Genomic DNA, 288,358 nt, shown 5'->3' with positions numbered 1-288,358 from the left:
TCAATTGCCCTGTCAGCTCCCATGAGGCACAATTTTGCTTAAACTCTAAGAGGAAATCAAATGTAATTGACCTTTGCATTGATATTTTAACCCAGGAAGATTGGTCTCTGTCCTTTTAAGCTGTCACATTTTGCTGTTTCATGTCATCTTGCTGTCTCATAAATAACAACCACTGTCTATGAAAATACAGCCCCCCCCCCCCCCCCTCACACATGGGGTGTGGAATCAAGACAGAAGTGGATAGCCAACTCTTGAGACAAAGCCATGCTTGAAATTCTGATATTGCACCCCTGCTATTACCACAGCAATTTGAAAATACCTTCCCTGCTTTTGAGTTCGAATGCCCCTGTCAGAGTGTGTCTTAGGAAAAGCTCTGAAAACACAGTCATTGAAATATGTTGTTCAAAGCATGTACAATTATGACTAGCATAAGATGCAAATCATATGTCATCTTATCTATAATCTTCACCATGGAAACTGTTATTTATCAGAATATTAGTTCATAATTTACCTAGCCACTTGGCTTAACCCTTAACCCTGGTTTACAATTTCACCTCACCCTCATTATCGACAACCATTGAAGTTGCAATGGTTTAACTGGACGTGATTTACCATGCGGACCAGGTTGTTTGATGATTACAGTGGACCAGAAGTGGTCTAATCCATATATGTTTACTGTCTAGCCAGTGTGAGGAATGAGAACTATATAGATAGATATAAGGCTGGGTCAAGTAAGGTAGAGTTCATTGGCACAAGACATGGATCTTAATATGTGCAGATTCAGTCTAAACAGGAGAGTTCTGAGGAGGCACTTTTGCTCCTGAAGTAATTCCACATGTGCAGTTAATGCTTTTGACATTTATATTGTAATTAAGACATTGAGTACTCTTTTTCACATAGTACACAATATGGATGGATAAGGCATAATCAATTTCTACTTCACGCCTTACTGTATGCCTTTCTATTCATTTTCATAAATTATTATGCACAAGGAACCCACTACAATACTGTAGGAACAGGCTAGGAAAAGTGGAATCTCACATGTGAGTAAATGGAGTAGTAAATGACGCATTTACTACTCACAACATGGCACCACGCTAACACGAATACATGTTTCTTTTATTTCTTTGTGTGTGTTTCCTTGTTTATATGTCTGTTTGGTTTCAGTATTTTACTGTTAAAGCATTACTTGACAATGCACAAGCTAATCCATACACTTAACACATGGTGTGGGGCAGGGGTCCCCAATTATTTTTCACTGCAGGCCAGTTTAAAAAACAAAAATAAAAATGATATGAAGCAGAATTTAAAACAAAATCCCCCCCGAGAAAATGTTAAAAAGCCTTTTGTATATAGGTTAAAAACTACAAATATATTTAAAAAAACACAGCTTTGAGAGAGGTATCATCTTTCGCACAGAAAACAAAGTACTGTATTCTTACACTTTGTATTATTTCATAGCTCTCTCTTGGTCTTTCTCTCATTCTCTTATTCTCTACAGAGTATTTTAATTTTTTTTCACGCTGCCATAGCATAAGCAATTTATGGATTGAAATGTCTGAGAAACTTTGAAGCCAGTCTAAAATATCAAAGCGCTGCATGTCACACAATTATCCAACATTTCCACAGTAAAGATATTTCTCTCGCTTAGGTGACAAAGCTGTCAGCAAGTAGCTCTGCTTAATTAAAATAAGCATACGGTGAATGTTTCTGCTAAAAAGTAAGTTTTTCTTTGCATTTTACAGCTTTTATTATAGTTTACAGTTTTTATGTTAAGGCAGCTGTAGGTTACATTGTATAAATTCCTCAACACATTATGTGTACACTAATATATTACCTGAAGGGAGTTTAGCTATTAAAAGACTGTTGTATGCCATTATGTTGAAGGTTACTACCCTTCAATACAGAAAGTGTTAGTTTGAGAAATGAAAATTAAATGATGGTCCAAGAAAGACTTTTTGAGATTATTATTATTTATTTTTTCACACACCAAAATTGTCTCATGCTGGGCGTTTTGTTTTATTTGTTAGGTTATTTTTTTTCAGGTGTTTTGACCGTATTAGTACATCTGTGTCTCTATAGTGCTTTTTGAAATAGTGACTCTTCTTTGGGGGGCACCAAATAAAACCTGACCACCCGCCACCTGTGCATTTAGTATATCAGCTACTTTGAGGTAAGAAAATTGGCTTACAAAAATGAGGTGTTTTAATCACCACATCATGCAGAGTAATTTATGTTTGTCCCTAGGGAAAAATCTCCCATCATCCCCATGTTTACACAGAGACAAATTGCCATGTCTGTGGCGGTTCTCATGGTGTATTCTCAGTATAAACGAAAATGCTAGTGAATTCCATCCACACTGTATGGCACTATGTGAGTATAGCTTTAGAGCTGCTGTAAGGAGTGCACACATTACTGGTACCATTATTCATCTTTTTTTTGTTCTTTTTAATTGGGTTGCCTGTTGATATTGATTCATTTTATTATGTTACCGAACTTTGCTGTGATGCACATTTTGTGTCAATGTTGGCAAAAGCAAATAATAAACCATTGATTTGTGTTTTTTCTCCTCACGGTGTATTGGTAACACTGACTTGACACGGACTTGTGGGTATTAGGGATGATGCATTTAAAAAGTCATTAGGTACAAACCTTTAAATGTCTCGCTTTAATAGGGACACCTACATCTCTAAGTTGTCCTTTCTAGATTCAGATTAGAATTTGTATCACCGCTGTCAAAATCTAAAATTAAATTCCCCCATGTTTATTTTTTTCATGGTCTTGCTATTGTGTTCATTAATCATCTTTCTCCTCCCCAATAATTTGAGACATGTGACTCTTTAAGTGAGAAGATAGGAAAAAAAAAATACTTATTTTGAAAACCTATTGCTCTGTGTTCCCTGTTCAGTACATTTCAATGAATGCAGCCAACTCTTGTCTATGTACTTCTCTCTTTGATCATTTCAGCCCCATTCGTGACATCTACAAACTAGCACCTCTGCTAACTCTAATAAATATCCAGATGCTTCATTAGTGGCTGATGTCTTTCATCATTATTACTCGCTTGTAGTGCTGTGGTGTAGAGCATCTGCAGTCAGGCTGCTGTGTTTGTGATTTATGCAAATAGATTTTCATTAAAATGGAATAAACACGCTTTTAAATACCCAGAATCTTTAGCAACCCGGCCTTTGTGTAACCATGAATCACAGCATACAGCAAAAAATATCACTTATTCATTAAACAGGGAGACACCGCAGAGCTGGGCTCCAAGTGAAGCATGAGCATGTATTTGTCTTTTGATGCCACTTTGTTTTTTTCGGTGGAGTCTGTCAAGCGTATTTTGCACATTTTTCATTCCAAATGTGAACTAATTGCTTATTTATTTATGTATATACTATATATTATGTATTAGTTTTTTATCTACCTCCCCTCCAAACCTGTTGCTGTTTTATACCATAACCTTTTTAAAGGTATACTGTTTGCTCCGTTTAAGATTATAATAAAGAAATGGCAGCATTACAGTGCTGATATAGCTGCTACCTTTTCAATAGGCCAAATTGACTGCTGTAGGATTTCTAGCTCTTTGTTGCCCTCATGAGAGCCAAACAAAGGTGTGTAGTATATGAACCACTGTTCGTATTGGCTGATGGTACGTTGTTATTATGCTGCTAGCATTACTGCTAAGATTCATTATTACTGTGCATACAGTGCAGAATGATGGTAACCTCATCAGCCCATGCATCAATTCTGCCTTCTGTTTGACCCAACTAACATGCATATATAGTACTGTAAACGTGCCGCCTCTTTAACATAATTTCCTTATGCTCACTTCTGTTTCTCAGGCGTGCTGCATTACTTTCTGGAATGCTAAATTAAGTTCTCCTGCATTATGACCTCATATTTTATTCATATTAGGCTGTATATGAAATTACTTTCAGCCACGGAATGCTATTTCGAGAATGATTGCTTTAAGCTGCTTCATGATCTAGTTCTTAGCTTTATTTGAATCCATTTTTATTTATTAAGGAGACTTCACTGACTGTACATGTTCGTATGTGGTGTGGGTGGAATGGTTAGAGGTGGGGGCGGGGCAGTGGTTCTGGGGTTGAGATTTCTGTGGAGAAGGGATCCTGTAAAGAGATTTTAGTAAGAATATTAAAATTTTGATTGCTTAGGGCATGAAAGATGGGAGTAATCATTTTTTCGTAGGCACTCTCTTATCTCCTACTTTATCATCCCAAATGTTATTTATGAAAATTATTAGGATTGTGGCTCGTATAGAAAATCATACCAATACTTTAGATGTAATCCTTCCAATTTGGCAATGTAATTATTCACAAATAGTGACTTTTTTTTTTACCTGCGACATCCTTTATTATATTTTTTTCTCCCGGTTGAAAATGCTTTTGATGCAAAGTACAGAACATAATGTACTCCCTTACCATCACCAGTGAATGCAGCAGCACTAACAATTTAAAGCAGACTAATAGTGTTAAAGCTTTTCCCTCCTGGAATCTGTTGGAAAAGCAGGACTGTTCTGAATATATGTGGGTTGAAAATCTGTCACCCAGTCTTGCATCACTATAGCAAGGTCCTTACCTCTGAAACTTATTGAGTGTTTGAGGAAATTCCTCCTAGTGCAGTCTTTGAAACAAGTCTTTATAACTGAACTTGGAATATAAAGATAAAAACAAAACAACAAGGAAAATGGAACTGCAAGTTTTGACAGATGTGCAAACAACTAGGCTACTTCAGTGCAATCATATTTGATGTTTATGTATCTTATTATTTATGTATGTATTTCTTTTGGTTAGTTACAGAAATAACAAATACTATACTGTAAATCAGTATTTGTTCTTTGCTAGGAAGGTACATTCATCAAGTAAATATAAACATGCCCAGTCTTTAATTTTAACTTTCAGTCTTTACAGGGAAAAACACCTGAAAATTTAGATTCCGATGTTTTGTTTCAGCCAGTTTTGCCATCAGATGTCTTTCTTGAACAATTCCATATAATTTCATTGTTTTTAATTCAGTATGACTACGAACAAAAAATATAATGTATTTAAATGAGATTCACAGAATAGGCCTTTTCCCGATTAAATTAAGTGTAGTGCGTTCATTTTAGTGCTATTAGCTCTAGTTTCTTTTTCATTTATAGAGAAATGAAGATATAAACCCCAAGGGACATATATATTTAAATTGACCAAGATTAATAGCCACTGTTCATAAGCTTTGGTGTAATGGTTTTAATTGATACAATGGAGATGAATATGGTGCCTTAAAGTAATTCTTCATTTTTAACAACAACTGGATCATCTCTGTTTAAATGTGCACAGTCAGGTGCTCTATCCTAGTTTGTCTTACCAGAGTTGCCAAGATTTAACTTCGCTGGACAATTGGAATACAGGTGACAAAATCAAAACTGCCTGACATGAATCCATCTACTGCTTATTGACAGCTCTGCTGAATTCAGTCTTTCTCTGGTTGTGTGTGTGTGTGTGCGTGTGTAAAATAAGCACAGCTCCATCTGAATTTAAGTTGCTGTATTTGATGGACAGATATTTTGGGGCAAGCTGCCAACCTGCCTTCCTTCCTTGCTTTAGGATGTAAATTTAACCTACATTTCTTACTCAATTCATTATTTTAAAAGCCATCTAAACAATGTACCAATAAATATTTATTCACAATGAGACATAAAAGTGCTGGCAAGCTTCCCTTCTGCTTTGTCAAAAATATAATCTCTATAGCAGGTGTTCCAGAAAGCTTCAGGGATTAGGAGGGCCAGGACCCCTTCAGCCTTTAGTTTTTTTTTTTTCCCTACCATTTGTATTGTATGCTTTTTTTATGAGGAATTTAAATCCTTGTAGAATATAGAATATTATAAAGAAAGTGTATAGAATATAGAAAGTGACACTTTCCCTGCATGTTGACATATACACCATATCGGACATTGTGTGTAAATACATGTATTTATGTATTTAAGAGTTTAACTATTTTTTTAAATGTTAAAAGAAAATCTCACAAAAAGTAAAAGTTATGGTTGTGAAAGTATACAGGAATTAATTATACTGTATTTAAGATGTGCTGATTTCTTATACTATACAGTACATCCATTCAAGGTCATCAGGGGCTTAATTAATATCATTCTTCAGTGTTTATTATTTACAAGCTACATTTTCCAATAATTAAAAATGAATTTTGAATTGCATGGTTCAACTTTTCATGAGGTCATGCATAAGCGTGCCAAGTCTTAATTGTTAAACTTTAAATTATTTCTTAAACTTGTTTATATGATAAATAACATAAATTAAATACCTAATTTCTAAATTTGATCATCGTAAAGAGAAACCATGAACTGAATGCTTTTTGTATATAACAAAAATGCATAATTTAAATATTTATCAATATTAAAATACACTAGAGAGATTATATGTTAAATGGGTAAAATAATGGGTTCTTCAGACAGAATGTTTTGACTGTAATATTAAACTAGGTAAACTTAACAATTGCAGGAGAAATGCATTACATATCCAGAATAATGAAGGATTATTGAAACACTCATGAAATTGTTTAAAATGTTTTTCTTCATCACTCCCATTGAATAACAATGCAAAATGGTATTTAACTGTACAGTGTGAAATTAATATAATTTATGTTAATCTATTAAATGAACACAGACTAGGATTGCAGTGCACAGATGGGCATCCCAAAGTCTTATAACCTGTGTAATGCCGTAGGGGTAATATGATTAATCATACTAATTAGCCAGTTGACTTTGGCACATTTTTCCACTGAGGTGAAGAGGAAGAAGAAGTAGACAGAAAAACATATGTAGTATATATGTATGGATAATTTCATGGATACACATCCCTTCATTAAAATTACAAACTGTTTCATTTTCCTTTTGGAAGCCCTGTGATATTTTTACACCACCAGAAAAATCAGTGTCATGTTTTATTCTGAAGTGAATTGAGGGACATCTGGCATAAACTCCTGTGCTTAAAAACATGGTGTGGAGCCAAGCCTACTTTGCCATTACTCCAAAGGATCATTTTGATGGTCTGGTAATAGTGCTGTGCTGTTATTTTTCTTGGATGAATTAAAATCAGACTTGGTGTGAACGTCCTTTTCAAGTAATAGAACAAGTGTTCACCCCACATTTATGGATCCTGAGTGAGTCTCAGAGGAGGTGAAGGGGCTTGGAGCTATCTTCTGTTCAACCCATGGATTCATGGATCGCTTTGTAGTCATTGGCAAGTTATATACATTTTCCACAGGCCAAGAATTGAACCACATAGAAGGAAATGGCCAGAGAGAGAGAGCAATTAAGCAGGTGCTTGTAATTGATGGCCATTTGCAACAATACAAATTTGAAAGATGATTTTATGTATATAATTACAATATATCTATTGCAAAGAAGAGATTACATTTAATATGCTGCAGCTCAGATGATCAATGGTGACATATATAAATAAATCTTTGTTCCTCCTGTGCCTCAGTCAAGTCCCTTTCACATTAATTCATAAACTAATAAGGGTGCATGTAACCTCATTTTAAATTCCACTGTGTTATTCTCAGTCAATGTCTTGACCCTGGAAAAGACACCTAGAAAAGACCATGAAAGATGTCAAATAAAATTGCAGGCATCTTAGATTTACTTCACACCACTCATAGCCTTTCAAATCAAATTCTAGTGAGTCACTTTTCATCGATATGATCAGCAATTGTGACAGTGCAGCTGTCATAGTGTAATGATACCCCTGAAAACAGTTTTAATATTTTACTTTCCCCTTTCAAACCTTTTGCCACCTGTACTAGACTTTATTTTATTTTTCTTTCCCAATGATTGCTGTGTCAATCTTTATTATTGGAAAAGAAAAGGGCTTTGGGAATTAAACAAATTAACATGATTTAATTTCAGATTGCACTACATATTTAAATTGATTTGAAGCACTGGACCAAAAGCAATACTTCATGTGCAACCAGCCTGCTGTGTAAGAATATTATGTGTGGCTTGGTGCATTGGGGGAAATGTTGGAAATCGGTAACATTAGTAAAAAAAAAAAAAAAAACTTTGTTTACCCTGTTTTAATTCACAGTGGGACAATCTTGTATTTCATAACTTTAAACTTAAATGCTGTGTGAATATTTCAGCTGAGGCTCTGCCATTATCTAAATCTGAAGCTCTTAACATGAGCATTAAATACACAAGTCTGCAGTGAACTTACCAGTGAGTTAATGTTTTATGAGCAGTTTCAATAATACAATACAATCAAGGTCTTCATAATCCTGCATACATATCCATTAATGTACATTCTTACAATACATAGTAGTGATAGTAAAAGAAGGCTTAACCACTAATGCTTTGAACATATTTTGCCTTCCTGAGTTTAAATGTTCATTATCCAAGTTTACTTCAGTTATGTATTTGAAGAAAACATGTCTTTAATGCTTTAAACATTTACAATAACTTTTCAGTTTAAATTCTTTATGAATGGCACTACATTGAAATTTTAGTTTAGTGAATATAGGCATGTTACATTGATTGTGTCCAAGGATAAGATGGTATACAACTTCCACCATATAATAACCTTAAGCAAACATACCGCAGTAACCTTAATATCATGGTATACATTATGCACCTTAATTCTCTACAGATCTACTGTATTATAGAGAATAAAATATGCTCAACTTGTCTAATATACTATGGAGCTTTTTATAGCTTTAAAGGCAGGGAGTGACAGCAGAAATAAAGGTCAAAAGCAGGCAGCCCCCATTATTAACATTTACCCTTTGCTCAAAAGTATGCTGTCCTGCAGGCTCTGTCTTTTTTATTGAGGAGCTGTAGCTCCCGTAAAAATATCAGATTAATTTGTTACACTGCACATAAATCCCAGGTAAAAACAAAAATGTATCAATAAATAAATAAAGTGCAGTTTTTTTGCTGGTAAACAGAATTGGGAAATAATCAGTCAGACTGCTTAAAACACAATCACCAACTAATATTTAGTATTTGAAAGCTCTAGCACTATACAATTGTACAGTAAAGAGGTTCTAGAACAGTTATTGCTGTAGAAGATCATAAATACATTGGATTAATGATGATTGGTTTCATACATATGAAAACGAACATGACAATGTTTTAAATACTAATATCAGTGTGCTGTTTATCAGTAAAAGTTAAATTAACAATCATACAAATAATAGTTATCATAATTATAAACTCACTATATTTATTGGCATTTTAATTTCCTGGCTCCTAATTGATGCTCTTTCGTTTCATTGTACATTCTCCCTCTTTCACTTCTTTTTAACCTCTTCTCTCTTTCTTTTTTTTTTTTTAGAATTAAATACTAAATTATGGAGCTGAACAGATCTATCCTTGTCAGCACTTTATCCAAAGGGAGGGGGAGGCAGTCTAATTGCAGGTAAGGAACATACGTTTTCTTTGATTTTTGACTGAATACTTTTGGTTTGAAATTACATAACATAACTGAACATTGTTTCCGCCATCTATCTATGCAAGACAAGAATTTTAATTTTGCTAATGTTTGCTATGGTAATGATTTTTAAAATTACATTTTTAAATTGATTAATTTAATACATTTGTACTATAACGAATATGTGCATAGTGGACTGATCAAAGCGGGATATACCTACTTTAAAAGTTACTTTTGAGATGTCTGCATAAATTACAGCTTGATGGTCCCTGAGGTGTGAAAAAAAGGTTGTACATGTTTCCACCACAAGCACAAACCACTGTTCTGCACCATCTTAAAACCATGCAGTAGACTGACTACATTTTGTGAGTTAGAAAAGATTTTCATCAGGTATTTTGCCTAGTGTTTTAAAATCTATTAGATGCCAGTTTAAAACACTCTCAAAGTGAACATCCAGAGGTTACTCACAGTTGTGGAGACATTTACATGCTCAAAATCATTCCTCGAGATGTATTGTCAGAACTCTTAATCCTTGCACTTCAAGCCGTCGAATCGCTCAGTTCAGTTGATAATCCCTGAAAAGCACTCTCAGATTTCCTTTTACCTTTCTGTGTCTTTTGGAAAAGAAAGCCTGTTTACGACAGTGTCAAAGGAGATCTAAAGGTAGTGAATAAAATAAAGGTCTTCACATCACTTGAGTGGTACCTGTATGAAAAAAAGAAAAAAAAAAAGAAAAGTAACCTGTTGTGGAGAAAAATATGCTTGAAATCAGTGGCTCTTGTTATTGCCATTAATATACCCTGTTCTAAACTTTGACATGAATGCCTTGTGGCAGAAGCAGGAAGGTGTTAATGATGACGTCCAGCTGGGGTTTGAAGCTTGTTCGGCCATTACACTTGCCATTTTTCATTAAAATGGACGATATGCAGCTGGGATAGTGTAGGTGTGTGCTTATTAACAGTCTGACTACCAAAACCTTTTTTCTGAAGAGTAAAATTGGCTCCACTGTTTCAAGAAAAGCATTGGAAACTTTGCTTTAGACAAAATACTTCGCATTATCCAGAAATATGCAGACACGAAAGCCCTGTGCTCAAAACACACTTGTTTATAAACAGACAGCCTCCGGCCAATATATCCAACTTCAAGTGGAGTCTTTCAAAACCTTTTATAAAGGAAGAGTAAATTACAGGTTAGCAGAAAACTCTAAAGCCTACATAAATAAAGGAGAATCAACATCTGTGCTGATGAAATACAGCAATAAAAGCGTATATTTTATTTTTATTTTTTATTAATATTTCCCCCCACTTAAAGTACCTAATCTACTGTATATCCAAACACAACATTCTAAATGCAGGCAGGATATGGAACTACTGCTTTGTAACCACATTTGCTCAATGAAATTGTATCAAAATGAGAAATAAAGGTTCTGTAATCAGATTACAGTCCAACACTCGCCTTAAGTAGTGGCATTCTGTTTCTCATGAATAAAAAGAACAATATTTTCTGAACTGTGTGTGATGCATGGGACATAATTGTGTTTTCTAGGGTCTATTCTAACTAATAATTCCCTTGCTCAAGAACTATACATGACTTCTGCTTATATCATGAATGTACCCTGTATATAAAATACATTTGATGAAGTGGATGTCATCTCAAAAGAACATTTCTCTGTACTGGAGAAAACTTTTTCTTTTAGAGATCATACACATATGAACAATACCATCACTTTGAATAGGTCGCTTCTCAGTATGTCCACTAAAAGCCTATCAGGGAAGTTAATTTTAATCCTGAAGTATGTTCCTGTTTTAGGTATATTGAGGAGGAAGTGTTTAGTTGTATGCTAAAATTTAAGTTTATTTAGTCACTTAAAATCATGAAAAAGTGACAGCTGCTGTTTGTTCTCAAGTTAACATAACAGACATTGCTCGGGGTGTCCTTGCAAACCAAAACGGCTGCCTCTGTTTTTCATTATTATTGAATATATAATATCAAATGCTTAGTATGCTTAAAAGTACTTTTTCCAGTTCCATGTTTCCTGTGAGCTGTTTTAAGAAGTGTTGTTTTCATATTGCAGAGAGTTATTTGGTCAGGTGAATACAGCGCTGATTCTCTAAAGCACAAAAATGTTAGTCTATACCATTATTAAAAAACAAATGTCACATTATACAGAATGCACAAAATGTAATGAAAAGATATTTTAAGTGACACATTTTCTATTTCTAAATACAATAACAAAAAACAACAACCTCCATGTGGTTTACTTCTGTTCTTTTTTAAATTGAGCGGATATTTCTGTTAATTTGGAAAAGTAATGTTGTGATAATAAATGATTCTATTCACTCATGTTAATTATCAGAAGTCTGCCAAATGTCTGTATTATCAATACTTAATTCAGTAGCTGATAAAAAAAAATACATTGTTTGATATAATAGTATGTCATTGAACCTAATCATTCACAACTTTATATAAGCCCTATGACTGGAGAAAATTACAATTTGTTTCTCAATAATAAAACATTACAGTTGCAAGGAGATTTTAAATAGACAAACACAATATTCAAAAGATTTTTTTTTATTTCAGTTAAAGCATAATAAGTCTTTTCATCCTTGCTAATTGCTTTAAAACTAATGATAAAAAAACTCCTGTTCTAATTTTCTAAATGCCACTACAAATCTTTTAGATGTAATGAGCTTACTGGAATTAAAAAAGAATTGGTTCACACTCATAGAATTGCAGCAATAATCATACATAGCATTAACTTGAAATGAGCTAGATTAAAGAAAATTGTACTTTTGTGTTATCTTTGCCTTCATTTTGTTCCACAAATTAGATCGATGTTAAGAGGAAGAACATTTCACCACACATCAAAGACAGGCAATGCCTTTTTTTGCAACAAGTATGATTACAGTGCAAACCATTACAATCACTTCTGCAGCACATGCTGAGCCATTGTGAACTGTGCATGCACCCATACTTCCAAATCTAATGGCATTCATGAAATACGGGACATCCTTGTCAGTGACTGAGGATTAGCCCGGTAATGATAATGATCTAGAGTTACATCAGTGTTTATGGGCAAGAAAATCAGCAATGTACTTCCATATTGGAAAGATTACCTTTATAAATAGGACTACGGATACTGTCCCCCTACAAAATGAAGGCGCTGAGGGAAACTTGTCACTTCTTTTATTTTTTTTTACTTTTTTCTGCATCCCATTTTCTATGTCAGTAGAGAATTGTTGTTCTTAGGTTGTTATTCAACATACCGATTATCTGTCCGTGCAGATGTTTTCTCTAAATAGGGCCGCAAGGTGATGTGTGAGCAAATTATGCTGAGAAAGGGCATCTGTGTGGCATAGGCTTCAAGGCAAAATGCTTCACCAGTGACTTTTGGTGCAAGGTGCTAAAGCACTGTGCTTGATCCTGTTCAGCTCTGCTCAATGAGTTGCTCGTGATTAGCCTGGGAAATAAGACTGTAATCTACAGCATGCCGAGTTGCATGGAAAAGAGCACGTATAATACAATACCAAGTCAGTACTGTAGGTCTAATTTTTTGTATCCAAAGTGAATAGTATGCATGGAACATTTGCCCCTGCTTGTCAAGATGGGTATTACAGTACATGTGACCTTAATTCCCTTTAGTATTATTGTTGTTATTATTATTATTTATTATTAATAATTTATTTAGAGTAGTTCAGGTTTGCTCAAAATAAGTAAACAGACATTGTCTACTCCAGAGGTTTCAGGTATGCATAAGAGAGGAAGTAAGGGAGTACTCTGCATCTGCCTCTTCTTCAGTAATGGAAATGAAACCACCTTGATGGAGAAAGCTGATGCCAGGATTTATTTTTCTACTGGCAAGGACAAATTCATATGAAGGGCTTTTTCTGAAGCTGTGGTCGTTTTGTATTGTTCTGTTGATGTTGTTCAAATGTCCTTTACATCTAAAACACCAACAGCCAATAAATAATTAGTCATATTTTATCATATGATCAGGCTAGGCTCATGTCATATGTATGTCCTGTGTGAAATGTTGACATGGGCAGATAAATACTGCACAGTATGTTTTTTTCTCATTAATATTAATTTACAGAAGAATGTGGTATATCTTCTAAAAGGGAAAGTGTTTGTAAAACTCATGTTTTATTCTCCCACTCTTTCAATCTCATCCAGTCATTATATTCTTGGAAGGCATCACTGACATCTAATCATGTTAATATACATGAAGTAGTCCACAGGCAGGACAATCAAAGTCCATTTTTTTTAAATGCTTGTAATGAAATACACAAATATATGTAAAGTTGAATGATGCACTTGCTAGCTTCTACCACGGTAGCATTCTGTAATAAATTATTTTAAAAAATCTTAAATCATTTAGGAACCAGATGGTTTTGAAAACTGCTTTCCTCAAAATGGCCCCTGGCCTTTTCATTTGCATTTTCCTCAAATGAATATCAGCAGTTCTTCTGTTACACTTAATAGTTACTTTCCATTGCAGACCCAGGCATAGTTTAGTTGTGAGTTTGGTTTTCTTTAAGTAAATATGGACAAATCCTAATTATTATTCCAGATACAGCATATTTTTGGAGAAGGAAAATGTACTTTATTCCTTTAGAATAAATTACCCACAATAAATAAAATCAGAATAGAATACATTCTGTAATTACCCAGAAATAAATAAAGTCCAGATTGATCTAGTTTCACAATACTTGAACATATTTTACATATTCTATCACCAGGGTGCAAGACTACAACTACTGCCACCATTTATATTGCTACTACTTCCTCCTCCTTCTCTTAACTACTTCTAATACTATAAGGCATTGTTAGCAAATAAACCTAGATTTTTTTATCATAAAGCGACATATAATACAATTCTTATATGGGAATGTGGAACTGAAAGCAGTCATTGAATATATATTATCTTTTACTGTCTTGGCTTATCTCAGCAGAACAAAACCAAAATTCACATCTCCATCAATTTTCTCACTCTTGTAGAGCTACTGTAGTGTTAACAAGAAGATACTTAATACATGCAACTGTTTTATATGGCTTTTAACAATAAATCTTAATGTGGTGCAGTGAGTAGAGGCAACGAGATGTCTTTATTTAGAAAGAAAACAGAGGATGCATACGAATCCATGCAAACTGTACTAAATGCTTATTATTCATGGAGCATGTTTTAGGATGTTCTTTTTTCAAAGGAAGTTGTTCTGCTACAGTTTTCTGTGGTTCAGCTGGCAATTACAAAGAGTGACAGCTGTCAGTTGTGTTAAAAGCTTTTCACTTTTTTATGTGCTATACCCATTGCAGAAATTCAAGAGCCGATGTATTTATTTATTTATAAGTGTGTGAATAGGAGGGAAAAAACAACAAAAAATTACAAACAAGATCTGTAGATTTTAATATCTACCATGAAATGCAAGGACTTGTTTTCCACCCATAATGATTATATTCATACGACTGTAATGTGTTTATTCAAATAACTAGAAAAATGGCTGATTTAAATATTCTGGGATAAACATTATTGAATTAGGAAATGGAGGGAGACATGCAATTACAGCTGTAAAGGCAGGTAAAGAGGATAGAAGTGCTGGAAGCTGGTAGCTCTGAAGAAAGGAATAAGTTAGATATGGGAGGAAGAAACAGTAAATAGTTTAAATACTTATATATTGTATTCCTTTGAATATCCCAATCCTAATATCTTTCAGTATATGGCTTTGTATTCTTAAGATGATCTGAGACATTCAAGGTAGGAATAATACGTTTCCAAAGCGGACATTGAATACACTTGGGAGACAGCAAAAAGTCCAGAAATGAATGGGGCTCAGATTGGCACATTGTATTGTTCTACATCTTTTCCTGGTATATATTTTCAATTTCACTGTGTTTAATATAGTGTGTCATGTCATCCGAGAACTGCAACTGTCTATTAAAGCATTTACAAACTAATGTGGTACAGCTTTGTACCAGGTGAATGAACATCAAAATGATTCAGTTTTCATTACAAATACATAATTTTGTCATACATATTGCTAGAATATTACTATATCCTTTGTTTTCATGCTCTGTTCTTAAAAATATTTGTGCATATCCACCCTTCACTGAAAGTAGTGCGATACAACATTTAAGCCTTGATTTAAGCAGAGAATAATTTAACAGAGATGGAAAAATAATCATCTTCATCAGATTGAATAGAAAACAGGACTTGGATACATTCCCGAGATGGTATTAAGAGTGAAATCTTCACAGAACTTCTGTTTGTTTTAGGAATTCAATTATCCATTTGGACCTGCATGTGCTGGGTATCTTTTTTGCGTTAGCTGCATCACGTTGAAAGGAATAAAAGCTGGAAGTGTTTTCAGCCAAGAATAGATGCTCGTGACTGTAGATTTATGATCAGTGTTATACAATGTTTTACTGCAATCTGGTTACTGCAGTCGGCTTACTAATTGTCTGCAGAAAAGGTAACATGAATGTCGAAAGTCAATTTTGAAACATGCACATTTTTCTAGTAGGCACTAGTGGCCATTTTTTGTGCACGCAATATCCTTTGTTCTAAATGTTACAAAAGTGCTTGAAGAAACACTTCTGCCTCATTTTTTTGTAAGAAGGAATGAGGTACAATGACAGACTTTTTTTTTTTTTTTTTCTGAAGCTAGACACTGTACTCAGGCAAGAGAACATTAAAAGCCATGGGTGAAATGAAACAGGGTGCAAAAGGGAGATAAAACTGAGACACATGCGCAGATGCAAGCACACAAAACCACTTGATTGATTCTATTTTAAAGATTTGAAAATGCTTAACCTATTGTCTATGTCTTTGGAGTGCAGGAAGGTGGCCTGTTAGCTTCTCAATGGTTTGAACCTACAAAATCGATTTCTGTTCCATAAGGCTTTTTTTTACATTCTTTCTTTCCTTCCTTCATACACTAGCAGTTGAAGTTCTTAAGAAACATCAAAGCCTTGATAGGCCATTTGGCCTTTTCACATTCATAACTATTCAGCCTCCTCTGTATACTTTGCCCTCTTCTGGTTCTACAATTATGTTTAGATTTTCCATTCTTTCTCTTTTTCTCAGAAATCGGAGCACATCCAAAGCCTAAGTGCTAATTGTTGTGAGTGCTTTTAGTACAAGTGCCCCATGTATGGTGAACATGAATCATGCGGTTACGATGTGCTGTCTCGGATCATTTTTGAAATTTAGCATTTAGCATGTGGATCACAGACAGACAAATTCTTCTCCTTTGTCGTCTTGCTATACATTTGACAGATCTGTGATTTTTTGTCAAATTTGTATTTTTTCTTTGTTTCTCGCTGGCTGTAGATTACCATAGATTTTAAAATAAAACATAAGATATAGGGGAATGTGAAATTGTATGTTAACCATGACTGTTGCTCAATTTGACATTTACAAGCATTTCAAGCAAACCAATTTCACACCCTGAGCTTTTGTGATGTCTGGGATTTTCACACTCTGCACATTCTTCAAACTGAAAGAAACGGTCTAATTGAGGGCATGGTTGTTAACATTTTTTTTTTTTGTCTTTTCCTGATATGCTAGAGCTGTGTTATATCTATGCTAAGTTTGTATCTTCATTGCCATATTTAATTATGTTAATACAAGTTCCTGTGGGTAATTAACTATAATTGATTAAGGGTTGAATGATAATTAGTAGGGAATAAGTAGGAATTTAACCTTTTTGTAACAGCTGTGTATCATACATTTATAACACGGTAAACATCAAGGGTCTAAGTTAGAAAACATCCATATAATGTATTTTTATTTGCGCCTTCTGAATTGCTTTTAATTATTTCACACAACCTGGTCATTTATATATCCTGCATCAAAATCTACATGTTGACATTTTCTACACAGCAATTTAAGTGACAAATATAAATCCAAAAGCATTGTTTAAAAATGGGGACTAAATCCAGAAGAGCTATTTTAAAGCATCCAAAAACCTGAAGATCTGTACTAAGTTAGATGGATAACCTTTTGAACTATAATGCTAATATCTCATAGGCAAATCACTGTTTTCCTTGTGATTATTCCTTGCAGTATGTCTGAAAGTGTGTGAATGGTCTCCATCAGGAAATACATGATGTGACAAACAATGCCCAGACAGGATATAAAGCAAATTAAATGCAATCGACATCTGATATAATCTGAAAGTTTAAGTCCATGATGTAAACAAATCAACATAAGTAAAGTAAAGTAATGTGATAATGGACAATAGTATTTAATTATCTGTTTTATTATGTATGCATTTTTAAAACAACTATTAGTTCCTATTAACATATATAAATTACCCCTTTTTACAAAGTTAGATTTTATAATGGAATCAGGAAATAAATACAAAAGATACATGTAATTTATGTCACTATGTTTTAAATTGTATCCCAATTATTAACACAGTTTTTGCCTCCTTGGCTTTCTACCTTTTTCCTTCATTCTATTTAAAATCATAGTGGTATGCTCCTTCTACTTGAAATCCTGCGTAAACCGAATAGAGCTTATTACTCTTTCAAATACACTTGTCAGTGTATAATCTCATTATTTTTCCTCACCCATAGAGTCTAGGATTAGTTGCCTGTTGTTAAAGCAATGGGGAGCAATTGAACATTAAGTAATGGGGAATTGATTACAACTTTGACAATAAAAGGGTATTGTGTGTTAGAACTGTGCTTGTCATAGAGAATCGCAAAGCAGAAGTACCCCCTGTACAAAAATGATCAATTGCTAAAGAGATATTCTAATCTACTGTAGTCTATACATGCACACATGGCTTATGTAAATACAAACTATTATAACTACAGCCTAATCACCCATGAAAATGTTTTAACTCTGTGTCACTTACAGCAGGTTTGCATCAAGGTATTGCTTAATTTGTAATTGTAGTGTTTGACTTGAAGTATGAAAGTTATTTTTTAGTGGTTTGATATATATACATTTTCTAAATACAAAAATCATTATCTTCTGTTTTGCAAATCTGGATGTTCTAGTGATATCTAGTTACTTGTTCACTTTTACTGTTTGATTACCAGTTTCTAACATCAGGACCTTACGTAATAGACACACCTCCCTCTTGCTTCAAAGAGCTTTTCTCATTAATTGACAAGATTCTGATTCACTGACACAAAACTCAAACCAGGTATGTTTCAGAATACGCAGAATATTTTAATATGCAGGAAGCTAAACTACTTGGCATTATATGACACATAAATGCTGCAAAGTGACAGACTGCTAGAATTGCTTTGATAAAATGTGAGGCAGTCTTGATTTGATCTTTGCATACTTAAACGTTGACTGCTATCTCGTGGAACAAAGCATGAAGACAGATATAGTGTTCTAACGTTTTGTGAATGTGAATGCATAGCCATGTTACCCATTTAAATACTTTTTCCCCTTCCTTTTAATATGAAAAGTCCCTTTATATGTCACCTTTTATGTAGATTCAAGGATAGGCATTACAGATGTGTTGTATGTGTGTGGATGACAGACAACTTCCAACTTCCAACAGTCTTTCCATATAGATTTGTATATATGAGTAAGTTTGGGACAAGAAGTGCATGTCTTCACTTTTTAATTTTCTGTAAGGCTTTCTGGTGCATCCAAAATTAAGTGACGAGCTAACTGAAAAGACATATTACCAAAAAAAAAAACAGCTGCAACAACCTATTACCATCAAAGATCTTAACCTATTTATGGTCATAAAAACTTAAAAACTTCAAATCCAGATATGCTGCTTCTGCTGGCTGGTGAAAGTTTCAGAAAACAGTAAGCTCTTTCCATATGTCAAAGGCTTGGTTTCTGCATTTGTTTAAATCATTTGAACAGGCCACTTGACTGTGATGAGGATTTCGATGGAGTCCTCAGGCAATTGGCAGCATATGCTAGACTGGGGCTGAAAATGAAAAGAAAATATGAGCAGTATGCTGTTGGCTTTGCAACAAGAGAAACGTGTGAATCCAAGCACAGAAAAACGTGAAGGCTTTATGGGTTTTTGGTTCTGATTCTTACAAATCTAAATTGTCAAGGTCTAGGAAAAGACTTCTGCATGAAGGAAAAAAAGAAAAAGAAACAAATATAAAACATGAACTGAATCTTGGATTTGAGGTTAAAGTAGAAGGTCGTCTTAATGTTTTGTTTCTCCAAATGTTTATGAGGAGTTTGTATTTGTTTCTACATGTAAGTCAGTGTAATTGTGGGGCGTCTTTGTTGTTCTGATGTATTTGCAAGTCTGTCAAATGATTATATGATTTTATTGATTATGTTGCTGCTGCCTTTTTTTGAATAGACTTTTAAAAACAGACGTTCAGTACATTACAACAGCTTACATAAATTGAATGAATAAGAAAGATATTCTGTGAAAATGTATAATTATTAATTATTTACAGGGCACAGCAAACTATTACGGGGACGGGACGGGACTAAAAACTAAATTAATTGCTAGGATGTGTACAAGGGTCATAGATAAACCAGTAAGAGTTATAGTTCCTATTATTTGATATGTTATTATTATATAGAATGAAACATTTGAAATAGACCAATACTTACTATTGCACTATCAAATTTTAGAATGTGTTATAAGACCAATGCAATAAGGTATTCAGTGAAGCAAATCAAGATTACTAAGATGTATGATTGTAATTTAATGCTTTTGAACATGAAGCAGTATAATCCTAGACCAAATTTAGGGTATTTGTAGAGGAAGCAGCCATACTTACTGTACGCTATGTTTTACCTGATGTGGACTCCAGTCAGAGGGCTTCCATCACTACCTGCTGATAACATTTTGCTGAGCTTTGTTACTTCATTTAGATAACACTAATGCATCGTTTTAATGTTCTGTAAAGTGTGGACAGGTTGCCACTTTGTCAGATTTATACTAGGGCTAATGCATTGTTTGTTTGTGTTTATTTATTTTTTTACATTAAGAAGGAACATATGTCTGTTATTTTACCAATTAAAGTGTTCCTCAAGTTATAGCATTTTTCTGTATAAAAATAACATTAATACATTTTAATAGTAAAAGTTCAGAACACTTAAACAAAATCTGTGTGAATCCTAGCACAGAAAAATGTGAAGTTTGTTATGGCTTTTTGATGCTTTAGTGTTCTGGATAAAAGGCCACATTTCCAAGATAAAACTGAATAAAAAAGTCACAATGCATGTGTTATTAATAAGAAGCCTGGTTATTGAAATATTAAGTAACACTTAATGACATAACTTTCGTCTGTGAGGCGAAGTTTGGCCCTTTGCTTGGTGCCAGTCCCAAGGAGCCATTTACCCAAGCTACTAAACTCTTTGTCCTGTAGGATAAAGTTTATCAGGCACTGTGTGATTCCAAGGTGAGGCCTTGTGAGAAACATTGTCTGACTTGTAATGTTCATAATGTATTCTACAGTGCTGGGGATGGGATTGAACTCAAACTGTAAGGACATGCACAGGAAAAAAGAAGTAAAAAAAAACTAGAAAATCAAAAGCAGGTATTTCCTTTTGATCGTTTATCTTGAGCTGTGCAGGTGGAGAAGATTATATTGCTGCTTATATGCTTTCACAAACATTACCCTCCCTCTGCTTTTGGGATTCTGCAGGGTAAATCACTCAGTAATGGTTTTCACACCCTTTGGTACAATTTACCCAACACAGAAATTAATCACAAACCACTTCCTATCAATAATAAAGGCTGTTTAAAGAATGTTATGCAATCTTGATTTCTTGGTAGGTTTTGGCACATTTCTTAAGAATAGGATTGGATTGGCCAGTTTTAACATTATTCCATGATTTGTCACTCATGTTTGTCATTTAATATATACAGTGGGGGAAAAAAGTATTTGATCCCCTGCTGATTTTGTACGTTTGCCCACTGACAAAGAAATGATCAGTCTATAATTTTAATGGTAGGTGTATTTTAACAGTGAGAGACAGAATAACAACAAACAAATCCAGAAAAACGCATTTCAAAAAAGTTATAAATTGATTTGCATGTTAATGAGGGAAATAAGTATTTGATCCCCTATCAATCAGCAAGATTTCTGGCTCCCAGGTGTTATTTTATACAGGTAACGAGCTGAGATTAGGAGCACTCTCTTAAAGGGAGAGCTCCTAATCTCAGCTCGTTACCTGTATAAAAGACACCTGTCCACAGAATCAATCAATCAATCAGATTCCAAACTCTCCACCATGGCCAAGACCAAAGAGCTGTCCAAGGATGTCAGGGACAAGATTGTAGACCTACACAAGGCTGGAATGGGCTACAAGACCATCGCCAAGCAGCTTGGTGAGAAGGTGACAACAGTTGGTGCGATTATTCGCAAATGGAAGAAACACAAAATAACTGTCAGTCTCCCTCGGTCTGGGGCTCCATGCAAGATCTCACCTCGTGGAGTTTCAATGATCATGAGAATGGTGAGGAATCAGCCCAGAACTACATGGGAGGATCTTGTTAATGATCTCAAGGCAGCTGGGACCATAGTCACCAAGAAAACAATTGGTAACACACTACGCCATGAAGGACTGAAATCCTGCAGTGCCCGCAAGGTCCCCCTCAAGAAAGCACATGTACAGGCCCGTCTGAAGTTTGCCAGTGAACATCTGAATGATTCAGAGGAGAACTGGGTGAAAGTGTTGTGGTCAGATGAGACCAAAATCGAGCTCTTTGGCATCAACTCAACTGGCCGTGTTTGGAGGAGGAGGAATGACCCCAAGAACACCATCCCCACCGTCAAACATGGAGGTGGAAACATTATGCTTTGGGGGTGTTTTTCTGCTAAGGGGACAGGACAACTGCACCGCATCAAAGGGACGATGGACGGGGCCATGTACCGTCAAATCTTGGGTGAGAACCTCCTTCCCTCAGCCAGGGCATAGAAAATGGGTCGTGGATGGGTATTCCAGCATGACAATGACCCAAAACACACAGCCAAGGCAACAAAGGAGTGGCTCAAGAAGAAGCACATTAAGGTCCTGGAGTGGCCTAGCCAGTCTCCAGTCCTTAATCCCATAGAAAATCTGTGGAGGGAGCTGAAGGTTCGAGTTGCCAAACGTCAGCCTCGAAACCTTAATGACTTGGAGAGGATCTGCAAAGAGGAGTGGGACAAAATCCCTCCTGAGATGTGTGCAAACCTGGTGGCCAACTACAAGAAACCTCTAACCTCTGTGATTGCCAACAAGGGTTTTGCCACCAAGTACTAAGTCCAAGGAGTCAAATACTTATTTCCCTCATTAACATGCAAATCAATGTATAACTTTTTTGAAATGCATTTTTCGGGATTTTTTTGTTGTTATTCTGTCTCTCACTGTTAAAATACACCTACCATTAAAATTATAGACTGATCATTTCTTTGTCAATGTGCAAATGTACAAAATCAGCAGGGGATCAAATACTTTTTTACCCTCACTGTATGTACTTAGTCTGTTTACTTAATATTTGATATAATTTAATATTTACTCTTTTTAGTACTATTGTATTTCTCACAAAGCCTGAATCTCCTTTTCCATTATATAACCTGTGTTATATAATGTAATGTCAAACCAAGTGACCAGACACTGTTGTAACTTCTGTGTAATACAACCAAAAGTTTTTTTTTTAAAGCTAATTGTGAAGCGGACTTTGAAGCTATGATCTTCTCTGTGTGGGAAAGTGTCATGTTTAATTTGTAAAACCATGCCATCTTGCTTGTGTTTGAGAGATGTCTGAAATGTACTTTCAGGCGATACAACATTGATGGCATATTAAAGTATTCCATTTAAATTTTTAAAATGTGCATTCACAGCAAGCGTCAGAGGTATTACTTCATAATTTACCACATTCTCTGTGTTTTTTATATGATTAGTTTTTGGGCTGATTGAAAATATTAGCTATGCTTCCAAACAGATTTGCCTCAGATTTACTTTTCATTCATGTTTATAGTTCTTGAATGTATTCAATTTATTTTCCCTTTTTTGTGTGGGTGGAAGACTTATTTAGAAAACAAATCACATGTATGAACAGATAGTCTGAAATACCTTTTTATATTATAGGTATAGATTACTAATATATCAATACTTATCTCCCTCCCTCTATCTAACACTGAGTGACAGGTATCCTTTTGAATGTCACCCCTTTATCACCATCTTACATCAAGTCTGTGATTCTAATACCTGTATATTATACTGCCATGTTATGGGTTCAAAGCTACTTTTGAGCTTATACTTTAATCTCTGCGAACACTTCAGTGTGGTACAAAAAAATAAACAACCTGCTTGCACTGGCACTGTCTTTGACCCCCACTCCATCAAAGAAATAAATGGAAACTAGCATGAAACCATCATCAAATTCAGATTGGAGTCTGCTTCCTGTGGGCTGTGTTTGCTGATATGAGATTAATGTGTGAGAAACGAGAATAACGTTACAAAGAAAAAAAAGTGTTGGATAGTTATTGAGACTAGGAGCATGTGCTAGGACTTCCTGGCCCTGGTCATTGGGATATTCAATATCTTGTAGGCCAAAACATGTGATGAATATGACCTTTTCATCATCTTTTTTTCCACAAAGGTAACCAGAAATCATAAATTGAAAATGTATAATTAGCAGATTGTTAGTTCAGTGACTTAATTCAGTAGCTTAAGTTCATGTAGAATTCAAATTCCCTGGTGTCAGAAACTCAGGACTGGGCCTCTCGGGCATACCATTTTATGTCTTGGTAGTAAACCTAAGCGAGTTAAAAGGTAGCCGTCGCCACCATAACTTACTGTTAAATCTTCAGATCCCATGAATTCAAATTCCAGATAGATTAAAGGCACTTATTTTAAGTCCTCCTGTTCAAGAAGAAGCATGTCTCCAGTCTTCCTGTTGAGCACAATAGTTTAAATGCAGATGTAATGGATTTGGAAAGACTCCATACGGTCCACAGTGAATTCAAAATACAGGACAGGTGTTGTCTCAATATCTCCAGGAGGCACACACCATCAAAGTGTCTTTAATCTATATAAGAGTCATGAAATAACCATGTACCAGCTGTATTTTAGTCTTCCAGACCCACAGTTGCTCCACACGTTTTCTCCGTACACTTTTATGTCCAGAATCCTTAGAAAGGTTTGTGCCATCAGAGTAACACAGAAAAGCTATCAAAGACACAGAACTTAAGCACATTTCACTTCCCATCTCTATCTTTTGTTAACAAGTATTCATATATAAAGTAATAGGTTTAAATTTCACAACATTACAAGTAAGACATATAGCCAATTATAATGAGCACTTACAAAGGGAAGCTCTATGGGAGTTTTACTGTATCATAAATTGCTTTACCGAAGTAGAAGAAACATTTAATAATAATTAAATTGCAGTTATATGAGTATCACAAGCATTCAACATAGAGAAACACCATTATAAATACCATTAAACTCACTGTAGCTACATATGATCCTCCCCTGTACAATATAATAAAACATTATATGACGTGTTTTTCATTATACAGAATACAGAAATACCAAAACTTGTGAAGTTTTATTTTACCTTTCATGAATTGTGCCACCTCAATTCATTAATTTATTGTCAGCATTTCAATCAGGTTATATCAACCGGCATTATTACCACTCCATGGTATGGTTTTAATTAATAAAATAAACAGTAATTTATTTCTGTAACAGACAACTAAAAAAATAAATGTTGTTTGTTTACCAATGGAAAATTGACTTAGAAAAAATTATTGGGTATTGGGTAAAAAATACATTTTTAAAGCTGGCACCACTACATATATCCATTTAGGCATGTGTTAGATTAAAACAAATAAACTTGAAAAGACCTGTCAGCATTTTTAAGCAACTCTTTTTGAGTTTGTTGACACATCTCAAGTGGCCTCATTTCAAATTAGCTGGTACAGAGAAATCAGTCAAATCAGGAAGTGTAATTAACAAATAAAATGAACATGCTCCTCCTTCAAATAGGGCAACATGTTGTTCTGGGTTTAATTTTACCTAAGTTCCTAATGAGGTAATTAACCTAATTATTCACTTAGCTGATCAAGATCAACTCTTGTTCCCTGTCTAAAAAGGTGATAGTATGAAAAGAGTTGTTGGACAATGACCCCTGAGGACAGTAGTTGATGATCGCTATGTTAAATGTAGAAGCCTGCTATTTTATAGCAGGTCTGCTTATTACCATGCATTAGTTTTACAAATCAAACTCTTTGTTGTTCCTAAATATACCATCCATAACAGTTCTGCCAAAAGATGAAGGGGTAACACTTAATAATAAGGTTCTGATTATTAATGTGTTATTAATGTTGAATAAATTATTAACATAATTTACAAAGTATTAATAATGTTTTACAAATTAGTTATAAATCAGTTTTAGCAATCATGCAATGGTCATAGTCGAACAGGTACTTAAAAAAGTATCCCTCTTTCAAATAATTTTTGAACAGGTTATAAAGCAAACTTCACTACTTTATAAGAGGGACACTTTAGATACCTACTTTACCTGTATTTGCTATAACTGAGTTATAATTATTTATAATGCATTATTAATGCTTTATAACATATATATATATATATATATATATATATATATAGTGTACATTCATACATCATTAATAAGCATTAAAAATAAATAAAATCTAACAGTATATATTTTTTGTGTATGTTAAATTAACAGGTTTTTTATTGTTTATGTTGTCATGCAGTTTAATATATTTAAATGTGGTATGATGGGGATTTTTGCATCTTTACTCTATGGCAGAGGTTCCCAAACCAGTCCTGATGGACCCCCTACCCTGCTGTTTTTTGTTCCAACCGAGCTGTCCATTACTTAATTGAACCCTTAATTGAACTAATAATTTCCTAAATCAGAGACTTTTAATTATTTTAAACAGTAGGGGTTTTAAGTTAAGTATAGAATTATATAAAAAAAATGTATTGAAGAAACAACTATTTTCTTACACAATTTAAAAAGTCAAATCTAAGCAGATTGTTACTTCAATTAAGGTTCAATTAAGTAATTGAGAGCTCGGTTGGAATAAAAACCAGCAGGGTATTGGGTCCCCCAGGACTGGTTTGGGAACCACTGCTTTATGGAGTTGATGTTTTGAACTGCACTGAAATAACCGCAAAAGAAAATTATATATTGCAAACATTATCCTTATCAATACAACATAATATTTGTTGTAGTAGTTAGTAGTATTACTCTAGGTTACATAGTAACTATACTCCCTATAAGATGTTGAGAGTTTGCAACAACGTTTTGATTTAAATTGGATTAAACCACTCACCATGACTAAGTGCAGCCTCAAGAGAAGTCGCTTAACTTTTAAATATTCTGTTTGGTCTATCAAATGTCAGACCCCAGCTGCAGGGCCTCTGATTCTTTGTGGGACTGACATGCTGAACTATCAAGTGTAGTATTTACCATCTCAAGGCTTTGAATAAAACTGCATCGAATTATGGTTGTCAGTTTTAATTCAATACAATAATTCGATATGATTTAAAAGGAAGCTAACGATCACTGAATGTTATCTGCTGTCATTAAAATGAATTGCTCCAATTTAATGAGTAAGTTGATACAGGTAGAAAAACTTCACATTATCTAGATTGTACCTCCTGCTTTTCACACTTGGCAAGTATTCCATTATTGCTACTATTATTTATTTTTAAAACATATGTAAAATTGTAATAATGGATACAAACCAAAGTGCATAATATTAGTACTAGAAAATGTTTCAAGCTAAAATATGACTACTATTACTAATACTACAAAACAACAACCGGAATAGCAGCCAAAACCTCTACAAATGACACTTACTTTGATGATCACTGGTACACCTTGCCCCAAGTCAGAAGCACAGCTAATAATAGCTTATCACTTTTCACCAAACTTCTGCAAATCATACGGTCAATTACAATTTATTTGTCATATTTTGACAGAGACCATACCTACTCACCTCCAGTAGCATTTTGATGAGCAGTACTTTAGACTGGGGTGTCTTACAGGACCTATCTATACCTAAACATTTATTAAAGATTTATCAGCTAAGGTCAGGAAAAAGCTTGAACACAAGGTTCGTGCCTCTGGTGAGAGAACAAAAGGTATACCAAAAAATTGTTGCAAAGTTGGGAGTTCATCATTTCAGGTTATAGTGCAAGTGGTAACAATGTCAATCTGAGCTGGACAGGCACAGAAAATGTTGCAAACTCTCGAATCCCCCAGACGAGGGTAATGTTTAACAATATGAATAATTGAAGATTGAACATCGGGATCCAGCAGACTTCAGCACAAAGCTCTTCCATGGTATGATTTCCTAAGACAAATCATTTCCTAGGCTAGTTTGATGCATTTACTCTTCCTTTCTGTAAAATTGATGAGCCTAATGCTTCATATGCCAGAATGTGTATAATTGCATTTAAGATTAAAAGAGAAAGCCATCAAAAAAGTCTCAGTCCCAGCCTCTGCCATTATTATTATTATTATTATTATTATTATTATTATTATTATTATTATATAGATGGAAAAGAGAGATATGGATGTATGCCATCAAAACCAACATAATTTGTCTTTCAAATGGAGTACTGGCATGTTCAGCTGCTTATTTTCAACTCCAATACTTGATTTCAAAGTGTTATTCAAAAGGGGTGCATGAAAATGTACTGGAACTGACAAGATGAAAAGCTTTTCATAAGAATTTAATATGCATTCATACTTTGCACATCTGGTGAGATGCTACTGGGTTTAATTGGACCTCTCGTCGAGACTTCAGGTTGATTTCATGAATCCTTTAATTGGCCAAAGTGAAGAATGACAGGGGAAGAGATATTGCACAGATGCAGTTTTTAGTTTGTCTTATGTTGCCAGTTGGTAACTTGCACACTTTCCGCAGTAGGCATACCAATGCCTACCAGCAGGTGGTTCCTAAAAACTTTATTAACTAAAGTGCCATGTTTCCTTGTCTTGCTGTAGGATTCAATATTGCTTGTGACAGTACCGCAGTCCATGATGCAGTTCTGCTGCCATAGTGCCTCACACTATTTGGTTTTCTTGGAATGAACTAGTCTTTTGTGATGCCTCATGTTTTTCCATCAAAATGATTGCTATCATTGTGTTTTTATAATGTATTATGCGGCACTGCAATGCAGCCTGGCAACCCAATGGCTATTCAGTATTAGATGATTTGTAGTGATTTGAGTTTTTCTAAAATATTTCATTCTATTTAATTAATGGTTAAACAACAAACCAAAAAAATAAACACTTCCATCATGTCATATATTCTCTTTTTGGTAATTTGTGTCCCTGAAGAAGTGCCTTTGTTGACAGTTGCCACTTACAAAGACACGTACACTGACAGTTTGCACATATTTGGAAGATGACAAAATCAAATCTCTCTGGACTTTGACTTGGTGAGGTGGGTCATTTGTTTACACGCTACACAAGTTGCTTCACAAAATGAATCAAATCCAATATATATATATATATACACTCACCTAAAGGATTATTAGGAACACCATACTAATACTGTGTTTGACCCCCTTTCGCCTTCAGAACTGCCTTAATTCTACGTGGCATTGATTCAACAAGGTGCTGAAAGCATTCTTTAGAAATGTTGGCCCATATTGATAGGATAGCATCTTGCAGTTGATGGAGATTTGTGGGATGCACATCCAGGGCACCAAGCTCCCGTTCCACCACATCCCAAAGATGCTCTATTGGGTTGAGATCTGGTGACTGTGGGGGCCAGTTTAGTACAGTGAACTCATTGTCATGTTCAAGAAACCAATTTAAAATGATTCGACCTTTGTGACATGGTGCATTATCCTGCTGGACGTAGCCATCAGAGGATGGGTACATGGTGGTCATAAAGGGATGGACATGGTCAGAAACAATGCTCAGGTAGGCCGTGGCATTTAAACGATGCCCAATTAGCACTAAGGGGCCTAAAGTGTGCCAAGAAAACATCCCCCACACCATTACACCACCACCACCAGCCTGCACAGTGGTAACAAGGCATGATGGATCCATGTTCTCATTCTGTTTACGCCAAATTCTGACTCTACCATCTGAATGTCTCAACAGAAATTGAGACTCATCAGACCAGGCAACATTTTTCCAGTCTTCAACTGTCCAATTTTGGTGAGCTTGTGCAAATTGTAGCCTCTTTTTCCTATTTGTAGTGGAGATGAGTGGTACCCGGTGGGGTCTTCTGCTGTTGTAGCCCATCCGCCTCAAGGTTGTACGTGTTGTGGCTTCACAAATGCTTTGCTGCATACCTCGGTTGTAACGAGTGGTTATTTCAGCCAAAGTTGCTCTTCTATCAACTTGAATCAGTCGGCCCATTCTCCTCTGACCTCTAGCATCAACAAGGCATTTTCGCCCACAGGACTGCCGCATACTGGATGTTTTTCCCTTTTCACACCATTCTTTGGAAACCCTAGAAATGGTTGTGCGTGAAAATCCCAGTAACTGAGCAGATTGTGAAATACTCAGACCGGCCCGTCTGGCACCAACAACCATGCCACGCTCAGAATTGCTTAAATCACCTTTCTTTCCCATTCAGACATTCAGTTTGGAGTTCAGGAGATTGTCTTGACCAGGACCACACCCCTAAATGCATTGAAGCAACTGCCATGTGATTGGTTGGTTAGATAATTGCATTAATGAGAAATTGAACAGGTGTTCCTAATAATCCTTTAGGTGAGTGTATATTGAGCAGAATTGGAGATGTCTAAAGTAGATTTGAAGTTTATGTATTCAAAAATGCTGAGTAGTGCGGGATCTCTGAAAGCTTTTAGTTGAAAATTATATTTGTGGGGAGAAAATGTGATTAATCCTAGCATTTCTTTTTCTAGATCAGGTCTAGGTAGCACCAGTATTTGACAAATTATGGGAAAACATCTAAGCAGAGTTATTTTGATGAATGATGGAGAGTTTCTAAAGGGCTGTGTGGTAGCAGTGAATGCTTATACTGGTGAAATTGGAAGTGCCCAGAGTGAGAACACTTTCCTTATAAATGCTCTCTGATATCATGAGATCAGCATGTCACGAGGAATTAAGCAGTCATTTCTGGATTTAAAAAAAATCTTTTTTAGCTGGCCAGGATACTGTTGGTCCGTTGTCAGTATATAGACAATTTTTATTGTTTCACTTTTGTCTTGTTCTTTTTATAATTTTGGATGTTAAACTAATATTGCAAGATAACAAATATGGATTTTGAGACATGCATAACAAATAGTGATGGTCCTGATACTGATTGTATCGAATTGCTTGGATAATTAAGTATCTGCCCATGCACATCAAACACAAGAGAATCCATAAAGTATTCTGATGTATTTTTTACATGCATAACTGTTTTTTTTCTCCTAATAGACTTTTATATTTTTATATTTTTTTCAAGTGATAATAATGAAATTCATATTATGTTATGTTACATTATAACCAAACATTTTTGTAATACTTTTTAAATTTGGATTTCACATATCAGAAGTAAAAACTAATAACATTGTACATTGAACCAATTCCTGAATTTATTTGGGAGGCAATACAGTAAGTAGGCTCCCCAGCTTTTATTCTAGCTCAAAAATATGAATTAAAGTGAAGTGTAACCACAATTGCCTAATGAATTGCATGAACCTTAGATTAATAAATATATTTTCTTTCATTAAATATGTGAAGTATCCTATCAGTTAATTAAATATTGGATTGTGTGCGCTATGCCTCAAAATAAGATTCCTTTCAATATTTACAAAGATGAGAAAATGTTAAGCCTTACGCACATAACATAACCTAATGTGTAAGCAATTCTGTATGTGACATATTTTGAAATTAATCTCTCAGTGGTTGTATTGGTTATGGCCTGATCAATTTTGGATTCTTTTAACTGAGGTATATGGACTGGTTAATCAATAGGCAAATGAGTTTTTAATGTAGCGGACCAAATCTAAACTGATGGTATCAGAATGAATTACCTTTCAGTAAATAATTGAATATGCTACCCAGTAATTTTTTCACAGGTAACTGTACTGTTATTTTAGCAATACAAATGGCATTAGTGACCATACATTATTATAAACCTCAAAGCGAGTTACTAAGCTTTCATGTCCTTCACATCTTTTTTCTTTCATGCAGCTTTTGAATCATTCAATAAGACTTCTGTTTCTAGGACAAGGTGTATGTATAGCAGAACATTTAATTTTAAAAATGGGGAAAATAAGTCAAGAAATATGACAAGTATTTAAGGAATTGTCACCAACCAAAACAATCAAACAAGCAATGCCTTTCTAAACACAATAAAGGTTTCGCTGTGTTAAAAGGGAAACTGGCCTCTTGTGACCAGACTACTTTCATCAAAACAGTTTGGTTTTCTCATTATTGTTCGCACCATTTCTGCTGCTTGGCCATGCAGTGTAATCTGACCTTTTGCCTATCATATCATGCAATCATTGTTCAAAGGCTAATTCAAGAGGAGGAATGGCTTCGTTGACACTTCTATAGACATTGTGGCTTAAAACTGTTGCTGTAATAATTTAAACTAACTGCTGGTAATGATGTTAATGTATGTATTGGATGAGCAGCTTATTTACAGTCTGTCTCTCTGGGTTTTATCTTTTGAATCTCACTTTCATATCAAAACTAAAACAATAACAACAACAAACAGATAAGTCCCATGTATGGTTGAATTAAATAATTTAAGGACAGATTTTGTTGTGATGCAGTGTAGAAAAAGTATCTTTCCAAGATGAGTATGCCATCTCTCAAGTACAGATGACTTGCGTTCGTATACTACCAGTCAAAAGTTTTAGAACACCTCAATTTTTCCAGTTTTTATTGAAATATATGCAGTTTAATGTTTCAGTGTACTCTGAAATTAAAGCATAGAACAAACAAACAATTGGAGATAAAAAATAAATCATGTTTAACAAAATGTAACCCCTTATGCTGACAAACCCCTCTGGTACCTGTGTGCTTTTCTTTAAACCCATGTGTCCTCTACGCTGTTGTGTTGTTTGCCAAGTGTTTGGTATCCCATGAAACGATGTGAAGCATTCTCTATTCCCTTCATTCTCTATGAAACGCGCTGGTAGCCAAGAGAATAAGCTTTCAAACGATGTGTGCATTGTAGGAATACAGTGTAACTGCTATGCACAGGAGCTGTGCGAAACACTGCCAAAAAAATGATTAAGAGGGTGTAGTAACACAGTGCATAACTCTGAAATGTACATTATTTTTCAGTTTTTGGTAACCTAAACTTTTTTTTAACCTGGCAGTTTAACACTTACCTTTGTACCATTTCAGGTTATTCACTTTACTTGAACTGCTTAAATTTCAATAAAAACTGGAAAAATGGCAGTGTTCTAAAACTTTTGACTGGCAGTATACATTAATATAACTTCTACCATTGCTGATGTTACTGCCCTCTCAAAGTGTAACTACAATCCCTGGCTCCTACGCATGGATCCAGACCATTTCTGTTTGTTTGCTAATGTCAAGTGGCACTCAGAGCCTGTGTGTTGGTCGGAAATGCTGTGCTGAGTATCTCCAATGTGTTTCTTTTAGGAATGTGACACCTTTTTTAAAAAAATACAGCCTTCAAACCCCTTAGTGGGACTCATTAATGTAAAAGCATACATTAATCATGACAGAATCAGCTGTGCTAGATTATCAAATTCAACGCAAAGAACCTCTGATTACCCTGCAAGATGGTTCAGATCATTACTTTTGCATTGGTGATTGCAAATGTTTCAACATCATTAAAAGCATTAGCTTAATGTTTTTATGAATAATGTCAGGAGGCCTCACACAGCACCGCATATGTTAGTTTGTATAAATTAGTCAAGGAAAGCTTCTTTGTCAGCCCATTTGTGTCTTACACACCGCTAACAATGACAATCCAAACAAAGCCTTTGGATATGCCATTGCATAGTTTAAACAATCATGTTTTGTTTTAGATAAATCAATTAAATGAATGCTACTATTGAATTCTACATATTGTTATAGTTCACTGTGGCTTTATGGTTCATTGTTAACTCAGATGCATTCAGGTATCTTAATATTTACACTTGTATAATTTCAACTGCATTAAAAAATGCAAAGATAGTAAAATACATTGCGAATTCACTTTAATGCCATTGAAGAATCCTGTATGAAATTAATGCATTAGAATAATATTTAAAAATATTTACAGTACACTTTTTACAGAGCTGATATTAGAAAGAGTTTAGGAGTTGAGTAAGGCCATTTCAAAAGCCCTAACTATCTGATTGCCTGTGAAAGTGAAATATTTTTTTGATGAGGTTAGGATGAAGGGAATGTTTTATGTATAGAATACTTTACAGTTTCTTATTTTGGATAGTTGTACCTGTTTCCCTCCTTTCTATGCATCATTGTATAACTATAGGAAATCTTTACAAATTGTGCTGCACAGTTTTGCTTTCTTTGGTCATGGGAAATGATACAGTTCTGCAGGGTTTTCAGTTTGGCCCTCCTCTGCAAATCAATTTAAAGCTTCCCACAGTGACATACACAGCCGGCCTGCACTCTTCAATGACCTTTTCAGCTCTCCTCTACCATCGCAGACTTACCCTCTTTGACAATATCAGTTTGCTGTTGTTTTCATTTGTATGCTTCCCTTTAAATTTGTGCCTTCCTCGTTACTTTCCATACCTCAGCAAGAGCTGCTGGGAATGGCAGGCACTGACATCAAGAAAAAGGTCAGAATGGTAGTTTTCAAAGAATGTGCAGCAATTTGTAGTTTTCCTGAAGGCAGATGTTAACAAAAAATGACTCAAATCTGCCATGATCATTAGCATTCCACAAGTCAGTTTATGTGCTTCTCTCTGCAAATCATGGCAGGTGCCTACAGCGTGCATAGATTCGATCTTTAACACAATTTGTCAGTACACATTTCTATACGGTTTGCATTGTCAAAGACCTTAAACATTTTAGTCTTTCCCTTTGAATTTGTGCACTTGTACACTGTTATTTTACAGGTATTTCATTCTATTATTATGCAATTCGAAAGAGCACACACTTATTATAGTGTTATACTGCAGATTCAAAGGTTACCTGGTGCATGTTTATATTCTTTCTAATAACTAATAATAAGATATTATGGCCAGCAAGTTCTCTCGCAAGAATTCCATTGGAAAATCAAGCAATTAGTGCCCGGAAAATAAGATGCATATCTCGTCTCTGAAATATGAATATGAACTCAGATGTGTATTCCAACCATACATGGAATATTCCATTCATTATTTACCTCTATTTTCACTTATCTGTAGTCATTCTTTCTAAGAAACATAATAACTGAATAGTGCAGGAATAACATGGAATACCTTCCCAAGTCTTGAAGGCATAGTGATGTTGATTGAAAGATGATGACTACTTGACCTGGATACTCAAAATGTTGTTAGAACAAGGTATTCATTTTCCCCTGAGGTTTGAATTGCTGCAAATAGCATTTTGTAAATACAGTAATTCAGTATACTGCTTTTCAGCTCAGTAAGATTGAATAGGAAATATACTGCAATGTACAGTCTCGGAGACTTCTTTCATCATCTCTTTCCATTGATTCATGTGGCCAGGCTATGCCACATATCAGCTACAGAAATCTGGTTCCGTTTATTTTAAACGCCTGGCATGCTAACTGTCTATGTAATATAGTTATACACAGTCGTTACATATCTGCACTGCGTTTTGTTCTAGTGCTTCTGAAATACTGAAAAGAGAAATATTTGAGACTACAGTGTAAAATTGCTCTTCAAATGAGCATCAATTTTTGCAATTTAAGGAAGTTAATACTGCTGTTTCAAGTTTAATATACTGATAAAAGCACAATCAATTTTAGTGCAGGTTTAGTGCAGAGGTTTGCTGTGTTTTTAAAGTGGGCGACTTAATGTTGATGTTTGACTTCTTTCTCCCACTTACAGTCATCCAATATCATGTTAAGAATGCAGTATTTTTTTTAACAGCACAGATACAATAATAACTACTTTTTGTCACGCAACTGTGTAAAAGCTCTTATATAACAGTTTTAATGGTCATTAAAAATACCTACCTATTGCAGGTTTGTGAGTCAGTTAAAACAAAAGTCAACTCTATTTTACTATAACATCCTTGTACCTGTATATTTTGGTCAAATTGTTAATTTTGAAAAGCTTCCATTGCTTATGAACTAATATAGAATCACTCTACATGTATGCATGTGTGTCTGGTACCTAGCATATCCAGTGAGCTAGCAGGTTAATACAATAAAGATTGTGAGAATAGAGTAGAAGACATGCAATTATCGAACTCTTGCGATTCATATGCTGCATGTGAGGGAGCACTGAGGGGGAATTACAAACACATTTCTGCTCCGTTTAATATATGAGAGGTAATGCACGGTAAAAATGCATTATCATACCTATTTTCAGTGTAAAGTCTCGGGTGAAGAAAGTCAGAGACCTGCATCTGTGGAATACTTATTTTATTAAGTTTTCACCCGTTTGTGTTGCAAATGTGTGCCTTTAGGAACCAAAGTATTGTCCTGTACACACATGGAATATAATAGCCCATTTAAACACAATAAATCAGTCTATCTTTTTACACAGAGCTAATAATTGTTAGAAAAATATGTAAGAACATAAGAAAGTTTACAAACAAGAGGAGGCTATTTGCCCCATTGTGCTTGTTTGGTGTCCATTAATATCTAAGTGATCCAAGGATCATATCCAGTCTATTTTTAAATGTCCCCAAATTTTCAGCTTCAACCACATCGCTGGGGAGTTTGTTCAGATTGTGACGCCTCTCTGTGTGAAGAAGTGTCTCCTGTTTTCTGTCTTGAATACCTTAATTATGTTAATAAGTACTAACTAGAATAGAATAAAATGTAGTAACATATCCACAATTGCATTGGACTGTACAATTTTGACAGACTAAGACTAAAAAATACATGTACCAAACCATATCTTAGGGAGAAACCGGAGCTAATCTAAACCGTAAATGAATATGTGATGCTGAGGCCTTGTGCTGGTAGCAAAATAAAGGGCATTTTTGTATTAATAATCTGGAAATGTCACAACATCTGGGATTTCACACCTTATAATAAAAAAAAACAACAACAATACACCCAATCAAATATTTGTTTTATTTAATTTAATCTATTTCAGATTTGAAATGGCAATAGTTATCAGGGATGTGCATATTACAATGTCAAATCTGAAGTCAGGACTCACCAGATGAGCCTGTTTGTTTTGGATATGTGGTTCATAGCTGAGTGCTGTGTGCTATCCAAAGTTAAAAGAGACAGAGCAGTGATGAGAACAATACATATTATATAGGTCTACTTATTGTTCACAGCTGTCAAAATAAAATGATTTGTCTAGAGATCTAGAGATTTCCAAAAACATTGACATATATATATATATATATATATATATATATATATATATATATATATATATATATACACATTTTACAAAGGAACACAAGCTGTAGAAACTACATGAGGGGTTATGAGATTTAAGATAAGTATATTGCACAAAAACAAAGGGAATTGTTTTGTCTTCTGTGTATTTAATTGGAAGGTGAAATCATTTCCCTATAGGCAAACAATCTCAATATAAATACAAAATAATTAATTATTATAAATATGATATCATACATCTTCTGTGGAATAAGCAATATTAATCTATACTCAGACTTTGAAGACTAACAAATAGCCCTAGGGGGTATTGTGCTAACTGATCAAAATGCCTGCACGTTTCACAGCTTCATTTCCATGTGAAGTGCCTAATGCATATTTATATCCTCCATCAATTCCAAAGATAAGCAAGGGTAAAAAAATAAATAAGTATGTACTTAAAACTGGAGCCAAAAAGTCTGTCATTTTTGGAGAATCTCATGAATGTTGAACCTACAGAGGTCCTCGTGGTATAAAGAATCACATTACAAATACCGATACATCCCTCTTTGCATTGGGGAAATTGTAAACATAATTTAACCTAGAAAATTCAACCTTGTCTCCCAGTTAATAACTCCGTTAGGTCTGTCATAGTCGTTTTGCATCTCAAATTGTGTATTTTATTCAGGTCAGTAATTTACTACCTTTGAGTGGTCACATTATCGGGATCTGCCTAACCCCACTGGATTCATCATTGCCTTGAACTAGAGCTTTTATATTAGGCTGCAATCTGATGTGACTTGATGTGATGAGAAGGATAAGCCCTGCAGCATATTTACATGAACTGGGAGGGAGGGAGTAAAGATCTAACAACATTTATGAGGCAAGATTGTGGGTGTATGTGGATCAGGTGCCACGGTACCAAAGACATTCGTGTACACTTGGTAAGAGTGTTTCAACAAAAATAAAATGATATGAAGGAAAGCCAGTCACCGCACGAGACAGCTGAGGCCATAATCACTTAGTGACAAGAAAACCAGAGGGAAATTACAGTTACAGCGACCTGTCAGGTCTGACTCCCATCAAACACGGGCCCCCATTATAGGTGTACTGGGCACAGTGAGGTGTGCACCCAGTCACTGACAATTATTTAGTACAAGTTAGCAAGAAAACTTAATTTATATATATATATATGAACTATATATTCTCATACTTATAATCTGCAATCAGTTTTTGTTTTGCAGTTTCTATGGCACACTTGTATATTTGTATGCAATACCTGACAAAGAATACAAAATTAGTTTCAGTTTAAGTAAAGCGTATGTGTTAGTTTTGCATTTACATTTTATTTTTCTAAAACTGAAACAACATACAATTCTAAAAAAAAAAAAAAAAACCACTAATAACACCGAATAATATCTGCTGTGGTTTCATAGTGTTTTTATCTCCAAAATAAATATAAGTTTGTTAATATTTAAATTCATACAGAGACTGGGGGTTGTACTGTAACCATAGAGGGCAACAACAAATAACTGAAATACTAAATTAGCAAACAATAATAGCTTAGGATGTTACTATATCCTGAGGTGTTTCAGAATCATTGCATATACCAATTAGATGCTTTGCCTTATTCTAACATCTCCTTTTAATATGATAACAAGAACCTGAGCATTTAATCAATAACTATTATAATGCATGTCTTTAGTATCCATAGATGTGTACTTATTTATGTATATATTTATGTATTTAGATATCAATGCCAAATCTGAAAAGAATATTTAAGAAATTTTGCAGTATGCTCATGTCTGGAGCAGATTAATGAATACTAACATACTAATTAAGGCAATACAGGGGGAAAATGTTCCTGTTAGTTTACAGTATCTGAACTAGTGTTTCTGTCAATGTCTTTTGGAGCACATTGCAGCCCATTCCAGTGACCTATGACCATATCACACAGTAGCATTGTTCAGTGTTTTCTCTGCTGTTCCTTGTCCTCTGCAAGCCCCACAGTACCTTAAAAAGTTAAACTAGTTATCTGAAGCATGAAGCATTACATGCCATCCAAAGTAATGGACATAATGGAAGCTATTGAATGGATCCCAATAGAAGAAAATAAACATAGAAGATGACCACATTAAAGATGGGCAAATTAAATCATAAACTTTGCAGGTATGACATGGAAAAGAGAAGCTATAGATCGAAGCAATTGGAAACATCTTGTGGAGGCCTTCATCCAGCAGTGGATCGATATAGGCTAATGAAACAGTTGATGAAACATACATTTAAAACTGAATCATTCAACTGTTATCTGAGATTCTCTGATATATTTCTGATTAAGCAAAATTCTAAGAAGGCTAAAATATTTTCATGTTTAATTTAGAAAAATATATGGTCATCTTCAGTTTTGCTCCTGGAAAGCATTTAACAATATAACTAGTGATTTTAGCACAGTAGGATCCTCTATATATTCTCCTTTAGGGTTACTTGGGATTCACAAAGAACATGCAGCATCAGGGATAACCAGATGAATTGCCTTGTTCAAGGGCCTCATTAATGTTCCAACAGGTGACTCCTGTTGTCATACATTATCTTTGATTCTCTGACCTTCTGAGAGAAAAGAATTGCTTTATTGAATTATAGTAGTATTATACAGTGTGTTTAAATGGAGTGTTCCTTTTGGTTCAAGGAAAGTCAAACCATACTCGAATCTCATGTTATTATATTATGAGTATGATTATTATATTTCTTTATATATTGAGTTACTTCGTAGTGTATGTTGAAAGGGGAATTTTACTTCTCTGACCTAACTGACTTAATATTGTAATATATTTTATTAATTTATACATGTGCTTTCAATGTATTAAGACTTTATAATACTGTCTTGTCCTTTTTAAGAATCTTATTGTTTCCACAAGTTTTGTTAACCAGTAGTTTTTTGGTAATTTTTTTTTTTTTATCTTGACCTGTTTTTGTGAAAATTTTAATTAATCTGTTATCCTACAGGTATCTCTGTAGGCAATCCACTCTGTAGTCGAACAAATTGTTTTAAAGAAATTAACATATTACATTATATGACAAATTAGAATCAGAGAGAAATTATTATTCACCATTCAATAGATTGGAGCATTTATAGAAAGATTGTCCCTGTGACTGTGGTGTCAGAGAAGCAGTTTAATGCATTACTTTATTTTTTATGCTGGCCAAGTATATATTGAATAAAGGAAGAAAAACTTGCTTTAAGTGGTTTATACAAGTGTTTACAATTAAAATTACACATATAAAATTAAAATGCATATAAAAGGTATAATGAATAATACATTTTAATTATTATTACATAAAGAGAAAAATAATTATGATTGACCATTCAAAGCCTTGAATTACTGCCATGGGCAGAGCTGGCCATGGTCCTGAAACTATGTATTCTGTCATCTGTAACTGCTGTCCATGGTCCTGCATTGCCTTTAGTTACTCGATTCATAGGGGGAGTGCAGTGGTTCCATGTTTCTATTCATGTAGTTTATTCTGAATTAACCTGTTATTTGATGATAGATCTGTGGAAATATGTTTGGTAAATTAAAGTATGTAAACAATACATGTGAGTTTGTGGTTCATTGTCCTGGTGTTGCATTGTTGTATTCCCTGAATGTCGGCTGCTATTGATTTTGGTGAACAAAGGTTATAGAACTGAGTATAATGTTTGTGTCAGTGTGTATTTTAAAGCAGGGATCTCCAATTCTAATCCTGAAGAGCACCAATCAGGTGCAGGATGTTCTCAAATGATCAATTTATAAGCACCCACAATCACATACTTCTGATCTGTTCGATTGCGAACATAATTTTGTTTGTTTGTTTGTTTGTTTAGTTTTCCTACTGACTGCTTGTGAGTGTATAAGTGCTTCATTATCTTTTATTAGCTGTTCATCAGCTAAAATTAAGAGCTATTATAAATGAATAATAAATCAATAAATCAATTATAAACCATTTTTTGTGAACGAAGCAATAGCCTTTATATGTGGGTCAGCAGTAACGTTTCCAAAACTGGGAGAAAATTCCAGGCCCGGGTTTTTGGAGTTTATAAATGTATAAACCTGGGGTCCCCAGGGCACCCGGACTTGATGACAAATTATTTCATAGGCTTATAAATAGGAAAAATAAGCAATATGGAAAAAATTAGTAAATAAACACTAAGCTCACTCTAAACTTTTCTGATGGTGCCTCTCTCTCTCTCTCTCTCTCTCTCTCTCAAATGTGATTATACAATGCTTTCAGCACAGTATGTGCACCATGGCACATAAAACATATTAGTTGACTGAACTCATATTTTTTTCCCCTTGTTTTATTCATTAAACTAGAACCCCTGGTCATATCAACAAGGTAATACTAAATAAGTAAAATTATAAACGCCTTTTTGTGTCTATTTTATGTGGAGCTGAAATTAAACACAAACTCAATTAAACTGCATTATTATTATTATTATTATTATTATTATTATTATTAATTCACATAGTTATTATGTATTGATCATTTGTATAAACTGAAGTGACCTTGTAGATCCCCCGGCTGTTTGCAATACCTTGTTTGGATACTTTTTTTTTGTCCATTAATCAGGATCATATCCAGTCTATTTCTAAATGTTACCATATTTTCAGCTTCAACCACATTGCTGGGGAGTTTGTTCCAGATTGTGACAACTTACTGTGTGAAGTTAATGTTAGATGGAAGGCAGGGTTAAGGTGATAGATTTTATTTTTAATTGGAATTCTTGAATTTCAAATAAAATTAATATCTATCACCTTAATCCTTGGATTAATCATTTTGGATACAAAAAAAGTAATGTGTAGTTAAGGGGAGAGGACAATTATACTTCAGTGCTAGCATATGTAATGTTATTTTTTTTTAAATTGGAACTGATGCAGTAGGACGCAAATTTGGAAACATTATTGCTAAATAAACCCCAATTAAGATATCTGTGTATACATTGTTGATTATCATTAATGTGGTCCATTGTACTTCAAAATGCTCATGAGTAACATTAGGCTTTTAGTAATGTGTGGTTTGCAATTTATGGCAATTTTATAGCAGTACTATAATCTCAATTAGACCAGAGGGCTATATTGTTCTTTAATTGTCACAAAGTTTTATTTTATTTTTTCTGCAATGTGCTTCCATGTTTTTCTTTCTAATATCATTTTTTCTGGAAAATGGAATTGAATCTGAGCCAAAGTATTTATTTTGACTATACATTATCCAAAGAAAATGGTTGGTTCCTTATTGAATAGGTGTGGGTGTAACCTGCAAAGGCCTAACCACAGAATCTTGGCTGCTCAGGAGAATTTCAAATGGTGAACTAAGGACCAACAGTTGACTCCAAAGAAGCTTTGTAACTTATGTAAAATACATTATCAAACTAATATACTATGTGTGAGTGTGTGTGTGTGAGAGAGAGAGAGAGTGTATTCCTATGGTGTATCATTTCCAAAAGGCTTGCTGTGGAACTAACTTTTTTTGTAGCAAATTTGGTTTAATTTAAAACCTGAAGACCTGAAGGTAATAAAGCCTGTTTAGGTTTTAATGACAGTGTGCTATACTTTGTTATAGTTTTTAAATATTTGCACACACAATGCAAATATAGCATAAACAAAATATTAATTATTTAAAGTAATTATGGATAACTGTAAGCTCAGAACCAATCATGCACCATGCCCCCCCCCCACACACCCAGCTATATGAGGCTGTCAGTGCCATTTCTTTGTACTATTACATTTGGTTACAAGGCAGTGTGCCATGGATTGAAACGGTTACCTGGAAGGGTCATCAATCTTCCAAAGCACTAGCATTGCCAAAACAGACTTTTGTATTAATTTCCCCTCTTATGTCTCTGTGTGTGTTCCCAGCCTGCTGTATTGATGCATTTGAGTGGCTTTTCATTGAGTAATCAATGATGAGTATGACAAACAAAAGAGACGGTCTGTCTATCAGATGCAAAATGCATGTCAGGCTGAGTTCAGTAGATGGCAAACACAATTAATTAGTGAAGATAATCACTCTTTACTAATTCATGGAATCCTTTTTAGTTTGAAACAGAGCCATGCTGTAGCCTCAGGCAAAACTACTCTTTTTGTCACTCTGAAGAAAGCAAGAAAGACATTCAACATAAATACTTCACTTTTGAAATTAATGATTACTTGGAAAACATGGACACATCATCATCCACTTTGCATTGTATAGTGTACAATATGGATTTATGTGTGTCAGAAAATCAAGGATGCCAGCTTGTGCCTCTAAAAACATACCAAACTTCTGAGTTTCATATAAACCATACAGTCAAACCATCATAATATAAAAGAACTCAGGGTTGTTCGAACGATTGCACAGCGTTACACTATTGAATTATGGATGTAATAAATGGTTATGTAAAGTTATGGAGTTCCAGTGCAGTGTGCGAACTGTAGAAGTCATGGCACATTGTCATGAAATGCACTGGCTCAAATATTTGTGGTGAGCAATAACAACTATGCACAGTGATGTAGTGTACAGAAGCATTGCTGGAGTCCACAGTTGAGCTTGTGAGACAAACATTCACACTCATGCTAGCGAAGACAAGCAGTGAGATGTACATGCCAAAGCACATTTTCCAAAACACTTGTCAGCTCATTTCATTTACGTTTCAGTCTGCCTAATGTTCAGATTCATAAAGTGTGAAAAGTGTTTGTCTGCTTGTCTGTTCTAGTCTGAAAATAAGGTCAGAATTTTAAAATGTGCATATTGTCAATGAACAACACAAATTAAAACATTTTTATTTTTCTCCCTCTGTAATCATTTTTTTTTGTAATACTTATTTATTGACCTGTGCAATTAATTCCCCTAAACATTACTTAAATAACTATCCAGAATGACTGATTCATTCATTCATTATGGAAAGTATACAATTAAAAAAATATGTATTGGTAATGAATATTGCCTGTACTCTCTGGTTAAACCATAGCCACATATTGACTCACAATGTGTAGCACTTCATCAACCAATTATTGATTACAATCATATAAGTTGAATAAGTAGCAACAGACCTTTGAATAGCGACTAACACTTAGAAAGGACAAAAACACCATTGATAATATATTTATTTCTTTTAATGACAAACAATAGAGCTTTCCAATGTGTATAATACAGCTCCCAGTAAATCAAATTAAATATGTTGTTTTAATATAATTATACACTCACCTAAAGGGTTATTAGGAACACCTGTTCAATTTCTCATTAATGCAATTATCTAACCAACCAATCACATGGCAGTTGCTTCAATGCATTTAGGGGTGTGGTCCTGGTCAAGACAATCTCCTGAACTCCAAACTGAATGTCTGAATGGGAAAGAAAGGTGATTTAAGCAATTTTGAGCGTGGCATGGCTGTTGGTGCCAGACGGGCCGGTCTGAGTATTTCACAGTCTGCTCAGTTACTGGGATTTTCACGCACAACCATTTCTAGGGTTTACAAAGAATGGCGTGAAAAGGGAAAAACATCCAGTATGCGGCAGTCCTGTGGGCGAAAATGCCTTGTTGATGCCAGAGGTCAGAGGAGAATGGGCCGACTGATTCAAGCTGATAGAAGAGCAACTTTGACTGAAATAACCACTCGTTACAACCGAGGTATGCAGCAAAGCATTTGTGAAGCCACAACACGTGGGCCAACATTTCTAAAGAATGCTTTCAGCACCTTGTTGAATCAATGCCACGTAGAATTACTTAAACTCCTACATAATTTAGATCCTGTATTCAGTCATGTTGAAATGTGAAAGAAAAAATGCTTTCACCTACCAGGCTAATATCATAGTCGTAAATGCTGGACATCTCAGGAAAAAGCCCAGACCTTTTGGGGGGATTTGTTCTATATTCTATTGTTTTAAATTATATTATTAATATCTAATGAATACTAACATGTATCTGTCAAATCCAATAAATAATAATAATAATAATAATAATAGTATTGCTACATATGTAATATAGAAAACAATAACTCTCCTCCCTCCTCCCAAAAGGAAAACATATATATTACCATTTAAATGCATGGAATGGGAATTCCATGTATTAATAGTGCTTTTTGCTTAAAGACATGCCTATTGTCTATCCTGCTATCCTCACTTCTGAGGATACCAGATCCTTCATACGTTGGTGGAAATATTCAGCTACAGAGCCAGGAAGATGATGCTCAGTTGAGATGATTGGCAGCTTCTTGGTTAAGTGCTTGCTGAATTTTGGGTTCTGGTCACTCACACTGTGAATGCCTGGCTTTTTTTTTTAGTCCCCTACTGTGTTTTCAGGGTTAGAGTGCTTTTCGACTGTGACGTTAACTGTCTTAATTATACTTGTAATTATATGTTTAGGATCTTGCTGCAAGTAGATCTGTATGTATATGTTCGAAGGATAAATGACGAGGCAGAGATGATAGAGATGATCGTTTTGTTGTAAGACAGCAGCCAGATGTTTGTTAACCAAAGAGCAGGAAGGCAGCACTGCGTACATCAGTTGTAGCTCTAGTCAACAGTCTACATAACACAAACAGGTAAATTATTTAACAAAATAAAGCTGCTCAGTGGCAGACAACTCGGAGAACACAAATAATAACCGTGTAGGTAAAGGATGGCTTGGTGTCCAGAAAGGTTTCTCCTCAGGGCTACAAACTGTGAGAATTAAATCTGTTACAGACATAGGCATCCCAGACTCTCCCTGCTGCTTACTGTCAGCCTTCACACTGCACATCTCCTGAGAAGCAGCCCACTGTACCTAAACATGCAATTCATCAATAAGTCCAGGATGACAGCATTCCAAGACATGCTAATAAGTCTGAATTAACACAGGACAGCTCTTGCCGGTGTGTTATGTAATCTCAGTTCTTTGAGTTCTCTTAGGTGTGAGACAAATCTTGCTGAGGATTCATAGACTGGCCAACCTTGACTCAGACTCCTAATCTTTTCTACCATGCTGTAGAGCTGGAGATTTCCAGAGTCTTAATGTAAAACTAGCAGTAACATTTCTAGGGAGGATTTTTATATTGTGAAAGAGAAATGCTGAAGAACAAAACCTGTCCATGCTTTTTGTTCCACAAGGCACGTGAACAGCTAAAAAACATGTAAGCCCACAACACCCTCAATTTTCTTCTGTAAAGTATTCAGTGTTGGTGGCTAGAAATCATTCAAGGATCTTAATCCCTGCTTGGATTACTGTGAAGAGCAAATAGTACACAGTTACTAAAACATGTGCAAGACATCTGAGGTTTCCCAGTGGAATGGTGACCAACAAGTCAGTTTGAAAATGTTTAGTAATAGTGGATGTAATTCTTAAGTACACAGTATCTGAGCCATCAAGGAATCCTCTTTGAACTATGAAGGAACTCACCCCTAGAGATGGCTGTCGCAAAAGGTCTGTGAATGCCTCATTAACTCTGCGGTTTACATAAGGCATAACCATAAGGTGTGCACTGTTAGTTGTGCTTGTACCTTTTAAGGCATTATACATGTGTACATTGTGCATGCCTCTCTACAAATGTTTGATATACTTTGCAAATATGCAACTTGAATATACAGTTAGGTCCATACATATTTGGACAGTGACACAATTGTCATCATTTTGTCTCTGTACGCCACCACAATTGATTTGAAAGGAAACAATTTGAGGGTAGTTACATCCAAATTGGGTGAACGGTGTAGGAGTTACACTCATTTGTATATGTCGTCCCCTCAATTTTAGGGGCTCAAAAGTAATTGGACAATTGGCTGATCAGCTGTCTCAGCTGTTCCATGGCCAGTTGTGTTTTATTCCCTCATTAGTTCAATTACAGGTAAGCAGATAAAAGGTCTAGATTTGATTTCAAGTGTGGCATTTGCATTTGGAATCTTTTGCTGTTAACCTACTTCAATATGAAGTCCAAAGAGCTGCCACTGCGAGTGAAGCAAGCAATCATTAGGCTGAGAAAACAAACCAATCAGAGAGATAGCAACAACATTAGGTGTGGCCAAATCAACTATTTGGTACATTCTTAAGAAGAAAGAACGGACTTGTGAGCTCAGGAACACCAAAAGGCCCGGAAGACCATGGAAAACAACTGTGGTGGATGACAGAAGAATTATTTCCTTGGTGAAGAAAAACCCCTACACATCAGCTGGCCAGTTCAAGAACACCGTCCAGGAGGTATTCATATCTGTGTCAAAGTCAACAATCGAGAACACTTCACCAGAGTAAATACAGAGGGTTCTTACAGATTAGAGATTCTTACAGATCTAATCTTATACGATGTAAACAGGAAACAGGAAGACCAGATTAGAGTTTACCATAAAACATCTGAAGAACCCTGTACAGTTCTGGAACAACATCCTATGGACAGATGAGACAAAGATCAACTTGTACCAGAAGGATGGGAAGAAAAGAGTATGGAGAAGAGAAGGAACTGCTCATGATTCTAAGCATACCACTTCATCTGTGAAGCATGTTATGGCATGGGCATGCATGGCTGCCAAGGGAACTGGCTCCCTTGTATGTATTGATGATGTGACTACTGACAAAAGCAGCAGGATGAATTCTGAAGTGTTTAGGGCTATACTATATGCTCAGATTGGATAATGACCCGAAACATACTGCGAAAGCAAATATTTATGGACCTAACTGTATATATTCTGTATATTAAAGCAGTAAAATGGGGAATTTCAAATAAAATGAAAAATATACCATCTGATACATATTGAGATTAATGATATTGTTTCTCCCATAATTCATCAATTGTTTTCAAGATTTAGAGCCACGGACATGACATAAACATTTGTATGATATGTTTGGTTTTCCACAGTACAACAACTGTTGTCCTGAAAAATGCAATAGGTGGCAGAAACTATGAACAAGTGCAATAAAAAATGTAAAACCAAATATGCACCTACAATACATATGTAATGATATGAGCAATAATTTTGGCGAAAATGTATATATATTTGAAACTTTTAAGTCTCACAGCTGTAACATTATTTGGAGTTCTGAACACCAGCAATAATTTTCAAATTTTGGGGGAACCTTTGAAGAACTATTGATTGCCATTGCCTTGGCTACTGGTTTTACAACTTATAAAACAAACCCTGAATGTCATATATTTGTCTGTTTGGGTTTTATTCAAATTTCTGTGTACTCAACATTGAGTCAGGTTGCCACGGACACCCCATATGTATTATTGCTCCTGCATGCACTCTGCAAATTTTTTATTTTTAATAACCATTTAACATTAACAGCACATATCCCCAAATACCTATGATGTACAATCACTTGATATGCCTTGGGAAGCATCATGTACAAATGTAATTACATAAATAGTCGCACATAAAAAGTTGGCAAGGAAGCTGTTTTCAATTGTGTCCTAGTTTTTGACTGTCAGGGTCAAGAGATAAATATTCATTACATTTAAAGTGATCACTAGCTTACAAATTAATAATTGTGATTTTATCTGAAAACTTACATCATTCACTTGCAAAGAATACATTTATTGAAACACACATTCCTAATTTAATGGAATTCACTCCATAAATCTTTTTCCTCCTCCTCCTCTAGAATCGAATGACAGGTTTTGCATTCAAACTACAAATTCATCAAACACTTGTTTATTTAGGGACACCAGAGCTTGAGCAACACTGAGTTTTGAATTATGCTTTCATCTGACTTCGAAGTTCTGTATTTTGTTATATTGATAATACCGTGTCGGAGGGACGTTGACATAAACCAAATGCATGATTTGGACTCTTAATGTTTACAGATTATGGTAATGTAGAGCATTTTTATAACTGCTATTAATCTAATTTTTCCTCTAAATACATATTATTTAAAATAAGTACATGCTAGACATATTTGTGCATACATGTTTTGTTTGCCTGTAATCTTATACATCTTGTAAAGTTTCCAATCTGTTGCTCTCAGTACAGCAACATGCAATAAGAAAAAAAACATCACGCATGGCAATTATAGATTAAACATATTTAAATTATGGCTTTTCTGCAAACAATATAGATGTTGTCTTTTTTTCTCAAGCTTTGATGCGTAACCATGAGTTTTGCATCTCTTATGAAGACACTTGAGAAAATGTATGGCTTATAATTATAATGAATGCAAGAAGTTTTTTTTTTCCCTTCTTTTTTTGGTCAGACTTAGAGATGTCACCTAAAGTTAATTGCTTCTGCAGATGCACTGTGTGAATTAGCTGATTGCTGGATTCAGATGCAGACCTCCGCAAGGTAGCAATTGCAGCTCAATATACAGTGAAAAAAGTGATATACAATGAAGAAGAGATAAGTTCCTTTGTGTGCATTTGATGAGGGGTGGTGAGGTTACATGCAATAGTTTCAATGTTATTCATATTGGTAAAATGTACACCACTTTATTCCTCCCCTCAGCTATGTAACACATTAAAAGAGTATTTGATTTTCCAGGAATTATAAAAACAAGATTTAAATTTAGATACAAATAGAAAGACCCCCTTGAACACGGTAATCTGCTCAAAATAATTCATCCAAAGGGACTTTTGTAGCACAATACAGTGAAATAATATATATATATATATATATATATATATATATATATATATATATATATATATATATATATATAGACCTGTAAGAAAACTTGACTGAACATACTTGAGTTTAAAGAATATGTTCTTACTGTATTGCCATGGAAGACATATGGCCAAAAACGACCATTGTTTATTATTAAAGTAAACAACAGCAGTAGCACCACTGAGTTGGCAAAAACAGAAGGCTGATCCTACTTCACGTGTATTGTTTCATGTAAATGATTTATATTTGATGCATCAGGCATTAGTATGCTAATGAAATTGTTACCCATTAGCAACTCTGATAATAGTTTATCACCTCTTGCATTTATTATAGTTAACACTGTGTTGATTTCTCTGATATGTGCCATTAAGTGGGTTGAAGTAAGATTCCATTTGTTAGTGACTTTTTTTTGTAGTTGTGCCAATAGCTGTATTTATCTAACTATTTTAGATTTCAAAACACTATTTGTACAAATTATTGTAATCATGTCCTTTGTTATTTATTTTTTGTTACTTTGCACATTTTCAATACACAATGGCAAATATTTATAAATGTTAATATACACTCACCTAAAGGATTATTAGGAACACCATACTAATACTGTGTTTGACCCCCTTTCGCCTTCAGAACTGCCATAATTCTACGTGGCATTGATTCAACAAGGTGCTGAAAGCATTCTTTAGAAATGTTGGCCCATATTGATAGGATAGCATCTTGCAGTTGATGGAGATTTGTGGGATGCACATCCAAGGCACGAAGCTCCCGTTCCACCACATCCCAAAGATGCTCTATTGGGTTGAGATCTGGTGACTGTGGGGGCCAGTTTAGTACAGTGAACTCATTGTCACGTTCAAGAAACCAATTTGAAATGATTCGACCTTTGTGACATGCTGCATTATCCTGCTGGAAGTAGCCATCAGAGGATGGGTACATGGTGGTCATAAAGGGATGGACATGGTCAGAAACAATGCTCAGGTAGGCCGTGGCATTTAAACGATGCCCAATTGGCACTAAGGGGCCTAAAGTGTGCCAAGAAAACATCCCCCACACCATTACACCACCACCACCAGCCTGCACAGTGGTAACAAGGCATGATGGATCCATGTTCTCATTCTGTTTACGCCAAATTCTGACTCTACCATCTGAATGTCTCAACAGAAATCGAGACTCATCAGACCAGGCAACATTTTTCCAGTCTTCAACTGTCAAATTTTGGTGAGCTTGTGCAAATTGTAGCCTCTTTTTCCTATTTGTAGTGGAGATGAGTGGTACCCGGTGGGGTCTTCTGCTGTTGTAGCCCATCCGCCTCAAGGTTGTACGTGTTGTGGCTTCACAAATGCTTTGCTGCATACCTCGGTTTTAACGAGTGGTTATTTCAGTCAAAGTTGCTCTTCTATCAGCTTGAATCAGTCGGCCCATTCTCCTCTGACCTCTAGCATCAACAAGGCATTTTCGCCCACAGGACTGCCGCATACTGGATGTTTTTCCCTTTTCACACCATTCTTTGTAAACCCTAGAAATGGTTGTGCGTGAAAATCCCAGTAACTGAGCAGATTGTGAAATACTCAGACTGGCCCGTCTGGCACCAACAGCCATGCCACGCTCAAAATTGCTTAAATCACCTTTCTTTCCCATTCAGACATTCAGTTTGGAGTTCAGGAGATTGTCTTGACCAGGACCACACCCCTAAATGCATTGAAGCAACTGCCATGTGATTGGTTGGTTAGATAATTGCATTAATGAGAAATTGAACAGGTGTTCCTAATAATCCTTTAGGTGAGTGTATATGTCAATCCTGTTTGCAATACACTTAACCTTGTGAAATGTCCCAAATTATCTTTGTACCATAGAGGCGAGATTTGTAATACTAGCTGGTTAAACTCAATGTGTTTGAGGAGGTAATTTAAAGACAAACTTGTGTTCTTATTTCTGATGTATAGGCACTGTAAGAAAGCTGTACTGGCTGAGGTTTTCCAATATTGTGGACCCATACTGACAATTGAACAATTGGAAACAATTGAAATAGCAGCAGATGTGCAGATGAAGTGCAGATGAAATAATGCACACAGCTCTGATAACATATTCATGAAATTGCATATTCATTCATTAACATTAAGAGGAAAAAAGCAATTACACACGAGGCTTATTGTAAACAATATTTTGCTAAATTGCACTGCACATTTGTCAAGCTAATTTTACATTGAAAGGGTGCATGTGTTTTAATGTAAGCAGACTCATTTTCTAATAATCTGATTATACTCAGCATTGGTAAAATATGCAGTATATACCTTTACTACAGTTTAACAGCTAAATCAATGTCTTCTGTTGTGAAGTCAGCATAAGCCTCTGAAGAGGAAGTATAGGACACTTGGAAGTCTGATATGGGACAATGTGTCACTATGCAGATGTTTTGGTGCATACAATTATTATTCAATGACCAAATACATTAACAACTGCGAGGCTGAACATTTTTTGGTGTTTATTTTGTGTAAATGTACCCTTCAATTATCTGCTTAACCTTTTATTTTTTGTGTAATGAATTTGTATTTCATTGTGAATTAGCAGGGCAAATACATTTGATCTAATATGACAACTGATACTCAAGAAAAAACACAGTACCAACCTGATGTATTTTTAATGTACAGCATATATCAGTATCTTCGAATATAAACTACTGACTTTCTAAGCATAAAACATCAATTATAGGTTAGTAATTGTACGTGAGACTTGTTGCTTTTGTTTTAGATTTTGTATTACTGTGAATAATTTATTTGTTTTATTATTTTTTTACATTGTAAAACGTAGGTTACTCTGTGGAACATAGAATAAACAGTGCTCTATATTCACCGATTACAAACCGCATAAGCAGTTAAGCAGCTATGACTAAACTAAATGTATTCCGGTGAGACGCCTATTTATTTATTCATGTGTTTAAGTTTGAAAAAGTTATTGTACCATGCTCACCCTGAACATGTTGAGAGCAGAGCTATTCTTCTGAGAGCATTTTGTTGCTATTTGAAATCTGAATAATCTCTGCTTTGCTTTTATTAAAATGCAACATAGACATATGGGGACTATTGCAAAGTCCCATGAGAGCATATCACCCCAATCCACATAGCAGTTTCCTCAGTGGATCACACCTCTATCAGTAACCCTCACCACATGCATTTCCTACGAGTATGTAGCAAGTATTTTAAGATACATTGCATTAAGCTCCCAACATGAGCGGCAAAGACAGGGCCTAAGATTAATATGATTAATATGAGCCTGTTTTGAGCTTTCCCTGGTGAATAAAGAGAAATGGGCTTTGTTTGTGCCAGGCTGCCATCCAGGATATCCATTTCGTGCCGGAGTCACATCTGCCAACAGCACATTCTGCGAAAAGTGAAATAAAGTGCAATCGAAGGAAGCCTATTTAGTGACAGAGTACTTTCAAATCCCGGGAACGCAGTCCCATGGGTCGACTTCTGAAATGACAATGCTGCCATCTTTTCTGACAGGGGTCTTTTATCAAGTGCCGCAAAATCCTGTTTCCAATCACCTCGGCTCGAACCAAAGAGACGATCCCAGTTAGCTGTGTTCAGCTCTAATTTTGGAAATGTACTGGGATACTCAACCTTGATGCTGTCTTTTCCCCAAACCTCTCAGGCAGCACCCATCAAATTTAATTTAATTTTCATGTCAGCCTCCATGAGATAACAGAGAAACAGACTAGGGGGGGAAACAGAAAAAAGGTTGCCTTTTGAAATGAGTAATTCACTGAAGCCATTCCTTTCCCTAGGTGCAAATGAATCTGGTAGTATGGGGATTTTGTTTTTCTCTCTCTCCTCTGCTTACACACACAGCTAGGAGCTAATGTTTTTACTGTTTCCTCATTTTAATTGTCTCCATATGAAAAGGCAGCACAATCAAATGATTAACTAAGTAGCCATATATTTAAAATATTAAAAATCTATATTAAGAGGGTTCATTAACGGCAGCCTTTATCGATCCACTGCTGGATGAAGGCCTCCACAAGATATTTCCACTTATTTCGATGTACTTAGATCACGCCAGCAAAGCTCCTTATTTCATCTTCCCATCCTTTACATGACCTTCTCCTAAGTCTTTTCATCTCTATGGAATCCATTCTATAGCTTAATCTGCTCCTCTTACAATGTGTCCAGCCCATTGCCATTTTAACATTTGAATTTTTTCAATGATGTCACATACTTTTGTTTGTTCTGTGATTCATTTATTAGTTTTCTGTCACTTGTTATTTGCAGTTTCTGTATAGTTTTTGCATTTAGTGACCAGGTTTTGGAGCTATAAGTTAGTACTGGTAGACTAATATGCATTGGTCATACTTTTCTCTTCTGGCAAATGGGTAAATATCCTTTTAATAATATCATGTCTTCCATCAAATTTGTAATCCTCTTTTGTTTTCTTGTATAAGATCTCCATCTGTGCTGATTTGTTGTCCAAGGTATAGGTTACTGTTGTCTTTTTAAATAATATTTTGAGCTATTTAAATTTTCTAAGCTTTCATTAAACATGCCTTTGTTTTTACTCAAGTTAATTTTGAGTCCAGTCTGCTTACTTGCATCCGAGAGTTCTTGAATTTGAACCTGTAGGCCTTCAGATGTTTTTGAAAAGACGACGACGACTTGGGCATATCATATTGAAATTAGCTCAGTTTATCTTAATTCCCTTTTCTTCCCAGTCCAAAGTCTTGAACACTTCTTCAAGTGTTGCTGTGGAGAGATTGTGTCGTACTCCTTTGCAGTTCTTGATCTTGCCTTACCTTACCTTGAGTCTAATTGCGGATATGGCAGGGTGGTATATTTAAGATGTCTGTAGGTTTCCTTAGAGCACTGATGACTGAACTAGTATGGACTGAATCAAGTGCTTTTTCATAGTTGATAAAGCATCCAATCAAAGCAGAGGCTCATATTTTCTAAATCTTTCTAATATTTATTGGATGATCCGAATATGATCCATCATGTTATATTAATTTTAATAGTTCTCTTGGTAGAGTGAAGTTTTTTAGTTTTTTTTTTTTAAAGATTGGACAGAAACAAGTATTTATTCAGATTTTATTTTGTTTCATAAGGTGGTGAAACTTAGAATAAATTGCCATAAAGGAAAGTTAGTATCTTAACTTTGCCTTTTTTAAGATTCTTTCTGTCGGAAGGGTATTTTGCACTGATAGATGACACAGTATTTCAATTTTTGAGACTCTAGTTGAAAACTCAGTCTTTGAAAAGGAATACATTCACAAAAGAAACGAACAAGATACTATGTGATGTACAAAAATACATTTATTTTCAACAATTTCAAAATGACAGTCTCTTTACAGTAGAAATATTGAAATAAACAAGAAACCCAAGAACAATATATTTGATGATGCATGCATTCATAGTTTCTGTGCACACAAAATGTTGCAACTGTTTGCCCACTGAACGTTTTATAGTGATTTAAGATGTGCACCTGCCAAAGAATTATATTTATCCTCCTTCCTTTCATTTTCACTCAATACAACCCCTTGCAAAAGCTCTACATCTTTATATCCTTTTCCAAAAACTGATTAAATATTGACAAGCAAAATAATCCCATGTAGGTGAACTAACTCTGCACGTTTGTACAGAATTCTGATATGGCACATTCTGAAGGTAAACAGCATGTTTATAGAAAACAGGATGGCAGCCAGCTACTGTAATGGGATGCTCAAGACTCACTTTGTGTTTCTGAAGCCAGAAGTTACCAGCCTATTGAGAATGATTCACAATTTGAAGCTTCAGATGGCATCGCTTAACTGGCAATGAGGAGAGTTTATTTGAAGCATTTAATCCATGGTTGGTACAATTATTTTTGTAATGGGGAAGATCTGATATGGGGAAAAAAAAAAAAGTATAATTTAGCAGTCAATATATGCAATATTTAATTTTTGACCTGATTGCAGTTATAATCGCAAGTCAAAAGTATAATCTATTATCCTTTTATCCATGTATCCCTACCCTGTTACCAGTAACCCATGTACTGTTAAAGCCTCTATAACTACAGTTGTTCAGTATGGTGAACCTGAGCCTGAGTAGGCTGACAAAAAATTGCAAAAGAAACTCAAGTTAATTAAAAGGTCATATTGAACAGGCTGTTACCTAAGCAATATTCTTAAGTCCTGTTGTACTTTTGAAGCTTTCCAGCTTTTCTCCAACTGTGTGATATATGAACACCTGCATATTTCCACTATCTGGTGCTGCTGTGCATGTAATTACATGCTGACATCAGCGTGCCATTATGTTAAGTTCCTGCATGCAGAAAACGGAGATGTAAATCAGTGGGATGTAAGACAAACCATCCACCTATCCGTGCTCGTCAGTGCTATAGCAACACCAGATGTACAGGAGGTGCGCAGATTGAGCTGTCTGCGTCGGACTCCTTTGAAGGTGACGCGTGATAAGATAAAGAGGTAAATGCACTTAAATTCACAGACACAAAACAAAGAAAGAAGCAACTATTCAGCTAACAAATAAGTCCTTGAATGGACAATAGTTCAAATTCAACGTAGTCTGCAGTGTTAAGTATGTATAGATAGTATCTAACAGCATTTAAAGAAGAAAATTAAGCTGATAACCCATTGTACTTTAATACACGCTTTAGGATTACTATTTCTAGGAATATTTTTTCTCTCTCGTTTTATAACACAAGCTGACTTTATCCTTCTGTGGCCATGTTCACTTTTTAAATTATTCTTTTCACTTTGTAAAGATAGAGTGAAATGAAATGGTACTATGTGTCCAATATGTGCCAGAAATGAAATTGTCCCACATGTGCCCCAACTTAATCCTTGGGACTGCAGTATATAACTTAAATGTAAAATGAGCATGCTATTCAGCTTTGATCAAAACAGACTGTACTGCTGTTTAGGGGGAAAAATATTTTGAATTACCCTTTCGACCTTCAATTCTACCAATATGGTCCTCTTATTTACAGTAGGTTTCTCAGCTCTAATGACACTAATGGTCAAGCATAGTTAGTGCTAAGCAACAGTACCCAATTTTAGTATATACCTTCTTCAAGAAAACAAACAAAAAACACAGCAACAAAAATCATACACAACTTCTGCAGCCCGAGTATTTGTCCGGACTACCGCTTCATTGCCTTTACCTTGCTATCAGTAAATGTCAGCTGCCAATATGACAGTTATCTCTATCTTTTGTAAACTTTATCTGATGTAATTTTGTTTTATATAAAAAAAAAAATAATAATAATAATTAAAAAAAATATATATATATATATATATATATATTAACCGAGGAGAGAAATGGTTAACAAGAACTTTTGGCATTTTGGCAAAAAATAAATTGTGCATTGTGTCCTACAGGACACTAAAATGCATCAGATAATGAAATAATTATGCTCTTTCCATATACATTTAATAGGACATATTGTAATACCCCCTAGTGTTATTGTCATCATTATTTATCTACCATTGTGTTTCTTCTTCCTCCAACCCCCCAACTCTCTCACACACACCAGAAATGCAGTCCACATGCAGGAAATAGTATTTTGTAAGAAACATAAAAAAGGCCTTATTTTGGCGTTACAGAATTGTTAGAGGCAATAAGGGCTGCTTGTGTTTATAGCACTAATAATAATACAAAAATAAAACCTCTCTCCTTCATTAGGATTTAAGCATTGGTTTTGTTTTTTCAGTTCAAATTAAAATACATGAACCTATAAACTTGTAAACATATTTTTATAATAATTACCTACTTGATTTAATTATAAATGATGGGAAGTAATGTGTATAAATGTAAATGAACAATTCCATTTTAGCCAAGATACTGCAACTGTAATAGACTGTAATGTTTTCATTGTTGATAGTAAGAAAAGCTCATGTACAAAACTGTGCACACAACCTATTATTATGAATTATTTTTAGTTTAAAATTGCTGGCTCAGAAAACAGGGCAAACAATTGAAACACCTTTAAGGGTCCAATGATTAACAATGGTGTAGGGGGGAAATAAATAAATAAAAACAAAATGGATGATGCCATTTTTAAAATTGTTTTAGATGTATTGAACAATATGCCTTAATCAGGAAATTAAAAAAGAACTATATACATCAGACTTTTTACAGTAAACCATCTGTGTCCTCAGTATTAACATGCACAAGTCCAGGACCTCATAGAAAAGAAAACTAAATCTTTTATCATTTGTTTGCAAGGTAATGTCTTGTTTCATACCCAACAGAAGTATTTAAAACATACTGTGGTCAGGTCTACTGGTTTTGTGTACTTACAATAATATGTAGGAAGTTAAATATGCTTATTTACAGAGAGAGAACACAGGAAAAAAAAACAGTTACAAATGCAGTAGTAAGTCACGCTTTAATATAACTAGTACTATACAATAAAGATAACCCCTGTTCCCTTGCAGACCAAAAGACCTGAATATAGTGTACATAATGTAACAAAGGAAACAAACAGTCGCCTCTCTGAATTTTGAACAATCTTATTTAGATATTTTGAAAGTAGATAATAATGAGATAATAATGAAATTAAGGTTGATGTCCTAACATAGACCATTTTGTACTGTTCCACAAACAAGCCTGGCAAACAGACGTATCTCATTCTTAAAGCCAACATAGGTTGTAAAAGTCCAGTCTTTAGCAGGATAATCAGTCTCTTCTCTGTCTCTTCATTCAATATACTATATTCTTATAACTGGCCTTCACATGGGCTGTGCGGGCCTAAGGCAGAGCAAAACATCTCTGGCAAGTGGGTGTCCTCCGTAGGTCTGAGTCTGCAAATCAGGACCAAGAATTGCATTGGCCCCTTTCAGTACTGTCACATGTAGTCATCCATATGTCAGTTCGTATTTTTTAAAGAACTCCTTTAAGGAGCTATTTTCAGCCAATCCATTCATCTAATCGCAAATCCCATGGATAGTACTGATGAATACGTTCTAAAACAAAACAAAAGTTTGAGGAATAAAATACAAATACTGTACATCAATCAGTTCTCAGATCTCAAATGAGAAACTAATGGGGCAATCACATTGTTTAATCTCCCACATAGAAAATAAAAAGCAGATTGCAACAGAATAGATTCACTTTAAAAGTTAGACAATAAATTCTTTATACCACCGTTCCCTAATTCACATCTTGTGAGAACGAATTTGAATTTTCTTTTCCCAGTGCATATTCTACATTACTTAACAGCTTACATTATTAAAATCAGCCCACTTAATCTTGACCTTTGTACTAGATAGGCTCCAAACAGCAGTACTGTAATGTAGTAGAAAAGGCAGAATTAATCTGTGACATACATTTATTACTATATAGAGGCCATTGTGCCCCTTAAGTTTTTGATTGTGCTTGCTTCTAATGGAAGAGACAAATACATGGAGGTATTTTGAGAGCTGTGTCTGGATATGAAAAAAAGAAAAGTCCTATAGTTGAGTCCCACACCATAAACTTGTTTGTAGTTATGTCCTGAGAGAAACAACTACATCCAGACAGCTAGTCTCAACCCCCCGTTCATAATGGCTTATAAAGGTACTCAACACAAAATATGGAAAAGGTAGGGTGGAATCTAATTCAGGTTGAATCTAAGCCGATTACCTTGTCAAAAACTGCTGTGATCGACAAGTATGTAAAATGTAGTCCTAATAAGACAATGGTAAATGTACAAAAAAAAAAGATTTGATATGTGCATGTTATGTACAAAATTTAATTGCCCTTCAATATCATACCTGCTATTAAATATTTCAGGGAAAAAAGATAATGTTAGAAAATAAATGGCAAAATAATTTAATGATCGCAATAAAATCCCCACCCACTCTCTTCTTTTGTTGTATGCTTTACAATTTATGCTTTCTCAAAATTAAGAAAAATGCCATTATATTAAAAACGCCTTGTTAAGTAGATTCAGACTGAACCCATACATCTTGTAAAACAAGACACACCCATGCAAATCTGTATAAATGAGGCCCTTAAAAAACTATTAACATTGACTGTGTGTTTTAGAATTACAAAAAAAAAAAAAAAAAAAAACCTTCAAAATCTCAAAACTTCTGTACACATTGTTGCATCACAGATTTTAAACACTAGTGCAATTTGGAATTTCCCTTGTGCTTTCACTCTCACTGATTTTTGGAATTCCTCCTAGTAAAAGGAAACAAAAGAGAGAAATAAAGAGGATTAGTTCAACAGCTCAGAACATGAACCTTCAGTCTATTATTGTGAGAAAACAACATGCCTTTTCTTTTTCACCCCATCCACAAATTAAAAACGCCATTGTTGAAAGTGACTTCAAGCTTGACAATAACGATCAGGCTTTTGTTTGAACGCAAGATGTTCTATAATAACAGAAATAAAAGATTGCATGACACGTCTTTGGTGTCACTGCATGTTCATTCAACAGAACGATGATGATGTTACATTCCAAAGTTTCCAATTACAGAATTGCATATTGGTTTGCTGATTGTCTTTCTTAAATGCGTCTTTAAGTCCCTTCCTGAATGTTCTTTGAAGACAAGCAGGAAGAAAGCAGGACCACACCTAATGTTCTTTTCTACTCCAATACAGCAGAATATGAGAGGGAGAGAGATAGTAGCCTCTATATCTGTTCATACCCTTGACGTTTAACTAAAAGAGTTGATTTAGCAAGTCCTGGAAAAGAAGTTCCGCCCCCCCAACATGAAGGTCAAGCTTTGTCGCTAATGTTTCCATAACAATCTAAAGCACTCATCCCAGTGTAAGGGAGTACAAACTCAACATATTCTTTAGCCCTCAGAATCTCATGACTTTACCCAATAGTAAAAATATGGAGAAAAATAAAATGGCAGCCCATATCACATGCTGTTCAATCTGAAGAAGCCCGAGGAGTGGTTTCATATCCCTCCTGAGATGAACCTAATTAAAGGCTACGGGGAACACCCCCCTCCATGTTATCAAAGCCAAAGACAGATTCATACCATGCAAAACTGTGCTATTGATAGTCCCACACTTGTACATAAATCAACTTTTAGTTACACTTTATCAAGGGTGTGAAGGCATTTGGAGGCGTTTGGTGAATTAACAGTTTTGCAATACAGTTAGATGGTATCTTTTCTCTTTTCTCTTCCCATAACACTAAACATTTCCCATTTCCTGTGTGGTGCCTTTGTATCTTCAAGTGAACTAAAATCAATTTTTGCAGAAGATTCTTAAAGGTCACTAAAACTAATCATAATTTCTGGTGCTCTCAGCTGTCTGCAGTGGTGAAGGTAGCAGAGAAATAAAGAATGCATCGATTGTTCTGCATAGCACACATAATCAGACAGCTTAATAATCGATTAGAACAGGTTATTGAACTCATTTATTTTGCCTTTCAAAGTTTTTAGAGACAATGTTAAATATAATAATGATGAAAACTGTCAATTTTTACCAGATGTGTAAACAGTAGTAGTTTTTATTCAGATCATGTCTGCACAAGAATTCAATTCTTTTCATGACAATAGGGTGACAAGGCTTTGCCCTGAAGTTGGATTCTACAGTAAAGATATTTGTAAATAGTTTTCAGAAAGGACAAAACGTGTCCAGACAAAATGTCTCAGACCTTTTTTTTTTATTTTATTTTTTTTTTCTTCCCAAAATAGAATATAGAAAACTCAACAACAACAAAAGAAGGAAAGGTCAGGTCAGGGTGCATAGACAAAAATAAATGTCTTTCATTGAAAAAATAATTCAAACAGTTGAATCTGAGATTTCTCGAACGGAATTAGCAAAAACCTTTTACCTCAGGCTAGGGTTTTATATGTGTGTATAAACCCTTCCTCTAATTAATTTACTTTATTAATATTATTTTTCAGTTGGTTGAGTAAATATTGTAAACTTTGGACTGCTTGAAGGTTGAATCGATATTTAAAGAAAGATATAATGTTATAACTTAAGTATAAACCTATAATCAACTTAAGCATGCAATATCTCATATATAAGATGTGTATAACATAAGTCTATAGATTAAGGTATATAGAGAATGTATGTATGAGGGGATATATTTCTAAATATATTAATCTTAAGGAAAAAAAACTGAAGTAAAAGAAAAAAAAACTGTATATGCATAGTGTTATTGAAAAGGGGTGACAAATGAAAGCTACCCAGTGCCATTTCACAATAGAAGAAAGTCGATATCCCAGATCTGAGCGGATATGGAGACCTACCTATGCCCCTGGTCTCCAGCTCCTTTTCCAGCCTCTCCTCGGGACCGGAGAACTCGCTCAGCGTTATTTTGGGCGTGCTCTCACTTTGGCTGACGGAGCCAATCATCTCTTGCTCTTTCTCATGGTTGACCTCGGCGTAGATGTTGATCCATGGGATTTTTCTATAGATAAGATAAAAGAAAGGAAAACCAGCTGTGTATGTAATTTTGACATGCCATGGGTGAGCTATTGCTTTTAACTCTAAAGAGAGAACTCAAAATGAATGGGCTCCACTGATTTCACTTATGAAGTCAGTCACCCGGAAGTGTTTCATTGTTCTCTATGCTGAATCAGAGTTTCATTAACAATATTTGTAAAACTAAATGGATTATGGAATAATGGTTTCTAATTAAGGGCGTGGAGACATTGAATTACAACTGTTTATATATACATTCACACTTCAGACAGACACATTTTGTGTAATATTTTATAGAGAAGTACTGTATTAACATTTTCTAAAAAAAAGAATGTAATCATTATGGTTATTAATTAATACTTTCTAATACAAATCACCTCTGTATCGATGTATAATTTAATATGTACTGCTACTTGCAAGGAAGATATTTATTGAAGTGTCACAAGTTAATTTCACATTAGCATTTATCTATACAGACTATTACACTTATGCTCTAGAGTGACTTTTTCCGTCTGCTGTAAAATGAGTAATTGTGTAATTATCGATTAAGCTGCTACTGAGGTTAATTAGGAACCGTTATCCATATAACAGATGGGATGGCCACTTTACTAAAACTTTTTTTTGTAATTTCTTTTGTAAGGGAATTGGTATGATTTCACCCTACTTTTACATTTTACTTGGTGAGCTATTTATGTCCTCTTTTATATTCTGAACTCCCAATTTAATCCCAGATCATTTTATTGTGCGGTTTACTGAAGTCTCCACTGTCGATTATTGTTAAACTGTTTAACAATAAGCATGTGTTCATTGCAGATGTCTCCTTACTTACTTTGTGACAACTGAAGTAACTTTAGTTACTGCAGATTTATCTCATGGTAGTGATTTTGTCTCGATTGTTTTTAAGCAGTCTTATGGCTATTTGCTAAATCAATTGATCATTTTACTTTGACTGCAAAACCAGACAAAGCATCAATTACACTCCTTGGGTGGGATACAAACAAAAACAGTGATGTTCCTCTTAGACTAAAAATGTTTGGCAATTACGTATTTGTGTGGAAAAAAATAAACAAAGACATATCCTGTCCTCTAAACTTGCATTTGGACAGTTGGATGTCTTCTTAGAACAGAGTCATTGCATTAGATTTGAACTGTAAGTAATGATTAGAATACATCATTATACGCTTAAGAAATGCATATTGCATAATAAATACAAAATAAATAAATAGGTAGGTAGGTAGGTAGGTAAGAACATTTCACTGACACTCATCCAAAATGGTTAGCTTAATTTTAACTTTGGAGCACACTTGTTTTACCAAGCATAACAGTCCTTTCATTAGTATGATCTCAGTTGGCATCATTCATACGTATGCACATCACATACCTTTTAAACTTGTAAATTAAAAAAACGGCTAAACCAACAAACACAACGGACAGGAGCATCAACATGGCGGAACTGCTGTGTCTTGGGCTGGAGTCAACAAGGGGAGCTGGAGAAAAATGAAAACATTTTAATGTAATGTCACCACTGACTTTTTCTCTGTCAGTGATTTCCCAGAAGATTAGCAAAATACCAGTTTTAGTTTTTGAAATGTAAATTATTTAAAATGTGTGACAGGTTTTTAGTCTTGAAAGCATAACTTAATGGAATGATTTATTCCAGTTTATTCTCTAATATGCTGGTACAAGCCAAGGGGTATGCAAAGGTAGTGCATTCTGGAGAATTTTGTCTACACTTCCCTTTACATCATATATGGTAATTTTATTAAAAAAAAAAAAAAATGATATAATACTTTAAATATCACCATTTGACTCAAACTACATTATGTAAAAATAAACACGACTGCATTTTTAAACCACCTTCCCTCCACTTTATAGAAAGAAAAGTGAAATATTTCTTGTGTCTACCAACAAAGATTCCTATCTATGTTCATAACATTTGTGTTTGCTTCCACACAGATTCACAACATGTAGAGCAATTAGTAATGTAGTAAAACAAAAAAAAACAGTAAAGTGGACCACTCTAGAGACATGAACTAATAAATATTTTCCTTTGGTTCTGTCTAAATTGCCCTAACCTTTAAGATGAAGAAAACATACATCAAAAATTAATTTAATGCAAACTTATCATTTATCTGGAAAATGGGTGGGTGATTTAAGAAGATAAACAACCCTAATTATAACTTTAGTTTCACAAGGAAGTAAAAAGCTGAATATAATTTGTAACTGTCCATAATTCAGGCTATAATGCATAAAAAAAAACAACAAATAAACAAAACTGTTAAAGAACTTAAACTATCCATTCAGTCATAAATGTCCATTCTCTTTGTTGCAATTATTATATATTCCCCAGTTAAATTGGTGGTTAATCCTGACTTTTATATATTTTTTTAGAGATTATTAATATTTGTAGTACTTTTTGAGTAAGTGTAGATTAACCTTGCTGGGAAAAACTAAGCCATTATCCAAGCAGTTACATATTGAAACACGATGGAAAAAGAACATGTCCTTTTCCCTGTTTGCAAGATGAATTTGAAACACATGGAGCATTTTGTTAAAGTGGCACTCACTCGAGCCAAAGCCATTCTCACACTGACACTGTTGAAAATAGACAAAATAATAATAATAATAGTGACGGCCAATCTAGTGGAAGCACTTTTAGTTTAAAAGCTTTAATAAAAATAGTCACACAAATGCTTTTTAGAAAGTGTGATATTTTAAGGCAGATTCAGGAAAGGGTCAGGTCTTACGCAAGCAGCTGCACAGCCCCCATCCCGATTAACTTTGAATATGAAACATTTAGTTGTTTGGGGAAATAGTGTTTTATAGGAGTTCCAATTATCAAAGCTTCACGTGTTTACTGGCAGTGCTTTTCAATGAACATGCGATGGGAAAAAATGTGTTGATATGATTAGAAAAACTAAGAATACAATGAGAATGTAGTATACGTTCACTTTGTACGATCATAAAACATTATGACGACATTATGCAAGGAATTCAAATGTTCCAACGAAGCTCATTCATGTTTTTTAATGATTTATTTATGTAGTAAGAATTAAGCCTGAAATAAAAATGTATTTATAGTGAATATGTGTAGAAAATGGCATATTCTGTGATGTCAGCTATGAGGTAAAAACAAATAGAAAAGGTATGTTTTATTTTGTACAATTCCCTAACAAACCTGCCTACTGTGTTCTAGTTGAACGGAAGTGAATGATGTACATATATATTTTTACTCTGCTATTGTTTTATGTTTGTTTTTTGTTTTTTGCTGGGAGTTTCTAGAATTTTGGTATGTCAGGAAATTGGTGTCAAGGCTTGTTACAGTGGAGGAATCTTTCTTTGTGTTCTTTACAGTTTTGTATCTCTGGGAAGCAACCTGCAAAGCCAGTGACCTTTTTCCTAAAATAAAAATAAAATAAAAAATCTGTCAGAAGTGAATACATGCTGTTTATATAAGTTTCAGATGCTCATTGCTAGCTAGAGACATACGATTACTCTGTCTTCACTGGTGAGCAAAGCTGCAGATTAAGGCAGGTAGTATATAAGCATTCTTGTAGTATATGCAGAATAAAAAGCACTCCTTTTATCAAGTCACAACAGCCTGAAAACATAAGAACATAATAAAGTTTACAAACGAGAGGAGGCCATTCGACCCATTGTCTCAAAACAATGTTGTTGAGAATGTGGGTTTAGGAACGGTGAGCTCTGTTCTCTGCCGATATATTTTCAAAAAGAGCTATATATAGCTTCTACTTGATATTACAGTGTGATTGCATTAAACACCATATATACCAACTAAATAAATTATGGATACATTTAATTAGGGTGCTGTTTTACATGTGTTCATCTACTCCTTGAGTTCAAGCAATGTTTGAAGAGAAACTGGTGCAATTATTGGCTTATACATTATTGATTTCTAATTTTTGTGCTTGTATGTCTATTCCAGTTGTTCACGTTCCGATTAGTTTGTAAAGTTATAATTTGTGATTCAATCATTTTCAAGAGCACAGCTTGCACTTATGCCGGGGGGGCGGGTGGTCCAAGTGATGCGATGGCGGCTTTAGCTGCTTCCATCACATCACGGCTTAGAGAAAGGTGTCTCCCTAGAGGCTGTGGGAGATGTCAGAGAGCAGCTTCGAGAACACAGTATTCCCCTGTGTGAATGCAAGCTGATCTCTTCAAAAGTGACTGCTGCAGACATAACATGTAAGTTTAAAAATGTAGCAAGATGTGAATAATGAATATGTCTACTAAGGCAAGCTTTGTTTTGTTATTTGCCAACAAACATTTTTCTAGTGTCGATGACAATAAGAGCATTAGCGCATCCCCCATAAGCAAAGCCCCTTACATTTTACTTTCTTGGCATCCTGAAAAAAACATATTTGTGTTTGTGTACCTTAACATAACGAACAACAAAATATAGACTAGAATTGTGGACTTCAAATAAAACACAGATATTGTGGGCAAAGAAATAATATCCCAATAAAATAATGTTATGGTTCAATAGTTGGGCAAGAGTCAGTATGGTGGATTGGAGAATTTACTTTTACAATAACTATTGGCAGAATAATCTATACTTCATGCAATATACACACAATAACTGTCTGCAGGGCGAGGGCACGACATGTATGTCAGCTGCACTGACCTTTTATAAAAACATCCAGCAGTAAATAGTCGCCGATTGTTTTCTCTTTGTGGAAAAATGTCTGGTCAGAGATATTTGTCGTCATTGTAATTACACAGCTGTATTTGCTTTGAGATTTTTGGAAATATAAGCAGGAAAATACAAAGCTAGGGCATCCAATTAGAGTGTTACACCACAAGATAATTATTATCTAATTAGCTCAAACATCACCAGCTCCTTAAGTGTTTTCTTCCATCAGCGCAGGATGTCAGCAAAGCTGTAATTTCCCACGGCTTCACACTTGCTTTAGAATATTCAAGACCCTCTTCAGTTTTCAGACCTAAACAATCTGCATAATTGTACAGAATCCAATGACTCTTGTGGTAGGAGTTAAATTACAAGGAGAGTATCCGACAGGCTGTATTCTTAGTTCGTTTACAATAAGGGTTCCATTGCAAAGCTATCTTCATTAAGTGGACATATTGACATATATTTATGTAATTTACTTCTAACACTTATCAATATATTATTATGTATATTATTATTATACATGGAAATGAAATGTGGGTCACTAGAATGTATTCTTTCAAGCAAAATCAACTTGGTTTTTCAGCTTCATCACACAAAGCACTTGGCCAAATCTGTTCTATTTTTTAACGATTAAATACAATCACATACACTGTAAATACAAAGATTGTTTTGTATATATACCATATGTGTATGCGAAGCTTTAAAAAAAATAGAACATGGCATGTCATTTTACACAGTTAATGTACATGATAAGTCAACAAGTTTACATTACTCGTTCTTAACTCAGTCATCAATATGATTAACAGACAAGGACCTGCAATGCAATCATATTTTGACCCACTCTAATTGTATTTGCAAATGCCAACCATGTGCTTCATACCATCTCATAGTGAGTTTTGTGGTCAGGTCAAGGACTTGAGTTGAAGACTTCTCGGGGATTCCCTTACATACTGATGTTTATGTACCACTGCTTGAAAATAATGGATTAGCTTTGTGGATTAGTTCCGCTATTCTGTATATCTGGTTGCTAATCCCTCATAAAAACGTTTACATTGTTATGATTTGTTTTATGTAAATGTACCCTAAAAACATGGTTGATATATTTATATATAAATACATATCCAATAAATCAAGTGTTCATAAACCACAAGTATGAATGCAGTTGTTTGCTTGAAACATGTTTAAAACTTACCCAGTGTCAACTGTGTGATGTACACAATTACTCGAACTCCAGATTTCAACTCAAACTCCACCAAGTTTTGGTTCAGGGCACTGACAAGAATCTCTGAAATCTGTGAGTGAGAAATGAATCAGTACTGCACTAAAATAGCTGAGTTTGAGTTTATCACTAAAGTCCTCAAAATGTTCAACAGTATGTCTTGAAACAATATGAATCACATTAATATGTAACACTATAATTAAAGTCTGTCAGTGAAGATGACATTTTCTCATGTTTTGAAACTATTATAAAAATCTTAGTCCATATATTTTGATATATAATTTCAATCAAACAATTGAATTTGTGAAATAAGACTTAATTATTCCTTACCTGCTCCAGATCAGCCTCATTCTTTTTTCTTCCTTCTGATAAATTTTTGTGTGGCAAAAGAAAAAGCTCAGCAGCCGTAGGTACACCAGGAAATACCGCAACAAAAAGCTGCTCTTCTGGGAAGTCAGACACCTACAGAAACAGAATAAAGTAGGAAGAGTTGACTTTCTGGGACAGTTCCCAGTGTTTGGCACAATGTATCTGCAAGGTAAATTAAGATGGATTTTACAATATAGCTCTTGGTTTATATACAGATTGTCCTGTTTTGGAGGGCCTTGTTGTGGGGTAGATAGCCCAGGTTTGAATATGAGAATGCATACGGTTGCCCTGCCCAGGGAAGCCTCCTGAAGGGTCTTTGTGTTAATGTCTCTTTGCACTGCTACCCATTAGCGGACAGTTCTTTGAACACCACTGGCGCGTGTCCCTCCAGTATTCACCGTCAGATGCAATCTTCTCACTGCTTGTGCCGGTGTTACACACAGTCAACACACTGGCCGCATTTAGCATTCCTTCAAAGGGCAAAGACTAAATTGCTTTAATCAATTTCAACATTGAGAAGCCATGAACCACAGGGTAACTGATCTTTTCATCCCAAAATTGGTTTCAATCTATAAAACTACTTTTATGTACTTTTTCCTACAGGTACTTTTAACTGACTTTGGAGGAAATTTGCATTTCATGTTGTGAAACTTTAGATGACAGTGTCAAAGGTTAAATACCAATTTGCACATACCTGTGTGCTTCAATTCTACAGGGAGCAGCAATGCTTTAGCAATTAAAAGTAAGATCTTATTTGTAATGAAAAGGCAAGATGGTTCTTTAATACAGTTTGAATCCACTAAATAAGAAATGAGAAGGGTGATGTATAAGATTGCAAATGGCCCCTCTCACAGCTACCAAAACCTAACAATTTAAATTATTTAAAAATGAATTCTGGAAAATGTAAATGACATTTCTTTTTTGCCCTGCATTTTATATTTTAAAGTTATACCTGCATTAATACACAATTCTAATACATTTAACCTACATAACAATGACATGAAATACAGTATTATATGACTGGTAAATGAACAATCCTATCTAAAATATGAAATCTTTTTTAAGAGTAAATAAATGAAATACAGATCAGAAATAAAGGATTAACCACATCTAAGTGCTGTTTCTGCTGTACATTACTGACTGTCGGTTAATTGAAAATTGTATGCTTTGTATTTATATAGGCTACTATGTAATATACATTTAAGACTTCATAATGAGCATCTTGTTAAGTAAATATATTATCAACATATTTGCCTAAATAAGTATTTTGAACTAGTAAAGCTGCATATAACAAGAATACACAGAGTTCTGTTGGCTAACTTCATTATGCACACAAGATAATTTACTCACTATGAATACAAATGTATAATTGTATGTATCAATATAACATCAGGCAATGTCTGGTCCAATTGAAAAACAAAACATGCTATGACAGTTAATTAGAATAATGCCTTCTCCAGTCTACACTAATTTGTATGTATTATGACACTCAAAATATGTTTCTCTGGTTGGTGAAGTATACATTTTTGTTGTAGAAATAAATTGAAAGTATGATATTCAAATCTAACAATTATGTTACCCATGTGTGACAGTTTATTTAATTCACAATGCAGATGGCAGAAAGAACAAATATCAATATCAGTTTTACATAATCTTCCAGATATACCTGTGATATCACCAAACACTAAACATATAACTGATTTCTTGAAATCCGACAAGAAACACTCATTTAATTTGAATAATACCGAAATAGTTTATTCAACTGTAACGACACACTCCGGAGTCGGGAAGACATGTCTAAAGCTTTTCTAAAGAACATACTATCATATAGAAGATTACTCCCTTTGGTTGCTGGGCAACTGTATGACGTCAGTGAGGTACCCCAAACTTTATCACACACTTCTCCCTTTGTCTTGTGCTCTTTATAGGCTGTGGCCTTGGATGATAATGTTTTTCTAAAGTAGCTACATATAACTACTGCACCTAGCCTCTCCAGAGCAATACACAAAGCTTAAATGACTTACACAATCTTACTGCAGCAATAGAATATTTATGGCATGCAGTTTCAATAAATAAAAATGAAATGTCATACAATGTCATAAGAAAACAGTTGATTGGTAAATGTAAAAATAAACTAAAGTACACACACACATATATATATATATATATACACACACACAGTGAGGGAAAAAAGTATTTGATCCCCTGCTGATTTTGTACGTTTGCCCACTGACAAAGAAATGATCATTCTATAATTTTAATGGTAGGTGTATTTTAACAGTGAGAGACAGAATAACAACAAAAAAATCCAGAAAAACGCATTTCAAAAAAGTTATACATTGATTTGCATGTTAATGAGGGAAATAAGTATTTGACCCCTTGGACTTAGTACTTGGTGGCAAAACCCTTGTTGGCAATCACAGAGGTCAGACGTTTCTTGTAGTTGGCCACCAGGTTTGCACACATCTCAGGAGGGATTTTGTCCCACTCCTCTTTGCAGATCCTCTCCAAGTCATTAAGGTTTCGAGGCTGACGTTTGGCAACTCGAACCTTCAGCTCCCTCCACAGATTTTCTATGGGATTAAGGTCTGGAGACTGGCTAGGCCACTCCAGGACCTTAATGTGCTTCTTCTTGAGCCACTCCTTTGTTGCCTTGGCTGCGTATTTTGGGTCATTGTCATGCTGGAATACCCATCCACGACCCATTTTCAATGCCCTGGCTGAGGGAAGGAGGTTCTCACCCAAGATTTGACGGTACATGGCCCCGTCCATCGTCCCTTTGATGTGGTGCAGTTGTCCTGTCCCCTTAGCAGAAAAACACCCCCAAAGCATAATGTTTCCACCTCCAAACACAGCGAATTGAGATGATGCCAAAGAGCTCGATTTTGGTCTCATCTGACCACAACACTTTCTCCCAGTTCTCCTCTGAATCATGAATCATTCAGATGTTCACTGGCAAACTTCAGATGGGCCTGTACATGTGCTTTCTTGAGCAGGGGGACCTTGCGGGTGCTGCAGGATTTCAGTCCTTCACGGCATAGTGTGTTACCAATTGTTTTCTTGGTGACTATGGTCCCAGCTGCCTTGAGATCATTAACAAGATCCTCCCGTGTAGTTCTGGGCTGATTCCTCACCGTTCTCATGATCATTGAAACTCCACGAGGTGAGATCTTGCATGGAGTCCCAGACCGAGGGAGACTGACAGTTATTTTGTGTTTCTTCCATTTGCGAATAATCGCACCAACTGTTGTCACCTTCTCACCAAGCTGCTTGGCGATGGTCTTGTAGCCCATTCCAGCCTTGTGTAGGTCTACAATCTTGTCCCTGACATCCTTGGACAGCTCTTTGGTCTTGGCCATGGTGGAGAGTTTGGAATCTGATTGATTGATTGCTTCTGTGGACAGGTGTCTTTTATACAGGTAACGAGCTGAGATTAGGAGCACTCCCTTTAAGAGAGTGCTCCTAATCTCAGCTCGTTACCTGTATAAAAGACACCTGGGAGCCAGAAATCTTGCTGATTGATAGGGGATCAAATACTTATTTCCCTCATGAACATGCAAATCAATGTATAACTTTTTTGAACTGCGTTTTTCTGGATTTGTTTGTTGTTATTCTGTCTCTCACTGTTAAAATACACCTACCATTATAATTATAGACTGATCATTTCTTTGTCAGTGGGCAAACGTACACAATCAGCAGGGGATCAAATACTTTTTTCCCCTCACTGTGTATATATATATATATATATATATATATATACACTCACCTAAAGGATTATTAGGAACACCATACTAATACTGTGTTTGACCCCCTTTCGCCTTCAGAACTGCCTTAATTCTACGTGGCACTGATTCAACAAGGTGCTGAAAGTATTCTTTAGAAATGTTGGCCCATATTGATAGGATAGCATCTTGCAGTTGATGGAGATTTGTGGGATGCACATCCAGGGCACGAAGCTCCCGTTCCACCACATCCCAAAGATGCTCTATTGGGTTGAGATCTGGTGACTGTGGGGGCCAGTTTTGTACAGTGAACTCATTGTCATGTTCAAGAAATCAATTTGAAATGATTCGACCTTTGTGACATGCTGCATTATCCTGCTGGAAGTAGCCATCAGAGGATGGGTACATGGTGGTCATAAAGGGATGGACATGGTCAGAAACAATGCTCAGGTAGGCCGTGGCATTTAAACGATGCCCAATTGGCACTAAGGGGCCTAAAGTGTGCCAAGAAAACATCCCCCACACCATTACACCACCACCACCAGCCTGCACAGTGGTAACAAGGCATGATGGATCCATGTTCTCATTCTGTTTACGCCAAATTCTGACTCTACCATCTGAATGTCTCAACAGAAATCGAGACTCATCAGACCAGGCAACATTTTTCCAGTCTTCAACTGTCCAATTTTGATGAGCTTGTGCAAATTGTAGCCTCTTTTTCCTATTTGTAGTGGAGATGAGTGGTACCCGGTGGGGTCTTCTGCTGTTGTAGCCCATCCGCCTCAAGGTTGTACGTGTTGTGGCTTCACAAATGCTTTGCTGCATACCTCGGTTGTAACGAGTGGTTATTTCAGTCAAAGTTGCTCTTCTATCAGCTTGAATCAGTCGGCCCATTCTCCTCTGACCTCTAGCATCAACAAGGCATTTTCGCCCACAGGACTGCCGCATACTGGATGTTTCTCCCTTTTCACACCATTCTTTGTAAACCCTAGAAATGGTTGTGCGTGAAAATCCCAGTAACTGAGCAGATTGTGAAATACTCAGACCGGCCCGTCTGGCACCAACAACCATGCCACGCTCAAAATTGCTTAAATCACCTTTCTTTCCCATTCAGACATTCAGTTTGGAGTTCAGGAGATTTTCTTGACCAGGACCACACCCCTAAATGCATTGAAGCAACTGCCATGTGATTGGTTGGTTAGATAATTGCATTAATGAGAAATTGAACAGGTGTTCCTAATAATCCTTTAGGAGAGTGTATATATATATATATATATACACACACACACACACACACACACAAGTATTTAAAAAAAAAGTAAATGCAACTGCTTCGAATACTACTAAAAATATAGAAATAGAAGTAAAGGCAAATATTTCAAATGAGAATAATAGTACATATACTATTACATATACCAGTACATAATGGAGTTTAAAACTAAAGTTCGGGAGGAGGACAACGTTCAGTTTCACAGCACTCTTGCTCAAAGCACAACAGATCAGATATTCCTCACAAACACACTAAGATAAATACCATGTAACAAGCTTTTCCTCTGCATCAGTAACTTCGATTCCCATAGTGCCTCAAGTATGCACAACATTAAGAACAACATCTCTACACCTCCCCAGTGTCCAACAGCAGCTCCTTGACTCCATCCACCATGGGGGGTGGGGTCTGATTGCCTCGTTCTCATAGCCAAGCTGGTGTTCCCTTAGTCAAGCAGGTTATGGCCAAATTAACTCCATTAATGCAACTTCTACTATCTTTCACCTGCTTGTATAGGGGGGTTGTCTGAATTCCAGAAATCATATTCAACCTTGAAAATGGCAGTCACTTAATTCTATTTGTATTTATTTTATTATTTGTCCACAAAAACACCACAAGAGAAAATATTAAAATCAGGAGATTTTAGGGTGACAGCTCTCTATGCAAAAAAAAAAACCCCTAAGAATTTCAGATGTTTTTTTGTTTTGTTTTCTGGTCTGATTTAGTTTCTGACTTCTGGAGGCACAGATGGTCTTATATGTTTCTATAAAAGAAAAACCCAATCTATTTTATTGTTGCTAGCCTCAGTGGTTAAAACAGGCTATACTGTAACTGGCTATATATATAAAAAGTACTTGAATCAACTCCTACATGCTTTCTTCTGAACTCACTTCAACTCATTGAGTGAACTGCTAATTTGTTACATGACATCAATCATTGCCATGTGTTCTGAAATGTATATTGCCCAGTGGTACAGAGGGATACAAATTCTAATATATCAACAATGGCAAAGATTACAAAACATTCAAACAGAACCGCGTTGCTTGTGAAGTGACAGGGAACAGCACATGCAAAAGCAACAGACATTTGCAAGACAATTTGCTTTGCCGGAGAAATTGTGCCTTCAACTACATTTTTTTGGTTACATTCCAATTGTGTGTACTGTATAGCCAATTATAGGCAAAATATAATTATAGATATGATCATATATAAATATATATTATAAAATACAAATATATGTAAGGCTATATGCAAATATTGCTACTCTTATTCAGTGGGTATTTAAATGTATATGTTCATTTTTAAAACCCATTTAACCTTAATATATACATCTTACATTGTGAAGATCGTGATCATTAAGCCTTGAAGGGTAATATAAGAAATATGAAGCCATGTCAAAAGAAATAGCTTGGGATGGCTGTGCCTTGACATTGAGTCCTTCTGCTCTGCTACTGGAGATGGTTGGATGCAGAACAAAAATGCTCCCGAACAAATGTAACAAATGATTTCTGACACTTTTGAAGAGCAAAAAGCTTGCCAACTTCTCTGCCCAGTAACAACATCTACACATCAACGAGCCTCCATTGGGACTTGCTGGAGACAGCAGGCTTCCATCAGAAATCCTCCCCAAACTCCCCGAAGGACACTGAAGCACTAATCACTGAGTAATGGTCACGTATGCCTTTCAGACAGTCTGCCAGGCTTCTTCTTATGTCATCTACATGTTCATAGAGGCCTGACTCCTTTTGACTTAGTTACATTTATTTTATATTTTAAAAACAAATACAAAAAACATCACCTCAATATATATATTTTTTTAATCTAAATTCTTAAACCTGGGCTTCAGACATTCATAAATACAATTACACAAATGTATAACGTTATATGTATATAGATACAAATTATAGTTTATCATTCCATGATCAGTGCTTGCTCTCTCTCTCTCTGTATTCACTTGATTCACTGCTGGATAAAGGCCTCCCCAAGATATTTTCACTTGTTTCAGTGTACATGGTCTATTCTCCAGGTCACACCAGCAAAGCTTCTTATTTCATCCAGGTTTATTTTTTATCTCTTGAGATCCATTCTATAGTTCCTTTTTCCCTTCGTCAGTGTCCAAATGCATCTAGTCCATTTTCATTGTCAATGTCAATGTGACTTGTTTGTTCTTGTCGATCCGTTTATCTGTTTTCCTATTCCAAGCAAACATTTTCCCATGCTCCTTTGTGTTGTTTCCAGTCTCTATCATTACTTGTTTAGTGACCAGCTTCAGAGCCATACTAGAGCACTTGTACTATGCATTGATCAAAAACATTTCCATTCAGTAGTGTTCTATTTCTTTCAAATGTACCGCATCAGATTTTCACTTCTTTTGATTCCTTCCATAAGATCCCCATCTGTGTTGATATGTTGTCCAAGGTAGACGTTCTTATTCTTTTGATCTACTTAAATATTCTTAATTTTAACAAAGCTATTGAATATCACTCTGGTCTTACTCAAGTTCATTTTGAGTGTTCTCAAAATTCTTAAATTTGAAGTTGTGGGTCCTCAGTTTTTTTTTTTTTAATATTTTTCCAGGTGTTGTAGTGATGCCATCTGGGTCAAATCGGAGGCTGTTCAGGTAAGCACCATTTCTTTATTAACTCCTCTAATCTATTACCGCTGTTATTCATGTCTCCATATTCATAATTACCTGCTGATCTTTTCCAATTCATTTTTATATACAGCTCTGGAAAAAATGAAGAGACCACTTAACATTGATTTCTGAACTTGGAGTGGTCTCTTAATTTTTTCCAGAGCTGTATATATGAGAGGGAGAGAGAATATAGAATACAAAAGTGTTTACGCCAGTGTCCTGAATTTGACATCTTTCACTAAAATGATGAAACATTAGTCACAGTTAATAATGCAATAAGGAAATGTAATATTTTAAAGAATAAATCAAAGGAAACATGAAATGACAAAACTTGACTTCATATAATATGTTCAGAGAGAATAACTATGCTCAGGAACATGCCTTCATGTTTCCTTTTAATGTAGTTCTATAAAATAAAGCTCTAATAACAGCAGTGTTCTGAAGATACCAGACTCATTTTAGCTGAGAAAGCATTATATTTTGCTGGTCATTGCACAGCCAAATCCTGTTTAGATTTGTCATGTAGCAAAGCCATGTATGTATGTAGACATCCTAAGGAGACAAGTTTCAATTGCAACATGTGAACTGAATACAAGACTTAAAATTCTAGCTATGTTGGCATACATTGCTCTTCACAGTGCCAGCAGTTATAAAATAAATCACTGCTTAGACTCACTGTTCAGCTCTCAGCAGAAAGGGAACAGAACAACAACAACAATAACAAAATAAGACAAAATATTTGCCATGATATCATCTGCTCAATGCAAAGATTTTGATTTTCATGGGGATCACAATACATCATCATTGGCAGAAAACAATTACTTTTTGCCAGACGGTAAACACACTTCATGCTGGCTCCTGCTGTATAAAAGAAAACTGTTCAAAATAAGAAATGCAATTTTATCCTGAAATACATGAAGAAAGCTTTGCAGCACCAGATAATGATAAAATGATACGTGACCTTTATGTTTGATTCTAAACACTGTGTAGAATGTGTAAGTATATTGTCAAAATAAGGATTGTAATTAATTTATTTCTCTTTCATGATTATGCCTGTGTCTTTGATTACATGCAATTCATAATGCATGTCTACAGTGCTGTCAATCATTGTAGATGAATTGCATTTAAACAAAGACACAGTTAACAAGCCTTTTCCTGGTAGGATCATTTTAAATAAATGCATTCTTCCTCACTTTCAAGTTGATTATACCATCCATACACCAAAACCTGCCAGCTATCAACCATGTAAAGTTGCTGGACAACAAATGCATATTCTAAAGTTACTGCCAAGTGCATGATAGGAGATTGCACAAGCAGGTTGGTGTTTGGTTTAAATTAACCATAATAGCAACACAGTAAGAGAAAATGGAAAACAAAACCATTTATATTTGACAAAAAAAAATTACATTTAGACTTGGCCTAAGGTCCAAGATGGGGACAAGCATGTAAAGGGAATGGAATCTATTGATAATATACTAAGATACTATAATCTCAAAAAAGTGCTGAACACCATGAAATAGTTCGCACCAGAGAATAATTTTTGTGTTTAAAAAAAATAAAAGGTTGGTGAAAACTGTTATGTTTCTTCACTCAGTTTGCCACGTACAGTTTAACTTATAATTTATAAGACCTTGCAGATGGAGAAGTTGGAAATGGGATTCTGCAGCCATTAATGTGAGACTTCTCTTAACTCCTTTTCCCTGTGCAGCTCTTGCATTAGCAGAGGAATGATATTACAGGGAGCCCTGCAGATTGCAAATTACGTGAATTTGCAGAAAGTCACTGGCATGGCTCTGAGAGCAGAGTGTGTCAGGTGTAAAGCCTGCAAAGAATCAGCTCAAGAAGTAACCCCCATTAGTGAACTCACATTCTCCCAATTTTAAACAGTAAACTGAAATTACCCAGAGACTTCAGTGCTGCAGTCTTCTATAGCTACTGCCGCCAACTACATTGTAAACCAGAGCTGGACTATAATTATAAAGTGATGACCTCCTCATTCCTTTCCCAAACTGAGAGATTTGTGTAACACGGGCAACATGATATAATTTATGTTTTGCTTTGGGGCATGTTGGTTTGAAACTGTCAAAATATATAAAAGAACGGAACAAAGCTGTATGTGGGATCAGTCTTATTTAAAAAAATTACAGGAGAGGACCAAGTTCCACAGAGAAGTGTGATGCAGATTCAGCCAAGTCTCTACTGCAGGCGTCTCACACAAATCTTTCAAGGCTCCAGGTTTTTTTTGTTTTCGTTCCAACTGAGCTCTCATTTCTTTAAAGTAATTATTTTCATAATTGGACATGTTCAGCATATTTTGCAGGAAGCCCATGAACCTGCCGGCTTTGTAGGAATCGTTGCTTTGAATACAGTGTACCTTTAAATCATCACCTGCTTAGGACCTGAACAACAACAAAAAACATTACCTAATTTCTAATTATAGGCTTAATTGGACTAGTGGTTTATGCTCAGCTGAAATTAAAAAGAAAAAAGGAACGAGAACCACTAGCCTCAGATAAGTGCAGATTCATTGAGAGTATTTATTTCACTAATGTTCTGCTGATTCTGTGCAAGTTATTAATAAAATAAAATGTCCTTCCCCTTGATGCATTTTGCAGCAGCACACATTCCTTCGCCATGATTTGACAGCAGTGTCTGTCCTTTGCCAACTGTCATGTTGTAATCACAATTCCTGGCATTCAGTCACCATGAACACGGCGGAGATCCCGTAGAGAGAAAAATCTAAAGGCCATGACAACAGTGCTACTAAAACTACAGCTAAGCAATTCTCACTTGGCTCCAAAATTGAGGTATAATGCTTAAATGGCACAGGTAAAGGTCTTATTAGAGCAAGTGAAGATAAATCACTCCACCATTCAACAACAACTAAAAAAAAGTCTTCAGTCAGGGAAATTTCCAGATAATTAATAAAATGGTTGACACTAAGCCTTACTGTAATGTTAATGAGGAAAATATACCTGCTGTTTCTGGTTCCTAAAGTGCAGACAGAAGAGTCATTTTATTCCTGTGACAACCTGAAAGCCTCAAGAATATAACACTTACTTGTACCAGAGCCTTCTTAATTACTCTGCCAACATCCTGTCTCCATTCAGGGATGTCAGGGTTGTAGTCATCCAGATTGGGGGAGAAAGATAAAAGCAACGATTTGAAAAATTCTGCAAATACAAAAGGAAAATGCTTTTTATTCAACCATTAACATTTTATGCCTCACTCTATAAAAAAATCCTTCAGGGTAATCTGATCTCACTAAGTATTTAGTGCTAAGTTTTCAATCATAATATGCTGCTATCAAAATTGGTATATGCATTTGCATAGTCACTTTAATCTAATGATTATTAAATAAATTACCAATATCAGTTTTGAAAATAATTCATACTAAACTAATACATTAAAAACCAAGTTGTTAAGATCATATTTACAGTTTTTCATAATGTCGATGGATCTCATGCCTAACCAACAGGTGTACTGTTACAGCAGATCTGTTGTCCTTTTGAAATTGTGATAGTGAAATTTCATAGCAGAACTGCTTTTGATCAAAGAATACATCTTTAATGAGCTAATTCATGGGAAAAATAAATAAATATTTGAAATACTGCAAAGAGTGGTTTCATTCAATCATCATCAGAGTTTCACTTAATTCAAAATGACCAGCTTTAACTCTATTTGTCCTTGTAAATACGTATGATGTACATTAACAGCCAATAGCATTTGTGCTCAATACTGGCTTTAATTGAAAGACAGACAGATCTATAAATATTCAGATTATTCAAAAATCAATATAATCTGTATGTCCCATTCAACATGCAGGAGTACCAAGATGGATCTTAAAGGATGTATATATATACACACTTGACTTCAATAAGTTGTTCTACCTCAAGTGCTATGGAAAAAACAAGTGCTCACCATGAACAGCGATGGTCTTTGTATCCTGCAGTATGACATCCCCAGAAGAGACTTGCACTGTCACACTGTTCATTCCTTCTTTGAAAAAAGTGTATGAGATGCTTCCCTCCAAGGTAATCACCGGCTGGGATGGAGTTTAAAGACATTTCAAAATAAATAAATAAATAAATTAATACATTATACCAATGACTGTCACATTACAAAAGCAGAATCGTAAACTGTAAACTGGCAGCATTATAAAGGGAAAGGGGGCATTCTCCATCAGTTATCAAATACTTGTAGCTTTTGTTATCAGCATATGGGGACATACAGCACATACAGCAATTATAAAGTTTGTGTTGGCTCTAAACCACCATTTTTATAAAGGGAGTTTACTGACAGCTATCAACTAGCACAACTGATTAACTAACAGTACATTTCCCAATAGTGATAGTTGTGATCACTGAAGTGAAACTAAATTGGATTAGGTAGCTAGGAATCTACACTTTTTACCCACGAGGACCTAACAGAAAATAAATTAACAGAAATGCATCTTACCTCAGTGCTGTTCCCAAACCACCAGAAGTAGGTTAAGGTTCTTGAATGACTTGGCCACACAATAGCAGTAAGGTTGACCTCTTTGTTCTTTATAGCCACAAATGGAACAGAGAGATGGACGTGCTCCACTGGACCTAAATACAGGAAATATTACAGGCACAATAATATATTATTATTCATTAATGCTGCTTTGAGATTAAATAGAACTACAGCAGGGGTGCACGAGGCTGCTGGAAAGGGTTGAATATTTTGTCAAGTCCACTTAGCCTTAGATGGTCTGATAGCATATTCTTTGTAGCCTTTTAACTTCTAGCACATCAGAGAGAACAAGTAAAGATTTAACACAAGATCGTCCCCTTCTTGGGTGTTCGCCATCACTTGCAATTAAACAACACATAGGTGATCTTTGTTAGTCCTCAGATTCAATTAACTTCTACATATTTCTCTGGGGCAAAGCAGTACAATTGACAGCAGTACAGAACAATACATTTTAGTGCAAAATGCTCAACACATGACATGCAAAATACATGGCTGACATCTACATGTTACTGTGCTTCTTTTAAATGTTCATCCTGTTATACTGAAAATAAATTTCAGCATTTCAGCCTTCAAGTAACCTCATCTACCTCTTTATTTACTGCTTAATTAACATGTATATCAATGGAAATATAAATATATATGACATGGTACTTGCTGCCACTAGTCTATATTACTTACAAAATCACTTCAAAATAGACATTGTGGTCTGAAGTACATAAGTCTGCAAATAAAGAAGGATGATATGAAGATTAAATCACTTTTAAATTTGCATGCATTCCCTGGGAGGAAAAGCTTTTAAGTTGTATCTTTCCAAGGTAATTGTCTGTGTTTACGTACATGTGATGTGTAAGTAGAGGGTAGTGCTATCAAACCCAAGGCTGTTTTCTGCAAGAGCAGTCACTCGAAATATCCCAGCAGTCTTGTAGACGTGTTTAATTCCATCTTCTGTCAGGCTGAGATTGGAGTAAGATACAGCGATGCCATCTCCAAAATCCAACTTGATGTTTGTTCTCATGGAGTCACCCTGTCAACCAATCAGAAGAGGCATATTAGAGAGAAGATTTTAAATGGCTCCCTGTTGTTCTTTATCTGGCCCTACACAAAAAGAACAGAATACATTTGACAATGAACCAAGTGTGTTTCTGATTATAACATAGTCAGCATTTGAATGCATAATATTTATTTCATTGTCGTGTGTCACATAAGAAAATTCAAGATGCACAACATTTTAATTCTATATGTTATACTTTGAGAGGCAAGCAAACTTAAAAACTCTCACTTGGACTGAGGTTTGCAAGTATTGAATCATTCATAAACTGTATTTCTTATTGTCTTATCACATGCTAACCTAGGTATGAAATGTTAAGCATATAAGTAACACAAATTGAACCCCCTCAAACAAACAAAAATACTTATATATATATATATATATATATATATCTCAAAACAACTGTTTAATCATTCCTGTCATTGTGCCACTTCAAATCTAGAGGGATTGTCAACTGTCTTTAGGACAGAAACAGAGCTGTCTGCCAATATATGATAGCACAGTCAAGCATGAAGGCTCTGGTTTACACTGTTGGTGGCATTAAGCACACAGCCCAGGCTGGACTTGTTGCCGATATTACTTTTCTATAGAGGGTTTGTAGAAGAAGCAGTCAGAGAGACATGCCGATGCAGAGATAGTGGACATGAACACACACATCAAATATCTATCTATACATATATATCAAGAGAGATGGCAGTTATATATACTGACTGTCGGGTTGTATATGTTAAGCTATTACAGCTGTCCCTGCTAATGAATCAATGGATCCATGCTATCTTTGGGCTCCCTTGGGGCTACATCTGGCAGTCAGCACACCTAGCGTTTGAAGACATGTTGGTGGCTGCAGCTGCTACGCCTTCCAAATCCCTGCTTATCTGAACAAACTCACAAATCCCTGCTCTCCCTCCAGCACATTGTAACACAATACAATTGGGATATTAATTTGTAACACTGCCTTAACAAGCAGAGGGTCTGTAATGTATTATAACAAATGCAAATATTATTTATTTTAAACACATTGTTTGCTTTCAAGCACCGTGGAGCATGAAAACATGCATGATTACCATGGGTGGCTTGGAGAATTTTCATGCCAGTCTGCTCAGGAAATTAAAACTTGAATTAAAAAAACTGAAAGATCGATGATGAATAATTGAATTACACAATTCCTGCTCCAGGATGTGTTTTTGATATTGAGGTTTTATTTGTACATATTTTCTCTATAGTATTCACAGGTAATCTCCATAGAACATTGTGCTTACTTTTAGCCAATTACAGCTTGTATATATTAAGATGTGTACGTTCCCTTATATAGTTAGAATGACAGATACACTGATATAGATATATACACACAAATGCATAGTTTAGTCATTTAAGGATGCAGATTCTAATTTGTCGATGCCTTCACCACCTTTTTCGTTCAGTTTTATGTTTATGCCAAAATCAATTTTTCCACCATCTGCACCTCAGTCACATGCAAACTCCCTCATCTCAAATATAGCATACCCAGCAAATTAACTGTCATTTGGCACTGAACTTCAATGCAAATTTTCTCCACAGATTCAGTCCAATAAGCTGCATCTTTGCATTTAGAGATGTCCCTGACGTGTCGTATAAATCACCTTCGGGGACAAAATTGTAGAAAAGCAAAATATTTGAATCAGTGGTGGCTTTTTTCTGGACCCATGTATGCCTGAGCATGCAAAAATAACTCCTGTAATGCTTCTCACCCAGGGTCCAACATTTCAACATATATAGTAATTTGTGAAATCCTAAAGTAAATGCCATATTTTTTCACAGACGCTTTTTTGTTCAGATATTAAGGAGACAATTACAGAATAAATCCATCATCCTGCCTTCAGTTTCAATACCACTTCCTCTGCAGAACATTAAAACTGCTAGACAGGGCTGCCTCACTCATATTTTCCTAAATGAATGGAGGAGTATTCTCTAAACCACCCCTGCCAGTACCTACTGCACATTAAATATTTAGGGCCATTAGCTCAGCCCAAGATATTCCACTCTCTCGGGCTTCATGAATATAAATTAAAGTTGAATTCAACTGGAGAGTTTCCAAATGCATATGACTACTGGTGTGAGAATGTTGTCTTCCCCCTCCCTCGTCCTTTTCCATACCATGGGATTCTTCTCTTTAAGAAAGAAGTGGGCCTCGATTCTTCAACTCATCACACAGTAATATGACAACTCTGCCACAGAGAGACCCCAAGAGAGAAACACTTACTTCTCACTGTGCTGAAAGACTGCTTTCTGTGTGGCATTATAATATCAATGAAACAGAATCCTGTGACTTTAATGTAGACTAGCATAACACCATCTGGGAGCAGCATGCCCTAGCAATATTCAGCACCTTTATTTAATAACAGGGCTGAGACAAGGTCTCACTCTAATCATTCTGTAAGGCAGGCGATTTAAACCACTCTGTGTGGGCGTTGTTACTGGCTGAATGTCTATCTGTCAATTTTCCTCGCTCTATTTTTGGGGAAAGTGGGGTGAAAAGGGGTTCTTGATGTAGTCAATGGGCACCAATTTCAAGTTATCTGCTTTCTGTTATTTCATGTTGTACTTGTAACTATTGTGTGTGATATATTGTTTACAATAGTGCTTTTATTCTTTCAAACTATTAAAGCGAAAGTAGATTCTGAAAAGCATTCTGCAAGCTGATTACAGGGAAAAAATTGTTATTTTCACAGCAGTCCGGGTTCACATAGTCTACATGAAAAGCCATCAGCTTCACAACTTGTCCTGATTAACCCCATTTCCTAGGATTCATAGAGTGGGCTTCATTCTTGTACCTGGGAATGACCTCATTGCCTCTCACACATATAAACGCAGGCCAGGAGAAAATATTTTGCAAGTTACATTAGTTTCCAAAATGAGGAGGTGTGATTGAACATTACTGAAGACCACATGGAACAGATGGTTGACTCACATCTTCTAGAAAGACGAGGAAAGTGACGTTGGCTCCCAGTGTGGCTGTCAGCTTTCCTTCATTGGTGACGAGATGGAGGCCCCTGGGGGGACGGTTGGGACACTGCTGCTTCCTGGCTGTATAGAGCTCCTTCACTCCAGCAGTGCAGTTATTGGACACCACCTTCCGGTACCTGGCAGACAGACACACAGACCATGGACTAAGACTTTGTTTTGGCCTGGGCAGTGCACTAGCATTGAAATACTTTTTATGTATATTCCCCAATGGCTTTTCATTATACTTATATTAGTGAACTAGTGACTCTGCCTAGATTGCCTCAAGAACTGCCGTAAGACAAGTCTAAGAAGTACAATATCTAAACTGACATGTGGATTGACATGCTTGTGACAGGAAGAAATAATGAAAACATATTAATTATGGCGTTGTAAACCTTGAAGCGAATCATATCTAGCTAGTTAGAATTGAAATAAATCAACTGTACTGTATTACAAAGCACACAAGTGTAGATATGTGCTCAGACCCCAGGCTTGGACTTCTGATCGTTCAATCCATACTGTCTGAATATGCAAATTGATCTGTTAAGCCTAAAGGCCGGCCCCTGGACAAGGGGACCCAGGGGAGTGATGTCATCACAACAGGCTCATAAGGCTCACAACAGGATGAGTCCTGGGACACTCTCCCCGTACACAGCAGCTTTAACAGCTGAACGATCCCTGAGTCACTGTCCCACTGTAGCAAAAGACCAAGAGGTGAACTGCCATCTCAGACCTAGCACATTCAGTTCTAACAGCTGTTATTAAGTGCATTTACTGTATAATGGTTAAAACTACAACATGCATTTCAACAAACAAAAACTACATTTACTTAAGCATCAATGTCTGGTGCAGTGTGTATTATGTCTGTAATTGGTCATAGTTATTGTTAAGTACCAAAGACATGGACTTGTTAACAAATGTCAAAGTCAACTATCAGCCAGGGAATGTCTACTGCCTATAGCATTAATGTTATTATAAACCAACCAATGCTTTGTGTAAACTGGAATAACAGGAACACATTTTACCATTATGATTTATCATACAGTGCAATGTGAAGTAGGACATTGAATGTATGGAGAACATGTTTAAATATTTGCATTGATTATTAAAAAAGAAAACACATTATCACAAATGTTCTTTAGTGATAATGACCATTAAAGAAAAGGTCCAGATCAGGTCCAGTGCTTTTCCCCAGTACATAACAGCATCAAGAAATGTGAAATGCTTAAAAATAAGCAATAGATTCTAACTTCTTCTAGTAGTATCTTAATTCTTACCCTGTGCTGTTAAGATAGCTTTGCCCATGACTGCAACTTCTGGATACAGCAGAAGGGTTAAACCAAAAGGCAGGTAAGCACTTTCCATCCCCACGGCGCTCAAACCCATAATCACTAGTACACAAAGACAAGAAAGACAGTTTTCAGACAAGGTAATCAACTAGGCTGTTACATGTATTGCAGAACAAAGAATGTTGTTAATGGGAACATTGATATGTGGTTATTACACACGTGTTTTGGATAATAAATCATTACATTGTAACTTAATAGATAAGTTAATATGTGTATGTGAACATGTTTAAATGTTGTATTAAACATTTTGGCCTGGAAATTAGCACAAAGCTGCCACTCATGAAGCAACTTAAACATCTCTCAGCAGGCCAAACAGTTTAGCGATTGATAGGTTGTCACAGCTGTTTCTATCTGACAATAGATTGGCATGTAGAGTGAACAAACAGTTATTCAACCTGGAGGGTGCGATTCCCATATAGCTCAAAGTGACATTTAATCAGTATTAATAAATTATTCAGCATTAACATAAAATATGATGCCTACTAGCAGAACTAAAATTAAAATCTGTGCAGACATACTTGCACCCTGCTAGCTAGAAAATGTCCCAAGCCATTTTATTTTTTTATGAATCAAAGTGACAAGATAGGGTACAGCCACACTGGCAAAATAACTCAACAAAGTTTCATAGAGGTTCTCACATTGAAAACATGGTAACCTTTTTATACAAGAAATAAATATAATCATACCATGGGCATTATATTATATATATATATATATATATACACACACATACACACACACACACACATACACACAGCAGGTGTGATGTCAGGTGTGCATTTTCAGTCCGAGATGCCAGGTGTGTGGGAGAGAGAATCCTGTAGAACCTCACTATAGTGGGGTACATCCAAGAGGGGGCGCCATTCCTTCCTTATGCATCGGCAATCAATTACAAGACCCTGTGCTGTCACTACATATACATATACATATACTTATACATACATATGAATAGCACATATCTAGGAACAGTTACCTCCCCATTGAATGCATACTATCATCAGAGCAGAAAGTGCCATATATTTTGGTTTTGAAAACTCACAATTTTCCCAAATATCATTAAAGAAACAGATTTTATGTCTAAACTATACGACATTGCTGACAGGGAATGAGGCCCATCAATTATTTAGGAGACAGATTCAACTTTGAAGCACACAACAGTTTAGATAAAAAGCAAACTTTGTCGCAGTGTTATTTATTTATATTAAATTACTTTAATTTAATCTAAATCCATGGCCAGAAGTAATTCATACAGTTTGCCTATACAAATACTATAGTCCACTGTGTATGACTGGTGAATCGAATCAGCTTTAGGAAATGCAAAAATAAAATTGATGCTGTAAAGGGATTTGAATTCAATGTCAAAAAGGATTATTTCATATCAGATATAATAATCTGTTTCATGCTATTCCATAACTCCCAAATGAATTAAGGACAATCACAGCCCGCCCACACAATTTAAATGGTGTGTGAAACCACTTTCATATTATAAATCATACATCATGTCAAACACGCAATCCATACTTTCAATAGCTCGAAAGTAATTGATACTAATAAAAAAACAACTATTTTTTACTAGGCCATTAAGGGGCACTCAGTTCCACTAAGCAGTCCAGTCTGTATTTTAAGGTCATCATTCAGAAGAATAGCTGGAGCGTTGAAGAGTGAGCATGCCTGAAAAACCAACAGCTACACGCACCAGCCGATGGTCAAGTAGGTTTGTCAAATCTTTCTGATGCTCCCAGGAGAGTTCTTTGAGTATATACATAAACATTATTTAAAGTCAAAATAACAACAGCAAAAATCTGCTGAAAAATAACATAATCCTTCCTAGAATAACACATTGCTATTTAATGGTATTGTATTACAGAGATAAACAATTTATGGCTGAAGAACTGACATTTGTGAATGAAAATAACCTGTGGTTAACTATTTTAATTGATTGACGGGACTAAACCCAGTCTTAAATTTGCACACACTCTATATTGCCAGTGAATGGACTGATTTTGTATTTATTTATTTATTTTACATGACATACAGGTCATCAGCTAAACCTGTGCAAGTGATAGCATGTGCAGAGGCATTCTCTGAAAGGAGCTCTCCGAATCCCTGTGGATATCTTGTTTCCAGTTATAATGGTACTGCCCCCTAGAGAGCACACAATCATTCGATCACTCCTTTTTTTCTTGGATGTCCTAAGAAATGGGGCATAATGTGAGGCCACAGAGCCATCAATTCCTTCATAGTGGCTCTGATTAAACACAGCCATGTCTCCACATCCACAGAGGGAGGCAGAAAGTTCATTAAACCAAGAGGAGCATTAAAAAGAAAATTTGCATACAGAATAGAACTTCTGTGGAAAGTTAATGTTCTCGGCATGATTAAACTTGGCATAGAACAATTACTAAATATCGAGGGAGTGGTGCCTCCTCATTTCTTCTGGTTATGAAACGGTTTCTTTCAAATGTGATCCCAACTTCACTCCTTTACAGTATGTGACTAATTATATGAGGTTCACTGTGTACAGAGAGATTAATTTTTCATAAATATTTGATTGAGTTTACTTTATATAAACTGTAATTAAATAACCCCAGTATTAATCTTTGGAAGAAGAAATCGCTAAATTTGATAATAAACTGTCTTTGATTTGGACTTTGTAAGTCCTAATAACTGCATGAACCACTGGTTTGTAACATTTGGATTTCAATCTATATCTATATATATATATATATATATATATATATATATATATATATATATATATATATATATATATATATAAATTAAAAAAAGAGGAAAGACTAGCACTTCAGAAACTTGTTAAGGAAGGATTTTTGAGATTACCATTCACAGGGGTCCAAGCAAATGGCTTCAGGGACATAAGATTGCAGTGATTTTGATTGCAAAAACAAAAATATGAAAAGGGGTATACAGTTACTGGTAGCAACAGCTGAAAATAATTACCATCCAATAATGCAGTTGACAAAAGGTTGTCATGATGTATTATTAATGGACAGCTAGAATCAGGAAAGAGTAAATTAAGAATGTGTGACAGAACACTTCCATCTCAAACCCAACAATTCTCCCTTCATTGAACAATCAATGGGGTTTAAGACAAGGTTCCTCCTGAATCAATTTTATTTTAGATAAACCTGAAGAATAAAACCATACATAAATAAATAAACACAAATCTGGAACTCGTGGCTAGAGAAAATCAATATCAGCAATTTTGTCTCTGGAATAAAGCAGACCACAACAGGAATTCACATTATTTTATGACTTTTTCCTTCAATACCTCATTACAGCTCATGGAGTACTTATGATCCTTGCAGGAAACAGTGAATTACCTGAACTGCAATACACATGACATCAAAAACACTTCTGTGGGGTCTTTATGGTAGTCAATGTCTTATCACAATTTGTCACTGTAATCTAATATTCCAAGAACAATACTGTTTTACTTTATAAAAATAACAGCTGGTATATTATGTGAACATGAGAAGGAAAACTTTGAGACAAAAAAATGTTATGTGGGTGTTAAAAAAAAATACATAGAACAAGTAAGTAGAAATAAAGATTTCTTTGCTTTTAAGTGCATCATAGACTACAAGAACAAAAAATAAAAATATGACAAAACTGAATGGCTTTTAGTTTACTCCTTCCGAAACTATTGACCAAATAATGGTTTGTAGACTTTTCAGGAAAGTACTCCACTATAAGTAGAGCTTTCAGCATTCAAGATATATTGCAACAGTAGGTACTTTACAGGCTTCATTCAGCTGGATGTGATCTAAAAACTTCAAAAATCAAAAAAACAAAGCCGATAAGTCATCAAGTGCATTAAGGGCAATCAATCAAATACCAAATATGTATTTGTGAAAGTGCTTAGATCATCTGCCGTGCTTTTCATGTGGATTGCACTGTGCAAACCCATTTATTTCTTTGTAGTCCAAAATGAATCTCCCTTTGCCTCACACTTTTGAAGTAGATTTGTTTGTATGGTTGTGATAGTATGACCTCCAAGCTTAAGAAATTAAAATATTCATGGCTATATTTAAGAGGAAAAAGTATGGGTCTATAAAAACTAAATTAAACAAACTAATGTGATGACTAATGGATTCCCATTAAACTCACACCGTTTGACCTTCATGAGGCACCATTACAATAAAAATGTGTAAGTACTGTACTAAATGTCCACTTATTTCAAGGCCTTTTTAAATATTGTTCCATGGAACATGCATACCAATTGCCTCGATACATTATTCACCACCCGTTGACATTTCGGTTCTCGCTTTCATTGTACTGTTTTCTACACAGCTTCAAACCAGTGCCCAGGTGTCACTCTCACCTTCCCTTCATCTTAATAAGAATGCCAGTCCGAAAACATATGTTGTTCTGTATTGAGCACCACTCAGATTGCATTTCACACAGCTTTTACTACTCACTTCTCACCTATGTCATTTTTATTTTCCTACATAGATAACATAATGGTTTATATTTTATGTTTCTGGCAAAGCTGCAAATTTACTCAACAAAAGAGTGGAGTGGCCCCTCCATTCTCATTCCCCCAGATAGAGCAATCCACAGCTAGGACAATAGCAGTGTTTGTGTTTGTGGTAAATGTGCAAATCTCTCACATACTAAACACACAGCTCTAGCACCTAAAAGCTCTGGCCCATTCCACGAGTCTTTCTTTATATAGGTTAGCTAATGGAAACCCAATAAGCTCGTTCACTCACCATTCAAAATCAGAGGCAGAACAGATGCATGGCTCGGCAGACAGGATCCTGGAGTAGTCCTTCCCCAGCATGCACCGGTTCCCTGGCCTACGCTTCATGTAGATCTGCTTCTCTCCCATCACACATGGTTCACCCTGCGAAAGCACATTGGCTACCATTAGGGGTGTCCTCTCCTAACATCTTTAAGGTACAGAAAAGGACAGATTTCTCCTGCTTTTCATAACTTCAGATTATACCCTAGAAATTGCAAACATTTGTGTGGCCCATCAAGCACCCCAGGTGACAAAACAAAACAAAACTGCTATCTAAATACCAGTAATACAAAATTATTCATTATAAGGTGTTTTCATATTTTTTTTTTTTTGGGGGGGGGGGTGCTGAGCATTTAGATCTTATCCCACCATTACATATGGGAAGAGTGGTGCTGTGCTACCATAGCTAGTGTGTAACAAAGTGCAGCAGCTCAGTGGGAACGGCTTACTCCAGCTAGTAAGAAATTAAATATTGTTAATGAAAGTCATTCATCAGAAAATGTTGCTTTTTTCATCAGGGTTTAATCGAATTTAATCAGGATAGTTTACATAAGTTCATTTTTAAATTAAATATCATAAGTAGAATATTAATTCATGTCTGAAATAAAAGCTCTAATAATTGTAATTATTTTCAGATCAACCTGTTTTCCCATCAGCCCACGGCCCACCTGGATGACCGCCGTTGAGCGCTGATGATCCAGGGATCGCACTTTAACACCCACTGCCTGAGACTTTGGCCAGAAATCACTGCTGTTTGAGGACTGAATGCATATTTTCATACAAAGCGATTACAGCATGCATACATGTCTGAGTGGTGACTCATAATTCATGCAATGGCTTGATAAAGCATCTCGAACAATAGTCATCTAACAACCGGAGAAGACAAATGGATTTAATGATCTCCTGTTGCTTGGCACATACTTTTTTGTGGGCATAAATATAGTCTCCAAGGCGGTTTTGTCTGTGACACAGTTCCCATAAAAGAAAAGTATAAACAGATCATCTCAGACTCCAGTTTTTTGGAGGGACTGTGACCACTTCAGCCATCCTAGCATGAGAAAACCAAATGAAAGGAAAAACAAAACAATGCTGACTATCTTTGGGTCAGCTAGGGGGCTTTAAATGACATGCCGATGAGTTTAACCAGATTCCAGATATCTTGTGGGAACTGTGTCATAAGCAAAACTGCTTCCAAGGCAGATATGATTCAGAGACTAAATAGTTTCACAAACAGTGTCTGGTGCTGTTGTTTGTTGGCAATCTTATGTATGATGATTACATCTTCACAGACAGAGGTCCAAAACTTGAATAGAAAATGGCATTTTCCATTTCCTGAGCACTTTCCAGCCAATCATTAAAGAGCAAACACCTCCACACAGTGAGTGTCTGTTCCCGATCATTTTTACATCAGTTACAAATGTCTATAGTCTTTAGAATCTTAACCGAAATTCATCCTGAATGTGACATTGTTTTCAAAATCTGGATCACAACATGTTTTCATTGCATACTTAAATGGTCAATCTGGGAACTGTAATGTACAAAAATACATTTCAGACATTCAGAAAAATCGTCCAAATGCATTGATATTTTCCAGAGGTTCCTCATTTATATTATAATATTTATATTATCTCACCCCACCATCCTTCCTCACCTGATTGTGTAGGTGCCATGTCTGGTAGTCGCCTTCAGTGCATCTCCTAGTAAATATTGACTTGTAGTCTATTTTCACAAGCTGCCATTCAGAGCGATGACTGAAGTGCCCAAAAAACCTGGAAAAATAAACAAATACAATAATCATAAGATATAATTAGTTTACCTCTACCTAGACATGGATGAAGTTAATATTTATATAAACACACACGGTTTATTAACGGCTAAGCAAGTTATTTTTCCTCCACTTTAACCTTGTGTGTGTACTGACAATCAATCAGAGCAGCAACAGGTATACACTCACCTAAAGGATTATTAGGAACACCATACTAATACTGTGTTTGACCCCCTTTCGCCTTCAGAACTGCCTTAATTCTACGTGGCATTGATTCAACAAGGTGCTGAAAGCATTCTTTAGAAATGTTGGCCCATATTGATAGGATAGCATCTTGCAGTTGATGGAGATTTGTGGGATGCACATCCAGGGCACGAAGCTCCCGTTCCACCACATCCCAAAGATGCTCTATTGGGTTGAGATCTGGTGACTGTGGGGGCCAGTTTAGTATAGTGAACTCATTGTCATGTTCAAGAAACCAATTTGAAATAATTCGACCTTTGTGACATGGTGCATTATCCTGCTGGAAGTAGCCATCAGAGGATGGGTACATGGTGGTCATAAAGGGATGGACATGGTCAGAAACAATGCTCAGGTAGGCCGTGGCATTTAAACGATGCCCAGTTGGCACTAAGGGGCCTAAAGTGTGCCAAGAAAACATCCCCCACACCATTACACCACCACCACCAGCCTGCACAGTGGTAACAAGGCATGATGGATCCATGTTCTCATTCTGTTTACGCCAAATTCTGACTCTACCATCTGAATGTCTCAACAGAAATCGAGACTCATCAGACCAGGCAACATTTTTCCAGTCTTCAACTGTCCAATTTTGATGAGCTTGTGCAAATTGTAGCCTCTTTTTCCTATTTGTAGTGGAGATGAGTGGTACCCGGTGGGGTCTTCTGCTGTTGTAGCCCATCCGCCTCAAGGTTGTACGTGTTGTGGCTTCACAAATGCTTTGCTGCCTACCTCGGTTGTAACGAGTGGTTATTTCAGTCAAAGTTGCTCTTCTATCAGCTTGAATCAGTCGGCCCATTCTCCTCTGACCTCTAGCATCAACAAGGCATTTTCGCCCACAGGACTGCCGCATACTGGATGTTTTTTCCTTATCACTCCATTCTTTGTAAACCCTAGAAATGGTTGTGCGTGAAAATCCCAGTAACTGAGCAGATTGTGAAATACTCAGACCGGCCCGTCTGGCACCAACAACCATGCCACGCTCAAAATTGCTTAAATCACCTTTCTTTCCCATTCAGACATTCAGTTTGGAGTTCAGGAGATTGTCTTGACCAGGACCACACCCCTAAATGCATTGAAGCAACTGCCATGTGATTGATTGATTAGATAATTGCATTAATGAGAAATTGAACAGGTGTTCCTAATAATCCTTTAGGTGAGTGTATATATGTACTGTAGGCGTAAGAGAAATTCTACAGAGAGAGGCCTCCATCTGAAACACTGGTAGCAAGAAAAAGTCCAAGACTTGGCTAGTAGACTTAAATAATTGAGCCTCCAGCAGAAACCGTTCCCATGGCAAGCAATGGAGAAGTCTGCATGAACCATTTCCTCTCACGTCATTATTTGACTTTCTGTCCCGGGCTCCACCAACACGCCGTCCACAAACAGAGGCACCAGGGTGAAGCTGTACCGGCTCCACTGTTTTCCCTCATCGAAGCTGATCCTGTTTGAATGACAAAATCCTGACAGTCACACAGATGGGCAAAGCATTCAGTGATTTCATTTGGTGAAAAGTGTGAGGAATGGATTGATAGAAAAATGATTCTGCACAATTGTTTACATGCCTAGGAAAATGCCATTTGATTATACTGACAGTGTTATTAATTTCTTATTTAAAAAGGCTATGTCTAAATTCCATACGTTTTCCTCTGTAGCTGTTGCTGTGGATATTAATATGCAATAGCATCAATTACTTAGAAAACAAAAGAAAAACACTCCAGGAACTGTACAGGGAAAGCAAGTGTAAGCTGAACCACAGGACCATCAGGAATGTACTGTGGTGCCACACTGATATTGTATACTACTTTCTATAATCATCAAAAAATGTTTGGCAAAATGTATGTAAACAAATATATAATTTGAACACTAGAAATGTATTGAATATGATAGGGCAGATAGTAAATACATTGTTTTTACTAGCTGCCCTAGTTGTTACCCCACAGATGTTCTGGTGGTACCAACTACAAAACAAGAAAAGAGAAAAAAAACAAAAACAAGATATCTTAAATTAATGTCTTCATTGATTCTGACAGTTCATCAACAGCACTTCATAAGCAAACACCTTCAAGAGCCTATGTGACACCAGGGGAACAACATAAAATCTTTACTAGGATGCAAACACTCCCTTGTAGCTTCAGACCCACATTCCCCTTCATCTGCCTAAAAGCACTGGTACAACTGACAACCCAGGAAGCTTTGACACATCCTTTAGCAGGATATTGGGCTGGAAACATTTGACGCAATATTATATAAAGCAAAGAGGGTTGTTGTTGTTCTTCACACAAACTAGCTGAATTGTTTGCTGAAATAACCAAGCTGTCCCACACGAATGACAGAGTCCTGAACAGAAGAGATGCAGGGAAGAAAAATCATCATTGAAGGAAGACTCATCCTTAAGCGCATAAGCTTGCTGTAGGTGATGCTTTTAAAATGTCCTTTCTTTTCTTCAGAAACGTGCCATTTATTGTTGTATTAAGACCTGCGTTAATAACCTGTTCATAATTTCACAAATGCAATCTACAATAATGCAAAACAAACTATTGCTTCTAAAAAAGACAGATGTTTAAATGTTTGCTACTTAAATTATTTTATTATTACTGCGCATACATAATCAGAGCGGAGATGAGTGAATTGCACTCGTAACTAAGATACTCGGCTCGTTTCAGGAAGCTTTGATAATGAGTAAAAACTCAAGACCATTAGGCTAATGCATATTTAAAACAAACTGAAATAAATTAAACACGATGTTTGTCTGCATCTGAACTCCACATTCCCAGTTCACAGAATTGAAAATACATACAAAAATGTCATGTTCTATCATACGTTTGCACAGAATCCAGTACACTGAGTGCAATACTACTAATATATAATAAAGTCAAATTATTTTGACCTAATTGATTTACAATACTCATAGGATACAATGGTATATTGCGGTTGTGAATATCAGAACTTACCACAGGTGTCTAATGGGTGCTGTTGCCTGCTTAACTGCTACCAAAGCTCCTCCTTTGTCCAGAAACCAAATACTGTGCTCTTCCTCAAAAATCTGAGGAAACAAAGATTCACCACTGAGCACAAGATCTGCTTTTGACTACATTCTGAGACCAGGGGTGAAAAGCAGAAATCAAATGCTTGTTTAGATTATTTGCTGCAGGAAACAATGTGACAGATTTGCTTACCACCAGCAATGAAAATGATTTATTATATCAATTATTGCCTTGAAAAAGCAATGTCTGTATAGTACAAAAGTCAGAAAACTATCCTGAGTAAGTATGGATTTTGAAAAAAAGTCTTATTGCAGCATTATATTGTTTCATGATAATAACATGTATTTTATTATTTTTATTATTATTATTACTATTATTATTACTGCAGCAGTGGCAGTAGTGATAGCAGCACTTTTTCTTTATGTTAATGAGTCCTGTGAAAAGTCTTATGTTCATTTCCAAGTACTCCCTGAGGACAAACATGTTATACAATCTTGACTTAAAGTAATTTGGAACACTTGACAGATTAAAGCAAAATGGATAATCATTTTCTCTGTGCAGTCTTTTACTTGGTAGGAAAATCCTCTTGTTCCTCATTTCTTATATCCAGGGAAGTGCTAATAGTGTCTTATTAACCATTATTATGTGACTATTATAAGAAGTAATGAGAGTTATTCTTTGAACAGAAACACCACAGCAATTTCTTTGGAATCTTTGAGGAAAGGCATTGATTTGAAAAGTGTGCTGCCACAGAGCAACACTGAAAGAATCAGCACTCCTCTTTGAAATGAAAACATGATGTACAGTATGGCAAGCCAAATGATCATTTAGAGATATCTATAAATCATTTAAAGATATCTGCAAATATTTAAAGATATCTCTAAAGCATTTAGATATCTGCAAATCTATTAGAGATATCTGCAAATCATTTAAAGATATCTCATTTAAAAGTACATTTAGAGATATCTTCAAATTATTTAGAGATATCTGCAAATCATTTAGAGATATCTTCAAATGACTTCCTGTATGTAGCCCAAGATTATCACTTCCTGTTAACTTGTTCATTCATTTCTATGTAACTGAATAAGGAAACAGGAAGTGATAATCTCAGCCAAAATACAGGAAGTCATTTGAAGATATCTCTAAATGATTTGCAGATATCTTTAAATGAACAGGAAGTCATTTGAAGATATCTCTAAATAATTTATAGATATCTTTAAATGATTTAGAGATATCTTTAAATATTTGAAGATATCTTTAAATGCATTTAGAGATATCTCTAAATGATAATTTGGCTTGCCATATGTATAGGGGCATCCAACACTGAAGCCACAATTTCAGCAATGTCCCTTTATGTTCTGTGTATTTATTGAAAGACTTAGCTAAAACGTGACCTTAAACCAAGGTTAATTGTTCCAAGCAAGGCAGCTCTGAGAGGAGAAAAGAGTGTAATTAATGACATCAACTTTTTCCAGTGTTGTAGAGTAACATACTCATATGCTGAACTTTCGGGAGAGAAAACAAGCAAAGAGCAGGATTTTTAAAATTAATAAAATATTCTAACCTAAAAAAGCTAAAAAGGTTCTGAAGACTCAGGCTCTGAAGACATGGATACTTAATTGCTTCATCAATAAGGGTGGTTTCACACTTGGTACATTTCAGCTGTTTTACGTGAACTCAAACCGGTTCACAACAATTTCAGACCCCTCTTAATCGAGGTGTTCTGCATACAGTTTGTTTCAGGTCCACAGTGTGGTTCGGTTATCCTGTGCATTGTGAACACAAAATGTTCCAGGTTCGCTTACTTTCACAATCGCTTTTCCAATTACTTGCTTGGCCCTCACACGTGACAAAACAACACTGTCGGGGGCGTTCAGAATCAAAACAGTCATGGCTGCTGCTGGACCTGGGGTTTTGTGGTCTGAGGAGGAGACAACAGCACTTCTCCAGATATGGAACGAGGACCACATAAAAACCAACAGTCAACTACACGCAGAAACTCAAAGGTCTTCCTTCAGTTTTCTGAAGAAATGAAGGCTAGAGGGTTTAACCGGACTGCAATGCAGTGCCGCGTGAAAGTAAAGAAATTGTGTATATGACGATGTGTGATCAGCTCAGATCTAGCGGGCAGTTGGACGACATTGAGTGCAATAATAGTGTGAATTGATAGTGGATTGAAATCCCATTACAGCTGAATTGCACCAGAATGATCTGGGTTCTCTTTCAAGACTAGGGACAGTGCAGAGAGAACTGGGTTCTTTTTCTCCACCAAGAGTACTGAGTTTGGTTCTGTTAAAGGGTAAAAACACCCTAAAAAGTACTAAATACTAAAAAGTATGTTTAATTGGTGTAACTTTTTATTTAAATAATGAAAAAGAGGCAACTTGGATCTCAATGGAATTTTGAACTCACCTGTCGCCAATTGTTTCCAGCATCCGATGATATGAACATCCCCACATTGCTGTGGGACAGCTCGGAGCCAATATTTCCTGCAAGAAAAACAAGCCAATAATGGAAAGAAATGTGTAAACAATCAACTTTCTGGAGTGTTAATGCTCTTTGTAACACTTTCAAGAAACCTACATAGATTTATTGGAGATAAACAAACATGCAAACATTGATGTACCATAAGTGAATTCAGAGTGTGCAGATCTTCTTGAGTTTAAATGGCATTACATTAAATAATGGAAAATCACAGCTCAGGTGAGATTTTAGTTTTTTTCTTATGCAAAGCTTATTTCACCCCATGTTCCCACTTTAAAACATTGATCCAGATACTGTTTGTCAACTACAAGAAACACCGACAAACATTTCAAGCTGTCTGACCTTGTAAAATCTCTTCGACATGTCAACCATAGTGAGTCACTGTGTAAGTACGTGTTTGATATCCACACGGTAGTGTAATTCACTTTGTCATCTGGCCTCAGACCACACTGACCCAGTTCAACAAATTGGCCCTTCTGTCACAAAAGTATCTCTGAATCAAATCAACATCACAAAGGCCAGGTCTTCTCTTTGCCTTTAGCAGCTGCTGTTGTTTCAAAGTGCGTATCCATGAATATAGATGGAAAGCATGCTGTCAACCTAATGTACGCTTTTAGAACAACATTTTATTTAGTTTTTAAGATTTGAATTTTGTAGGTACTGACTCATCTAGCATTTCTAATATGGTATATAACCTGCTGTTTGTTATTGATGGTGATAATGCTTTGCTTAAGGGGCTGCAAAATATGTATTAAACACTGTGTTATAGATTAAGAAACCTTAGAAGCACCATTTGTTAAAAAACAGGCACTTAATCATTACTAGAAGTCAGTTATTCCAAGCTTAGTTATAATTCATTCCAGGTTAGAATGAATTTAAAAATATGATATGTGATCACAAATAATAATAGTAATAGTGTATTTTTCATTGAATAATTTATTAATTTGTTTGATCTATTTATTTTGAAATCTCCCATTTCAGTCACACATGCATTTAAACAAACAGCTGTGACATCAGATGTCTGTTAAAAGCCTAATATTTCACACAGCAGGGGATAAAAAGGGCCTGTGTTAGCTGGTGGAATCCTGACTATCCTGGTGTGAAAAAACCTGAACATTCAAGCAGCAAAAGCACCAACAGTGCCATCCTTTGAAAGCTCTGCTCACATTTTTACACTGTGCTACAGTGTGGGACTAAAGGGGCTCGATTAGAGCATTTACAATCAAGGTTATATCTCTCCAAGTCATCCAACACAGCAGCGTCGGATTCTTACACAAACACAGGGGAAGAGAAGAGCTTACAGAAGACACATTCTAAATGACTCTTGATCTACAAATCCAAAACGCTGTAATTACTTCTTTTTAGATTAACAATATAATTATGTCATTTGGGACACTATAAAGCTGCAATTAAAAAAATAAGAATCTGTTTCCTGCAGTAGTATCTAACCTATTATTTAAGTTATCTGAAAATACATAAGTTTGTAGGTAACAGATGCATTGATACATTACCTGTAGCCACTATAATCCCAGGAGCTGAGTTTTTGCTTGAAATACTTCCAGATGTGTAGGGATTTTCTGAAATCTGCAATTGCAGATGTAGGGAGCAAAAAGGCTACAAACAAACAAATAAATACATTAAAATACTATATTTTTTATATATTTTTAATAACAAATGCTCTAGTTGCAATACATGCATTTTTATTTCCTAGATATAAACTGATTTTTAGGACTGAGGTTCAGGATTGTCTGTAAAAGCTTCCCTTTGTGCATCACACAATCTTGAATCATCTGTCTGTCTTTCACTTGCACATGCAATTCTATTAAATCAGTTTTGCCTCTGAGACAGATAATTCTTCAAAATTAATTCTTTTAGTTCTCAGTTTAGGGTTTAGTGTACCAAGAGTAAGTTAAGAAAAAGGCATAATGTTTCACATAAGATATGACCTCCCTTCTCTAAAGAACGTATTGGTAGCAGACACATTACCCTCCTCTAGGGGTGATGTCAGAAAGTATTTAAATTTCCTGTCTGTCTGGGAATGGAAGGGTGTCAAAGGCAAAACTGCCTTGGAGAGAGATCTGCCGCAGAGACCGAGCTGACTTGCAGAAACTGGTATGTGCTATTCAGCCTTACGTGTCATCGCACCCCTAGACCAGTGCAGGATGACAAGCACGCAACTGTGAAAGACACCTGGAGAGCAAAGCTTAAGTGTGAACCGCCAGAGCAGCCTGATTCAAACAGCGACACTGGACAGCTTCGTGTGGCCAGCCTAGTGTTAAAGTGCTAGGCATATTGGGCCATTTTTGTACTGGTAGTGGAATTTCTTCACTTCATTTGTTGCAAGACAGCTCAGCTTCAAACCTATGATCTCCAGGCTGAAGGTTTCATCTTGTACTTTGGGCAGAGGCTTAAATCAGATGAGCCACTTGGGAGATGAGATGGGGAAAGCCTTTAAAAATCGGGAGTGGAAAGATCACTTTCTATCATTGTAACATGTTCTAAAAATCTAATGTTTCTATAGATGTTTAACGCTTATAAGTAGAACTCTCAATTAGAGAATTCTTATCTAAGATTAGGGGCTAGACCAAATCATAACTTTGACCCACTAAATTACTAAATTGTATCCCTTCACTTTTTATTTATAAATAATAGATTGTGGCTTCTAACAACAAATTAAAACGCAATAGGGTACATATTTATACTTTGTGATTCGTGGGTACGTCGAAGTTTTGATTTGGTCTAGCCCAAGATGTGATTCAAAGTGTGAAATGATTGAAATTATTCCAATTCCATCATTAGTAAACCTATGTTGGCTCGTATTATCATGTGATCATAAGCTAATTTTCCTGAGGATATCAATATGACCAGATGGTATTTCATGATCACAAGGTAATTTATCTCAGCCATCATCTTTTGAGCTCAAGTTAACTAGTTTGAAATTCCAAATTCCTGCTATAAATTCTCTCGTGATTTTGAGATATATATAATCCAGTAATGTTCTTGATTGTTAGATCATCAGCCTTTTCATCACATGCACCTAAGAGGGTTAAAGCAGAACTGGTTATGAAAGCTGGTGCTGTCCAGAACACACAATATAGTGTATGTAGTAGCTTCTCTCTTGTAGAAGGAAGGCAGTATTACTGAATGGATGCTTAAATACCCTCAAACGGTTGGTGGACTTGACATGGAAGCACCCAACAACTCTCCCAGGTTAATGCACACCCTCAAAAGACAATTATATCTATTAAGATACCAGAAAAAGTGAATGCTCCCCTTCATCTTTTGAATTGATAGCGTGACTTTGCTGGTAAGGACACAGGATAACAATATTGAACTGTTCCATTTGAAAGAAAGAAAGGAAAAAAAAACTCTTGCCTGTAATTAAAATGTCACATAAATGTAATATTAAATTCAACCTCTAACACTTCTCTCCCAGCTCCAATTGTCTCCTTAACTACAATAAATTTGATGACTAACCATTTAAAATTATTTTTCTAATTGTCATCTATTCTGTGTAATATTTATGAAAAGCTTTTAGAAGGGCAGACCAAACAAGAGGAAGGGTGGAAAGCACTCAAAAGCAATTTAAGTGAATAGGGTTGGCTGAGGAAAAAGCCGAACAGTCAATTAGGATTTGTATTTATTTATTTATTTATTTATTTATTTATTTATTTATTTATTATCTTTAAGATGGACACTTTATGCTGTAATTTATTTATTTTGCAATTAATGTGTAATACATTACAAAAATGCTTGCTAAAAGCACAGCAAGGAGTACAAAACCCAAATAAGGACAGGCAAATGAATTTAAGTATACTTAAAGGCATAAAGTAGGTGTTGTTTTATGGGTCCATTAATTCACTAGCAAAAGTGAATTTACAAGGCACTAGTTCACCCAAAAAGGTCCCTTTTCAATTAAAGTATGTCTCAAATGACCCTCGAGAAGTACACGTACAGAACACTGTATGCGTTAGGAAGGGGCCATTAAGGGTTTTGCGAATTTCACTATATCGACCGCAGAAAGTTTTGAGGTTTCTTGTAAAGGCTTATTTGAATGGGAAGAAAAAGCACAGGAAAAACATTTAGAAACTTGATCACAGAACACACACATTAAAGCCCATTGCATTACTATTGCTCCACTCTCAAGGAGCACTGCAAGGCCCACCTGTTCTAGCCAGTGGCTGTTCATTTGTATTATTGTTTCAGTCTTCCTTTCAAATTCAAACTTTTGACATTTTTACCAGCCAAATGGGCTACCAATGTAGGAGACAATGGGCCAAAATAACATGCAAAAAGGATTAAGTTCTGGAAAGGAACCCAGCAGTATCTGGGCAGAAACCCGCTTACCAGAACACAATGGATGTTATTGCCCCTCAGGTCTGCAGACGGGGCCTGCAGCAGACGCCAGTCTCGGCCTTTGTTGTACGTGATGTGGGTCTTCACTTGGTTATCAAGCTTCGTATTGGCTATGAACATTCCTTTTATCCCTGCTACCTAGGAGAAATTGAAAAAGCTAAACACAAACTTTATATAGACAAAAGAACCACATGAATAATTGTGTGTCACCTTGAAAATGCACATGACCTGATTCTTATTTTTTTATCTTGGGTGACTATTAGTTGTTGTGAACTATTTTCTCCATTTTAGGTCAGCTCTCTTGTTACTTTGTGAACAGAACAACAGTCATAAAAAAAGCCTAACATAAGACATGTCTTATCCATTCAGGTAACACACCTCAAGTCAAAATGAATTTGCATCGAATGGTAATTGGAAGACCTGGGGACCTGTTGGAAATCAGATCGCGTTGCTTAAGGAGTGGCCAGGCGCCCCTTTTCTAAACCCACCTGCATAAGTGGCACTAATAGGCATCACATTTGACAGTGTCACAGAAACACTGCGCATAGGGTAGGCATGGCTAATGAAGTTTCCTTTTCGTTGACCAGACCTGTCATTCAACAATATAAATATTATACAAGGGCCTAAATAAACTAAATAAAGGGGTTGTATGCTTGATGCTAGATATATATGGATGCTCAGACATGATAGGAGGGGAATTCAGTTAATTCAGACTTATGAGCATCTAATCTTGTGAGTCCTTAGATTGACACAAGCCCAGGTTTCCAAGACTCTAGTTAAGTGATTAAGGCTCCACATTTTTTAGCACAAAAACATAAAATGCTAAAAATGTTTCAGCAAAATTAAGACTCATGCAATACAGAGACTACAAACCTTTGACAGAATGTGTTTTTATAAAACATGTATTTGAAATATTGCATTTGCATTATTCAAGGGGAACACAGACATCTTTGTTGTTGTTCATGATGATGATGTCTAAAGTTTAATTTGTATAGATTGCTTTAGTGGTTTTGCATCTCAATTACTGCCAAGAGTACAACTGGAAAACAATTGCAGTGCATTGATTATTAGGTCATATCAAATGGTTTTGTTTTTTCCCACCTATCTCTCTCTTAATAAGTCATGGAAGAATGATTTTATACCACAAATATCTCTGAAACCCTGAAAGAGATGGAATCTGCTAATTGTAACATACACACCCTTGCACACCGCAATTAGCATTTAATTTCTCTTAAAACAATTCAAAGTAAATAAACACAGGAATTGAAGGGATCGACAAAGACAATTAAGCAATCATTCTGAAAATGTACAAGCCATGTTCAATTAGGTGGTCACTTTTTTGTATAACACCTGCAGTTCCTCAAAATTATATCACACTGGAAAAAAACCTATACATTTAATTAACTACAAATAAAACGTCAAGGATATCACCAGTATAACCTAGAAGAATATTTTAAATACATACATTTTTAAAGTCTATATTATTGTCAGTTCCATTAAGTCACTAAAGATTCTGGGTAGATCTTTCAAAAGCTTTGAGGGACAAGCCATAAGAATTTCTACAAATCAACCTGAAATTGATGCAGATGGTCAGATTTAAATAAATAAAACAGTTTACTGATTAATACCTAGATCTTTTTCTTTGCCCCTAACTTGCAATTCATACTAAGCCTGCATGGCCATGGACACATACCTCATATAGGTCGATCATGATGTTTCCTTCCAGCCCCCTGCTGGTTTTTACATTCTCCAGGGCCAAAGTGAAGTGGATCCCCCGGGTCTCCGAAATGTAAAGGTTATACGTGTCGTTCTGATTCCATTCCTGCACGGCTGCAAACACCTGATTCTCATCCGTGCTGATGATGTGCATGTCCTGCCAAAGGGAACTTGTTAGCTCTGAGTCAGGCTGAAGAGAAATATCATCTACACAGGTGGGTAAGCCAGCACTACAGGCACCTAATTGAGCCTTATTATATCGTATACTGGCCACTGGCACACTGTCATAGAGCAAACAAAGCCTTCATGCTTTCTTGAGGATATTGATTTTGTCTGATAGCATTCCTGTGTGATGCCTGGATCATTATTGTTTCAATGACATTGAATTAACAAAGCGCACCATCAGTGATGACCATGGTCTGGGATACCTCAAACAAAGGAGAGAATTTCACACAGATGCCTTTGTTTCCACTATAACGTACTTCCTGTAAACTGAGATTTGATTTACCTAAGGAAAAATTACATGGAGGCCCAGAGCACATCAAAATGTAGAGGAACCTGCCAACTGTGCAGGCCACCTGTAATTCCAGGTTTTTGTTTGACAAAAGAGTCTTTCTTCTACCTTTTGCAAAACTAGTCGAGTTTGACAATTGCCAAGTGGGTCATAGTTTGTATTTGGCTCAGGGCTACAACTTATTGACACTATTTTACCCCAAACATATTGTATGTCTCCAACTAAACAGGCATTTCAAAAACAAAAGCTTTGTAAAGAGAAAAAATTTAAAAAACCTTCTTGTTCTGGTTTTACATTTCACATTCAACATCACATGTGCTACTTGACTAACTAAAATGATCATCTGCTTGGCTCGACTAATGGATATTTGTTTCACTATTTCATAATTCAGTTGCTACTGTGCATATTGCAGTTCAGTTTTCCTTCTGTTAAAAATAACCAAATTCTCTCTTCTTCTAATTACTTAGCATTACCAGTAGAATAAAACAGGTTTTTCTTTTGTTTTGTTTTTCTAACTGTAGAGCTCTATTTTCATGTAGAAATTCCCCAGTAGAAAAATAGACAAACCACTGAGTTTACCTTCACCGGTTTAAGAGGTTATTCAAGTGCCAATTAACACTAACAGTTTGTTGTAAAACTAATAATAGGCTATGCTGTCAGTAAAATTATTAGTGTGGTTAAAAATTAGTCGGTCTTCATCCATAATTAACCAATGCCTTATAAACAAACATTCCACTAATGTGTTTATTTCAGAGGGGTTTCATAATAAAATTATATTTCTTTCTTTTTTTAATTGCCTGGCATCATACTGTGACAAAGCAATAACTACACAGAGAACCTATTTTACAGAAGGCATTTTGAAATAGCAATAACCCTTAATTAAGTGGATCTGAATTAAGTCACTCTCATTCTTTTGTTTGTTTTTTTGAGAATTAGCCTACTCTTTAGTTTCTTTAAATTCAAAATATCTGAAGTTGTGTAGCAGTAACCCCATGTAAATATTGATTTTGCTTTGGGTCCCTGAGGCCTGCATACAAATAAGCCATAAGCATACCTTTAGAATGTACAAGCATGATTTATTTTTCATTTTCACAAGTGCATAACTGCGTATTATTGCTTGATTATTGAATGACTGTTAATTCAAAACCGCCGAATTTTTATTTTCAAGTAATTACATTTCATGTTATTGGCTATTATGCATTAGTCTATATCTGATACAAAACACAGTTGTGAGGGTTTACTTTTCATATTTCTGTAGGTGAAATTGAATTCTGGAGTGAATGTGGCCCTCTTGACTTTCTAAATTTATATTCCCATCATATTTCAGCATCAATGCGTCATTTACCAGTCACAGTAAGAACTTGTAACCTAGAAAGTATCAGACTATGCTTTGTGACAATTTAATTAATTATTTGCCTTATTCCGTGCCACTACAATCTTTAATACATTGACTGCTGGATAATTTCTCCAGAAAGTATCTGAGGTAATTTCTGATGCAAATATTAATCAGTGAATAATATAGACACATAAATTATCTATCTATGTATAACATGCAATTTTTTTATTTATATTGATATACACTGGCAGTGAAAATGATGGGATCATCTGGAAATCTTAATGAAATCAAACTAAGTGATATAAACTATACAGAAACCACAATCTTTTGTATGGTAATAACACACACATATATACATATATATATATATATATATATATATATATATATATATATATATATATAGATATATATACATATATATATCTTTAGATACAATTAATTTTACATCAGTTACTGCAATGAAAAGCAACCTTTGTGCAATTCTAAGTCATCTTACTTTTGGTAGAGAATATTTTGGAAGTTTGATGCGTGCAAATGCCTCTCTCCGATAGGACACATAGTAACTGGCCCGCCCAGCAGTAGTAACCTGAAAATAACAAAAACATGTTTTTTCTTAAATGTCAGCATGGACATCTGTTATGTTTTAAGGCAAGCCCTCTCTAAAGTCCTTGAGAAGGAAAGACTTAATATAAAGGTGGAGTTATTTTGACTTTATTTGATGCTTCTCTGGACTGACAAGTGGAACAAACATTTCCAGAACGAATTGAAAAGTCAACCTAACTTCAGTAAGATGCATTAATCCAGGTTTGAGTATTTAAACTAATTAATACATATGTTTTAAGAATCCTAGGCTGAAGGGCTTTTATTATTATTATTTTAATAACAAATTTGGGTTTTTAAAAGTTCCTTGTTACAGGCTGCATGACATGCCAAAACACCACTGTCCCAAATTTGAGGCTTATTTATCGACTTTATTATCCATAAATGACATATTGCTTCTCTCAGCTTGAAAAGCATCAACTTGCAGTACGTGCTATTAAATTAAATGCATTACTTTCGGAAACCTACATGCTAGTTATTGAATGATTTATTGTAAGACATTTACAGAATACAAATCTGGGGATGCTGTATTGAGCATTTGTTTTCAGAGATACATTTCTTTTGAGCCAGTGCCGTGCAGTGGTGGGAAATTTCTTGCAGGACACTGTGAAATCGATACCCTCATTATTCTTTGTCAAATGAAATCTTTAACTCTGCCGAGCGGTGCCCGCTCCTCTCAGAAGAAAGTCATCCTTATTGACACAGCTCCTTACAAACATGCAAGGCTGAGTTTAAATGCTACAGACAAATTTGCAGTATGCAGACCAGCCAATTCACTGAAATAAAACTATTTTCTTCCCCTCACAAAGGGCAGCATCTTCCAATTATTAGCAGGGACACATTTAATTACACCCCGTAATTCTCTCCCTTATTTAATTTTTTTTTTTAAATGAGCCGCCAGCTTAAAAAAACATGCAAATAAAAGAGGTTCATTATTAAATGTCAGAATCAATTAGCTCTTTTTTCTCAGTGTACTGTTAATGCAATTCTCAGTAAGTGAGAGCGGTGAGGGGGGGCACAGTCTGTCCGCTAACGGCAGAATGTCCTCCACAAGAGTCCAGTGTGCAATCGAGTGCAGAAGATACAAATCGATGCCAACCAGAGGAGGCTGAACTTAAAAAAAATAAATTGGGATGATTGATTTTTCCTTCTAGAACCTTTCAGCTGTGACTCTGTGTGATAAAACTAGGAGGTCTTGAATTGCAGAGAGTCTGGATGGGGTTATGGTCCATTCACTAGGAAAAGCTAATGGCAGTATGAAGCGATAGTGGGACATGACTGTCCTCTGAGAGTCTGAACACATTTGACACGTATTACATAAAAAACTAAATAACAGTATTGTTGCCAGCATAAAGCATGGTGAAACTTAATATCTGTAGTATGCTGCAATAATTGTTTGTGATCAAAATGGGATGTTAAGATTTGTTATATATATATATATATATGTAAAAATGAGGCCCACATTATAATATCTCTGGTAAGTAAGTAAACTAAAACAAAGATGTTAAAGTATTCTTTGTACCATTATTTGTAAATTAAACTTAAACTTAATGTATTAAAGCAACAACTGGGAATACAGAAAAGCAAACAAACCAAACACAAAAACAATATCATCAGTTTCTTTTCACATATACCACAAAACTAAATTCAAAGTTCAAATCGATAGCCTGTAGTTGATTAATTAATTGCAATCCTAAAGATGTTTTATTCACACTTCCAAATCAATTTCTTTGTTCAATACAAGGAAAGATTTTCAGCAGCATAGTTCTGCCCAATAAGCTTTGGATACATTATAGCGATCTGGGACTGTTGTGTAGATTGGAGGGACAGCAGCGTCTGTTGGTTAGTTGTGTTGGGCAGGGGAATCGATTGGGGATCTGATTTGCTGATGGGAAACTGTTCTAACTGTTCAAAGCTAACCCCACATGGAAACAGGGGGGGCACCATGATGCCAGTCATGGGGGGCAAGGAGATATATAGGTGTGCCCGCCAGAGATAAGTAGTTTAGAGAGAGGCCGAGTTCTCTGTGGTTCATTTAAAGCTGCCTGAGAATAAAAACTGTTGCTGGCACCCCTGATTCCCTCACTCATTACTTGTTGTGTTTGCATTGGTGAATCCAGCTGCAAAAAGCCTAAAACGCCACAATATGAAGTAATGACACTTTAAGGACATTTGTCAAATTGAACATTGGCATCAAAAACAAAGACGATTACTATGGCTAATGTACCAATACACATTTTGTGGTTTATTTTCTCTATTTTTATTTTTACATCTTTAATCAAGTGTTTTCCACGAGGAACAGTAAACTTGTAAGATTGTGCCTAGAATGGTTCCATTGTTCCAATTAGTTGGACCTGAAGCAAACGGAAAAATATAGTGTATAAACCTTCACTTCACATGCCCTTCAGATATCGCACACTTTCCTCTCTTCTTTAGCTATCAAAGAGGTCAGTATATAGCATGGTCCTTTCTGATAGTTTTAGTTTTCTGTATAGTACATTTAACTTATGACCAAGAAACCTGAAATAGCTGACAATAATATAATTTTTGTTATTAACTATGCAATAAGCCAGAGACATAGAAGGAGCGTTCAGAAAAAAACTAAATTGCAAACATAATTTAAAATGTAATATCATTCCACCTTCACCATGAACATAGAGGCGTAAGGATATTGATGATATCCTAACACATTCATAGAATTCATTGCACCTCTTGAGTTTGAACATTGTTCTTGAGAATTGCTTACAAGTATCTTGGCACATAATTTCAATAATGGAGAGACCGTCACTATTTTGTAAGCAAATCGTAAGCATTGCATGCCTTTAGGTTAGAGTCTAATGTATGAAGGCAGAAAGGCAGGGAAAAGGGAAAAGGGAAGCTGTGTGAATACAACTATTTTACAGCAAATCTCTGAGGATTTTACCATTTATTTTATATGTTCAGATGTTGTTTTGTTATCACTTTAAATACTTGTTATAGACCATTACAAAAACATAATTCAAAAGCTTAAATATGAGTAAAGAAACTGTCTCTAGTCTTAGAAGTGCATACACATACATATACATATATATTTTAAACAGACATTAAATAAAACACTGTACCTGAATGAACACATAGTCATCCTGCACAACAAGCGAACTTGTGTCAATGTATCCGAGGAAAGGACGCTGCCTGTTTGCTTCAGTGCACTCCTGAACCCGACACGTTACATATTGAGCACCTAAATGGGACAAAACAAGATCATATTAGAAAAAAAATACAAGCATTGAAATGGTTAAATCTGGAGCCATACCATAACTCACATAGAAGCAACTAAAAGGTGATCAGACCATAGGTTGAGCTTAAAATAAAAAGTCTTAATAATGTAAATCAAATGTTTTATAATGAAACCATAGCTATAAATCCTCATTTCAGTTTTTCAGTTTCTTCTTGTGCTTCTTCCCTTCATGTTCACCATATGAATTATGCCTGCAGTTCTTTAGTTTAAATTGGAAACCCCATTGTCAGTGCACATAGTTTTCCAAGACGTGTCTGTAATTACAAACTTAAGCACATTTCACAAAAGCTTTTTGCATGCATTTAATAATTCCACTGGGTCCAATTTCCATGTTTGCTCCATTTTCAATTCCTCCCAGGAGAGAAAATACTATGAATTTTTAAAAGCAAAAACAACAGTATATCTATGAACGGTTCAATTACGAATTCATTGCTTCTGGTTTATTTCAGTACACTTAGACTTATTCTCCTTGCTCACATACAATACCATATTGGAAATAAACTTTGAACTGGTTATAACCATGGACGCATTTGTCCTTTTAAGATTAAAAGTCCCAGAGAGTTTTTTTTTTGTTTTATTTTGGTTGGGTTTAGTTTCCCCCATGTGTAATAGAACTAAAATACAAATAATGTTTAATTGTAAGCCTTCGGAACATAAGAATACATGTTAGTTTGTCTCTCCATCCTGACACACACACAAAACATGATTATAAACAGACATGGTTAAGTGATGTATAAAATATAATGATGTCATATCTAGATCTGTTACACAGATACATACACATATGCATACACACATTGAATGGCTTGTATCACTAGGCTTATACATCTGCAAAAATGAGATTTGATGTGCCGGACCCATAAATGTGTATGAATGGATCCATCCATCCATACATGGCATATCAACATCCATATCACTCCTCATTTTCAATTTATTAAAGGAGGAGTAGGAGAAAGATGTGAACTAGTGCTATCAGACAGTGTATTAGAATAAGCACTTAATTCCTGCCTAGTCCTGCATAGTCTTGGTGTATGAAGGGTTTTCCTTTCTGCGATCAATGGCTGCATGGAAAACAAAACAAAAAAACAAAAATTCTTTACAGATGTATCAGGCTCTTCAAGCATGGAGGTTCAGGGAATGGGATTTCAGTGCTCAGCTTTTGCAAGGGTGGCCAAATCTCCACCAATCTTGTCAGCTAACATCAACATTTTATCTCTTTTGATGTAGAACTGTTCAGTTAGCTAGAAAGTCTTTGCAGCCTGGCTTTGAACTTGCTGAACAAAGTCTCACCCTGAGACACACTCTATATATAGATTGTGAAGTCTTCTGAACAGCCAAAGCAGGGAAAGACACACGCAATGTATCCATAAGTAAGGAACAAGCTGTGCTGTGAAGTTGTATAACATCCTATTTATATGCAATGACAGCAGTGACCATTCATTTTTATAGGCCACTTGGTCCATGTTACAAAAACTAAAAAACGTATTTGTACTTTTCCTGCACTCATATTTGGCTTGGAGCATAATCTGTATTTAAACAATGAATGAGTTCTTTATTGTATGGATTTATTGTTTAGAGGTTAGCATGTATCCTGTTTTCTCCCTTCAGATAGCTGCAAAACAAACTAACCTAAAGTAATGCTCACATTCATCTATAGTTGATGGCAGAGGAATAGAAAGCTGCAATATATTCTGTACGTGTACTATACATCTTGTTTTCCTTGGACCCAAAGGAAACTTCATAAAAGCTCAATTTCACAGACAACAAAACTCCCTTTAACTCTGCACTCCAACACAAAAAATGTTTGGTTTTATGAAGAATATGATTTAGCGCCATTGCAGATTGAAAATCTATTGTGAGGAATATATAATTTAACATCCAGATTGTTTTTGTCTGTATTCCCCACACCGGGCTGGCTAGGCTGTAATGGTGGATTCGCTATTATTTTAGTCCAAACTGAACACTCAAATGACTTCCTAATGTGAGTTTCATGTTTTCTCTTCCTCAAAAATGATTCAAAAGGGCACTTTCCAAAAACATTACACTAAAACAAAGGCTCATATAGCGACAGCCCAAGGGGAAAGAGAAGGTCAGCTGTACCATTATATATAACTACCAGTTACACTCCGCAATAAGTTGGCAAAGGAGCATTTCATCTATAAGCATGTAAAGAAAAAAGTCAATATATTGCATTAACTCTTACTTCCTCATCTTGACATTTGTAAGCCTCTTGACCAGAAAACCAGTAAGACTAGCACACCTGCAGTCAATGACCGACTATTTCAGAACCAAATTATGACAAATGTTCTTTCAAAGCCCCTGGGTTCAGCTTACTGGCATTCAGCCTTTTTGACAGTTCTGCCTTCTCACCTGAAGCTAGTATTTACTGGACCACTGATCTTGTTAAAAAAAAAAAAAAAGGATAGACAGGGTTCTTTTTTTCTCTCATTTCAAAATTCACAGGCCTAAATCCTGCCTAGATGTTTAAATGCAACAAGAAACACTTCTAGTTTTGTTATTCATATAGCTTTTGGCATGTTTCTTTTTCCCTACATACTTTAAAACTCGTTTCACACTTTACCTCCACTGTAATAAAGCTCATTAATAATTGGTATAGCTAAATGCTTTGTCACAAAGACAATGATGCTTTCTGCTAAGGACGAAGGATCACCTCTGTTAATTACTCATTTTGATTTGATTTATGAATGCTTTTATTTTGTATTTATTTCAAAACCACCGATATCATTTTTACAGAACAATCTCCGTCTGAAAATGTTTGTCTAGTCTCCATTTCCAGAACATCCATAAACAGTATGTAAAATACTGCCTGTGGAAGACCTTGATTGTACTGACATTCAAAAATTATGATGCTGACATTTAATGTATCAGGGAGATGAAGAGAAAGGCCATATTAATCAACTATCAAGCAGTACATTTATCAGTTGCCTTATCCAGTGCTGTACCCTTGGGACACATTTTAAACTTAGAGCGGAATTTATTCTTAGTTTGCTTCTCCTGCTCTCTGAGCCTTGTAATAGGAGGAGGAAACACTTTCTTCACTGTCCATGAATTAGAATTACTCACGTCCATCAGCGGTGCGGGCCTCCATGTGTACGAGATCTGACTCCTTGTCTAAGCCGATTACAGACCTGTGGCAGAAGAGAAGGAGGACAAACAATGAGGCAAATAGCCTTTGGGGAATTCAGAGCCAGTAATTGACAACTTTATTTGTGTCCCCTTGAACATATCTGCGAACGCTTGACTTTCCAGTGGCTCTTGGCTCAATCCAATCTGCAGCTCCTGTCTGGCAGCAATTTACTGATAGACTTTCATTGTGTAAACTGAGGTGGACAGTGTGGGTAAACACACAGATTGCATGGTATATTAGAGGCATGGGTTGTAAATGGATGCAAGTGTCATGACAGAATGATGCTGCGGTCACGTTAAATTGTTCCAAAAGTGCATTATTTAATTTTATGTCCGTCATTGCTGTGCACTTTATTTGTGCACAAATCGGATTTAGTCAGGTAGGGAGAAGGAATACTTTTCAGTTGAACACTTGCAAAGCATTGTGGTATATACAACGATCAGCCATAACATTTTGACCACCTGCCTAATATTGTGTAGGTCCCAAAACAGCCCTGACCCGTCGTGGCATGGACTCCACTAGACCTCTGAAGGTGTGCTGTGGTATCTGGCACCAAGACGTTAGCAGCAGATCCTTTAAGTCCTGTAAGTTGCGAGGTGGGGCCTCCATGGATCGGACTTTTTTGTCCAGCACATCCCACAGATGCTCGATTCGATTGAGATCTGGGGAATTTGTTCAAACCTTGAACTTGTGATTCATCAGACCAGGCCACCTTCTTCCATTGCTCCGTGGTCCAGTTCTGATATTCACGTGCCCATTGTAGGTGCTTTCGGCAGTGGACAGGGATCAGCATGGGCACCCTGACTGGTCTGTGACTACGCAGCCCCATACGCAACAAACTGCGATGCACTGTGTGTTCTGACACCTTTCTATCAGAACCAGCATTCACTTTTTCAGCAATTTGAGCTACAGTAGCTCGTCTGTTGGATCGGACCACACGGGCCAGCCTTCGCTCTCCACGAGCATCAATGAGCCTTGGCCACCCATGACCCTGTCGCCGGTTCACCGCTTTTCATTCCTTGGAGCACTTTTGAAAGGTACTGACCACTGCAGACCGGGAACACCCCACAAGAGCTGCAGTTTTGGAGATGCTCTGACCCAGTCGTCTAGCCATCACTATTTGGCCCTTGTCAAAGTCGCTCAGATCCTTACGCTTGCCCATTTTTCCTGCTTCTAACACATCAACTTTGAGGACAAAATGTTCACTTGCTGCCTAATATATCCCACCCACTGACAGGTGTCATGATAATGAGATTATCAGTGTTATTCACATCACCTGTCAGTGGTCACAATGTTATGGCTGATCGGTGTATATGAATGTTTTTATTCCTGTCTAGAAAGACCGATGTATCTACACCTCTCTCCAGCACGGCAATACCCAGTCCTATTCAAATAATAATGAGCTCTTGCTAATGATCTGGCATCTTTTCATTGCATACATTTTGAACTGTGAAATCAAACCAAAAACACACACATTAAAAGAGAATGTATTTATTAATATTGGCTTTATTTATGGCTTATAAACTATTCTTCAGAAGTTAGGGAATGGGGGGGATGGGGTGGGGGGGGGTGCTGTACAATATTGTTTTCAGAATGAAAAAGAATTCCACCTGGAACCTTGATTGTTTAAAAAAACGAAAACTTAGTGATCAGGTGATTAATGATGTAAAGAGTTCAGAAAACTTCCTATAATCAAAGATAGATATTACAAATTCTATTTTTTATGCAGGGAAAACTGTCAATAAGTTTGTAAACAATGTTTTGGAGTTTAATAAGGAAGAGCAATCTTTTATTGTCTGTATCACTGGCTTCCTAACGGACCTCAGAGGTACATTATATCACAAAAACACATAATGTATTTCACAGTACCATTGTAGGTGCAGGCATATTATGAAAAACCCAGGGAAACTGACAGCTAGGATTAATATTTTACAGTCACTGCTGCCTAAAGTACCTCCCCTCTTCCTTCCCATCTTTTTATTTCATATTTAATAAAGCCTGCAATATGCTCAAATGGGATTGAAAAATGGAAAATCATGCTTTGAAATATACATAAATATAGTTTTGCATCATTCTCCAAGGTTCATCTTCTGCCTATAGTGTAATGAGTTTAGACTAATTTGGTTATAGACTTGTTTCATGTGGTTTCTCAATATGCTGTAATTGACTTAATATGTTAATTACATGCCAGCTAATGACTGTAGTGATGTTTTCTTAAACTGCATTGAAAAACAACTTTTTTAGTTTTTTTAAAATGTAATGTATTACAGATTTCTTGGGGTTTATCACGCTTCAAAAACTCAATCTCCACTAAGTCTGATGTTGGCTTGCAAGGTTTAGATGGGGTTTGTTATTTAACTGTCAGTGTGAGGTTCAACTATAACAAATTGAGGACACAATAAACACATTAGTTAGAGATTACACTGCATTGTAAGAGGCAGAGATCTATCCAGGTTTGGTCACAACAACATAATCGCTGATGCTAAGCAATGAACCAGAAACAAAATTGCACAGTACATTGTTGTGTGATGATTATGCAATCCCATAAGAAGTGGGTATTAAGAGATGTATCTTGGCATGTATGACATCCAATAAGCAAAGGGATCAGGAGTTCAATGATTCCTGGCCGTAGCATAAATCCCCTACCTCTCATGAACATGGAAAGAAATGCTTTGTTTTGCTTAAAATGTACTAAAAGAAAAAGAAAAAATGTTTTGGTATAACAATATATATTTTTTGCTTCATCTTTTCTTTTTTTAGGGAGTGTGGCAGTAGATATGTTCAATGTATTACATTGTTACACAGTCCTTATGGGATCTAAGCTTGCATATTGTGGGGAGTGCCTATTAATAGCTTCATAGAGACAAGGAATGTTTATTAATTACTTAAAGAGGGTTATAACCATTAACCTTGCGTGCAAGTGTTGAGGAAAGAGAAGAAAAGAAAGGGGGAAGTTTACTTACAAATATGTTAGAAAACTGTATGAGTGATAATCATCACATTCAGGAGGTGTGAGGTTGTTTGTCAGAGTACTCAATAGCAGATATAGTAAAAACTAATTTATTTTTAAAAGTGCTCAGCCCAGTCTTCAATGCAATATCCTCCAAAAGGCAAACTGTGTTTTAATGATTTCAAACATGATCAAGAGCTTAAACACACTTCTGGGTAAAGCTTGAACAGAAAGCAGAACAATCTCTTATGAAATGGAAGCACTGGGCCTTTGTAGATGCAGAATCTAAAACCCCATTGTAATGTTATTGAATGAGTTTGACAAAGGCGATTGCCTAAAATAAATATTAGGACTGAATGTTCAAAATGTAATAGCAAATGCTGGGTCAAATTCAGTATGCACTGTTGCGTTTCCAAATAATATCTTCAGGGAGATACAGTACAGTATAATATCAGCTTTCATGTGTTCTGATGAGTTTTCTTTTGAGAGAATTTTCATTATAGTTCAAACTGAGTATTGAAATATGCCATGGGTTGTTCTGTGAGAGAGTTCTGGTGTTGATGTGTATACCTGCTGGAATTAGTTTGTGCTCTGATCAATAAATGGCACATTCAAGAACTGCAAACGATGGCTATTTCTCATTGCTACACTTTAACCTGCAAATGTTACAGTATAATTTATTTATTTTTATATATATTTATTTAACTTTTACTTCAGTAAAAACACTTCTTCAGATTCTGTAGTCAATGCCTGAGGGGTCAAAAAGTTAATGTAAATTCAGAAAGGAGGGATGCGAGCCAGACATGGGTGAATTACCAGCATTATTACTGTAGTGCTTCTTAAGAAGATGTAGATGTGTAACCTTTACAATGGGAATGTTGTAAATTGAACGTCGGAGCAGAGCACACGGTCAAACATTAATGTCATCAAAAAGCAAGAACACAACTACTGGATTTAAATTGGAACAAGATGGGCGATTTTCATTCTCGGTTTCACCACCATCTCCACTGCATTCAGAGCTCTGTACATATTAAATATTCAAGAATATGCAATGCTAGTGCTGGGAAAAATAGCAACAGCCCAAAGTTGGCTCATTTGCATAAAAACGAGCAAACACAGAGCTGTGCTGCCCCCACCCCAGGTAGTGTGTTGTGCATTTTATAAAATACAAAATACAAAATTAAATTAACTACATAAATCTGACTTTCAGTTTGGAAGGGAAATTAAAGTAATTAGCAACCATTATTTTCTTCTATTATATAAACAATTTTAATGTTTTTAATTTTTAATTTAAGCTCTGTAGACATCAATCATAATAAAAATCCATTGTATATTCAAAACAAGACATTCGTTTGTTTTTCTTCAGCTTATAAGTCTCCCTTAACAGGCACTGTGGCATACAAATCCAGGGGATTCCCTGTTATAGCCTCATTTGAACATTGCAATTCATTACAGGAAGAAAACAGAAAATGACAGTTTCCGATCAAAATTAGGGTGATTTCTTAAACCTAGGTGTTGACTCCAATCCAATCCATATAAAGTGAGCCAGGAGCTGGGAGTTAATCAGAGAGTTGTTAAGTGTACCTTGTTGTGATTAAATGTTTAACTACTGTTACCTGAGTCTTTAGGTCTTTAATTGATTAAGTGCTTGAGGTGATCCAGGATAGTACTTTATTTTAAACCAGGAAGATGCATTACAGAGCTCATTGTAGGCAACTTATCATTTTAAGGCACCACTGTAAACACTACCACTGTTTAAACCTTAAGCTGCAGATTGGAGTCTATTCATACTGTCCTCATAAGAAACACAAGTATCACTTAATTATTGTCTCCAGACTGGTATGCAACTGGAGTTACAGGATAAATAGCAGTCTCTCAGAATTAGTTTATTGATGATCTGTTGTCCTACAGTGCTGCAAATATTAGCATGCAAATTATCATACTTTGGTTCACATTTTAGGTCTGGTGAAATTAGGAGGGTTGATTGGTGGCTTCTGAAAGCCATGACCTGAAAAATAAGCCTAAAACGAGCTGCTGTTGAATTGCACGAATATTATTTTCTGATCAGATTTCTGGTGGTGGTGTTTTTCAGTTCACTTCAACATACTAAACACGAAAATAGGGCATTATTCTATTTCTTTGACAGTCTTTAAGTCTTTGGTGAGTAACAAAAATGACACTAGCACATCTCCATATTACACCTACATTTAAAGGCAGGTTATATTGAGGACAAAGTAAATGTGCCTGTTTTTATACAAAACCTAAACAGGTGGGGGAAAATAATAATAATGTCACCATTACAGATCACTTGACAACAGAAGGTGACTTTCTGATTTCTCAAGATAAAAACAGATGGATTAAGCAGGCTTTAAGGTCTACCTCTAGCTCACGGGACTCAAATTCTGAAGCTAAGCTAAAGGATTGATACAATTAGGCAAAGTGCACTGAGTCATTCTGCCACATCATATACAACAGTTTGACATTACTGCCTGATAAAGACTTAACCTCTCACCAGGAAGGCTGTCAACAACTGTAATGGAAGCTCGAGGGGTCGATGACCCTGGGGACTGTGGAAAAACACCCTGAATTCCTTTAGCATATGAAAAGTATATGACACAAATTTATTGCATTGTCAATTAGAAACACACTTGATATGCAGTGCTGAGTTACACCAAACAGCTTAATCCATTTTTATTGATTCGGCTTATTCACTGCCAGGCATTTTTCATTGAACCCTGCATGCATATCATGAATCCTTAATTTCTTCCCGATAACTTTGTTCAGCATATGTAATGTAGATAACTATTAACCATAATACTAGTTAAAAGTGAATGGTGTTAGTTGAAAAATACAGGTGGTAAACCATGTTTCAAAACCTGAATTAGACTATAGGTTAATACTGACAATGGGTGTGTTACAGGGCATACTTAGTCACGTCTCTAATCAAAATTGATTTGGCAATAATGTTTGCTTAGTTATCTATACTTAATATCATAATATTTAAATGTCTACATAAATTGTGGTTATGTACACAAATCTTAAGCACAAATGGCATCAGAGGATTACATTAAAAACCACAACATACACCCAGGTGTAAAATGCATCTTTCCTTATCGGCAATGCAGATGAGTAACATCTATTTAGACATCCACTGGATTAAATATGATTAAATCTACCAAGCAGCAAAAACTCACTGAACTGAAGTAGTATCCGTTATACTCAGATGAGGCTTGACATTCTAACCAGGAGAAAACATAATTCCACAGGCAGATATCGACAATAGCAAAGAAATGTCACAGAGGCCCCTTCTGTTCTAGGAAGTTATATTATTCCATTCCTCTCCCCTTTCTCTTAAGGAATGAAAAATATCACCTATTCTTTATCCCATGGTCCGGGAATTGTGTTTGCTGCAGGATACATAGGGCCAAGCTTATCAGAGGAGGTGATATAGATAAATATAGGATGGGTAGGGATGTGAACATAGGTTAGAAACATTCATTGCCAAAGGAGTACACATCTGAATTACATACATTTTGCTTCTATAGAAAATAATTCAACTTATCAGAGCTTACACGGGTCTACTACTTTTATTATTCACAACCTTCTATGAGCTGCTCTGTAGGCCCCTAATGGCGCTGCCAGGGTTTCAGCTCCGTTACCTTTATAGTGACATTTTTCCTGTGATGGAAATGGCTTCTGCTGTCATATATATATATATATATATATAAGAGAGAGAGAGAGAGAGAGAGAGAGAGAGAGAAAAACAACAAAAGGAAAAGTCAATTTTAAGGACTTACCAGTAAAATCTGTTGGGAGTCACATGATCATGTACTAGCTGCCATTTCCTTCCAAAATCCAAGGAGCTATATAACTGTAGAGAAGAGTGGAATAAAAGATGGCATCATTGATACATTGATAAAAAGATCATGAATGCTGAGTCTCATTGTGTCATTATTTCCCCCCAGCTACCTATATATTGACATGTTTTAATACTGTATAGATACATAGTAAAAAGTATTCATAGCAATATTGTTTCATTATTTACTGTTAATTAAATAAGATATATATAAATCGTGATTAATCTCATATTTGAAATTACAAAAAATATTTACATAGATGAGTGTAATTATAGCATTTTATGTGTAAAACAATCCCAAGGAAATGCTTGCTTTGAATAACAATTCCAGCAATCCAGTACAAAATTGTACAAAAAAAAAACCCTCGCAAGAGATTGCCATAGCCTCAAGAGTTTTCTTCTTCCTTAAATTTACAAGGAGGTCGCACTTAACACGATTTCATTTACCACGGTTTCTGAACAACATTGTAAAATAATTAGGGAATGAATTCACTTAGCACGGTCAAGAATGTTTTAAGGTCAATTATATTACATTTGTTTATCATTAATGCATTTATTACATACATTATATAAATATAAGGCTAATACATTTCATTTTTTCATTCCCTACACTTAAATACCATTACTTGAGTTCATTTAATTGAAATATATTACGTTTTAATATTCACAATCAGTTGTATAAACAATGGATTATTCATATCCAGAACAGATTGATTGTTATAATATTAATACAAATGTATGATCACAAATCATGTTAATCTTTTGAATATATACATCTGTTGACCCTAGTTCAAAGTTTTGAATCTTAGAATAGCAGAATATCTTATTGATTGATTCACAATTAATTCATTCAATAAAATGCCTCCCCCAGGCCAATTTGTCCTTACGCTCCTTTTCATAAACAAAAATAATATCATAAGCAAAAGAGACAAATTACTTTTTTCAGCTGGAAGTAACTGACTTTCACATATTAAAACCAATTAGACCACATGGTTTAAACTTTATTACACTGACACAGAGATGGAATCTTTTCTGGTGGTCAATGCTAGGGGGGGGGGGGGAAGAAAAAAAAACACTATCTGAAGCTATTAATAATACTATTATTACTACTAAGTCTTTTGAGTGGATCAGACACAGCTACATAGACCACATGTATTTATTTTGCACTTCAATGAAATGCCCCTATATTTATATGAAGCTGAGCAAGAGCAAATTGATAGAGATTGGTCAAGGACTAATAATAATAATATTTAGTATTATTATTATATTTTTTTTTGGCAGAAGCTTTTGTCCAGGTTGACTTACAAAACATATGAGTAATACAAAGTGCAAGAATACAGTACATAATAAGTTCTGTTCACACACAAAAGGAAATGTATATTTATATTTGGGATTCGTGATTTATTCTGTAGTTTGATTTGAATAGTGACTGAAAATAAATGAAACAAAAAAAAAACGTCTCTTCTGTTTTGAAGCTTACTTACACTTGACTTACACTCTAATCACGAGCCTTACAGAGCAGATGCTACCGGCATAAAACATAGAAAAACCTGTACAAAGTTCAAAATAACACAGCCATGTTGCAAAACCTAAAATTACTCCGAGTCCTAAAGCCAAGTCAAACCTTTACTGGTTTGTTCTCAATCCTCTCGCCTTCATGCAACACAGTCTAGGGAGTCTACTCCTTGATGCAGGCAACAGACTTTAATTTCCTTCACTGTCTCTCTTGCTAATTCCCCTGAGCTCATCCACACATCTACACCACTATATCTCAGGAAGTGAGATATTACACCCTTCCTACCCATCAGCACTAGTCAGGGGACAGATGTAATGAGTCAATCCGCAGGTTGGGAGATGTTATGTTGGCCAGGTTGGCCAATTTGACCCCCACCTACTAGTGCTATATATGAAATGAATGGATTTCAGAACAAACCAAGACATGTGACATCATTGAAAGAGTGATGAGTGACACTTTGCAAGAAGAACAGATTCAATAAATGTGATAATTAAAATATTTTCTATTCACACTGCTTGGAAAAAAAAAAAAAAAAAAACATGGAATAAAACAATAAAACATTAGCACAACACATTCAAACAGCAGAGATTACTTGTGACATTACTTTTTTTTTTTTTTTAAACAAACCCTTCAAAATATCATATTTAACTCTATAAGGGCGGTGAATCTAAGTGAAGAAAAAAAAAATAGCGCTTCAGTAGCAAGACAACAGCCTGTCTCACACCAACACACATGGAGTGAGATATTGTAACCCAGCAGAAACTCGATTCCCTTCAGCATTCACACAGAACTCTTTCAAATAAACATTCAAGTTCAGAAATGAAAGCATATGCAATACAGACTAATCCTTCGAATCCACCGAGCAGAGTATTTAAACTCTTCAATATAAAATAAAAAAAACAAACATGCACAAAAAAATGTTTCAGCAATAACAGTATGAAGCTGAAAACAACACATTTACATCCAAAATATATTATATCATCAACAATATTTTTGTATTAGCGTTGCTCATTCATGCAGAAATATTAATTTAATGAAAAGAAACACACCAGTGTTTTGGGTAATTCGGTTAGAGAAATAAAGTTGAAGAACAGAATCCACTAAGGAAATGGTGAGGTGTGACAGGAGGGATATCTCTCATTTTTATCTTCACACATAAATTCTCTCACTGCAGCAATATGCAAGTGTGACTCAGAGAGCAGTAGCAGTCTTCAATTAAATGACTTTTTCTTGTACCTCTAAGGCAAATCTCATTGCGTGCCCTTTTAATGAAAAAATGAACATCTTGTTGCATAGAGAGGCCCTCAAGGATGGCGTCTGAAGACACCACTCAGCACAGCTTAAGCCACCATACCCCAGATGCACTTTATTATGACCCACTAAAATAACATCATAATAATACAAATAAATAAATAAATAAACAAGCTGCCTTCTAAACCTGCCTAATTGCTAAGCATGCCTTCTAGACAACAACCTCATATCATTTGTCATCACCTTGTAATGGAAACTTAATTAAATGGGGAGGGGGAAAAAAAAAGTAATTTTTTTTTAAATTACATTTGCATGCAGAATGGCCATTTAGAAGCATAATAAAATCTAATAGCCAGTGAAACATGGCTAAATAGCTATGTGTTGAAGGAATTCTTCTTCTTTTTTTTCTTTAATTTTAATTAATTAGCACTTTGAAATTTGGAATTAGATTAAATTGTGTGATAAGCTCAATTTAATTTCCTCTTAGCCCCCGCCAGGAGTCTCTTCTCCTACTGAACCTCACAAACAACTACGCGTCGGGAGTCAAAGTGAAGGGGGAAGGGGTGATCTACGTGGATATTGTTCATCTGAAAAATGGGGCAGATCCAGCCTATAATTCTAAGGGGATGTAATTAAAAGTGGCGTCACCTAACTCAGATGAATGGGAAACAGCTTGGTAAACAAATGAAGGTGGATCTAAAAGAATCAATTCAATTTCACGGTTAGGAAAAATAACGTGCTGGAAGTAAATAAAGGGAGCTGCAACGACAGGAATGCACACTGAACCGTGCTTGCAGTGTAAATCTCCTGATGGAAACAGCTATGGCTTGCCTGGTGTCATTGCTGGTCATTGGATGTGTTTTATTTTTCATGGCAACTGTTCTATGAGAAGCAAGTCATAAATGGTTTTGTAGTTGGCAGCCAGGTATCATTGTAGCATTGCAAAAATAACTTTCACCTGTTACTGGTTCATGGAACATGCAACACTTACAAAGTAGGCTAAGTATGGTAATGCAGGTTTTAAATGGTTGTCTGGTCAGTATTCACATTTATTATATATAGTAGTTCAGGCTATAAATAGTATAAGGTAGGGAAATGTCAGTTTATTCCTTTGGAAATGAATGGTAAAAATGGAAGAATAACTAATGGAAATGATCTTTAAGAATACACATCCTGCACATTTCAGAAATAATAAAAAAAATTATGAATACATTAAATTGACTTTTAGCATATTTGAATTTGAAAATTATAAAAGTTAAGTGTGAAGTTGAGTCATCACAGACTGCGCTTGTGTTTTATGGATTCGTTAATTTATCAAAATGAAAGCAAATGTTTGAAATAATACGTTAGCAGGAATTATAATGATAATGAGAAATCAGGGAGTTGGGGAGTTTAGAAAAAAAAAAGAAAAGTCTTTACGCATTTCTGTAGTGCATATTATTACATTTGTAAATGAATTAGATGCATGTGAGGTTGTGCATAGTATTTTATAATATCAATGATTAGCTGACCCACCATGTCTTGACCAGAACAACACTCTCTCATTAGGGTTATGGTTCAACAGGAGATGGGAATGGGAATCTAATGTTCTTTGCTGTTAATGTGGGGTGATAAAAAGGGAAGGACATTGTAAAACACACAGGAGAGTGAGTAATCTATTTATGGACATTGTTTAAAAAAATAAAATTGAATACCTTCTGCAAAGCAATTTGCCTGTGAGGGACCCTGAAGATATGTTATGGATAGTGTACAGGAGGTTTGGGAATATAATTCAATTGCAGTTTACTTTTAAGCACTAGCTAGACAGAAGACAGACTTCAAGAGTTCAAGGCATTGCACATCTTCTAAACACTTCTTTAGAGTAAGTAACCTTCAACAACTACTAACCAAAGTGAAGTGATAATGCATCAGTTTGACAGGTGAACTAAAATGTTGAGCTATAGTTTTAAAACCAGAGACCTCTTTGTTCTTTTTTAAAACAAATGTCTTGTGTCTGTCATAAAATATGCAACGGATAAATTGCTTGAACCTCCCTCTCTTCCATGATACTGATGGTTGCTTAGTAAACACCTGAAAGTTTGTTATAAACATTGGGCTAAATTCTGACAGGACAGCTAAAAGCAAGGTCACAACATCCACGCCAGACTTTAAGCAAACTGAATGTTTTGGAGTAACAGTAAAAGTACGGAATCACAGATGTATGTAAAAATGATTCATATTCTAAAATCTTTAATATTTGAAGGAGCCTTTTGGGTTCTTTTCAATCTAGACTGTGTAAAGAAGATTCAGGCCTGATCGAGAATATCCTAATCATAATAATATTAACAATAATATTTGTTAAAGCATTTTGAAAAAGTATTACATGTGTTTAAACAGTATTACATGCAATTATGAACATTCCTCTACAAATCTTTAAACATTATCATTATTATTAATATAGTTATGGTAATGGATATATTTTTAGTTCAATAATACATAAAACTATAGGATGATCTGCTCCATTTACAATACTGATGTAAAAATAATTTGGTATAACTATCTGCAGAATTGTCTAACTATGTACTTCATCAGCCTGAACAATGACAGATAGTGTCACTGGGTGAGCTTTCAACCTGCAGCTATTTGTCACCACTATGACATCTTACATTCAAAAGTTCTTAGCTGTCACAAAGAGAACTGCATTCTTATTTACTGTCTGCCACCAATAAATCACAATTCAGCAAGGAATTCGGAGACATCCCAAATGCAAGGCAAAACCAGAGCCGCTACAAATGGTTTGCAGGTGCCATTACAAAGCGCTGATATACTCTAGCACGGTGGGGTAATGCATTACAAAATTTATCATTTGCTCCACTCCTAAAATATTCCCTCATGTAGACATTTATTCTACATCATCCTTTCATTTTAAATTGGAACAATTTACATTTTTCCAACTGAATGAAGTATTCTATTGCAATTTGGAAAGAAGTACATTTATAAACGTCTTTCAAAATGTCATCTAAAAACACTGGAAGTTTGAAATGATTTTGCCCAGTTAACCCACAATTGATTATTCAGTGTTGAACAAATTTGAGTGTATGTCTGTGTATATAGGCTCTTGAAAGATGCAAACTTGTTCCTATAGACTAGTAGATTCATATTGAGGAATAATCTTTAATTTCATTTCACTTCACCTTACACTTGCTCTTACTGCTTACTTAAGCTCTATGGCAAAAAAGTCAGTTTTGTACATATAGCAAAATGCCATTATGAGCAATGACACACTACATTCCAGCCTCAGCACTTTTAATGATGTGCAATTTCAAGTTTGCATTAACTGACTTATTCATGCCATCCTAATTATCTGTCACGAACAGCGCAAGTGGATATCCAAGATCTCCGAGGTTTGCTTTCAATCTCCTAGGCATAAAGCATGTCACATCCCATATTAATAAGCTTTTAGAAAATCAATAGATCCATTATGAAAATTGCGTTAATTTAGCCTTGGTTGGAAGCAAAGCTGATATCCTGCTCACTTCTAATAACATTTGAAAGAAGGGGGAGGGGTGTGTGTGTGTGTGTGTGGGGGGGGTCTTTATGCAATAATGTGACACTTTGTAGAAGTCAGAAATAGATGTATTGAATTGACCTAAACATCTGTAAATATATACATAACTAGATTGCTGCCTGACACTCAAGAACCTGAAATGATGCTGGGACAAAAAAATATTTGTTTTGAAATACACAGGTGTACAACAATCAGCAATATATTTCAGATCATAACTATTCACCCAAATTAACATTTAATATGAAAGTAACCTTAAGTTATTTATAATTTTCAAACAACATGCAGACCCTCCATGTCATGTCATCGATTATTTGTTGTTTAATATGTTTTCTTAAAGGAGGATATAGGGTAATCACAGAATTATATAGCTAGCTAGGCAGTTATAGATTCAATGATGTGAAATTATGTATCAAGGAAATGATAATACATAGATAATATAAAATTACTCTATAATCCTGATTTAAATATATGTTTAGAAAGTACAGCGAAAAAACGTTTCGGCACCTATGGATTCATTATTTACTGAAGTAGTATACAACTAAGAGGTGATATAAGTGAACAACATATTTCCACATTATTATTATTATTATTATTATTATTATTATATGTTGTACAGATACCACTTGCCGAAATCCTTGAAAAAGTTATTTGGAAGAGGAGCAGTGCAAATTCTATAGCTTTAAAACTACAATCTGGCAAGAAAAGTCTGTGTAGGTTCTTTCTCAGTCAAATGTAAAAGCGCTGAATGATGACGCTGAAGTGTGTCCCATTTAACACCTTTCGCTTCATCCTACACCCTCACTCACTCACTCAAATACACACACTCAGACGTCAGCACATCATCACGCAAAGTACACTTGTCGAAGGGTGTAGAGAGCAAGTGTTTGATTTGGGACGCAGCCCAGGACCTGCAAACAGGGAGGGGACATGTTTTGCTGGCCTGGCTTCTGAAATGGGCAGGCAGCGCGAGAGGAACCAGATGGTCCCTGCGAGAGGCAGCGAGGTCTCATGAAAGGATATAAAAACAGCAGTCTGGCGCTCCATGTTATAAATCGAAAGCATTAATCTAGTCACTGACACAAAACTACAAGCCTGTACTTCGTAGTGGATACAAATAGGAATAGAAGAAAAAATTATAAGATAAAAACCGAAGCCGTCATTGATAACATAATAACTACACAACTGTTATTATTGAATTATTGAATAGTGAATCAATGCTGATGTGTTCACTCATATGTGAATAACAGATCAATGTACATTTTTTATTCAGCGCCCACTTATGTGTAGCGGTGCAGATTAAATACAAACTGACGCATCGGCTACAAAGATGTACATCATAGTGGTTACATTTATGATTAGAAGAAACTAGCAACTACAAAACAAGCCGCAACTGTGCACTACTATGTAATTTTCTATTGCATACGTTTTAATTTCATCCCAGCCGCGGACACGGAATTGTGATATAAATGCCTTTATTGTCATGTAATTTTTTATTATGATCGTTTGAAACATCACTTCAAAATACATTTAAATATCACTCGATAATGTCATCTACTGTAAGAGGCAATAAGTACAAACTTTTTGCACAGTGTCACAAGGGGCAGTACTTATCCTGAGAGAAGACCTCGCCATATTCTCTCCAAAGAATGTTTGTACTTTGTAATGGTCACACTGACAAAAGATGTAATGCAGGAACCAGTGTTTAAACATACATGTTAAATATATGTTACATAATTATTGTGTTACACAGCTATATTTACGCTTCTACCTTTGTCTAAATTGCATATCCATAAATAAATTCTCTTGTAATACGTCCCGGGCCTGCTGCATGTATTGTTTGTGTGTGTGTGTGTGTCAATGTAACAGTACAGAACAGTACAGTGGAAAACATGTACATGTATGTAGTTATCACTTCCACTTTGTATACTGGGATAAATGCCTTCAATCCAAAATGTATCCGCGTTTTGCTCATGTTTTTTCTTGTTTGTTTCATCCACCCAACATGCAGTGCACAAACATCATACACTGGATGTGTACTGGCTTGCAAGTTACAGGCGACCATATATGCCTGTAACAATACTCCCTAAATATAATCCATACATCCCCATATTCTTTACCTATTTGTGTAAATATGAATGATTGCAATTATTAATGTCAGTGTCATTTGATGCTGTGTTCATCTCTAAAAAGTCACCTTCAATAATATATATATATATATATATATATATACATACATACACACACATACTCACCTAAAGGATTATTAGGAACACCATACTAATACTGTGTTTGACCCCCTTTCGCCTTCAGAACTGCCTTAATTCTACGTGGCATTGATTCAACAAGGTGCTGAAAGCATTCTTTAGAAATGTTGGCCCATATTGATAGGATAGCATCTTGCAGTTGATGGAGATTTGTGGGATGCACATCCAGGGCACGAAGCTCCCGTTCCACCACATCCCAAAGATGCTCTATTGGGTTGAGTTCTGGTGACTGTGGGGGCCAGTTTAGTACAGTGAACTCATTGTCATGTTCAAGAAACCAATTTGAAATGATTCGACCTTTGTGACATGGTGCATTATCCTGCTGGAAGTAGCCATCAGAGGATGGGTACATGGTGGTCATAAAGGGATGGACGTGGTCAGAAACAATGCTCAGGTAGGCCGTGGCATTTAAACGATGCCCAATTGGCACTAAGGGGCCTAAAGTGTGCCAAGAAAACATCCCCCACACCATTACACCACCACCACCAGCCTGCACAGTGGTAACAAGGCATGATGGATCCATGTTCTCATTCTGTTTACGCCAAATTCTGACTCTACCATCTGAATGTCTCAACAGAAATCGAGACTCATCAGACCAGGCAACATTTTTCCAGTCTTCAACTGTCCAATTTTAGTGAGCTTGTGCAAATTGTAGCCTCTTTTTCCTATTTGTAGTGGAGATGAGTGGTACCCGGTGGGGTCTTCTGCTGTTGTAGCCCATCCACCTCAAGGTTGTATGTGTTGTGGCTTCACAAATGCTTTGCTGCATACCTCGGTTGTAACGAGTGGTTATTTCAGTCAAAGTTGCTCTTCTATCAGCTTGAATCAGTCGGCCCATTCTCCTCTGACCTCTAGCATCAACAAGGCATTTTCGCCCACAGGACTGCCGCATACTGGATGTTTTTCCCTTTTCACACCATTCTTTGTAAACCCTAGAAATGGTTGTGCGTGAAAATCCCAGTAACTGAGCAGATTGTGAAATACTCAGACCGGCCCATCTGGCACCAACAACCATGCCACGCTCAAAATTGCTTAAATCACCTTTCTTTCCCATTCAGACATTCAGTTTGGAGTTCAGGAGATTGTCTTGACCAGGAGCACACCCCTAAATGCATTGAAGCAACTGCCATGTGATTGGTTGGTTAGATAATTGCATTAATGAGAAATTGAACAGGTGTTCCTAATAATCCTTTAGATGAGTGTATAGCTCTGGAAAAAATTAAGAAACCACTTAACATTGATTTCTGAATTAAGAGCTGTATAGATAGATAGATAGATAGAGAGAGAGATTAATTATAGAAATGTCTGGACTTCGATTACAAAATGCATACATTAGAATACACATTAAATCCATGGTGAGTGCATTACTTTACATGGTTGTACGGTACAGATACACTCTAAGACAGTATTTCTAGGTGGTATCTGTATGTGTCAACAGTGAATGTTTCACTCGAGAACTGCTCTCATGCAGATATATTTTAACAAGAATATGTATGCTAACCTAATATAAAGGGATACTGGCAAGCATTACATTTGCCCTTCTGTTGAATATACCCATCTGGAATAAGCTGTTTGTTTCCTTTTAAAATTGAAGGGAACACAGCCCACCTTTTCTGTTTAGTGTAAAACTTTTTAAACTAATTCCAAATGTATCATACATGGAAACATCACCGTTATATTGGATATAGGATGAATATATATCACGTTGTAGTGAGTACGATTGAGGTTTAATATTTAGAACTGTTAAGAAGGAAACCATTTTTAAGACATGAGTTCTGAACACAAAGAACAAAAGCAAGAGCAGAATAAACGAACGAGTGAATTAAACAAATAAATCATGAACAAATACATAACATAACATAACTGAAATGAAAATGGACACATTTCTGAACAAAAAGTAATTTAATATCAACATATTTTCTCTCTGTGCATGAACAATAGGCAAAATCTCATTGGTATGTATGTTGGGTGCAACATCTAATTTGTTATGTGCACTGTACACCTTTATTGCGGTTACTGTAAGCGATAAGCAGTTAAGCAGACAGACTGTGAATAAACCCATTGATTACCACTTATGCAAACCTATGTAAAGCTTTCTTAAGGTGTGAAAAACTAGAGGAGCTGGATGAGTATGTTCAGGTTGTTTTCTCAGTTATTTTCTTGATGTAATACAGCGAAAATGTGACCACTCCAACTGTATTGTTGGGTGGGATTTAATACAACTAGGTTAGATGGAGGAAGCACCTAGCTTATGAAGTTTAAATCCACTGCATTTTTCTTAAAATAAACACATTTTTAATCATTGTGCTCAAATTAACTGAATTTGGTGGGTTTTTTGAGGCATCAAGTGATATCTGTCCATTTATTAAAGTTTGAAAAGGTTGTCATGTGACCATCCGGAGTGCTTGACTTGTTAATTGTCACAGCATGACACTGATATATTGATAAATTGTTAGCTCTATTTGCAAATTCCAAATCAATGTATGTTATATAAAATGTTATATCTGTTCAGGGATTCCAAACAAGGAATCACTTAAAACAACAAACTCTGTCTGTCTGTTCTTTATCATTGGCTTTCAAACTGATAGTGTGCACTGTTTCCCAACTCTCACCCTGGGGCCCCACTGTCCAGATGTTTCCACTTAATTGAAACCATCATTGAAGGAATTACTTGCCAAAATTAACTTTTAAATTCGTTTACATAGGCTTACAAAAAAGGTGTCTTGCAAAGGGTTGGAGAATTGTATATTTAACTTGACATGTCCAACTGTTTTAAATGATTAATAAGCTATGATTAGGCAAATTATTATTTCAATTAAGAGAGGGTCCTTACACTGGGTCCCCAGGAGTAGGGTTGGGTACCACTGATTTAGAGTGTCTGTAACAATAATGTAATCAACAAACAAATGATTCCAACACAGCAATGATGTTGGCATCCAATGATAAATCCCCTATTGCCTAATTCAATTCAAAGGCCACTTGTGATAGCTATAGGATATTAAGTATATGAGTGCATCTGTAATATGCGTGACTCTCCATTATTTGAATTTTCCAGCAAAAAAACCTACATGCTCTCATGGATTGGAAGAATATACAATGTGCCAATAAAAGGAATAAGTTTGACATCAGCTAAAATATGGTAACCAAAAAGGGCATGTAGGTAAAATCATCTCTATTATATTTGACATTTCCTGCATCATAAGCCTCATGGCATTGCTTCCACATGGGTTTCTCATTAAAATCTTGGCTCTTTTTTGTCTAACAGTGCTGCATCAGAAGTCAGGTTTGACCCATTTGAATCAGGTATTCTGTTTTAACGAGAAAGGTCTCTGTTACCTACGACAATGCAGACTGAAAGGCTACAAGATGAGAGAAAACTGTCTTTGTTGTGTAGGGAGAGTTTCAAGAAACTTGGATGTAACAGAGATATGTGATCTTGAAATAATGTTTTTGTTGAGATATGAACTGTAAAAATAAAAAAGAGAATTGTGTTATAAACTATCATATCAGTTTTAAAGCAATTTACCATGTATTCTACTAACCTTTTCTGTGGTAATCATTCCTTATTCATGCCACATGACCCTTGCAGTGGGGTGGCTTCTAAAACCGATCTGTAACCGTAACTGAAACTGCCTGTATGTTATCGTTTTCTTCTTTACTCCTTTTTGTGATGATTTTTTGTTTGTTTGTTTTATGCAGCATCATTTCCTCACCCTGTATTTCTATTCAGAGCAACACAAAATGTTGACACCATCTAGTGAGAGCCCCTGGGAGATGAGCCGAGTCTACACAGGGTTGTTTTCAAGTGAATGTATTAAGAATGTAATGCATCGCCAGTCGGCTTGTCATTATTAGAGCTGCATGGGGAGTTGGTGGGGCCCATAACTGGCCACAGCTTTCCCAAAACACACATTTCTAGTTGGGCCCTTCCCTGTACCTGCATATGCCATTCACACATGCTAAGACCATTTCCAAGACATAAGATTTAATTTGTATTAATTCATACTATTGACTCATACACCAAACAAGTCCGACACTTTTGGCTCATTTATTATATATTTATAAATGCCTTATTGTGCAAAGTGTGTGCATAATGCTGTATAATTACGATAATTATGCCTTTAAATTTATACCACTTATGAAACTTAAATCCTGGAAAGGAACTAGACGTGATTCACAAACAACCACAGCATTGCAATTACGTTTAATCAACAGCACTTGTAGCTGTGCATGAATTCCATGATGTCCCAAACCATTAGGGTAATTTATTTATGTGTATTACTGCTAATGAACTTCCCAATAAATTGTGGATATGTTTATACACTCCTAACAAATGCATTCTGCAGAGATTGCTTTAGGCGTATCAAAAAGTATTCAAAGATGTATTGGGTGGAAAGAAAAAGCTAACTTTGGCAGTAGTAATCCGATAGAGACTAAGCAAACTAACGTCTAAGTCAATATTCTACCTGGGCAGCTTGAGACATTTGCAATACAGATAGAAAAGATCCACTGGGTGGAATTTCCCCCATGCTCTGTAATTTTCTCACATGTGACTTCATCCTATTAAAATAATCTATTTTCCCGGTGTCTGCGTTGCCACTGAGAAAATGTGAAGGACTGCTAACAAATTACACATAATGTATTCAAACAGCATCAGTCACTTATTTAGAGTAGCCACGCGATTCTCCCCAGCTACTTAATTAAATACAGACAGAGTTATTTTGTCTACTGCACCCTTGATCTTACCGAGCGCTAACTTACAGACTCCAGCCCCTGTAGTGTTTAAGCACATACTTTAAAAGAGAATATTTAGAGCGTATATAATTAATAATTATGTAAATAATAATTGAGAAAATTTTGAGGCTAGGAATTCCAGCTGTTATGCAGTTTCATAACCCTCCCCTCTCCTCCCGGTTACTCAAAAGTTGTATACACAAGCACTATAATGAAAGCTGCATTCTTACCTTTGTTTTATATTAAAATAATAATAATAATAATAATAATAATAATAATAATAATAATAATAATAATAAAGACGTTTGGCACAGGAAATTCACAAGGCTTTTACACAGTTCTTTGAGATAGGCCGCAATATAAAGTGTATTTCAATTTTATATGTAGTCTAGCTGGGCTGTAAATAGGAATGTGGAAAGGGAGGGCAGAGGAAATGAATGGTGAAGACACTGACATAAGCACAGCTCAAGTGGTGTAATTTTGCAGTTAAAAGTCGAGCACTGTGGTCCTATCCAAAGGATATTTTTACACCTCTTAAATCTTAAGTGCTGCTCTGCTTTATAAACACTTTCATTAGAAACCTTTGTAGCCATCTGTACATCATCCTGCGTTTTAACAATAAAGAATACCAAAACTGATCAAATATGCTTTTGTAAATAATTAAATTCTCTAAATCATCATTTATCTTCTACAAACCAGGACCTCACCTACTGTCTCAGCATCAAAGCGAGAAAAGCAGTCCAGCTAAATAGCCTATCCTCATTCATTGTTTATATTTACTGGTTTCTAAAAGGGCAGTATGGGTTAATTACAATCAAATTAAATCTAACGTTTTTTAATTAAACACAAATGTATGAAATCTGAATTTTTTCTTTAGCTGAATTGAGGTATATAAATGTTATTTCAGATAAGCTGTGAATTTACTGAATCAGGGTATATTATATATATAATGGATCTTATCTAACAATTAAGAAGGATAAAAATATGACTACTGTGCTGTGGAAAATTACATTATTTTAGATATTAAACTGAAGCACAATGGGATTAGAAAGGGGAGAGTTCAGTATAAATGACATTTGCTTAAGTCACAATAATGTAAATACTAATTTTATATTTAAAATGTCAATATATAAATAATATAATGGTGCTGCATTACAAGCTTTATTGTTTAACTGTTAGCTGTACTGTGATTTTAAGATTGTTTAAGGAGGCATGATTGATGGTATTTATCTAGATAATCCTCTGCATCAACTATTTTATAAGGCTTTTACTTAATATGGAAATATCCTAGAGATCCTATTGCATAAGATAAAAATGTACTGCTTCTACTTAAAAAAATATATATATATATTTTTATCCTAATCTACTATTTGGTTGTGATTTTTGTTTATATACAGTACTGTGCAAATGTTTTAGGCAGGTGTGAAAAAATGATGTAAAGTAAGAATGCTTTCAAAAATAGACATGTTAATAGATTATATTTATTAATTAACTAAATGTAAAGCGAGTGAACAGAAGACAAATCTACATCAAATCCAGATTTGGTGTGACCACCCTTTGCCTTCAAAACAGCATCAATTCTTCTAGGTACACTTGCACAAAGTCAGGGATTTTGTAGGCATATAGTCAGGTGTATGATTAAACAATTATACCAAACAGGTGCTAATGATCATCAATTCAATATGTAGGTTGAAACAATCGTTAACTGAAACAGAAACAGCTGTGTAGGAGGAATAAAACTAGGTGAGGAACAGCCAAACGAGATTGCTGAAGTTTACCGTCAAAAGTCATACACCAGGGTGAGACTGAGCACAGCAACAAGACACAAGGTAGTTATACTGCATCAGCAAGGCCTCTCCCAGGCAGACATTTCAAGGCAGACAGGGGTTTCCAGATGTGCTGTCCAAGCTCTTTTGAAGAATCACAAAGAATCGTGCAATGTTGAGGACCGTAGACACAATAGTCAGAAGTCTGGTCAGAAGTGGCCTTCATGGAAGACTTGCAGCCAAAAAGACATACCTCCGACGTGGCAACAAGGCCAGCGACTCTATGCATGAAAACACAGGAACTGGGGTGCAGAAAAATGGCAGCAGGTGCTCTGGAGTGAGGAGTCAAAATTATAAAAATGTGGCTGTAGCAGAAGGCAGTTTGTTCGCCGAAGGGCTGTAGAGAGTGGTACACGAATGAGTGTCTGCAGGCAACAGTGAAGCATGGTGGAGGTTCCTTGTGAGTGGGGGCTGCATTTCTGCAAATGGAGTTGGGGATTTGGTCAGATTGAATGGTCTCCTCAATGCTGAGAAGTACCGGCAGATACTTATCCATCATGCAGTACCATCAGGGAGGCATCTGATTGGCCCCAAATGTATTCTGCAGCATGACAGCGACCCCAAACATACAGCGAAATCATTAAGAACTATCTTCAGCGTAAAGAACAAGGAGTCCTGGAAGTGATGGTATGGCCCCCACAGAGCCCTGATCTCAACATCATCGAGTCTGTCTGGGATTATATGAAGACAGAGAAGCAACTGAGGCTGCCTAAATCCACAGAAGAACTGTGGTTAGTTCTCCAAGATGATTGGGCCAACCTACCTGCCGAGTTCCTTCAAAAACTGTGTGCATGTGTACCTAGAATTGATGCTGTTTTGAAGGCAAAGGGTGGTCACACCAAATATGGATTTGATATATATATATATATATATATATATATATATATATATATATATATATATATATATATATATATATATATATATACACACACACTCACCTAAAGGATTATTAGGAACACCATACTAATACTGTGTTTGACCCCCTTTCGCCTTCAGAACTGCCTTAATTCTACGTGGCACTGATTCAACAAGGTGCTGAAAGCATTCTTTAGAAATGTTGGCCCATATTGATAGGATAGCATCTTGAGGTTGATGGAGATTTGTGGGATGCACATCCAGGGCACGAAGCTCCCGTTCCACCACATCCCAAAGATGCTCTATTGGGTTGAGATCTGGTGTCTGTGGGGGCCAGTTTAGTACAGTGAACTCATTGTCATGTTCAAGAAACCAATTTGAAATGATTCGACCTTTGTGACATGGTGCATTATCCTGCTGGAAGTAGCCATCAGAGGATGGGTACATGGTGGTCATAAAGGGATGGACATGGTCAGAAACAATGCTCAGGTAGGCCGTGGCATTTAAACGATGCCCAGTTGGCACTAAGGGGCCTAAAGTGTGCCAAGAAAACATCCCCCACACCATTACACCACCACCACCAGCCTGCACAGTGGTAACAAGGCATGATGGATCCATGTTCTCATTCTGTTTACGCCAAATTCTGACTCTACCATCTGAATGTCTCAACAGAAATCGAGACTCATCAGACCAGGCAACATTTTTCCAGTCTTCAACTGTCCAATTTTGGTGAGCTTGTGCAAATTGTAGCCTCTTTTTCCTATTTGTAGTGGAGATGAGTGGTACCCGGTGGGGTCTTCTGCTGTTGTAGCCCATCCGCCTCAAGGTTATATTTGTTGTGGCTTCACAAATGCTTTGCTGCATACCTCGGTTGTAACGAGTGGTTATTTCAGTCAAAGTTGCTCTTCTATCAGCTTGAATCAGTCGGCCCATTCTCCTCTGACCTCTAGCATCAACAAGGCATTTTCGCCCACAGGACTGCCGCATACTGGATGTTTTTCCCTTTTCACACCATTCTTTGTAAACCCTAGAAATGGTTGTGCGTGAAAATCCCAGTAACTGAGCAGACTGTGAAATACTCAGACCGGCCCGTCTGGCACCAACAGCCATGCCACGCTCAAAATTGCTTAAATCACCTTTCTTTCCCATTCAGACATTCAGTTTGGAGTTCAGGAGATTGTCTTGACCAGGACCACACCCCTAAATGCATTGAAGCAACTGCCATGTGATTGGTTGGTTAGATAATTGCATTAATGAGAAATTGAACAGGTGTTCCTAATAATCCTTTAGGTGAGTGTATATACACTCACCTAAAGGATTATTAGGAACACCATACTAATACTGTGTTTGACCCCCTTTCGCCTTCAGAACTGCCTTAATTCTACGTGGCATTGATTCAACAAGGTGCTGAAAGCATTCTTTAGAAATGTTGGCCCATTTTGATAGGATAGCATCTTGCAGTTGATGGAGATTTGTGGGATGCAAATCCAGGGCACGAAGCTCCCGTTCCACCACATCCCAAAGAAGCTCTATTGGGTTGAGATCTGGTGACTGTGGGGGCCAGTTTAGTACAGTGAACTCATTGTCATGTTCAAGAAACCAATTTGAAATGATTTGACCTTTGTGACATGGTGCATTAACCTGCTGGAAGTAGCCATCAGAGGATGGGTACATGGTGGTCATAAAGGGATGGACATGGTCAGAAACAATGCTCAGGTAGGCCGTGGCATTTAAACGATGCCCAATTGGCACTAAGGGGCCTAAAGTGTGCCAAGAAAACATCCCCCACACCATTACACCACCACCACCAGCCTGCACAGTGGTAACAAGGCATGATGGATTCATGTTCTCATTCTGTTTACGCCAAATTCTGACTCTACCATCTGAATGTCTCAACAGAAATCGAGACTCATCAGACCAGGCAACATTTTTCCAGTCTTCAACTGTCCAATTTTGGTGAGCTTGTGCAAATTGTAGCCTCTTTTTCCTATTTGTAGTGGAGATGAGTGGTACCCGGTGGGGTCTTCTGCTGTTGTAGCCCATCCGCCTCAAGGTTGTACGTGTTGTGGCTTCACAAATGCTTTGCTGCATACCTCGGTTGTAACGAGTGGTTATTTCAGCCAAAGTTGCTCTTCTATCAGCTTGAATCAGTTGGCCCATTCTCCTCTGACCTCTAGCATCAACAAGGCATTTTCGCCCACAGGACTGCCGCATACTGGATGTTTTTCCCTTTTCACACCATTCTTTGTAAACCCTAGAAATGGTTGTGTGTGAAAATCCCAGTAACTGAGCAGATTGTGAAATACTCAGACCGGCCCGTCTGACACCAACAACCATGCCACGCTCAAAATTGCTTAAATCACCTTTCTTTCCCATTCAGACATTCAGTTTGGAGTTCAGGAGATTGTCTTGACCAGGACCACACCCCTAAATGCATTGAAGCAACTGCCATGTGATTGGTTGGTTAGATAATTGCATTAATGAGAAATTGAACAGGTGTTCCTAATAATCCTTTAGGTGAGTGTATATATATATATATATATATATATATATATATATATATATATATATATATATAGTTAAAATTACTATATATAATCATCATATTCACCAGACTCTGCCCATATCGATCCACTGCTGGATGTAGGCCTCCCCAAGGTTTCCATGCCTTTCAATTAGCAGCATCTCTTTTCCAGGTCATGCCAGTAAAGCTTCTTATGTTGTCTTCCAATCTTTTATGTGGTTTTCTTTTTTTAATCTCTTTGGGATGCATTCTGTAATTTATTTTTGCACATCTTTGGCCTGTTCTTCTTGCAGTGTATCCGGCCCATTGCCATTTTAACATTTTCACTCTTTCAATTATGTCACACACTTTTGTTTGGTCTCAGACCTATTAATTTGTTTTCCGGTTTCTTCTTGTTATTCCGAGCATGCATCTTTGACTTGTTTGCAATTCCTGTATAATTTTTACATTTTGTGACCAAGGTTTCAGAGCACTGGCAAGAGGCATTGATCAAATACTTTTCTCTTCAGACAAATGGGTAGATTTCCTTTCAATTACTACATATATATACACACACACACACATTAAACATATGGTTAAGTAAATAGGTTACGACGTCTACCTTTTGTTAAAACCTATGTACATGAGAACTATTCTAAAATTTATTTTGAAAGCATTTTTTTTTTTATTTCCATACTGCATGCTGAATTATCTGGAGGGCAAAAATACAGTCTCTACTTGTTTTGTTTTTTAATGAGGTCTCATTTGCAGAGCAGAGTGCAAACGACACACCACATTTTCTCCCAAGATGTAGGCTAAATTATAGTGCAGTTGACATGCAAGTGTCAGTATAGCAAGACTCATGAGCAGTACAATGTAGAAGGCAGTACAACAAGGGATGATAAGATTAAAATACGTAAATGGTGTCTGCCTAGTCACAATAGCCATCCTGAGATAGGTAGAGATACAAACATAGAATGGCATATGCACCACAAAGAACCAGGATAGTAAAAATAAACAGGTCAAAAATAGGTTCAAGAACAAGAAAAAGCACAACACTCTTTCACATATAATGGGATTGATGCAGCACGTAGCGAGAACAATCTTTTCACCTGGCCCCAGCTGATGACTTGCAGGACGAGCACCACAGACACCTGACATCTACAAAGCCAGTGAGCTGAGAAATTCACTGCAGATGCTGGGCAGATTTCTGTAAACTCATGTGGCACCTTCAGGTCATAATACACTGCTGAAAGTCTGTTGGACATGTGCAGGGGTTTTTCTATCTGCTGTCTTTCAGGGCCATCAGCAGTCTTGGGTTTCTTCCATCCAGTCAGTGCCACTGTTTTTTGTACTGAATATAAAGCAGTATATATTTTAAAATAAACAAGTAATTGCTCATTAGACCAAAAGAAACAAAAATAAAACATTCAGTGGCCCAGAGGAAGAAAAGTCAGGGACTCCAAATTGAAAGTATCCAAACATTATTTTCTGTGCAGCAGTGTGCTCTGCATAACACAAAGGAGAACTTGCTGGAAATCCACAACATAACCCTTACGCAACTCTGCACCTTCAAAATCTGGCACAGAGGTCAGTTATGCCGAGTTCCTTAATGGCGTTACATTATATGTGAATCCCAGATGACCAGATGCCAACCCCCTCTCTTGCAGTCAGGAGTATTCTTTCAGTGGACTAATCTGGTCCTAAGAAAGCAATATCTCCCCCAAGCACTCTTTGGTTTTCTTCCAGTGCTCTTGAATTTCAGGATTTTCACCATGCTCGTACAGCAGACTGAAGTGGAGAGAAATCTCAGGGAAATCCAAACATGGCAGGAGGCAAACTCAACACAAAAGAAATGCCTGAACCAAAATAGGAGACTTGGTCCTCTCGAAAGAGCACTCAACCATGCCCATGTCTTATTCCATCACAAACAGACTTGGAAGTTGTTCCCAAATGGATGTTGATATCACCTCTGAAACTGATAACATTAGAAAAGTGAAGATCAGTGTACATTTCTATCCTTAATGCACCAGAAAGAAAACCATGGAGGCATTTCATACTGATATAATGATCCACAGAGTAAAACTGTATTGGTTTTAGCTGTTCAACTGTTTTTAAAAATGCAGAGCTCAGACAATTGGTTATGATGACACATTATTGTAATACAGCTTCTTCCGCTGAGTCATACTGATTCAGTTAATTACCAATGCTTCTTACCACATTTCACGAGAGACTATACGTTAGCCTAATTATAATACTGCCACCACCACTGTTCCTCCTACTACTGAAAAAATGTTAAGACAGCATATTATACATCATCTTATGAGATATTATTCCTGCCACAGAAATAAATATACAATATTAGCTATGTGCTTATCATGTGAAATACTTACTTGGCAGTAAGCAGTTTGTTTATGTCTTTATTTATACTATATATGATTATAATGTGTGTTCACTGGGTTGGGCTCCAACTGTACTGGGCTCCCTGTACTGGATGAAGTGGTTATTGATGATTGATGGATGCATGAATGTTTGTTTTGAAGAATGCTTACATCTTTTAGGCAACTATTTGCTTATATAACAGGTTACCTAGGCAGTACTACTGTTAAACTACAGTGTAACCAACAGCAGCAATTGTCTTTATGGGTGTATAAAGAATAAGACATTAACAATTAATTATTCATTAACAATGCATTTATATAACAAAAAAATCTATGATGACAATTAATCACTAATAGGGGTAATTTACTAGAATGTTAATGGCATTGTCTTAATCTGTTTACAAATTCAAGATTACATAATCTTTATAAAAAACTATTTACAAAACCCTGATCTGAAGCATTGCTGGACTCCTACCAAGTGTGTCTGTGAAACAACCAGAACTTAAAATATGAATACCTTTAACATATGTTGTGATTTCAGTTACCTCGGAGTGCTAGGATATAATAAGGATTTAAAAAGTTATGCCCCTGAAGATAGTCAGTTTGGTCAACCAAGCCTCCATAATAGGTGGATAAGCTTCCACTTAATGGCCTCTAAAAACATAATACTGTCACAAATTTGGCAAACGATTATAGAAGTAAAAGAAATACTGACTAAGGAAAGTGTTCATTACTATGTTTCCAAGCTACGGGGTAGAAGTAATCAATACCACATCAGGACAGTCACTTCTACATTCCTTCTATATGGCGTTGGTTGAAACAATAGCAAAAATAATTATATATATATATATATATATTTGTAGCTCTACACACACACACACACATATATACATACACATACACACAGTACATATATATAATTGGCAAAAAAAAAAGGTAGTCATGAAGTTTCAATCATGGCCCTGACATTTAGGTCTTTGTCACTAAGGTATTTCCATGAAGAAAAATGAAAGTATATACACTGTCAGATTGACCTATATCCAAATAAGCAAGGATACCAAATTACAAAAACAATACTTGTATGGGGAGATTATATATATATTATTAATTTAATTTAATTTAATGTAATTATATTAAAGACTTAGTAAAAGTGGATTTGAATGAAGGTCTTTGCCCTCTGGGCCTAAAGTAATATACTGTAAGTAGATGGATTGTGCTACATCAGGATTAGTCGCTCATTTTCACCAGCTAGTAGATTTATGGTGCAGACGGATCACAATAGTCAGGGGACAGTCACAGTGGGGTAGATGTATGTGTGTATGTATGCATGCAAGTGTGTGATGGTGTTACAAATACTTCCATTTCTCTGTTAGAAGCCAGTTATTTCTGATATAAGCCTTTAATCATCTCTTACATGTATACATTTTTCATTGCTGCAATGGAGGTTACCTTTCCAAAACCCCACACAGCAATTACAGGGACTATGGTGTCCTCAGGAGTTGTCCAAACTTATGTTTGGAGCACATATTACAAAATCATTTGAAGCACAGTATACCCAAACTACTAGATGCTATTTTCTCTCTGCATTGGTCTATTTGTGTATTTATTGTATTTATTTTAGTATTTTTTAAACTATATTTTAACATCAGAACCATAATTTATGCTTTTGTAAATTGCTGAAAATGTCAATTATTTGGTCTATCATCAGGTGATACAATAACTTCCATAAGTAATAATTTGATTTTGATTTAAGTTAAACTTCTAAAGAAGAATCTGTCAATAGAGCAGATAATTTCTAATGTATTATTTGGATCATGCTTCTCAAAGACTAATTAACATAAGTAAATGAAATATCATGAAACTGTACATTTGTATTAAGCATAATAGCTTTAAATATATTAATTACCATACATAATATACCCAGTGCAATAGCCATAACATTACTAATGACCAAACAAGCCGTGTTTTCTACTATTTTCCACTGAACGATCATGGCTCTTTTATATATAAATTCTCCTAACCAGGTTCTCATATTAATCCCACTGTGAAAAGACAATGAAGAATAAAATCAAATACAGTCTATAAGACCTGCAGGGCTGTGGCTGCCCAGGACCAGAAGTGAGGATTACTGCCTTAAAAAATCATAGAAATCCAACTAAAGCTAATAACCGCAGGCTCAAAAGCATTATTTCCAACACTAGCCATTGCAGAATGAGATTTGACATTCTGTCTCTATTGACAGTTTGTTGCTGTTTATCATCAATCAGTCTCTCATTTTGAGCTGGACTTGGTTTTGTAAATGCCATAGCTGAACTTATATGACGTGTGTAATGAGGAGCAGAGACAACAGTGGGTTATTTAACATTGGCCTCTTAAGGCTAAAAGCATAGATACTTCTAAATGTCTCGATTTGACAGCCATCGTTTAAAATGCACAGCAGATAATAGAAGTGACACATGAACATGACCTCCCAAACTCACATTGACTGGATAGTGCAGGTCTGCACTGCAGCAGAAAATCCATCAAGTGCTTATTTTGTCTTTTCTACAGACATGCAGGGAGGGCGGCCATGACATCCAGCTGATCCTATTTGCAAAAGTAAATGTCAGCTTTCTCTACTGTTGCAGGACTAGTTCTGACGTTTAACCATATTAGAAAGTTCAGAGAGAGGGCTAGTGAAGAGCAGAGCAAAATAATCAGCATCTTCAGCTGTTTACACAGTTCTGTTTGAAGTTTACAACAATAAAATGTAATAAGGAAATTACAAATGTCCAGCATTGATGAATGAAATATAACAAGGGTTATATATAGATAATGTATATAAATATTTCAGACTTCACAGCCAATGTTTAAAATGCACCAGATGATGTACGCCCAGTCCTAATGCGTAACTACCCGTTCTTGCCTTAGGTTTGTTGACGTCATAATGTCAATGAAGGACATCTATTCCACTGGCTCTATTTCACTTTGTGTAAACACATTAAGGTCAATTAGCAAGTATTGTTTCAGACATATGACCTAGTGCTACCTCCCCATTATATTAATTCATGGTGCTAGATATCAGACTCGAAATCGTGTAGGCCTTCCAATGCCAGCATGAAATGCATACACCCAGAAGGATCGTGTTGTTTGTCTGTGGTTTACATAACAATAAAAACAACCTTTTTCCAAAGGCTATTTGTTTTAAGTAGGACGCATCACTATTCCTGGTGGTGAAATTAAGACCAGTGATAATATGAAAATCAGCTTCAGACTGATGTTAACTCCTTGTGATTTAAATGAAATAAAACTGATGAAATGATGAAACTGTTGACTAATATTCTAAAAGTGAACAATATCCCCTAGAGAGAGCCACATAATAATATGAGATCATTTCAAACTTTGCTCTAATGTACAGGTTCACATTGCATCTAGAAAACAATCAACAAAAACAGTAATCAACTATAAATCTTGTCACTGATGAATAATTGGGTAGAAAATATAATCTTCTGGTCAACCATGTGGTATAGGTATTCAGAAACTCTCTCACATATACAATTATATATATTTATTAAATTAACTTTCGATTTCAATCGTAATATTTGCAAAAAAACACCAAATTCAAGAACTTTCAGGTGCAAGCAGGAAGACTGGACATAACATGTTTAATGTTTCATAACTTTGTGAAGTCTAAGAAAATTTGAGTAGATCAATGGATACTTGAAGTAAAAATTATGTCTACCGATGGATCTTATGGAAGAAATCAAAGAAGAGAGAATTTGGCACAGCAACAGCACGCTATTGAAAGGAAATCTACCCATTTGCCCACAGAGAAAAGTACTTGGTCAATGCAAACACAAAGACGTATGGAAAGACGTATGCTTGGAATAACAAGAAGAGATAGAAATGAATGGATCCAATAATAAACAAAAACGTGACATAATTAAAAAAGTGAAAATGAAAAAGTGAAAAATGGCAAAGGGCCAGACATATTGCAAGAAGAACAGACCAAACTTGGACAAAGGAGGCTATAAAAGATGGGAAGATTAAATATATACTATGCAGGAGTGACATGGAAAAGGGAAGTTGAAGCAAGTGGCAACATCTTGGGAGGCCTTTATCCAGCAGTGGATCAATGTAGGCATACAGAAAATATGACTAATTATATTTATTTAATTGAATGTAGTAATTATAACATTAAAAACAAAATGTTTATAAATTATGTGAACTATCAAAACATTCTTGCTGTTTAAAGTGCAGTATTTATAGCTGCAGACATAATGCTACAAGATGAATTAAATAAATGTAAATGTTGACCCATCCTTTGATGTACTGTTGCTAAGGAAATAGAAATGATGGAATCAATAAATTAAACCCTCTGTTTCTTATTATTTAAAAATAATTTCACAAAAGTTGTAATAATTTGCTTTATGTCCTTGATTTGAGTTTTACAGTCTTGTGCCGCACTACTCAAAATTTGTCTGTCCAGAAAAGAAAAACTTAAATTTTACTAATCTTTCTCTCATAAATGATTGTTACTTATATGGTACACAAGAACACATTTTTTGGATCACATACAAGGTTATGTTGTGTTTATATTCCCACCATGCTTTTCTGTAATTTCTTTAAAGAAGCGGCTTCCTGGGGTTTGGAGCAGCTCATAAAAGTTACGTGACTGTTTCAAGGTTCCTGACACAAAGTATCTATAACCCATTATTACTAGAAAAAATAATAACAGTCACTCTTCTACATTTTAATATTTGTGGACTTCTGATGGCATAATCTGTATTAATCTTAAAGTCATTCACTCCTGCTCTCATTGCCTAAGGGGATATTCAAATTGCAATAGTCTATCAATCACATTTTAAGTAAATTAGCACGTCTATATTATAATAATTTACAGGCTTGACAATACAGTAAATATGAACTACACACATAACTACAGAATGCTTTAACATCTTGCACAAACAAAACCTTCAACATAATAAAACTCTAAACTAAAAAAACAACAAATGTAGTGCTATCCCTTCACCAGACTATTAGCAGCATCCACCCCAGCATCAGAGTATATTTCTACAACCAGACGAGTTTTCTATGAATACCAAAAAGTGTAGCATGTCCCGTAATGATAAAAATTGATGATGATAGAAGGAAATGCGTGGGGGGAAAAATGATCTCAGAAATTGACATTTGATTGGTTGATTTATCTTGAATTTGTGTTTTTCCTTCACAAGAAAAGGGGGAACAGCATATCTAAAGAACAGTAGGACCATACCAAAATGAACATAAAAATGAATAAAGGCATGTCCAGCAGTTTTGTAAAAGATTGAAGTAGATCAAAAGAAACAAAGTCAAGAGTTACATGCACAACCAGTTCATGCTGCTATATTTGTGACAAGAACACAAACTACGAATCATCTTGTCTAAAAGTGCTGAGGGTCAATGAAGTGACAAAATTGTCACAAAAAAAGAAGCAACAGGGTGATTTAACAACTACTTTCTAGAAGGAAAACTGAGTCTAAATGTATTTGAAAAGGTTAAAAAAAAAAAAGTCCCACGGCTATTCTGCTGTTCCATATTTTAATGTTTATTGAGAACAGTAATATTATTAACCAATTTATTTTTTGGAAGGGATCTGTAATTGTTTACTTATTAATTAACCTGAGAACTCATCTTCACTCCCTAAGCAAGGGTTTCTCCAGCCAATCTGCTTACATACACATAATCAACCTATGCTGTGATCACGGTTTAGTATGAGAGCTGTGATTAATGTGCTCTCTCCCTTTTCATAAAGACTCGTACTTCCAGCTCCTGGAGTTTGAGCAATAGCAGGAAGAGACTATATTCTTAGACTTGAAACATTTAACACACTGCACACATATTACTCCACAACCTAGTAAGATCTCCTTTCATGTGAAAAGCAGAAAATATATCAATGCCTGGTCCATGCACGGAAATGTCAGTCAGCTACTTTAAGGACAAAGGCTAACTGACATCTCTCACCTTTTTAGGGCTTCTGTTTTCAAATGAAAGCATAAAGGTTACGCTTAAGATGAAATACCAAGGCTCTTGGAAGTGTTTTCTTGTTGGTCATCCTGAGGAATCTAACCGTTTCAACAGACAGGTGATATTAAAACAAACGGAGGCAATGCCAATCACATCTCAATGAGTTAAAGAAAGGAATCCAAAGTTACTTGTTAAAGGCCAGTATGAAAGTTGTTGATCCATACAGTAAAAACTGGCATAAATGGAACACTCGCTCTACTAGTATGAAAGCTATAGCACCACTTTTACACTTTTTGATTAGAGCAATTACGATGATGATTTCATCAAAAGCAAACACAGTAATGATGGTAACCATATAAATGTGATAACTGATATTCACAACTGTGGATAAGTTGAGACGAGATTATTTGAAATACATAATTTAGCGCAAAACTATTTATTCGCTCCTTTGCAATATTTATTAACACCATATATGAAACCCATCCGCGTCTCCAATCTCCTCGACTGTCCATCTGCTGTTTACTCTTTAATGTTACAGTCCAGACCTAATACCATTACCGAACTTGTCCATCTGTTTTCTACCTTCTCTGTCCATGCCCATTGTCACTACACAGTATACATAATTCCTCTTTGATTTCAGTTCCATGCGTCTGTACTGTATTCTGCTCTGGTGATGCCAAGTCTCTCTCTGTCTCTCGGCACCCCTCAGAGAAGCACCAGGTTTGCACTCGAGCTTCTTTGTCATGGTATGGGTTTTCGATCCACCCATCAAACCTCAGTACATCCTTTGCCTAAATCTTCTCCCCTTGAAACACAAGAGTATGTAAATTCCTGATGTACCAGAAAGGATAACATTTACAATCAAGATAAGACCACCAATCTAACAAAAAGGTTGGAAATGCTAAATAAGCTGTAATACAAGCTGGACAGTCAAATTTTGAAACCAGCCATTCAACTAAATACTTGCACTAGCTAGGACAATTTAATCAATTACTGCTTTCTGATCACTTTTCAGAGCACAGTCAATTCTGCCAAAGTTAATTAAATTTCAGCTATGAGACTATAATATTCATGAAACGCCTTACACCTGTTAACATCTCTTGCTCATAATAAGATGAAAGAAAAAAAAGAAATGAGGAGGTGTCACATAAAACTCAAGAGTGCCAATTAAATGGAATTCATTTTCTCATTTTGAACCACTTGCTTTTTGTTTCTCGATTCATAATTTTAAGAATATCACAGGCATAACATAACACCTTATGCATTTAATGTGAGTTCTGCTGTTAACCAATGGTATAACAGGGTTAGGGATAGGGTTACAGACTAGGTTTGGGGTTAGGGCTTCTACATGTCAATGTGCATGAAGCATTCATATATTATTCCTGTGCGATTCACACATTCATTAATTAAGAATTCACACTCTTTAGGTGTTACCAGATTAGGTACAAAAAAAATGCATCAAATGGTTTTAGTTTGTTGCTTGTTCTCTGTATTATTTTTTAATTACAAATAATTATTTATATACAAAATATGCAGATGTATGGTTAAAGTAGAAATCACTCAATTAATTAAAATCACTCACTGTCTCCCTGGCCAAAATCAAGCAATAGCAAAGAGGCAGGATTTTGTGGAAGATGAAATACAACTTTCTGTGTTCATTTACATTTCTTGCTAAGTATAATTTAAATGCCAGTCTTTACTAAGCCAACCCCTTTGGAATGATTGGCTTTATGATTTAGACAAGCAAGTGGTAAGTTAGCTAAAACAACATTGTTTAAGATATGACTGAGTAGAAACTTCTCTTAATTTCCAAACACACATATACACCGATCAGCCATAACATTATGACCACTGACAGGTGAAATGAATAACACTGATAACCTCGTTTTCATGGCACCTGTCAGTGGGTGGGATATATTAGGCAGCAAGTGAACATTTCGTCCTCAAAGTTGATGAGCAGGAAAAATGGGCAAGCGTAAGGATCTGAGCGACTTTGACAAGGGCCAAATTGTGATGGCTAGACGACTGGGTCAGAGCATCTCCAAAACTGCAGCTCTTGTGGGGTGTTCCCGGTCTGCAGTGGTCAGTACCTATCAAAAGTGGTCCAAGGAAGGAAAAGCGGTGAACCAGCGACAGGACAGGGTCATGGGCGGCCAAAGCTCACTGATGCACGTGGGGAGCGAAGGCTGGCCCGTGTGGTCCGATCCAACAGACAAGCTACTGTAGCTCAAATTGCTGAAAAAGTGAATGCTGGTTCTGATAGAAAGGTGTCAGAACACACAGTGCATTGCAGTTTGTTTTGCGTATGGGGCTGCATAGCCGCAGACCAGTCAGGGTGCCCATGCTGATCCCTGTCCACTGCGCGAAAGCGCCTACAATGGGCACATGATCATCAGAACTGGACCACGGAGCAATGGAAGAAGGTGGCCTGGTCTGATGAATCACGAGTTCAAGATGTTGACTTGGCCTCCAAATTCCCCAGATCTCAATCCAATCGAGCATCTGTGGGATGTGATGGACAAACAAGTCCGATCCATGGAGGCCCCACCTTGCAATTTACGGGACTTAAAGGATCTGGAAGTCTGATGAGGCACAACCCACCCCAGAGGCACCTCACCACAGAGGGTCAACGGGGCATCCACACCCAAGGTCTGACGAGCCATCGCAACCCAAAGTCTGTTGATGGTCCAACCCCCCCACCCCTGATGGCCAGTGAGAGGCCTCCTCCAGAGGGAAGAGCACAGCCAGCAGCACCGATAAATAACTTTCTGATCTCCTTGCTGCTGTAATAAATATACTGCCTGGAGGGGAGGCAACCATTAGGCCTAGGCCCTAAGCCGTGGTCCCCCAGAGATTTATTTTCTCCTACATGCCATCCATAGGAGTTTTCTGTTTTTCTCTCCTCCGTGCCTAAATGGTTTATTTACTTAAATGTTCACTAACTTTATTCTAGATCATGTAAAATGTTTACAGGTCTATATTTTATTTTATTGTATTTATGTATTATTTTATTTTGCTGTATGTTTGTTGTATGTTTACCAGTCTGTAAAGCGCTCTGTGGCTACCCTGCAAAAGGCGTTATACAAATAAAAATTGATTGATTGATTGATTGATTGATTGATTGATTGATTGATTGATCTGCTGCTAACGTCTTGGTGCCAGATACCACAGCACACCTTCAGAGGTCTAGTGGAGTCCATGCCTCGACGGCTCATGGCTGTTTTGGTGGCAAAAGGGGGACCTACACAATATTAGGCAGGTGGTCATAATGTTATGGCTGATCGGTGTATATACAGTTAGGTCCATACATATTTGGACAGTGACATAATTGTCAACATTTTGGCTCTGTACACCACCAAAATGGATTTGAAAGGAAACAATCAAGATGTGCTTTAAGTGTAGACATTCATTTTTATATGTGGTCCCCTCAATTTTAGGGGTTTAAAAGTAATTGGACAAACTAACATAATCATTAATTAAATGGTGAATTTCAATACTTGGTTGCAAATAATTTGCAGTCAATGACTACCTGAATCTGGAACCCATTGACATCACCAGATGCTGGGTTTCTTCCCTGGTAATGCTCTGCCAGGCCTGCACTGCAGCTGTCTTTAGTTCCTGCTTGTTCTTGGGGCGTTTTGCCTTCAGTTTTGCCTTCAGCAAGTGAAGTGCATGCTCAATTGGATTCAGGTCAGGTGATTGACTTGGCCATTGCAGAACATTCCACTTCGCCTCAAAAAAGTATGTTCATCGTATATTGCTCAGGATTAATCTGCAGGTGCGTGTCAGCATAGTGATGTGCCGAGTGTAGGAGAGAGCAGGATCGAGGGTGACTCCTAAGTTTTTAGCGGAAGAAGGAGAGAGTCATAGATTCCAAGGGGATTGAGTTGGAAAGATCAGCAGATGGTGCGGAAGCTGGGGTTTTTCTTCACCAGGGAAATAATTATTTTGTCATCCACCACAGTTGTTCTCCATGGTCTTCTGGGCCTTTTGGTGTTCCTGAGCTCACCAGTGCGTTCTTTCTTTTTAAGAATGTACCAAATAGTTGATTTGGCCACCCCAATGTTTTTGCCTAATGATGGCTTGCTACATTCGCAGTGGCAGCTCTTTGGACCTCATATTGAAGTTGGTTAACAGCAACAGATTCCAAATGCAAATGCCACACTTGAAATCAAATCTAGACCTTTTATGTGCTTACCTGTATGTGATGGAGTAGGCCCATCCCTTTGTTAAGGTATTTGGAAAAGAACAGACCTTCCAAACAAAGGCTTACCTGGGGTGGGGTTGTGGAGCAGCCATCTTGGGGGAAAGTAAGGGAAGGTTACAGAGGCCATGTTGGGAAGGGACTTTAGATACCTGGGTCACCTTATCGCTGACATGGGAGGGGTTTATTGGTTAGGGCTTATTTATTTTGTTTATAGTTTGATTTTATAATCTTTCATTACTTGTATTATACGTTTTGGTATTTTGATGTAAACCTATGTTGGAAATACATTCAGGGATGTATATTTTTAATGTTCCTTTTGTCACCTTTATTCTCTAATGGTTGGTCTAGTGGGTGGGGCTAATCTTACAGCAATATAAAAGCTGGGTCAAGGGGTTCAGTAGGGGAGAGTTGTGTGGTGGTTAACACCTGCCAGTTTGTGGTCCTAATCTGAGGATTTGTTTATTTTTGGATGTCCAAATGTATTTAGTGATTGAAAGACAATAAATGTCCCTGTTTTTGAAGCCTTGTTTGTGACTGTCTGACTTTGGGACCACCACACTGTAATTGAACTAATGAGGGAATAACACACACCTGGTGAGCTGAGCAGCCAATTGTCCAATTACTTTTGAGACCCTAAAATTGGGGGGACCACATATACAAATTCCTACACCATTCACCCAATTTGGATGTAACTACCCTCAAATTAAAGATGAAAGTCTACACTTAAAGTGCATCTTGATGGTTTCCTTTCAAATCCATTGTGGTGGTGTACAGAGCCAAAATGATGACAATGGTGTCACTGTCCAAATATTTATGGAGCTAACTGTATATCGAGTCCAGGGAAATTACTTTTTAAGCTTTTCCCTAGATATAAGACTTCAGATGTCAACCACAGATCATAGGTTATAGCTTAATCCAGTCCAGTAATATGATATCCATTACACCCCACGGTGCAGTTTTCCTTCTAAGGCCACATTGATGTTTCCTAAGTAGAACCCAAAAAGCATGAAAACTCTGGCCCAGCATTTTCTACTTCTTGTCAATATCTCCAGACAATCATTTCAACAGTTTGGACAATAAAGACCTTGCGATCCTCTAAAACATTTATCTTAATTTCATTTTCTCTGCACACAGTTCACCTTAAAAGAATCTGGAGCTGCAGCTTTTATTTCCTGTTGGATAGCGTTTTTAAGTTAAAAGTTGTTCTTCTGCATAATTTTGATTGATTCATATGTTGGGCTTATTGTTTTTATAGCCATGTCAGGTGCTGTAGATCTTAGTATCCTCCTTAGAAACTGCAGCCTCTAAGATGAGACATTAGCTTTGCTGGCTTTAAATTACACACTGTTCATTCCTTTTTTGCAGTAAAAAATAAATACACATTTGCATGTTATCTCATGTCTTGTGTGATAACTGCAGAATTCTTCCTTACCTAGATATGTGTGCTTTTAAGGGTCAGACATATTTGTTAAACAAGCTGAGGATGCATTGAACAGAATACTAGGCCTGCATCTTGCTGTATCTCATGGCAGCAATACATCTAATGCAGGGTATTTGGAAAAAACAAACAAACACAGAAATCAGCAAAACATTTAATTACTGAAATAGCTCAATTAGGGGCCTAATAAATAAGTAATTAAGATCTCAGCTGGACTCAGTAACAGAAGCCACAGGGTGTTCCTGACGACCAGGATTGAGAAACCTTGCATTAGTAACTTTTTACTCTAAACAACAATCTCTAATGTTACATCTATTGAATTGAGATCTGGACATTGTCATGGCCAGACTATCAATGTTCCTTTGGACTTTGGAATCTTCCTGGATCCAGCTTCACCTCACGTCTAGCAAATGTATCAGCACTGGTGGATTCAAAAGCTTAAAGCAGAACAGATCCACTTGCATGCTTCACATATGGGTGACATTCTTCTACATGGGCTTCATTTTCACATGGCTGAGGATAAATTGTTGATTATATTCTGCTAGAAGGGGAATTTTTATATTTGTTTATGTTCTGACAATTTTCCTCCTTTTCCTGCTTGAAATTCCTTTTGAAGAATATACTTGAATAAAAATCCCTAACGCTAATTAAAGGGATAATGAACACTCATACAAAATAAAACAAAAACACCTCTTTCCTTGCTGTCCTGGTTGTATTGAATCATTATACAATGACAGTATGACCCACACCATCTTTAAAATGCCTCAATACCATTCTGGTTTGTAGTATTCCATGTATTAGTCCATACCCTACCTCAGTTCATTGCATCAGTACAAGGAAGACAAGATGTTTGGTCCTTATCAGACTGATGACATGCCAGAATGGTATTGTGACATTTTAAAGATGTCACAGGGTCACACTGATATTGCAAAATTATGAAATAAAATGGAGCAGTGAGGTAAAGGGGCATTTTCATTTTATTTTGGAAGAGTCATTATTCCTTCCAATATACCAGCACGACCCTTTTCAAAACGCAGTGTCTGATTCTCATTGTCACATTTCCAGTAATTCCTCTATCAGCACTGATAGAAAAGTTTTCTGTAAGTAAAATGAAATGCGGTCAATTCATTTTCCTTTTGACAATTTTTCAGTTTCGTATTTTGGGTATTGAGGTTTCCAGATGTCTCTTCGCTTCAGCTAGGTTGTCATGGCAGAACATTGGCAAACGTATAGCACAAGATATACACATCATCTTGGTATTTCACTTAAATTAGGAACAGTGAATATGAGAGTATAATTAACTTGTGTGAACAGGGGTTTTCTTGTTGTTGTGTGTGTAGAAGATACATTTGAATGCAGCCTAGACTGGAATCGAATTCCATATTTCCATGGACATCCATTTCTCCTACTTTAGAAAAGGGCCCTGCATGAGTTTAACTTTTTCGGCAGCAAATATATTGCAATTCCAAATGGATATTGTTCAGCAAATTCATGTTTCTTCTATTTATGATGATTCACGAGAGGCTTATTCTGCAAGGACACAAGACTGATTTGACACCTTCTGTATTTGCTGTAGGAAATCAACAAGCTTGAAGAACAAGAACTGTGTATTCTTCATTGACCATGTGACAAATGCTGTACAACTATGTATTTATATACCTATAACATTTATACACTACAGGCATAGGCCTACATATATAAATAAAATAAATTTGGAAGTACATTTATTAATCAAGGCAAAAGCAGAAGACTTTTTCAGCTCCATAGTTTCCAGAATTCCCCATGTCTTCAACTTAATAAAAACTCTGAAATTTTATATATGAGATTGAGAGACAGCCTTAGGAGGCATTTTTAAAAGGTTTCATTAGACATCATTTAGTCAGCATGGGAGCTGATTAAAAAGTACATTCCATGTAAAAGCTGTTTCTGTACTGGATTGCAAGTAGTCCATTGCCTTGCTCAACTAAAGTGGGAAGACTCAATTAAAAGGCTACAAATGGCATACATCTGCATAACTGAAGGGTCCTTTAAAAGAAACAGTACACAGCTAAACAACTTACCACACATTCAAAAGGAAGAAGGTGAAGAGGGTCTCTCAATTCAAAACAACTAAACACAAACTGACTTTACTGAAAGACATTGTTTTGAAGCATATATCCAAAACCTGGTACCAAATGGTTAAGGTACAATAAAATCAGTGTCAGTCTCCAGACCTCAATCTAATACATTTGTTTACATTGTTACTATTTACCACAAAACATGGTACCAAATGGAAATTCAAGTAAAACTGCATAGATGCTTTCTAGTAAATTCAGGCATGTTTTTTCCCCTCAGACTAGTGGTATATTTTGCACCAAAAAGTGAAACGTATTTTAAAGAGAACATGAAATCCACAAGTTAGATGAAGTACAGATGGATTCCAAGATACAACAAGATATTTTACCCATATTGTCAAGAACCTTGAGCTTTGTCACAAATAGACTTTCCAGCACAGTGACACACAACCACATCTATCCTTAACAAATTGTTAAGGAAGCACACAATGTTTTTGATTGGCCAACAAAATCTCAAGACCTCAATTAATTAGAAAATGTGTGTGATAAAAGGAAAAATGCTGTCCCAATTTGATGAAACAGTTAAAATGCAACAGGAAGCACCTCCTCTATATAATCAAAGCCAAAGGGGAATCACAAAGTACTGATTGCACGCATGTATACGTAACTATTCTTGACCAATTTATGATTGGTATATAGAATTCTGACATTGATTTTTGTTTGATTTGTATAGAAAAATACGGAACGTACACCTGCATTTTCAACTAACACTTCAAGAGTATGAATTAATCTGTAGGCTACAACGTATATATGTATGTGTGATTTTTTTTTCTTTCTTCTTTTCCCCAGTAATCATTTTCTCTGAGCAGACTGTGTTCCCACACGGAGCAGCCAAAAACAACTTGATCTTTCTCACCTTTTGGTCATGGCTGTAGGCCAGAATCCAGTCTTCATGTCTAGGATGAAACAGCAGGCTTAGAATAAAAAAGTTCAGACGGAATTTCTGATAGCTTGCTCCTTCATCTGAGCTGATCAGAACGCTGCTTTCAATCTCTGGATCACTCAGCAGCATTATCTGAAGGAGACAGAAAGATAGAGAAAGGTATTGTTCACCAGATTTTTAGATACTGAAATGCTAGAGTGGCATAATCATAAACAACAATATCAAAAATGATAGAAGTACATCAATCATTTCTCTAGCAAAAGTTTCTTAAAATGTTGGAATGAGAAACAGCTGTAGAAGATGGAATTGAATGCATTACTTTGAAGATATTGAGTGTACAATTTTATTATACCACTATCCAAAAAAACAGTCAAAGTTCACACAGTATTTATGTTAATTAATGCAGTTTAAAACCAACAATAAAAAACACACATTCATAAGGGTGTGAAGCAGTCAGACTCGGTTACATTCAATGATTGTAATCTGCTCATAAGGGCAGACTTCAATAAGTCTGAACATTTTCAGTAAGGGCAGTCTACATAGCACACAATTCATGGAAATCTAATCAAATTTAGAAACCTACAGGATGTAGCCATAAAAACAATGGAGGGATTAGAGCTTTCTCCCTTGTTTGCTGGTATTTTCCTTCAAAACACAAATGGGATCCAATCAAATCATAAGATGTAATATAACGTGATTTGTATTTCTATATGAAGATATTCATAGCTTCAATATCAGAACTGTAGTCTAGTGTAACCTGGCACAAATAGACCTCCGTCTGTAATAATAATTAAACTACAAAAGCTAACGCTGAGGAAAGAGGGGAAGAGCTTCGGCAATATCAACCACAAAAGGCTATGTTTTCTTTGCTCAAACAGGATTTGAATTGGAAAAACAGCAGCACATTTGTCACTGGTTAAAATGCCACTTCTCTTTCTCGAGCTCCTACAACGGATCCTCCCCAGCGGTGATTTAGATAAATCGTTTTTCATTAAGAGCCAATAAACAGACTGCAGATTCAGAGCCAGTTTTCCTTGGCCAGGGCCTCTTGTTTTACCATTCATTATCGTCATGGGGATGGCAGGAGAGCCCCTATTTCTCCCTGTGTCTTGGGACTTGTCAGATATAATTTATAGCTTTGTAAAGCCTAATCATTTTCCATAATATTGGATTAAGTGACAACATTTATTAAGGAGTGAAATTACATTTCACCTTGCTTTCTTGCTTCCACTGCCTGTGTTCTACTTCGGCGTGGACAATCGCAACCCTCAAAGTCTTTGAAAAGTTCCTCTGACAGGTTAGGTTACAGGAATTTCCACTCAGTCAGCTTGGGAACCACACTAACCTATCAAGCCAAGTCTCTCAGCATATTAGATTATGTAATTCTACTAACTAAATACCTTCCTTAAATCCTTTCTTTGAAAAGGAGCTCATTCAGCATATTGTTTTGTTTTTCATGCCAAATACTAAGGCTTTTAAATAGTAATGTGGATATACTACAGTTACCTTACCTACCTAAGTGACATTTGCTGTTATTTAAATATCTTGTTATAGTAAGTCATATTTATATGAATTAAAGCATGGTTATTTTAGCATCATGACACCTGGAGAAAGTCAACTGTACACATAATTAATCTACCTGCTATTAAACACAAGGGCCCATTCTAATGTTGCCTGTAATTTATCTGTCAGTGTCTTTCAAAACACCCTACAGAAATGCTCTGTAAGCCACTGATTGAGAAAAGCTCAATATATGTTCAGGTTTTCTGTAAATCCCAAGGAATCAGGGTGAAAGCTATTGCACAACTGAGAAACAAGCAGGCTTTCACAGGAAGGAAGAATTTATCAGTCTGCCTTAAGATAAACAGGAATGTGTTTGCATTGGTTTGGATAGTAAAGACAGAACATAACACTACACCTAAATTAAGAGAAAAAAAAATGGTTTTGAGAAAGTAATAGAGCTGATTTGAAATGACTCTGTGGGTTTCTATATAATCCTTCAACACGTTTTTAAGGATTATCTTTGAAAAACATGTATTTTGACAACTGTTTATTGCCATCAACTGTCACCAGACATCCCTTTTCTTCATATGTATTTGGCCATTGAAATGAACAGTAAGTGAGTACTGCCATTTTTAAAGAAACCCATATAGTGGAACTTGGAGGGCAGAGATATAGAACTGAAGTGAAATATAATTATTCTATTTAGTATCAAAAAGCTAATTGGCCGATTACTCCTGGATCACTTTGGAACAATGTTCTTCCTCTCTTACGTTGTGCCAATGGGTTCCAAGGAAATCTCCAATCCATCTCACGGACACTTTCACAGAGGCAACAGATTTCAACACAGGCTCTTTCCCAATAAGCTGTCTTTTTAGGGCATTTACTGAAGTGTAGTTCCAGTTTCTGTTTGCAGGTCCCTAAACAAGTCATCACAAATATGTGCTCCCTGCAAGGTAGTCTTTCTGTTTGACAAAACTTACGATCAAGGGATCAATTCAATTAGCTTTATCATTAGAGGGAATTTAGGAGTTCACTGAATTAACAGAGGAAATGTGAAGCTACTGCTATCTGAATCTCTTCATCAATAAGGATTATAATTTCCCCTCAACATATCCTTCCAGTCAAAAGTTAATTTAATTAATTGCTGAAAATCTATCTTTTTTTTTTTTCTGGCCCCACATCTATATTGGTTTAAGATCATATGAGCAGGTTATATCTTATCTTTACCTCTGCACATTTGATAGGCACCATATTCAACATAATACAATGCTACACAGTGTAGATATTTTTAACAAGATGGAACATTTTTAAAACACAATTCAATAATAATCATCATAATCATTGGACTAAACTGAATTTATTATATGTGTATTATCAGCTAAAGAATTAACAAAAAGTGTGACAACTGCTCCATTTGATTTTAATAATGTTAAAATTTAGATAGAAAACCACAAGAAGCAATACACTTTTATGTGTTTTAAAATATTAAGATGTAAAACCCGAATTAAAAACTAATGAACTCAAAGTTCATTAGTTTTTAATTCAAGATCTACATCTTAATATTTTAAAACACACTTAATTTGCAAGACTAAATTGGTTTATTTCGGTTGGATCCAAAGTATATTCAAAGACATTCAAACAGCTTCCTGAAAAATAGTATATGAAAGGCATAGAGAAAATCTCCCAAGATGCATGCTTTTTTTTTCCATTTGGTGTACGTTTATTCATGCAATATAGCATTATCATCATCATTATAAAAATCAAGGCACTGTTGTAAAGTTTTTTAACAGTTGTATAACAGATACCCCATCAATCTCAAAACTAATAACAGTGTGCAGGAAATCCAACATCCCCTACTTCTTGCATTCACACATCCTAGCGGGATCTCCAAAATCGTTCACACAGTTGCTAGTTGAGAACACAACGGATGCTGTGCTATGATTGAATACCCCAGTGTCAGTGCTTCATGCTAGCAGTACAGTCAATCAGCAGACATGTTTATACAGTGGAAAATGAAATTGCTGTAATGCTATTATTATTGCCTTAAGCCTCTGAGCTAGAGATGGTTGGTGCCTCCAGCCACTGAAGAGTACGAACGTCACCATTCAGTGCCTAAACTGGAAGAATGGGATTGTCTGGTGCGTAATGAACATCATATCATACTTCGATTTCCTTTGCAAAAATGATGGTGACTTAAAGGTCTCTCCGAAATAAAAGTAAGTTTCCATTTCCCGCTTAAAGTTATTGTCAAATCCTCGGTAAAACAGCAATATGAATATGACAAAATACAAGGAAATGCTCTATATACTGATATCAATGGTATCATGTACCATTTATCTTCCAGTGTGTGTACCATGCTAAATAATGGATGCACATGTTCAAGCATAATGGTAATGAAAAGCACTTTTACTTCACAAAGTGCAAGCAATTAGACCTTTAACAGGCCATTCAGCCATTATGTCAGGCATACTGGCTTTCCATGGCTTTACATTTTTGATTACCTAGGGAACAGTAAAACAAAGTAGTGCAATATTAATATGGCCCCCTGCCCCATTAGTGTTAGTTTAATTCTACCTTAAAAAGTATGAGAGCTTTTGGAATATTAATATAGTAACAAATGTCGTCAAAGATGTAAAACATGGATTTACAAATGCTCTTTTCCAAATAGCACACTCAAGTCAATTAGTCACATTTCTAATGGGAAGGGTAGTATTAACATAAAATGGATTACACTTTTGATGCACTATTTATATAAATTGTATGGAACTATTTATTTGACTTTGCCCACTGCGAAAACCTACCAGAAAAAGATGTTGCATACATTACATTCTTTACACATTTCAGACTGAAATTTTACATAATTTACCTAGTCAAGGAATTTCTATGTAATTATTATTTTTATCTATGCATGCTTGAAATGTGATTGCTTTGAAAATAAAATGTGGCATTTGACAGCGTGAGTTAACTCTTCCATTTGAAAATATAATGCCTCGCAGATACCTAATGAGATGTGAGAGTTGTCACCAAACATGTTTTTTGTAGTTTTTTTAGGTTTTTTACTTGTTATGCATACAAATATTATGATCTGTTGATTGATTATGTTTTGTCTTTTCTTTTCAATGATCAGAAAAAACTATATATTACTTTGTTAACATATGAATACAAAATAAACCTTTTTTTGATTCGCTGGGTCATTGGGTATGTTTGCATAAAAGCACAATTCATACATTGCAAAAAAAAAAAAGTCCATTAGACAAAGCATCAACACTTAATTAAGTTTTCCTGCTGTGTTTCCCTGACAGTTCAAAGCAAATTTGTCTTCAAGGAATAGGGGAAAGAGGTAAGTGATGGTGGAAAAATCAATAGACGTTTGAGATATAACCTCTAGAGGTTATCTACGGATGAACCACTGGGTGGGTGTAAAGAACTAATCTCCACTGAAAACAAAGAGGCGCACAATGATAGGGAACTGGGACTGGCTGCAAGCTATTTAAATAACAACAAGTATTGGAATTCTAATTGAAAATTATTCATGTCAAGCCTGATCAATTCCACTCTCCTGCAGGAGGTTGAAATAATAAAGAAAATGATTAAAAATAAAGAACCAAATAATACAAGGTATGGTCCTACAAAACATTGACTTATTTTCCAATCAGTAAACACGAATTTAAAGAATAAAGCACCAAAAGTAATCTGCTTAAAAATATTGTTTCCTATCTTTTCTGATTGTGAAAACACCGTGAAACAATCCTGCATGACACCATTTCTGATTGTATTAGATAGATCCGCGCTTGGGATTCCCACCACAAGAACATTTTTGAGCTCGACCAAACCAAGCAAAGATGCATTAAAACACTCAAACGTGTACAAGAACTCATTTACAAACAAGTGGATCGCTCCCTTTCTGTAATTGTTATTCCGCCACATGCAGAGTCATTAATAAAAAGCAATCCTTGTGTTTCTCAATCTTGGGACTGGAATAATTTCTGATCAAAACACTGATATGTAAGGCTATTCCAGAAAAAATAGGTTTGATATGAAAACAGTAATCGACCCATTTGCTATAGATAATGGAAATAGGACAGTCTGCATGGAGATGTTTAGATTAGCAGACACCTTTGATGGCCTTTTTTGCACAGGACATTTGGCTTTCTCCATCTGCAGGAATACACCATCTTAAAGCAATCACTATATATTGAGAATCACCCCTCATTTTCTTCATCAGATCTTAAAACTGCTCATGGTTTAAAGAGACCTATAAAAAGGCCTCCAGGACCAATGCAAAGCCCGCAATGGATGCAATGGAAATTAGGGATTATTAATTCAGATGTCTCGGATGTGTGGCAAAATAAGCACTAAATGGCTTGTCTAATGGGCAGGAGCACATACTCTTATTATATGCTGGATGAGTGCACTCCGCAGTAGTCAAAATATTATGTTTGTGAGCATGTGTCAATTCTACAGATTCACACAGATGTTCCAGCTAAATATGTAATAATCTATATGTGGCAATTAAACCTGAGGAGAGATTTGTCAAAATAACGGGTACAGGCATTGGAAGTATACCCCCTGTAACACAGAAGTGCATGGAAGCTTGAACTCAGAATTGCCCAAAGCTTGAAGAAAATTAACATTTGAATCCAACAAACCTTGTTTCCCTGTTATTTCAAATGTGCATTTAAAACCAAACTTTTGTTTGAAAGCCCTTATTTAGTACTAACAGTTTCTTTTTAAACCTTTAGGATGTTATACTATATCTAGACGGTCACTCTCTGCAGCCATAGCTTGAGAATATCTCAGACTGATTCAATGAAACCTAAAAGGATTGGTCCAAAAACATTTTAAATTAAATAAAGTCAAGACATAGATTTTGTTGCTATCCTGAACTGTGTTATGTATGGTTTGCAAATATACTCATTTGATTACCACTGGTCTGTAAATACAAATGTTAATTTAAACGTTGGATGAAACTGAGCTGAAATAATTTTGGAATGAGTGAGTTTAACTTAATTTGCTTGTATTCTGATTACAGCCCAATTTAACTGAGAAAATGTAAATAAGCAATTAAACTCTCCAAAGCACCATTTGCTAACCTGTGTTTACATTATAACCAAACCTGTTACAAATGAACATTCAAAAATAGTCATAACCCAGCTTGTGCATTATAAATATGTTCTTCAGCGGATTCAAAGATTAAACTATTCCCCATGTCATTTAATGTCATATAGCATTGGAAAGTCTTTAGGGAAGCTTCTTTTGACCTGAAGATTAAGCTGATATGAAAAAGCAGAAACAGGAAATACTGAATCCAACACAAAGAAAATGAGAGAGCAAGAAAAACTTTAATCTACATAGTAGATTATTAATTAAGGAAGCAATACAGACAAAATGTGTTATAATCACATCTATTTTTATTTTTTGTCAAGACCCAAGAGTTCCCTGTGTTATGTATAATATAAAGCACAAATTCCACAAACAAGGGAGGACATTTTTTTTGAAGAATAAAACTTACACTTCCTCTTGTCATGAATGCCAGGGAAAGGTTAAATGCATGCATATATGTATGTATGGGTTTATAATGTTAAAAGAAAAAGAGAAGCGAGAAGCTTTCTTTACATCGGCTTCTGCATATCGATCTTAATTTACTTTATGTACTTCTTACACAGCTGGAAATTTTAAAGTTGAGAAGCTGCTGTCCAAAACTACAGACTATGTGTGTGGGAACCATCAGCTCTCCAGCAAGTACTGTCTTTTCCTTTTATTTTTTCATTCTTTGGCTTGGTTGCAGGGCATTGATTTGTTTTCTGTTGCTTTAAAAGTATAATTTGGCATAATTGAAAGCATCACCATGAAGTTTCCTTCATTTAGGTTTAAACAAACGCGACACTAATAAGCCCAGGCAAGCCATCCCATCCCTTGTTAACCAAAAGCATCTTTCACTATATTCTGCAGGGCTTCATCTGTTAGTCTTTTCTGTCTATCCTATGTGGAGAGAACTGCTGATGCATGCGGAACAGCCCCCCAGCCCCCTTCCCCAGTGCAGCTTTGCATAAAGTAAGCAGAAACATAAATTAGCAGCATCCCCTCATAGATAACAGCACAGGCACAGAAAATTGAACCCGGACACCATATTTCAATTCATACATACATTGACATAGATGTGCACAAGCAATTTGATGATACACACCTACCCACAAACACTCACAGTCACACACATACAAGTCCCCCTGTGGTCACAGTGTGTTTTATTCTAGCCAGGCTGTAAGTGTAAGGGATAAAAAAGCATTTTGTTTGCCATTAACATTCAGGGTAACTGTGTCTAATACGCCATTCTTCCAACACAACCCCTGCGCCTTACTCAGTGCTGCATAATAGGTGTGGAATGATTCTCTGCAGAAATATTGTTCTAGTTCTAAGGGCAATGTGGACACTTCCAGGTCAGTGACAGGGGTTCCCAAGAAGTTTGGTTTACATTTTCACTGGAGGCACGTCAAATATTTATCTTTATTGGCATTACATCCTGGGTTTTAATAAATAAATCCCAAAGGAATAATACAGTCAATAGTTTACAATAACATTGGCCAAAGCTGTATTTTCTCTATGTTCTCTGTGTGTTGTTTTAATTACATTTACTGTATTCCTATCCGAGGTAGGAAACTGCTGTTCATTATAAATGTTTAATTTATTTTTAAATCACTAGGGAAAACATGCTATTTACATATGAATTGTCCAGTTAAGCAGTTTCTGGAATGGAAATCACCTCACCCATAAAACAATTGAAAACATGGCAAAATAAAATAACGCTTATTAGATTTGATGTAAATCTCAGTAGATTGCAAGATACACACTGACCTTTCGCAAGCTAGCTGGTAGATCAGTTATTGCTATTATAGCTCTGAATGAAAAAGTTTTCGGATAATTAGATTGAAGAATATAATATAATTTCCATGTCCAAATGACCCTACTGGAAATCATGCTTCTCAAATAAAAAGGCACTGCTACGACAGACTTCATAAACAAGACAGAAACAAACTACAGTTCCCATGGTTACTGAGATGGATGCAAAGCAATTTTTGTAACATAGCAGTACAGTAAGATTTTTGCAAGCTCTTTGACATGACAGTGCCATTAAGGAAAGGCAAATGTTAAATGCAAAACAAAAAAGACAAAAAAATAAACCTTGTCTATCAACACTTCTGTATTAGCTCAATGGTGGCGAGTTTTATGAAAAAGCTCCTGTCAAGCCTGCAAAAAGCTTTCAGTAATTAAGTTTATTCTTTTTTTCAATAGGGGAAAAACAAAATGTATTAGACTAATACAGACAACATACTGAATAAAGCTTACACGTAGGGCTGTGCCGATGACAGATTTTTGGTATCGATATACCGTTGAACAATTCACTGCAGTGATCGGTATTACCTTTGGGGGGGGTGGGGCAGGGAGCTTTGTTCTGCTATTCTGAAAAAGTAGGAGAACTATTGTTTTATTGTTCAATCAAACAGTAAAACTAGTATGTAGTACCCAAATACAAAATAAAGGTAATATTAATAAATATTATAAAATGCACAAACAGAATAAAGATTTAAAAGAACAATGTGCAAATGACATTGCAATTTGTGTTATGTGTTTAAGTGCTATGACTTAAAATCCCGACTTCAAAAGGAGCATTTGAAGTAGACTTTTTAGATTCAAATAGCCTACATATTTTAATGAACTGTATGTAAATGAATCCGATTCAATGTTGCTGTTATTGTTGTTTTTAAGCGGTACAAACATGTGCCTTCACTTATGTTGTGTGTGGCGGTTCATTGCCACAAATACCAATATGACTATCTGGCTTTAACAATGAACACATCAGAGTTGACATTTTTCACTATTCATTTAAAAACAATGTAAATTATATGCTATAATAAATTATAAATAACAGATTTAGTAAGTATATTCACATACAAATGACATAAATAAAACCATAAATAACAGATAACAGTAAGTATTCAATTCAGTAGCTACATAAATAAAACCTGATCACTACTCATTTTAATTTAGATTGATAGCCTTTAATTAAATCCTACAGTCACCCACTGCAGTTGTAGTCTTTTCAACTCTTTAATCTCAGCCCTTTTTATCAATAACTCCGACTACATGGTTGTAACTAATCAGGCTTCCTATAGAAAGTATAAAACTACCAGACATCACTCTGTCGGCCTGTTTACACAGGGTGCATTCACGTTTGGTTTAACAAAATGTAACCCCTTGCTGACAAACCCCTGAGCTTCTCTTTAATCCCATGTGTACTCTTCACTGTTGTGAAATTTGTTTTTTCTGCATTTACGAAATGGGGGGTGGGGGAATACGTGGTCGGAGTAGGAATACAAAATCTCAGAAAATATTGGCAATTATGACACATTCTGGAACCAGACAGTCTACTGATCAAAACAAGACCATCCACGTTTTGGTAGAAGCAACACACACCCGTAGAGAGCTCAACATGTCAAGATGGAAAACTCTGTTTACAGTGTACTAATACACAATGATTTTACAGAATTGGATCTGAACTTCTCAGTGTTTGATAGAACATAAAACATATAAAATGGATTAAAACAAGCCTATTTGTAAAGAAATCTGATCGAAATTGAGTGATCTGTGAGCGTCTGAAGACTGTGCGTTTACCCCCCAGGCTCTCAATGGCGGCGGGCGACATGGAAAGTGTAAATCGGTTGTGTTTGAGAATGAAATGCGCTGGTAGCCAAGAGAATAAGCTTTCGAACGATGTGTGCATTATAGGAATACAGTGTAACTTCTATGCACAGGAGCTGTGCGTAACACTCCCAAATAATACTTAAGAGGGTGTAGTAACAGTATATAACTCTGAAATGTACATTCTTTTTCAGCTTTTCGTAACCTAAACTTTCTTTTTTTAACCTCTAGCAGTTTACTGCTTACCTTTGTACATTTTCAGGTACAAAGAAAATGTTTTGTCGACTAACACATTAAGGGATGGGTTAATCCACATCTATACACAAATGTAAGGTACTAAACATTGCTCCTCGCCACCCAAAAGCATATCCATAACACTATTTGTGTACTATTTGGTTTGGTTACCATCAGCAGCGTTGCTTGCCACTGACCTTCATAAGCCAAAGTGGTTACCTTTTTCACAAGCTGCCACCGTGGAAATGATTGTCTTCACCACTTTTATCACCTCGATAATGTTACAGGCAGAGGATTATTCATCAGGACATATTGGACAAACAGCACTGTATCCTTGTCTACATGAGGTTTTCCATGTTAGCCCCAGGGAGCACATGATAAACTGCCTGAAGAAGCGGGTCAAAACATTGCTGTTCTTACTGTACCTTTCTGTGACTTTTTAAACAAAAGAGATATTTATTTAATGTTGACTTCCTGGTGTTGCACCTCTTCATTAGACAATTCTGAATGATGCTGAGATGTTTAGAGGCTGATCCTGGAGGCAGCACCAATTGATCAAAAGAAAAAGTCAGGAGAGATGCCAGCGATGTGATGCAGGCTGTATGTGGTGTGGATGTAGAGCGTTATGTTCGAAAAATAAGGCAAGCGACATCAATTTTGCCAAAATGTGTAAATTATCCACGATTGTGTAACATTAATGCCAGCTAAGGTTTCAAACCGCACATTTACTAAATGTATAGTTATAAAAGGCACTTCAAACCAACGGACAATGGACCTTTCCGGTGGGTGGGGGAAATGGGTTCCAGAAAAATCTGAGGTTAGTTGAAGAAAAGTGAGACGGAAGGAGGTATTTATATAAACTGTGAGAAGGCAGTTAAATCTGGTCAAAACCTAATCTAATGCATACTAGAGGCCCATTTCGGACTTTGAGATTAAAAAAAAAAAAAAAAAAAGGTTTTGTGTAGCCTGTAATTTGCAAGATAATGGCATTCCTACCACTACACTAATGGAATATTAACAGCTTTTAAATGGAAGTCTACAGGTCTTCTTTTATTTAATAACACCCTGGAAACCTGCTTCCTGCATCGCTGTCCCCATCACTAAATTCTACTAGTTAAGTCTATTATTTACTTAGTTTTATTTTTACTGCAACGAGACAAGAGGCCTAAAGAAAAACATATTTGTTTGCCTTTAAAAAATAGTGTTTGTAGTATCTCCTAAAGAAGCATTGTCTTGGTATTGGCTTATCATTTATGGGACACCATGCAAAACTCATATTTGTTTTCAGAACTATATTGAATCAAATGGAAACATCTTGGGGAGGTCATTAAATAAACTGCATGTTAAATTATTGCAGAATGGGTTTTAATTTAATATTAATTAAGTAAAGCAATGCCCTATCCATGAAAACATTAGAGTACTATCAACTAAACTCTCAATGTCCACTATGAAACTTGATGAATGGGCCATTTTACTCTGGAGACCTTATGAAGATCATTTAAATCAATTAAATGTGACACTTTTCAGTTAGTTATCAGCTTTAAGAGGGGAGTTGCATTGTATAACAGCCATAATGACTACTGGGCTCTGTGAAGGGGCACAAGCACTATCCTTCATATGTTATTATTTGTCCAAGCAAAAATGGTCCTCATGTTTCAGTAGAGCAATTAAAGTAATTAAAAAATCCTCAAATTTATTTTAGAAGTCCCAGACCTGGTTTGTGTTTGACAGACGGTGAGAGATTAAACTAAAATTCCGACACTGAAATAACCTTCGACAATATTTGTTCTTATGCACAGTAATAAAAGGCCCATATTTTCACATCTTTGCATTAAATCATCCCCTCCCTCTGTGTTTCTGACCAATGAGGAGAATGTAGACAAAGAGAGAATACAATGACAACTGAAGATTTGGTTAATGTTTGATCTTTCTAAACGAAAAAAAGGTAAAGATATGTTATCAAGTTCAATAACACAAGTGAGGATACCATACATTAAGTGTTTTGGTTACACTTCATTGAAACCTCTCTCTGGAACCAGAATAAGTCATTACCTTCCTCTTGTTTGTTGGGCACACATATAGGTAGCTCAGCACCGTCTTCAGTCCCACTTTGTCATTCACTTTCTCATATGTTGTCCCATAGTCCGTTGATCTGTGTAGTGGAGAGTAAACAAAGAAATAAATAAATAAATCAAACTTTTTTTTTTTTTTCGCTCTCACAGCCTGAGTGCAGAGACTCTGGGATATTATTAGAAGAAAGTGGGTCAGTGCCTATCCAATATACTAATGTTTTCATTTTAAGCCCCCCTCCCACTGACCTCGTCCCAAAAGTTCAACATCATGGGTAATTAGCATTCAAAATACTAATATTAATATAATTATGTAAAAGCTGAGGCAAAGCTAATAGGGTTACAAATTGAAACCACCAGGTCAACAATTGTCTTGAATTGTGGAGCTAAAAACCGTCTCTACTAAAGTATGGTAGTATAGTATAATATAGCATAGTATAGTATGGGTCCCTGCAAATGCAACAGAATTGTTAAATTAAAAGAGATATAACAGGAAAAAAGTTTAACCAACATTGTACAAAAACCCCTGATGCCCACCCAAACCTGGAATAAGGCAACCAAACACACTTATTCCAGGTTTGAAGGGAATGTCCTGCTCGGAGAGACTGAGGGAACTGAACATTTTCACCCTGGAACAGAGGAGACTATGTGGAGACTTGACTCAAGTCTTCAAAATCATGAAAGGCATCGACCACATCAAACCAGAGGAGCTTTTCCAGATCAGCAGGGACACACGCACCCGGGGACACAAATGGAAATTGGACTTCAAGGCATTCAAGACAGAAAACAGGAGACACTTCTTCACACAGAGAGTCGTCACAATCTGGAACAAACTCCTCAGCGATGTGGCTGAAGCCAGCAATTTGGAAACATTCAAAAATAGACTGGACATGATCACTTGGTTATTAATGGACACCAAACGAGCACGATGGGTTGAATGGCCTCCTCTCATTTGTAAACTTTCTTATGTTCTTATAATTCAGGACTATATTTTCTCTAACAAGAGACTGGCAAGCTATAGTCCTTAAAGGCAGCAGAACAGCATCACTTATAGGTATCCGTAAAGCACGAAAGACTTTGCATGTAGGAATTGTAAGAAACTGACACAATTTAACTAGTACATGAAGAGTCAGTTTGAACAGGAATCAGAAGACCCTCATGACTTTCAAAGCTCTGGGGCTACTTTAACTGAAAGAACATAATGGAGTGGAAAGATCTCTGTAATGTTATTTCAGCAGGTCCAAGTAAGCTCTTCAAAATAATGATCCTGATGATGAATTAGGTAAATGTACAGAGGGAGAGACGTGTTTTCCAACTAAGGTAGTAGAAGTAATTCCCACCCCCAAATTATATTTTCATCACGAGTTGATTTATTTATCTGGAATGTTCTACGATGCCTAAATCCATAATATACTTTAATCCAGTTACTCTCAAAACACCATATCCCACCTCACAAAGGGAGTACTAGCATGTTATTGTTTTTAAATAAATGAATTTACTTGAATATCATACTGTAGCTGTTTGTTTGATTTTTCCTGTGATGCTCATACACTATTTTCTCCTGCTGCTTCTTCTTTTGATCTTTATCCCAAAAATGCATATCATTTGCCAAGTGCCAAGAATATGATGACACGTTTGGTAATATTCACCAGCAATCATGCATTGTAATTAACTTCAATCCTCCTTTTCATTTCCTGGTAATCTAGCATTATTGTCATAGGCTGAGTCCTGCAATTTCAAATTGATCACATTAAACCTAAGCTTAGGCCTGTAGATATAACCCACTCTCCTGACTTCGTAACGTTTCAGTTTGTGCAGGATGAAAATCTGATCAAGCAAGAGGGAAATATTAAGATGGTCAACAATTATGTTTTTACATCTCAATTGATTAAATTCGGATTTCTGACTTTTGAAATAGATATGTACTGTAATATAACACACTCTTTCCAACGGACAAAACATTCTAAATGTCCCACAACATATTTCTTTGTTGGTCATCACTTGGATTGGCATTCAATTTACAGCTCAAGTGTTTCTTTAAACATCATGCAGCATTAATTAAAAGTGCATCATAACTTGATTTTCTTTTGTATTCTATTTAGTCCTGATAACGTACTATTATGATCTTTTTCTTTATATATTTGTTATGAGACTGCATTGACATTAGCTCTTCAAAATGTTAGACCACTCAGTATCAATCTGTACAAACAAACTTACACAGGTGTGTCCGTGTGAGTCAGACCAATGTAAATAACTAAACAGAACACTGTACTCTAAAAGTGTAGAGGCCATTTGAAGTTTAAAAAGATATATAACATTGCCTATCTAGCTATAAAGAAATATCACTGTTGTACACTTGAGCAAGGCAGTGAGCATATGCTTTCACTTAATTAAGCCTTGTTATTTGGTAGGGTGTCACTCTTGTGCTAATGCAGAGAAATGAGAAAATATTGTAGGAACAAACTAGAATGACAGGTTTGCTTAATCAAAATTGCCTACCGATTGCCCTTAATGGCTGGCAGTATTTTCTGGTCAGCTGGAGTGAATTAAACATGGTGTCGAATTAAGCAAATCATCTTTCTAAGGAGAAACCCCTACAGTTAAAAGCTGTGGAGCACATGAGGAACAATATTAAACTCCATAATTTTATATGCTACCTTCAGAAATTGTCACATTTCCCATCTGGAGGTGGCATGACATTATGACTAAATTGCTTCAGATCAGAATGAATCATCGTTTTGTTTGTCTCTTTGCTGGCAGTCCTGTTTTTGCTCTCATTATCTCCTACTTTAAGCCAACCATAATAGAACATATTTGCTAATCCTCTATACCACTATTTTAGTGCTTTACTGTGCATCTCATATGTTGAATGTGAATGGGTTTCAGGGAAGCCACAGGAAAGGTACAGGAATTGTGGAAGTTGCCCATTTCCTTTTACTACAAAGAAATAGGGTTTGTTGTTGTGGTACAGTGTTTTAAACATTAATAAATTGAACATGTTTCATGAAAACCAGTAAAAGCCAGAAACGCATAGCCTTAGATATATTTTGTGTATATTGTGGCAAAGGTCATCCAATTATTCCAATACAGTCATATCTATGTAAGCATCTCTGGAGAATTGTATATTGACAGTTCACGCTTTGTACATCTACTCTTTAAATAACTAAATCTGAAAAATGTGATAATGGAGCCATTTCTGGTGTCATGTTTTTATTGTCTAAAATACTTGTTTGGCTGCTTCAACCTTTGAAAGACAGGTGCATAAGTAAATGTATTGTAATGAGAGAATGCTATTGTACACACTGTTGAGTTCATTTTTACATCCAATCTATAATGAGCCTTCCTGAGCAGGTGACTCTACTCAGGTTGAATATTTGTGTGGATTTTGAATATAACTCAGTAAAAAATAAATTCAATTTGATTGAAAGTCTATTTCTGCTGGGAGGGAACGCTATACAAACACAGACACACACACATATTCACATACACACCAACACAGCAAACCATTTGGAAGCACAATCTCATTTAAAATGGGGAAACAACTGAGAAGTATTCCTTCTTTATAGCTTTTTCGTTATGCCTAGCAGTACTGTAATGGTTTTCCCTGAAATTACAATAAGAACTTTCTCATCTCGGCTTATTCTTGATTGCTTCCGATAATGGTCACAAAGGCCGGATGATTACAAAGTATAATAACCTAAAGTAAGAGACTTGCGCGAGAGTTCAATTTCCCAGCGCTATGGAAAAGAAAAGCTACAGCAGAAGCACAATCCAATCCTGATTATATATGAACCTGAGCTATATAGCCCCCCCAGGGGATGGACTATATTGCTCAAGTTCCCTAATAGTCACAGCACTGGCACTGTGACCAAATTCAGCCTCTGAATGGTCTCTCTTGGAAGGGGCACGTCAAAAATAACTACATGGTGCTGTGTGCACAAAAAGAGAGATGCAAGGTGTGTAAAGAGCACTCTTTGGCATTCCACATCATTTCCAAAGAGTTTTTCAGTCTGTGCTGTGTGGTAGACCATTAGTACCTGGAGTACTTGCATCAATTTAATCACTGGAGATGCTACACCAAACTTGAAAACATGATTCTGTGTATACTCTAGCTGATATGATTTTAAAAAGAAATCAGAACCCATTAGGAGGTAGTGCCTTGAGCCCTTTTATTTAAAAGAGTTAATTAAAAACACATCAAAGTCAGCAGGAAGCTGATCAGTAACCGTGATTATTATGCAATTACAGCGTGACACTGTTAATTGTGAAGCTCTGTAATCATTCCTGTCCTTTGCAACACAAAGAGCTGTTAGTAAAAATAAATAAATAAATAAAATGCTGGTTTCTCAGTTCAATACATGGACAATTATTCAGAAACTTCCATTTTGGATCTTATCAAATACCAAAGTTCATTGTGAACCTTCCAGTGCCACCAATAAACACACAGAAAATAAATTAGGAATAAATAAATCTAGGGCAAAAATAAATAAATACAATTATTCTGCAACTTAACATTATAACTGTACAAGTTATTCCTTTTAACTTGTGTCTGACAAAACAGAGCTGAAGAACAGCATGTTCAATGTTAGTATAAGCTTACAAATATTTCATGAAAATGACAATGTTTAAAAGCTTGCATGTCAGACATTCACAATTGCCTCAACATAATTTCCACCATTTTGCAATTGTGTTCAAGGAAGGTGGTCGAGTGCTGCTATGCTTCATGTACTGTTTAAAATACAAAACGCTGGCTCCATTTCCTCCATCACCAATGAAGTACATTCCTGGGCCTATAAAAGGCAATAGGTGCATTTGGCAATTTGGCAATTGCAAATAGACCCAAAGGTTTAAATCAGGGTTTTTTTCTACATGGAACTAAGAGACTGCTTTCCCATTCCCAAATTCCATGTATATAACAAGAAACCATTCTGGTAACTACTGTTCATCAAATGAACAATCGGAATCCAACTGCCAAAAGCCACATTTGGGAGCATTACCAGACAGTGACACATGCCTGCCAATAAAGCAGTAAAATGTATTTAAAAATGTGAAAAACACATCCTAAGGGGAACACATTGCAACTGCAAAGACGAGACAAAATAAATAAATAAATAAGTCCAATAAAATCACCTGAAAACCCCAGTGTACACCCACCCACAAAGGATGAAACAGACGTATAAAGGCCTGTTGTTGTGTTTTGATAAAGCAGGGAACAGTACAAACTCGCAGGTCCCTGCAGCTGACTTGGCTGGCTGCTGGACAAGCAATGTGAAAACGTGCTGCGGTAGATAACATGGGCACTAACTGAGGGAGAAATCCCAGCTGGGTTTCCCATTACTACACTGCTTGGTGTCGACACAAGATTAACACAAAAATTACTTACCCCAAACTATGACTGTGGGGTCCTCAGAGATTCTGTACAGCATCGCTCGCTGGGCCTAAAGCCCTGAAGTGAGATCAAGCCTGCAGGCTATCCCTAGATTCCCCAGTGATGAATGAATCCAAACATGTAGTGCAGGTTGACTGTTTTTTTTTAGAAGCCCTACTATAACCCCCCCCCACAAACACAAAGCCCTATGAGCAGTTTTTCAACTTTGTTTAAATTCTCTATCTTTATTCTGTACTTTCTATACTGTACATTCTCCTATCTATTAATGTCTCCCTGTCTTTGTAAGTCATGTATTTACTTATTAGTATTTGAAAATACTAGGGCTATATACACTCACCTAAAGGATTATTAGGAACACCATACTAATACTGTGTTTGACCCCCTTTCGCCTTCAGAACTGCCTTAATTCTACGTGGCATTGATTCAACAAGGTGCTGAAAGCATTCTTTAGAAATGTTGGCCCATATTGATAGGATAGCATCTTGCAGTTGATGGAGATTTGTGGGATGCACATCCAGGGCACGAAGCTCCCGTTCCACCACATCCCAAAGATGCTCTATTGGGTTGAGATCTGGTGACTGTGGGGGCCAGTTTAGTACAGTGAACTCATTGTCATGTTCAAGAAACCAATTTGAAATGATTCGACCTTTGTGACATGCTGCATTATCCTGCTGGAAGTAGCCATCAGAGGATGGGTACATGGTGGTCATAAAGGGATGGACATGGTCAGAAACAATGCTCAGGTAGGCCGTGGCATTTAAACGATGCCCAATTGGCACTAAGGGGCCTAAAGTGTGCCAAGAAAACATCCCCCACACCATTACACCACCACCACCAGCCTGCACAGTGGTAACAAGGCATGATGGATCCATGTTCTCATTCTGTTTACGCCAAATTCTGACTCTACCATCTGAATGTCTCAACAGAAATCGAGACTCATCAGACCAGGCAACATTTTTCCAGTCTTCAACTGTCCAATTTTGGTGAGCTTGTGCAAATTGTAGCCTCTTTTTCCTATTTGTAGTGGAGATGAGTGGTACCCGGTGGGGTCTTCTGCTGTTGTAGCCCATCCGCCTCAAGGTTGTACGTGTTGTGGCTTCACAAATGCTTTGCTGCATACCTCGGTTGTAACGAGTGGTTATTTCAGTCAAAGTTGCTCTTCTATCAGCTTGAATCAGTCGGCCCATTCTCCTCTGACCTCTAGCATCAACAAGGCATTTTCGCCCACAGGACTGCCGCATACTGGATGTTTTTCCCTTTTCACACCATTCTTTGTAAACCCTAGAAATGGTTGTGTGTGAAAATCCCAGTAACTGAGCAGATTGTGAAATACTCAGACCGGCCCGTCTGGCACCAACAACCATGCCACGCTCAAAATTGCTTAAATCACCTTTCTTTCCCATTCAGACATTCAGTTTGGAGTTCAGGAGATTGTCTTGACCAGGACCACACCCCTAAATGCATTGAAGCAACTGCCATGTGATTGGTTGGTTAGATAATTGCATTAATGAGAAATTGAACAGGTGTTCCTAATAATCCTTTAGGTGAGTGTATATAGTAATTCACTGAATTTCAATACTTAGCTTAGCTTTTACATATTTAGCCTAATTCACAAGTCAGCCGAGTATGACTGGGTCTCCAAAGTATATTTAATACACGTGAAACAGCAGATTTGCACACAACCAGATGAAGGTGAAGGCAAACTTGAGATGAGAGGATTAGAGGCTTAACTACTCTTTCACCCCCAGAGTAAATCTACTTTACACTGGTTAGACAACTGAGGGAGAAGACGGTAACAGCTGCTTTTTTAATTCCCTTGTTGAGGAGTGGAAAATATCACTTTTACATTTACATACGTTTCTGTGCATACTGTATATATTTATGTATAATGCGACCTCCACAATTTTGACCTACAGTATACCAAAAACTCAAATGTCCACATATAATGAGACCCCAGAAAGTTTTGTTCATACTACTGTATAACTGCAGTGTATTAGCAGTTCTCACCCAAACTTCAGTCCAAAAGCATATCATTTCACATTGTTTTTACATTTAAACCTCAATAAACTGTTGTTGATTTTTCCCCAGATTGTCCTTTTTTTTCAGCCACAACTAAATTTGATCGTAGTTGCTTTATTGTGTTTCTCAAATAACTGAACTACACCTAACTTACATCCTGCATCATAAGAAAAACACTTTATTTTCTGACAAAATTTCCAGCAAATGTAGGATAAGAATTATTAATTACTTGATTTTAAATAAATGATTTTAGGAAGATACATTTCCGAGTTTATATTCCAGTTGCTAGATGGCACCTATGATAGGAACATTGTATGGTAGGTATCTTTGTACGGTATCTTGTAACAATAATATTACTTTATTGATGGGTCATAACAAAATTCAGTTGGCTGTAAGAAATTCAAATTATATTTTAATATTTTGATTTAATTATGTTTAACAGGGTGAAAAGGGCACAATTTTAAAGTTTTATTTTCAGACATTTTATTTGAATTGGTACTTTTAATGGTGCCGTAAAGAATGGTTATTATTACGTAAATCGGATATATCAGGTAAAATAAGGTAGAATTAATGATTATTGTATGTAATCTGTCCATCTAAATTTAGTTTTATTTTTGTTGACACGAATATAATGTGACACCTTATCTTCTAGTTGGTCAAATTTACCATAGATGTCTTGTATCATGTATTATATGCAATGATATACTATAAACTTAATCTGTATTGATTTTCTTCACGTAAAATGCCGTTTCACAGTAAACCAAGGTGAAAACCTGCAGTCTTCAAAATTGGGTCTCTGTCATAAATATCTCAACTTCTAAGTGCTTTTTTTCATGAAAAAAACATTTCCTATTAAATCTAATGCAGATATCACATACAAATGGATTTGTAAAATATTTAAATTGCACTTTAAAATGTGTACGTCCACTGGATTCAAAAAATATATCCAAGATTTGAAGAAAGGTATTTATGCTTAGTCACTGCAATTGGCATCACAATAAATAAACGACACGGGAGAAGCAAAAAGTACAAATTATAAAGAGAAGAATTGAACAAAGTACTGTAAGTCATTGTCCTAAACCTTAAGTTTAAAACAGGAGCTTGTTAAAACTTTAATGATGACTATGAAATTCCATTCCACAGGCTCCAAAGTACATTAAAAAAATATATATTTGTGACAGAATGTCTTGCGTAAAAGTAGCACACCCAAGTTTTAATAATCTCCCTTGACATCAGCACTTCTTATCTCTGAAATTAGGCTTTAAACTGCCATTATGCAAGCAGTCTGGGTGTTTATCTACTTAACTGAGGGAACACACAACACGCACGCAGGCACACACACAATCAACCAAGGGCCCACAACTTGCAACAGCCTGATTTTTAATTCCCAGAATTCACTTAAGTATAATTGAAAATTGCTTTGGAGAATGTCCCCATTAAGGTAGAATTTGGTTGCAGGTGTTCAGCAGCAAGGGGAGGAATGGAGGCTGGGATGAGAGTGTGTCTGTGAAGGTGGGCGACAAATGGACCTTAAATATTTGCTGAGTCATTATACGGTGCTGTGAATGTTTGCTTTCTCTCCTCACCGCCTGACAAGACACAGTGTAGATGAAAGCAAAAGTGTAATGGAGAAAGCTAAAGAGTAAGACATTTTGGGATATCAAGTAACCCCACTACAAAAATACAGCTTCACACAAACACATATATATATACAATTTATGCCATGTTGAATCCTGAGAGGAATGGTATGCACCTGATAATAAAAAGACGATTTATTGGGTTATCTGTAACGTCAACACTACAAAAAAAGACAAGAAACTGCTTAAGGCTTGGTCCTCCATCACTGTCTCTTACAATCTCAGCAGAATCTCAGATCAATTAATGGGAAACACTTTTTTTCCCCCACTTGTGCATCATAGCCTTACACTATAACAAATCTTATTATCTGGAGGGCTCATATCTTTGTTTTCAGTCTGACACATGCCTTTCCCTATAAATGAAGTGAACATCGATGATTTTGCATCATTTAAAAAACTTGTCATAAAGAAATAGACATATTCCGAAAGCAGAATGAATATAGAGGTGAAAGGAAATAATTATCTTGCTTCATTGCTCATTCTCTACAGTTCCAAAGTAGGCTACCTACAGAAACTAAATTGTCTTTCGCAAAAGACACATACTTTTGTTTGTTTGTTTGATTCACAATCCAGTGATTGAGAAAAATGTTTGTTTGACACTGCCTGATTGGTTTGGTGATAAATAACGATCTCCCACTAAGCACAAAATAAGAGAAAAATGAAATCCACTCAAAGACAAAACATAATAGAAAACAAAGCAATGAAGAAACAACAACAAAGAATAGTGCAGCAACTGTATACCACAAAGAAAGATCTTCAGACCTTTTATTATTGTATCATTTTACATCTTCACAAAACATGAGTGCCAAATGCCCTTTTAAAGTTCGAGGTGTCTGAAGGTTAAGTCTGACCACTTTTTCATAGTAAAACACAATAGATGAATAAAGAAACTAATAGATTCCGTTTGCTTTAACACAGTAATCTCTGGCAATTGAACTAAATCAAGGTGGTTGTGTCTCTAAACAGTGCATCAGGTTTTATGGATAAAAAAACAACAAAGCTATATGAGGATGCAGTGCAATGCCAGAAAGAAAACATATGCATTGCTTTCTAAAAATATATGTTGACTTCTTAAAAGGTTTTAGAAATTGCTATGTAAAACTGAGCTTGTCCTAAAAGATGTTTAAATCAGTAGCTGAACTACTTCCCTAGGGGCTCACAAAAAATACAAAATGCTTTACTGTAAACCATGGTTCCAGATGCCAAATGCTAAGAGGTAAGAGAAGAATTAAAAGGATGGACGTTTTATTTCTGTTAATTGTACAAACACATTTAACTTCTTGATTTATGGCTGGCACCTAGACCTATTCATCTTATGGGCTTTTCTGTCCCAGCTTCCTATTTTGTAAATATATAAACACAAAGCACCCAATTAATTACAGTAAAAATGCATAAAACAGTAACTCAAGGTGTACAGTGGAATATAAGCATGACAAATCATGCTATCCATGTATTTAAATACAGTATTCACATGTGTATATACATGTATACATTAGTGTTTTCCACAATTAATAATGTTGCATTACAGGTTTAAGCCAAATTAAACTGTCTAAACTAACCATTACTGACAAACTAGCAAGTTTTTTTTTTTCTTCTGCTAGTACTGTGTCATAAATGATAACGGCAAAGTAGACATCAACAGACTATGTATTTACACCTATATTAGTATGATCCAAAATGTCGGACCTCGTGTACTTTATAATGAAGTTCAGATACTTTCTGTTACACAAAACAAACCGTAGACTTACACTTGATTTCATTTTAATCACCCATCCTGCAATTTGATTCTAAAAAAGCCAATGTTACATATTCCCAACCCTGACTCCCAGAGTTTAGAGAGGAAGCAATTTAACCTTGGACAAGCTCACTGGTGAAGCACGACTGTGACAGGATCCAACACCATACGTCCTAGTTCCCCCTTCCTTAGAAACTTGTTCCCTCACTTCAGCTGCCAAAGAATGCAATGGGCTGCTAAACCATTCTCATTTCAAAACACACTCATGCACTGACACCCTTTCCGTTTGGCTAGTGTGCAGCTGCACTGATTTCCAGCAATCCCTGCTTCTGCCAAGCATACAAAAAACTGTGCATCACCTTTATTTTCCACAAAGACTGTACATAGAAGGAGCCTTTTGAACCCATCCTAAGACGTGTAGGGAATAGTAGAGAAAACCATAACATGATTTTTGATTGTATATAATTAGTGACTGATATTTGCCAAATTACTCTTAAATTACTGTGTTTTACCCTGTGAAAACATCCACTTTGGCATTATTAATTCTGAATATCAGCACACTGCACTGGTTCACAGCAAAGAATGAGAAATCCACTTTAAGGACTATAAACTTTGTTATTCTGAAAACTATACCTTATCCCTCTGCAAAAGAACAGCATTATATATAAAAGCATACAATACACTTGTGTCAAACTCCAATTCAGTTTTTTGTTGCAGTTTAGCTGATATCCCCCTATCTTGAACTCCCTTGTAATAGTTGAAATTGAATCACCTACAGAAAACAATTTCACTAAGAGTTCGGCAGAGTGGCCTGTATTGTTGGGCTCTATTGTTTGAAAATCCTCCCGATAAAGAGACGCGGATAAGATCGGGACCGACTCGGGAGATGGGCTGTCATGTAAATACTGCCAAACCAGGGACCTTCCACAGGGTTTCCTTGGACTGAAATAAAGGACAATTTTTTTTATATATATATATATATATATATACAGTAGATAATGATGGCGTGCCAACATTTCTCCAGCTCTCCAGTCAGCGGTTTTAACAAGGAGACACTTTTTCAGAATTGTCATTATAGATATATGGAACTCTGCCCTAGAGTTAAAAAAAAAAAAAGTTGATGTCAGCCTAGATACTTTATTACAGATAACTAAATACTAGTGGTTTTGCTTGGATTATGTGTGAAACAGACCAGCGGCCTACATCTCAAACAACGCAAGGGGGAGTGCAACTTGGAATGTATAAGGACTTTAAACTCTCTAATCTTAACTGTAGTGACAAGCACTGCTGACATATTTGATGGCCCCGGTAATTAAATAAGGAAAAGCCTCAAGCCTGGATCATTTTGATTGATTTCTCCCTGGGATTAAACACATAACCAATCTGCACATATTGACAGATAATAAGTAGTCTTCGTTAAGGCTGTGATCACCGCAATTAGAGATTAGTCTCAATTAATGTCATTATTAGGTTAAAGAAATGAAAAGAAATATGTAATAATAGTAATAAATGCACATGAAGACAAATAAGAATCTCCATAGGCTTGTGAAGGCAATGTCATTACAAGAAAGAGGCATGACAGGTAGGTACAAATAAAATAAAATTGTAGATAAGTGGAGTATATTAATTAATTCCATGATAAAAAAAAAATAAGGCTTTCTTTTGCCTGGACGTGAGTTCAAAATGTTCTGTTTTTCATCGTGTGTAACAACTGCACATCAATGATGTCACCACATTTGAATAAAAATCTAAAACGTTTTTCTTTCATTATATGGACAAGCATAGTGGGGTTAATGAGATCTTTTCATGTGCCACCCATGTGCGAATGTTGTACTAGATAACATCTCTATTAAAAAGAACCTATGCATTAACAAGACACAAGAGTAATTAAAAGATTACAAAAAAAAGCACGGCTGACATTTATTCCTGGCGTTCTCTTGCACTGGCTTACAGTTGAAAGCCTAGCCGTTAAATTGCAAATGAACACAAAACTTCAGGAAGATCTAAATTAAGATTAGGAAAACTTTGCTTGAACCAGAGCATTAGCACCACAGCAGAAATATGCCTCTGTTGGTATTCCAATCACAGCCCAGTGAAAGGATACTGTAGAAATGCGGAAATTAAAGCTGGCGTCAACAAAACCATTTTCAAAACATAAGTAGAAGTGCTTTAATGAGAATAAATCTGCTGAATACAATTAATAATCTTATACGCACAATGTCATACTTACAGTGATCATCTCAAACAGGGCTCGTTTGATGCACAAATCTGAGCTACCTTGTGTTTGTGCATGATGTATTTTATGACTGGAGCCTTGTAGTTGTATCTTTTTAAATATTAAACGTGACGTATGAGTGGCATGCCAAACAAATACAGTACAATCACTATTTGTTATTTGGTGAAAGTCTTCAATACATCAAAGTTGTAATAACATAACATACACTCTTTTGGTATGCAGATAAATGTATAAAGACCTCTTAGCCCTGGCAATAATAAGGATCTGACAATAACCTCTCACAGTGTAAACGAATATATGCTTTAAATATTTATAACTCAGAGTACATTATGAAACAAAATTTCCATTATTACCCAAAAGCATACGACTCAAATTTAAGGAGTGATTATTTTTTCATGAGGGCAGTGCTGTTTTGAGGTCAGCACCAGACACACACCCTGGCCTTTTTGATCAAAAGTCACTTAAGGCTCTGCCCTGACCTGAAATGTAGTATGATTCACGCCGAGTCGAGTTTATTAATCTGTGTGAAGGAACAGTGGGAGTGAGAGATCCCACAAGGCCAGGTTTACATTGTGCCCGACCTGATCGATTCACAGAGGACTGCTGCCAATAAAAAAACAAAAAAAATTTGATCAATAAAATAAAACAATGCTGAATATTTAAAAATGTCAGCACATGAAATACATTCAGAAGTAAATAAGTCATGTAGGACTGTGGTATCTGGTTAAAGCATGACTCTGCAATGCGGGGTGTGTCTAATAACAAGGATGATCTGCTCCAGATGATGCCATTGGGTTCCGAGGGGCACAACAGGCCAAGCATTCCTGGATTGGGGGGAAACCGGCTGGGGAAAATCCAGTTCACTGCACACCACTGACTCCTGTGGCTGCTCGGGCACCTGCAGGTTCAGGGTATTAGATGTTCCATCTGCACCAAATCAGGCGATTAGTGTGATAAATGGACTGAAGGCATGTCGGGCTTCCAGTGCGAAAAAAAACAGGGATGACTTTGATATCATGCCTATTGGAGGATGTGTGTTTCTTCTCATCCCTCCTGAAGCAGCACAGAGGTTGTAGTAGTAGATATTGTCATAGTAGTAGTAATAACAGATACAAGAATAAATGGCTAATGCCCTCTTCCGAAGTGCTTCGTTTACCTTTTTTTACACCCATATTGCCTGTGTCAAAGACATCAAGAATTGTTCCACATGCTCGTCAAGAAATAAACGACAGGGGCTAGGATGTCAAGTATATAATTAACTAGAACTTTTCAAAATCAAAGTCATCAATATATTATTGTATATTTGTTGTGTAATGCCATGCTGTTATATAAAACATAAAGGTTTAGATGTTCTTTCCCAATTTCCAATTCGGTAGGTTACTCTTAAAGCCTGCAGCACTTTCTACTTATGGTAAGAAAATTGATTTTGCTTTTGTTGTTGTTTAATGCAACAATCAGTTCTTACAGCAAAAAATAAAAATGAAATAAGAAAATGGAATACGAAGACACAGAAATGCATGGCAGTAAAATAACAGTGTGAAGATAGATAAGAATTAGCTTTTTTCCTAATCTTGTTTTATCTAAGCCTGAGACCGTATCCTAATGAGTTGTGCTGAATCGACTTCTGCTGGTTCTTCGCTGAAATATAAAATACGAAATTCTAAGGGATCGATTTTCCTAATTTGAGAAATGACAGATGAGAAAGCCACCAAGAATGGGGAATATTAATCACACATTTAATTAATGTTACAAGAGGGACAGAGAGATGGAGAAAGAGAAAGAGAGAGAGAGAGAGAGAGAGACAGAGAGAAACTCCACAACCTTATCTTATTGTTGGGCCTGTCTGAGGAAAGAAGAGAATGCCATGTTTTTTCACAAGAGAGCTGGCCATACCCTCTGGCAGACCTTTTCACGTACTTCACACCTCACTGTCACTTTCTGTCCTTCCCTCACTCTAACACACAGCTACAGACAACCCAGCCTTGTAGTCAATAGAGGTTAGCCGCTGGCATTCAGCATGTTTTAAGAAAACGTGGCCAGCATGAACCATGCAAAAAATAATAACAATAATAATACAAATTAATAATATATAGACCATCAGCACTCGGAATTTAAAGTAAACCCTCTGGTATCTTAAGAACGGTTATAAGTTCTACCCTACAGGAGCACACATACTGCATTATCTAATATTATGTTTTTTTCTTCTCTCGATTAATTTTCGATCTGGTATTTTTTTCATTTTAGCGTGTTCCAAAAACAAATCCTTGTTCCTTGAACCCTCTCATAAAGAACTAATTAAATTTTAGTCAGCTTTACTTTAGATTTTATTGACTTTCCTACCATGTTTGATGCTGTTTTCTTGTTGTTTGTTTGTTTGTTTTCCCGGGAGGATTAAAAAGTTATATATGTTCTATTCTGTAGTTAGTATAATTGTGAGCAATGCCAAAACATTTCTATATATCTAGAATGACTTACAAAATAAAAAACAACCATTTTCAAATATTTACCCAAATTAAAACTTGTTTGTCTACCTGTAGGATTTGAATAATACAATAACAGAAAAAAATAAAATTTTAATATGCAGTTCAAGTTATAATGCAAATACCTTTGGTAGTCTGATTAAATTAAAATGAAAACCTGAAAAAGTGGTTCAAACCTGACTTTAAACAAAGTAGGCCTACTCGTAAACCTGAACAAAGTTTATGTTCTACGTTCTCTCTGCTTATTTTCTTGTAGGATTCATTTGTTTTCCCTCAAATTCAGAATTAATGATCTCAATTAATTGTGATGGAAATTAAGCCCCTTTCTGAAATTGCATTTTCACCTTCTTAGACTGAAAACAGTGCCACCTAAATCATGTCATTAATGAGCCTTTAATGAGATTCACAGCTGCTGTCAAGATAACACCCTAAAGACACAAGCAATGTCAGAAATATAAAATGCATAATGTGTGCATAGGTAAATATGGTGTTACATGCATTGCCATTTCATGAAATGCAAACTCCTTGATCTAATAATGCTCGAATTAAATACATCTACTGATGGGTTTCCTGTACTTGACCCACACTCCACACTTACATTCAGCCTCAGCATCTTTACATCTGCCTGCCTTTACCAGTTCAGGCTCTTTTCGATGGATACAATCCCAATTGGATACAGGTTTATTTAATCACATTTGCATTTTCTTCTCAGTCTCAAGATAAAACACCACTGTTCCTGTAATGCACATCAGGCATGGTGTAAATTATTCAGCACTGCATGATACATGCCACATGACCCACAATCTGCTCCAAGGTTTGTGCCACGAGCCGGACAATGCTCATGACCTTGGCACTTGTTGGGTCCAGCAGTAAGGTCAGCATGGTTTCATAGTTCGCCTTTCAGCACTGATCTTTCACTGCTCTCCGTAGTCATTCAGGAGATTACAGGAAATTACATGGTATATCTAGGCAACAGATGAGAACACTTACACCCTGCTCTACAAGTCTGAGAGCTATATTCATTACCTCCTTTACTTTGCATCAATGCATAATACGTCTTTGTATAAGGCTGCTATAAAATGTAGAGAAGAGTAATGTCACCTCACTTAATTGTCGACCACAATGTCGGTAAAAATATATAAAATAGAACAGGCTCAGTTTGGAGCATATAAAAGTAAGGTTTAAATTGTCTAAATGTAATTTAGTTTGAGTACTTCTGAGTAGGAATGGGCATTTGAAGCGTTTTCATTTTCGAATAATAATAATAATATATAAATACATATTATATATTTGAATATTCGAAAAAACATTTCCGAACTGAAATATACTGTTGCACCCTATACGTAGCTAACTGATTGTAACTAACTTGGCAGAACCTATTCTTAAGAATATCTAATACATAGTATTATTGATATGCCAACAAAACTCTGGAAACAATAACTTACTCAAACTATTTATCATATTTGTTCCTGGATAACCTCCACATAAGCTTAATCAATTACAATAAGTGTCTGAAATTTAAATGAATCACAGATCTATAATTTAGCATCAACTTTTATTTTGTATGGGATTTCTTTGAAAAATATACCTTGTCCCGAAAACATTGTCAATGGATCAGGTAGTGGTTGTATTAAATCGCTAATTGTTCAAGGTAGCGATTTATTTCTGCCGTCGGTAATCTGTCAAATTTGCATTGGTTTCATAGACAACCCAACAACTCTGATGCATGAGCACTTAGTTGTCATCCAGAAAACAGTTCACAGTAATGAGGGCTTAACAATAAAATTAAAATGTTCACTGCTTCATGCTTTTTTATAGTTAGACAAAGCTTTTTCATTTTTTAAATATGCACATTTTCATCTCACAGATTTCGACTACAGTACTCTCAGAAGTACTCGCATACTAATGTGCCTTCAAATATTCAAATATTCATATACTTGTGCCCATTCCTACCATTGAGGTGATTTCAAGAATACAGTTCTATACAAAAAAATGTATTAGCCTAATATAGAAATAATTTTGCTATATTTTGATTCTCATAAAACAACATTATTTCCATATAATTAAAAACATTGCATAAGGTTTTAAGTCAAATATTGGGCAGACTTCAAATTATGCTTTAAGTAATGGCCACACACATTATTAAAGACACACAGTTTATAACTATGCTAATAAACATTAAAGGCAAGTGTTATAGATTAATTTACACTGCACACAAAGTGGTACTGCCGCTAATAACTTCTTCATCTCACATAAGTATCTCTGCTCTGTAATCAAACATTTCACAAATGTTATGATGGGAATTATTTTATCACCTAATACAAAAGGCAAATTGACCATATAAATTATTTCAACGCCTAAGCAGTTAAGTCAAACAAATGCTTGCATCTGAAATGCAAAATCTAAAAGTGCATCACACACTTTTTCTATTGTGTGATATACAGGATTAGCTCAGATTAGATATAAAAAACATATTAAAACATATCAATGATATGAATACATGCCTGGTTCTATGGCAAATGGCACAAGAGATTTGATTGAAAAACATATACATATACACACACAAACACACACATATATACATACAAACACAAATATATAAGGGGCTGTCAAACTTTTTTATCATGATTAATCTAACATTTTCACATATTAATCATGATTAATCACATGTTCAAATTACATAAAACATTTACATAGTATAATTCTAGCAGAATGGGTGTGAAATAATCCCAAAGAAATCCTTTAATCAAATCAACAATTCAAAAAATCCGAAACAAAATTGTCTAAAATAAAAATAAAAAAAGTCACAAGAGATTGCCATAGTCTGAAGAGTTTTCTGTTCCTTCATTATAAATGTTCAGGGAGGTCATGCTTAACATGGTTTCATTTCCCAGTTTCAGAACCATACTGTAAAATAATTAAGGAACAAACTCTCTTAGCACAGTCAAGTATTTGAGAAGGTAAATGATCTTCCAACATGTTTAATATTAATGAATGACCTACATTATATGTATAGCTAATATGTTTAAGTTCTAAATTAATTCCTACACTTATTTACCATATTTATTCTCACTTGCTGGCTTCCATTAGTATGCATCTTCTTTTATAACATATTCCTATGAAGAAATGGGTTTTGTTTTTCACGATTTCAGTAGCACGGTCATTTTCAGGAACACATTTAGCATGTTAAACGACACCTCCCTGAAAAAGGTCCCATGTCAATGCGGTTAGATCATTAAATTAAACGAAAAAGTGAAAAAAAAAAATTTGTACTGCATCTTATAGATTCAGTGGCTCAGTAAAGAAACTAAACCTCCAATACAGAGGTCACCTTATTTCATCTCATTGAGCCAATTGCCCAGACAAACTAGTCTTAACATTTTCAGAAGATAGTTATGCTCCTCTCTTCTTATATTATTAGTGATGCTGTACACTGCTTTGACTAGCACTTTCAACATTAGCATGTCTGGCTTTAGGCGATGGCTCAAACTTTGTGTGCGCTTCTATGATATTGAAATTCACCTTCACAGAGATTACATATCATGTTTTTGTCCGTTGAATCACTTGAAAGTGTTTTAAAACAGAAATAGACATTCATTAATCCACCTTACTTCTGCATCACGATCGCTTCTGTGGATCAAAATAGAGAAACGCAATTGATTGCAATAAAACATTAATTTTGTATTAATCACATGCGTTAATGCTGAATTATATACATTATATATAATTTACGGATCTCCAATATGTAAGCTTCAACAATATTATATAAATGTATTAATCCCCCAAATCACATTGGACCTGTCTGAATTCCTACATTGCCACTCATCCAAAAGTTTGAAGTCTAAGGGAAAACAAAAAAAAAAAAATCGCACGTCCACACTTTCAGTAAATGTTAGGAGCTGCTTTGTGGAGGACTACAAATTACCATAAAGGTCACACACATCACCTTAGTCCTCCAGGAAACACAGCAGCCCTATTCCTTCCAATGACCTGTAAAAAAAACACACTGGCCTTAAGCGTGCACAGCAAATGATGCAAGCTGAAAGGATGTCACTCCTCACCTCTGTAATGAACCACTATGTCGAGTTCCAAGCCAGAGAGGAATAGCGGGGGGGCAGCTCCTTCATGCTACTCTGACTGCCTCATGGGATCTCCCCCTCCACCTTGCCTCAGAAGGCATTACTTTCAAAGCCTGGTCCACGCTCAGCATTGCACTCAGCAGTGGAACTGTTCATTTCAGTGCTGATGCTTCCTGACTAACTGTTGCCATCTTTCTTTTGTGGGCATGATGACCTGTCCTTTAAAATCACGTTAACCAGCCGCTATAATCTTTCAAATATCCATCTAGTTGCCGCCCGGGGTGTCGAATTTAGGCAAATCAACCATTGTTTCAACTTCTGCCCTTGTGTCAGTGATACTTCTTTCTGGCACCGTTACCAAGTTCAATTTATTTGTTGTATATGTTAGATCGGATTCTTTTGGGAAATAATTAAGCATACTGTAGGCCTAGTAAGATCTACTTTACCACAAAAACAAACTATCTTCAGAAAGTCAAACACAGTTGGTTGCCAATACCTTTTCACAGCCAGTGAAAATTGACTGATTGTTATTCCTGTCAGTTTAATGCATTTCTTCAAAGCTAGTACAAACGGGTCATCAAGAAGTTTCACATCAGGTCAGCAGATGTGCTTTACAATGTAGTTCACTTTAGAAGCTTTAAACATACCATGACAATACATTTGTGTTCCGTTTCTTTCACAACCCCTTGGAGACTTAGATTTGTACACAAAGGCAAGACATTTTCCCACTAACAGTTTTTTGCCTTCTAAATTCTGTAATTTAAAAATGATAAAGATGTGGAAAACACTGTGATGTGTTAATGAGAAAGTATATAAAAAGGGCATTTTCAGATAAATGTATTATGCCCCTTGAAGTCTAAAGAAAAAGACTACAGAGAAACATTCATAGTATGCATTGCATTCCTCATTAATTCTCTCGTTTGCCATCTCAGAAATTGAATTAAGTCATTCAAAAGCACACAAAGACAAAACCAAACCCAGGTATGAATCCAATATCTCTAGTTGCATTAATCATTTTCACTAAATTCTCAGAATTCACCATGCTTAACAATAAGTAATTGATATCTACTTTAAAAGATGCTTTAGGAACATATTACTAATTACAACAGAAAGCAATAAGTGGCTTATTCATAAAAGAGGAATACAGTGAGGGAAAAAATTATTTGATCCCCTGCTGATTTTGTACGTTTGCCCACTGACAAAGAAATAATCAGTCTATAATTTTAATGGTAGGTGTATTTTAACAGTGAGAGACAGAATAACAACAAACAAATCCAGAAAAATGCATTTCAAAAAAGCTATATATTGATTTGCATGTTAATGAGGGAAATAAGTATTTGACCCCTTCGGCTTAGTACTTGGTGGCAAACCCCTTGTTGGCAATCACAGAGGTCAGACGTTTCTTGTAGTTGGCCACCAGGTTTGCACACATCTCAGGAGGGATTTTGTCCCACTCCTCTTTGCAGATCCTCTCCAAGTCATTAAGGTTTCCAGGCTGACGTTTGGCAACTCGAACCTCCAGCTCCCTCCACAGATTTTCTATGGGATTAAGGTCTGGAGACTGGCTAGGCCACTCCAGGACCTTAATGTGCTTCTTCTTGAGCCACTCCTTTGTTGCCTTGGCTGTGTGTTTTGGGTCATTGTCATGCTTGAATACCCATCCACGACCCATTTTCAATGCCCTGGCTGAGGGAAGGAGGTTCTCACCCAAGATTTGACGGTACATGGCCCCGTCCATCGTCCCTTTGATGTGGTGCAGCTGTCCTGTCCCCTTAGCAGAAAAACACCCCCAAAGCATAATGTTTCCACCTCCATGTTTGACGGTGGGGATGGTGTTCTTGGGGTCATTCCTCCTCCTCCAAACACGGCGAGTTGAGATGATGCCAAAGAGCTCGATTTTTCTCTCATCTGACCACAACACTTTCACCCAGTTCTCCTCTGAATCATTCAGATGTTCTTTGGCAAACTTCAGACGGGCCTGTACATGTGCTTTCTTGAGCAGGGGGACCTTGCGGGCGCTGCAGGATTTCAGTCCTTCACGGCGTAGTGTGTTACCAATTGTTTTCTTGGTGACTATGGTCCCAGCTGCCTTGAGATCATTAACAAGATCCTCCCGTGTAGTTCTGGGCTGATTCCTCACCGTTCTCATGATCATTGAAACTCCACGAGGTGAGATCTTGCATGGAGCCCCAGACCGAGGGAGACTGACCGTTATTTTGTGTTTCTTCCATTTGCGAATAATCGCACCAACTGTTGTCACCTTCTCACCAAGCTGCTTGGCGATGGTCTTGTAGCCCATTCCAGCCTTGTGTAGGTCTACAATCTTGTCCCTGACATCCTTGGACAGCTCTTTGGTCTTGGCCATGGTGGAGAGTTTGGAATCTGATTGATTGATTGCTTCTGTGGACAGGTGTCTTTTATACAGGTAACGAGCTCGTTACCTGTATAAAAGACACCTGGGAGCCAGAAATCTTGCTGATTGATAGGGGATCAAATACTTATTTCCCTCATTAACATGCAAATCAATGTATAACTTTTTTGAAATGCGTTTTTCTGGATTTGTTTGTTGTTATTCTGTCTCTCACTGTTAAAATACATCTACCATTAAAATTATAGACTGATCATTTCTTTGTCAGTGGGCAAACGTACAAAATCAGCAGGGGATCAAATACTTTTTTCCCTCACTGTACATTACTAAGAATCCTAAATTATTATACTTAAACATTTAAAGCAGCGATCTCTTTTTAACTAGGAAAGTGTAAAATAATTGTATCATTGTACTAGGTCTCTAGAATTAGTGTTATTGTTTAAAGTAAATTCTTTATTTTGATTTGATGAAGCAGATTGTTAAAATGTATGTTTAAAAAATTACAGACCAGTTTTATAAGTAAGAAACAACTTAAATGTAGTCGCAATTGTGTTTCCTTACACTGTTAATCATTTGTACACATTAAGTACATTGTAACAATGCATACTCATGAGTAACATCCATCCATCCATCCATCTTCGAAACCGCTTATCCTGGTGAGGGTCGCGGGGAAGTCGACTTATGAGAAACTACAAATGTAATTACTGAGTATTTACTATGTAAATACACTAACTAGGTAGCTTTTTGTAAAGTGTTACGCAATTTACTTTATGTGCCTTCAGTAAAAGTCTAAAAGTGTTTTGTGTATAAGACAATGATATGAAATGAAAATGAAAATATGCATAATGTTAACATGCACGGGTGACTTCTTAGGAATTAATTATTATAAGTATTGGTTTTTTTCATAGTGATGAACTTTGGGTGACATGCTGCAATGTGTTTCTGGCATTCACTGCCACAACTCTAAAACAGCTGTCAGTCAAGAATACAAATACATTTTTACACATACATGCACACATGTTTGTATGCATTCATGGACATTATTAAAACTGGGTTTCAATAAGTAACACCGGCTTGGCATTTCCCTACAACGTATATAATTTGAATTGAGGGCAGACCTTTTTATTGTATTTTTATTTTAGTGCAGAAGCTATTTAATGAGAAGACTGCCTGGCACTCTAATAGGCCGCATTGGATAGATCATGAATGGCCCTTGAGGATACATATTAGCATCACAAGCTCTTCATACAAAGCAGACTTCCAATCTGCAAACATTTGCGGAGAATGGAATAGCACGATTCTAATTAAAGTTCTGGACAAGTCATACATTATTTCTTTGAGCTGAAAACTAGAATATACACTGTTTGTTATTTTATAAAATCATCTGGCTACTTTTTATCTACCTTCAGGAAAAACATGTTAGATTTAACAACCACAAACAGAGATTATGAGATTACATCAGACTCATACTGTATACTAGTTTATAATTCTCCAGCCCTGATCCATATTCTGATCCCATAATGCCTGTCTGATTTCTAAGAGTTGTGCCCTGATTGACTTAACAGGACCAATTATTGAACTGCGGGGCTGATAACATTTTCCTCAAATGAAATTACACTGTTGAAGCTTACATTTTGGAGATCCGTATTTTGCCACACGGAAGGAGTGGCTGAATGAGACCCCTTGAAGTCAGTGGTAAGGATTTGCTTCTTGAGTAACTCTCTATGTGGAGAGGTACTTTTGAAGAGAGAAGGAACACATGCACGAGTGTTAGCTGAGGTGGCGAATTTCAGTGATAACTATTAAGACAAGAATCAAATGGACATTTATTGTCACTTCATGTGCACTGTGCTTATTTTGTCAACTTGTTTTTTAATAAAACATAAAACAAAAAATGAAAGATATTCAGCTACCCAAAACTGTCAAGAATTGGGGTGGGTGAGAGGGAAGCTTACATGGGCAGTAAATGTTCCACTCTCTATAATATCGTCATTCCCAGATAATTAAAACATTCCGCCATACCTTGTCATACTTGTCAGACGGCTTTCTTATTAAACAGTTTTGTACGTATCGAAAAAATATCCAGTGCAGTCAGTAAATAAATGCATTGAGTAGGACGAGAAAAGCGTCTCATTAGAACTTTATTTACTTTTGGAAAATATTATATCCATTTTAATTTGTGTGTGTGTTTTATGTTGTGTGCTTTTTTCTGCTGGTCTTTCTTTGGAAGGTGGAAAGACACACTAAAACATATCAATCCTAATATCACTCCACAAGCAAGGCACCTACATGCTCCCAGAGGTGCTTTGATAAAGAGATTTGTCTGTGGATTCACTGCTTTACTTCAGGCCGCAAGTGTTCAACCCATTTATCCATATGACCATCATCTGTCCTTGAACAGCGAGTGATTTGATTTACTCTGTTTAAACTTTCGTGTTTGAGCTTCCCTTCAAAACTTCAGGAAGAAACAAGATGTTTACAATCAAAGCCTGGGATGAACTCAGTTTTGAGAGGCTGGGAAAAGTGGTTTGTGTTTTTTCATGAGAGGATCACAATTTACACGTACAGTATACACTAAAGATGAGAGGTGGAAACAGCAACTTTTTTCAGGGACCCTTGAAAGTATAATCACCTCTCAAATTCAAGTCAGCCTTTACCATTTGAACACAGTAATCAATACCAATTTGTTAGATTGATGTCATTCAATAAATTCATCCAGCTAAGTATTGTTTTTTTTTTTCACACACAAAATCTCATCTATAAAATTTCACCCCTATTGGAAGCAAGTACAAACTGTTTTGCCTGTTATTCAAGTGAATAAGATTATTTAATGGAAGAGTTTTTACTACTTTTTTTTTTAGTTCTGTGTATCTCTTGCACAAGGACTTTTCTTGTATTCGGTCATGATCTACATACACATTTCTTTAGTCATACAACAAACGGACTACTGCTTGCAGGAAACAGTAACAACGTGACATATTGGAGGGTCTTGCTTCCACTAAAGAAAAAAAAAAGCCTAAACGATTTACTGGGAATGGGAGTACAACTGCCAGCTAGTGTACAAAATTGGCGTAATTTGATTCCTGATTATACAAGCAATAAATAATTTGCCTCAAACACATATCAGGCATTAAAAGCTTGGACTCAGTGAGAAATTACTACAAAGCCTTGTCGTTTTGTATAATAAAGCCTAAGGATATATCTCTAAGTTAAATGAGCTGAACAGAACCTGTGTTCATGTGTCCGCCTACTGCGTCTGGCAAGGCCTGGCTCCTGTGCTGTGTGGAGTACTATTATACTTAACATTAATAATACAGAACCAGATTCTCATTCAATCAACCTTATGCCAATGTGTTTAGTCCACCTTTTCTAAATGTCATATTTCCATTGTCATCGTAAAGAACAGATAAACTCATGCATGTTTCATAATGGTAACGGTCACTCTAATGTACATTTTTACAAGTAATATCCTGTGAAGTGTAAAGCTTAAGTGTTTGTGCATAGATATTAAATAAATCTAAAGATGCATGGAAATGGTTATTTAAATAAAGATTTAACCAGGAAAGATCAAGTGAGTTTTTGGGTGAGTTGGGATCTATTCCAATTCAGTTCTGCAATTGGAATTGAAGAACAATAGAGTCTGGAATTAGAATTGTGTACATTAATTTGGAATCAGAATTTGAATAAAAACAACCGACCCCACTGGTTTGTAAAGCCAATTATTATTCTTAACAATAATCTGCATCATTATCATCTAAAATAAAAAACAAAAACACGGCCATTTGCATCATGTAACAGAAGTTCGATTTCACCATACCCTTGCATCAGAACATTTTCCACTGCAGAAGAAATCTGCCCATATCATAAACTGAAAAACACTACGTTAATGCAATCATCCTGCACAGAGGTCATTGCTCTCCTGAGATCAAGTGAAGTTTTACATCCCTCTTTTAGCATTTTTCATCAGCCGGTCAGTGCAGACCAATATTAATCACTGCCCTGAGCACTGTAAAGGTTACTTTTGTATATGGCAAAAATATCAAATGTCAAACAAACTTGGAGCATACTTTTTCTGTACAACTAGAGAAGCTAGGAAAACAAATTAAAAGCTGTAACTGCTTGAGATCTCTTCCAATTGAACTTCTCGTCTAACTTTTAGTGTACACTAAGAAATCGTTAGTCTGTTTCTCCTGCAATGAGTCTTGAAGTACCTTAATTACATAGGAAAGAGGATGAGGGAGTTTAATGCACTAACTCTGCAGACAGAGCCCTTATCCCCTACCACATCTATCAGACCAAGGGCAACCCGGAGTCCGCATTAGCCTCTCTTAGATGTGAGGGCTAAGATTTAAAGTATTCTCCCTTCCACTTCGTCTCAGGTGCACCTTCTACACAGTGTTCATTAAGACTAAGAACTGGGCTTTGTCATCTGCTGGGAATGGAATACCTTGATTTACTCATCAAAATCAGCCTTGTGAAAAAATAAATAAATAAAGCACCCCAAGGTATCTGCACAAGACAAAACAAACATAAAACTGATTGTTTTAAGACAATGATAAAATAAAGGTCTTTAAATTGTTATTACTTTAATGTTTACCAATTTAAACATTAATTCAGCAAACTGTGTATTTCTAGACAGCGTTATTTTAATATGCCAGTCCACAATAAAAACAAAGGTTTCTTTGAAAAGAACACCTGCTAATGAGAAACAAATTAGACAAATTACATGTAATGTACACTGCAATTAAGGACTTGTATGTGTTCCAGCCCCCTTCTGCTCCACAGTGTTTCCATAGGATAAAATATAAAAATTCAACATGAATATTCATTCAGATGTTGTTTTCTCACAAGCAGAATCCAGAAAACAAATGTGACACTGAATATTGAGGGGTTGTTTTTGTGTGTTTATTTTCGTGAAGGTCACCAATAAGATGGTTTTCATCACTAAAATAATCTGAACAGATTGATATTGGAAATATACTCAAACGCCTCCAGTCTCACGGTGCCTTTAAAAAGTCAGCATCTGCCTGCCATTTGATTTCAGAAATGAAAGTGGATACGGGGCATCATCAACAGAGGGGGGTTGAAATGGCACAACTTTGCAAGTCAGAGGGCTACTATGTAAACACTGAACATAAAAAACACCTGACTAATTTACAACATAACACAAGTTTCTGCTGTTACTGAAGTTGGAGGTAGCATTCAGAAAAACACAAACTGGCATTTACAGACTACCTGAATGATATGAAAATGTGTTGCTACAAATTGTTTCTTCTCACTCCTACTCAGGTCCCAGTACAAATGGAATGTTCCCCCCCCATGGAGTGACTATGTAATAATAACATCACAACAAGCATCACAGCGACAGACTCCTGCCGAGAGCGCGTCTGCACAGTGCCTGTATTCATTTAGTCTTGCCGATACCCTGCCTAGCACTCAAAGAAAATGAAAGTCCTGGGCAAGCTGCCAGTCTGGACTTGTACGTCTCTGAAGTCAGTTTATTAACCTTTGTATTCAGCACATACGACTAGCACTTACAAGTTTAGACGCTCTCAAAAAGTTCTTATCTTAAAAATGTTTACAATCAGGGTCAATATGATGCCCAGGTTGTAATTAAATAAGAACTGTAGCTTTGGACTCAAAACATAAAGTAAAGTTACAGATAGAAACTCTTCTGAAGTCAAAGAAACTGAGCTGAACCAAACATATGAAATATTGCCTCATAGCTCAACCAGGAAAAGCCTCTATGGGAGGAAAAGCTGAGCCCTGCAGTGTGCACTATGTGACCAGGATTCCCCACGGGGCCGCGGAACAACTTGTCAAGTGCTGTCAGGATCGGGTTGACTTGAGCCAGCAAGTGATTCCTCGAATTGTTGCGCAACAGTAAGTCCCGTGGCTTGCTTGACACCTGTGAGCCTGCGGTGTTATTAGTAAGAGCTGCATTAATCCTTCCTTCACTGCTGTAGCGCTACTGCCGATGCACTGGACTCTCGGTGCAGGAAAGAGAGAAAAAAAACAAATGGCACATTTTGAAGGACGTGTGGTAGCTGCCTGCATCACCCCTGCCTGAGTGCAAGAGTCATGGTGGGGAGCTAAGTGGATTATCAGTGGTCAATTCCAACCTGGCAAAGGTACCGACAGAAAAACAATTGCCAATTCCCAATTAGAAGGAAAAAAATAAAAAAATAAAATAGAACTAGAACTTCTGTATTCTTATCCTTCATTTTTCCTAAGATCCTTTGCAGCATATCCTCATGGTAAGAAGGATGCCTTTTCAAGTCCTGGTAAATGCCACAAAATTAAATGTTGATGTACGTTTATATATTTCAGACAAATTACTGTATAAATGTAAACAAAAGACAATTAGAGAAGTAAGCAATTTACTGCTAAGTTTACTACATTAAATGCTACAGATTGGCGGTCCAAACTGCCAAAGGAGATAGGAAAGAAAAGTTGTATTCAAAGACAGAACTATAAACCTAATTGACTGAGGAATGGTATAAAACTAACAACCAACAAAAGGCAACCTGAATTTAAGCAGACTGGAGTCCAACAAGATACTAAATCAAATCTTCATAATTAAATATTCAATTTTTTTAATTAAATTTTTCCTCCAAAATATAAACCAGTATGTAAAGATTGATAGATATACAGGCAGATGTGCAATACAGAAACACTAACAGACTACTGAGAATCAAATATACTGGCAATTTTCAAAATAACTCTACATTCTATCAAATGTACTATCGTTACAATTAATATTTCAAGAGAACCTTTGCAAATGACAGCCTTACTGCATACTAACTGCATGGCACTGAATCATTGGATGTTCTGATATTTGCGTAACATTTTAAACAGTGGTGTCTTACAAAAGACTAAATTTATAATCTCCATTGGGATTTATAGTGGAATACTGTATGTGGAATGTATGTTCATCATATGTGCTTTATGTAAAATGTATTTTGTATTTTTATACTAACTTAGGTAGGAAGCCTTAAATGTTCTTCCTTACATAACATTTTACAAAAAATATACTCCATGGCAATGGAAATGTTATTTAAAGTAACCCCTTTTCATGAATCGAGGTCCATCACGGTGGGATTCATTGTGTTTTCTTTATTAATCCCTACATCTAATAACATCAAGTACAAAGTAAGACAGTGTGAAGCCTTCTTTGGATCAAACTGAGTTCACCATTTTCTTTACTATGGTCACGCACACCATGCAGAGGGGTAGCGTGTTCCATCTGAACCAAAATCATTACATTTTTAATGCACTCGCTAGACCCAGGGCCTTTTCAAAGGATGCTTTGTGTTTCCTGAAAAATACTGTAGAAATAACTACACACGTAAAGTTTAAGAAAACACTGGCTTTCCAAAATGCTCTGTAGGAGGTGTTGTGCTGTATGAAGTCTTGGTCATGATGCACATCGATTCAGACACAGATACAGTCCCTTGTGCTGTCCCCTTGTAAACTGCATTAAGTTTCCAAAAGATACTTGGGGACTACGTTCATATATCAGATAGTGAATGTTGGAATTGAGCAATAACTCTATGAGAGAGTGCACATGGTGTGGAATGAGCTTTTTATGCTTGTTTACAATTGATTTTATTTTCCGCTTTGTACATCTCAACTGAGGTAAAGGCAAGACTGGATTTCTTCTGGTTAACTGATCTACCTATGATATACAATGTATGGAAATGGATTCCAACATGGAGAGAACCTTAACCTGATGGGTTTTTGATCATTTGTAAGACAGATTAAGCTTTTGTATTATTTTATGCCCTTCCGTTAAATGCAAGTGCTTCAGTTTAGAAGTGAGGGAAGAGAGCTACTTTAATTTCAAGTCTGTCATCTTACCTCCATAAAGAGCTTTCAGTGACGCTCCCCAGGTTAAAGTCATAGAGCTTTGTCAAGATGAGGATCACCTGAAAAACACAAAAAGAATACTACTTTGTAAACCACTTCAGTATCCTGCCTTCATAAACTTTAGTGTTACTATGGCAAAAACATCCCAGTCAAGCTCAAAGCAATCATACCGTGGGCTAGGCAAATCAAAACTGAACTGCAAATTACAAAATGGGTACTCCATCAGTTTAAATTATTGTTAGAAGCCACTTCATACTATTTATAAATCAACCACGTCATTTTGTGCTTCACAGGTGGGTCAACGCTTTGATTTGATCTAGCCCAATGTTTTGCAATTATTATAATTCTACTGCCTTGACTGTTTTAAATGGAATAAACCACTTTTAACAAGATTTACCACTCATGTGCTGATCACTGGGATGTGACTTTTGATGATTTTGGAAAGGAAGACACCACATTAAAGAAAATCAATGCCAACAGCACAGCAGCAGGGATACAATGGAGGATGTTAAATGCACATAAAGTCTGGCCATCATTAAAGCGTGTTGAGGACATACTTACAGATTATTAAAACCTTCATTAGTGTATTCAAACTAGCTATTTATAACAAATAGTGTCGATTAATAAGCCATAAGAAAGTAATTCCCCAAACTTTAACATTAAATTCCCTTTTTAAGGTTTTTAGACTAACTAAGTGCTCTGGTACCTGTGGAAGAGTAAAGCTACAGAGCTGTGAAACAAAACAAAAAAAGGATAATGCCAGGAGGCAGAACAATAGGGAAGAAAGGCTTTATTGAATAAACCACACAAAGCAAATAAACGAACAATAAAAAATACCAGCCCCTGAAGAAACGGTCCAACCACAACCAAAGAAACACAGGTCCCAATTCTCCAACAAAAGAACACAAACAAAGGCATCTGGTCATGATTATAGCCAGGTCAGGACCATCAGTAGCTGCTCTGTTATGCTGTTTAAACTCTGACTCTTCACATTCTGCCTAACAAGCAAAACTCTTGTGGCCATTTTCTCAACTACAAAGCAAAGAACTCTCTCATGTCTGAGGCAGTCAAGTCCTTCATTCACCAGCCAATCAAGGATCACATTCCACACATTCTCAGGCCAATCAATCAATAAGTTAAACTTCCTGCATACAGACTCCAAACACTGCTGTGACTTTTACAATGGGAAATAATACTTAGTCAAACTTTAGAGATATATTTTTCCCTCTGGCGTGACATCTTGTGTCAAGGTATGTTAATTTTTGAAGACACATTTCAACGATTTCTCAGTAATGTACTATAATAAAGGCTTTAAAAAATAATTCCAAATTCAAGTATTTCATTAATAATGTAACTTTAAAGAGCTTTGTATTTTTTTACATAAGACATCAGCTGAATTAAGTGAAAGCATACATCCTTCTGGAGAGCTGACATGTACTTACAATAAAGAAGATGGGCCTAGGGGTATTCAATTAAAATAGTTTCTGGAAAGATATTTTAAAGATGGTGTATTCCAAGGACGAAATTGGGAAGCAGAGTTCGTGTAGTTTGAAATTAAGAAAGCTTTGACGGTGGATGCTTTAAAACTGATAAGTCCACCAATTACACTCTAATGGGTGGCTTCACAGAGATTAAAACTAGTCCTGGACTACCCTATGATATTTTGGGTAGGGTATCCAAAGTTAATGCCAATCAGGGTCTGAAAAACCTGCTGTTAAACTATTACAGACAAAACTTGAAAACTGTTCATCCTTTATAAAATTATTTAATGTAGCCTATTCTAAAAAGTCATTTCCCCATTTGTAACATATTAAAGTAATCAATTAATCCCAATTAATTTGCAATTCTAACAGTTACAACAGAGGTTCGACTTCAAAAGCGTTTCTGAAAATTACAGAAACCATGGTGTTGCGTTCTAATAACACTACTATACCTTGATGAAAAACTTAATTCCCCCTCATAACAAATGTATCCTTTTTCATTAATGTTATATCATCCCAAAGTGCTAAGCGGAAGAAATAAGAATCCTGCTGAGCAAACAGTGGGGTCTCTGACTAATAGCCACCCAGCAAAAGATGCAATCTTGCATCACTGAATCCCACACTACACAGGAATCCCACACTACAGAATACTGGGTACTTTCTTCTAAATGGAACATAAAATACAAAAACGAATTCTTATCCGACAGTATTGCCATTTGATTTGATCACCGACATTTTGACTTCAAATGTTTTTTCTTGCCACATAATGGAATCCAATTTTCCCCCATTTTATCTCTGGCTTTAATCAGAATTATGAAGAACAAAATTCTTTTTTTGGTGGTGTTAAATCTCGTCATCGCTAACGATTATGAGGCAGCCCTTATTGTCTCTCTTTACCAATCCAACAATTTATATATTCAGAGTGGTGGTGTTACTAATAGCATTTTGTAGCTAAATTCAGCTGGAGGTAATCTCTTGACTGTCCAGCTGTCACATCAAAAGGCACCAGTTGTTTTCCTGAACCTGCTGCTTCTTCCCTCCAGCTCACAGACTTCACCAGCAGACCCAGGAGCATGAGCACTCCCAGGCTGCCTCACTTCTCGCAGGAGCCCATCTGACCCCTACCGTGGGAGTGCTGGTGCTCAAGCCCGAGGCCCATCCTTGTAAGGTGAAAAGCAGATGGTTTGAGCAAAGCAAGGGTCCACTGGCAGGGAGGGCAACGACAAAAAAAATACACTACAAAAAAGGATTGTGACCATGGCAACAGAACACGTACCAAAACTTTCCATGATAGTGCTTCAGGACATACTCTGTCAGACAGGGAACATGGTAACCTATTCACTCCGGTGGCAAACAAGAGGCAAAACGTTCACTTCGCATTACTGCAGCTCTGAGATACACACGGAAGAGCAGGAGCTCACACTCAACATTCAAACGTGTGTCTGAAAGCGTGAGAGCATCTGAGAATTAGTAGGATTGCAGCAAATGATACACAAAAGAACAACATGGAGAGAATACAAAGACACGCACAGAAAACATACTGACAATGAGATTCAAACAAACAGCTTCATTTTAACTTTGCTTGAACATGGCACCACATGGCACCAGGTTTTTGGCTTCTGGAAAAGTCACAGCATTTCTCTCCAACCAATCATTGGTCCACCCTTCCTTTTCAACTGACCCCAAATTTACATGGGAACTGTTTTAGCACTGTGCTTTCATTATCATTACTATAAGCAATTAACCTACTGTGGAAAAAAAATACACCATTAGCATAACTATATGCAAAGTATCTATGGAGTTGAATTGAAAATGCCAGAATCAATTTTGAAAACAGTTGTCGTTTATCAACATTGAAGTTTGCATCAATGGCGATTTTAAGACTCCCTCCCCACACACACACGCACCAAAAGAGAAAAAAAGAAAAACCCCAATGCTGCCTTCAAGCTGTCAGCAATTTAAATTTTATTAGCTTCAGATTGCTGATGTCGATTACAAAAAAGGCCAATACCTTCCATTGCCAATATTAACCTGGCAACAAACACAGTAAATTAAAACTGCACATAAAAAATGAATATCTGGCTGCTACTTCAAGAGTAACACATCAGTCCTTACAATAAAATACATTTCAAACTTACTAAGATGATTCATTTAGGTTTGTCAACTCTCCTGCATGTATCAATGCTTTCTTTTCTACTCTCAAACATTAAAGTCAAACAAATGGATAAAGGACTGGACTGCAAAGCCTCTCAGAAGAACAACAGCAATTACTGCAAACACACACAGCCCCGTTTACAGGACTCAACCACACGACAAGCTGAAAAACAATGAAGATTTCTGATGATCATTATCCGAGGGTGATAAAGCCTTTGGCCCAATGCAAATATGTGAAGTGACAGTAACTACTGCACAGTCTCTGGGAGGTGAGGTGAGTGTATCAGAAAGAGATCTGATCACTTTCTCTAAACCAACCATATTAAAATCCATTCCAGTGAGGGAGGTTGGCACATCCAGCCCATTAACTGCTAGATTAATAGGCAATTAATTAAATTAGACCATTACCAAGTTGGTTGTGACATAAGACCTGCATTCGTATGGACTGGGAGGCCCGTATTTGGCTATCCCTTCTCCCTATAACGATGAACCAATAATTCCAGTCATGGTAGCAATCTATTTTTAGTTGTCTGTATTTCTGCAAGGTTGAGGTAGCACAACCAAATGGAAATAGGCCTACATATATGTTTGGGCAATGTACCTCCAAACCTGCTTCAACTCCAAATAATAATAACATGTTGATTAAATGGGTAAAACAATCTGTATAAAGAGTGGTACTAATGTAATTTACTTCAAAGTCACATAGGATAAAAGTACTGTAAATACTGAAATTATAATACTGAAGTTCTGTTGCCCTATAGATAATTTATGTTTGATTCTGTGTGTTTTTAATTTTTTAGCAATCCATACTGAAGCCTCAAATCTATTCGCATGATGTCTTCTCTGTACATGTGCAACAGTTTGCCCAAGAAGGCAGTGTAGGAACTGCCTTATGAGGGGGAGTATAACTTCAGAAATATCCATTTTAGAATGCTGTCAGCAAAAGATGTGTGTGAAGATTTGTGTGTGCATACGAAGGTGTCTGGAACCCCATCCATCTGTTTTATTTCATTTTTACAATTTTTAGACTGAACTTGGACAGAGGAGTGTGCTATTTTTGCACAAGTTGATTTGCAAAAACACATTGCTTTAAGGCTGGAGCACACCGGCTTCAAAACGGAGTAGAAACATTTTATCGGTGAATGACAGCATATCTTTGATAAGAATTGCAGAAACCTGTCTTCAGAATCTGTATATCTCTTTCTATAGTTTGGCACATGGTGGTTTGACAAGGATTCTTTTGTAAGCCCATTTTTTCTTAGATATCAGCTCTTTTGGACCCTTTTTAGGGATATGCTAATGTAACTGCACTGTGCGTACTTAAGTATCTACCATAATTCAATCAGTTAGGCTATTTAATTGCTCACCATTTTAGCATTTGCATAATTGTAATTAAAATCACTAAGTTAAATAGTGTGTGTTTTATTCATCTCACAAGAATGATAAATTAGACCTATATAAAGGACTTTTCAGCTTAGCGCTTTTAAAATAAGATTGGGCTGCTTTTTGAATGTTTGACTTCCATTTGATCCACATTACATTTAATGGACACGGAAAAGGCACATCAAGCACTGGATACATCATCATCATAATTAATACTAAAATCCAAGGTCCTTAAATATTGTAACTGTTTACAGTGGACAAATGGTACGTACAGTATAAAATGACCCCAATTATAGGGTTGACTCATTGCAAATCTCCTAAATTCTTGCTATTGTTTTGTATGCAAAGTAGGCCAGTATATTTGCACACTCTTAACAGTCCCAAACAAGCAATAAGCCTTTATTAGCTGATATACTAAATAGTGTTGGCCAACACAGTCATCCTTTTGCAATCATTAACTGAATGAGAACCAAGGTTAATATGTTATATAATTCAGCTAGAGTATGTTTAGTTTAGCTCTAATCTCTTTTTGGCAGTGCTGTCTAAAAGAATATCTGGTGCTGGATATGTTCCTTGGAAAATCTTGAAATGATTGCCAGGAGCTAATCAACCTTGCTAAGTCTACCTTGATGTGGACAATGAAAATCACTGGGACAACTCCCAAACAGGGCAAGGCTAACAATTTGGCAAACAGGTTATTGCACTCTTCAGTTCTTTACTGTTAAAATCAAGTTGATAGTGGGGGGAGTCTCAGGACATTCTTCACAGGCAATGTATCACTCACGGTCTTTTCCAATCTCCACAGGCAGTATTTCAGAGGATGAAAGTAAAAATGATACAGTGCGCCTGCAGCAGTGCCTAATTAAAATCAATGTAAATGTAGTGATTGCTCATTACACTGGAATGGGTGTTCACGTCTGTGTAGATAGTAATGAAATATTTCCTTGCATCGTGGGTCAAATAAAATTGTAATTTATTAATAAAAAGCAAACCAAAAATAAATAAATAAAAATAAAACAAACAATTGTCACGTCAGCCATCAGCATTGCCGCATTATCACAAACCTGACATATAAAGCATCTGCTCCTTTTAATATTTATCGAGCTGTCTTGACAAATTAAATGTTTGATATTCATGAGCCATTGATTTTGTGGGTCTGAAGTTGGTTTCTAGTGAATAATTGTTTGAAAATAATTTAGTGCAAGCACTGTGATTTAACAAAAAAAGAGCAAATACATCATTATAATAAATAGGACATCATAAGCTGTTGTTTTTGTGTGTGTGTGTGTGTGTGTGTTATTTTTCTTTACATCTATTTTTTGCATGCAGTAGGTTAATAAATCTCCCCGCAGACAAATGTACACTAGGTCGCTTTTGTCTTTAACAGCCAACCAAGTTACTACAGATTACAGTAAACTGACACAATTGGCAGCAGTGGTATTTATCATTCACACCTACAGGTTTCCCTGTAATGATCTGGCATAAACAGCTTTAAAGTTAATCTGACACAGAAAATGAAAAGGGATGTTGTTTTGTAAGTACCATGGAAATGAACCATATCGTTCAAGAGCTTTGTAAGGATAACACTTGCTGCTATTTTCATATAAAAAAGAAAGAAAGAGGCACATCCAATGTAAACATTTTCACATCTCACAGTGGTGCATGCCATTATAAAACTAAAATGGTGTCGAAAGCACATCTTCGCACAGTACTGTTCTATGATCTACATGTAATGATTTTGAATTTAATATATGTCAGACCTCCATGATAAAATGACATATTAAGGAGACAGTATATAGTGCAATATTCAAAATACACTGAAATGGAAATATATACATTTGTGTTATCAAATATATTACATTTACATTTTCAGTAACTGTGATTGTAAATTATGATTACAGCTATGATTTAGTTCAGGCTTGAATGGTTCTAATTAAATATTTGGTTATTCAAATTGGAAAAATGTGATGCTGCAGTAATAAATACAGGGTCATACCTTACTAAGATACTTATCCTGATGGAATCATGGCTTTGTCTGCTTGGGTACCGATCTAAGATGTCTGCCGTGTTCTAAAGGAGTTTCCATTACAAACCTTATAATCTTGCTTTAATAGTTTTGGTCTTTGGTAAGAGCAAGGTCTTACAGTGGGTGTTGGAAGTAATTGATTTGTTTAACACTGCCTTTGAAATTGTATAACTGTACGTCTTTGGCCTCCTACAATGCCTTTTGGGACTAATCCTCTTACACACCCAGAAGACAAAGGCATGTGAGTCAGAGGATCGCTCTCCATTTTCAACTGTCAGCAGCATCTCGCTGTTCTGGAAGAGATACACTCCTGTCCTGCCTAGAGAAAGTTCAGTAGTGAAGTGTTACTATAGCAACATCAGATCCCGTTTGAAACTGCATAGTTTTTCATCTGCAGTCAGACAGTCTATCGGATGAACTAAACCTGTACAATGCTGTGCTTCTCCCAACAGGTTTACTAACCCAGTGCAAAGGTGTGGAGCACATCATGAATGAAAGACTGCTTCAATTAAAATGCACCCTGTCTGCCTCCTTTCATTGCACATCGAACATTTCCTAGAATTGCAAGAAGCTCATCATTTATTCCTTTCCTTTCAATATCTTAAAGCAGTTGGTTTCATTTTAATCCGAATATATGTGTACATAATGTAACTCAAATACTGTTCCTTGTGAAGAGAGTCCAGAGTTTCCCAAATGGGAGAATAAAAAACGTTTTGCTTTAGGAACAATCTCGAAGTCGTGTCAGATGCATTGTTGCTTGTGTTTGAAAGAAACAAGCAAAGCAGAGAAAGCTGTGGCTTTTATAGGCTTTCTATTTAACACAACAGTAATCACGGTTAACACATTGCTTTAGAAATGCTTCAGCTGTATGAGAAAAATAGCTGTAGAGCTGATCAAAAAAACAAACATCCCCCAGCCTGACGAGCCTCAGAAACAGGGATGGCAAAACCAAGTCAACAGTTGTTTCTTTTTGCTTCCTCATGCAGTGACATAGGCAGCAGACCTGTAGCGAATCTAGAGACTCCAGAGGATTACCAGGAACCCTGAAGGGACTGCTAATGGCTCTGGCCTGGATGCACAAAGAAACACATACTCATCTAAGAAGCCTTTAAAAAGCCTTTAAAAAGCTCTCTGAATTACTACCTGGATACTGGATACAGCTTGCAGTTGCTCTTATCGAACATGATAATATGAGCCATGAGTGAAAATATTCAAAATGCACCATGGTGTCAGAAACTGGACTATAAGCTTTTTTTTTTTTAATCAGTCTAATATTTGCAATGTTCAGCCTTTTCGCAAACATCACAGCTTATTTCCATGCTATAAACAATTAACTGTAAACTCTCTAGCTGCCTTTTGGCATTCCACATGTTACATTGTATTTGTGTCATCTTATTTTTCTGGCATTAAGTTTTGTTTTTATTATCAAGTGTGATGTGTACGTTTCCCTGAGGCTGAAGTAACATTTACCACCCTTAGACCCATATGTCACTGACCGTACCTTCTGGTGTAGTATGGCATGGAGACAGAAGGGTGGCTGATTTACACAGAGCGAGTGTCTGAAACTCTTAATTAAGTTTGAGCTGCCTCCTGTCAAGGATAGAAACCTATAGAGAGTAGCTAAGAAAACAGCCTTTCAAATTGAGTATCGGGTGGCAAATATTTCACCGCACTGTTTAGCTCTCAACCAGGCACAATTAAAAATTCAATATGTTGTCTTTTTAGTGCTGTGAGATACGGCTCACCCACAGCAGGAGTCACCAAGGGAGATTTTGCAGTCAGGCATCAGAGACATGATCCATGGGTTTTAAACGATATAACCCAAGTAATGTATGACTCCGAGGTGATTTCCATTAACACCTGACAAGATAGTGTCAGCAGAGTAGGGTTACGGTTTGATCCAAGATGTCATTTTTTTATTGTATAGCAGCTTGATTAATTGCAAGCTATTAAAAAATATAAAAACAATCCCAGAGGGTTTATAAAATATGCCTTTGTTTTCCTATATTTGCAATTAATATCCTTCACAGGGAACAATACAGAAAATGTTGTTTCTGCTTTCCACCTAGCCAACGAATTTGAGTTAACCATGCAGATTAATTTAATTTATAGTCCATGCATTATGTATACTACCAATAGCTCCACATCCATTATAAATATAAATTGCTGGAGTAACCTGTATAAACTGAGTTAAGGAACAGGGTATAAACTTCGGACTGACACTCCGGGGAAATTAATAGAGCGGCAGCCAAAAGTCAATGACCTTTGCAGATTACTCGGTGCTATGTTCAACAATCTTTCAATAGGTGATATTGATAAATACGATCCTAAGACTAACTAATCTGCAAAATAACATTGTTTGAAATGAAAGGGTGTGGATTCTTTCAGCTATATATATATATATATATATATATATATATATCTTCATCATCATTGACCTTTATCCATCCACTGCTGGATGAAGACCTCCCCAAGATGTTTCTATTTGTTTTCATGTACAGCTCATATTTTCTGGTAACTAAATGCAAACATGAAAAACAAATAAATGCATCAGAGAGCAAACAAAAGTATGGGGCATCATTGAAAGAATTAAAATGTTAAAATGGTAATAGTTGGGTACATTGCAAGAAGAAACCAAAGATGGACAAAATAAACTATAGAATTGATCCCAAGAGAAAGTGACACTGCTTAAATTCCATCTTAAAGGCAAATTATTTTTTTGCAGGCTCATTTTCATAGAAGACCATGTAAAAGATGGGAAAATTAAGTAAGAAGCTTTACAGTTACTTTTCAGGCTTAAGAATAATCATTAATAATTGCAAATTGTCCTAAACAATGTAAATGTTTACGATGATGTATATAATATATATAATGATGATTAATGAATATGTATATATAGGCTATTTAACTATAATATTTAGAACAATATAAAATTATTATTATTAATAAAACTGAAAAAGTAACTACTGTTGTTTAATTGGTTTGTTTTTAGGAATTATGACCATACACTTTTGAATAAATTACTAGTGTTACACAATGGTCTTTAGATTATAATTTTCTGTTGCATTATTCACACAGTATTAATAACTCGTATCAGTTTTGTTCTAATGGCAATTTTTTTTTTAATCAATAATTAAAGGGAATTTTATGATTGTTATTCTTTGTTCGCACTAAAGCTTATTCAGCTCAAAGCCAGTACTGTGGCGTCATGCTGGGCTGTGTAAACTGCCGACTCCAGCACACAGCACTATATCACAAGACACTTTAGACACTGCAAAACCCCATCTGAGCAGCCTGTGTGAACACTCAGGGCACACTCGTACCAGATTCGACATAAGGAGATGCTGCATGACACGACAAGTCATTGCACTTCAGTCTTAGATAACATTGTTTTAATGTTATACTCACACCAGAGGCAAATGACACAATGCAACACTGAGCTGCATCACAGCTGAAAATATCCCATCTCTGGGAATCATAAGGCATTATCAGAAAGTGATGCAAGGTGGGATTCCTTACAAATAAGGAATAAATACTGTTCAGTCCAGCAGCAAAAACTATTGTGAAATGGAATTATTTTGAATTAATAATTTGAATGAACATGGATGAATTCTAAAATAACAAACACGTATTATGAAGAACAATTAGTATGCACGTGTGTTGATTTTGTTCAGTTACTACAGGAATGTGTTGACTGAAAGCAGACAGGCCTCAGAGCTGGTGTCTCATTATCCCTTTGGCTACGTGAAAGTGTAATGACAGGATTATGTTGCACAAATGCTGTGTGAATAATGCGTGTATCTTTTGTCTTCTAAGTGTAACGTTTTGATACGTCTTCGTCTTCCACATGGTTCATTAACTGCTGCCATTTTATTTATTTTTAAATCAGATTTTATATACCAGGTACGTCTTATCAGCACAAAGTTAACCTCCTAGAAATCAAGTTAAATCTTATCTCACTATAATGATTACACCTTTTCCTGAAGCTTGTTTTGATTTCCACCCCACCTCCCTATAAATTTAAAGGTTGTAAAGGTTATCACAGGCTGGAGTATTAAAAGAACTTCAAATATTTCATTCCATTTGATGTTTACCATATTGTATTTTTTGATAGAACAACACATTTTATGTTCTTTGAGTCAGCATTTTCCGCTTGTTAAAGGACACCTTGAGTTATTTCACATTATATAGGCTATTTTACGGTTGTGCACATTCATGCACTGCTAGTGTAGAACGGCAGCCAAGGTGTAGTTAATTCTAATTTGATGCCTGTTTAATATGACAGCTTGCCCTTTGTTCACAAAATTAATGGCAATGTGATCAGATATGTTTTTCAGAGGCTAGGGGTTAAGTAACTGGGTAGATATGCCTTCTTTAATCTTTCCCACATTTCATTTGACCTTGAGAGCTACGTTGTCGCAGTACATCGGCAAAAACTTGCCCAGCATCTCAATAAATACACAGATGTTACAGCCCGGAAAATTGAAGCAGCAAAAACTCAACAAACCTCACACATGCATTAGACTTTTTCAGTTAAGTTAAAATGTGTTGCCATGGGTGACTTTCTATAAAGCAATTATGACAAAATGGCTATAGTCTTGCAAAGAAAAGATCAAAGTAGATTGTTCCACGACTCTGTTTTAAAATTAGACCATCAAAGTTCATTGCAATTGAGCACCTTAATAAGCACATTTCAGAAGAGCCTACTCCCTTTCTTCATACACTATTGAGAAATAAATCCTCATCTCTTTGGGGAAAATTATATGAAAGGGGGCAGTTTCTATTAGTGGTGTTTGCTCAAGGATCTGAGGCTATAATCCTTCTGTGTATATGACACGCATTTTTATTAAACATAGTATTAGTGAAAAGTGAGCAGCAGTTTTTTATTTTTTCCAGGGTACACTTGAAAAGTCATGTTGAGTATTAAACACTGCAAAGAAATCTCAGACTGGGAGGTTCACTGCACAACAAAATGGAAGAATAGCAGCAGATCAAGTGAAACAGAAACATGCGGTTTTAGTATGATATACAAATATTTGATTTTCTATACTACAATGGTAACATGAATGAATGTATATATGTATGTATGCATTTATTACTAGATTACTTCTGCAGTTTGACTGTGTAATATAGCTTATAAAATAAAACTATTCTTCAGTGGTTTGTGAAACTAGGGATTGCTAGGGATATATTTTTAAAATATTGATGTTCTTATGTTTTATAACTTTCATAAGTCTGAGTGGTCTTTACAAATGAACATCTAGACTAAGAAAGTCTGCCTTAGACTGAGTGCGTTCGTGCAAATTTCAGAAACTTTTCCAAAAAGTATATACATTTCTGCATAACTAGCACAGATTTTCAGTTACTGTGAACTGGGATGGTTGCTGTTTTTTATTTCTTCAAGTGTCTTAAAATTCCCAGAATGCCTTGCATGATTGACTAAGACCAGTCTAAGGAATGTCTGTTTTATGGAATGGTTTTAACTGAGTGTCTATCGTATGACTTGTAAGTATACTAAAAGAAAGACTGTTGTCTATGTTTAAGTAACCCACCCCAGTACGGTGTAGCTACAGGCTGGAGGAACAAGGATGGCAGCTGAATGATCAGAGATCATACAGGGCAATGAAACGTGCAGCTTTGAGATGATTCTCTGGTTACTCAGGTAAAGCAGAAGATTGGGGTTTGGGAAGTGTTCTGGGGGAGGCCTCACCTAAAGTGTGTGTATATTCCAAATGTACATTGCAGATTAATGTTTTATAACTTTCATTACCATGTGATTACTACTTTTTCAAGCCAGTTTTATATACTCTATTATTCTATAGTCCACTGGCTCAAATCTGGGATATATCATTAGCTACCAGGCAGTGCACAACGGGCTGGTCGCGACTGATATTGGGTTGGCTCCCAGTCTAGCACTACAGGAGCAACCCCTATTGCAGGCCAGGCACCAGCTAGATTGAAGGGTTAATAACCGAGATCAGTCCTCCATCAGACACCTTTAACTGCGATGTTCGCACTATAGGTCTCAGAGTATGAAAGGAAGTGGATGGCCTAAAATTTTGGAGCATGCCTGAATGTTGTCATATGAGGGCTGCAGTAGGGACCTAAGCTGATTAACAGTAAGAGATTCCAAAACTGCAAAAAAAAAAAAAATAATTGCCATTTTACAAATTCCTCTTCAAAAAAAGGACACACATTTATCTTACTACTAACAGCTGTTTAGACACAACATTAAAACAATATGATTCCTACTTAACATGTGCGCATGCCTCATCCTACGCAGAGAGAGAAAAAAAATAATTTAATTTCTTGCAATGCATTTGAAATGTTTGCAGAAAGAAACAACAGAAGGTGCAGTACAATGTATCCTCTGATGTCCCGCAATATAAGATAGCTGGTTGCTAAATGTGAGGATTAAAGGATTTCCTATTTAGAAAGTATTTTTGAAACCATTAGACCTAATTAAAGGATGCTACATGACATTCGGCCGACTCCAAAGATGAGTGTCTGCAGTCGTGGCCATCATTACAAAGCAGAGCTCATTTATCTACTAAGCTTCCTGAACTCAGTCAACGCATCACATGAATTTCTAATTCTTAGCAGCCCACAGATTGCATCCTTTAAATAAATCTCTACTAGCTATGCAAGAACACTCAATAAGGGAATTAGAATAAATACATAAATACAATAAAATAAAATAAAATAAAATAAAATAAAGAAGGACATTTTTTCCCATGAAACCTCTCCAATTCCCTCATTTAATTGCTTCACAATATGGACATCCTAATAATGCTCAATAGGCTCTTTACAGAAGCTTTGGAAAAGGTTTTGCATTTTAGTGACAAAAATTCAAGTACATTCATGAAGAAAACTAAGTATTCTTTTCCTCGATGACTTTGGCCAAATTTAATACTGTAGTCATGCAGTCATGAATAATATGTGTAACTTCATTTCAATTAACTTCCAACAGTTAAACAACTATGACTATTTTATTCCTGAATAAATATATTTTGGTGGCACCATATATTCAAACAGCAGAATGTTTTTTGATTGCTAGTACTTTACAGTGTGCTGCCAAAATCCACATAAAAATGTGGTATGTTGGCTTATCACTAGAATAAATAAATGAATCAAAATTACGCTTTTTAAACAGATTGTCATTACCTCTCTCATTAAGGAGCCCAATTTGTATTAACCAAATACACTTGCAACGCCCGTACTAGTCTTAAGCAGCTGCCGTTACTCTTCTCCCTAAAGTCAAACATCACCTTTCTATAAATAGGGTCCAGACAGGGGTTAATAAAGCTGTCAGGCTTTACAATGAAGAATGACAGTTATAATAATGTGTGTATCCATTTAAATAATTCATCATTCCGGTTGAGGGCTCATTATCATGGAGGGATTACATTGCCTGCACTCTCACTGGAAATACCTTTAGGTCAGGTGTAAAGCGAGCATGTGAGAGTTGTGTGTCTGCCCAATTAGGAGGGTACGGCTCTTTCTGAATTTCAATGCTCGTCTTCTCGAAACAAAGCGCCACTCTTGGCTCCACTCACTTGAAGACGGCGCATAACCCTTCGGATTTCGTTATTGCTAGTGTTTCAGGGACAGTTTGAGAACAGTGGAAAACAGAACAAAACACATCAATTCCTAAAGGTAAGCCATTAACAAACGCGTGTGCTTTATTTTCTACCCTACCTGGGGATAACATGATTTTGCAGCAGCTCAGAATTCACAGTTCCCCAAGATAACCAAATTTCCCAAACATTTGTCATGCAGAGAGAGGCCAGAAGTTCAGTGAAAACGATGTAATTGAGAGCCAGGTTAAAAGGACAGGCCTTAGATTAGGTTTCCATTGCCCTGAAGCAGACAGAAGGATGTTAACCCCATCCCTTAGTTCGGGCTCATCAAAATGAAATCAACCTCATTGGAAAGATAATGGAGGTAGATTCACAATTTGGTTGGCGTTATAGATTCTGGATTATTAATACTTTTTAAGAAATAGTGGGGTTGTGTACTTTGCAGCAGTGAGAGCCATTTTTTACCACCTTTGGCATGTTCAAAATTATTTCAGATTTTAGATGTATGGACCTTTAACATGTCAAAGCTCAACATTATTAGCATTTAGAATACACAGATTATCAATTTAATATTAGATATTGGGATATGTAACATTTAATATATGGCTTTGGGTGTCCCATTGGAAGATGACACTCAAAGCACTCATATTTAATTTAAATTCTAGACACGACTGCCTTTAAGATTATTTCAAATCCTCACCCTTGACATCAAATAGATTGAATGCAAAAATCTAGCAGGCCATGAAATGAATGGTAACAAAGTAAAATGCATCTTGTTCTCAGAACTTTCCTGTTAGGTTTAACCACAAGTAACTCTGATGGCAGGTTGGAGCTACCTTGCATAAAGATGTAGAAACATTAATAAACACCAGTATTACGTACAGCTGTTGTCTGCACTTGCTCTTTAAGGTTTGTAAGCAACTTGCTCAACATGCTTCATGAACGGTGCTTATGCCTGGAGGGGATATAGTAACACCTTCTGTTTGTCAAGTATTTAAAGCTTTTGCATTCTGCTTTTGTAACATGTGTGGAAATAGTTCTAGGTGGATTCAAGGAAACAGATTTGCTGAGCAGGCAGGAGGTCACACTGCTGTTCCCAGGCACTAAGATGTTTCTTCCCCGAATCTCCATAACATGAGAGCTGGATTACACTAATTCTCTGTGCCAGTCAGTCATGATGTGTTATGTTGGTTTAGAGCTGTGAGGGAAAAGAAAAAAAAAAGCTTATTCCTCACAATTGTTTTCCCATAAAAAGCATCATCTTAATGAACAAGGAAGGAGGAAGGAGGAATGGAAGATAGTGAAGCAGCAGTCAAATGGACTGTAGGTATGAACAAATAAGAGAAAGGCGTGCGAATAAAGCAAGGTACAGGTGCAAGCAAAAGTCTTTATAATCATCAGCACTCCGTTCAACACGATTGTGCATCCTTCAAAAGCTCTTAGACAGTGGGTTTATCCGAGAGTACAACAGAAGAAAGGCAGTCTATCTGAGTTTAATTTATTTTTTTAGGTAGATCCTCTACAACCCGTTATAAATATGCCACTCAGTAGATACTGGACTGAGCCAGTCATAACCACTCAGCTCGGTAACAGGTTTTAATTAGATTGCTGCAGAGCCGAAATCTCGGTACAATTCTATAAAGAGAGCGCAGAATAGGAAACTTAATAGTGTATCAATTTTGAAGAACTGCAATACAGCTGTAACTGTGTTATGCTACTGCTGTATTGTAGCATTTATGAAGAGGTTTTTTTTTTTAAATCTGTATAGGAAGAGAGATAATGTACCAAAATGTACTTTTCTTTCCACAATATGGCTGATTAATTTTGTCTCCCATATTTTTTTATTGACTGAGGTTAAAAACAACGGTTTCTTATAATTCCAGATTTAAATGTATGCCAAACTGGATGCAGCATTATAGATGTTTTCTGCAGCTAGTTGTTTTTTTTAACAAGTGGTAATTACAACGTATTTCCCCCTTGTCTATTCATTAGAACACAAGTTTGGAAAATAATATAATAATACGTTATTTCTGTAAGTAATGTTAAGGATCTATGCTGCCAAAACACATTGAAGTGTGGTTCAGTAGATAATTTACTTTGTTGATTTTTTCTTTTCCAGACTACAGTAACCTGCAGAATATACCTTGCTGTAAACTATTTCTAAGGTCAAAAAAGTCATGAGGATTTACACATCATTAAATATAAATCTTTACAAATACCTTCACACCTGCACCCTTTGCACTGACCTGGTTCAGATTATTTCACTTAACCTCCCACACAGTTTTACAATGCACAGAAGTCACAATAATTCCGTTTCGGTTACCCACGCACTGACAATTAAAAGGAAAGCTACTGCAGTCTGAGAAATGCAATCTTATTGTTACTGTTTCTCTTATACATATAATTAAAATGAACAATACAGATACAAAGGATACTTATTACAATACTGTACAATAGTGTATTTCAAAATTTTGTCTTTAACCTTGTGTACTCTGTGGTTTATTTTAATACTCAAACGCTGAGTGATGTAACAAGCCAATGAGAGCATAAACTTAGCTTCCCATTGTTTAACCATTGCACCTCTCAATAAATATGTTATAAGTTAAATATAAGTTAAATAATAAATAGCATAAACCAAAGGGTTCATAAGAGAATACCTGCTTTAGGTCACCTCACACAACAATGAATTATCAACACATATGAGCTGCTGCAATAGTCTTGGTGCTGGCAGAGTATTGTGGACTTTGGGGTAAGAAGCACTAAAGTGTGAACCAATGGTTGTGAAAAATGTAGCATTACATGTCACCACATTCTTTTAGCTGTTTAAGCAGCATGCCTTAATTTCATTTCAATATTCACATCCTCACGTGGTTTTAAACTGACATGCTCTTATTGATGGCTTTAATTTAATCTTTGAATACAAGAATACTCCTGAAATACCCTTACACTGAGACTGCAGCTTCATGTTTCTAGCTCCATATAAGGAGACGGCTCAGTGGAGTCCTTTTTGCAAGATTAATGCGGATTAAAACATGCCAAAACCCTTTTTTTTCCACCGCTTGAGAACTTGCACAAGTCTCCCACATTGCTGCCAATACACAGGTATCTCTGGGGCTTCCAAACTCAGTCGATCGATTCTGCTGAATGTATTGTTTTCTGAGCTCTGCTGAGTAAGGAGTCAAAATGTTTTAAGCTATGGTATCGGCAACTTGTGGCTGAAGCATCAATCCATCACAAATAAAAATCCACTTAGTCTTTCCAAGACTTTCCCAACCATTACCACTCAAATTTCACATGTACAGCATCATATTTTAGTCATATAATTGTTTCCTTTTTTCTTCCATGATTGTGTGCGATTTCAAGATCCATAACTAACAAATTTAATAACAGAAAATATGACACTATGTAAAACAATCTCTTGGGTCACGCTGCTGGCAAAAATACAGACAAACTCCCAAGTTCAGAACTATCAGCTACATTCCACTGGAATGCAAAATATACAGGAGCTCCAGGTTGCCTTTATCTGTGCTTGTGCATTTCCCTATATTTTCTCGTGTTGCAGAATTCGCCTGTCACATACAGCTTCAGGCTAGATTTTTGCCCAGAGCTAAAGCAAGTTCACAATAAAACAAGCGACAGTCCATTGAACTGTGCATGACGATACGGCACACAAACAAGCCTGCCTTGAGCGTAAATTCGGAATAGTAGACAACATTGGACCACTGAACATTATAACAGTACCCAGAGAAGGTGTTATGGACCTGGGAAGTGCACGGCAATAGTGAACATTTGATGGCTTGGTTCCACAGCTGAAGTACATTGAACTGCCCTTACCCTCCGTACCATCCTTACGCCAGAAACCAACACACTTCTTTAATTGTGTCAAATATACCTTCTGTCTTGCTTAGCTGAGGCTCAGGACTGAATCAGGAGTGTTTCAGGTAAGTAGTGTCACAGTGCCAAACTATAGACAGCACTGCCAAACTGTGTTGGTAACATTTTGCTTGAAGTGCACTCTCTCAGTTCTCACATAAACCAGTGCAGAGTATCCAGGGCTCTCAATGTCACTGGCATTTCCGAGTGACAGTGCTACCCAGATACTGGTAAGAGCCTAAAAACGACTCATTTCATTTTAAAGTGACACACTGTGGTTTTGCAGTATTGAGAATATGCCCTTAAGTTTACCTCAGGCCCTGGCTCTCCATTTGCAGAGGATGTATTTTTTTTCGTTTAGATGTTTATTATCTTCACTCTATCCCACTCCTTATCATAAAAAACAAAGTTCTAGGCTGTAACTTAATCCTCACTTAAATGCATATGTGCATTTCCCAAAAGGTGGCGGGAGAAATTTTTGCGTGAAGTTCATTCATTTTTATGGTTTATTAAACAGAATCTCTCTGTGGGATTAGTGACAGTAATTTCTTGCAAACCACTTCCAGGAATGCAATTCAACTCCAGTTTGCTACTTTTCATCCATCGGTGTAATCACCACAAGCAGCAATAAATCCCCGGGTGAGTGACAAGTCTCCCTACTTACATGCTATTCCTACCACATAATTGTCTAAGAAGACTCCACTGGGAATATTATCTCCATTGTGTAAATGTTCCAGCTGGCCATCTATTCTACTAAACAGCAGTTTTCCCAACAAGCTGTTCATTTACTTGATGGGAACTTATGCCACCTACTTACTTGATGAAACTCTGCTGTATTCAGTTTTTGTTCAAATTATATTTCCAAAACTGAGAATCAAATATCCTTGAATAAGATAGTGTGAGAAAATGTTAGCCCAAAGCAAGATGACAGATTGTTATCTTCCAATATATTTTATGAGGTTTCATACATCTAGGTCTATGTTTGAAATGCAAAGCCGAGATGTCTTGCCACAAATGATAGACATTCCCTACCAGAAACTTATCTGACTAAAATGAAAGCATATTAAAGTGATTCAACTCCTGTTTATACTACAACTGTCCAGTAACTGATGTATGACTGCTATATATAAAATAAATAAATAAAAGACTTGTGTATGGATTTGTTAGATTTAGTCTTCATTCCTTTGGGTATGTTTGCTCTTAAGAAAGAATGAGATTTTAACCCACCCTATAAATTGTGACATTCACATTTACCCATACATTAACACACAGCCCTGTGTGTGAAACTTCAACTCTACAGTGTACAAATAAAATGTTTTTGTGTTATTATTATGTTCAGACTCCAAACGTAATGCTTGGATTTTTGATTATTTCAATTTCTCTAATGTATTTTAGATTCCATATTTGGGATATCTATCCTGCTCTCAAAAGAGACTGATTAGACATACATCGTCATCCCTTCTTCTTACTGAAATACCTCAGAAGATGCATTTGGTCTGTCAAACACAGACAGTTGCTTAAATCCTATGTATCCATCATTTAAAGTGCCTAACATAATAAAACAGACTTAGGGCAAGTAACCCAAATAAATAGAGACATACATAAAATACAGTGCCTGTAATAAGGCTTCTAGTGCAATTTTTGACTGAGACAATTAGACATTCCTCAATTTTGAATGTTAATATCTTAATACTTTAAGGAGCTGATGGTAATTAGTATTAGCATTTCTGTTAAGTTTCTTCAGAGCTGGCACTGTAAATGTTCCTCTTTAACACAAAATACAGATTATACCTATTGTCCAAAGAACTACATGTATAATACATTCTACGTATGATAAAGAAATGTGAGGTTTTGTGTTTACACTAATTATTAGAAGTATTTATGAAGTGGTAATACATATCATATGCATTTTATATCATCCAATCCCCATCGTCAGCCTACATCGATTCACAGCTGGATGAAGGCCTCCCCAAGATGTTTCCACTTGCTTCAATCTACAACTTGTCATTTCCATCTTACGCCTGCAACATTTATGATTTCATCTCCCCGCCTTTCATGTGGTCATCTTCTAGGTCTTTTTTGGTATGTATTTTATATAAGTATTTATATACGGCTTCTTAGACCTCCGGAATGAATGCTTGATGAGAGACACTTCCCGTTTTATTTATTTTCGTGTGAATCAGTGCAGAGCTTTTTCTTTACTGTAGGGTATCTGCCTAAAATATTTAATAAAATGTTGTTATATAATCAGGAAAAAAAAATCTACAAGCAACACCAACAATAATCATTATTATTAATCATCTAAGAATTCTGTGAAGACTGATCAAAGGTAGTATCCACTATGACTAATAAAGACTAAAATCTAAAATCCTTTAAAATGTTCTAAAAAACGTAATTCGAAAATGAGGACGAAGCCAGAGAGAATCTCAATAATAAACAAAAGGTAGACAAAAGCCAGCTCCCTCCCTGTGCGTGTGTGTGTTTGTGTACATGTGTGTGCGGGGTGCTTGTTGTGACTTCAGTGCTTAATTGCATAGGTCTAAAAACTGACATTGAGAATTGTTGTTCTTACCCTTTAGCAGAACTAAATAAGAACACAACAGGAGACTTCAATTCGTTTCATTTTCTATCAGATCAACAAAGTGGTTTGATGTTACAGATAAAACCCCACAGTTGCCGGCTTTTGTTAGATATGCATAATTTTCCTGTGTGAGCATATTTGTTCCATACTGATGTTTGCAGCCAATGACAATTAATGAGCTTACAATTGTCAAGCCAGTCTGTCAGCCTCCAAACTGTCAACTGCTGAACCAAGGAACTTCAAAAATACTTCAAAACTTATTTTTTATGTTGGTATTATTACTTCTTCATTAAGAGGTTAAGCAAAGCATACATCTTTCTCATACATACATATAGCATTCAAACAACTGGGTATACATAAAAACATAACTTAAATTAAGCATTACAGGGCTCTGAGCGCAGTGTATTTATTCAAGCTAATGTTCTATTAATGCAGAGTTTTGCCTCCAGGGAATTTGTACAAATCATTTTAGCTTCGTCCTTTCTCTGTAGGGTATCAATCATTCTCACAAGCTAATGGTGCTATATTAACACAGGAAGGAATTGTATTTCTCAGGGCTTGTGCCGAGCGATGGCTGGGCCCAATTCCAAAACCATAATAAGCTGAGAGGAAACCCACAAAGTATATTAATATCTTAATCATTTTGACTTTTAAACATGTCCACGCCACTTAACCTTGTTATACAGGATTTCAAGATTCAACTCTTCTCCATTGTACTAGCTCTGAAGGAACGTGTTTTCAATCTGCATGTATTTAAATGTATTTTAACCATGCCTAACAAAGGGAGGTTTTTTTCGCTTACATAATTTGATACATGGGTTCTACTTCCAATCCTTCTCCATATACCACTCCCACAAAATCAAGCACATTTGGATATAATTAAAAAAACACAGGTGTATTGCCTAGATAAGCTTCTATTGCAAAACATAACTTACAAGCTAAACACCAATAAAATCAAAACAAAAACAAAATTAATCATGTGGTTTCTTCACAAGGAGAACCCCTGCTCCTAACCTTTAAAGTGTATATTAAAATCTCAGACATTTTGCAGCCCTGTGATTCTGTGGCAATTTTTATTCTACTGAGATGTCATTATGCTTAGATGAGCAGGCACCATAGCAACAGCAGAGTTCTGGTCATTAATTTCCCTGCGCAATTCAGCCTGATACAAGCTGAACACAAGACTGAATTTAGACGAAAATCAGGCCGGCACAGTACCCACACTGGCTCCCACCTCTCAGCCAGATTATGAGAACCGAACAAAATGAAGGTGCTGACAGTGACCTGGAAAGATCGTCAGAAAAATGTTAACGGGAGCGCAGAGTGTGTGGGAAGGACAACAAGCACTCCCTGCCAAAAGTAAACGGATAAATTCAACTATTTTGCTGAAACAATGGTGTGGGTAAGATACAGGGCTCTATGCTTCCTCAAATCATCGACTGCATTACAGGCTAAGCTGTTTTTGTGGGGGAAAAGATCACAATCCTGAGGTTGCCGTCATTCATGCTATCGCTCCCTGCCTGCAACACAGCTCAAGACAATTGATCATCTCACACTCTTCGTTCTTGCTAGCACATCCTGTAAGAAAGGCCCTGTGGTAACCTGAAAGCACGAGCTCCTCCTCCTGTGTTGCATTCATTCTTACCTTTACAAATTTGGCCTTTTTCATATTAATTGCACTGGCGCTCCAGAATTCACCCAGAGGGCTGACTCCCCTGCTAGTTTCTAAGCAAGAAAATCTGAAAGTTATGCCTGAACAAGATAAATCCTACTAGTAAAAAAAAAAAAAATGGGGGCATCTCCAGCCTACATGTGCAGACATTTGTGAGCAATAAACTTACATGAGCATCTATACCCATCTTTAAAATGTATCACACTCCACAAACGTAGGCACTGAACATAATTTTTGTTTTGTTTTTACCCCTCAAGGGTGTTTAGTTGCAGGGTTATTGTATTGCACTGTAAGACAGAGACTGTTGTAGTACTGCTCTAATCTTTGCTGGCTTTATAAAGATTGCAAGCGCCAGCGGAGTTTACTGGGCCCTTTGAAGGGGTAGAAAAATAGACAACACGAATTTCACAATATATTCTTATCAAAGCAATTTGCTTCCCTTTCCCGCCGATTTCCCATGCTCTGTGTTTAGAACATGATCAACTGTACTTTGTTTTCATCTCTTAATCTCAATGCTTCTGGCTTTTTGGGAGAGATGCAGAGGTGAAAAGTCTTAAACTCATCCTCAATCCACGAAACATCCAATACAACATTTTTTCCACAGTTCAAAAATAAAAGTTTCCTGTGATAAAGTGTGAATTAAAGTTGTAAGAAATTCCACATTATTGCTTGGCCTTGACTTTATATTATTGCATATATAGCTTGGGAGTACTTTTATATGCCAATTTTAAATCTGTAATTTAGGATTACTACCCTCCAAACCTACAATATAAGTATAGTTTTACACCTCTATCCCGATATTATACAGTCATCAGGAGCCAAAAAAATCTTTCTGCATTACAGGTGAAACCACGTTATATCGAACCTGCTATGGACTTGAATGTTTCCATTATTTATAGTCAGAAAATCATTTTTGCTAGAGCTAACATGGTATATGCAGTAAATAAATCTGTTCTACATATGGTTACATTGTATCTTCTTTCTTTAATTACAACAATTATTTTAAAACCTTACTTGAAACATATAGTGTATTAGCAACACTGTTAAATGCAACCATGTGGGCTTGGTTTAATTATACATCAATTGTTTGGACTGTGTGTAATGCTTAGGAAAATGCTACATTTAAATAAAATATCAGAAAACACTTTTAATTACACATCCTTATAAGTTGTTGTAAAAAAGGATTTGGGTATTTTAACAAATAGGAACATTGGCCACTTTGTCACTTCAACAGTTCACCCTCCTCTCCCATCACGCCCAAGTCTCCCACCGACCAAACTTCCTTTTCTTCATTCTCACCTCTCTCGGACTCTGAACTTTCCTCTCTCCTCCTACGCCACAAACGTACAACGTGTGCCCTGGACCCTCTCCCTACTCGCCTCCTCCAAGTGACCCCTCCTGATCTTCTCCCCTTCATCTCCTGCCTCCTCAACTCCTCACTCCTCTCTGGCTGTTTCCCCTCGGCGAGGTTCCTCATCCACCCCCAACCTCTCCTCACAGGCGTACCCCAAGGCTCCATCCTGGGCCCCCTCCTGTTCTCTCTCTACACTCGCTCCCTGGGCCCCCTCATCGCATCTCATGGTTTCTCCTACCACTTCTATGCTGATGATGTTCAGATCTTCCTGTCTTTTCCCACATCTGACCCTCTCATCCCCTCTCGCATCTCTTCCTGCTTGTCTGCTATCTCCGGCTTGGTGCACTCGCTCCACCTCAAGCTCAACCCCTCCAAATTTGATCTCCTCTTTTTTCCCCCACTCTTCCTCACCATCTGCTGATCTCTCCAACTCAATCCCCTTGGAATCTATGACTCTCTCCTTCTTCTTCCGCTAAAAACTTAGGAGTCACCCTCGATCCTGCTCTCTCCTACACTCAGCACATCACCATGCTGACACGCACCTGCAGATTAATCCTGAGCAACATACGCCGAATCCGTCCCTTCCTCACTAACTACTCGGCTGCTCGTCCAGTCACTGGTCCTCTCCCGCATGGATTACTGCAACTCCCTCCTGGCCGGCCTGCCTGCAACTACTACCCGCCTGCTCCAGCTCATCCAGAACTCTGCGGCTCGTCTGGTATTCTCTCTGCCCCGATTCGCACACACTACTCCACTGCTCCGATCCGTCCACTGGCTCCCGATACCGACACGCATTCAGTTCAAGACATTGACCCTCACCTACCGCTGTCTCGACCACACTGCACCAAGCTACCTTCAGACACTCGTCTCTCCATACATCCCCTCCAGACCACGGTATTCAGTAGACTAAGCCTGCCTCCTCTCCACTCTCCTTCCTCCAGAGACGCTCCTTCTCATCCCTGGCCCCTAAGTGGTGGAACGACCTTCCCACCGAAGTCAAAACAGCAGAGTCCTTGACCTCCTTCCGGCGCTTACTCAAGACACATCTTTTCAGAAAGTACTTGTAATTTAGTCCTTTACTCTCCTGTAAGATAGCATTTTACAACATTTTATCATTCTTCTTGCCTTGCGTTACTAGTACTTGTATTATTTTGATTTCCCCTATGCTCTCTTTCCCATTGCCTTTGACTGTAACCTAACATCTTGTCTGCACATCTTGTCTTGTCTTACAATCCAGGATGTAAGACCACATATATTGTATACACTTGTGTAAATTGGAAAATGGATTATGCTTTCAATTTCTCTGTATTATGTAAATTTGAATTTGTAATGTTTTATGACTGAACTGTATTTTTGAACTCTGTATTGTGCTTAAATTTTGTAAGGTGCCATGGATAAGGGCATCTGCCAATAAATAAATTGATAAATAAATAAATAAATAAATAGTTTGAAAACATTTTAGAGTTTTTACTTACTATAGAAAAGTTTAAAATGTATCTTAAAAGTAAAATAATAAAAAGATTTAAACTGTCAACATTAAAACTAAGACTAGAAGACACATTTTTTATGCAATGAAGATCGGAGTGAAAGTTTAAAAATGCTGTAAATGCGCTCTACTTTGTGTTTCAACCATTTTTGCTTAACCACATTATATCTGTAATTATAGCTGTAATCAAGCACTTTGCATCCTTAAGAGGCAATATAGAAAAAATAGTCAAAGTCTTGATTAGATTTCCTCAATCTGTTATTTGGTTAGTTACAATTGCATCCATCTTCAGAACAACAGGCTGTTTCCAGGTCTATAAATGCAAGATTTCCTGACTTATGAAACAATGTATTTGACAGGAGGGAACATGTACTTTCACACTCATAAATTATGAATGACCAAGACTTAAGAGAAGAGAATGCATCTTCATTGCTCCACAGCCACACTTTCATGAGTAGATTTTTACAGCTTGATTTGTACTGATGCTTTGTGTATATCCCATGAACACTTACAAACTATTCTGCGTTTTCATTCATCTGCAAGACAAATGGACTGTGGCAGCCCAATCAGCAACCACAGCAAAAATGCAATGATACATACTGTGCAATAATAAAGGATTATATATGACTAATACTAAGCAGTGCTTATTATATTTCTTAATATGTTGTAATTGTTCGTCTTCACCTAAATAAATTACTGAACATGTGGATAAAAATCTTTTTCCTTTCAGATGTTCCATGTCTTTTCTGACTGAATGGATCTGTTTTACTAAATATTTTGAGCACAGTGCAATACCCTACAGTTAAATTAAAAAAAAAAAAAAAACAGAATCACATGCAGAAAAATAAAACAGGAAGTGTCCATCATCAAGCATTTATTCCTGGGGTCTAAGAAGGCATTAGTCATGCTTCAATTGGGCTGTAACTGTTTAGCATTAGAATGACATCTTTTCAAATCTAAAACCCAATTTGTAGAAAATATATACCATGTAGTCACTTGGAAAACCATGCAATATATAAATTAAACATCCCCGGTGTTCAGCAATCCAGTTATCAATTTAAATTGCAAATATGCCTGTGTGTGTTCAGTCAATAGCACAACATAAATAATCAGTAAATCATTAGATCGAAAGTATTCTTATAGACAATATATCGATTGCAACTTTAACAATATGCGACATGCGTGGAATGTAAAGATACCCTTTTAAAAAGGTACAACATTGCACTCATGCACTTTATGCCTCATTCAGCAATACTGCCACACTCTGTTTTTCCTGCCAATCTTATAGAGATACTTAAATTACTATGGGAGTTGCTGCAATGTTGCATGCCAACAGACGGCAAATAAAAATCCTTTTAATATATTTGTCAATTTTCCAATCTTCATGCAGCACATTTAGCAAAAACAATTCAGTGATCATTTTTTGTTGCCATCATGAATGGAACAATTTTCCATGCATCTTAATCAAGGTATGTACTGGATTTGATTCAACAATTTCCTTTCAACAATTGCTGGTATACATTTTTTAATGTTGTTCATTATTTTATTTGTATTCATATCCAAAGCCTCAAAAACAACAGATCCTTTACAACATTTTTCCCTATTCATTTTCTTGTCGGCCTTCACAGGACTACTTAAATATCACCAGTACTGTGATTTCATTTTATCAATTAGATATTTGACATTGGTCTTTTAACACAACATTGTAATACAACAATAGCAGTTTAAATAAAGTGCTTTTCGTCATGAGTAAGGTTGGAAAAACATGCCACAGCAATGGCTATGACCAACAGTAAAGTGGAGCTGAACCAGTTTTACATTAAAAAACTTTTCTACCCACATACAACATTACATATTTTTTTGTTGTTGTTTTTATGGGAGCAGACTGGACCAAAAAAAGGCCTGTGTCTGCCTCTGAGACATTAATTTGGATGGAAAAGCTAGATACCAGGGCAAATGATAAAGCATAAAAGACAACTGTGTCATGTACAAATGATAAATATACTGAAGCAGTTCATTATTTGAATTCACTAGGAAGGCAGATCAGGTTCAAACAGGGGAGATAATAGAGAAAAGGACAGAAAAATAAACCATTGGCATCACTCACAGTCATGTTTCAGAAACGTGATAGACACTTGGGCACACGTTCAGAATTAAAAACATAACGGGAAGCTTTCTTCATGGTGTTTGAAAAAAGGGTGGCTCGTAACTTGCCACAAAAAAAGATAAAGAAAACAAAACAGACATTTTCTCTGGGTTTTTGTTAAACGTCCTCTAAAACCTAAAGAGAAAACTGACGTTGGAGGATGCGTTTCTATGCCCAAGCGTCATTAAAATAAGGCATTAGAGCTTGGTGTAATGCTTGATTTGTCTTCAAAATGAATGCTAATCCCACTCCTGTATATCTCCCCTGTTACTTCAACGAGCTCAAAGTGAGAGGCTGCTGTTAATCTCTTCTCTGAAGGGGCCGATAAACAACATGAAATATAGAAGAGATCTCCTGTTTGAGCGAAAAAAAGGTCGAAGTTGGCCCTAGGCAAAGCTGTTAGTAGTTTTCTTCATGCTTGAACAACTTGGCAACAGTGTTTTGCGGGGCTTTGACCTTGTAAAAGGACGATAAAGGTTATTTATCATACAGGCCACAACGTTTTTGTCACCCTATTTATTCACGGAGTATTTAAAAAAATGAACTGCAATGATGGGACATGGTTAAACAATTTCTTTGGAAGGGCTAATAAAAAAAAAAAGTTATTCTAATCTTTTGGGCAATGCTTTTGCTGATTGTGTCTGTATTGCATGTCATGCTGTATGAACTAATTACTTTGTTCCCTCACCATCCAATCTGTTAGATTTTTTTTTTTCAGGATGCTCTCAGTTGCATATTTGCTGATGGTGTTACACTGCTCCTGTATTCTGTATTTAAAGTGTGAAACACTAATTAGAACACCATCATTACCATATAACAACTTTTTATTCAAATCTGAATTCCACCCATGTTGCATGTCAGTTATTTGATCACCTCACCTGCAGCATTGAGCAAGTAAAAGAAAGGGTCACTTTTTATAATTAAAATGCATTTATTTATACATTAACTTACTAGGCGTAATTAAAAATGTGACACTTTGAAAACTTGCAATATTCTGTGGCTCTACTAGGCATAGCAGCTACAGTGGATGAGCGGCACAGAACGGGTTTAAACCACAGATGTCCAGGGTAAGCACCAGCTTTATAATTGTATTGCATTATAACCTTCTAGAATGAGGGCTTTCTGCAAAATTCAAGGTTCAAAGATCAAGGATTGTATTTTGTCATGTCAAACGAAACATGAAATTTGCCTTCTTAGTGCATTTAAAACATATTAAAACCGCAAAAACAATAAAACATGGTAATACCATCATGGTAGCAAACACACATATAATCAAGTAAAATGAACTGGTGCCGCCTGGCCGAAAAAAAGGACTTGCTCTCGTTCGCTACCGCCACCCCCCTTCCTCCCACATACACACATATATGTATTATGATTATTGTTGGTTGTATTATTAATTGAAAGAGGTATATGAATAGAATGTAAAACAAGAGATGGGGTGCATGCCTCACTGCCTCGAATTAAACACAGCTTGGACTGTTCAGAAATATATAGTGCAATAAGAAATTAATATATTTTCAGTTGTTTCCTGATAGTGTTTTTTAGGGCATTAACCTATAACGTTACATTTTATAATATATATATATATATATATATATATATATATATATATATATATATATATATATATATATATATATTAATGTACAGGTGCAGAATTATGTACTACATGCAGTGGGTGATTTGTGGAGATAAAATGATGGGATTAAGTGGCATTAAGCTTTAGACGTTTCTCCAAACACCAGTGTGCATTGTGCTATGTTAGCCTCCTTTATTCTGATGCATTTACCTGAATCCATTCAACTCTTCACCGCTTAAATAATTGGCATATCTTTCCCTGTGCATTTTTTTATTTATTTGAGTGTGAGATGTTCAGACATTGCTTATATTATTCAGACTTTATGTTTGTTTATTTTTAAAGAATCCTGTATTCTTTCAATGAAATTAGGAAAACAATAACGACAAAAGCATTAATTATACAATTACATCATATTAATGTTATATAAGAGTTTGAAGTTCAATTAAAAGTACTTTTATGATTTTTTTTAACCACATTGTTGAACAAAGGGTACTAAACAACTGTGGAAATATGTTACAAAAAATGGAAACAATTCACATCAAATGTTAAGATCAAGAGAAAACAGGTTTACAATGATTGTGAATCACTATGGTTTTAGTGGTTCCAAGTGTATCACTGAAAGTTGTTTTTGATGATATACAAGCTTGATGAAATAAAGTTTTGTGGTAAAAAGAAGTGGAGCTGATAATATAAAGGTTTGCCATCCTTGAAACCTTGAGATATTAGCAAGATTATGGTTAAAAACATTCTTCTTCAGAATCCAGTAAGAACAAGGGTTGTATCAAAGAACAGATATTTCAGAGAATTTTGTGGATTTAGTATCTTATGAAAGATCATCAAATAAGTTACCAGTACATGGAAACAGGTCATAAACAGGTCAGCTACATGTAGCTGGTAAATGCAATGTAAAGGAGGCTTGAAGACATCATTCACCCTAGGGGCAAATTGCGTGACTGTTTGGTAAGAGTCAGTGGAACCAGCAAGGAAATGTAGCCAAAGACTGAGGATCTTGGAAGTATCACAGTTTAGCTCAATACATGTTGGCCAGTATGGTATGGTAGTGGTATGGAAAGAAATTGAACAGGGTGGACCAAATTGCCTACTCACACTTGTTTTCTGGTGAGCGTGGAATTAAGACTCCTATTGAAAAGGGTTTGATCAAGTTCAGGTTTTGCTAGCTAATGAAGCACAAAAATGTGTGTGTGTATATATATGTAATATCAGCTATATGTGTCTATGCAAATTACCTCTAAATCTAATAAAAAGCTGTAAATAGTTGCTGGTTGCCTAATACAAAGAACCTGCACATATTTTAATTTTAATTAATTTAGGTTAAGCCAGTGGTAAAATAATTAGGTGTTGTGTGAAGCCACCATTTCTGTCATGTACTGAATATTATATGTTCCTTGTGCATCCATATACTAATGAAGATTAATTATGATTATGGTAATTATGATTGAATGTAGTTTGCCTGAAAACAAGAAAAATACATTTCCAGTTAAGTGGAGGTAATAAAAAGCAAACATCTGAAATATTCATTATACATAATTTCTACTTGGAAAAGTGAGGCTAGAATTGAAGAGACACAGCATAGAGAATCTTGATTATAGCTATGCAAGGAAATTAACGATATAATTAAGACATTGTTTGTTATTAACCCAAAGGAAACTTTGGTTTGAAGGATTGAGTCAAGTAATATTTAATGGACCGGAGTGGTCTCCCCAGGAAACACAAATTAAAAGCAGCAATATGTGCAATAATGCAGTAACCACACATTTTATCTATATTATTTATATTAGCAGTAGTGGTAGTACTAGAAGTGGTATTTGATTGATGTAATGTAAGTAGTTTAGATCAATAGCCTATTTGGAATAAATATTAAAGGTCTAAAGATGGGGTAAATTAATAAAGTTAATTATGAATTGTTGAATTCGGGACATGACTAGTCTTCTAAACCTATGCCTTGTCATCTTTTGTCTAGAATTACATGACTGGCTGCTTTTTCCAGGGGCATGTCAAAACCAAATTGAACAGATACAATGAAAGGTTTTACAGGTGTCTTATTATTTTATTAAAAACAGGAATATTTAAACTTAGCAGTTACTCAGTTATTAGCACAGCAAGTTTGAATGCCAGTTTTCACGTTCAAAACATTATCCCATTCTCCTTGGGGGAGGTTTCATGCATTATGTAAAGCCACACAAAAACAATCTAATGACAAGCAAATCCAATGCAAAGCATATATTAATTTAATAAGGAAACCCTATAATTAACCTGACTGTACAAATATTTCATGAAATTAAATTAAAATCCATTAAAACAGATATCTCTACACAAATCTCCCCTGTTGACTGCAATATGGGTTTTAATTTTAATAGTTAATTCATTATTAAAGACAATGGGTTTGGAGAAGCATATAACTCCATAATATGGAAAATGTGCATGTATTGGTCTATTTCTGGCTATTAAAATAAATTGGTAGCCCTTGTTCAGTTCCAAACATCGTTAGGAATGTTTATCAGTGTCTCTTGTATTTTTGTTGGTCAAAATATTTTGAGAACATAATGAGCACTGGTCACCCAAATGATTGAAGAGAATTGCTGTTCACGCTGAGAGACTGTATAGAAAATATAAAGTATTATATAAAAAATTAAAATAAAATAAGAGTCAGAGAATAATAACCAACAAATAAATGATGATACTTTCTTGGCTGTTCCTGCTCATACTCTACAATGTTTGTGTATGAGGTGTGATTGCATAAGGGAATTTGCTCTGTAAGACTTCACGACTTCTCCCCTTACCAAGTATAATTCTACACCAAGGAAAACATAACCTTCTCACAAATCACATGAATAACAGTTAAATACAGATCACAGAAAACAAATGTTTTAAAGGGTGAAGTCTATACAAGTTAAATAAGACCGGATTCCTCAGCCTGAACAACTTCAAAATCTTATTCCAATCGAGTACAGTAATGAATATCCATGTTACTGGGGTGAAACAATGTATAACCCTGACCTCAAAATGTTAAAAAGTGTGATGTGTTTTTAAAATATCTGGTCATTTTATAACATCTTTTTAATCTTTTAAGTCTGTTTTAACAGTATTAAAAGTGTTGCCAAGGTAACCTAATTCGATCTTGCACCTAAGAAACTATATTTTGCTTACCGCAATTAGCTAGACTTTCTTTTGTTAAAAAGGAAGACACATTCCTAGTAGCACAGGCTAAGGACTTACATATAATCTTCTAAAGACAAGACCGTCATCTTTTCTTTTCTTCACACGCATAAGTGTGGCTTAGAAACTCAGACAGTAAAGGTCCACATTAAGGTGAAAAGGAAAAAAAAAAAAAAAAGCAGTCAATTAAGCCTAGAGCCTAACCCATCTCCTGAGTTTTGAAGACTAGACAGGGTTTATGTCAAGCAAGATCATAAGATGGGATTCTACAAAAAAAAAAAAAAAAAACTTTTGTAGTAAAATACAAAAAAAAAAGACCTAAAGAATGATAAATCTCTATGAAGTCAAATTAAAATCAATAAGACCCTACTTAAGGACACAAAAAAAGAAATGTCAGCTTCATAGAGCTACAAATCCACAATTACTTTGTTCATACATAAAACAAATGTTGAGGCAAAACAATTGCTCTGTTCAGCATCTAGATATTGTAGCAAAAAATAAATACAATAAGCAATATGTATTACATGTGGGATGACATGCAGTTGTCACCAAAGGTATGCACACCCTTCATGTGAAACAATGTTGTTTGGTAATTCTTTCTGTTCAATATTACACTTTCCTTTTTATCATAAAAATGATATATATTCAGTCAGTTGAACAGATTCAGCTGGCATTACTTGAATGTGTTTGGTTACAAACTGGAAAAGAAAGTATGGGCATTGACAAGGCAGATCTAACTAAGATCTGAAGAACAACCTGATCTAAAATGATATAAATTCATGGTCATTACATTGAGAAGAAAAGATGTAATGAAAGCCACAAAAACAACAAGTAATATCAGAAAAGAGTTAATCCAAAGCCAAATAAACAGAAAATGGGTATACACCGATCAGCCATAACCAGGGCTTAATTTGTGCCGGAACAAGCAGGATCCGGATCCAGCACCTCCGAATTTCGATCCGGCACCTGTTTTGGGGGATCCCAGGTTTTGATCGTCACCACCCGCCCTCACATCCTGCACTGTTCCGGGACCAGCACCTGCCTCATCAAAACCCCGCTCTCATATAAACTTTGCGTTCCAGCACCTTCGGATTTACAAATTAAGCACTGGCCATAACATTATGAACACCTTCCTAATATTGTGTAGGTCCCCCTTTTGCCACCAAAACAGCCCTGCCAGTCCAGTAGACCTCTGAAGGTGTGCTGTGGTCTCTGGCACCAAGACGTAAGTTCTGTAATTGTAAGTTGCGAGGTGGGGCCTCCATGGATCGGACTTGTTTGTCCAGCACATCCCACAGATGCTCGATTGGATTGAGATCTGGGGAATTTGGAGGCCAAGTCAACACCTTGAACTCGTGATTCATCAGACCAGGCCACCTTCTTCCATTGCTCCGTGGTCCAGTTCTGATGCTCACGTGCCCATTGTAGGCGCTTTCGGCAGTGGACAGGGGTCAGCATGGGCACCCTGACTGGTCTGCAGCTACGCAGCCCCATACGCAACAAACTGCGATGCACTGTGTGTTCTGACACCTTTCTATCAGAACCAGCATTCACTTTTTCAGCAATTTGAGCTACAGTAGCTCGTCTGTGGGATCGGACCACACGGGCCAGCCTTCCCCACGTGCATCAATGAGCCTTGGCCACCCATGACCCTGTCGCCGGTTCACCGCTTTTCCTTCCTTGGACCACTTTTGATAGGTACTGACCACAGCAGACCGGGAACACCCCACAAGAGCTGCAGTTTTGGAGATGCTCTGACCCAGTCGTCTAGCCATCACAATTTGGCCCTTGTCAAAGTCGCTCAGATCCTTACGTTTGCCCATTTTTCCTGCTTCTAACACATCAACTTTGAGGACAAAATGTTCACTTCCTGCCTAATATATCCCACCCACTAACAGGTGCCATGATAACGAGATTATCAGTGTTATTCACTTCACCTGTCAGTGGTCATAATGTTATGGCTGATAGGTATATCTGAGATGTATCTGACCTCTACATTAAAGTAACAAAGTGCCAAAGATTTAAGGTACTGGTCTTGTGCATTTCGAGGAACATCTTCAGAATGGGACGTTTTATTTTAACACTATATAAATATGTTTAAAACTCAGAATGCCACAAAAAAGCAGCAAAATCATAACAGACATGCAGCTAACTTGGGACTAAACAAGTGAACTTGATTTAAGATGGCATCAATGCCTTTAAGAATTGTGCAAAGTAAACTCTCAAAAATGATCAATAACTTATTACAAGCAAACAATACTCTAGTGACTGATATTAATTTGTTTTATGAATCTCCTAGTTTCATAATACTTTAGTTCTTATAATTTGTAAAATGTTCACAACATATATATCATCATCATCAGCAGCAGCCTATATCGATCCACTGCTGAATGAAGACCTCCCCAAGATCTTTCCACTTGTATCGATCTATAGCATCCCTTTTCCATGTCAATTTGTTTTATCATTTCATCTTCCCACCTTTTATGTGGTCATCTTCTAGGTCTTTTTTCATCTCTTGATATCCATTTGATGGCTTCCTTCGTCCATCTTTGATATGTTTTTCTTGGAATGTGTCCGGCCGATTGCCATTTTAGCATTTTCACTCTTCAACGATGTCACATATATCTCTTCTGTTATCCCAAACTATCCATGCTGCTTTGTGTTGTCTGCAGTTTCTGTATCATTTGTGTATTAAGTGACCAGATTTCACACCCATAAGTGAGCAGTATGCATCGATCAAACCTGCAAAGCTGCCTTCTAAACACCCTCATTTTACAGCACATTTTTATCATTGAAGTAGTGCTCAAGCTTTTCCCTGACCGCAGCCAAGAATATGGGACAGAGCTTTTGGAAGCAGTGGCTTCACTAAGCTCCAGCTATGGCAGTTGTACATGCATTCCCAGAAAAGTAATCCATTGGTTTTGGAAACAGATGGTATGTGTTCCGGGCCAGGTATTTACTAAGGATTGTATATGTTAATAAATCCTATTTCCTGTCACAAATACCATTAGCGATTTCATCAGGCATGATGCAGAAATGGGGAGAAGCAGTGTGTCAAAGATCTCAGACTCCAACACGCAGACAGAGGGAAAGCAGGAACATCCAGGTCAGTGGCTCATTTCAAACAACCAAAAAATGCCCTTCTGCTCTCCTACTTTTTTTAAAATTTTATTTCAGGCTGAAGCCGTGGATAGATTTCCAACAATGAAAGGAAAATTAAACCATCTGGGTGACAGAAGATAGCTTTGGATATGGATTTTGAAATTGTTATGTTCTGCAACATTTATAAAAAAAGATACAACCATCGCTCTGTTTATATCAAAGAGTTTCTTGTTGCATGTCTACCGGCACAGTATTTTGCAAGCGTTACATTTTAGAAGTGCTGTAGTTATATGGATAGAAAATAGTCATATCAGGCTTTTACAACAAATGGAAGGGGCGGATTACAAAACAACAACAACAACAAAAGAACCTGCCTTGAGCCAAGATTAAATTACATTATAAACCCCTTCATGAATGCAATACACAAACACACACAGAAACATGCAGATGCTGTGGATATGCCGGACTGCGTCAGAGAGGACAGGCTATGGCAGTTCCCTGCCACTTTCAACACCTGCTTGGAATCTGTCCTGGCGATATAGCCCTGAGTGGCATCCATCCTAAGACGAGTGTAGGCCAAAGCAAACAGGCATTTCCCTTCACTACATACACAACAGCCACGCTACCTCTTCCTATCTCAGGTGAGCGATCACGCAGTTCACGGCTTTTACAAAACCTTTAACAAAACCTTTAACTTCCCGGTGGCACAAAGCCCTTTACATCTCCTTTAATCACCAAATTTAGAAAAAGAGACATCTGCGTGATATCAACTGAAACCAAAACTTATGATCCCTCCATGCCCCTTTAAAATCTTGTCAAATAGCAATATTAATAACATCTGTGTAGGCCACAAATTAAAACACTTTTGCAGAGGAGCCAGTCTGGGCTTTATCCAGTTTTTCATATTTCCAAATCATTAAGCAGCCATGTCTCAAGGGCCTTAAAAAGGAGAAAGTGGAGAAAAATTAGGCTCCTGTCCAACACGTTGAGTACAATAATGTTTTTAAGAAGAGGCAGGATTGGCCTAGGTCTGGGTACACTAACTGCAGGAGGATTAATCGCACCACTTCATCGTAGCATGTCCTGATGCTGTTACAAAGAAATGCAAGCTAGGTACCATCAATCACAAGTAAACAGTAAGCAGGCTGTGTTTCGTTACACAGTGAATTCCTACTTAAATCCAGCTACATTATTTCAGGTGGAAGTTCACACAGGCAAAACTCTTGAATTATTACAACTCATTCTCTCTCTCTCTCTCTCTCTCTCTCTCTCTCTCTCTTTTCTTTTTTCTTATTGTCGTTTTCACTTTTGTCGATGTTGCAGTTTTTGATTTAAATGTATGTAAATAAAAAAAACATACCTCAGCAAAACAGACTTATTTTAAGCTGACCTAGAAAATGAATCTGAATCAACTGATACTTTTAATTTCTTGGGAGAGTCGAATACTGCATGCAGGCCGGCATTTCTTTGTGAAAAATGTTCCTGCAATCGGCCAAGCTGCAAGCCGGTGATAGGAGCTCCTGCTCATAACGGGAGTTGTAACTAATGTTATGATGCTGATACCCAAGACAAAATGATACTACTTTTTCAACTGCTATAAATGCTAATTGTCTTTTCTCTAAACACATTCATCAAAGCTTACAAATAACTTCTACAAAATCATAAAATGTCTGTAATAATGTTAAGCAGTAAACAAAAAAAGAGTTTTAGTCAGTATCAAAACTATTTTCAGATTACATGGGGCTGTGTACTATGTAAATTTGGATACCAAACTGGGCAAAACACACATTGCCTTGGTGTATATGGTGTCTTGTGTCATATGGACTCATATGACAGCAATGGAGACACTTAATGTACTGTGGATGATGGTCTGACCACTGCAAACCTGCATATCAATATAAAAATACAGTTTTTAGAAACGTCTGGCTAATAATTAGAATTAGTGAAGTACATTAAGAATGTGCCTACATAATTCTGTATAATACAATATAGCATGACTTGCTACACATGAATGTATAAACATTAGAGAGTGTCTACCTGATAAACTGGTTATATCTGTACCTCTTATAACTATGTTCTATTTCGTTGCAAAAACTAAAACCAGGGCTTTTATAAAAGCATAATCTGTTGATAATATAATTAAACAATTATTTTGGCATATACACGTCTCCTTACGGTCCAAATTTTATTTTTCGTCTCCATAATGATGAGGGTTACAGGGTTTATATATATATATATATATATATATATATATATATATATATATATATATATATACACTCACCTAAAGGATTATTAGGAACACCTGTTCAATTTCTCATTAATGCAATTATCTAACCAACCAAACACATGGCAGTTGCTTCAATGCATTTAGGGGTGTGGTCCTGGTCAAGACAATCTCCTGAACTCCAAACTGAATGTCTGAATGGGAAAGAAAGGTGATTTAAGCAATTTTGAGCGTGGCATGGTTGTTGGTGCCAGACGGGCCGGTCTGAGTATTTCACAATCTGCTCAGTTACTGGGATTTTCACGCACAACCATTTCTAGGGTTTACAAAGAATGGTGTGAAAAGGGAAAAACATCCAGTATGCGGCAGTCCTGTGGGCGAAAATGCCTTGTTGATGCTAGAGGTCAGAGGAGAATGGGCCGACTGATTCAAGCTGATAGAAGAGCAACTTTGACTGAAATAACCACTCGTTACAACCGAGGTATGCAGCAAAGCATTTGTGAAGCCACAACACGTACAACCTTGAGGCGGTTGGGCTACAACAGCAGAAGACCCCACCGGGTACCACTCATCTCCACTACAAATAGGAAAAAGAGGCTACAATTTGCACAAGCTCACCAAAATTGGACAGTTGAAGACTGGAAAAATGTTGCCTGGTCTGATGAGTATGGATTTCTGTTGAGACATTCAGATGGTAGAGTCAGAATTTGGCGTAAACAGAATGAGAACATGGATCCATCATGCCTTGTTACCACTGTGCAGGCTGGTGGTGGTGGTGTAATGGTGTGGGGGATGTTTTCTTGGCACACTTTAGGCCCCTTAGTGCCAATTGGGCATCGTTTAAATGCCACGGCCTACCTGAGCATTGTTTCTGACCATGTCCATCCCTTTATGACCACCATGTACCCATCCTCTGATGGCTACTTCCAGCAGGATAATGCACCATGTCACAAAGGTCGAATCATTTCAAATTGGTTTCTTGAACATGACAATAAGTTCACTGTACTAAACTGGCCCCCACAGTCACCAGATCTCAACCCAATAGAGCATCTTTGGGATGTGGTGGAACGGGAGCTTCGTGCCCTGGATGTGCATCCCACAAATCTCCATCAACTGCAAGATGCTATCCTATCAATATGGGCCAACATTTCTAAAGAATGCTTTCAGCACCTTGTTGAATCAATGCCACGTAGAATTAAGGCAGTTCTGAAGGCGAAAGGGGGTCAAACACAGTATTAGTATGGTGTTCCTAATAATCCTTTAGGTGAGTGTATAGGAAGCATGTGGTTCTACTTTAATGAGATGAATCAAAGTTACCATACCAAAAATGGATGTGCATAAACAATGCTATCATCAGTATGACCTGGAAACCACACAAGATCTAATTTTACTTGATTAAAATCGATCAAAAACCTTGTGTGTGAAACCTGGATAAAACAAATCACACCTAATAATAGCAATTTCACAAAATTATACTTGACCTTTTTTAATCTTGAAAGAGTTCTGGCTTCTCGATAGAATGGGTACTACATAATTTATTAATATTAATTAATTAAAGAAAATACCGGGTAATTGCTGTCAGCCATAAAGCCACCAATTTCACAGAATTACCTCAGCGAGCCGTAATATTGGCTCATGATACACTCAATCAGCAGAACAAAAAGCACACTTTATCAGGCAGTTCAATTCATGGCAGTATATAATGTAATGGTGACATATTACAGCTATTAATGTGGAATGGTGTGAAGGCACTTCTAACCTAGTTGGCAATTAAGGATTCTGGGCTACTTAGAACAACATGCCACTCTGCTGTGCCACCCAGTCTCTTTGAGCAGCCTTTCTCCTACTCTGGAAGATAAATGAGCAGTCTTAATTGTCGAAAATGTATTGATGGCCTCCAAGCCACACAGACACTACAATCTATTGCAATTGCAGCCCTTTTAACTCGGATGCCAACAATTTGCAAACACAGATCTCTTTATTCCCTTCTCTAGAACATCTTACTTAGAAGACACCACAGAAGAAGGGGACTGCCTCACAAAGTCTTTGACTTAATAAATGAAGTGTGCCTCTGTTGTTTTGACCTCATAGGCACATCCGATCAGACCCCCCCAAACCACTCCTCCACCCGGACTGTGGTATTGTACCATGACAAAATGTGTTACAGTTCACAGCTCGTGTCTTGTAAGAGTTCACTACAAGGGCACAAGTCACTAAAATAAAACATGACACACAGAACATCTACTGTATTTCAGATTGTTCCGTACATGCATCATTACATAGGCCTGGAGGCAAAAAGAACACTTGGCAGGTAGGCTATATGGTGGCAAATTTCAAAACACGTCAATCGCTGTGTATAACTCAACAACAACAGCATCATCATCATCATCATCATCAACAGGCCATTCTTTGTGAATTTCTTTTTTCTCATTTTCGAATGAAGTTCAAGAAGTAGCGACGAAAGTGTCAAAGCCATCTTATTAAGTTAAGCATTGATTTTTACCCTTCAATATCTTCTCATCGATACTTTGCTAGTTCCATCTCACACCGCGGGGGTTTTGATAACTTGTCACTGTCAGTATCTCAACAGTCATGAAAAGTCATTAAACAGAGAAGGAGTGTCTAAATTTGCTCCAGAGGGAGCTCAAATTCAGCAGGTTTTATAGAAACCTATAAATCACCAACAACTTAAGACAGGCAAATGCTGTTAATTTTTTTCCCAGCTGGACTAATAAATCAATTAAGTAACTGAGAGCTAATTTAGAAACCGAACCTGAACGACTCGCAGCCTTAATTATTTTGCAATTACTTAAGTCTCCCTTTCAGTTCATGTACAATTTCTCTTAAACAAGAAAAAATGGAATGTGATTAACATTCTCTTACACAACACTACATAATGCAGTGCTTCACAAAGACAGCAACTATACACGCTTTTGTTATCAAAGCACAAACAGCTGCTTTTTGCACAGATTTTTTGTATCGTTGGTCTCATTTTAATGCTTAACACATTGACGAACAAGTCCTACAGTTAAATTTCCCATGCAGCACAAATAACAATTTGAAACTTAATCCAGACAACGCTGAATGGATTGAGAAGTCTTTTTTAACCAAATCCTGCATGCACATCCAATAGTCTTGTTCACTGAATTAATTACATTTGGAATTGTCTCAGAAGGGTGTCACATGGCATTGGTCCATTAATACTAGGAGCACAAATAGAAAATAAGACATTATATTTCTAGAAGCTTATTTCTGCATTTTTATTTTTCGTCTCTGTCATGCAGCTCCTTTGTACTAAACGATTTAATTGCAGTTTGCCATCTGTTGCATTGAAAACATAACCCCGAGATGAATTAGAGTGTCTATATACAGTGAGCTGTTAACCCCACTGCTGCGTGTCATGGTTGTAGAGTTATATCTTACAAGTAATGTAATGTAATGTAACCTTTCAGTTATCATGTATATATTCACAAATAAGAATACACAAAAGCACATGTAAATGTTAAGGAAAAGATGCCCATAAAAATAACTATTTAATAAAGAGTTCTAATACCAAACCCTCTTATTGAAGAAGAATATTGTATGAAACAGATTAAACCTCTTCCATAAGCTCATTTCCAACAACAACAACCACCTATAAAATATATTTCCTTTGCATAATGACATCCCTCCTGTCACACAGTAACCCCTTTGTCACGGTCATGTTTGATTTGCATACCAAATGCTATCTTTGAAAAGCACTCAATCATTATGATTCGGTTATTTTTACTGGAAGACATTTCCTCCACAAAAGGAGGTTTATAATTACACATCCCCCAAAAACCTGGAGTTGAGTGATAAAGAGGGGAACGGCAGTTTGAGAAGATCAGTCCTCATTCTCCAATTTCTCCTCCAAGCCTTCTTATGAGATCAGGGATTGAGTCAGCTCCACTATGTGGGAGACCTTATCTTGTAAACCAATTAGTGGGTATTGATTTAATAGTGTAAGCTGGTCGGTTCACTGACATATACTTCATTGTAATACTACCTGTTATGATTCAATAACCCTTATTGTTATCATTACACAAGACCCCATTCATTCTCGTAACATTTGTATGTCATCCCTGTTCCCGAGGTGGTGTGAGAACCAGAGTTTATAGACAGCATACTGAGGGAAATCTGTGTTAGGGTTGTAAAATCCAAGTCACCGAAGGAAATGCATTACCCCATCACATATTTTTATGTGTACGTCTATCTCATACAGCAATGATTAGCGCTGTGCCTCTCTGGTGAAATATTATGTCAGTGGGGATTTAACATGTCTCACCATAATACCCCCGTCTCCATCTGCTGTTGTTTGTCATCGAGGGAGCTGTAGTGAGCGTAAGCTGCAGTCAGTAAGGCTAACATTTGGATAACGTCTGAAACAAAAGTGCTAAAATGCAATAAAATATTGTACAAAATACAGCTTTAGGGTAATCCACGTTACTTCCCTCATCTTGTCAACCATGGAAACAGCAGAATGCCACAAGGAATGAAGTATTGCCAAGTCACTGGGCTACCTAGGGCACAAAGAGTCATCCTCTTTCAAAGTAAATATTATCAAGAGCAACTGATATGAAATAAATAAAAAAAGCTCTTTAAAAACGTTCATTATATTTAATTTAATTAAATGTAATTTAAATTGTCTGATACAAAAATTAATACCAGGGAGAAATTAACAATAAATAAACAAACACGTAGGGGAAGTGACCCAATTAAGCCCACGTACCATATAAGCCCACTTGCTATTTTATTTTGAAATACAAAAAAGGCCGGACATTTTAGAAGGATGATCTGTTTCAGAGCAAATGCACAAAGTTGTTACTGTCATGTTACTTTTCATTTGGAGTCAATCACATGTTTTGTTCTTGAGTTATGTATGACTTTGTGCTGCCACTGTGCAGCAGCCATTTTAGAAGTCATTCCAAAACTTGCTTTATGAGGGGCCCTCATAAAGAAGCCATATTTCTGGAATTTGGTGACCAAGCTTGGTGAATATTGGTAAGAATTATAAAATTAAGAGATTAATAAATCAAATGAAACCTTATATGATGAATTTGCTTTGTATTTAAAAGAAAGCACTTATATTGTATTTGAAAATATAGATTATATAAGAAATAAGCTGTAAGAAAATATACAATATAGGACAGAATGTGTAGGCAGAGGAAGAAATTATAGGGACTGCAGTAACATGATGGAAGCTTGCTGTGAATTTTGTGCGGATCACGGATGGACAGAGAAGAATAATTTTCAAGAGTATTTTGAGATGCTGTTTTTGCCAAAGATCTCTGATATGGGACTACCAAGAGTTTTAATTTTTGACAGTCATGTCTCAGATATTTCCCTGACACTTGTGACCAAGGCCAGAGAAAATGGGGTCGTGCTTCTCTGGCTCCCATCTCGCATCACCTACATCCTCCAACCACTGGACAAGACAGTGTTTGGTGAAGTCAAAAGTAGGGATGATCTGGGCCGATACCAATATCCGATATTCATATAACAAGAATGGCTAATACCCATATTTTACTATTATTTATTGGCCTATAGAACGAGAGCAGGTCTGGGGGGGGGGACTGCATTGCAGTTTGTGTGTGTCATTCATATCACTGGAATATTCCCTGTGAGCCAGAGCCGGGTGGACAGACAAGTGTCCACAAATCATGCTCCTTTTTCTGAAGCACCTGTGCAGACTTCCACAGCCCCAGCAGTCCCGGCCCCAACCCCAACAACCAGCACACCAGCAGAGCAAACTGCCTCAAAGTGCAACAATTCCATGTGATGGAAATTAGTCTCAGATAATATACAGATATGATTTTATATTTGGTTAGTAGCAGTAATTGAGAACCTTGAGAGTTTAAGATTTATGTATGAACAACCATATGCTATGCTTGAAAAACAGGACTTTCCTTTAATGAAGAGCAAATGAAAAAGCCAAATATTTAAAGACAGATTTCTCCTAATTTTGGTACACCTAATGTCAGCACAACTGATGTGAAATGTAACAAACAAACAATAAAAAAGATGATTAAACTTACAAGAATAGAGTATGTTCTTGTATTAATATGGCTATTTGTTTTTGAATATTAAAGTTACAAAATGCTTATCCCATCTGTTTATAAATGTGAAATGACAGCCATTAGCAATGCTTCACTGAAGTCTTGTAACCATGCGAGGAACCCATGAATTTTTAAATATGTTAAATATCTTTTTGGATCAAATTCGGTGTTACTATGAAGGTGCTGTCCCAACCTGGAAATAAATGCTAGGGATACATAATTAATGTATTATAAATTTTAATTTATATGCATGCCTGGATTATAAAAATGTTTTTTCCGTGAATGAACTCCCAGTTATAAATCTGTTTTCTGTTGCAATTTCTAAATACTTTATTTGAAATGAAATTTGAATCAGGTTGTATGTCTCAGTCTTTTTTTATGGCACTATTTATTTATTTATTTTGTATTACACGTTCTAGTAGCAAGTAATAGCGCACACATTTATTTAATGAGAATCCCATACATTCCCAGCCTTAATGGAATTGTGTATGCTGGATAATAATATGGATAGAAATAAATAATTCAAAACATTATTAGAGATATTACACTTGCATACAAAAAAGAGTTAACATTCTGTAATACTTCCATTTGCTCTATTTACTGCTAAGACCCCTTTGGGGCAGGAACCATGATATGAATAGCTGTACTTTCAAATACTTTTTTGTGAAACAATGGTGCAAGCTGAAATGCAATCTAAAAAGGAAACCAAACCATTGTGAGCCCGGATGGTAGCTTTTACTACCTTAAAACAATCCAACCTACCTTAAAAGGTCAATGACAGGGTGGCTTTGATATAATCAATAGTACAAATACAACACTACAGACAAATACACACTTCACTAAAAAAAAAAAAAAAATGCCAGTCAATTACATTTCAAAACTATAACTAAATACATGTGTACAAATATATTTCAAAGGACATATATTTACAGTTACTAAAGATAAATAACAAATAAATCTCAGTCCTGTCTCTATTTGTTTTTCCTGCTATCCCTTGCTACCCCTGTATTGGCATTCAATACAATAAATGTACATAGCTCCTTTAGTCAGTAATTGAACTCAAGATGCTATTCAAAATCAAAATGCCGACTCAAAGAGGAAAATCTTTAGTTGAAATGTATAAATATATACAGATGAGAACTCATTGGTAATATATAAAGGAGTATCTGATATTTTATGAATCTTGGTTACTTTCTAGTGAACAGCATAATCTTGATTGGCTATCAATAAGATATTAGCCCCAATGCATTGTGTGGCTTCCAGTCATGAAATCGCTGTGACAAGTGTATTCACGTCTTCTCTTGACTGTAAATTATAACAGCTATCCATTCTTAGCCATTTAATCTGTCATTAGGATTCTGGCTAACAATTTTAATTAGGTAAAATATTAACACAAAATATTCAAGGTCATTTCTTTTAAATAAGGCCCTTTATTTTTTTTAAAAAAATCTCCCTGGATAAAAACAACATTTTATCCTTTCTGTTCAACATACTTTTCTCATTGATATGAAAATGCCAAACACAGGGGGAATTCGGCAAAGGGGAAAAGCTCTCCTCTCTCAGGGTGGTCTCCTAGGTGAAAACTGAAAAACAGATTAAATGCTCCAGATGCACAGTCCCCATTAGCCCAAAAAGGTCAGACAATCTGTGAAGATTGGTATTTAAAATGTACTTTCAAAAGACACTGCATATTAAAAACGTAACTCCCGCTGTAGAGAAGAGCAGGCAGCAACTCTATCTGCCTTGCAAGATTAAAAAGTTACAATTTGATTGAATTAAGGAGCAAGAGAACAGGTGTGGCTGTCCTAAACTACACTACCAACAAAATGGATAAAATGGGCAAAGAATACAAAATGAACCAGTACACTGTGGACAGACAAAAGCAATTATGAGTTTAGTTAATAGCCTAAAGAGGAGAAATAGAATATTTAAAAATACTGTTATAATCACAAATGCTTATTCTCTTTAATCCTTTTTTAATGCCTGACATTTTTCTCCAGTTTCATGCCTTCTTAAGTTCCTTTACAAAGAGAGAATTATGTTTCATACCTTTTATGCTAGCAGGGAACGGTTTGCAAGAAAGCTACCAAATTCTCAGATGGCCTTCCCAGTTTCCCGACCAATTAAAACCAATTAAATATCTACAGGCAATAAGAAGTAAAAGTGTTAGGAAACCATTGTTCTTAAAAAGACAGAACTACATAAGAAACTGACAGAGGAATAGAACAACTTTGAAAGTGTCATTACTTAGTGCTAACCATTAAGTCCAGAAGCATTTGAACTGCATGTAAAAAAAATATGAAACCTACATTATGCCACTAAATACATTGCTAATTTCTGTAAATTTAGATTTAAACAGATTGAACAATCAGGAAACAATATGGAAAACCTACTGTCTAAATGGATGTGATGCGAAGAAACATATAATTGCATATTGGTTATTTTAGGAAATGTACTGTTATGTATTCTTGCTTACAGTTCTCAGTGTTGGTTGATAGCAATATGCAAATATACTTGCTTTACCTGGAGCACTAAAAATGTGGTTGCATTACAAACCAGATGATGTCACTGATATTGTTCTCCAACTTTCTATGTCCTGCAGAAGATAGGGAGTCTTATTGTTAGCCCCTTAATGCTGATACAAAGCCGGCTAATTCTTCCATAATAACAATGTGTAGCATCTCAGAAGCTTTGTAGATGTGGGAGGTCTGTGTTATTTTTACCTTACCATCTACAGTGGATTGTATTACTGAAAAAGGAAGGGATTTTGTTTGAGATATTGTCTGTGTCATGTTGTAAGTAAATGTGATATAGCAGACAAACATTTGGATGTTTACAAAACAACCAAAAATGTACAAGCTTAAATGTAAAGTATGCCATTTTTAAAATATCCAAGTACAATCAGAAGTAGTTAAGAGAATAACAAAAATTATAAAAACAATAACAATATTTTGCTTCTGAAAAACACAGTAAAGTCACCAGCTTCAAGCATTTAAAAGTATGTTGTTAGATCGAGGAAGTATTTATTTTCTGAAGTGGGTCGGCTTTTGATAAAGCTTTGCACTTGAACAGCTTAAACAAATAATTTGTAATTAAAAATAAACCTACTATGCCTTATCACTTCTGAAAACACAAAACCTCTCCTAATCTACTTAAAGGTTCAACACGATGCACAGTAATCGACCAGCGCTCTCTTCTATGGGCACAGCCACACTGGCTTGGATGTTATGCCCCTCCTTTTGTAGTCTGCTGATTTTAGGAACACTGCGATTTTCTACTACAAGGGCTTTCATTTTTATTTTTATTGCTTCCCGAGGCTGTTTCGACCCTTGCCGAGTTTTGTTATTTATCTGTCTGGACTGGGGAAGTGCCACATTTCACTGCTGTAATTGAATCATGAAGGAAGTTTAGCCCCTCATACAAGGGAACACTATTCACCGGTCACTAAGTTAATAAAGGTTTAACAATAAAACAAGTGCAGTAAAAGCGGTCTCACTCTCAGGTCATGGTGCAATATATAACAGGCTGCCCCCCAGGGATTATGGCTCTTTGCAATCCCAGTTTAATATTTCTTAGAGCCTCTAAGGCCAAACAGGCAGAACAAATAAAACTGACTAAATCCATTTACCTGAAGTTAAGTTTATTAAAATGATTCATTTTATGTACTCAACATAATGGTTATTGCACATTATCTGGTTTTGTTCATCTTTATCTAAGCTTGGGAGATGCCTAAACTTGCATGAAAGGTTTTAGTGACCACAAAAATCAATCTTAATTCAGTGGGGCTTAATCCAGTGGAGGCAAGGGCTTGATATGTGTTGGAGGGATACCTTAATGAATCAGAATGTTTGTCAGCCTATTTTCATGGAATATATAATATAAAAAAACAATACAAGGGCTCCAAATCTTACACAACAGAACAGGTGAACAATCCCACAGCCAGATATGTCCATCCCTTCTTTTGCACTATTGTGACTTCTAATTGGCTGTGGCATTTCAAAATTATAAATAGAAGCAAGGCAAACAAAATCAGAAATATCTTGTTCAGTTTTACAAACTCCAGAGACAGTAAGCAGTTTTCATGTTATTCTTATTTCAGAAAGGCAGCTAGCATTACCACAGCAGAAGTAGAGATCTACAGTATATCCCTTCATTCTTATCCTTTAATTATGGCCTTGTGAGACTACTGCTTACTCAAAGGACTCCTTTAAAGATTGTTTTCCTTGCCATAGCCTTATTAAACAGCCTGGCTATTCAATATACAGGAAAACTGGGATAGATTAATAGTGTGTGCAAGCAGAGAGAAAATAAGGGGTAAAAACAAAAACAAACATAGGACCTTATTAGCCACAATGACATCTTTTGTCCCTTTCAGCAGAAAAAGAGAAGCCTATCAGACAATTATATGCCAGAATCCTTTTGCTTTACCTTAGTAATTACTTGATATCAATGTTCAAAATGTATTCCAGAAGCTGGCATGTGTGTGCTAATGGAAATATATTAATATGTAATATCCAGTTTATTAAACATGAAGTATTAATTATTAGTGTGTTTATATGTGAAAACAGTTATTTAAAGTTGGTACTCTCTGCAAGAAGCATGTCTCACCTCTTTTCGTAGTTGGAGCATCTAGAACAAATTACGAGAACAACACTATCAAGATCTTTCAGCATCATGCACCCAACTCTTGACGTCCACAGTGTGTGACGTCATTTACCTCAGCTCTGGCAGTGCAGTGGAAAAACACCAGGCCAGCCTGGCTAGGTTCCAGCTTGGTTCAGGGTCGGGTCAAATGTGCCAGTGGAAATGGGCTTTTATGGCCAAGACTGATCAACTCGTGCATGTGACAACAATATCCCAAGCCCTCCATAAATCTGGCCTGCAGCGTACTCAAAAAAGTCCACCTTGAATCCCATTTGAAGCATGCAAAAAATATGTGGCAAAATGTTTTGGGGTCTGATTGAACTAAAATGGAACTTTCTGGTATAAATAAAAAGCAGGATAAAAGGAAAAATGATTGGAGCAAAGTATAGAAATGTCCTTGAGGAAAACCTCCTGCCTTCTGCAAGAAAGCTGAAACTGGGAAGGTTGACCTTTCAGCAAGACAACAATCCCAAGCACACAGTCAAAGCTACACTGGAGCGGCAAAGAAACAAAAAGGCAAATGTCCTTGAGTGGCAAACCAAGTCAGAACCCAAACCTAAATCCAGTCGAAGATTTGTGGCCAAGGAACTTGACAGAACTTGAACAATTCTGTAAAGAAGAATGTGTGGTGTGAAAAGTTGGTACAGACCTATCCCAACAGACTCAAAGCTGTAATTGCTGCCTCAGGTGTTTCCAGCAAGTATTAACTCAGGCAGTAAGCTTGTTCAGCACAATAAAAGATGAAAAAAGTCTTGGGGGGTGGACACTGTAGATATATATATATATATATATATATATATATATATGATAAGACTAAATAAAAAATATACAGATATACATTACTAGTGACTAATAAATTAGGATAAATTAAGATTTTTAAGTCGAGCTTCAATTACTTTGAAAATAAACTTCAGAGAAAATAAATTAACCAGTTTTATTAAGTGTGTCAAATTATAACTAATGCATCAATAGTGCTAAACAATACTGAGCTTGTTCAAATATGATTTAACCCAACGTACTCTACGAAGAAGCAGAAAATAACCCTGGGTTCCAGTCCTAGGGAAAAACTAGCATTGACAACATAACTCATTCATGAATATTTGATCACATCAGCCTACTTGAAAATGCTGGAACAATAACAATAACAAAACCATTACCTCTAGGGATAGTTTCCTTTGGCAAAACTAAGGAACATAACATTTAACTTTAAGTGGGTTATTTAATAATAGTTTGCATGTTAAGAAATGGTAAAGATTCAAAATAGACCAAAATGAAAAAACTTCACACAAAAATTATTCAGAATGTCTCTTATTTTTTCATTAAAATAAAATGTAGAATGCTGTAACAGTTTACTGTCCCTTTTCTTGGTCTACAGATAGTGATACGGGGAACTAAAATATTAGTTTTTTTTTGTTTTGTTTTTTGGCTTCCTTGTTTTCCATTGTTATTTTGTATGTTGTATGTTGATTTTTTAAAGCAAGTCTTTCTCAAGGGCTTTGGGCCACATATGTGAAACAACACTCTTGGGTCAATTCAAATGCTTTTAATTTATCTGAGCACTCTCCAAAGTGTAGTGAGGATGAAGGCATTAGTGTCCTTTGACCATTAATATATACTTCAAGCCCTAGTACTTTAGACAGGAAGTATCCCTTTAGACTTTATAACTTATTAAACAGACCATTAATCTCACTTAAAGTGGATTCCCTAGTCCTATACCACTATTAATTTGAGATCATGACAGTTTTATCTTACATGGTATGCTTTTCTAGTGCTCTAGAGTTGTACTTAATGGTATCAAAGTTTGTATTATTATTAGATGTTTAATTATTATATATATATTTTATAAATCTTAGTTTAAATCAAGATGCATACTAGTGTATCATATCTGTACTGTCGTATCTTTATTCTTTTAATATTGCATCCATAACCACTATTTTATTCAAGTACATTCTTGTATGAATGACAATAAGAAAGAATATGCTGCCAATTTCACTTTGGAATTCAGACCATTCGCATGGAAATGTTATTTAGTTGCTGTTTTGCCATGTCTTGTTCACTAGAGGAACATATCTGTAACTGAGCATATTTCAGAATGAATGTGGTCCACTGGGAAGACTATAGGAAGCAAATAAGAAAAAACGCTTCTCATATGTTTCCTCCTACAAGAATGTGGCCAGAAGCAATCTCTCTATTCATGTAAACACGTGTGTTAGAAAATGTGAAAGACAATTTTTTCCCTCACATTACTGGGAAGCTGGCCTATCTGTTTGAAAAGTTACAAAAATAAAATAAAATCATATTTCATTTGGTCTTTAGTTTATGAATGACGGTTTACAGTGTTAAGTTTATAGGATCATACTTGCATTCTTTTTCTTTCTATTCATATTACTTTAATATTTTAGATGTGACTCCATAATTTAACATGTGACCTATTTTGTATCCAAGTGGCGAAACACAAAACCTTCCTCAGAGGAAATCATGGACGTGGTGGTGTTTGCACCGTGAACACTGCCACTGTGAAGTGTATTAAAGACGCCACTCGGCTCACACTCCGGGGCATTCCTCACAGCACTGGAGCCACCTACTGTCACTGCTGGAACCACACGTCAACAAATATACCATGCAAGAAATCGTGGTGACCAAAATAATGTATGAACATGCATGTCTAGGGTTTTACAGTTTGGACGCATAGTACAGAGTGTAGTGGCTCTAGGGGAGCATGAACACTTTCAAAGAGCTAGTCATCCAAAACTAACACAAGTTGACTGGTCAGAGAAATAGCTTCCAACTTCTCTTCCTTCTCACTACCCAATCACTGCTATCCACATGAATGGTACACTTCTCACTAATGTCTGAAATTCGATTTACCATAGCCAGAAACCATCGTATATGATGTTATCAGAGTTTAATTTCTTAATATCATAAAATGGCCATGAACAGGACAAAAGAAAGATTGTTTATAGATCACAGAATTATGTAACCTTGTGTGAGGGGAAAATAAATGGTAAAACAGCTCTTCTAGAGGTTTACTGTAGGATGAAGAGAAGAACATTATACAATAGGTACATCTAAAGCAAGCTGATGTTTGTCCTTTTAAAATTAACATTCAAGGTCAATAACCTACAGGTGCATAACAGTATAATATTTATTTTCATTATTTTAAATAGCTATAAAACTTGAATGCTTTCCTAATTCAAATACTACTTTCATAAACTACTTCCACCAGCTACTTGCACTAGCTAACATAATTCTAATTTCATTCCAAACACTCTCAGTGGAACGTACAGGGCTGCATTGAGTTAAATTAAATGATTGATGGCTGTGTATGGTATGCACACAGTTTCATTTGAGGTTGTCAGGTGGATTTTGTTGTTATTTTATTTGCAAAAGAAAAAAAAACAAAAATGAAGGCTTCCAGCATATAAAAATACTTTGATAGATATCCAACATGCAATGTTTGCTTTTTTATGTTTGTTTAATTTCTAAGGATGTATTATTGTCTGTCATTGTTTATTTTAAAGTGAAAATATAATGTACATCAGCATTATTAATATGTCCTTTCTAAAAACCAAAATAAAAAACAAGAGGCAAACAGATTGCAGCTTCACTGCAGAAAGGGATGATAAACCAGGAACTGGCTCGCAGGCTTGCGACTGCTCATGATGGAATGCAAATGCTTTCTTTAAAGATGTATATTATTTATATGAAGAATGTAAATGCCCCGGTTGTATTTCTAATTAATATTTCAAATGTATTTGGTGGTATTCCTTAGGCTTCAGAATAATTTAGAATACATTATCACAGTTGGCCAGCTTTTCAGTTGAAATGCTCTTTAAGTGGAGAGATGCATTAGACAATAAATATACATCACAGCAGGGCTTTAAGGGTGGAAGTCAATGACTCCAGCAATTGGCAATCAACTTTGGCTCCTGCAGCTGACCCTTAATGGCCACTTTTCTGCCCCCTGTTATCATCACATTATCATGACCATGACAGGGCTGTTTCACACATGATTGCATCTTTGTAATGGGAGAAAAAATACACATATATACATACATTTATATATATTGAAATGTCTATTTCTATCCAGGCAGAGGAGATGCACGGTTGCCAACAACACTTGGCATCCTCTGTGTAAATAATGGGGAGGGGGGTGCATGGCTGCATTAGTTTAATATGCAGATTTTTGTTTGTTTGTGAACAGTTTAATTATACTAGCTCTATTGATACTCAAGTGAAATCAAGTGTAGAAGCTCATTATGCCTAACATCTCCACTTTGCCGTTTAAGTCTGACACTTTATATTTAAGGACTGGGTATGAGGTCCTCTAAATGAATACAGACTGAACGTTTTAACCGGCCAACAATGAAGGGTGTGTTCTAGCAATGTCCCACAGTCCTTCAAGGTGATTTGCTGGTGTTCTGGCTCAGCTAATCACATCCAGAAGATTGGCACACAACTTCACAGTCTGGTCTGTACATTGTAATGCTCTGTTGAGGGACAGTTAGGCTAAAACACGCGCTGCTGCAGAAGAGGACAAAATCGAGTCGCCAAACAGAACACAAACAAGCAGAACCAATGAAAACGGATCCCCTGTGGCATATCACACTTAATCAGAATGCTGTGGAAGTTGTCAGATGGGCTGCGATTCTGAGAGACAGATGGTCTGAACCCTGGCTACACACCTGACCTGGAAACTGGAGGGAATGCAAATCAACATTCAGTAGATAAAAGGAACAGTGCATATCATTAGAAGCTTTTCTGCTGCCTCGTCTTTAACTTGTTACACAAATGCCGATGCATGATACAAAATCAGATCCCCCTACCTAAATCAATCTATTTGCTGTAGCCTACATAACTAAGTAACTACCCAAGTATCTTTCTGTACCAGTAATATAATTAGAAATTCTATTTAATGACCGGGTCAAAGCAGTCCCTGTTTATTATGGAGGACATTCATCAACACCAGCCTGGCAGAGGGGCATTGAAACACTTTTCACTGAGTTGATAATCATTTTGTTGTTGTTGCTGTTGCCAGTGATCGTCAGACCCCATCCAGCCTCTGAAGACTGAAGTGGTCTGACAGCGATGAGAACCTGTTAACACTGGGCTAGATCTAACTTCATTATTTACGTGCTCAGCTCACTATTGTTTCACTCTAATACAGCATGACACATGTGTACTTAGAAAGAGCATTAAGCCAAGTAAAAGTAGGTTAAAACTAAATACAATGCTTAACCAATCCAATATATAATATACCATAACTATAAAATGGAGCCGTAAGCCAGGAAATGTTTGCCCTTTGGGGTTTTAATTACAATTAATGAACTGAATAATTTATATATTTATTTTAAACTCATTAGTATTAAACCCCTGAGGTGTAACATCCTGTCTTCCAAAGGTGTCTCTGGGGAAACACATGAATTAATCTCATTTGGTCTAGATTACAAAGGGGAAATTGAAAGTCTTGTCTTTAAACCACTGCAAGAGTTTGTTTCAAATGAAAGATATACATACAGCAAGCGCTTTGAAAGGGGAAAAAATATTTTATGATGCAAATTCAAAGGGAAGGGAGAAAATGCATCTATCTATTTAAAAGAAAGAACACTGATTTAAAGCAAACTGTCCTGATTACAGTATTGCACTTTAGGTAACATTACTTAACCACTGGGACTTGTTCATCTCTACAAATAATTACTTTTAAGGAGATAACAGCTTGATTTAAAATTAAGGTTTCTTGTGATTAACATGCATCCTCTAATGGTCTTCATTTGTTAATTAAGAGACTCAGTGATGCACATTTCTTGTAGGTACAGTTACACGACTATAACTTTGTGCAGCACATAGGTATTCTATTAATGATGAAACAAATACAAGAAACAAATTATTCTGAAAATGTTACCACAAAATGCATGTAGTATTGTTCAAATATGCATGAAACACAACCAAAATAAAATCACATTACAACAAAAATCTGATGTTGCATACATCTAAAGGTGATTAAAATCCTGTACCTTATAATCAGTTTGGTGACACTGATGGATCATCCAAATAAATCAAGGACACTGGGAACAGATCCATTCCTTATCAAGTCAATGCAAGGTCATTCAGATAAGTCTAAAAGTGAGTTTAAAGAATACAGAGTCATAATGAGTCATGCATCGGTTTAGGCGAGTTATTCGAGAAGATAGGTGTATTGACTGCAAACACTCGATTATCAAGATTCGGAAATCAGTGTCTGATGACCCGCAGTATCCCTACACTAGGCACTCAAAGACAGCAACAAGGATAGTCCCATCACCTCAAATCTACATTACGGTGCTTTTGTTGCCTTTGTGTATATTTCTATTCATTTGTTTTACTGGCATTTATCAGAAACAGTGTTAAACACTACCCCTAAACTAGGCATTTAAGCAACTCGCAGTTGTTGTTTTAATCTGAGCTAACAATCTCCTTATTTATAATAATGAGTAATATCTATATAAACACATGAAAAATAAGTTACTGTAACTAATTGTTCTTTCCCCTCAAACTTATGCATAGATGAACTATGCCTGTAACCAGAAATATTCAGAAACATGAAGGCCTTGATAATTAGAAGCAAACAGCATTTCTTGTAATTATCGAGTCATCTGTATTCCAATGGTAGTTGAGGTGATTCTTTGAGAGGCCTTGAGGAAGAGTTCAGCAAGTGTTGTGTTTAGCCAGCTATTTTGAGGAATTACATAAATCAGGGGACTGATATTCACTGTCAATCATGCCCACACCTGCGAATGGACTTTGAATAGGATATTCAGCCTTAAAGTTATTTCTTCATTAATATCAAGGTCATGATTCTTAAATATACAAACTGGTCAACTCATAAATATATATTAAACAAAAAACATAAAACCAGTGAAAATTCCAATCTAAAGATTAAGCCTGGGGTTAAATAAAACAAATTTAAAACACTCACTAAAATTCATGGCCTTCAAATTCTTCCAAAAGTTATACTCATAACAAATTGAAGACTATACTTCCTTTACCATGATGAACAATGGCATTTTAATGGGGAGAATACAGTTTGGACATTATTGCAAAGTGCAAAGGATACGATTTGATATCTGTCCATCTATCAAGCTGCTGCTCTTTACATCCTTTGCTCTTAAATGTTAAGATAAATGGACTATTGTACGTTTTGGGGGAGATTATTTCAAAATATATACAGAGGTAAACAAAAATATGAAGTTTGGAGAGACAAAAATTGAATGACAGTAAAAAAAAACTTAGAAGCAGGAAGACCGACCGCATAGGTACTACCCACACATTATCAGGTTAAAGCAAAACACATCTACGATTAAGTAGCTATATCAGTTATTTCTTCTTAAGCATTCTCTCTAGTCCAACTTTTTATTTATTTATTCTTATTTATTTTCACAATTTTTGAGATCGCAGCTGGTCTGTTGGGAACGTGCATTATTAAAGCCATAGGTTATATTATCGCATTATGGTTCCTTTCCATCTGTCTTATAACTACTTCATTGAATATCTATGCAGTCAGCAGTAGCTGAACAAAAGGGTTTCTCTGAAGTGGCAGCTAATGCCATACCTTCATCCGATCAGTGCCTTCAAAGTACCATAGCGATATGAGAAAAATAACTTGTTAATCTAATTTAGAATTGGAACAAAAAGAAATGCTGATGTCTGGTACAGTGGGGCAGTTTGGAGCAGCTATAAAGAAGCATTCCTGAGACTGAGGCACCGGAGTTCTGGCTAGGCCTGCCGAATATCAAATCCATCTGGAAATTCAAAGAACAGAGTCAATTTACAGTCATTAATTACCTCAATTTAGGAACATATGCCGTTATTTAGTCTTTTTTTTTAATGTTCTCCTCTGAGGAGCACTAAGATTAAAATAAATCTGAAGAACCACCTTTTGCTTTGCTTACATGATCAGAGAAATGGTTCAGTAATTGTCTGAACTTCTCATGATTAAGTAATAGTTTATAGGTGTAATGTAAAGGTGTAACTAAAACAAAAACAAAAACAGATATGGGATGGTACATCTTTCTCCGTGTACATAATCTGAACTGATAATCAGGGAAAGATGCAAGTAAAACTTGGAAGAAGAACTTAGTTGTTCTTCTTGAAGCTGCCATCCATTTATCTTGGCATCAAGACCTTGTCCTAGACTTTTTTGTGAAAACACCCTACATAACAAGCAGAAAACAATGTTTTCACTAAGTGGAAGGGATTGAATCCATATACAGCTCCAAATCCAAATCAGCATCTCTACACGTATTCCAACACAGGCACACCTCATTCTATTGAAGGAGATCACCTGAACCAAATCTTATTTAACGAGGAAAAGTATAAAAGCCACTGCTGTGGTCATCACTATGCTCTTGCAGTAGGACCAGCTGGATGGCAAAAACAGTTTTACAGTACCTCAAAAGTAATTGGAATCAAAAAATAACTATTTACCATGCCAAAAGAGAGGAAAAGGGAAGTTTTGAGTGAGGAAAATTAGGGTTCAATTCTGGCTTTACTGGCAGAGGGATACAGTGAGTGTCGGGTTGCTTCCATCCTTAACATTTCAAAGATGGCGGTTCATAAGAACAAGTTCAAGCAGCAGACATTGGGGACAACAAAGCTACAGACTGGCAGATGGCGAAAACAACTCTCCACTGACTGGGATGACCACCAACTCATCCGAATGTCACTCAACAACTGTAAGATGACATCAAGTGACCGACAAAAAGAATCTTCGAAACAGGCTCCTAGGGGCAGGGCTGAAGTCGTGCAAAGCTAGAAAAAAGCCCTTCATCAATGAGAAGCAAAGAAGAGCTAGGCTGAGGTTTGCAAAAGACCATAAGGATTGGACCGTAGAGGACTGGAGTAAGGTCATCTTCTCTGATGAGTCCAATTATCAGCTTTGTCCAACACTTGGTCGTCTAATGGTTAGACGGAGACCTGGAGAGGCCTACAAGCCACAGTGTCTCACACCCACTGTGAAATTTGGTGGAGGATCGGTGATGATCTGGGGGTGCTTCAACAAGGTTGGAATCGGGCAGATTTGTCTTTGTGAAGGACGCACAAATCAAGCCATGTACAAGGTTGTCCTGGAAGAAAACTTGCTTCCTCCTGCTCTGACAATGTTCCCCAACTCTGAGGATTGGCTTTTCCAGCAGGACAATGCTCCATGACACACAGCTAGGTCAATCAAGGTGTGGATGGAGGACCACCAGATCAAGACCCTGTCATGGCCAACCCAATCTAAAGACCTGAACCCCATTGAAAACCTCTGGAATGTGATTCCGAGCTGCTTGAATTGTTGCGCCAGGAGTGGCATAATGTCACCCAACATCAATGTGATAGACTGGTGGAGAGCATGCCAAGATGCATGAAAGCTATAATTGAAAATCAGGGTTATTCCACCAAATATTGATTTCTGAAATCTTCCTAAGTTAAAACATTAAAACATTAAAACATAAAACATTTTCTTTGCATTATTCAAGGTCTGACAACACTGCATCTTTTTTTAAAATTTTGACCATATGACACAAATGATACAAACGATACAAATGACAAAATTTGTACTTGGAATTTTGGAAAAATGTTGTCAGTAGTTTATAGAATAAAACAAAAATATTAATTTCACCCAAACATATACCTATACATAGTAAAACCAGAGAAACTGATCATTTTACAGTGGTCTCTTAATTTTTTCCAGAGCTGTATATGAGTGTTGCTCATATACAGCTCTGGAAAAAATTAAGAGACCACTGTAAAATGTGGAAGGCATGGAACTGCCAAAGACATAGGCCTACTTCAATTTTTGCTAATTTCTGTTTTTTATGTTCATTGATAATTAAAAGTCGATTGATGAATATTGAGAAAACAACTTCATCCTTCACAATCAAAATGAAAAAGTGCCAAAACTACCCCCCATTTTACTTAATGCATCCTAAGAAACTGACAATAATCTGGTGATACATAGGAGCGTTAACAGTGAGAATGTTTCATAAGACTGAAACATGTGAAGCAGCATTGCCCAAGGAAATAATTCTGAACAAATTACTGGTCTCAGTTTGAAGAGCCACCTCTCTGGAAACAGGCCTCACAGAAAGAACAGCGGTATTGCTGCGAGCTACGAGCAGAGCATTGTCCTCTGAATAAACAGTATTAGGACAGGTCACTCAGAGGTCCCAGCTTTTTGATGGGGATTTCCTCAGTACACTGGGCTGTAGGTTATACTTTAATTCAGAATGTATAAGTAGTAGCAAATGCAGTTTCTGAAGCACGACTTATCTAAGGAAATCCACATCGTCTTGTAATCCTGTGTACCATAAATCCCTGTGACAGAAGTTTACTGCAAGCGACACAGCAATACAAAATCAGGTTTTTATCAAATTTTTAAGACTAACACTATACTTAATTTCACCTATATAGTAGGAGTTGCAACTTGCAGATATTATATAGGGTATACAAATAGAGTGAGAGAGAGAGAGAGAGAGAGAGAGAGAGAGAGAGAGACTGTAGACTAGCAGTCACAATGATAAGAAATTAAATTGTACTAAGAAGAGTTATCCAGACCTCAATTACTGGTTCATACAAAAATTAAAACTGTCTCACACTGCAATTTCACTCCAATTACTCCCATTAAACTATTATCCCTTATAAGACTGTGAGCTGCCTTGACTCCACAGAAGAACAGAAATTGTAATGCCTGTGTATTTTCCATAGTTGTCTTTCAAAAGTAGGGCTTTTGAGAAATAAGAAAAGAGAAATCTTTAAAAACACGGACTACAGACCATAATTATCAAATTGCCGCAAAATTGTTAGCTTTTAAAAAAACAGGCAAGTCACATGAATGGAAACAACTAAAAGAGAAGAGACTGTTCAAACTTGTAGATCTTTCCTAAAGTAACAAATTGCCGAAGAGATATGGTTGAGAACTGCTTTGATGGGCAAAGCTGCAAACCAGAAATCCTTGTTGACAGTCCAAAACAACCAGGATGGGCACTTAAGCATAACGTATAACATTCAAAAGAACATTACTGACTAGATCAAATTAGGGAAAGAGGTGAGAGACCATAGTGTAGTAGTGAATAGAGTAAATATGAAGATTTTGTATAGTTCTGAAACATACAAGATACAGGAAAAACTTAATTTCATTCCTCAATACCATGTAATGTCCTCAGAAGGATTTGTTGTTAATCATGACACTTATTATTGACCCAAGATAAAATTAATTGTAATACCGTAAAACGTCAATTTGCCAAATAACTGCAAGAAGCCACGGCGTCAATTGGAGACCGGCGATTGTATTAAACATTCATAAATAAAAAGACATCAAGGACTCATGCAGGGTAGGAAGGGCCTTGAAACATTGCTTCACTGTAGAAGTAGGTGAATAGGCCAGGATTTCTTTTTTAATTATTATTATTTAATAGTTTGCTTTCCAAAGATGTAAATTCAATGTATGGTGAACTATACACTGGATTGAAAACAAGATACTGTTAATTGTGTTAGCAGTCTAAAATTCGATATACTGTGAACTCTCTCTAAATAAACAAAAAGCACTTCAACACAACTGTGGAAATACGCTTTAAACCAAACCATCAACATTATACTTCATTAATGCATTGTTTATGTCGCAATTAACAGCAATACAAATATACAGGAATATATGTTTGTGTGTGTGTGTGTGTGTGTGTGTATATATATATATATATATATATAGTTAAAGTGAGAAATAAATTAATTTAAAACATGTGATGGTGTTTTTTTTTTAATATACGGTATATATATTTACTAAAAACAAGAAATATGCAAAAACGAAAAATAAAAGTTTACGTAAATATGTTGTGGAATGTTCTTTCAAATGTGTTATACATTTCCCTTTTCTTTATTTATAAAACATTGTCAAGTCTGTTTTGTAACCCGGCGTTTATTATTGACCGGCTTTTGTTTACATCATTATGCAAATCAACCCGGCGCCCATTGGAGACAGGCTGCTATTTGAGACCTAGCGAGTATTGGAAGTTTTACGGTATATTGTATATTTTATAATACATTATTCTTAAGTACAAATCGGGTTTTTCTGTCTCTTTTAGTCTTAAAACATGCTCAAGAGCTGGTTGGAAAGCATGGCATAAAAACCTAATTTAACATGTTTGGGGATGCAAGCCCCCCATTAAAGCAATACATGCACTCACACAACATGAAAACATACATACATACATACTTAGACAGATAAGACAAAATTCCCAAGGTTACGATGAAGTTTCCATTAAACTCCAAGTTCTCATACAGATTATGGAGAGGGCAGAGAGGGCCGGAGTTTGTGAGCTTGTCTGCTCTCCGAGAGAACCATTTCCACTCGGTTGGATTACCTCTCCCATGCTGCTTCAGAGCAGCGAAGCAGGAAATGATCCTCACAGGCTCCTGTGTATTCAGATCTTTTAAATGTATTCATCAACCTCTTGTCTGCTTGCCCCAAGTTCCAAGGGAATCCTGTTTTCTTGCTGGGTTTAGACAGCTTGCTGCAAGAAAACTGTTTGATAAGGGTAAACTGATCTGGTCTGAGCAAGTTTTATTCATTTATTTTTTAGCAACAGTCCCTAAATTGAATTGGAGTCTCAAATAATACAATTGTACTCACATTAAACTGCAGTCATAGTGAAACTAATGTGAAAGCACATGTTTATGTTGTACTTACCCTAGAGGTAGATCAAATCAATACCATTCTGCAAATATCTTGAAGTCTGTATTACACAAACCATTAGTTTGTATGTACTGATATTCTAGTATCTGCCTTTCTGTGATTTACAATTTCATAAACTAAAATTACATTAAAAGTCCAGTTGCACAGCATTGTGCTGTTTCCTCTCAGACAATAAAATAAATGAGGGCAGTTTAAACACCCATGCCTCTGTTCTCCATGCTCCCAAGAAGGCATTGCAAGTTCTGCTCAGTGACAGGTATGTTACAACAGGTTACTACGAAATATTACACTTTACAGAAAAACTAAAACAGGAATTAATTTATTTCAAATTTGGGGGATGAACTAAAGAAAATGCAGTCAATCAAATTACTTTAAGTCAATATCATCTGATTAGGAAGATGCGGAAACTGTTAAATTTAAAGTTACAAAAATCAATAATGTTTATAATACCTCCAAATAATTTTTGCATGGATTCAGACTCACAATTTAAGTAACTTATATGTGCTCAACATGACTTTGGCGTAGACGTTCCAAGGAACACGTCCACCACTTAATGCCATACAAATGTTCCCCTAGCTTCTGCTCACCCCAATAAAACGGTCATGAACAGTTAATAGTTGCAAAGACAGGAAACACATCTTTCTATCTGTATCTCAGATGTCTGTTATTGTTTTGTGGTTTGATTTCTCCAACAATAAGTAGATTTAATCCAGTGTAATCATAGATCCCATTAAACCTTCTAAATGTTGTGCTTATTAATACAAAGACATTATATCCAGGTTGATTTATGAAGACATGGGAGCTAGCTATAAATACAGCATTGCTCTTGAAAATGTGCAATGAACAGCATATTCCTCTTCTGAAACACCTACCCATTTCTACCTTATTTGTCTATGTTCCTCAAGCAAAACACTCCCTCTAGTGTTTGCAGGGTGCACTGCCTCAGGTCAAATCAAGGAAGGAAGGAACAGTGACTGACACTGAAGGGACAGTTCTAACCCATTCCTCATCTCATAAATAATGAACATAAAGTGCCAGCCAGGTTTAGTGCCTGCAGGCAGAGTGCCCTGTGATTGCCTAATTGTTTTAAGAATAGTAGTAGGAGTGTTTAGCGTGCTCCGAAAAATATCAAGTACAGAGGAATACATATTGTAATGTAACATTGTAATGTACTCATAATTAAGGTGACACAATCCGGCCAGTATGTTTGGTTGATTTTGTCTATTTGTTGTGTTATTTGTGCTGTATTGGAGTGTTGCATTCTGACCACTCAGAACCTGGCTGGGGCTCTGATGTCAGCAGTTGAGAGGTAGGCCAGAGCCTCGTCTGAAGCAGATTGCAGCAGAGCGGAGGGAGAGATTGCTCACGGTGCTGAAGCTAACAGCGAGAGCCAGGCCCACTGAGCCGAAGAATGACAGAGAAAGGACCCCAGGCTGCCAACATCAACTGTATTAGGGCTCGAACTAATACAGCATCCCTCCCCTAACTTGGGAAAGCAATCCAAAGGGACTCTGGTTTGAGTCTGTATTGGTGCTGCCCATTTTGTCTTTAGTATATAAGTGGGTGTTATCATTTTGGAATAATGTTATTTACATATATAAAACAGTGTCACTTTTAAGTCAGAATTGCTTAATCATTAAACGTTTATAATGCAATCGTTTTATAGGTGCAAGAACTGTGTATGTCATGAAAATTATTTGGATTGAAAATATACTGGTAAATAATTTAAGTAAAAAGAATGAGACAAAAATCCATTATTTTCTGCTCAAAATTGCTCCACTTTCGCACATTTCCTGTAATCTGGCACATCACAGTCCTTAAGAACCTCAAGAAGTTAAAATGTTAGTGCTTCTGAGAAACCACAAAGACAACACCTTTGAATCCAATTAGTGTAGCATATGAAGTTCATGATCCCAATGTTATTCACAGGGTTAAATATTGAAGAAAAAACTGCCTTCAGATCAAAACACTGGTTTTGTGTCCCTCTTGCAGAAAGGAAGTGATTACTAAAGTCCCATAGGTTTTACTTTATACCATCCTTATAAAATGATTCAATAATTAAAGTGTGTAAACACACACATGAAATAAAAACATGTTGCAAACCTAAATTTTCCATTACTTAATTGAGCAATGACAGATAAGGGTTCTCCAAAGGCATACAAAACCATGCATTTTATAACATCTGGTACAGTATATGAGTTTTTAAAGCAGTTAATTAATATTTCTAGAGTTATTTTTTTAGACTCTCAGCAAAAGCACATTCATAATGTATGATTTATGTAACTGGCTTACTTTTATTTAAAGGTTATACAACTGTGTATTCCCACTTTCATTGTTAAACGCAGGATAAGAATCAATCTCCCTGTCACTGCTATGTAGGTAATAATCTTAACTACAGTAATCAATGTTATTACCTTTTATTAAGAAGTACACTGGATATAATTAGGTGGGTTGCTGCAGACTCAAGTCCTCTTAGTTATCGGTGTTAATGCCATGAAGTTGTGTCATTATAGGGAATAGCTGACCATTACATTTGCTTTTCCGATTAAGAAATTACATACGCCTGTAATTTAAAAGGATCAAACTCCAACAATTAGGTAAAACTGCTCACAAACAGCCAACAGCTGATTAGTATTGTTAATTTGTTCAGGAAGAGTCTATGCCAGTTAGGGCCAGAAATTAGGCTAATTTCCAAGAATAGAAAAGAAAAAAGAAAAAGAAACATTGAAATAAACATATGGATTACATGAAATACAATAAAATACAATAATACAATTGTGCCATCAGATTATGTAGATATTATATTATTTAACCTTACAATTTCATATGTATTGCTTTTTTGGGGCAACATTCTTATTCCAAGTGTTCTGGAATTAAAACTAACGTAAAGTCAGAAATCATGTTAAAGGCAATTCTTGTATCATTCAATTATTCTACTTGTAATCCATTAGTATAACTAAGAATTGCAATGTGTACATAACATATTATGTAAAAATGTCTTGGTAGAAACAGACTGAACTGAACCAAAGGAAATCCAAACAATACCCACTACATTGGTCCCTGGTCAGTGTGAAGACAGGTTAGTGTTACCCATCTTAATAGTGCCTTGTGAAATGTCTTCAACAAAACAAATCTGCAGTGCAAAGAGTTTTTCACACTTATGTTTAAGGAGAATGTTGATCACAGAGCAGTGGCTACTGAAATACATTCAAAATGCCGGGATATTTGTCCCTGTTTACATGACTACAAGTTGACATTTTTGTATACAAACTCAAATTGCATTTCTCTACAGGTGATCAGTCAGTGAACTTACAAAGAAGTCTTGTTGTAGGAAACTTGACTGAAATTCATACATATTGAATAAAACAAAACATAAGTGCTAAAGTCCACAAGAAACCTGTCTTTGCTGTCATTTTCTCATTAAATATATACATGCCTTTCACCCAAAACAGTATGTCTGCCAAACCAACAGAAATCCCCGTGTCTTAAATTCACAACTTCCATCCAAGAACATAGCAAAGAAGGTGTAACTCCAAAAGTTTACATGGCATTCCATAATGAATTACGAAGACTGTAATGAAGCCGAGGGACATGTACTTGCATAGTTGGATATGCCTAAAACATTAAATTCACAAGCCAAATTTATATCCTGTATCCCTTTCTGAAGCTCAATTAAACATTTAACAGCATCATGCAATTGTTAAAATGTGGATCCTCTTACAAGATCACTTCAGTTGGCTTTTCCATTAAAACATTGCAGGTTTTATCTTGTTCCTAGACTACAATACAAACACAGGATGTGGGGAATGTATTGAACAAATGTTCATGTACAGCAAATGCATGGGTGTGGGAACACACATTGAATGGAAACTTTTCCGATACAGCTTCTTTATGAGAAGTAACATGTCCAACCCAGGTTTTACTATTCCTCCACAATTACTTTAGACACAGTTAGGGGTTTAATCCTTTGTGTTTTTCACATGAATGATTTATTGCCTATGGTTCTGTCTATTTACTACTCTCCCTGGTAAAACAAATAGCCTACATTAACTAGGCATTGTAAGCTCATAACTGTTACAAGCTGCAATGATTAGTAAATTTGACTCTACTACGCTGTACCTCCAGACCAGGGGTGTCAGACTCCAGTCCTGGGGGGCCGCAGTGTCTGCTGGTTTTTGTTCCAACAGGGGCTCCCAATTACTTAAAAAATGTCATGATTAACTCAGTTGGGCTGATCTAAAACGGTCATATTTTATGTTTATAGCCGATACCTGACAATGTGTTGCTGACTCAAAAGCTTGAACCGACAGAACATGTCAGAGTCTGGAGAGAAGTGTTCAATTCATTCAGTTAATTGTTTAATTAAACCAATTTAGGAGCCAAGAGCTGGGCTGGAACAAAACCCCCCAGACGCAACTGCAGCCTTCCAGGACTGGAGTCTGACACCCCTGCTCCAGACAGAACAGGAGTTTAAGATGCACCTGTCATGTGAAGATGGTGGAAAGGTAAGAATTGGCACCTCTAAATAAATCCTGTATAGAATTATACTTTCACTGTCTAGGTATCTAATGTCTCCATCTCAAGAGTAATACTAATATCACTATGGAAACAGCCATAGAAGTTAATGTAGCATTATTGGGCATTGTCAAAGCAGCAGGTTTTTAATACATTCATCTGTTTTGAATATATTCAGTCAAAAACAAAAGCAGAGGAGGCTATAGTTGTACATTTAATACAAAATTTAGGCCTATATACAGTGAGGGAAAAAAGTATTTGATCCCCTGCTGATTTTGTATGTTTGCCCACTGACAAATAAATGATCAGTCTATAATTTTAATGGTAGGTAAAATGCATTTCAAAAAAGTTATACATTGATTTGCATGTTAATGAGGGAAATAAGTATTTGATCCCCTATCAATCAGCAAGATTTCTGGCTCCCAGGTGTCTTTTATACAGGTAATGAGCTGAGATTAGGGGCACTCTCTTAAAGGGAGTTCTCCTAATCTCAGCTCGTTACCTGTATAAAAGACACCTGTCCACAGAAGCAATCAATCAATCAGATTCCAAACTCTCCACCATGGCCGAGACCAAAGAGCTGTCCAAGGATGTCAGGGACAAGATTGCAGACCTACACAAGGCTGGAATGGGCTACAAGACCATCGCCAAGCAGCTTGGTGAGAAGGTGACAACAGTTGGTGTGATTATTCGCAAATGGAAGAAACACAAAATAACTGTCAGTCTCCCTCGGTCTGGGGCTCCATGAAAGATCTCACCTCGTGGAGTTTCAATGATCATGAGAACGGTGAGGAATCAGCCCAGACCTACACGGGAGGATCTTGTTAATGATCTCAAGGCAGCTGGGACCATAGTCACCAAGAAAACAATTGGTAACACACTACGCCGTGAAGGACTGAAATCCTGCAGCGCCTGCAAGGTCCCCCTGCTCAAGAAAGCACATGTACAGGCCCGTCTGAAGTTTGCCAATGAACATCTGAATGATTCAGAGGAGAACTGGGTGAAAGTGTTGTGGTCAGATGAGACCAAAATCGAGCTCTTTGGCATCAACTCAACTCGCCGTGTTTGGAGGAGGAGGAATGACCCCAAGAACACCATCCACCGTCAAACATGGAGGTGGAAACATTATGCTTTGGGGGTGTTTTTCTGCTAAGGGGACAGGACAACTGCACCGCATCAAAGGGACGATGGACGGGGCCATGTACCGTCAAATCTTGGGTGAGAACCTCCTTCCCTCAGCCAGGGCATTGAAAATGGGTCGTGGATGGGTATTCCAGCATGACAATGACCCAAAACACACAGCCAAGGCAACAAAGGAGTGGCTCAAGAAGAAGCACATTAAGGTCCTGGAGTGGCCTAGCCAGTCTCCAGACCTTAATCCCATAGAAAATCTGTGGAGGGAGCTGAAGGTTCGAGTTGCCAAACGTCAGCCTCGATACCTTAATGACTTGGAGAGGATCTGCAAAGAGGAGTGGGACAAAATCCCTCCTGAGATGTGTGCAAACCTGGTGGCCAACTACAAGAAACGTCTGACCTCTGTGATTGCCAACAAGGGTTTTGCCACCAAGTACTAAGTCGAAGGGGTCAAATACTTATTTCCCTCATTAACATGCAGATCAATTTATAACTTTTTTGAAATGCGTTTTTCTGGATTTTTTTGTTGTTATTCTGTCTCTCACTGTTAAAATACACCTACCATTAAAATTATAGACTGATCATTTCTTTGTCAGTGGGCAAACGTACAAAATCAGCAGGGGATCAAATACTTTTTTCCCCTCACTATATTGATTCCCTTATTATTTATCCCCTATTCAAAAAATATATGTAGAACCCAACATTTGCTTTTCAAATAGTCATCGGATTAATTTAATTTCTGTGGTGGTTTCACAAACAATGTAAGACAGGGGAACGATCACTGAAGCTTAACTTACAGCAAACACAATCTTGCAACAACTGCAGTAATTTAATTTTAAAAATTGCTTGTAAATCAATGAAGCAATATAGATGTTGGAAATTTAGATGGTGCAAATTTAAATCACTGACATTTGAGTCTGGAAAAAATAAATACCAGCTCTGTCAGAGCTCAATTATATTATTTTGATATTGTAAGCCAGGTGTACATATGTTAGGACTTTATCCTAGTGGTTCTAGCTGATAAGGTAGATACATATTAGCACGTAGTTCGGATATGCATACTTCACTGTAGCCATTTTAAAAAGCAGGCTGATTTAATAATTTAGATGTAACCAAGGAAAGTTATTTCTGTTTTACTGCTCTGCATTGTATCATTATGGTTCAGTAGAGCGTCCTTTAAATCCCTGATAATGGCATCAATAATTAAAATGTAATTCAACCAAAACAATAATAATACATTTTTATTTTTTGGGAGTGAATGTTTTTGTTGTACAAGGTAATATATTCCTAAGTTGCAACCTGGCAGACACGGTCATGCCATAGTATGGATATGATTTATTTTGAGAGACTGTACTTTTTTATGAGCCCATTGCAGCTGGATTCTTCTGAAAGACCAATTGAGAAGTAGACTAGAAAGGGAACGAGCTGAAAGGCACAGTGACTATTCTCCAACTGGCTTGGAAGCATACTGTCATAAGAATGTTCTTTGATTAAAACAAAGCTGCCTACATTGTATTTCGTGACAATAAGGATTGGGATGCTTAAGGAGAACAGTATCGTAAAAATCTAAATGAAAGATAAAAGGGAGCGTTAGTTAAATTAACGGACCGCAGCATGTTTTTATGGCTTCCAAGGATCTCTCTCATATCAATATCCTGCTAGTTCATTTTAATTAGACAAAAGAGTGAATTCATTGCAGCTCCTGTGGTGCAATATGTCTAAGGGGTTATATGTCAGCTGCAATCACAAAATAGGCTGAAATATAGTAGTAGGGTGTTGCATGTAGGTATGTTTAAAACATTTGTTTTCTCAGTTGTAATGACATTATTTGTATTCTTAATAGTAGTAGTGGTGGTAGTAGACATAATTTCTAAAGAGAAATGGAGGAAGCAGGGACAATTAATACTTTTTTGACTGCATTCCATTGAATATTACATTCACACTTCTTGGTCAATTTCAACATTCGGCTTCAAGTTGCACCAGACATGGGGTCAAATGCAAATGCATACAAAACACTGAACTATTTACTGTTTGTTTTTTTTAATTGTGGGAAAGCTTCAGAATTAGCCTATTCCAAATGCACTGTAATAACTGCCTGGAAATTTGACAAAGTTTAAGCCCTCTTCATCAAGTTGAAATATGTAAATCACACCTCTCTGGGAGATGCTCAACTAAAACCCACCTGTTCATAAGCACCTCAACTTGTGAAGTAAAAATATTCTTAATTATATGATTACAGTGTGTACATTGCGATTGAATAAACTGACCTTCTTGTATTTCACTTTGGATGAAGGCCAAATCAATTCTGTTAATAAATGTTTTACTTACATCAATTAAATATGGAAGTATGTTTGAAATGCATTTGGTAACTGCAATTGTATTACTGTGGGTAGTAAAGGCCTCACATTTGCATTTGCATTTGATCCACTATTTCAACAACATTAAGTCATTAGAAATTGCATTTAAATGCATTTGACCTCATGTCTGGTGGCTACTAGGAACTGTCAGCTCAGACAAAGTTAGGTCACTTTTAAGTCACTTTTCTACTGAAAAAGAATGCTGGGTAGAACCATAGTACCAAGAAAATTAAGAACTTAATTGTCTGCACTGCTGTGAGATTCTAGCCCAGTGAGTTCCACATAGTAATTAAGTATTTTTCAAAGCGTCTGCATATAAGCTGTGGACTGTCAGGTTTCATATAGTCACATTAGTGTGCCATTAACATGAAACATTCAAGCAGAACTGGGTATTTAATACAATTTGGTTAAAACATAAAACATGCACTTTCTTTTCAAAGCCAGTCACAACCTCATAAGCAATCTCCTTTTCAGTTACATCTGCCTTTTACATAGATTTTGAATGGGACCACTTCACATATAGTTATGGTAAGAATTTGATCAACCTTAATTGTCTTAATTATTAAATAAAATTAAAACAAACTTTTGACATAAAAACGCCAGAAAACATGACAGGACATTCTCAAACTATTATTAGCTAGACTTACAGCAAACTTACAACTTAAAAATGTACAGAAGAATACAGGCCTTTTATTAACTGTAACTATGCATTTAAATTTAAAAACTGAAGGATGCTTCTCATCTGTTAAAAAGAACAGTTAAGTGGCATTAAAAATATATTTGTCTGGGTGAATGTGAATTGTTTTCACCTCAGAGATTCTCTTTATCTGACTCATGCTGAATTCAATTCCCACTGCCTTAGACTCATTAGTGCCTCACTTCATTGCAACCATGAACTGCGTGCATCGGAACGGATGGAAAACAAGGACAGTTGGTTTGAGTATTCAGTTTAACGACCATGGGTGTAACACTGCTTTTTGTTAACTTTCAAATCAGGAAAAACAACAACCCGTGTTCGATTGATTTCACTTCACAAACCGGAGCAAACCCAACTGAGCGAGTTAGAAGGGTAGCAGCTGACTGCTGCCCGCCTGTCTTCCTCAGAGCTGAAAAATCCACTGTTTGGGTTGATGGTTATGAGAAAAATAAGGATCTGACTCACAGTGAGAATTCATAATAAGTGCTCAATTAGGCTAGATTGATGAATAAAGCAATCTCTTATTTGCAAAGGAAAAGAAGATGACTGCTGATTACTAATTATGAAAATAAAGAACGAACGAAAGGAGTGCATAAAGAATTGGCAACATGCTTACTTTTCTTCATCAAATAAGATGAGGGAAAAAAACAAATGCAGCCTCTGAATCCATTAACCAACTTTAGGGGCACCGCGGCCTGTCTGTTTGAGTCCAGCTGTTTCTACTGTTGCTCAGGTGCACCTCCGCCGGTAACCAAACTAATTTCAACTTCCATTTTTTTGCAGTACAGCTTCCCTTTAAGACCCTATAGAGCATCAGCTGGAGGTTAAAGTATAAGTCTCTAGCCTTAAAACATAACATCCCTGAATAGACCACTTAGAAAAGCAAATTGTCAATGAACTGCCACTGTGGACTCCATGGCTAAGTTGGTATTGCTGTTCCTACAAAGCAGTTCCACTGGGTGAGCTGGGAAAGAAAGCCAAAGCATGCTAGTGCATGGGAGCCCGCCCAAACAGCTGCCTAATACTAACCTCTGCTGTGGTTAAATAGAGGACTGTAGGCTCTTTTACACCATCCATAAGCATTTAATTCATCACACACCAAATCAGGATGAGACCAATGAAGATAAAGTGCTACACTGGGACAGCAGCAGAGGACACACTTGAGTAACGAATCCCTCACAGGGGAAACATCCCAGATCGCACGCCTCAGTCTTACAATTATTATTAAAGCCTTGCAGGACAGCACTGGGACTACAGACACACACACTGTAAAAGACGAGAGTGCGACTGAAACCACTGCAAACAAGAGTGCATACATTTCAAATGAATAATTATGTTGTTGTTGTTTTTTTAACTATTGTTCACTATCCACATATTATGCACTGAACTACTACTGCATAGGCCTACATTGTATTGGTACTTAAACATATTCAGCTTGATTTTGAGAAGGGGTAAGATCAGACTTTGCTTGCCAAGCCATTTTCTAAAGCCTGAGTTAAGCAACTAAATCAATTCATTTATATTATAAAAGGTGCACAACGTGGATGCCCAACATACCTTAAATAAACCCAAAAATGTCTGACCATTTCCTTATTTTGCCCCTCGCAACAATGATGTTGCTTCATCTTAAAAACGTTCTTCTCCGTGGATCACTTTCAAAACATCCAAATTCCACAGCCTTACTAAATTTACATCAGTTATTGCCCCCAAGAACCCAGGTGAAATTCTTACAGGGCTCTTGGTCCTGCAGAGTCCCACTATAATACTTCTATTTTTAGTTTTTCTTAGAGGCATATTGCTCACTGAATAAATAATGTTCTCCTGGAGTAAACCGTAAAACAAAACAAACGCTGTTGACTTTCCATAGCAAGTATATAATCGCAAGAATAAGGATATGGTAGTCAAGATTGGAGTAGACTGTCATGGGATATCCCTGAAAAGGAACACACAATCCCAAACCCACTTCTTCCAATTAAAATATTATCAATTACAATTGAACACATGCAGGTATTACAAAAGCCTCAACAATGATAACGAGATGAATGGTTCTGCTCCCTTTAATTCTATAGTAAATGTACTTCTAGTTTACTGTGGTAAAATTAGGGAAACCATCCTTGAAAAATGAAATGCTTGTTACCAGACTTATTCGTAAATCTAGAATTTCTTTTTTTTAGCATCAGGTCAAAAGCACAGGTCAGTCGCAATTCCCTGCTTGACCAGTGATCAATATGTGCTAAAACTGCACTGAGTGTTATTTTAAAGAATCCGAAAGGCGTCGGCATTTCATAATATGGTATTCATTTCATAGAAATGGGTTTAGAAATAAGTATTCGTTCATTGTATCTCGTTTAAATGTTATCACTGTGAAATAACACCTGTCCTTAGGCAAGTTCAGACGGGATTGAAACAGAGAAATGTTTTATAGGCGCCTGTGGGTATTTCTCTTGCAAAGCGCTTGATATCCTAAATCCCTAATGCCAAGTCCTTTTATTTCAGTAGCATCCAGTGTTTTGCTGAAGGGGAACACTATCGCCTGTGAAACCACTTTCAACTGCTCCACCTTTCGGTAAAACGGTGTAAACACACTGCGAAATTGGCAATTTCATAATGGTGATCATTTCATTTTGAAAGCAGTCCTTTTGTTAGCTTCTTTAATGCGGCTAAATCGCATTATTCAGAGAAGCCCAACAAACAGACAGTGTCCTTATAAACCTATTCTAATTACGCCCATATACATATACATCATTACCCAAACGTGAAAAACAACAATGAAATACATGTTTTAACGTTATAGGCTACTTCAATATGTACTGTCTTGTTTGAACATTTGTCTGTCTTTAAGGGAAAACTATTAGCACCCTTCGTTGGACTGCTGGTACAGTTTACTCTTCAGGAAAAAAAAAAAAACTGTTACACATTTTTCACAAATGATTAAATCCGAAAAACTACAATAACCAAAGTTCGGCATGGAAAAATTGTACAGCAGCAATGCGCACTGAAGCGTCCAAACAAGAAAGCAAATTTGTGATTTTGTTTGAAAAGTTTCCAGATCTCGGTCTACATGGCAAAAAAGATAGAAAAGGATACATTTTACTCTATTATAGATATATATCAAATGATTTGGTATTTTACCCTATATGTACCATCGGCACCTGTGCTTTAGTGCCATAACAGCAACAGTCCTGTAATTAATTAATGCCATAACAAAGGCCTCATAATCTCATAATCTAAGTGTTATCAATAGGGAAAATACTGTCACCTACTGCTGCTGGAGGTGATCGATTGAATTTTTGCAGTTTCAAATATGATATATAGGTTTATAAAGAAGAAATTAAAAAAAAAACATGCAACAATGTGTGTTGTATGAAAACTGCTAGAGGCTTAAAAGCCATCTTTAAGTCTAATTTGAGAAAAAAAATACAAACAAAAAAGTTAAGCACCTGCAGATTTTTAAGGAGGGGGGGGGGTGGGTAAATGGAAGAGGCAATGTTGCAAACAAAAACAGTGGGATATGTACATTTATTTTTCTTTGCAAAGCTAATGTAATTTGTCTATTCCATTTTTGTATAGGGATTATATTCTATAATATCCCCTCACAACCTGTCCTACTGCATTGTATATATAGGTGGATCATTTCCGAGGCAAGGGTTTCCCTTTTTCCTTGGGGTTTTCACTCTTAACTGACGTGACGCAGAAATGGTTCACTTGACACCAGCATCATGTACAAGTCCTTCCAATCAACTTAATTGGCTGCAACTGCATCTGATCTGGTTCAGTTTAAATACAACTTAAATGATTGTTTTCATTGTCCTCCTTCAAATCATTAGCACAAATGTTACATGCCATTCCTGTCTTACCAAGGAACAACATTCATTTAGTTGGAGGAAGCGATAAAGATATATCCAATGTTTGTAATGCATGTTTGCGCTGCTGTGGCAAAACCTAATCTATCCAGACTGTAAAAGCGTGCTGTCGACCTGTCCATAGTCAATCACCCATTAGAAGTGTCATCTGGCCACTGTAATGTAGGAAAAAGTTTGCAGTTCATTGGGATAATTTGCTCACTGTGTGAAATAGACGGAACCACAATCAAAAGGCAATCAACAGCAGCAATGTAGTGTGAAAATGTGCAGCTGGTTAATGTAAGAGCTACAGCCAACCTTTGCGTGGCTGCTCTCTCATAATGTGCAGAAACCCTATGCACACAATAATGAAAGAAAGAGCGTGCAAATAACGGCACTTTTACAATATATAGATAGATAGATAGATAGATAGATAGATAGATATTATTTGAAATCAATCGGGATCGAAACTATGGGTTAGACTATGTTTACCACACAAGGGAAGTGTAAACTGGAGGTAAACAATGCACCTGTTACTGGAGCCACAATTTAAAAAGGCATATGTAACGGGACTGTTCATTTACTAATCCAACAATTGGACATGATGGGAAACGATTAGCGTGTATAGGTTTCACCTGCAAATTGCATTGCCTTAAACATGTTTTAAGTATTTCAACTAAATGCATAAATCCACTTACACTGCTGTTGTGTCCCGACCAGTGTACCATTGCCTGGTTATGTGCCGAATCCCCAGTCAGGGAGAAAGTAGTGCTGATCAGTTTCAGCTCATCTTGTCTGGGGTTTCCCAATACTTTGCTGTCCTCCCTGGTCCATTTGAACTCGGAGCGACTCAGTCTGTGTGCGTCCAGAGCCGGTCCAGTTTTCCTATCCTCCGGATGCGCTCCATCCACCAGCGCGCCACCCGTTTTCAGCCCCTCCGTTACATCAGACAGTTCGGGTTCACTCCGCTTTACCCTCATAGACCTGGTCTGGTTGTTGCCTTCGGGCAGTGAAAGTTTAGCCATGACTGATGTCCTTCTCCCCTGACTCTGATCCAGATCAGCCAATCTGACCTCCTCGTCTTTCTTTGCTCGACCAGGGGATGTCCCTTGGTCCTCCTCGGCCCCATTAGGACTATCCCCGGTCACTTTGGCATAAAGCGCATCCCTCACAGACAGAGGCATCCTCACACCCTGCGCCAATTTCAGCACATCCCCGGGCACAGCTGCATCCAAACCAAGTGCCACTCCAGTCTCCGAGCCAAGATCCCCGGGTGCTTCTTGCGATCCCCTCCCGATCCGCTCAGGAAACCGTGTCCCCGTCTCCTCTGCGTCCACTTGTTTGTCCCCAAATAATCCCTGCCGTTTCAGTGTAGCCGGCGCTGGGCATGAGGCGCAAGTTATCTCAGCCTGGGCATCCATCAGGACATGAACGGAGATCAGAAGCCAGGTCCACAGAGCCAAGTGCAAGCCTGGGCACAAGCCAGCCCCCTTCTCCATTGCTGGTAGGAATTGGGGATTTTTCTTCGCAATGCCCGCTTCCCGACTGAAGGAGAGCACAAGTCCCTCGAAGTTGCGCGATTGCTGCCGCGGCCGCCGTACCAGTGTCGGTTTTAAAAAAGTGCTTTTCAGCGAAACTGTTCACGTCCAAGGATCTGATCAAGTGAGCCGCCACATGGGGAGGAGCTGCGCTGGAGAGAGAGAGAGAGAGAGAGAGAGAGAGAGAGAGAGAGAGAGAGAGAGAGAGAGCAGTTCTCTAACAAACGATGTTTTTTCGGAGCTGCATCAGAAGGGTAATCGCCTCCTTCAGGCTCCCCCATAATAAAATACCCCTTTTCATGAAAGCAAAACCTGACAGGGCTGGACGTAAATGGCTCTGCTAATTTTATTTCCATAGCATTGCCTGTCGACAGTGCCAACTTCAAAAAATAGTTACATCAGACAGACCAGTGGATTAGGAGGCGCGCATCATTTATGAAAAACAAATATATATATATATATTTATACTTTGTAGGCCTACAATTAAGTGCATTACAACATAAAATAAACGCACCACTAATAATTACATTACTATTATTACCTGGAACGTGGCTATTTTATCTATGTTGTGGCGAAGTCAACTTGTCTTATTATAATATATATGTGTGTGTGTGTGTGTGTGTGTGTGTGTGTGTGTGTGTGTGTGTGTGTGTGTGTGTGTGTGTGTATGTGTGTGTGTGTGTGTGTGTGTGTGTGTGTGTATGTGTGTGTGTGTGTGTGTGTGTGTGTGTGTGTGTTTTCAAATACATCCTTAAATAGCTTTCGAGTTGCTTGCTCATTGTAGCCCATTTTATAAGGATCTGTAAACCATTTCGATTTTTGTCTAGGAGGCTGTAAAAAAATAAAATAATAGCTGGGGATTAAACAAAAGTCGCAGTCAATATATATATATATATATATATATATATATATATAATGCATGACTACATAAAACCGATTATTCCACATCACACTCAATCCAGCCCCGATGCCGGCAGGGAGGCTACATGGGACTGAAGGGGTTAACACAGTCGGGAGCTCATTGACGCGCTATTGAAGTGTGTGCCGGGGCTTTATTTGTAATAATGGCATTAATAATAAGAGTACGTCCTGTCTTTTGTGACAAATTGAGCATGCCGACTGACCGGCAGCAGTGCATGTTAAGCTACTGCCACGTATGTTAAAGACCTCTTAATATGTACTGAAGTCATTGGGATGAAAATCTATTGCTAATGAAATGACGAGTCTCGTTTAAATGCGAAGTCAGGGCGATTAAGTTTTTTTTTTTTTTTTAAATATCAATATCGTAGCAATCAAGACTTCAAAAAGCATATCTGATGTTAGAAATGCCTGACTGCTACGTGTACGTGTAGAGTATGATCTGTAACCCTTCTCCCCTGCTGGCAGCGCCCCGGTCTCAGCGAAGCGCCCCGTCCGTGTATATTCAAAAGAGATGCTCAATACACAGTCGCGTCCGTGTGGCGCAGGTGTCTGCAGTCCTGCACACATCTGCACTTTTCCTGCAATGTTATTGATTCAAAGGTGCAGATATGCGCAGAATCCGCGCAACAGGAACGCCAGTCCCGATCTGAACAGTGTTCCCGCCGGTCGTGGCTGTCAATCACTCAAGGTTAGCACGGCTTCGTAGGTCCCGTTAACTCCAGTTATTTGTGCATTTGGATTTATTTTAATGCAGTTCGTTTCTATTATGAAATGTAAACGAGTTGGAAAAAAGCGAAGCTCGCATTTGACAGCATTTTCACTTGCTTGCAAAAAAATATATATACAGTGCATTAGTATAGTATTTGTAGACGAACAGAGATACGGTATATACTTTACCTTCCTTTCACAATAATTGCAGATATTACTATAAGTAGTTTATATTTCAGTAAATTATCTTCGCAGTCTACACCGGCTACCTAAACACAGGACCCGCAGACTTCAACTGCTTATAGGTCGCGTACTAGTAGCACAGATTTCCGCAGATCTGCAGACTCCCACTGATCCCATTGGTGGAGTAGCGCAGATCCGCGCACAACTGCGGAAATCTGCGCTACAAGAACACGACCTGTATTTTCCCAATCGTTAAAGCATTGGTTTGGACTGAGATTCAACAACGTTTATGTACGTGGGTGTACGTGTACGTGTACGTGTACGCCAAGGCCGCTGCAAGTCGTAAACACGCCATGTAACATGACATGCATGTATAACTGGTTTCAAATAATACGGCTTTCATGTTTGTTTGGAAGAGAGCGAGAGCAATCCACCCACCAAGACAATGTATATATGTATTACAATACAATTAAAGATCAGGCAGAACAATTAAGCTAAATACATATTCAAATCAAATAAACTCACAGGACATGAAGGTCGGTCGTAGTATTGCTTTACGCCAAATGGTTGTATTCACCGCACCATTTTCGGTGTGTGTTGGTTGTTTTCAGGGCACGCATTTCAAATGAACTAATTTCAAGTTGCACCTGGGCTCCCACCTGTTTCAAAACTGGCTGCACACTGCCAATCTACATAACGGCTATATGATGCTATAATTCCCTGCCACATAGCTGTTGATCATGGTCAAGTGTAAGTAACAATTAGTCAGGCGTGCAGACCTGTAATGAAGTAGCTTCAGAAAACACAAAAGCTTCCCTAAGGTTCAAATATGACCTAACATTATGGAAGACGTGAGTTCAATATGGGCAGTAAATGTGTTCTACTTCCCTGTGCTTGGCTTTAGACAAGTGCTGAAATGCAAATATAATAATTGTAACTTCTGTGATATCACAGCAGTATATACTTATGTTTTTGTTTGTTACATATTTGCAGTAAGTAGTTCTTGCACAGAAGCATGGCACTTTGAGTACTCATGCATGACGAATTGTATTGATCTATATACTTGGGTATGTTGGAAGTGATTTATATCCCTTTAATGTATGAGGTAATTGAAGACTATTTTAATATTTCTTGACTCTTCATTAAACCCAATATCATCCTTCCTACAATAAAATAATTTCCACTGACAATTAATAAACAGTCAGTCATAAACAATTAAAAAGTACACTTTCCCTATAGGATATTAAATATATTGGACTCCCAACTACCTTATCTCCCAATAAACGGAAAAAATAAAAAATGATGGCTTGATGGCATGCTGCTGTATCATATCCCTTGTGGCTAGACTCACATTAAACTATAATTTTAAATTGCGTTTCTGTTATCCAAAGAGCAGTGTGAGCTATTGTTCATTTATTTTTCATCTAAGTATACAGTAGGCATTTGTGTGGTTGACTAACTGATTATATCCCTTCCTAACAAGTTGTAAAAATAATACATCTGCTCAATCAATTATTTAAAACATTGAAGACCGTTAAATAACAGAGTAAACCTGCCATGATTGGATCTCTCGCTGACTAATGAATGATGAAAAGTTCATACTTTACAATTCCCTGGTTTGGAACACAACACTGATAATTCATACAATCCTCCTACCTGCCACCATTGATTCAGAAGATTCGTGGCCAAGCAAACAACTGTATACCTTAGAGGTATATCTGAGAATCCTGCACAGCTTCACCCACTGATATTTGTATATTTATGGGTAGGGATCAATGGCTTCACCTTTGTCATTAATAAAATGAACTTTCCTGGTATTGCATCTTCCCCAAAGCAGTACATGGCAGCCTGCTTGCTTTGCGGAACTGCACAAATAGCTCAGAGCCAGCAGCACAATGATTGCAGACCAGTGAGCTTAAAACAAAGTACTGTAGGCCAGCCAGACGAGCATATGGGCTGGTCTGGACCTGCAAGTTTGACTGTGAGCATCCTCTCACCACATTAATAATGATTGGCTTTCCATCTAATGAAATGGAATGGCAATCGAAAGCGCCGCAGTGCAACCTTTTGTGTCAGCACACACCAAACCAAAGGTCTCAGTGCCTTTCCATGTCAATTTAGTTGGGGATCACGGACGATGGGATAGAGTACAAGCAGAAATTCAATGTTGACGTCAGGAGGCTACCATTGAGCTGGAAGACAATTGCTATGTGCAGCGCTGATTGGGCAAATACAGATTGCAGACTTCTTTACTGCTCGATAGAAGATATGGTTTCCTCACAAAGAAGAACCTCATTAAAGGATGGGGCCGTCGAAAGAAATGGGCAACGATCCTATTCTTGTCATGTCATGTTCACAATTCAGCTTTCTTCTAGGAGCAAGATGTATGCTATAGCAATTTGGGTATTTGCTTATTTTCTGTGTCAAGGAAGGTTTATAATCATCCATTCCCTCCACACCATACTGCAGACACTGTAATTCATGCAGCAGTCTCTCAAGCTGTGCAGAGATAGGCTGGAGTTGCAGAACTGGATATTCATAAAGAACATTTGTATTATATTTATCACCTTTTTCACTGTCTATGTTGGCATTAAAGCATAATATGCACAGTTCCTAAAACTTAAGTATGTGTTTTAGGTGTCTTGATGTGTGTGTTGCTATAGTGTATAGCCTACGTAAGATGAACTTTTCCAGATCGATTCTATCGAACATTTACATAGAAAACTTGCCAATTAATGGTTCAGGGTTTCAGGGAGTGTTGTGTATCCTCCTGGGTAGCCAAAAAACTACACAAACACTGATAATCTATTATTTCAAATCATAATAATGATCGGCGGAGTTGATGCTTGCCATTTTTAATTTCTAGTTTAAGGAATTGGAGAATCTTACAATAAAGGAATGGACTTATATTCCTCTGTCCTGCTGGAATCCCAATAGTTAAAAACAAAAAGGAATAATACATATGCTATTAGAATGTCCTCCAGATAACAGCATTTTGGGTGATGTACGTAGATCATGTTGACAATCTATCATTATGAGACTTAGGACTCTTTAGACATACACTTTATTCATCACTCTTTAAAATTATTCAGAACACATTGACATTAGGGAACAGAATCATTCATTCTCGCTTCAGAAGGAGGAAAAAAGTCTCATCTGTTTACGTCAAGACCTTAAGTGAAGGAACCCTGTATTGTTCAATAAACTGAGAGATCTCAATCTGGAGAAGAATGAACACGAGGCAGAAGTCTCTTTGTTTGACTTGACATAAGAAAATGGCACTGAGCAGCAGCAGCCTGACACATGGAACACATGGGCCTGCCAGGGCTTGGGAACAATGTGGGAATTGCAAATCCAGCATAGTGGGATGTGCAATATTTCGTTCAGTGAGAACAAATAACAAACCAAAAGGCCATGTGGAAGCTTTACAGTTCAGATTAATGGATTTGTTTCAGAGTTTCCCATATTCCTTTAAAACAGAGCCCATTTTCCCCTAGCAACTGACCTGGTAAAGTCAACACTTTCCTGAGCCAAGAGAAGCCACCACAGGATCCAGTCCCTGTGCTCTGAATTCTCCGAGTGCCAAATGTGACTGCTGACCACACTGACTAGTGCCCTTTCTGCAATATTGGGAGGAGGATCTGGCCTTGTGCCATAGTGCACATTAAAATACCTGACTAATCTAAGTATAATGAAACAAAAAAAAAAAAGCTTAATACTGTATTCATGTTCACAAGGAATAGACATTTATTAAAATCCTGTGCTCCTCTTACAATCCTGTGTATCCCAGAATGGCGTTTTTCGACACTGCTACCAAGGTCAGATGTAAAATAGCCATCTTTAACACCCCAGCTGGAAGATCTAGTACAGATGCACCTACGACTGGCTGTTGGAAACCAGATACTCAAGGCCAAATGCTTGGAGAGAACCAACAGTTTCACAAAGATAAAATAACAAAGGAGGATGGGAAGCCTGGCTGAAGAAACGGACCATTGTGTGTTTTGCAATCAAAATGGGGGAAGACAACATGCAATTGACAGTGCAGAATCTGCAGAGCTCAATTTCCATGCCTTTCATCCGTACACAATGTAAGAAGCACTAACTGTTTCAGGATGCAAATAAAAAAATACATTAAAAAATTGATTCTGGGAACGTCAGTGAACTCAGAAAGTGCTGACTGAAGCATATAAAAAGTGGCTAATTATACAGATCTCTCATAACAGTTTATTCAGTAGATAATACATTTAATGAATATTTAAATGAGATAATGTTGAGTGTTTAAACGGTCATTGCTACATTTATATGCATACGGGCACACCAGGCTTTTGGATTTTGTGTTTAGTTTATTAGTTGGACGAGGGAGAATGCCTTTTTAGTGCACTGAAGCATTAACATTGAACAGAGCTGCAAACACAGACAGAAATATACTGGTATGCTAGCATTTGTAATTTTGGTTTCATATTATTTATTATCATCTTCATAATATTGTCCTTTTGTCTCAGTCATCTTTACTAGAGGCGTATCTTCAATGTGTATTTGAACACAGTAGACAAGGTTGCCTCAATGTTAATAAATGTATCTTGAGAAAATCCAGGAAGTCAACTTGCCTTTCTATTGATGATGCCTAAAGTAAATCAAAGTGTGTCTTTGTCCTGCAAAATATAGTCTTTGAACAGCACCATTGTGCAGCTGAAACCCATTTGTTACAAAATACCCCTTTTGTGACCATTATATGGCAATATTTCAGGTCCCTTGTAAATGCTGGTAATGAAAATGAAATCTTCAAGCACCATAATGTTACCCAAGACAAAATTGCAGCTAAGTCTTGGAAACCTTTCAGCAAAATAGATTTCCTGACCAGACATTTGACAGACATTGGTGTTATGTCAGTTATAATGACATTGTCATTTCGTTCCCTTTCACTGTAGTTTGATTTTATGTTAGAACACAGCAAACGAATTACAGTGCTCTAATTGCAGTGAGATGTCAGATTTTATTTTCCAATAAATTACTACTTTTTTCCCCTCTCCCCCTTCCATTACTTTAATATATTGACATCTTTCAGTTTTTTTCACTACTGGATTCACCACTGACCAAAACAACAAATAACAGGAGTGGCGAGTCAGGGGTTAATGCAACAATCTGCGTCTCCCTCTAAACTACTTCGCTCCCACGTGGGGTTAACCTTCGACTCCAGAAACCACAATAATTCCCCAGTCAGATCCCCAAACAAACTGCCTCAGCCCCCAGCACACAGAATTGGCAGACAGACTGATTGTTATTTCAGTTATTTCAGGCCATTCTGAAGATATACGTACCAATTCTGACCATTTCCTCTCTAACATGAAAATATGAGTGGAGCACAGAAAACCCCAGGTACAGACAAGGAGAAAATTACCTTTATGTGGAAGAAACCTATGTTGTTGAACACTCAGAACAAACATGAACACCTTGTGTCCTTTCTGTTGCTATAGCCAAGAGTTTCATTATCTAAGAAGTCAGTAACCTCCACCTCAGTCCCAATCACAGAGTATACCTGGAACCATCTTAGTTTACAACTTATGTAAACACACACATATGCATATACACACATGTATGTACACCGCATGTATCTATATATCTAAGGTATGCATAGTTGTGGCATGATCTGTTTCAGCCAATCAAACTGAATTCTGTTATTTATGCTTTGGGTACAGAAGTACTGTGGATAAACTGTACAATTGCAGTGTTTCACATTTTGTTGAGTAGTTCTCATTTTATTAACCAATGTACTCAACCTCTCTCTCTTGCAGAGTTTGCATTATACATGCTATTTGGTGGAACCCTTAGGAGAACCAGCTGGTTAAAAGACATGAAGTACAGTATTGGATATCCAAAAGGAATCTTTAAGAAACTTGAATGATCGTTGAAAAGTGCCAATAACTCATGCATTATTAATTCCATGATCTCAGAAATCCAATGTATTTTTCCTCATGTATTGCAAAAAAGATTCTATTGTCACTTAATATAGCTACGGCATCGGGAGACATCACACTGGGTACAAAGCGGCTGCACAATTTTTCATGAAAGTAAACATCATTACCTTGTATGTGCCGTTTACTGTATTTTCAAAGGGGGGGGAGGAGGGACTCCTGCTGAGGGTCATCAGTGTCCAAAGACTGCTTCAAATGTCTACACACGTGTTAAATAGCTCTTGCAAGTCATTATATTACTGCATTATCATGTCACCACATAGCAGAGCCTCGAAATGAGTGACAGCGTGTGAACCATTCTGCCATTATCTCTTTCATACCTTTTGCCTGAGGATAGAACAATCACGGTTCCGCTGTCTCATGAATTGGAAAGTAATATGATTGGTTGTAGTTTTTTTATTGTTTCTATTTTCCCCTAGAAAGAAAGAAAAAGAAAGGACCCTACTGACAAAAGTATAGGCAGCAAGTTAAAGATTATGCATCACTGCATACAAAGGCAAGCTTCTTATTCACATACAAATCTAATACACTAAATATCTTCCTCTTAGCACATCTCTTTTATATCAATAAGAACCTTCCCCTTTCTAAAGCTGTTCCTATCCAATGTGTTCTTTTTCTAAAATTGAGATTTCTAAAAAGGATGTTAGTAGCTTATTTACTTTGATGTTCAGATTGTCAGGATCTGAGGGGCATTGAAATGTTGGCTTACTAATCTTAGGCATCAAAGGTACTAATAAGAACAGTACATATCTGTAATGCATATTACAGTACAAGGGCACTCAGCATGTTAACATGGACTCCAGCTTCACAACTGCACAAATGTTTAGGTCAGAGGGGTGTGCGAAGGATCTCTATAGAAATGTAAATCACTATAGCTGTCGGATGTCCTAGCAAGTTTCCAATATAAAAAAAGGTAAACTGAGGCCCAGAGCTGCATTAAATCATATGCAAGTAAGACATGCTTTTCTCTGGCATCTATTGATCCCCCACCCCCACTCCCTTTATAAATTTTGTAAGGTATGGCTTTGGAGTTATTACTGAAATACCGAGAACAAGCACTGTTACAGATTGCATTTAACACTGTCACAGGAAAGGAGCCACAGCCAGGCAGAGCTGTCAAAGTAATATCATAATTAAGCCGGCCTTAAATTAAATCAGTCGCGCAAGAGAAAGGGAAGAGGAGCAAAGCGAGTAGCAGGTCTATTGATTATTATGTGAATTCAGAATACCGGCAGTCTTAGGGGTTGTTGGATTCTCTCCAAGCTGACTCAGAACCTTGTCCCTTTAACAAGTTTCCTTGCCACTGGCAGGCCAGTATCCGTATCCTTTGATAAGAATATCCATCTTTTCACCTCTGGGGCTTCTGAAGGCCATTTCTCTCCATGATAGGAAGAAGAGCTTTACTGAATTAAAAGTAGATATTCCAAGCAGGAAGCCTGTGTGTGCCCTCTTGGTCGGTGTCCCTTCATTTATCAAGGGACTGAGGGGACAGGCTACAGGAGGTTTGGAATTGTAATTACTACATACTTAGCATTGAAGGAACACAATGATGGGGAAAAAAATTGTACGGCGCGATTTTCAAACTACTGGGAATGAGGGCGGTATGGAACATTATGAATCTAATGTAGACAGAAACATCAGAGTCCAATGTTACTGTAGCAGATTATAGGCCATATTTGGTCAAATCAAACAGCAGTCAAACTATTCTAGGTAGCTTCAATTGATTTTCATTTTGCACTCCTAGACTATAATGGATTGTCAATTATTAGATTTTGGAGAATGATTTCAGTTTGCCAAATTTTGCCTGGTTCAGTCTATAAATTCATGATTGAGTGGAACCCAATTTAAATACGTGTACTTATTCTGAACCTAAATCTGTCGTGAAACTAAACAAAGATTTGTACATCGAAAAACAAATCAACAAACAAAAAAGATAAGAAAAAAAGAAACAACCAGCTAATCCAACAGACACATTAATGGAGCTGAACAGAGAATGTACAGAATCAGTGAGAAGTTAATTAGATAGGTATTGCTTTGACCTTACTTGAGGTCCTCTTGACCTACTCTTGATCTCAGATCAGCGACTGAAGAGGTTGACCTAGCAACCATGGGCGCAGAGAGACTGCTGTCTTCAAATGGAAGTAGGGAAGAGGCCGCAGTGGGTGAGGGGAAAAAGACGAAAAGATGGAATCAGGGTTTTCACAAACCGTCAAGGTTAATTTGTGCACTACACTTCCATAACATTCTCAGTGGTTTTCCATGACACTCTACAGCCCTGTCATCACCCCTCAAATCAACTGAGCTCAACCTTTTTTCAGTTTATTCAATTTCCCTGCAAATTTGTTTTTAGCTGTTGGATTTGAATATTAACACAATTTATCAACTGGCTTTGTGCATAGCAGACAGCTTTATATCTCAACCATTCTGTTATAAATGTTTTCATTATCTTTGAGTTCTTTCCCTGTATTTTTTGTTGTTGTTTTTTTTGAATGGCAATAAAATATGCCATGTTCCAGATGTGGAAAGTGAGAAGTGAACTGACACTTGGCTATCTATGGTGACTTCTGGAACCATGAGACTTCATCAAGCGCATATTGCAATTTAACAACAGGAGAAACCTATTCTTCTGTGTGTTTAATAGCTCCTATGGCTTACAGCTATGAATGTTATGCCTAATATAGAATCTTGATGCTGTCAGAGAAATTGGAAGAGTATGCATGGTTCAATTAAATGGAAAAAACTGTTTACATTTTCAGACATAGGATTAAAGGTTATTGTCTGTTATTCTTATGTGAGAAAATATTTAATTAGTCACAACTGTCTCCTTTTCTTCTACCAAGTAGGTTTTTGTTTGCTAGTTATTTTGTTTTGTTATGTTTTACTTTAGAATTGAGACAAAATGTCCCTTGTTACTAAGAAAGGACTGAATAATTTACTATTTTCATAGCAAAGAGGCAACACCTCTGATTCCAGAGCAGAAAGTCACGCAGTAATAAGGACATCAAAACGCAGCTATATGGCACCTTTTCCAAAAGTTCAGATGATCTGCTAAAAGCAAAAGGAGCTATAGTCTTGCAGACCTGACAACAAAAAATCATCTTTTGCCAACACTAAGGCAGGTGTAAATCATTTAACAAAATGTAAAATCCCTTAAGGCTTCACTCCACAAACAGAACTCTTTGTAACCCTTGTGAAAAGTTTATTGGCTGCATTTGAAAGTGCAGGAAGATTCATATGAAGCCTGGGGCTTAAGAGTGGATTAAGACTTTAATCATTTGCCATGCCATCGCCACTTGAAGACCTGTTGAGTGTGGATTGCCATTTGCATTATCAGAGAACCTCAGAAGGCAAATTTGCATCAGCCCCCTTCCATTTCAAACAAGAACAGAGCCCGTTGCTGGGATCTGTTAACAATGACAGAGGCCAGTTAAAATCCAAAAATCACTGGCAAGTCATGGTCAGCAAACTGTGACCTGCACTATTAAAAGTAACTGACAAGTACAGCTAGAGATAACCTTCTACAACTGACTGTGGCTAACAAAATAAAGGTACCAGAATTGCACCATAGTTTTTTAATGGTTCTGCAGCGAGTGGCTGGGTAAAGTTTTAAATGACTGTCCATGTTAGCAAATATGGTAACATCTCTAATACAGCATACAGAATATGGAAATGTAACAAAAATATTTCTGTATAAGCAGTATTTCAGTGCCATATGAACTTTGTGTCATACATATTTCATTTATGTCTCAGTATTCCACCATTTCTAGATTTCACAACATCTGTTGCAAACACCTTTTTATTTATTTTGTTATGTTTCATATATCAATGTTTCCAATTGAACTAATTATTCTGTCTTACCAAGGTTCCAATCACCACTATCCTACTGAAAAGAACACATGCTGTTTATTACATTTTCTTTTCAATAGGACACAAATAGGTGTCTGTCCTGTAATATAGCATACACTGCTAACATTGTTTTTATCCATTAAAACAAAATGAACCTAACATAATGTACTATCATACTGGTCTCTTTTATGGGTAATTCTTTTGTGCAGGCATACTTTTATTCTTTTGAGGACATCCATAAAGTAGGAGAATTTAATTTCAGGACATGAATTGCTTCATGTCTACTGTTTCTGAGCACAGTTAGTAAGAGAGCTTTTTCATTTATATTTATAAATGCTCTCATGTTTCTCACTGGCAGGATTATATTAACCTCTCCTTCCCACTGGATTTTATCCTGAGATACTGAAAAGTTGAAACTCGTGGTTTTTAGGCACTGGGATTGTTTGAGATCTCTGCACTGGGAGCTATAAACTCCAAGTATGTCAACAAATGTCAACTGCCTTACATATTTGTTTTTCAGTGAAGCCTACTAGTAAAACAAAAGGGTTTTGGGGGGGTGGGGGTGTCAAATCACTGTATAGTGAGACAATGTATCTCAAAGTGTAACATTTAAACATGATAGAGGGTATATATCTTTGTTGCACATGCTACATTGATATTACTTTGTCAGTAAGCCTCAAGACATTTTCTGCACAAACACATTTTCTTGCATTCAATTCCAGAAAGTCTCTTCACAAAGACCAGAACAGGCAGTGAGAATTATAAAAGACTGTAAATAGTGATGCAGGACAGTGCCCTGATTAGAAGTCAAATATATTTTATTTGTTGCAGCAAAACTGTGCAACCAATCAATGAATTTCAGCTTTGTGTATTGCTCCAGGTAGGCCAGGTGCAGTAGTTTCTGTGTAGTGTAGATTTGTATTTATTTATCCAAGGCCATAAAGAGCATAGGAGGAAAAGACATCTGTAATAAAGTTTGGGGTACCTCATTAATGGCATGTAGTTGCTCAACAGCCAAGGGAGTAATCTTCTATATGATAGTATGTTCTTTAGAAAAAACTTCAGACATGTCTTCCCGACTGGTCGTCTTCAGCTTCGTTTGTTGAATAAACTACTGTGGTATTATTCAAATCTGCTTCTACATGTTCCTTTTCCACCTATCTATTGAGAGAGTACATTTCTCCCTATCAATGGAAACAAACACAGAACATTAGGAATCATAATATTTTATTGTGTCAAAAAATATCAAAAACAACAGGTTCAACTGTTTATGAGGATTTTTGTTAATGCAATATGCTGAAAATGCCCCCCACACACCTTAATACTCACCTGTCCGTATGACTTTCAGGTATAGTATATCCCACATCAATTGCAAATTCTGAATACGGTTGTTTTTTTCTAAACATCGAAAGTTGCATTGAGCATTGTTTTCATCTCAAAATCCCAATGTCATGAATAAGCAACATGAAATGTAGGCCCGTGACTTGTGCAAATGGTGAAGCACTTAATTGAACTCTAACCTGGAGTTAATCAAAACAACCACCTACCAGCCAATACAAAATGGAAAACCTGCTACTTCATGGCAAATAGAAGCTCCTTGCTTCCACCCAGTGGAGATTTACAATCAAATACTGCACTTTTGGTGGGTGAAATTAAGTTTTAATTTAATCCAGATTCCTGTGCCAAGAGGAAACAAGGCATAATTTCCATCCTGCTGCTCTCCTAATCTTTCTTTGCTGAGCCCAATGGTTTCAAATCAGGTCTGTATTAAAGCATTTTATTTTTCTCTAAATAAACACTTTAAAGTTCCTGAAGTTTTGTCTCAGAGGTCAATCATTAGTCCTAATCGTTTCACTATAAATTCAAAAATTATCTGATTGACAGACCAAATGACTGACTGATCAATTGATTCATAAAACACCAGCAATGCCTTTTCTTTGTGGATCTACTCAAAAGGAAGCACAAGACAGCACTTTACGGAAAACAAATGATCTTTAACCTTTAAGCTTCAGTCTGAGAAACAACAACACGGTTCATGTATTTTATTTTTAATATACCAACAGTACTGCTTTCGGGCAACTAAGAGAGCCAGTTTTTGTAACCCTGACAAAACAGACATTCGTTAAAATGATGAAAAGAATACCATGTCTTCCACTGTTTGATTTCATTGCTTTCTTCTAAAGGATAATTTTAACCTAGACAAAAGAATGAGACAGAAGACTACCACAAATACATATTTCCTCCCAGGAGGCACAATGTGAACTTTTCATTGTACTGTACATGCAGAAAATGGCTCATGACAAGACTTCAATTGTTTATATACAGTGTGGCACTTTGAATCAGGGTATTCACAGACACAGAAATCTGTTTAAGCAATGTCTATCAGCTAATAATGGAATACAGGCCTGCCTACATAATGGTCGCACAACAGCTACTGCTTGTAACTTTCCATGGCCTTTATGAGGTACAGTGACCTTTCTAACTGTGCAGTTAATTGGGTTAAGGTAACCTTTCCGAAACTTAGTTTAGCTTTCCAGAGTTGGCTCATTAACACAGTAGCTCTGGAAAGAGTGCTGCCTCTGTTATTCTTTCACATGTGGAAGCACAGGCTGCAACTTGGCTCAGATGGGAATAAATTTCAGGTCAGAAACAATTCAGGGCTGTCGGAGCTGATGCCTAATGCTCTTTGCTTGTCTTTTATCATCACGGCCTATGAATGCATTATGAGGTGCAGTGAACGAGATGCCAATATGTTTTTTTTTTTTTTCTGCAGGGGGGTTCAAAGGTCACCTATAAGTTAATGAACAGACAAAGGAGAAAAATCAGATCTTCATATCATTGATATATGATATATCATGTACATTACCCTCTACTGGGCAACACTGTTACACACCCAAGATTAACTGCATATTTAAGAGTCCTCAATGTCTTTTCAGCTTGAAACATTAACATTTGTTTAAGGATATACAACTATATGGCTTGAGATGAATAGGTAAAAATCAACCGTGAAGCATGTCAGCAGTTTTGCAACAGATGTAAGGTCTGGACACATTGTTTGGCCAAGAGATGGAGAATACCGTCTTCTGGGTGGCATTTTCCTGAGCAAGTGTGTATTGCAACATCATTTGTAACACCAGCAGTGTGTGTTTGGATGCAAACCCACACTAAGCAATGCATTAAATGTGTAGGCCGGCTCAGCAAACTTGAAACTGTGCTCATATCTCTCCAAGATGCAGTATCTAAACTGGTAGTGCCACCATAAAGGAAAAATCTAACATTATATTTGGGGGTCATGTAGCAGCAATAATTACACTGGAAGATATAACCGTACAGAACAAGATCTAACATTGCTCCTGACACGTGTAGCTGCTCAGTAACATTATACATTTCCCTCTGTGCATCTGCAAACTAATCTGAATGTACAGAAAAATAAATGTCAACGTTTTATAGTATTTCTGTCAGTCCTAAACTAGTGATTTTATTTTCTAATCACCAATATTGCATGTAAAAAAGGAACATTCACAACATTTTACTTTTGTTTCTGTTCTGGGTATATCTTCTTCGGCAGGGGTGTTTGGTTCCCAATCCTCATTTGTATTTGCAAAATTATAATGGGTGTGATTATTTTCAGAGAGTAATAGTGTTGTTTTTTTAGAGGAAAAGTTGCTTGCAACAAATATGAAGTAAATGGCCTTGTAAACCTGCCTTCAATGAGAACCCCAGCATCAAAATATATGTCTGTTACTTGAAGTTCATTCTCCGTAACGCATCTGAGTTTCATGGTACTTGTCTGCACCTCTGCCTTGTCCATTCATCATTCCTCTTCATGATAAACTGCTGATATGAATTTTAACCAATAGTGTAAGAATCCTATTACCATTTCAAAGTGTATTAAAAGTTGTTGTTTTTCCTCCCTCGTGTAGGTTTTCGCAGTCCATTGCTAAATCATAAATCTCCCATTCCTTGAGTTATGGTATTATATATTGAAATTCAATCACTCTGAAGTTACCTGACCTTGCAGGCGTTCAGTAATGTGCATTTCCTCTTCCTCCCTTCTCCTGAGCAGTGTAACCCAGTAACTGTAGCTGACAG

General features: G+C 36.4%; 1 protein-coding gene across 1 annotated transcript; it reads right to left on the bottom strand.

Annotated features, from left to right (window-relative positions):
- Positions 1–59,156: 59,156 nt before the first annotated feature.
- Positions 59,157–272,662, bottom strand: sorcs3a (sortilin related VPS10 domain containing receptor 3a). Its single transcript, XM_066693212.1, has 27 exons — positions 271,797–272,662; positions 197,294–197,361; positions 167,474–167,573; positions 154,961–155,119; positions 119,422–119,495; positions 112,611–112,675; positions 109,351–109,469; positions 106,146–106,235; positions 103,774–103,953; positions 102,072–102,218; positions 99,236–99,338; positions 97,653–97,729; positions 95,208–95,299; positions 93,590–93,697; positions 91,900–92,017; positions 90,217–90,350; positions 85,409–85,522; positions 84,097–84,268; positions 80,939–81,125; positions 80,063–80,196; positions 79,526–79,649; positions 78,665–78,777; positions 67,942–68,073; positions 67,585–67,684; positions 63,120–63,225; positions 61,564–61,724; positions 59,157–59,524 (listed from the first exon to the last, which is right to left on the bottom strand). The coding sequence occupies exons 1-27, from the start codon at positions 272,595–272,597 to the stop codon at positions 59,460–59,462; spliced, it is 3,843 nt and encodes a 1,280-aa protein (XP_066549309.1). The 5' UTR covers positions 272,598–272,662; the 3' UTR covers positions 59,157–59,459.
- Between the last annotated feature and the right edge of the window lie 15,696 nt (positions 272,663–288,358).

This window comes from Amia ocellicauda, chromosome 20, assembly GCF_036373705.1.
Source record: "Amia ocellicauda isolate fAmiCal2 chromosome 20, fAmiCal2.hap1, whole genome shotgun sequence".
Taxonomy (NCBI): domain Eukaryota; kingdom Metazoa; phylum Chordata; class Actinopteri; order Amiiformes; family Amiidae; genus Amia; species Amia ocellicauda.
This window is presented reverse-complemented; position numbering and strand designations above follow the sequence as displayed.

What these genes read in the sequence shown, in the direction of transcription:
- sorcs3a (XM_066693212.1), bottom strand. Translation starts at nt 272,597, where the DNA reads ATGGAGAAGGGGGCTGGCTTGTGCCCAGGCTTGCACTTGGCTCTGTGG. An exon ending in GCCCAACAAACAAGAGGAAG is followed by an intron (nt 155,120 to 167,473) that starts GTAATGACTTAT and finishes TGTCTCCTTCAG; the next exon opens with ATAATGCTGCTGAGTGATCC. An exon ending in CAAAATATTCTCTACCAAAA is followed by an intron (nt 103,954 to 106,145) that starts GTAAGATGACTT and finishes TCCCTTTGGCAG; the next exon opens with GACATGCACATCATCAGCAC.